Genomic DNA, 288,358 nt, shown 5'->3' on the forward strand with positions numbered 1-288,358 from the left:
CTTCTCACTTTTCAGAATACATAGTTACAGCAAACTTTATATTGCAAGGAAATTGATTTAGAAACATGAACACCTTCTTGCAGGTAGTATTACAAGATTACAAGGAAGTGTAGACCACGTCTGCCCTCACAAACTCAACTCTGCAAAAGATTACGATTGGTACAAACTTACCGTCATCACTTCCTAGTGAATTAACTAAATTGTTCTGGGTAGTTTTTCAACTTTTGATGGTGGCATTAAAATTAACTGTTGTATTTGTCTGCATTTTGCTGCAGGTAAAAGAACTGTGATTTTGAAAGACTGGCATAAAAATTTCTGGATATAAAGTTTTGGCAGAAATATAGATGAGCTTTTTGCTTGTGTTTTTGAGAGAGAACAGGTGATGCTAATGAAGACTGCTATGGCTAGTTACAGGCATATAACCTTAGAAAAATAAGTGCACCTTGAAACCTAGAATAATCTTTAGTATTTTTATACAACAGCACTACATTTTCTGTATCTTACATTGTATTTGAAACTTAAAAAAAAAAAAGGAATTGTCAAATAAACAGCATATAAAACTTAGTCTGGGAAGGTATTGCTACCTTGCACCTGTTTACTTTAAGTCTCCAATACATCCTTTATGAGTTATTTATTCACAAAAGATAGCCAATCCATGTACTTTCTGAGAGAAAGTTTTTTTTTTTCAGTGTTTTGGTTTGGTCTACTTCTTTTTTCTTGTTGGATTTTTATTTTATTTGCTTGTTTATTTATTTTGCTTCAAACTGTTTTAGCATAGCAACTTTCTGATCACAATACTTTTACTTATTCTCAAAGGTGAAATTTTAGTGATTAAGCCAGTGAGACTCTTTTTTCATGCATATTCTCAGGCAATACTAACACTTTGTTTTAGTTCAGATTGTTTCCAGGTTAAACAATGTGCATTCCAAGGTACATCAGCAGTGCCAAACTACTCGTAATTATAATCAGCCATGGTTACAAAAAGTTCTTTGTTCTGCAAAAGTTTTAAATTCTGTACTTTACAAAATTTATTGTGTCAAATGAAACATAATCTTGTCTTCTCTATTTGGCAACAAATGCTGCTTGCAGGTGCTTCCAAATGAGCTTTTGGTTTATAGTTAGCCAATAAAAATGTAATTTTGGTGGTATTCCTATTGTAATTGTAATTTAGGTTGCATTTAAATAAGTTGCTGGAGACTGTTTCAGGCAGAAAGACTTAAAATACAAATTAAAATAGATTAATGTTGCAGTTTACTTGATAAATAACCAGTCCTTTACTATTTATAATAAATCATTTCCCCGACAATCAATTGCTCAAGTTTCCTTAAGATTATAAAGTGCTTTTATTTTGTTTAATAGAACGCTGGGGAATTTTGATTGGTGACGAGGTGAGTCATTATTCTTGGTGTCATGATCTTCTAGAGACATCTTTGCCAGAATACTAAATTATCCACAGTGTATTGGGTTTGCGCGGCAAGGTTTTGGTAGTGGGGGGGCTACAGGGGTGGCTTCTGTGAGAAGCTGCTAGAAGCTTCCCCTGTGTCCGATAGAGCCAATGCCAGCCGGCTCCAAGATGGACCCGCCCCTGGCCAAGGCCGAGCCCCTCAGCAGTTGCATCTAGTTTTTTATTTGAATGTGCAGCATGCTTTTATTTTAGTATGATTCCTTTTTGGACTTGTGTCTATTTCACTATTAGAGGGGTTTGTTTTGTGAAAATCATTGCATTGACAGTTGTATTTTGATTAGGTCCAGGAACATGTTGGTTATAGTCCTGCAACACTGAACTGCAACACTGGAAAACTAGGTAACTGCTTTGCTGTATGTAAGAGAAGAATCCAAAGGCTGAGGTCAACATGAATAAAGGGAACAGATCTGTGTTTCATCATGGAAAGGTGAAACTGTTCAACTGAGCTGAATTTAAAGTTAGATAGTCTGTTCAGAATAGTCCTCCTACCTGTTTTGCAAATTAAAAATTCAACTAGACTTTATCAGGTAGTTCCCAGATGGCTCTAACATTGCAGGGCAACCCCTGACTGCAAACAAGAGCTTAGTTTTGATGCTCTTTGCACATAAAGGCTAATGCTGTGCAGTTAATATGTTCTTTGACTGACTGAGCATAAGCTTGACAAAAATAGTGTAACCTGATCAAAGTCCCTTGTATATGACAGGATTCTGGCAACATTGCATGTAGTCTATGATTTGCAAAGATGAAATATTGAAAAGCTGGCAAAGGTATAAAAATAATACCATAACTGCATATGTGAGAGTCTCAGTGGAATTCTGCTAAGAACAACATACGAATTCATATGTAACTTTCCTCCTACAGCTAGGACTGACATGGGCAGTAACAACAAAGCTGAATTTAAAAAACATTTGCAAGTCTCTTGACTGCTAACTTTGAGATGATTAACTCAGAAAGAAAGCTCTCACATATGGGTTACAGTTCAGGAACACTGAAGTTGACCTTGAGAATATCAACTATGTCTTGACTGAATTTGTCAAACAGTGACTGTTCTACATCAAGAAAAGTGTAGCTGCAACAGTGTTCAAATTTTACAATGTAACACAGATACTAATTTTATGAAATACTACATCTCTACATCAACTGTGAATTACCACAAGAGAAGCAGCACTTTTTAGAGAGCTGAGAGTCACGTAAAGCAAATGAAATTGGGAGAAGACAGACGGAGCCCCGGTAGGATGTATGATAGGAATAGTACTTACAATGAGAAGTCTCCTATACCATGACAGAAACATCCTAAAACAAATCAGCTAACTCTATATAGAACTATCAGGAGTTAGATGTAAACCTTCACCTTAAATCTAGAGAGAGTTATTTTACTCAGCCAAATTAATTCCTGCAGCAATTCTTTGCCATTAGAGATAGGACTGTCCGTGAGGCTATACCAGGATGAAACTGTCCCACTGGATTACTGCAGCAGCAATGTTTACAAAGACGCATGGTTGTGATTGTTTAACAAAGTTATCTTTGCAACATTTTAGCAAGGTTTTTTTCAAGCTGCTATTATTCAAAAATGCAATCTGTAAGGTAGTCAGAATGCACTTAATTCTGTGAGGGGTCACAAACTCGCTGCCAATTTTAAAAAGCAGGAGTACCTAGAAAAAATTAGAGACTGAAATGATCAAACTGAAGTTGATGTGTTTCACTTTCATTTAATTTGTGGTAGCAGTTCAGAACTCAATTTAAGAAGTAAATTATATCGAAGTAATATTAGTATGTGGTTTTCCAATAAACATGCATATGTATGGCAAGGATCAGGCTTATGTGAAAAAACATTATCAGATATGGGAGTTTAGGAAATTATTAGCAAACTACACAATTGTCCATAAGTGAAAAATCAGTCTGAATCAGACTGTCCTGGTTTCGGCTGGGATAGAGTTAATTTTCTTCTTAGTAGCTGGTACAGTGCTGTGTTTTGGATTTAGTGTGAGAATGGTGTTGATAACACGCTGATGGTTTAGTTGTTGCTAAGTAGCGCTTATCTTAAGCCAAGGACTTTTCAGTTTCCCATGCTCTGCCAGCAAGCAGGTGTGCAAGAAGCTGGGAGGGGACACAGCCGGGGCAGCTGACCCGAACTAGCCAAAGGGGTATTCCATACCATGGAACGTCATGCCCAGTATATAAACAGGGGGGAGCTGGCCGGGAGGGGCGGATCGCTGCTCTGGCATCGGTCAGCGGGTGGTGAGCAATTGCATTGTGCATCACTTGGCTTTTCTTGGGTTTTATTTCCCTCTTTTTGTTATATTCCTTTTCATTGCTATTATTATTATTGTATTTTTTGTTATTATTTTTATTATTTTATTTTACTTTAGTTATTAAACTGTTCTTATCTCAACCCATGAGTTTTACTTTTTTTTCCGATTCTCCTCCCCACCCCACTGGGAGGGGGGAGTGAGGGAGCGGCTGCGTGGTGCTTAGCTGCTGGCTGGGGTTAAACCACGACACAGACCAAATGGAATATTTTTAGTATATTAATTAGAATGTTATATTTTCCCATGAAAATGTTTTATTTCAAAGATTTATGCCTGCTTTTTGGATGGTTAAGGAAATCCTTTGCATAAATTTACTGACAATAGTAATAGTGATCAAAATTTCATTGTTGATTAACAGTATATTTCAACTAAACTTAAGCAGTAAGTAATCATCGTAATTCTTTACTAATACTCTATGGCAGCTAGATATTAAAATAGTAATGTTTTTGTTTATAATTACTATTACTTTCCAAAACATTTGATAATTAAAGGATAAGACAAGATGTGATCAATTTTAGAAAGTTGTTTTCCTATTTTGGCATAGTGATACATAATTAAGTACAAATAACATGCTACTGTTTTTATATACTACTCAATATATGAAGCACTTACTTATATATCCTTTAGTAGTCTAAATTAAAACAACAAACAAACAACAAAAAAGTTGTTACATTATATGCTATGATGTTAAAATCTCAGTCCATATATTGCATATAGAGTAATTCTAGAGTAAGAATTACCATTTTATTTTGGAAAAAACTGCCATTTTTGTCTTTTTTTTTGCTTCTATCATGTTCACACCATTAGTTCATGCCATTAAAAAAGATCATACGATAGATTTTCTTGAGAGATTTTGTGTCTATTTCTTCTTTCCATCTTCCTCCATACACATTTTAAGTTTTCTTTCTCTATATTTTGTTCTTGACTTTCTCTTTTATGTTTTCTATTTCCTTTCTTCTCCCATTTCTCTTTCCAAAATCAGTACCTTCTAGGTCAAGCAGTATTCACAACGGAGTGTTCCCTAGCCCTATTGTAACTCAAACCAGACCTATCTTTGGCTCTGAGCCTCTATCCAGATGCTTTATTTGTGGCACAGCTTGCTCTGAAGATTTTTCTCTTCAAAGCTAATACATTAAAAAAAAAAGTTTCATTTGGTTTCTGAGGCAATTCTGAGGGATGCATCTCTTTTTTTCTTACAGAAGTGTCCAGAGGAAGCTAAGGGGCAAGAAATGGTCCCTTTCCCAAGAATGTTACCAGATGCAGAGTTTTAGCTGCTTTGTGAGCAGGGCACTGCCTGCAGTTGTTCCTCATTTAAATTAGTGAAAAATTCTCGGTTCAGGACATGTTTTTCTTTTTTAGAGTTTTCCAAAAACTTCCCTATAAACATGGGGTTATTAGTACATATATTATTATATTATTACATATATAAGGAAGACATTTTTTACGATGAGGGTGGTGAAACACTGGAACAGGTTGCCCAGAGAGGTGGTAGATGCCCCATCCCTGGAAACATTCAAGGTCAGGTTGGACGGGGCTCTGAGTGACCTGATCTAGTGGAAGATGTCCCTGCTCATTGCAGGGGGGGTTGGACTAGATGGCCTTTAAAGGTCCCTTCCAACCCAAACTATTCTATGATTCTATGATTCTATTTCCCAATAATACAACTGTGAATTAACCCATTATGTTGTAAAACTGTGAAAGAAAATTTGCAGAATCTCGCTGAATCATGTTAAAAGGAAAAGCCCCTGTATGAAGAATAAAAAGTCTGTATCCCTCCCAACACGTTAGAAGGTAGATGGGAAGAGCATCCTCCTCCAGCAGCTCATTATGTCATGTCTTTTAGCCAGTGGAAAAAGAGTCAGCCTTGTAACAGACCATGAGCTATTGGAAATCATCTTGGATCTTCAGCTGCCTTCTTGTTCTGGGCAGTCAGCCTTCATCTGATCAGGATGCTGCTGCAAAGAGCAAGGAGATAAATACATTCAGAGAAGGGTAGATGCATCCCCCTTCCATTTCCAGCTTCCAGGAAACCCAGAGGACCTGGTAAGTCTCCTTATGGAGGAACGAACAGTTGCATTCCATGCAACTACAAAGCCTGTAAAATTTTTGATCCAGATACCATACCAATATCTCCTGGGGAGATAATTCTTCATCTGCCACTTGTTGCTGACTCCAAAGAAGCAAGTCATCAGCACAAATATCAAACTCTCTGTGAGGGGTGCACACCTGAGCTGCTAAAGTGACAAAGAAGAGCTGTGGATGGAGGTGAGATGTAGATAGTTCGGTTAGCTCTGTGAATCATTCAGTTATCCCTCTCCCATCTTCAGTGGGATTGTCAGATTAGCATATGAAACTGATAAACCAGAAGATATTTAGTATTACACAGAAAAACTGCCTTGGGTTCCAATATCAACATGGAAAAAAGATGAGGGACAACTGACCCTGGTAATCATGTACGTGCACAGAGACTGAAATCTGGACCCTGCAGGGGAAGTCTGAAAGCTTTGTGAGTGAACCTGCATGCCAGGTCCAGCTGGAAAATGCTAAAATACTACAAAAATGATTCCCACAGAAGAAAGCTGTGGACCTCTCTTCTAGGTGCCCTCAAACTCTGTTATGCTTTCCCTCCTACTAGCCTACTGCTTGATGCCAAGCCACTGATTGATAGTGAAAATATTTAAAAAAAAAAAAAAGATCATGCAAACAGGCCATAGGGATCCAGGTCATAGCTTTTGTTGGGCCTTCCAGTCCTTTGTTCCTAGAACATAAGAATGTCTTTCTGTTGGAAAAGGATTTTGGTATGAGGCAAACTCTGCCACACACAAAACTGGGAAGGTGGAAAAAGGAATTAAAATTGCAAAAACAAATAACAGTTTGTTGGAAGAGGTTGACGAACAGCATTTTAGAGGCAAATTATAAATTGGTGCTGTGCACTTAGCTCTGTATTTAGTCTCTAGCCTAAGTGACCAGATTTTTAAGCATGTTGAATGTCTAGAGCTTCCATTACACTTTCTATACCAGGAAAACTGTGGATCAAAGATCAAGCATGTGCTATGTACTACATTTATATTTGCTGTTTATTTATTACTGTTGTCTATCCTTACTTATTTTAAAAAAAAACAGTTACCAGTTAAGAGTTTAAAAGGGAGCATCTTTTCTTTACAAAGGTTTTGTACTTTGCTTGCCGATTACTGACATTTTTCAGTCCTGGCAGATCAATTTATAGGAGCATAGTCCAAATTGTACCCCCTCTCTTAAGCTTTATGAAAAGTAAGAAAACTGTGGAAAATAACAACTTTTCAAAAAGTTGAATTTAGAACAAGTTTCTGTAAATGTATTGATGGAATAGTTGGAAATCTTTCAGTGTAAGGTGTGCCATTTAATTGACTTTTTTTTTCTCTCCTTGTAATAGTTATACGCCATTGTAGGTGGAACCAATAAGTATCTTTTTTTTTTTCCCAGTTTTATGGAAGTTAAAATCCAGGCCATAGACTATGGCTTGTTGTATTCTTTTTATGGAAAGGTTTCTCAGCTCTACAAAGGCCAAAAACAAAAAAAAAAAAAAGAAGAAAGAAAGAACCCTCCCCCAAACAATCTATTAATAAGGGCTCCCAGACAGGATGTGTAAAACTCTGGTGCAAAGCAAAGGTGTGAACCTTGATTTGTGTTACTGAATACCAGGACAACAAATCTATTTACCAGTCAAGCATAGATCTCTCCCTGGTTTTATGTTAAATCAATTCCAGTTACTCTAAATAATATTGACTTATTTGAAGCAGGGTCATGAAACTGAGTCTCTCACATCTCAGCTAAGTGCTCTGGCTGTACAGTTTAACGGAAGACTATTTTGTCTCATTGTTAAATGGGAAGACACATGAATTTTTTTTAATCAGATAAACCACTTCCTTTTCAACTTCACCATCACTATTCCTAAACTCTCAAACTCAAAGAAAGGAGATGAAAACTGTGACCCATTGTAAGAGACTAATCACTGGTGGATTCTCCTGGTTTCGGCTGGGATAGAGTTAATTTTCTTCTTAGTAGCTGGTACAGTGCTGTGTTTTGGATTTAGTGTGAGAATGATGTTGATAACACCCTGATGTTTTAGTTGTTGCTAAGTAGCGCTTATCTTAAGCCAAGGACTTTTCAGTTTCCCATGCTCTGCCAGCAAGCAGGTGTGCAAGAAGCTGGGAGGGAGCAGAGCCGGGGCAGCTGACCTGAACTAGCCAAAGGGGTATTCCATACCATGGAACGTCATGCCCAGTATATAAACAGGGGGGAGTTGGCCAGGAGGGGTGGATCGCTGCTGGGGCATCAGTCAGCGGGTGGTGAGCAATTGCATTGTGCATCACTTGTCTTTTCTTGGGTTTTATTTCTCTTTTTTTTGTTATATTCCTTTTCATTACAATTATTATATTATTATTATTTTAGTATTATATTTTATTTTACTTCCGTTATTAAACTGTTCTTATCTCAACCCACGAGTTTTACTTTTTTTTTTTCCCGATTCTCCTCCCCACCCCACTGGGAGGGGGAAACAGCTGCGTGGTGCTTAGTTGCTGACTGGGGTCAAACCACAACATGGATATAAGCCCAAAGATATGTTCTCTAGGTTTTTTTGTTTTTTCTACAAACAAATTCTACAAATTTGAGGGGTCTTTATGGCTCCAAACACAAATGATGTATTGGCAAGGAATGAAACAGCAGTGGAGGCAGTGCAACCTGAAAAGCATTTGGCTCAGATAAAGACTGTTTTCTGCTAAACCATTATTTTGTTCAAGAAATATTGTGAGCAATATTAACTCTGTTGCTTCATTATATTTAGACTTAATATGGGGTAGACATTAGAATATGAATATCACACAGAAAAAAATCCCAAAGTTCTCAGTCTAAAAACACAATGGAAAAATCTCTATTTTCTATTTAATTTAAGGGATATGCATAAGGATTCTAAACATCTGACAATCATTTTCTTTTTCTGTCAAGTTAGTATACATTCATCTGAATGTTAGTATACATACTAAGGGTGGCTGTAAGATGTTTTAACAGGTCGTTCTATCTTGCCTCCACATAAAAAGGGTTTGTAGGAATAGTGGAAATTGGAGACAGACAGTCCTGTGTGTCAAAATTAGATTAGTAAAAATAAAGAAACCAATCCTGCTTTCATTGAAACCAAACACAATTACCTTGATTTCATTGTTTACAAAATCAGAGAATCATGCTTCTGCTTCTATAATAGTTGTATTTTATTATTGATCTCTTAAGCCAGAGTTGTTCATATTTATTCATCTCCTATCTAGCATCCATCAGGCTTACAACATACATGGCTAGTTTATAACATAATCTAATTTGAGATAAAGATACTAATTCTGCAATTAAGTTTTCTCTAGAATAAATGGACATCAGAGAACTCATAAACATCTCGGTTAAATTAATGTCTGCTGAGTCACACAGCCAACATTTGTTCAGTTTAGTGGCACATTTTAAACAATCACAAGAGTGTGATACAATGATTCTTCCATATGATGTTGGATGAATCTCATATAGAAGTCCCAGAAACAGTTGAGAACCCTAACTAAAATTTGTTTTCATTAAGTAAAAGTGACTATTCAGACTATTTTCCTCTTCCATTCCTTTCTAGAAAATCTGCATTCAATTCAGATTTGCTGGTTAAACATGCACAGTGCTACAGACGACAGTAATTCATGAGTGAAATGAAGCAGTGCAATCGGATGTGGACTGGCGCAGGTAATAGAGCCAAAATGATTGTCAATGGCACGTTAGGTTGGCTGTATCTGCCACTTTTTCCATCTCCCTGAAACTTCCTTTTAGTACTATGAAGGAAAGGAAAGGAAAGCATCATTTTCACTAAATTTATTGATGGCTAAGATCCCTTTCTGAATCCAAGCTGGCCAAATCATAGGAGTTCAGTGTTGAACCAGATAGAAAGCTTAGTATATAGGGGCAGGAGGAATTTAAATTTAGTAGCTGCTGTGTGCCAAGTATATAGTAATTTTTCTTCAGGGAATTGGTTGAGTCCAGCACATTGGCAATGGGTAAGGGGAAACCTATTCTGCTTTCAGCTGGCCACTCTATAGCTCAGGAGTTTCAAGTATTATGCTGCCTGACGTGGGATGATTGCCTGATGACCAAGTGTGAAGTTGGGAAATACAAATTACCTACTCTGACAGAGCTGTAATATTTGTAGGGAGATTCTGATCTTGTTACCAATATTATGTAAAAAACAATTAAGTATGTTTATTTTGGTAAAATAACAGGAAGAAAGATGGATAAGAAGTATATCCAAAATAAACTGTATTTTAAAAGGGGAATTCCTTTTAATTACTTTTTTTTTCCCAAAGGGTAAAAGGCAGTGTTTGTTAATCATGCAAATTACCCTCTAGCTATACAGTTAATTAGTCCAAGTTAAATTTGACTGTGTTTAAAAAAAAATATTTGGGTAATCTAGACTACTTTTATTCAACCTCAAAAGCAGAACTACTTGTTGCGAGGGCCTGTACACCTGTCTGAAAAGCTGAATCTAAACTAGAGTATCAACAACAGGAGAGCCCTTTCCTCTTTCTCAGCTAATTCTCACAACCCAAAGTCTCGAATCTTCACCTGCCATTATGCTTTATGCTCAGCTTGTGAAGAGAAATATAGTTGTATTAAGAACATCTTAATTGTAAATCTACAGTGCTTATAAGTTCACTATTATCAAACCATCTGAATGTTTCAGAAAATGCTTATTCAAAAACAAAGATGAGAAAAGCTAGGAATTTGAATTTAAACACAGTACTCTAACCAGAAGACAAGATCAGTTTGTTTTTTTAATAGCAAAGCATTATTTTATGGAAATTATAAAGAATTAATTAAAATAGTAGCCCTGCCCACTCTCCCAATACTAGCATATGCACATTTTACATTTATACATACATATTGTTTTTATATATATATGAAACAAATCTATATTTAAATCTATATAAATAGATCTGAATGAAATAGTTTAATTTTTTTAATATGCATTTAAGTCACTAAGCTTGTGTGACCTTGCCAAGTAATATACAGTAATATGTTTCTCATTTGTGAAAAGACGTTCAATAAGCTAAGAGGGAATGACCCGCTGGATTGCACATACTTACCATTAATATTCTTAATGCATCTCAGAGGTTAGGGGGAGAATTCACATTCTCTCTAAATAGGATCAGAGAAGGAGACAGAAGTAGGATAGCCCTGATATATTGTTGATTCCACTGCTGATGGTAGTTCATTGTTGATGGACAAAGCACAGCATTCATTATTGTTGATCACACTGTCACTGTCTCACCTGGAAACACTGTAAGATTCAATGAGTGTATATTGCATACTTAAGTGCTTCATAACTGAGAAAAAACAAAAAGTAGTGATGGTCATCTTTTTCTACAGCTTTTTCATATTGAATCATATGAGATTCATTCCTGTGTTCCATGTAAAATACATACATGAAACAACTGGAAGAACTTCTGAGATTAAAGGCCTAAATGTTATCAAGGGGCAGAAGACACTTTGGTAGCAACACATCCACCCAGGCACATTTACTTAGACATAAGTGATGTTTAAGAGCACAAGCATAATGAGGTTCGTTCTTTGAGAAAAACAGTTGTAGTATATAATCATACTCTACACAGTGTGGGCATTTTGTCACACAGAGTTCTGTTCTGAAGATGAAAAAATCCTTTTCTGCACATCATATTTTGTTAAACTCCCCAAGTTATTGAACTAAAAAAAAAAAAGCACCTAGCCTCTGTCCTTCTTAGTTAGAGAGCAGCGATTAAACAAACAAGTGCAAAACTTTTTATCTTCAAAACTACAGTTGGACTTCAAAAGAATTATAGTAATGTATTTTACACTCCATCTTTGGTAAGAAACCATGTAGTTGGTAAGAGATTTGTGTGCAGTGCGTGAGGAATGCTGGGCTGCCCTGCCTATTCTGAAAGTTTTGCATCAGGCATTTCAAGCTTCTGAATTTCTTTTTTCCATGGAGTCTCAGAAAAAAAACTTTGCAGAGATAGTGCACAAAGTGAATTCCCTGGTATTCTTTTGCAGTCAATTTGTTTCATCCCCCAAAAGAAAGACCTCAATAGAAGAGTATCCATTCATGTGCAAAGCCGAGAATCTGGGGCAAAACAAGAGCAAAGGTTAGCCCTGCACCCTCCCCCAAGCCTATTCAGAGAGAATCCCAATTCTGTTTCTCACCTCTGAAAGTCAGACATTGTATCTGGGGACAGAGAAAGAGAATGGCCCAGGGACAGCTATTCGAAAATGAGAAATAAAAATGCTCTGTGTGTAGACTTTAAATAGAAATGACAGGCTATACCCACAGGTGATGCATAAAATTAACAATACTTTAAAAGAGGTATGAATCTAGACTAGGGAAATAAGCAGTCTTGCAGGGGTGGAAGTAGCTGTAAATGACCTCAGTTTTATAATTACTAAAATGTACTTGGGCCTGATCTAAAATTTGTATCAGCTGAACTAAAGGTGTGATGTTGCACAAATTTAGTTAAACTATTTGAGTTATGCAGATCCTTGAATTATAAAGTAATTAATGTTTAATTACACCTAGATCCTTTGTAGTCCCATTTGATCTCTTGGCAAATACCAACCATATCTGGTAAAACACAAACCTAAACTTTCAACTTCTGCACTACTCAGGATGATCTTTAAATGGCTTAGGAAATGGGAAAACCTTCCTCTTTAAGTCCTTGTTTTAAAGACAGCAGGAAAAATTCACCATAGATACACATTTGCAGGTGGGATATCTCTGTCTGTGTTTGTACTCCTTATGTGTGTACCTGATTGCCCTTGTAAATACACTGTTAAATCATGACAGCTGTAGGTACTTACCATTAGCCAAACTTTATACAGACTGGCAGTACTGGAAGAGTTGTGTTATGTTTATAATTAAATCTATGCAGAAAACTGTTCATGTAATAATTTATATAAGAGCTTACTCTATTTATTGCCAGATAACCTAATCTGTGGATAAAATTGTGTAGATTTATAGATGACTGGAATTGTGGATGCAATGAGCTAAAAATAAGTGTCCAGCATTTTCTTCAAGCATGTAGATTTCTTTAGCTGTTACTCCATTTGCTTTGAGTACTTTTATTTTGTCTGACAAATCTCTTGATATACTATTAATTACAAAGTTTACAAAAATAATACATAGAAGTTATTACCATTAATTAAGTTTCAGGCATGGTGGGATGTCGTGGTTTAACCCCAGCCAGCAACTCAGCACCACGCAGCCGCTTCCCCCTCCCCCCTCCCAGTGGGGTGAGGAGAAGGAAAGGAAAAAAAGTAAAACTCGCGGGCTGAGATAAGAACAGTTTAATAACTAAAGTAAAAATAAAAATACACTACTAACTAATAATAATAGTAATGAAAAGGAATATAACAAAAAAAAAAGAAATAACACCCAAGAAAAGACAAGTGATGCACAATGCAATTGCTCACCACCCACTGACCGATGCCAGAGCAGCGATCCGCTGCTCCTGGCCAACTCCCCCCTGTTTATATACTGGGCATGACGTTCCATGGTATGGAATACCCCTTTGGCTAGTTCGGGTCAGCTGCCCCGGCTCTGCTCCCTCCCAGCTTCTTGCACACCTGCTTGCTGGCAGAGCATGGGAAACTGAAAAGTCCTTGGCTTAGGATAAGTGCTACTTAGCAACAACTAAAACATCAGGGTGTTATCAACATCATTCTCACACTAAATCCAAAACACAGCACTGTACCAGCTACTAAGAAGAGAGTTAACTCTGTCCCAGCCAAAACCAGGACATGGGAATACAGAGAATGTTTTAAAAAAAAAAAGAAAAAGAAAAATGGAAGTTAGGAGAAATTAGTCTTTCAGGAGCTCAGAAGGTTGCTGCTAGAATCAGCTTGAATCCTTATCAGAGTTTTCAGAGATGACCACATGGAGGATGAGGCCTCTTTTGATCTTGGCTCATCATGTAAGTACAAACACAGGAACAAGTTGCTTTTCCCTCCTCCTTTACCCTCAAACATCTGTGAAAAGCCACACACCACCATCTTTATATCTCTGGATAGTTTTATGGTTATTTCATGTTAGAATGCAAAACTGATAGCATATACTGTATAAGCCTGCTGAACCATAATATTAAGCTTCCTGAAAGTTTTTGATAAAAATTGAATCTTATCCTTTTTCAGTATAACTTGCCTATTGATGCAAATAATCACTTAATGGCTATAGCAGGAACAGAAGTACGCTAAACCCAGTTCATATTTCAGTTCACATTTCAGTTCACAGATTGTGCCCAGAATATAGGCCTGTAACTAAGAAATGTAATCTTTTGACTCCTTAGAAACAAAAAGTTGCTTGTGATTTTAATGCACAGCTGATTTTTCAGCAAAATGTGAAAAAGACATTTTTGATGCTGGAAAACTTATGTTGTGATCTCTGATCTGTTATTGAAAGTCCTTTATTTTAGTTTTATCTTTAGAATATAACAGTATCCTTTTACCAAATAATAACCAAAGATAAGTGCAAGACTGAACATATTTCAAGAATATTTAGTGGAATATTAGAAGATTCATAGGATTAAGTCCTATCAAAGGGTTATATAAATTTCAACCATCATGGTATTTGCTCTTGCTCCCAGGCTTTGTATAAGTGGCAAAGGGCTCTGAGAGGTTCATTTGACAAATAGCTGTGGTCATTACTAGGGGAACAGAAGCTGTTCTTTTTTGGTACTTCTTTTTATCCCTTTTCTTTCATGGGAGATCACTGCTCTCACAGCAGAGTGCAAAATGCAATATATGGATACTCCTGAGCTGCCTCAGTGTGAAATCCAACAGCGTAGTAGACTCTAGTGGATGCCTGTGAATGCCAGTGGACTCCAGCAGAAACTAGTGGGAAGTGCTTTTAACTTGTCACTTACAATTTATATTGAAGAAGCTGAAGAGTGCTCTTAACATAAAAACAGCTGCTGGGTCATACCAAAAGATTCGTCTGGCCCTGGATCTTGTCTCCAAGAGTGGCTACAAGGGGATAACTAGGGATAATTGGGCAAAGAACAGGGCAAGCATATATGGCAGTTCCCCTTTCTACTCTCCAGTGTCTAACCAGTTCCAGGTTAGGGACATATATGAAGGTCAGAGCCCTTACTGTCACACAAACCATCTTCACGCAAAACCAGCCAATCCTAAATAAGCTGTAAAAGGGAAATGCTGGACTTTTTAAGGGGGCCTTAAAAAACCCCTCAAGCAGAACACTGTCTTCCCTAAACAAGGAGCTGTTAGTGCTGTGATAATCCTGTAAGAAAATGAACAATGAAGTTACTTGTGAGATAAGAGGAAAGAAATGTATTTACTAACCACATTCACATAATACCTTTACTGCATTTACAATAAGTCTACAATAATGCATTTTGGGGGGATACCCAAAAGTTACAAGGGGAGAGGTGAGCATTATAATCTTTTTTCCAATTCTTCTTTGAACCATTGGCTTAACAGCTTTTATTAAAGATAGTCCCATTTATAAACTGTTGCAAGACACTGTGGTAGAAAGAATGCTAGAAAACCATCTAAATTAGACAAAATTGTAATCTGTGTCCAAAGCAGTATGCACTGTATGCTCTAGTGTCTTTAATAAATCTTTTCCAGCTATACAGTCCAGGAATATGGAAAGGAAAGTCCAATTCTTTCCATTCAAAATAAATCCATGCTCATTTCACAATCCAATTTTACAATCTCTGACATTAATGTATGTGTTCATGCTTTTATATAAAGAATACCAAGAAATGGGGAATCACCACATATTTCAGCAGATGCTAAATAAGCAGTCTGTGATGCTCATCAGTATGAGTACTGTAATTTTCCTTCAATTCAGAAACTAAACAAGTCAGGTTCTTAGATGGAGGTGCCTAATTCTGCACTGGGAGTGTCATTCCTAGAGCTGAGCGCCAGACTGCAGAACGTTGCAGTGCTCTGCATGGTAATAGTCAAGTCTTCTTGTGAGTTAATTCCAGATTTTTCATTCTAAAATCAAAATAACTGAATTCTTATGTATTTGCTAAGATTTTCTGCATAGCTTATATATGTTTCTGTGTACAGTAATCTTTGAGGAATACCATTTGCCAATTTTTTCCATAGAGATTTTCCATATACATTTTCCACACATTGTACAATTTGTCTCAACTTTGTTCTCCATAACCCTTACAGATTGTTCAGTTCTTATTGATACCTTAGGCCATAAGCTTTATTTTAATGCCAAAGACAAAGTAGAAAAGATGATGTTGGAGAAGCAGTGGTGAAATGCCTGAAACAATGAAATACTAGAAACAATGGGGCCATTAAGATAGGAACACGCGAGACCTGAAGCATCAGTGATTAGGTTATCTCAACCTACAAGAAGTTGCTCAAGATTTGGCAAGCCACACAAGGATTACCAAATAAGGAATAAAAGACCAAGAGTCCACCAGAGACCACCGAAGGAGACCCTTACCAACCCAACACGCACGCGTAATAACTATGTGAATGTGGTAATCAGTTCCGGGAAATTTGATGAATATGTATGTGATAGGGTAATATAAGCTTTAGCTGATGGAACACACGGCATGCGCATTGGGCGGAGCGATCCCCCGTACATCCAGCGCTGTAATAAAGAATGCCTGCCTTCTAAAACTTCAAACTAAGTCTTAGAGGGTTCTTTTGTGACCGAATTTACGGTAACATTTTGAACAACTTTCTCTGGAAATAGGAAAATAACAAAACAAGAATACATAGAAAAACTATAATAAATATAGCTGGAAAATGCTCCCTTTAAACAAACTGTTATGCCTACTGAGCTAATCTTTCTGGTATCTCTCTCTTGACTTGGAAAGTTGGAACTAGACAAAGCAGGGAAAAAATACTCTGTTTTTTAAATAAAACAACTCCCTCAGATGTTTTCTGCTTAGTACTATTCCTGTTCTTCTGTGGAACTGTATTATATTTTTTCTATACTTTCTACTTTAATCTTAATGAGGATAGGATCAGCTCCATCTATTTGCCTGGAAAATTTGAGGCCAATATCCATTCTGCTATAGGGTTTCCCTAATCAGCTTGAGTGGTGTAAGATTCTTCATTTCAGGTTTACTAGAAAGATATTTAATCTTACCCCTCCCACTGTCTACCCCTTCCACGTTTTGAGCAAGCTCAGAGTGTTACTCTCACCACATCCACATTCTCTGATCTCTCTGCCCTGCCTCATCTGTGTTCCTCCAGGGAGGAAACTGGCCAGGACATGCTGGAGGATGCCAAGCTTACATGACCTGAGTTTTCCAGTTTTATTTCCAAATCTTATACTAAAATAATCAGGTTGGCCAGGTTCACAGGGTCTTGCAGAAACAAGGAGGCTCAGGTGACTATAAGCCCCACATCAGCATAACATACACAGCTGATCGCAGGGAGCATCCTAGAAAAGGATGGTCTATCATCTTGCCTTGGGTAAGGCTCTTCATATTTAAATGAAAACGTTCTTGGTGATATCCGTATTGCTGGGCAGAAGTAGCCTCAAGGCCATACTTGAAGCCAAATGCATCACCGTGAATTTTGTTTTAGAGGGCCATCAAGGACAGCTCAACTCAAAAGGGGTACATTTTTCCAATTGAAAATACACTTCGATACGCATTTTCTCTCTGAAATACAATGTGCCAGGCACAAAAGCTTCTACTTCTCTCATTAGCCCTTGAGATGATGGCAAGTGGTTGGTATTAGGCTGAACACATGGCCCAGGGGCATTTCTAGAGATGTTTTTAGATCTCTTCCTGCAAGGGGAGATGAGATTTGTAAGCAATCTGAATTCAGGCTATTTACAAGGAAATGTCAGTGAAAAAGACTGGATCTCTACAGCACCATTACCTTCAAGCACCCCTAGAATCTTTTAGTTCAGGGGACTAAAAATTAAGCCCTTTTATGCACATCAAGAGCTTTTTCTCCCTATAAGCACAGATAAAGCACAGAACCTATAGCACACATAAATGCAAGGTTATCATGTATTATTTTTTTTCCACTATATGGTCAACCAAAGTATTTTAGCAATTGTATTTTTGTCATTTATAACATCATTTTATATTTAATTTTAAAACATTATTATTCTCTTCCCAAACACTGCTGGGATATTTCTAAATATGATAGGTTATTATCCTCAAGTCTTCAGTGACCAGATCAAGATATATCTTGGGGGAAAAAAACCCCCACACTTTCAAGCATGTCTATCCAAATGTGTAGGTAACAAGAATCTCATCTTACAGCAATGCACTGCTCACCAAAGACTTGTAGCTATCTTTTCTATATTTATTTCAGTTAATAGCAAGATTCCTGGAATCAATCCCAAATACCTCTGAATATATCTAGCAATGTTAAATTGAAGTTTAATATAAATATTTATTTAAACAAAAAGGTGTCTTTGCCAATCCTATCAGTTGTTGACTGACATGCTAAATGATTCAAGGGCCTAAAGTAAAGTCAAGAGTGCTTAATGCTTTAGCTAACTACTTCCATGTTCAGCAAAGACTAACAAACTGGTTAAGACATGGAGTAATATACTCTGTGCTCAATAAATGTGTGATCCTGTCCAGAGCTTCTGAGACACAGTTGCCCAAATGGGTTATACATATTATCAGAATTCACAGTAGAATTCTTATCTGCTACAAAGACTTCTACTTGCAGCAAAGAAAAATTTATGCTAAGAATCTGCATATTACTTTCCATGCAAGTTTCTTTTCTAAAAAGTTGCAGATCATCAAAAATGTATATAGATATTATTTGGACTGATGAAACAAAAATAAAAGTAATCAAATAAGCTCACTATTTTTATTTGAATGAGGTTCACTCTGAAAAATTATTTTATGTAATAAAGCAAAACAGGTAAGTCAAACTGTATTGGGAATTCTGTCAGAAATTCTAATCACAGATGGTCAGGAATTTTTTAACTGGAGCCAAAGCATTTCCTGGTAATATACCAGTTTTGAAAAAATTACTATTGGAAACATTTTCTCAGCTCCAGCAGCAGGTGTAGGCAAGAAAATGTAGTTGTCTGGGACAGGAAATAAATAACTTGTTGGTCTGAGCAAGCAGCTGGGTTTTGCAGAGCCCATATATCTTTGCTTTGCTTGATTTAGAGCAGGGAGTTGAACCCATGTGAGGGCCCTAACCAGACAGTGATAAGCTGTCTTTCTTTTTAGCTTGATGAGTATTTAATCAGTTATACACAGTGGAGCAGCTTCAGCCACGGAGAGGCCAGTCTTCCACACCAGAATAGTCCTCAGCCTAGCCGTCAGACAGCAACGTGAGCATTCCCGAGTCTGATTCAGGCAGGATCTGATTTGAAGGCAGGTCTTCCAAATCCCATGAGGATACCATGAGCATGAGGCAATTGGCTATGATATGTCTGTCTGTTCAAAAGGTTATTTTTGGTCCTGATGCAGAATGGGGAAAAAACTCTTCACGATCTGTCCTATCAAAAGGATAGACTCTTCTCCATACCACTGCGTTTGCAGTAAAGGTTGAGCAGAACCTGTCACAATGTCTATCCATGGAGACAGATGATGCGGCTAAGGTACACCTGGCTGCATCTGCTGCAGAGCTTGCTCGGTGACTGAGGTTTATTCATGTGGTTTATTCATCTTATAAATGAATTTGCTGCAGAAGCAGGAACTTTGGAATAGTAATAAAAAATACTCATCCATGCTCAACATTACAAATATGTTTTAATTAAGTAGACATACCCAGAAATACACACCAAAGCAGCAATTATCCATGCGCGTATATGATGAAGAAGAGGAAACGAGGAACTCGCTCCCTGTGTGTCACATGGCAGTGAGCAGCGCTGCACCGCCCAGGGCACTCTCCCGCGCTCCTTCCCCGCTCGCCGACGCAGGATGGCGCTCTCGGTATGAGCAATTAAACCGGGGGGGAGGGCAGGTTGACAACGTATTTTGAGAATAAAGCGTTTCTCTCTCCGAATGCCTGTATTCCTAAGGAGCATTGGTTTTACAGCTCCGGTTTTCAATACGCTGATATATTCTGCTACTCCCTGAACCACTGTAACATTCATTTGCCCAAAGACTGTAAAAGGATCTCACAAATAAGTGTTTATTGTATTTAGTGGGAAGTTTCAGTATGACTGATGACAAATGCGACTACCTTTTTAAGGGGTTGTGCTTATTTTGTCATAACTACTGTTAAAAGAAATTTCACATACTTATATGTAGAAATCTAATTCCACTATAGCAGTGCTTCATATTAAAAAATGTGTGCAGCGTTTATTTGAAACAGTGAATGCCAGCCACAGGTCTGACTTCTCTTCCATCTCACATGGCATGCAAGCCAGCCCTAAGTGACCATTACTACGAGGACTGTTGACTCTGCAGGCTGATCCTGTTCTTTCAGTCCTCGGAGAAGTCCCAGAGTATCTGTATTCTTTGACCTTTCACTGTGAATCATTTCACAGTTCAGCCAACTATTATAGACTCACCAGAAGAATTACACCTACTACCTCCAGCTCAGGAGGAAAACGTGCACGCTCACACACACACCACTTGGGAAACAGTGTTAGCAGAAGCTTGAAACCTTAGAACCTAGATTCAGGAAGGATTTTTTTTTTCTCTTTTTTTGGCTATCGGAAATTAATTTGGCGGTTACGAGAGCAAGTCTCAGATTCCACCCTCTCCCTCCCCCAGTAGCTTCTATCCCCACACCACTGTTAGCTTCACTGAACACAAACGATCCCGCAGATCGCCGAGCTACCCTGTACCATTTGCACCTTTCTCCTGCTTCCGACGCGTACGCCAGATTGGGCTGGCGATCCCGCGACACAACGACCGCATCCGGATCGCCTCGCTCCCACCCCCCCCGCCCCGCCCAGTGCCACCAGGTTCCTCGCCGCAAATGAAAGTGAAAGCGCTACGTGTGGCACCGTGCGGTGTGCGCAGGCAGGGCTGGGCCCACGCGGGACCCCCGGCCGGGCACCAGCCCCGCCGCGCTGCGGTGGTTACTCAGCTGCCGCTTACTGCGCGGGCTTCAGAAACCGCCTCCCCAGCGCCGGCCGCTCGCCTCCCCTCAGCTGGAAATGATGAGGGTTTTATTATTTTTCTTTTAATAAAGCTCGTTATGGAGCGCGAGCCGGGCCGCCGGCGGGGAGGGGACCGCCCCGGCCCGGCGCCAACCAACTGCACACCGGAGCTGCAGCAGCTGTAGCATGGCCACCCCAGCACCTCCCTGCAGCGAGACTGGGCTCCTCGCTGGCGACGCTGCTCCCGCCTCACCCTGCGGCACCAGGCGGGGGTGGCGGGGGTCGCGCCGGGGACACTACCCCCGCCCCCTCCACCGCGAGGTGCGCACAGCCTCCCCCCCCGCTGTTTTTCGTTACCCCGACTGTACCCCTGCCCCCCCCGCCGCCACGTGACGCAACGCGCATGCGCGGCCACGCCGCCGGCCCGGGGCACATCTGCAGACTGACGTCAGTATGGTCTGCGCCGTCCTCCGGGTGAGGCTGCCAAGGTTCTCTGCTGCTGCGGCGCTCGGCTTGGCCGGGGGCCGGCAGGGAGAGGAGGTCTGGGGCTACTTCAGCCAAGCTTTCCTGAGTCCTTCCTGCTCTGCCTGCCTTCCCCTCCCCCCCAACTCAGATGATATTCATATGGTATTTTGCACAGAGGAGGCTGCTCAAGAGGAGGGCACCCACCCCAATATAAGCCTGTTTTTCCTTCCTTCCTTCCTTCCTTCCTTCCTCCCTCCCCCTCTTTTTGTTGGAAAGACAAAATGTGCAGGGTGATAGGTTGGGTGAATTGATGGCATCCTTCCTCCTGCCAAGCTAGACCGTTTTCTAAAAGTCCCTTTTAGGAGGACTAGACAATTTTATTCTGTTGGAGAATATAACCCTGATGGTTGCTTGCACAGAGGGGAAAAGCAGAGAGGAAAAGCGGGAATCGTCCTGTGCAATCTCTATTGTTTGAAACTTTTACTTTATATCAGAAATTGAAGATGAAAACGGTAAGGAAGATTTCACCTATTCAATGAAACTTTTGCTTTTCTTGTGTCCCGAATAATGGTGCGTGCAGGGCTTTGGGGAGCGGGGGGGAGGTTTATATTGCATTAGGCGAGGTGGATTTGGAGTAATTTCAGAGAGAAACCTTTGAGGATGGGGGAAGGGGTTGCGAGGATTTTCAACCGAAAAGAGTAGTGATTTATGAAATACGATCTCGAATAGTGAAACTTTTTTTAGATTTTTTTCATGCTTTAATACTAAATCGTTGGTAGAGGGAGGAAAAAAAAAAAAGAAAACCAAAGCAGCCCCCAAACCCTAACGACAACCCACAGCTAATCCAGATTGTTTTAAGTTTAAAAAGCCCAGCGTTTTGTTGTGCCGTGTCTGGTGTTTGCTTTAGCGGTCAGACAAGTACATATTTTGTACCGGAGCTCGGAAGGTCGGCGCGGCCGCGGTCCCGCAGCCCGATGCTGGCGGAGATGTCGGGCTCTCGCCGGGCTCATCAGAAAGATGGAAGCGTGTGGTTTTGATTTACTTCGAGCCGCTTGGGATTTGCCAGACTCTTAACCCCGTGGAGCTGTATCTATCGGTGTGTGTCTCCGTAGCGGCCCGGGGTTCAAAGGGACTTTGGTGGGAGGAGGTAAGTGGGCTCTCGATCCCTGGCGATGTGTGTGCGGATTTTTGTCTTCGCTAATTTCTTTCATTGTTGTACGAGATGGGAGAGAGAGAGACAGATTGACTCTTGTTTTTGTTTGGGCTGCCGGTGCAACGCGTTTGGGCCAAACGCCAAGTGTCTGGGTCACACGCGTTTTATCCAAATAGATTCAGCGCTGCTGTCTGGAAATGGGCTGCTGAAAGTTAACTTTAGGATCAACTCCACCACAGCGACCAGACTCTTCCCTTCAGTCTCTCTAGGGAGGAGGGCGTGGTTTGATTTTTTTTTTTTTTCTCTCCTTCCCCCTTTCCTTCTGAATTTTCTTTGAGGGATATGTGTCTGGTGACCTCCAACTTCAATACTAGTATTTTCCGCTAAGTGTTTTTTTTAAAAAACTTTTTGTGTATGCAGACGTGTGTGTGTATATAATATGCATGTGTATACGCGTTGGGCTGTGTGTGTAGACGTTTTTGTAGCCTGTTTTGGGGTTCTTTCTGTTTGCTTTTTCGCCTCCTCCCCCCCTTTTTTTTTTTTCCTCGGAAATACAATGACAGCTGATCCCTCGGCAGGGGCGGAGGGGAGAGGCTGTTCAGACAACGGCAGCCCCGTCCCCTCCGGGGGGCGGCCGGCTGCGCCGTACATCGGGGCACGCACAGCAACACTTTTATTCTTCACGCCTCGTTTTCTGATTAATAGCCGGGGAGGAAAGATCTGTCCTTTCCCTTTGTACGTACCCCAGCCTCCTCCCCGTCACCCCCCGGGCCCCGTTTCTTTTCACCGAGCCCTTCCAAGCGCGGTCTGTGCGTCGCTATTTACGCCTGGGGAGCTCCCAGGGGCACGGCTAATCCCCGGCTTTTGAAGCCCTATAACGCTTTTCACGGCTAGCCCCGATACCTGTAATTGAATTTGTGATTGATGCCCACCCTCCCTATTTCCTTAGCAACCACTCGTACTGCCGGTGCGGCCGGCCGCGCCTTGACGCGGCGCTCCCCGTCGCCCGCCCAGACTGGGGAGGGCGGGAAGGCAGTGGGTACCTCGCGGCGGCGGGAGAAGCCCGCGCCCGGCCCCCCCTCCCCCCGCGGGCAGGCGCGGCGCGCGGGCCGGCGGCCGTTGCTCGCGGGGGCCGAGCCGTCGAGGTGGGATGTGGGGAGCGGCGGAGCCGTTTCCCGCTCGACGCGTTTGTCGCTCCCTCGGTCCGTCGGTTCCGCCCCGAAGCGTAACCCCCGGTTGGTCTGTTGTGATCCGGCGCTGCTGTTTCGTGTTGTTTCGGCACCTCGGCTGCTACCACGAGACCTCGTCGCCGCCAAGCGCGCGAGAACCTGGCGGTTCTGTGGTGGACGCCCCTGGTGTGGATACCCCGGGGGCGGTGGGGCCGTGGCTGTCCCTAGGTTCAGGGAGGGGGAGGCGGCACGTGTGGTGATGCTCTGCCTGGCTCTGGGGATAGTGGTCTCTTGGCAGCTTGACTATCATCACCTTCAGTTTAAGGGATGCTTTAGTTGTCCAAGGAGCCTTAACTATACCCCTCTGCTTAGATGGAGGCTCCCAAGGTGACTGGTCTGAGCAGTTTGGCTAGCCCCCCCTCCACATTCTGCCCCAAAGTAGTCTTCCTGTATGTCTTTATGGCCTTTTTTTCCCTCGTTGAGTTTCGGTGGGTAGGAAGCTCATGGCACCAGTGACAGGACTGCCACTCTGTCATCAGTGCCTCTGCAGAAATGCCAGTGCCATGCACCTGCTTTGTCACTGACATCCTGAATTTTGAAAAAGTCTTGTACTTTTTCTTTGCTACTCGGCAGAGCTTTTATAATTAGTCAGGAACTGTGGTTTTAGGTAAATGTTCAGGAAATGGAACCATACTTGCCCTTACTGTGGGTGAACATGTAGTTCAGCCACGAGGCAGAGGAAATGCTCTTTATTGTAAGCTTAGTGTTGACAAAAATGTGTCATCTTCACCACAATCAAAAGTGGAATGCTGAATATGTGCTATCTAGGCAGATAGAAAGAAAAAGGGTATAGACAGTGGATACTTTGAGGTTCCTACCTAACTTCATACTGGAAGTACTATATCTGGAGTTACCAGAGTGCTTTATCCTTCATCCATTACTACTCCTTAATTCAGAGCATTAATACAGCTACATGTGGTCTATTTGTATCACTGCTCATGCTGGATATAGTACTTTTGGAAAGGAGGCTAAAAATTCTTCTGAAACTTTCAGCAAGCTTAATGTGAAAGGAGATATTTTTTTTTTCTTGTGTGAAGCTTAGAATGAGGGAGGCTGTTTTGCACAGACCCCTGAAAAGATACTTAGATGTGGGTGACTTGGATGCTGTTGACTAAGGCTTAACATGGGCCAGTGGTGTCTAAATAACGGACGCTGTAGTTTACTTTCAGTATTCTGAGCTACCTAGCACCTTAGGTGCTGTAGTTGTAGGAGATCTTAATGTTAGGGTAATTTATGATCAGCCTAACAGGCTGAACATGAGCTCCCTGTTATGATTTTTTTGGCTAAAAGCTGTGAGGCAATATTATCTCTATATATGGCAATAATGAGCCATTACTGGACTACAGTGTCCAGTTCTGGTGTCTGTGCATGAAAAGGGATGCTGACAAATTGGAAAGGGTTCAGAAAAAAGCTGCAGAAATTGTACAATCCAGTTTCCAGATGTCTGATTGAGGTAAACCAAATAGGTTGAGCTGCTTGTCAGGAAGTGTCAAGAGGTGCTTGTATCAGATTATAACTATCCATGCAAGGAGAAGAAAGCAGATCATTAGCAGACAGGGGTAAAGCAAGATTCAGTGATTGGAATTTGAAACTGGATGTTCTCAGATTGGAAATAAGGCACATTCTTTAGTATATGAACGTAGCTGAAGAGTATGGGATTGATTATGTCTCTTCAAAACTTGTAAAAGTCTAAAAGCTGTAACTAAATATTAGGTAGGAAATAAAGGTTTTGCATGGAAGGCCAGAGCAGAGATTTTATTAATATCCTTTGAGGCCTTGCCACATGTGAATGGCATCACTAAATCCTTATGCTTCCCCAGAAAAAAAAATACTACTAAGTTCAAGCTATGCTTGCAAAATATCTTTTATTCCCTCTACAAACCCAATTAAATATCTTTCAAGACAGCACACAGGATTTAAAAAGTAGGTATTGGAATGATCAGATTAATCTCACTTACATGGTAATAATTAGATGCATTTCAAATTGGCTAAGAAGTTTCCTAATATTCACTGTGATGTTAGTAAATAGGATTTGCATGATGTTGATTTCTTCTTGAGATGACATGCTATGATTCTTCAACCTTTACAAATAATCCACTGGCTGCAGGGGTATTACCCATCTGAATGAATGTTGTAAATCACCCCCAGAATTTTAGAAAGGCAAATTTATCTGGTGCATGTATAAATGACTATGTATGCTTTTGGAAATTTTTTAAAAAATTTTCCCTTCTCGGGTGTTCTATTTCTCTATTGTCTGCCTCTGCAGGGTTTGCTCTATGCACAGGTGTGCTGAGAGTGCTTAAGAGGACTGATTAGTACCAGCTGACACAACACATGGTTTGGTATCCCATGATACTGGACTGTTAGTTGGCTGCGTAGACCTTCCATTTAATCCCTGGCCGCAGCTAAAGCTGCTTTTTAGTATTACTGCAATAGTGTTTTAAATGCAAAAAAAAAAAGGGGGGGGGGAAGTAACATTATTATTTGCTCAATCCTGTGACCTGCAAAATGAAAATAAAAATATATTCTACCACATCAAATTGTAGTTAATATGTATACAACAATTATTTGAAAACTTAGAATGTGTATGATGAATAGTTTCAAATACAGAAATTTGTTCTTTGGTAAATAACAAAATACATGCTGCAGAAAGATCAGATAACTGTATTCTGGATTCTTTCCCAGGTTCTTCCTTTGTCTACCAGTATATTGGATCTAGTTATTCACTGATGAAATCAATGAGTGCATAGCATTGATTATAGCTGGAACAAGTCTGAACACAGTATTTGAGCAACAAGAAACCTTAATTTTATGAATTCTTATGCCTATTTAACATAAAGCAGATATGTGCATCTTAAGTTGTATGGAACTAGTAGTTCAAGGTTAATGGTAATTTATGGTTTTTGTAAGGTTGTAACCTTGGACCATGAAAGTGATAATGGTTGAATATTGTTTCAAAATGTTATATTGTGTAGTTCACTATGATGGCTTAGTATTTTGCAGTATAGATCTGTTTTAATAGAAAGAATTTGCCTTGACTCATTTTCTTTTGTTTTTCAGGAAAAGAAATGGAGCAAGTTCAGTTAACTATCCAGTCTAATGTCTTGCTGATATCTTAAGGAATCTTATAAATACTTATTTTGAATTGAGAAAATGACTGCAGATATAGAAGAAAATACAGGTTGTTGGAAAAGAATACCTGTCAAAAAGTGAAACATCCAATAGTTAATTTGGAAGTAGTATAAAATACATATACCTGTTATGGTGCAATTCTGGAGTGGAGTTAACTCTATAGCACACAGGTAGCCCTCCAAGGAGGGGGGAAAAAAAAGCAGCTTTCTGTTTTTCTAAATTATGGAATTTTTTTGGAAGATGTGGACATGGATTTTGAGCCTAGTCATGGTTTCATCGGAATTTCACAGTGACAACAGGCTTTCATATAGTTCTCAAGGTAGGGGTCAGACCTCTGTAGCTGACAAGAAGCATCGATTTTTGCATTGCATCCCAAATATTTTCTAAACCACATTTATATAATTCATGAGATCATATGAGCTCTGCTCTTAGTTTTATCATGATTCATTGTTATGGAAGTTTAAATACAGCAAATCTGATTAAATTGTTGTTTTAATTTGTTTTTGTCTACTTTTAACTGTAGGAAAGCCTTGCAAATTAAATCTAGTAAAATGTTGTACTTGATAATAGTTTAGAGACTTGCCATAACATCATTAACATGTTTTTAAACTAGGAAGTAAGGATCTAATCTTACTTTGATCCATTAACATTTATAGGTTTTTAATGAAATGAAGAGCAGTTTACATGTTTTTATGATATAATACTTTTCATTGCTACTGTTTTTATTCTTGCAGGTGGATCTAATAGCTTTTGTCTTTGAATGGTATCACTGGGAAGAATACGTCCTTCTTAGGTAGAATTTAGCCCCAAATGTTTACATATTTTGGGTAAATAGGAAAAAGATATGTAATTAAAAACTTTTGTATTTCCAGTGACATCAGGTTAATAGGAAACTGAACATGTTTTCTTGACTTAAAAGAAAACATTCTTTTCTTTCTTTCTATTTAGTAAAACTCCATCTTGCATTTACCTGAAAATGACTTACTCATGAGGGTGATGAGATTTAGCCAAATATGGTTTATGTTTATACTACTATTTGTTGTTTCCTGTTATATTTTCTTCTCTTCTATGCCCACTCCCTGGATTGTCTTACCTTGTGATTACAAAGAGGAATTCCTGTCTTACCTTGAACACTACCAACTAACAATCCCAATAAGGGTTGATCAAAATGGAGCCTTCCTCAGCTTTACTGTGAAAAATGCTAAACCTTCAAGAAGGAGGAGGAGTACAGACCCTTATGACCAAGAACTGGCAGCATCTAAATTATTTTTTAAACTTTCTGCCTATGCCAAGTACTTTTATTTAAACCTGACTCTCAACACAGATTTGGTGTCTAGACATTTTACAGTAGAATACTGGGGGAAAGATGGACCTCAGTGGAAGCACAATTTTTTAGACCACTGTCATTACACAGGATATTTGCAAGACCAACACAGTACAACTAAAGTGGCCTTAAGCAACTGCAATGGTCTGGTAAGTGCACATTACATGTTCTAGTATAATAGTGTGCTTGTCCCTTTTTAAATTACGGAAGAACTACTTAATTGGCATATCTTTCATTTTTTTGAGTCCCTGCAAGAAGCAAGCAGACAGGAAGGTGCAAAAACCCCCTAAAACCTGGTCTGGGTCCTGGGGAAAAGTTTTTCAAGATTAATTGTAAGTACTAAGACCCAATTCTGTAGTCCTTTAGCAGGCAACGTTTTCGGTGTTTACAGTGTCTGCACTAGGGCTGCAAGATTAGGTCTGTGCTGAGATCATTACAGGTTATAAAAATGTTACAAACTCAAGGAGGTGGAGGAAAACAGTGGGTCCTTTAGGATGCTGAATCTCTCCAGAGAGACATTGATTGAACTGAACACCTGCTTGTTGTTTTTGAGAATTTGGGTTTAGAAACTTTGAGTAAATAAGAGAAGATGAATTGCTTGGTGTAGAAGTCATCATTGCCATAAATTCAAAGAGTGAAGAAGAGAGTAGATCCTTTGCAAGTACCAGCATCAGAAAGTAATTATTTACCTTTTTTAAGAAATATTTTGTTTACAAATCATAAACAGTTGCATTTAAAAGTAGGATTAGAAATTCTCATTTCTCTTATTCTCATCTATTCTTTTACTGTTGATCTATCGATCACATGACAGTAGTATTTGCATGGGAAAAAGCTGCTTTTATTCCTAACAGAAATTAGAAAACAAATGCAAAAAATTAAAACCCAAACTATTGAGTAACAAAATACTAAAATAGAAGGGCATGACTAGAAAATACTAAATCAAGAGCCTAGTAATTTCTCTAATAAAAATATATGTATATATTGTGGTTATTCATTCTGGTTTTAATTATAGTAGAACACTGGTCAATCTCCTTGTTAGGAGTAGACAGATCTAACATTGCTAAAGGGGGGAAAAAAAAGATTACACAGACTTGCTAAACTAATTCCTATTTATCCTTGGAAGTGCTATTGAATAATGCATCTTGGGATGTTATTTACAAACAAGAGCCTGCTGCTTCAGACCTAGATAGGATGCATTATACCCAGCTATTTGTGATGTCCCTGATACAGTCTAGGTTAACATTTACTCTTGAGGAAAAAGAATTTAATGGGGATTTCCAGGGCTAAGTGACACTTTCGAAGAAATGTAGTTAAAATGGTGTTCCATTGAGTGTGGTATCACAGTTTGGTTAATGCAGACTTGCAGCTGATAGATCTGAATGTAGTACAACTTTCACTTTGGCTTTGCAGTTCCTATGTAATAACATTTTTGTCACAGTTATTTAAGCTCTTTAATATACTAGATCATTTTGCTTTAGAGTTCTTTTCAGCTAAAAATACTATGGAGAGCAAATCCCTGCTTTTAGGACTCACCTCTTTAAAAGAGGCTGCATACCTTTATCTCCAGAGTTTCTGCTGGTTGAGGCATAGACTGGTTGGCCCCCTTGGAGCTTGCAGTCCATGCCATGGTGCTCCTATTTCAGGTCTTCTCTGACCTTGGCTGGGGGGTGAGCCAAGAATGACTGCTCTTGCCTTAGCCGACTCTTGTTTTCCTTTCATGTTAGGAAAACAAGAGTGGGATGAAGCAGGAAAAAAAAAAAAATCTATGTTTTCCTATCAGCTTTCCCCATCTCTCGCTCCTCATGGCACTTGTTTTCTTCAAAGAATTTAGCAGCATGGTAGGTGTCACTTCTAAATGAAGTCCTCTTGAGGCAAAGCAGAATCTTTTTTTTGTTGTTGTTGGTTTTTTTTTTTGTTTCTGTGCCTCGGGCCCTGAGGTGACTTTTAGCACTCCTATTGCTGCGTGTTTTCCCTCTGCCCTCAGCCTCACTGTTCTGCTGGAGTGAAGCTGTCTGTTGTTCTGTGGTTCAAGGTGTCAGTACGTTATCTTAGTCTGTAAGTTAACTTTAGTGTGGAGTGCTGCCCAGTTAAATAGTCATCTTTGGTGCTTTTAGCTGTTGTCAGCTCTTCTGTATTTCTTCCAGGTATTCCTGGTCTGGATTAAGGCAGCCTCAGTTCTCTGGGCACACCATGACTGGCACTCTTGAGTTCTTCTTGGTCATGCCTCTTACTTGGGACTGCAAGTGCCAGGTGTCCACTGCATCTCCTAGAAAGGCCGAGTCACAAGTATGTGAGGCTCCTGTCATGCTCCAGAAGCAGCAGCAGGGGTGACACAAGGCTCTTTCTCAGAGAGGCAGGGATCCTGCAAAGGGGTGCAGCGGTAGGCTGTACTCAATATCATCCTCTACCATACAGAAATTCCTCTGTCATACAGTGTTGGCAGGGCCTTCCAGAGCACTGAGTATAGGAGTTACCACTCCATTCAGATAAATCCATCACAGAGTTATTTTTTAAATTGATGATTCCTACTGATGAATATTTTGTTAGAGCTGCTGGTTAGAACATGTTTAATAAAGCAATTGGCAGTGAATATTGAAGACACTATTACTTGTTTTAGAATTAGTGATAGTTTAGAATATGTCGTGCTTGACACTTGTATTTTCTAGTCTGATTGTTGGTCTGTAAGAGACTGCCAGTCATATTCTGTGTAGTCCTTGATTAACATCTGTCCCAGAGCCAGTCATTTGAAGTTGTCAGTAACTCTAAAACAAGTAGTAGCCTTTAGCATGAGTGTCGCTCACAAGCAAAATTTAAGCATTCCATTTATACCAGTTGTCCTGTTAGACTTCACTATTGCCAAATTTCTTCCCCTTAGTGAATGTTTTGAGTTATTCTGTTTAGTTATTCAGGGTGGGCAGGTGAGGCCGTGGTTTAATTAATATAAGTTGTATGACTTTGAAGAACACTTGTAGTATCTGAGATGAGTTCTAGTGCAAGAAGGGCTTTCTCAGTTTCGTTATAAGAAGTGACCAGCAGTCAGTTCATTTCCCTGTCACTATTTCCTGTTTCAGCCTCTCCCTCTATATTTCTCATTGCCAAGCGCCCCAGAATTACAGGCTGCTACTTACTGAAGTTTCATTCCAGCAGTTTCCATCTGCTGGGCCCTGATTATGCTATATAAATTGTCTGAAGTTATCTACTTCTATAGATCATAAATTGCATATAGTATGGTATTTCTGAATCATATGTAAAATAATGTATAATTTATAAAATAACTTATAAAGATCAGAAATGATATTGAAAGAGATTTAGTATTCTAGATCGGTGTCTCTGGAGTTCTCTTTGGTACTAATATGTATTTGCAGTATAGACTTAGTATTCAGAAAATTATATATAAGCTGTCCCTGTCCTAGTTTTAAGATGTCTTGTCAGATTCCATGATGTACTGTCCCAGGTGTCGTGGTTTAACCCAAGCCGAAACCAGGACACCAGGCCAGATCATTATTTTTTTAATCTTTGAGAACACACTAAGCTAATGCAGTCTGTTTCCTCAGTCATAAAACCACACTGAAGTGTAGAGCCAGCTGTAGACATACTGAACAAGACTGACACATTTTCAGAAGTTTCCATTACTACTGCTTTATATTAAAAATGGATAAAGCATAAAGTCTAGAAAGGTTCAAGGCAGGGAGAAATTGGAAAACAGTGTGTGGAAAAGGCACTTACCCTACTTCAGATGGGGGACGTCCATCAGTCACAGAAGCAAACTGAATTATGGAGGACAAGTAAGGCCTCAGCTAGACAGCCTGACGCTAAAAGATTCCTTTTCACAAATTCAGGGGAACTCCACGTGGATTCACAGACTTGTCTGAGCATGTCAAACTGCTGGATTCAGACCTTATATATATTAGCAGGAGTTGACAGTCTGTAGTGGGATTAGATTGATTGAGGTCTTGTGTTATCCGTTTTAGATTATAATCTTGGGAATGTTGCTTGTAGTAACCTACTTGAGGCGTTCAACTTGTTTCTTAAATTCATGGTATTTTGTCAAAGTCTTTTGCTGATCATTCTTATGTCTTAATGATATTTCTTATACTTTGGAGCAGAAATTTAATGTACAAACTTTAAGTTCAAATACAATGGCAAAACTAAAAAAAAGCTAATTCCTTTTAATGCTTCAAAAAGGCATTATTTCAATCTCCTTTTGCAACTGAAACTGTCTTGTACTCAAATAATAGATAAGCCAAAAGTGTGTGTTAGAAAGTCGGTTTGGATATAATAGTGTAATTCCCACTATTAATCAGGCATTGCTGAATGTAATACAATGGAAGCATCTCTAGCCACATGAATTTTCTAAACTCCTAATTAGAATAAATGGTGGTTGTCACTGAAATAGGTATTTCTTATGTACAGAATTTGGAGTGCTTCTTAAAAATCATTCACTTTGATTCAACAAGACCACTTGCACCAGTTCAGTATTGGAAGAATGGTTTTGTTAGCAAGCAAAATTAATATATGTTAGGTTTAAAATGGTGTATATATATGCAGGACTTATGTGAAGGGCATATGCAGGGAAAGCTGAGTTTCCAGTGTTTATCAAATCACTTGGCTAGCTGCAGCAACTGACCGTATGCATATTCTGACTACCTGGTGGCAGGTGTGAGTTAAAATTTATTTGCAGTTCCTCAACTAAATGTTATTAAAATCTCTTTTTTTTTTTTTTTTTCTTCTTAAACCACCATAGTGTTTGGGTAGATGAGATCATATGTCGACTAGGCATAGGAAAAATTGGTGATACTCCTAACTTTTTTCACTGCTGGTACCTGAAGGAACTGTGATGATAGCTTGCGGACATTCATAATAGTTTTTGCTTATTTTATATGCAATTTGTTTAGAGAATTAATGCTGCAATTTAGAGCTTGACGATGGTGATGAAAGGGTCGAGTGTTTATGGGTAAGAACCAGAGGAAAGGCCAACAAGGCAGATATCATGGTGGGAGTCTGTTATAGACCACCCAACCAGGATGAAGAGGCAGATGAAATATTCTATAAGCAGCTGGGAGAAGTCTCACGATCGCTAGCCCTTGTTCTCGTGGGGGACTTCAACTTACCAGATGTCTGCTGGAAATACAATACAGCAGAGAGGAAACAGTCTAGGAGGTTCCTGGGGTGTGTGGAAGATGATAACTTCCTGACGCAGTTGGTGAGGGAGCCATCTAGGGAAGGTGCCCTGCTGGACCTGTTGTTTGCGAACAGAGGAGGACTTGTGGGTGATGTGATGGTTGGAGGCCATCTTGGGCATAGCGATCATGAAATGATCGAGTTTTTGATTCTCGGAGAAGTAAGGAGAGGGGTTAACAGAACTGCTACCTTGGACTTCCAGAGGGCAGACTTTGGCCTGTTTAGGGGCCTGGTTGACAGAGTCCCTTGGGAGGCAGTCCTGAAGGGCAAAGGAGTCCAGGAAGGCTGGACATTCTTCAAGAAGGAAATCTTAAAGGCACAGGAGCAGGCTGTCCCTATGTGCTGAAAGACAAGCTGGCGGGGAAGAAGACTGGCCTGGCTGAACAGAGAGCTTTGGCTGGAACTCAGGGAAAAAAAGAGAGTTTATGACCTTTGGAAGAAGGGGCAGGCCACTCAGGAGGACCATAAAGATGTCATGAGGTTATGCAGGGAGAAAATTAGAAGGGCCAAAGCCCAGCTAAAACTTAATCTGGCTACTGCCATAAAAGACAATAAAAAATGTTTCTATAAATACATTAGCAACAAAAGGAGGGCTAAGGAGAATCTCCATCCTTTACTGGATGCGGGGGGGAAACATAGTGACAAAGGATAAGGAAAAGGCTGAGGTACTTAATGCCTTCTTTGCCTCAGTCTTTAATAGTAAGACCAGTTGTTCTCGGGGTACCCAGCCCCCTGAGCTGGAAGACAGGGATGGGGAGCAGAATGAAGCCCCCGTAATACAAGGGGAAATGGTTAGTGACCTGCTACACCGCTTAGACACACACAAGTCTATGGGGCCGGATGGGATCCACCCAAGGGTACTGAGGGAGCTGGTGGAAGTGCTCACCAAGCCACTTTCCATCATTTATCAGCAGTCCTGGCTCACCGGGGAGGTCCCAGTTGACTGGAGGTTAGCCAATGTGACTCCCATCTACAAGAAGGGCTGGAAGGAGGATCCAGGGAACTACAGGCCTGTCAGTCTGACCTTGGTGCCAGGGAAGGTTATGGAGCAGATCATCTTGCGTGCCATCACGCGGCACGTACAGGACAACCAGGTGATCAGGCCCAGTCAGCATGGGTTGATGAAAGGCAGGTCCTGCTTGACTAACCTGATCTCCTTCTATGACAAGGTGACTCGTTTAGTGGACGAGGGAAAGGCTGTGGGTGTTGTCTACCTGGACTTTAGTAAAGCCTTTGACACTGTTTCCCACAGCATTCTCCTGGAGAAACTGGCTGCTCATGGCTTGGATGGGTGTACTCTTCTCTGGGTTAAGAACTGGCTGGATGGCCGGGCCCAAGGAGTGGTGGTGAATGGAGTTAAATCCAGTTGGTGGCCGGTCACAAGTGGTGTTCCCCAGGGCTCAGTATTGGGGCCAGTTCTGTTTAATATCTTTATCAATGATCTGGATGAGGGGATCGAGTGCACCCTCAGGAAGTTTTCAGAGGACACCAAGTTGGGCGGGAGTGTTGATCTGCTTGAGGGAAGGAAGGCTCTACAGAGGGATCTGGACAGGCTGGATCGATGGGCCGAGGCCAAGTGTATGAGATTCAACAAGGCTAGGTGCCAGGTCCTGCACTTGGGTCACAACAACCCCATGCAATGCTACAGGCTTGGGGAAGAGTGGCTGGAAAGCTGCCCAGCAGAAAAGGACCTGGGGGTGTTAGGTCGACAGCCACCTGAACATGAGACAGCAGTGTGCCCAGGTGGCCAAGAAGGCCAAGAGCATCCTGGCTTGTATCAGAAATAGTGTGGCCAGCAGGACTAGGGAAGCGATTGTCCCCCTGTACTCGGCACTGGTGAGGCCGCACCTCGAATACTGTGTTCAGTTTTGGGCCCCTCACTACAAGAAAGACATTGAGGTGCTGGAGTGTGTCCAAAGAAGGGCAACGAAGCTGGTGAAGGGTCTAGAGAACAAGTCCTATGAGGAGCAGCTGAGGGAACTGGGGTTGTTTAGCCTGGAGAAAAGGAGGCTGAGGGGAGACCTTATCGCTCTCTACAACTACCTGAAAGGAGGTTGTAGCGAGGTGGGTGTTGGTCTCTTTTCCCAAGTACCAAGTGATAGGATGAGAGGAAACGGCCTCAGGTTGTGCCAGGGGAGGTTTAGATTGGATATTAGGAAAGATTTCTTCACCGAAAGGGTTGTCAAGCATTGGAACAGGCTGCCCAGGGAAGTGGTGGAGTCACCATCCCTGGAGGTGTTTAAAAGACGTGTAGATGTGGCACTTAGGGACATGGTTTAGTGGTGGACTTGGCAGTGTTAGGTTAATGGTTGGACTTGATGATCTTAAAGGTCTTTTCCAACCTAAATGATTCTATGATTCTACTGAAATCCGGTTATTCCAGGAGTGAAGAACTGCAGGCAGTTGATGTACAAAACAGTAGCAGGAGGAGAGCTTTGACCAAGAGTACAATGGCGAGCCCTGATCTCAGAAACAGCTTTGGGATATTTAGAGCAAATATGGAGCAAGTGGTCTTATGGCTAATCATAGAGGTCTCATTGGAGGAGAAAAAAAACAAACCAAAACCCAAACCAAACAGAAACCTGTAAAAAAAAAAAAAAAAAAAAAAAGCTCATGCATAGTGCTTGCTTTACAGATCAAAGGTGTGGTAGAAACTTATGATTTATCAAATCAGGATAGGAATACAGAAGTTCTTGCTTCCAGTCTCCTACCTGATCAGTAGCTCTTTTTCCTGGTGCAGAAAGTTTATACATTCAGAGTTTTCTAGCTACAGATACCAGAATTTTTTATTTAGCAAATATAGGTGTAGGAGTCTGTCTGGGCTTATTCCCCAATATTTCTGTAGCTGAAAGGATCCCAAAACTGGGTTATCTGCTAAAGTTCAGTTTTAATTGCTGAAGGTTCAGGAGACTGCATAGTTGGCCTGAAATCTCCCCTTTCTTCTGTAAACCACTTCCTGTTTGGAAGTAGCTGAGTTCACAAATGTGAAAGTTATGAGAATAGAATATCTACTGTTCTTCACTGCAGTATGAGGGAAAAAAATATGTTCGTTTGTTATGGAGAATGAGGTCTAGTACACAGTCTGCAACAACTCGGATTTGCCAAAGATTTGTGGCGAGACCTTTTAAGGAATAAATGCTTTGTAGATAGTGTAGCCTAAGTTAATATTAATAATTTGATTTTAATAACTAGCTCAGTTTTGGAATTGAGCATCTGGATGTAAAATGCTGAATGGTTTCCCTGAATATATTTTCTAGAATTAATCCTTCATGTGGTTTTTCTTTGATGCAGTATGTGGCATTAAGCATCTACTGGTATGGCATCACAGAGGGATATTGGGTTCACCCTTTGAGCAAGGCCATTTTGGCTTGGCGTCACTTTTAATGGATAGGAATCACATAGTTTTGGAACATCTCTGTGAACAGATTTTATCATATACCAAGAATATATCTTGCTTTCTTACCACATCTACCAAAAATGATAGGAAAGAACTCCAGAAATAGGGCAATGATATTTGAATTCTTTTCTCATTGTGGTGTTTATAGGCACTTACTCCTGTTCCCACTAAAGTCAGTGGAGGAGAGCTGGCTCATGCATTGTTTTCTGTGTTGGCTTATAGTTGTGGATTTCTTCACAGAAATAAACAATAATCAAATGTTATTTAAAATTAAGCTTTTTAATAGGAGTTTTATATTGTCTTTTGCAAGTTTCTTTTTTCTTCTTTTCTCCTTTAAGCATGGAGTCATTGCTACAGAAGATGAAGAGTATTTTATTGAGCCTTTAAGGAATATAACAAAAAATTCCAGTAACTTTAATTATGAGAATGGTCATCCTCATGTTATATACAAAAAGTCTACCATGCACCAGCAACATCTCTATGATCATGGTCACTGTGGAGTCTCAGGTAAGTGAGTATGAGTGTCATTCCTTTTAAAAAATTATAACTTAAGACTTATTTTAAAATATCTTGCTTGGTTCACATGTAAGGTACAGTGGAGAATGTAGCAGTAGGAATCCTCCTTTTGGGTGATGCAGTGACTACTGTTGAAAAGTAGTTTTTGCTTTTTTTTCAGATTCAGATCAAGAGTGTAGTGTCTTTTGAAAACTAAGATGCTGGGACTAAGTCTTGTTTTATTCCTGTGTTGTGTACAGTGGTAATGATGAGCACAGGCTTCCTTAACATGTGCTCTAAATGTACTTTGTACCCTGACTGGAAGGTGTGATTGAGTGACTAAGTATTACAGCTCAATGTTTAGTAAGTGTTCCATCTCGTTTGAGGAAACTTGAAGTGTAATAAATGTGTTCAGTATTATGATTAATAATACATTTGTAACTGGAGTCCACATCTTTCTCATTTACGGAGGTTTATGGTGTTTTGATACTGGCTTTTGGTTCAGTGGATTAACATTATTCCATGATAGTTGAGTATGTGATTTACAGGTGCCTTACAGGAAGGATTATATAGTTTTTATTGAGACATTTTCCTTGTAAAGCAGTTTTAACTTCCACAAAAACAATTTTCAATTATTCTTTGACATGATTTTCACTTGCTTAAACTGAAGCTGAAAACCAATTTCTTGAAGACAGCTTGGAGTAAATCTGACATTATTTTAGAGCACTACAATAATGTTTTACATAATAGGAAAATGTTCTAACCTTGTCGTTTGTTTATATCTCAGTGTTGTGATTTAACCCCAGTCAGCAACTCAGCACCATGCAGCTGTTTCCCCCTCCCCTCCCAGTGGGGTGAGGAGGAGGAAAGGAAAGGGAAAAAAAGTAAAACTCGTGGGTTGAGATAAGAACAGTTTAACTAAAGTAAAATATAATACTAACAATAGTAATAATGAAATATAATAATAATAGTAATGAAAAGGAATACAACAAAAAAAAGAGGGGGGGGGAAGGAAAAAAAAGTGATGCACAATGCAATTGCTCACTACCTGCTGACCGATGCCCAGTTAGTTCCCGAGCCGCGATCCGCGCCTCCCGGCCAACTCCCCCCTGTTTATATACTAGGCGTGATGTTCCTTTGGCTAGTTCAGGTCAGCTGTCCTGGCTGTGCTCCCTCCCAGCTTCTTGCACACCTGCTTGCTGGCAGAGCATGGGAAACTGAAAAGTCCTTGGCTTAAGATAAGTGCTACTTAGCAACAACTAAAACATCAGAGTGTTATCAACATCATTCTCACACTAAATCCAAAACGCAGCACTGTACCAGCCGAAACCAGGACACTCAGAAATAGCTTGTTCTTAAAAGTTCAGTCCTGGACAGTTGTATTCCATAAGATTCAGTGCACAGGACAGACTGACAAATGCTAATCTTAAAATAAAACAATATCACTGTTCATTGATGTAACTTATTTCAGCTTCTTTTGGAGGTTGTAACTTTTACTGGCACCAGCTGACTAAACTTACAGTGCAGATTGTCTACAAAGGCCCATGCTTGGGAGACAGTTTTTCCCGAGTGGTTCAGTTAACTGTGTTTAGACTCTACTTGTAGTGAATGTCAAACTTTATGTATGTAAATTTGGAAGTGTTATTCCATCTACGTGCTTCTAATGATTGCAAAACAAGTCTCCTAACTACTACTGCCTGCTAACTGATTGTAAAATTCGAGTACTAACGTATGTGGATGCTCCAATTTATGCATTTTTACGACAGACATCTGTGAAGCATCCATCTTTTTCTTTCATTTTATAGGGAATGTTGTCAATTAAGCCTCTTGAAATAAGTGGAAGGATCATGAAATGTAGGACAAAGCTATTTTTACCATTATAATATTACTAGGAAAAAAAATGTATTGGTCTCTGTCAGATGTTACCTTTTAGATTAATGCTTAGGAAGTCATTCCTCCAAGTGAGGTTGAAGCAGTAGCAGCTAGTTTGATCATGTTGCATCCAACTGTTCTGGTGGTATCTGTCGTATGGATCTGTCGTGGTTTAACCCCAGCTGGCAGCTAAGCACCACACAGCCGCTCGCTCACTGCCCCCCCACCCCTGGGATGGGGGAGAGAATCAGGAAAAAAACCTCGTGAGTTGAGATAAAGACAGTTTAATAGGACAGAAAGGAATGAAAAACAATGATGATGATAATAATAATATGACAATAGTAATACTAAAAGAATTAAACTATACAAAGCAAGAGGTGCACAATGCGGTTGCTCACCAGTCATTGACTGATGCCCAGTTAGTTCCCGAGCCGCGATCTGCCCCTCCCAGCCAACTCCCCCCAGTTTATATAGTGGGCATGATGTCATATGGTATGGAATATCCCTTTGGCCAGTTTGGGTCAGCTGTCCTGGCTGTGTCCCCTCCCAGCTTCTTGTGCCCCTCCAGCCTTCTTGCTGGCTGGGCACGAGAAGCTGAGAAATCCTTGACTGGGTATAAACACTACTTAGCAACAACTAAAAACATCAGTGTGTTATCAACATTATTTTCCTACTAAATCCAAAACACAGCACTATACCAGCTACTAGGAAGAAAATTAACTCTGTCCTAGCCGAAACCAGGACAGTATCCACCCCTTATTCTATACCATCTACATCATGTCCAGGTCCCACACTTTCCAATGCATTTTCAATTAATCACCACCACTTTTGCTGCCTTTTAATACATACACACACAGATATCATTCCCGTGGTCTATGGGCCATCTCTATCAAATGTTCATTGAGTTCATTCAGTCCATGACTTTGGGCTCCATCTGTCATAACAGTCTGTCTGGGCAGGAGGGATGGTGCAAAGTCCGCTCAGTCGGCAGAACAGGATCTGGCTTTGGTGCAGTGCAGCGGGCAGATGACATTGGGCGCAGCAGGAGGATGGTGTGTGGTGTTGGATTGTTGCATGCTGCAGTCAGTCCTGGTTCCATCACTACTGCACTTCACTCAGTTTTATCAAAGTTCATTCTTTATTAATCTAGGTGATTCTTACTGTAATACTGTTGATATAGCATATAACAACTATAGTAATGATGACATACAGTGGCAGGGTTATATAGCAATTAATATCATACAGTTTGATCTATTGGCTGTTCTCACCTAAAATCAAATCCCCTTGAGGCACACATCAGACTTCCCCATCCTTCCGCATCACCCACCAAGTGCACCCAGGCCCTTGAGCAAAAGCAATCCCACGAATGGGTTTTCCTTTGCCTGAGGCAGGAGCAACCCAGACTGTCTTCCCTAGCATATTTTTTATGTGCACTACAGGGACTTTATCCCCTTCTACAGTATGTAAAAGTTCTGATTGGGCAGGGCCAGCTCGATTGGCAGATCCTCTAGTGTTGACTAACCAGGTGGCCTTTGCTAGATGTGTATCCCAATGTTTGAAGGTCCCACCACCCATTGCTCTCAATGTAGTCTTTAACAACCCATTGTATTGCTCGATTTTCCCAGAGGCTGGTGCATGATAGGGGATGTGATACACCCACTCAATGCCATGCTCTTTGGCCCAGGTGTCTATGAGATTGTTCCGGAAATGAGTCCCGTTGTCTGACTCAATTCTTCCTGGGGTGCCATGTCACCATAAGATTTGCTTTTCAAGGCCCAGGATAGTGTTCCGGGCGGTGGCATGGGGCACGGGATACGTTTCCAGCCAGCCGGTGGTTGCTTCCACCATTGTAAGCACATGGCACTTGCCTTGGTGGGTTTGTGGGAGTGTGATATAGTCAATCTGCCAGGCCTCTCCATATTTCTCTTTCAGCCATCGTCCTCCATACCAAAGAGGCTTTAACCGCTTGGCTTGCTTGATTGCAGCGCATGTTTCACATTCATGGATGACATGTGTGATAGTGTCCATGGTCAGGTCCACCCCTCGATCACGAGCCCATCTATATGTTGCATCTCTTCCCTGGTGGCCTGAGGTGTCACGGGCCCACCGAGCCATGAATAATTCACCCTTATGCTGCCAATCCAGATCTACCTGAGCTACTTCAATCCTAGCAGCCTTGTCTACCTGTTGATTGTTTTGATGTTCCTCAGTGGCCCAGCTCTTAGGTACATGGGCATCTACATGACATACTTTCACAACCAGATTCTCTAGCTGGGCAGCGATATCTTGCCACAATGTGGCAGCCCAGATGGGTTTCCCTCTGCGTTGCCAGTTACTCCGCTTCCATTGCTGCAACCACCCCCACAGAGCATTTGCCACCATCCATGAGTCAGTATAGAGATAAAGTATTGGCCATTTTTCTCGTTCAGCAATGCCTAAAGCCAGCTGGATGGCTTTCACCTCTGCAAACTGACTCGATTCACCTTCTCCTTCTGCGGTTTCTGCAACTTGTCCTATAGGACTCCATACAGCCGCCTTCCACCTCCGATGCTTTCCTACAATGCGACAGGACCCATCAGTGAACAGGGCATATTGCCTCTCATTTTCTGGCAGTTTATTATACAGTGGGGCCTCTTCAGCACCCGTCACCTCCTCCTCTGGCGATATTCCAAAATCTTTGCCTTCTGGCCAGTCCGTGATCACTTCCAGAATTCCTGGGTGACTGGGGTTTCCTACTCGACTCCATTGTGTGATCAAGTGCAACCCACTTACTCCATGTAGCATCAGTTGCATGATGTGTAGAAGGGACCTTCCCTTTGAACATCCAGCCCAGCACCGGCAGTCGGGGTGCCAACAGGAGCTGTGTTTCAGTACCAACCACTTCTGAAGCAGCTCGAACTCCTTCATATGCTGCTAATATCTCCTTTTCAGTTGGAGTATAGCGGGCCTCAGATCCTCGATATCCCCGACTCCAAAACCCTAGGGGTCGACCTCGGGTCTCCCCGGGTGCTTTCTGCCAGAGACTCCAGGTAGGGCCATTCTCCCCGGCTGCGGTGTAGAGCACATTTTTAACATCTGGTCCTGCCCGGACTGGCCCAAGGGCTACTGCATGAACTATCTCCCGTTTAATCTGTTCAAAGGCTTGTTGTTGCTGAGGGCCCCATTTAAAATCGTTCTTCTTCCGGGTCACTTGATAGAGAGGGCTTACAATCAGACTCTAATTTGGAATATGCATTCTCCAAAAACCTACAACCCCTAAGAAAGCTTGTGTTTCCTGTTTACTAGTCGGTGGAGACATAGCTGCTATTTTGTTGATCACATCCATTGGGATATGACGACGTCCGTCTTGCCATTTTATTCCTAAAAACTGGATCTCCTGTGCGGGTCCCTTCACCTTACTCTGTTTTATGGCAAAACCGGCCTTCAGAAGGATTTGGATTATTTTCTCCCCTTTCTCAAAAACTTCTTCTGCTGTGTTGCCCCATATGATGATGTCATCAATGTATTGCAGGTGTTCTGGAGCTCCACCTTTTTCCAGTGCATTTTGGATCAGTCCATGGCAAATGGTGGGGCTGTGTTTCCACCCCTGGGGCAGTCGATTCCAGGTGTACTGGACGCCCCTCCAAGTGAAAGCAAACTGTGGCCGGCACTCTGCTGCCAAAGGGATTGAGAAAAATGCATTAGCGATATCACTTGTGGCGTACCACTTGGCTGCCTTTGACTCCAGTTCATATTGGAGCTCTAGCATGTCTGGCACGGCAGCACTCAGCGGTGGTGTGACTTCATTCAGGCCACGATAGTCTACTGTTAGTCTCCATTCTCCATTAGACTTTCGCACTGGCCATATGGGGCTGTTAAAGGGTGAGCGAGTCCTGCTGATCACTCCTTGGCTCTCCAGTCGCTGAATCAGCGTATGGATGGGAATCAGGGAGTCTCGGTTGGTGCGATATTGCCACTGGTGCACCCTTGTGGTAGCGATTGGCACCTGTTGTTCTTTGACCCTCAGCAACCCCACAACCGAAGGGTCCTCAGAGAGACCGGGCAAGGTGGACAACTGTTCAATTCCCTCTGTCTCCAAGGCAGCTATACCAAAAGCCCATGGGTACCCCTTTGGGTCTTTAAAATACCCTCTCCTGAGATAATCTATGCCAAGGATGCATGGGGCCTCTGGGCCAGTCACAATGGGGTGTTTCTGCCACTCATTCCCAGTTCGGCTTATTTCAGCCTCCAATAGAGTTAGCTGTTGAGATCCCCCTGTCACCCCAGAAATACAAATGGGTTCTGCCCCTTTATAGCTTGATGGCATTAGGGTACACTGTGCACCGGTGTCCACTAGAGCCTTATACTCCTGTGGGTCTGATGTGCCAGGCCATCGAATCCACACAGTCCAGTAAACCCGGTTGTCCCTTTCCTCCACCTGGCTGGAGGCAGGGCCCCTCTAATCCTGGTCAGAGTATTTGTTACTCACTTCTTGTAAAAATGACTTAGAGGTCCCTTCAAGAGGGTCAGAAGCCCTTCTACTTTGTCTGGAAACCGGAGCGGCATCTTTCCTGGAAGAATCCCCTTTTCTGGTTGTTTTTCCTTTCAATTCCCGTACCCGTGCATCTAGGGTCGAGGTAGGTTTTCTATCCCACTTCCTCATGTCCTCTCCGTGGTCACGCAGGTAAAACCACAGGGCACCCCGTGGTGTATACCTTCTATATTTTCTCTCTTGAGCAGAGGAATGCTCACTCCTAATAGCTGAGATATTGGTCTGTGCAGGTGGGGAGTAGGACTTTTCGATCAGTTCAATCAGTTCTTCGGACTTTTTGGACAGTTTTTCCACAGCCGAGACACAGGCTCGTAGGGATGAAGAGAGATTTTCTTCATATTGCCGGAGTTGGCGAGCCATTTCATCCACTGTCGGTGCCTCTTCGTCTTTCCAGGTTAGTACTGCCAATGGGTTGGCATACGATGATGGTGCGCTCCGTACAAACTTCCGCCACATGGGTCGTGTGCATTGAACTTCATCTGGATCTCTGGGTAATTGTAAACTGTCCGGGTCATAATAAATCATCTCCCGCATGGCTAATTCCCTCAGGTACTGAATACCTCTTTCCATGGTGGTCCACTTGCCTGGTTGACATATAACATCTTCCTTGAAGGGATACCTTTCCTTCACACTTGACAGGAGTTGCCTCCAGAGGCTGAGGGCTTGTGTCCCTTTTCCAATCACCTTATCAATGCCACCTTCCCTAGCAAGGGATCCCAGCTGCTTGGCTTCCTTACCCTCTAATTCCAGGCTACTAGCCCCATTGTCCCAGCATCGGAGCAGCCAGGTGATAATGTGCTCGCCTGGACGACGGCTGAAATCTTTTCACATTATCCCGCAGCTCACTCAGGGATAGGGATCGGGTGATTACTTCTAGTTCTGCCTCTTCCTCCTGTTCTCGTGATGACCCTGGTTCATCTTCATCCTTCGCTAAGCGAACTGATTTTTTTGTATATTTCTTCTTCTGTATAGGGGCGACTGATACTGGCACAGGTTGGTTCTCTGGTTCAGCCGCAGTGCCTGTTGCAGGGGTCAGAGTAGCCGCAGTATCTGTCAGTCTGTTTTCCCTCCCTTCCCCCTGAGGGTGCTGCACAGTATCGAGCAGTGTTTGGTAGATCCTGGCCAGGGCCCAGCACAGTGCGATAAGTTGTGCCTCTTTGGAATAGCCACAGCATTTTCCTTTCAGATATTCTATCACTTTATCAGGGTCCTGTAGTTGTTCAGGAGTGAAGTTCCAAACCATTGGAGGTGAGAAGTTCTCTAGATACCTGCCCATTTTCTCCCACATGCCATGCCACCCATGGCTATTAAGCCTCGGGGCAGATTTCCGAAAGGTATTCTTAAATAGTTGTTTAACCTTAAACAAGACCTGGAACACATTCAGGAGACGTAGCAATAGGAACGTGCTGGTTTGAACATCCCAAGGATATTCAAAATTCTCAAGAGCCACTGTAATGTGCCTGGAGGAGAAGGGGAAGCTGAAGAAATGTGTCTCCCCCGTGGCTTGGCTCTCCGATGAGAAAAGGTACAAGGTGTAATTATTAATAGTCTCTGATAGACGGCTCCCGAAGTACGGAGGTGACGGCAATGCTGAGTACAAATACCAGATTAGTTTCACGACCAGCAAGTCTATCGTATCATAAGCCAGTGTTACAAAGTAGAACACCATGATAACTCTGGCCCAGTTCCCACGGGTGATAAACAGCACAACAGGGAGCATATACTGCAAGTAAGGTCTTACATAACGCACCTTTAAGAACAAGTGCACCAACTTTGAGAGCAAATACATCAACATTGTGACCATTTGTTCTAACACATTCCAGTCAGATTTGTCGTTATCTCAACCCGTTGTGCCCCACGTTGGGCGCCAAAAAGGACTGTCGTGGTTTAACCCCAGCCGGCAGCTAAGCACCACGCAGCCGCTCGCTCACTGCCCCCCCACCCCTGGGATGGGGGAGAGAATCAGGAAAAAAAACCTCGTGAGTTGAGATAAAGACAGTTTAATAGGACAGAAAGGAATGAAAAACAATGATGATGATAATGATAATATGACAATAGTAATACTAAAAGAATTAAACTATACAAAGCAAGAGGTGCACAATGCAGTTGCTCACCACTCATTGACTGATGCCCAGTTAGTTCCCGAGCAGCGATCCGCCCCTCCCAGCCAGCTCCCCCAGTTTATGTACTGGGCATGAGGTCATATGGTATGGAATAGCTCTTTGGCCAGTTTGGGTCAGCTGTCCTGGCTGTGTCCCCTCCCAGCTTCTTGTGCCCCTCCAGCCTCCTTGCTGGCTGGGCATGAGAAGCTGAAAAATCCTTGACTGGGTATAAACACTACTTAGCAACAACTAAAAACATCAGTGTGTTATCAACATTCTTTTCCTACTAAATCCAAAACACAGCACTATACCAGCTACTAGGAAGAAAATTAACTCTGTCCTAGCTGAAACCAGGACAGGATCATAGGTCGATCAGAGCTACACATCTTGTGTGCAGTTTTTGTGAAACATGCAGTAATCTTTAGCATTTATTTCTTTGCATATTTGATGCTGCCTTTATTCTTGGAAGCTCCTGTGCATTTCCTGAGCTGTCACATCCTGAAGTCCTTAATTATTGAAATACAAAAGTACTATTTCTTACAAGCCTGAGACTACTCTCGTGCTCCTTCATCTCAGTTTCTCCTTTTCCTGTTGTTCTGTGTACTACTACCACTCTATAAAAATTTCTGAAAAACTTTGCTGTCCCCCAAAACTTCAAGGTCTTACTTTTCCAGATGACGTGCTATTTTAATGCTCTCCTCCTGGGTACCAAAACCTTTTAAACTTGTTTTCTGAGCGCTGTTTCAGCTTTATCCCAAAGTGACATGGCATCCAAAGCATCCCCAGAATATCTAAAAAGTAAAATAAAATTTTAATTTTCAGTTTCTCAGCTTTTAGACTCTAGGACTAAAGCCAGGTTTACAGTAATAACTTTTTGCTAGTAGAATAAATCTTTGGGGCATTTGACTGTTTTTGGAAGTTTTGAACACTCCAATTTTGTGGTTGGTTTTTATTGATTTTAAAAAGTCTAAATGCAGTTGTAATAAAATTGTAACTGCATTTTTGCCAGTATATAATTTATTTTGTCTGGGAGACTGATTTTTTTTTTTTTTTTTTTAGCTCTACCTTCAGAACACTTTTGCCAGTACAACATGCTGGGAGGAATCTGCTTGTGTAACTGTGCCACTATTCATGGTCTGGCAAGTTTCCCCTACTGTAATCTAGACCTAAATTTATCATGTACCTGTTCTGTATCAGGGAAGTGGTCAGGATTTTGAAGTGTTGATAGAGACAAGGGGAGTGTTATTTCTGACCTTTCTGAGAAAAATGGCAATAATTGACAGAAAGTGGGGTAGGGAGTTTGGAGAAAGGATGATCAGAATTAGTTGGTATGAGCAAGTGATGGACTACTTCATAGTAGATAGTAGAATTACAGTGGCAAATACAAGAGAAGAGTTGGAGAGGCAGAGATAAAAATATTTCCCTATTTGACTGATAGTTTAGGTTCAGATAATATGGTATAGAACTGTGGCTGGTTTTCATAACCTAAATTAGATTTTAAGCAGTTAGACATAGGAATATTTAAAAAATAAAAAATGTTAAAATTAATAGTTCATGTATATATTGTCATCAAATTTACTATGTTTTATGAAATATAGCTGAAATCATTAAGGCCTTGCTAAGAAGTTGAGCACCTTCAAATTCCAATTGCTTCAATCGGATTTGAGGCTACTGGGTTATCTTGCAGAATGCTTTGTGGGATCAGCCTCTAGAAGAGTTAGATCTTATTCATTTATATTCTGTGCAAAACAGTAACAACATCTAGGTGGTTTTCTAAAGAAAGGATGTCTCTAAGCCATGGAGTAGCCAGGTATAACTGGGATGCCAAATGAAATTTGGTTTATAGCTTATAATTTTAAAGTAAATATTTAGAGATGGCATGTTAAAATCCTCCATTTTGCAACAATTTTTTTATATTACGGACTGCTTTCTGTGGTATCCTTGTTTGACTGCGTAGTTTATTGAAACGCTTATTTTGCCTGATGCCTAATAGCATGCGCTACATTAAAGTTGCAAAATAATGTTTGTTATGATCCATTATTTTTGCATTTGCAGCATTTTAAGAAATATGCTTTTCTACTGAAAAGCTGTATACTTGTATTTGTGCCTAAAGTTGAAATTCTGTTGGAAGTATGAATAAAATTTCTTTACCTGCTTTGGAGTTGCAAGAATTTAAAAAACAACCCTCTCAAAAAACAAACAAACAAACAAAAAAACCCAAACCCAACCCTTGTTACAAATATACAGACTGTTTGGATAGGATTGAGAAACAACAAAAATTGACATATGAAAGCTGCAAAGTGGCAGATTATTTAGGGATGGCTCTACTACATGCTGCCTCATGTAGTGGTTTTACTTGTGCCAGACTTTACAGTCAGTGTATTCTAAAATGAAAAAATGCTTGTATATACATTAAATGATGTTGCTAATAGTAAGAAAAAGCAGCACGTAGTCCTTCACTTTAAAATATTCTCACAGTTGCATCTTACATAAGTATTCTATTGCATTTTGAGATCTTTTTCTGTTTGTGTGCTCTCTTCTCTCTCTTCACCTTCCATCCCCACCTAGGATCTTTAGAGAACTGACTTAGGAAAACTTGGGTACCATAGTTGTGAACTCCATGTCTATACAGATTTGGATTTATTTTCAGTTGCAATTTAAAACCTAATTTTCTTCTTTTTGTAATTGTTACTTTGGGGTTAATTACAGTGTTTGTCTGACTTTTTTTTTCATTGTTGCTTTCTTTTACTTTCCGATAGCTACGTTCAATGTTAATGCAAGTTTAAGGGTTTTTTAAATCTAGGAATATGGTGGAAAAATGACATAACTTGCCACAGAACTATTTTTGTTAAATATATTGCAAACTTTTATTGACATATCTTAGCTTTTTAAAGAAAATTGTCAGCATTATTTAGTGTTTTTAAAGTAAAACAGCATAAGCATTGATAGATCCTGGAGTGTGAGCCTAAGTACTTAGGATTGTTTTCAACTTTCCCATTACTTCAAGACCAGCTGAAGCCTAAGCTTCTCATCTGATAAGAAAAGGAGAAATGTTTCTTTTTGTGAAGTCTTCTGAGACCTTTGTTTGAAAGACACTATCAAGATGAGTCCAAAAGAATTTTATTTTTTTCTCTGAAAGTTTTCTGCATGAGCTCATCAGTTTTCAAATGTTTAAATAGATTTGCATATTTGAGTGAAAAATTATGAATGAATGTTGAAGCAGTGTTGCATTTCTAAAGTACTCTTAGCATTCTAAGAGCATCAGAAACCCTCAGACATCATTTGCTATTTGGCAACAAACAGCGGATTTTTAAAAATTTTACTACAGAAGTTGTCAGAGAAAATTTCCAGACATTCCTAAATCACTGCTTGTGAGATGAAAAAACTTTGAATTTTCTAGAATAGAGATGAAAAAACAGGAAAAAGCTTGGTATTGATTATAGAATCTTCAACAGGCTTTAATACTTGGTACTATTTTTTTAGAATGGGTGTAATCTTATACCCATTGCAGAATGAGGATTATTTCATTACTGGCATTTTTGTCAACTACCAGGTTTATTTTCATTTTTCAACTTTTCTAAAATACTTACCTTTTAAAGCCAACACTGTGGACTCAACAGTTATGAAACACTGCAACAGTGGGAATGCAGAAGCTTTGTATTCCTGGTTTTGACCTGAACATACATTCTTTGTGGTGTAGTTATTGCCCTTTGAAAATAATGTGCTTAGTTGAATTGCATAAAGCATTGTTTTTTCACAGAAGGTACTGGTCCTATCTCAAATTGTCCTTAGCTGAACCTGTTTTAGTAGAGGTAAGGATGCATCTCAGGAATTGCTCACTTGAGCAGTCCTATTCAGTCAATTAAATGTATTAACTATTAATGTTCTGTTGTGGTTTAGGCCCAGCCAGCAACTAAGCACCACGCGGCCGCTCGCTCACTCCTCCCCCCCCGGCGGGATGGGGAGGAGAAAATACAACGAAAGGCTCGTGAGTCGAGACAAGGGCAGGGAGGGATCACTCACCAATTATGGTCACAGGCAAAACAGACTCGATTTGGGGAAAAATAAACCAATTTAATTTGTTACCAATCAAATCAGAATAGGATGATGAGAAATAGAACCATATCTTAAAAACACACCTTCCCCCCTCCCCTCCCTTCTTCCCGGGCTCAGCTTTGCTCCCGATTCCTCTACCACCTCCTCCCCCCCAGCGGCGCAGGGGGACGGGGAATGGGGGTTGCAGTCACAGGTTGTCTCTGCTGCTCCTTCCTCCTCAGGGGGACTCCTCCTCACGCTCTTCCCCTGCTCCAGCGTGGGGTCCCTCTCACAGGGGTCAGCCCTCCACAAACTTCTTCAATGTGGGTCCTTCCCATGGGCTGCAGTTCTCCACGAACTGCTCCAGTATGGGCTTTCCCACAGAGTCACGGCCTTCTTCGGGCCCAGCCACCTGCTCTGGTATGGGGTCCTCCACGGGCTGCAGGGGAATCTCTGCTCCGGCACACCTCCTCCCTCTCCTTCTTCACTGACCTCAGTGTCTGCATGGTTGTTTCTCCTATATCCCACTCCTCTCTTCGCTGCAGCTCTTCCCTTTTTTAGTAGTCTTTTCCCCTTCTTAAATATGCTATCACAGAGGCACTACCACCGTCGCTGATTGGCTCGGCCTTGGCCAGAGGCAGATCCCAGTTGGAGCGGGGAAGCTTCTAGCAGCTTCTCACAGGAGCCACCCCTGTAGCCCCTCCCCCGCTACACAAGCCCAACACATGTTCTTATGTTCATTCATAACTAGCAAGAATACCTTAAAAATTTTGAAATCCTACTTAAGTAAAGCCAGCCTAATTATATACATCAATAAACTTAAGATTGAGATCTGTATGGGCCTTTGTGGAAAAGGGATACTTAATACACACAAAAATGTCAGTTTTGCAGGGAAGGGTGGGTTCAATTGTGCCCCGATGACAGGAATTCAAATTTAAAATAGGTTTGTAGTGTTTGTTTTGCTGATAATTACAGCTGTTTGGATTTTTAATAATCAATCTGTTACATGCAAAAATTTTTTCTGTTTTGTGAAACAAGTACAAGAATCAACATATTTGAATTAAAATTAGTGTTAAAAATAACTATAGAAATTGTCCCATGTCAGGCCATTTTAAACTTCCCATTGTAGTTAATTCATGAGGTAGATAAAATATAATCTGATAGCTTTCTGAAAAGAAAAGTAATTTATTTGGCCCAAAAACTATTAGGCATGTAAGCGTAATTGCTTAATTACAGAGTTTCACAGGAGGGAAAAAGCTTTCTTGGTGCCTTATCAGCGTGTTTAATTCCTTAGTATAGTTTGATAACTTTTTACCTTAATTTTGAATTTTTGATTTCTAGTTTGTTTTTTTCCAAATATTATAGCTGTCTTGTTCTTATCCTTAAAATTCTAAAATGTGCTTGTGGTTAACTATAACTAATCTTTAGTATTAACATAGATGTGCTGAATCAGATCTGTTAAGATGATAATTTATTATCCTAAGTCAGGTTAAGGAGAGTTGAGAATATTAGAATTCAAAGTTGTTTTTCCATTATATAAGGTATTTTAAAATAAAATTTAGAAAATAAATTTAGTTTTCCTTTGCCTCAAGAAAGACTTCTTTTTAGAAGCTTGAAGATGATAATCTCAACATAAAACAGCTGCATTTGAATGAGTTTTACTAGTGACCCCTCTGAAGTGTTTAATTATTTTGGTTCCTAGAAGACCTCACAAGAAGCGGTAAACCTTGGTGGATGAGTGATGCATCTGCTTTTCCAACTTCACTTCCAGTCAATGACACGTTAAGTAGTCATAGTCGACAGAAGAGATCAGTAAGCCTTGAACGGTTTGTGGAAACGCTGGTAGTAGCAGACAAAATGATGGTGGGATACCATGGTCGCAAAGACATTGAGCACTACGTTTTGAGTGTAATGAATATTGTAAGTTTCATCCCTCTCTGTGTTCATATCAATATGCATGTTTTGAAATGATAAAGCAACTGTAAAGTATTTCTTTATTGGCATGAATAATGCCTTAAAATGTGTATCAACTTGCAGGAATTAATAGTTGAAATATGGCAAATGTTAGCATCATGGGAAAAATGCAGTACTGTTTCTGTCAAGAAATACACTGTGATCACTTAAATTGTCTTTTGATTTTTACATTCATATCATTACATTTAGATTATACAGTTTTATTCTGTTTAAGTCGACAGTCTAAATGCTCCTTATGCTGGATGGATTATGAAATAAGGTATAAACTGTTTTGACTGAAAAGTATGACTGAAGAAGTTTAATTTTTACTGAATGGTCTTTTGTTGGTCCAAAAATAACTCTTATTCATGTGATAATGATAACTAACATTATGAAATTACATTGAGCAGGAAAATAGGTTAAAAATTAACCATTTAGGAAATAAGTAGTGTTTCTTGTCTGACTTTGTGCCTTTTCTTATTTTCTGGAGGTCAGGTTGCCAAACTTTATCGTGATTCCAGTCTAGGAAACGTTGTGAATATTATAGTGACACGTTTAATTGTCCTCACTGAAGATCAGGTAAGAGCTGTTGCATTTAAGTTTTATATCCCTGAAATACAAGTTACGCTATTGTGTAATATAGGTTTAATTTAATTGTTGCTTGAAATGGCTGCATCTGAGTACAAAACCTATCTTGTAATCTTTCACTACTTTAATCAAGATGAAACAGTTCAAAGGAATATTCCTCACATATCATCTCAAAGATAGCTGTTCTTTACTTCAGGCGAATATTAATACACCTTCGGGGATGTCAGTTTTATTTTTAGATCTATATTTTGATATTCTGATTATTTTTTTTTTTTTGTATTGACATAATCACTATTAAAGTTGGAGCAGAAATAATGCCTGTTCAGCTGAACTTGGGGTCAGATTTTACAGTGATAAAATTTGGCAAGAAGAGTTTATTCCTAGAAACCACTGCTTCTAATTATAGTCCCATTTTAGTCTTCAGAAGGCTTAACAACTGACCTTAGTAATTTGTTTGGAACATTTCTGGTATGCATGTTGTATTGCAGCCAAACTTGGAGATAAACCACCATGCAGACAAGTCCCTTGATAGCTTCTGTAAGTGGCAGAAATCCATTCTCTCCCACCAAAGTGATGGAAACACCATTCCAGAAAATGGGATTGCCCACCATGATAATGCGGTTCTTATTACTAGGTATGGTCATTAAAAGTATTGTGTTTATTTTATTTCTGTAGCTTTCTTGTTCTTTAGCCTATATATATATATTTTGTTTTAAAGTAATATAATTGGTAGGTAATCTTAAGAGGAGGAAAAATAATAAATGGTTTGTCTTAATCTATAGTTTAATAGTCTGACATATTTAAGAATTTGGAAAAGTAAGATCTACAAATTCTGCTGTTATTTTCACTTCATAATTGCCAATGCAAAGTATTCCAGTAGAACAGATGGATCCTGTTGAACGTTTTATACTTTTATAATTAAAAAGAATTCATAAGATTATGGAGAATAAAAGTGTGGGAAATGTTTTGTTAACCATATATAATGGTTTTTATAAGAATTTCAAGGCAGAACCTTAACTACTGTAATAGTATTTTCCTGCTGAAACAACAGGTTCTTGCAGATTCAGGCAATGTGAGAATCTGCTTTGTAGCTGTTTTGATTTATTATGCTTAGTTAAGATGAGAACTGTCAGTTTTAATAGATAGTTTCAAAGCCCGCATATGTGCACATTTGTTTTCTTCTATTCCACCCTTACTGTGATAGATTCAACAAAGCTTGTGCTGTAATCTTGCAATCCTGGTAAATGTATTGCTGTTTGTCCTCTGCAGTTACGGGTAGGCAACTGTACTTTATTAGGAGATCAGTTTCCCCATTGTTTAAGGACAGTATTTATTCTTTTCTATTTTGTTTAAATAGCAGCAGGTGCAGCAGCACTAATTTGGATTAGGATCTTTGTATTATAACTTCTGCTTTCCAGGACAAATTCTGTACTGCTCTGTATGTGACCTATTTGTGGAATCATTGTGTTGGCTGCAGAAATTTTTAAAATTGTGATTATAATAATTGATCTTTCCTGGAATTTTGCATAAAAGGTGTAATAGTAATGACTACCTGTGTATTTTTTGCATTCATATTTCAAATATAATTGTTATGGGTGGTCATTAATACTACATAATAACAATTAGAATGATTAAATGCCAAAGTGATTTAGAGAGCAGTTATAGTCCAGGAAGCTTTAAAAAAAAAAAAAGTCTCTAATATTAAAAAAAATTTTGAATTAAATTCAAAATAAAATATAGTTACATTCTAAGATCTTGGTATTTTTTTTTCCTTCCCACAAAGGCTTTCGCTTATGCTCAATTTTTTGCATACAGGTAGTTCCTTTGTGTCGTGGTTTAACCCCAGCCGGCAGCTAAGCACCACGCAGCCGCTCGCTCACTGCCCCCCCACCCCTGGGATGGGGGAGAGAATCAGAAAAAAAAAACCTCGTGGGTTGAGATAAAGACAGTTTAATAGGACAGAAAGGAATGAAAAACAATGATAATGATAATAATAATATGACAATAGCAATACTAAAAGAATTAAACTATACAAAGCAAGTGGTGCACAGTGCAATTGCTCACCACTCATTGACCGATGCCCAGTTAGTTCCCGAGCTGCGATCCGCCCCTCCCAGCCAGCTCCCCCAGTTTATATACTGGGCATGATGTCATATGGTATGGAATAGCTCTTTGGCCAGTCTGGGTCAGCTGTCCTGGCTGTGTCCCCTCCCAGCTTCTTGTGTCCCCACCAGCCTTCTTGCTGGCTGGGCATGAGAAGCTGAAAAATCCTTGACTTAGTATAAACACTACTTAGCAACAACTAAAAACATCAGTGTGTTATCAACATTCTTTTCCTCCTAAATCCAAAACACAGCACTATACCAGCTACTAGGAAGAAAATTAACTCTGTCTTAGCCGAAACCAGGACACTTTGCTAGGGCTGCTCACATGTGAAATTAAATACATGTTTACAGCTGTGCTACACATCAAGCTTTTACTGGCATAATTTAGGCAGTGAGTGAAAAAGTATAATCCATAGGTGGTATGGGTGTGTCAGTCGAAGCTCCTCAGTATGTATGTATAAGCTGTGTTGGCAATACTACATTTTTACTGTTATGGCTGAATAACTTGATGTTTTGTTAGTGTTATTCTGGCACAGTTGTTTATTTTCTTTCACTGTTGTGCTTTAATATGTTTTATTACTGAATATTCTGTACTGGCTTCCCTGTTCTGGTAGGATATTCCCAGCATAGTTATGAACAGTTCTGTGTTCCAGATGAAGGCTTAAGTCAATGCTAACTTGCAGGCCTTTAACTGCAAAAGGAGCAAGTTTCCAGAGAACATGAATAATACCTGTTGAAAAATAGGTTTTTCAGCAAGAAGTAGTAAATATTAAGGACTTACTTTATTCTTCATTATGGAGGCTTAGTAATTATATAAGCATGCTGCAGAGTTTCTTTAGGACTTGTGTATGCTATCTTTTGAAAAGAACATAAGAGTTATAAAAATAACTTCCAAGTTTACTTCTAAGAAGTTTACACTTCTAAGTATATACCTATATTTTAAATTAACAAAGTGCCTCAATGTAGTATCAGCAGGCTAGTAATACCTACCTTTAGAAAGCATTGCTGAACTTTTAAGTTCAGTTGTATATGCTTTCACAATAGAATGTTTGTATTCATTTATTTGCTCTAATAATTGTAATTTCTAAAAATAATTCCAAATACTACACTAATCAATTTGAATGGATCAATCAGGCTTTTACTGAAACTGCTAGCTATCCTGGCTCTTACTAATAAAATGTATCAGCATATGTGAAAATTTGATTTTTCTTTTTTTTTTTGGGGTGGGGTGAGTTGGAATGAGCAAAGATAAATTTATATTAATATAAACATGTAAATACATTAATTTTAAATAATTCTAAATGACTTACTGAAATGGTAACATGCTTGTTTTCATTCTGTTTTGGATATCTCACCTGATGAACCAGAGTTAATGCATTATATGTAAAAGAGAAGGGTGTAGCTACTGTGCTTTAAACTCCTAAAGTGTTGGAGAGCTCTTTAGTAACCTCTTCTACCTGAAGGAATTTGAACCTATACTACCAAACTTAAGGTCATTTTTTTAGCTGCTGTAATAGTGTTTTGAAAGCAGTTTCCTGAATCTCTCCCACTGATGCTGCTCTGCTTTGTATGGGATAATTATATTTTCATTAGATTTGACACTGGAACCATTTTTGGTCATTGTGTGTATTACTATTTTATGGAAAGTAGGAAAGCTTCAGTTCACCATTATGAATAGTTCTGCATTGATCAAAACCAGATTTTTCAGTAATTGATTTATTTGAAAATATTACCTAGTCCTAGCTGAGTACTTTGCAACTATAATAATCTTTATCTGAAATGTGGGTCAAAGTTGTTAAGAAAAGGAGTCATTATCTTCATCCATTGAAATGAAGACAGCACCACAGCTTTTCTTAGAAACAGATAGCTTTCCTCCATGATACTTTCAAAGATGGCATGCTCTGATCTGGAAGAAAAACAAACCAGTATTATGGGTGCTGATTCCCTAGGGGTGTCTGCTTGACCAACGTAGACAGACTTTTGTACTCTAAACTAGCTGTATGCTAAAACCAGATAGCCTCACTGGCATGGAGGTGTGCCCAGGCTAATCTGCTGAGTCCCGTGGAGATGACGTTACCATGCCTGCTAAGCCACTTGTCTTTGGACAAGAGCCTACCTATGTTCAGTGTGCCTGGTATACAGGCTTCTCTGTCATGGTCCTGCATGCACCCCACAGTCTGCAGAGCACTTATTTTACTAGGTGGGTAGGGGATTGCAGAAAACTTCTTAGCTGATAATAAAAAATAAGGCAGATAAGAGACTGGTCCAAGTAAGAGCCTGATTCCCAATCTGTAGAGCAAAATCGTGGTGGTGGAAATATGGTATTGCTTGCACAAATATGATAACAAAAATAACGTGCATTTTCAACTCGCTGTGATGAGTATTAGGACTGGTTTAACTTCTTTAATGCTGTCAGATTTTATGCTGTAGATATAAAAATGATAATTAGCAGGAACATTTCCTGATGATATTGTCAGCAGAAGCATCTTCCTTCGGTTTCACTGGGGAGCTTCTGAGCATCCCTGAAATTGGTGAGAATTAGATACATTCTTGTGAAATGAACCCAAGGGTGGGTAATAGGCCTCATACAGGGTGCTTATTACAGAGTCTTGGGATATCGGGTGACTTTGTATAACGTGAATAGCAATTACCCAGAACACTGATAATACTTTTGTGAGTGTTATTGTGCCTTTGTCTTCTTTTATTCATTTACTTCAGAACTGTTGTTCGTATTTTCTGAGTCTTAAATCAAGTTAAGTGCTTAATCTTATTTCAAGATAAGACTGAGATTGAATTAAGGTTCTAAAACAATGAGAGCTGGTTTTTTGTATAGAGTTCCCTCTTTGAAATTTCACCTAGACTTTTTATGTTGGAGACTATATTTAAGTCTCTGACTTAATATTTTATCCTGTAATTGTCTAAATTGGGTTCTTGGGGGCGAGTGACAGTAAAATACTTACATTACTAATCAACTTCATAAATAAAATCTAATGCTGTTTCAACAGTGTCGGTTTTTTTCCATGAAGTGACTTTGACTTTAGATAACCCTAGTGGATCCTTAAAATTCTTTCATATTTAAAAAAAAAAAAAAAGGGATAAAACCTTGTATGATTCTCTTATCTCAAGTCTTTTGATAGACAAAAATTAGTCTTTGTATTTGGTTCCTGTACTCCTGCATCACTAATATGATAATCTTACTTTTTAGCAAATTAATGTCAGGTTCTCCAATTTGTCATTTTAGGACTCAGTGTAAGTTTTGATTCTCTGTATATTCTCCCTTGTGCATCCCACCCCCAACTAAGAAGTATCTATTTGCCTTTTTGAAGTGAGTTCTTGCTTGTTTGCTGGGTTTGTGGATTTTTTTGGGTTTTGTGTGTGGTGTGGTATTGTGTTTTTGGTAGCCTACTGACTTTTTTGTTTCTTTGGAAACTCTCTAAGAAAGATAGTCTACATAGTTTACCTTAAAACACAAAAATTTTGAGGTCCCAATGTATGCTATGATAGCTACTTATTTTTGAAGAACACTTAACCCAGCTTCCCTTCTATTTCAATCAATTGCTTCCTTCTCTTAATCTTAAAGATTGTAAAGTAGGGAAATTGTGAAAACAGTATGTCATTTTGGCACTTTTAGATCATGAAATTCCTGAGCAATGCCTTGGTTAACTTGCAAGCATATACATTATGAACAAAATATTTCTTGTCCTGTGCACCTGCACAGAATGGTAAGGGCCAGAGGATTGCATTCTGGGTTACTGTTGTGGTTTAACCCCAGCCAGCAACTGAGCACCACGCAGCCGCTCCCCCCTCCTAGTGGGATGGGGAAGAGGATCGGGGAAAAAAATACTAATACTCTAATACTACATTTTTTTTCTGTAGCTCCAGATGGATAGTTTATTTTATCCAGGTACTAAATAGCTGTTTTTCCAAATGACATATGTGACTGACTGTATAAACTTTGCAGCAACGGAGTCTTTTCCTGCTGGGAGGGAAGATCCAGTGCTATTCATTTGCCTCCTGGTGTGTCAATATACCAAGTAAAAGGTGTACTAAACAGCCCGTAGGGAAGACAGTTTCAGGGGGAAGTTGAGATGTGCATGTGGATCTCCAAAGGGGCAGAACTTGGTCTTTGAGATACAAATGTTTTAAACGGAGAAACATTTGAAACTTTACTCACTTAGAGATAGTACTTCTCAAAAGTCATTGCATGAAATGTCATTTCCTGTTGGTAGCATCACATATAAAGAGTTTTTTATCTTTTTTTTTTTTAAAAAAGCAAACCAAATCCACTATGCTTGACAAAAGCATGAAGATCTTTTTGATGCAGCTACAGTGCTTTGTATAGGAACATAACTGATTCCAAACCATGCTGTGGTGGGTTGACCCTGGCCGGATGTCAGGTGCCCACCAAAGCCGCTCTATCACTCCCCCTCCTCAGCTGGACAGGGGGAGAAAATAAAACGAAAGGCTCGTGGGTCGAGATAAGGGCAGGGAGATCACTCAGCAATTACCGTCACAGGCAAAACAGATTCGACTCGGGGAAAAATTAGTTTAATTTATTACTAGTCAAATCAGAGCAGGATGATGAGAAATAAAACCAAATCTTAAAAACACCTTCCCCCCACCCCTCCCTTCTTCCCAGGCTTAACTTTACTCCTGATTTTCTCTACCTCCTCCCTCCCCCTGAGCGGCGCAGGGGGACGGGGAATGGGGGTTGCGGTCAGTTCATCACTTGTTGTTTCTGCCGCTCCTTCCTCCTCAGGGGGAGGAGGACTCACACTCTTCCCCTGCTCCAGCGTGGGGTCCCTCCCACGGGAGACAGTCCTCCATGAACTTCTCCAATGTGAGTCCTTCCCACGGGCTACAGTTCTTCACGAACTGCTCCAGCATGGGTCCTTTCCATGGGGTGCAGTCCTTCAGGAACAGACTGCTCCAGTGTGGGTCCCCCGCGGGGTCACAAGTCCTGCCAGCAAACCTGCTCCAGCACGGGCTCCTCTCTCCATGGGTCCACGGGTCCGCAGGTCCTGCCAGGAGCCTGCTCCAGCGCGGGCTTCCCACAGGGCCACAGCGTCCTTCGGGCATCCACCTGCTCCGGCGTGGGGTCCTCCATGGGCTGCAGGTGGATATCTGCTCCACCGTGGACCTCCATGGGCTGCAAGGGGACAGCCTGCCTCACCATGGTCTTCACCAGGGGCTGCAGGGGAATCTCTCTCTGCTCCGGCGCTTGGAGCACCTCCTCCCCCTCCTTCTTCACTGACCTTGGTGTTTGCAGAGCTGTTTCTCTCACATCTTCTCACTCCGCTCTCTCTGGCTGCAACTGCTACTCCCCTGTACCTTCTTCTCCCTTTCTTAAATATGTTATCCCAGAGGCGCTACCACCATTGCTGATGGGCTCGGCCTTGGCCAGTGGTGGGTCCATCTTGGAGCCGGCTGGCATTAACTTTATTGGACATAGGGGAAGCTTCTAGGAGCTTCTCACAGAAGCCCCCCCTGTAGCCCCCCCCGCTACCAAAACCTTGCCATGCAAACCCAATACATGTGCAAAAAAACTTCCTGGAAGCTTTTTTCATAAAACTTTACTTTTGAGGCTATAAACCTGCATTTTTTTGTTCTTTTTTTTCTTCCTCTGGTACACCGTTAGAGATATACTTATGTAGATACAGCTTCTGAAATTAATGACTTAAATACTTTGAAATATAGGAATGGTTTACTTGGATTGGAGTCCACTTGAGTTAGTTTTATGAGTGGTTTACTGCTTTAGCAACAATCTATTTGGCAGCCTCACTGAACTGATGTACTCTGTTGGAAGAGTCATTATTTGCTTGAATAAAGAATCAGGGCCATAAGATGTTTTTATTGACTAAGCCAAATGCACCTTGATTTATAGGTTAGACCAGTGTCAGTAAAAATATTCAGTACCACAGATGGTATAATTTTTCCATTTCTCTGGGTTTTCAATGAGCTTGTGCATGTTAATTTTTGTGAGACAGTGAATGAGCTCTCTCTTAATACAGAGTCTTGCATTTTTGCCAGGTACCACTGTACTTGTAATTCAGTAAGTGTATTGCTAAGCAGTGTGGTATGGCTGCTGTTAGCATTAACCCCCATATGTATGCAAATGGTATTAACATGCAACATGTGTCTAGCAATGCTGCTGAAGCCCATATGGGAGGCATTAGCATTATTACATAATTGGTGGATTTTTCAAATCTTTAAAGGAGAGAAATTTTACAGAACTGGTTTATGTTTATTGTATATGTACAAGATTAACTTCATGATGCTTCAGTTAGTCATTCCCTCATTCGTGTGCCCTTGTGGGCAAGCTATACTCTCTCATTTGTCTGTGAGAGATGCATCCCCAGTGCAGGCCAGTGCTGCTAGTTTTTCTAAGGGGGCAGAAGGTATATGTATGTGGCAGCAATCTTAAACTCTTGTAAATCTTGTGGTTCGTAATCTAAAGAACTGCAGTGTTTCTGGTATTGCTGTAGATCCTTGAGAGGGGCAAAAGGTTTCTTGTTTCATTTTGCATACCTGTGTAGAGCTGACCACAATCATGCCTGCCTTTTTTTTTTTTTTCTTTTTTAAATAACATTAAGGGGTTTTAGGCAGCTGGGGATGATTTGGAAGTTGCACTGTCCCAATAGCAGTCCTAAAAGGAAATGTATTTTATGGGCACAGTTGCCCTTTTGCATGTCAGTTGCTTATGGGTTAGTAATACATTTTTATTCTGAAATAACAAGTAACACTTCCCCATCAGGTTCTGTACTAGTTAAGACATTTGGTAGTGGTGTAGGGCCAGCCAGGACTCTGCACATTCATTTCTTCCTGCAGGTCCAAGATTGTTATGCTTCTTTTCTGAGGCACACTTCCACTTTTTTCTGCACTTCTTAACTTGTTGCAAAGTTTTCTTTTCTATACAAGGCACTCTCACGTTGCTCTGTCAGGACAGTTTCCTAGCCTTGTCCAATAAATCTGAACACCCAAAGTGTTTCTGTTCCCATGAAGCCCTGTGTCTGATCCTCATCCTGCAGTTTCTTCCTCCATTAATGAGAAAGGCTCTGATTTCAAGAAGTAATTCTCATGTCAGTTGTATCTGTTTGCTTCTTTCTTCCTTGACTCTTAATCCATTAAGTGGTTTTCACCCTTGTTTGTTATGCGGCCTTTCAAATTGTTCTACTGGAGTTCCTTACAGTGAATTTAAGCTCCTGACAGGAGGCTGTTTTTCCTTAGTTAATTTTTGTGCGAAAATCATAAGATTTTCTATTAACTTAGTGTTCTGGATACCACTTGTGTAAGACTACTCCTCAGAGTTGAAAAGCAGAGATGTATCTGTTGCCCTTAATTTCTGCCTCTGCAGGTATTTAAAATGCGAGGAGCCCACTTTCCAAATAATAACACTAAATTCCCCATGCCTCTTTGTTCTCAGGGAATTGAAGGGGAATAAGTGAAAAATGTATCTGCATATTTCAAATGATATATTTGGGGGAAAAAAAAAACCAACCCAAAACCACAAACTAACTTGAAATGTACTAGGACTCTGCTACAGCAGATTGAAGACAGTAAGGTGTTTGATCTTGTTTGCACGGTGCTTTGCCTAATAGGAATATTTGTACCAGGGTTTCTGTATGTGACATGTTCCTTATACTCCTTTTTAGATACCTGCTACTGACAGAGTCAGTATATTGACCTAGGTATAGAGCCAGTACCACAGTTCTTGTATTATTGTGTCAAAAACATTTTGTAGGTCTTCGCTATCCTAAGGAATATTCTTTGGAATGACTACCCTAAGATTGACAAAAAGAGAAGCTGTGACTGAGAGATACAGCATAACAACTGTGAGCCATTACAGCGATACAGGATCTCTCTGTAGATGATTTGTTTTAGATACATATGGGTCTAGAGCCATGTTCCAAGATTGCAAGCCCTGCATGTTCAGTGGGGAAAAAAAAAAAACCATATACAAAGATTTCAGTGGAGAATTTTCCCTCATTGATTTTCTGTATGTCTTTTTGTGAGCTGAGAGGCTGTAGGCTGTGGAATGATGGTAGAAAATTAAATCAGATAACAGGCAATATAGAAAAATATGAGATAGTTGGAAATTAATAAAATCAGTTGGCATATTACATAATTTCCCTTTATGTGATAGTTATACACTTGTTGGGTGGGTTTTTTGTTCCCCCACCCCACATTAACAGAATAGGGCCTGAAATGTAATTCAGGTTTCCATTCTTGGGTGTGAATTTCTTTGGGTTTTGGAGGGGAGGAGGTTAGTGTAAATTGCATCTTTAAAATTTATTCCTAGGTTTTGTAGCTGAAGGGAATCAAATAGACTCTGTGGGATTTGAGGGAACTCACATGGAACAATAAAGTAGCTAGAATGTGAATCTGAAAAACTGCTTATTGCATGGCAAATGTCAACCAGCAGGTGATTTGCAGCTAATTAACAAGCACACTGTGTGAGTGGAATGTTTTCTAATCACTAAAAAGGCTGTTACTTTTAATTTGTGATGCCATTAGTTGACTCTTAGTTTACAGTTGGTTGGTTAGAAGATGTGTATTCTGATTTAGTTTATAAAGTTTGAGTCTGAGGGTGGAAGGGTAGAAAAGGTATAAGGTATACCCAGAGTTTGCCTAATCCATTCCAGATAGGCAAAATGTGTTCAAAATGTGTTTTACTTAATTCCAGATCCAGAAGTGACCAGTGTCATGTAGTAAAGCTCAGACTTTCATGCTCTGACTGGAGACTTCAAGTCTGAAAGCTGTTTTCTTTTTTTAATTTTTTTTTGGTAGATGGATTGAGATACTTGATATTGAGTAAAAAGACAAATAACACTCTCCTATCTCAATTTAAGACAGAAACTTTGAGTGTAATCCCACACACCTCTTAAGATGTGCTCACCGAGTAACAAATGCACTGAGTGGAACTGGTCATACACCTAATGATTTCCTCAACTGGAAAACTTGAGAATATCTACCAGCACACAACATGGGCAGTGCAATTCCTTACTGCCCCCAGTTAAAGGCTTTCTCTGAATGAGGCAATGAAGCCTTCAGTAATTAAAAATGCTTTGGGATAAATCCATAAAACATCAAACTACATTTTCTGTTGATAGTAATGGTATATTAATGCCTGCTGTAGTTTACAAATAAAACTCTTCCTTTTACACACTAGACTTATTACAGAAGGAAAAAAAAAAAGAAAAATACTTTTTGTATGCTCTATTTCCCCCCCCCCCCTTTTTTTTCCTCCAGGCATTTACCTTCCGAGTCGCACAAAGGGTCATAAAACTATTCAAATCATATTTTTTCCAGGAAATGTTTGGTAGTAATAGTTTGGGATATCTCTTAGAACACTCAGTTACTGCTTGGCCAGATGTCTGAGGAAGGGTTTTCTAGCAGTTTGAAATGTCATATTTTGCCACCTTTTTTTTTTTTAAAGAACATAGACTTGTTTAAAAAAATCTCATTTTAAATTTCTCTTAGTCTGAGTAGAATCCTAGCATTCTTCTCCCCCCCCCCCCCCCCCCCCTTGCTAAAGTACAATATCAGGGCTGTTATTACTTTCACAACTTACAATGACTGTCAGAATAATACATTTGCAAGTGAGTATCTGTGCTCCTCATTCTTAACAATCCAGAAAAACATATTAGGCCAATTTCTACCCTGGATTTTCACCAATTTTGGATTTTGTCTGCAATCTGTTGCATAAATTCTATCTCTCACCACACATGAATATATACTACATTTTCATGTTTTCTTCACATTTTAAACATCAGTCTGGACTATTTAGCTCAATTTTATAGCTATGTTTTATTAGATTGCTTCTGTATAAGAATACATTAAAAGCATGTGCTTTTAATTAAGACAAAGGTTGTAAATTAATTCTTTTAATGGCAACATCATATCAATTTAATTTTAGTATTCAGTATTCTTCAGTTTCTGCTAGTTTACACAAATCTGTCCTAACAAAGGACACGATTGATTATGCTTTGAGGTCAATGGCAGCATGCCCATTATTTCTGTAGGATTTGGATAAGATTTCAATTTGAGTTCATAGCCTGTTCATTTTAATTATGCAAATAGTCATGTAAAACCTAAAGTGAGCACTGTTTGTTCCATGCTACTTAATAACTTTTTGAAATATTTTACAGCTTAAAAATGTGGATTAATGAAGTTAGGTGCGTGTCTTACCATTCCTAGTTGAAAAATGGTTATTTTCTCTGAACTTGCACCCATTTCTGTATTAAATACACTGCTTTTTATAAACATCCATTATGCATGGAGATAGATCATTTCCTAACTAATTTTAAAGTATATTCAGTGTGTTAAAAGTACTTTCCAAAGTGATTAGCACTACTTACAGGTGAATCTATTCTTTTTTTTTGCTTGCTTTATTAGTGAATTTTTTTACAGCAAAGAAATGACACTTGAAAGGAAATGTCTGGAAACTTTCCAGTCAAAGAGCAGATGTGAGTAGGCAGGACCAGAGGATATTACAGAATTGTCCCAAGTATAGAAATACCTTGTAGTTCATGTCCACAGTTGTAGCGGTTCAGTTTCACTTCTATATTGTATGATGAAATGTAGCTTAAAAGGCTATTAAGATTCTGAAAGAACTGGATGATAGAGGTAAAAGAAAAATCCAAAGATAAAATTCCATATTGAATATTTTGCAATTGCTATGCTGGCCTAATCATGTGTGCTTGGTTAATTGGTACTAAAGTTGATTCTGAAATCAGATCTGTTTAAACAATAGATAAAATTTTGCTTTAAAATTAAAACAAAAGAGTTTGATTTGATTTGAACTCAAATAAAAACATTTTAATGAATAAGAAATTTGATGAAGACAATAAGTCACATTTGTTTGTGTGGTATATTCAGAATTAAATTACCACCTGTGTTGCGTTCTCAATTATTTTCTTAACTGACACTTTTCTAAAGGTATATGTTTCATAGTCTTTATAATATGAAGTAAACACTGGAAAATATGATTGAAACACAAACATTTAGATAACACTGAGATCTAACAAATTCTGGTCAAACTTTTTTTTTCCCCAACAGTGTGTGAAGGAATGGTGGTCTGGCCAGCTGTAAAGAATTATGTATGAAATTGTAAACACGTTTAATGACTAGCAAGACTTGTGTATATTTGCTCTTTCATGCGCTATATTCCAATTCTTCCTACCATTGTTTATTTTCTGTTCTCTTCTGTTGCTGCCACATTGACTTATTATCAGCAGGTGAAACTATAGCACATGAGAATATTCCAAATGGGAATATACTCAGCAAATGTAACCACCTCTTCTTTTTTTTATGCTTTTTCTTTTACTTTTTTCTTCTATTCTTCATCTTTCTGTATCTTCATGATTCTTCACATACCTCTTTCTTCTCTTTCCATTGATTCACTTGCTATAGCCTACATAATGCACTTTCAGCCTGAGCCTCTGGGATACTAAGGCTGTTTTGCACTGCTGTGATATTGGTGAAACCCAGAGGTCATATAAAAATGAATTGATTTAAAGCTTTTGGAGGGGGGGAGTTATTCTCAAGGAACAGGAATTTCAAGAAAATTGTTCAATTAAAATCTGACAATAGACAGTTTTCTGGGGGTAATATTATTTTAGTCTTCAGGTGCAGTTTTATGTGCTAAATATTTTCACATGCTCAGAAGTGAGGGGGTTAATTGCCTGAGGGAATCTTAATTGCTTTGGTTGGATAGCTGAGTGTCTTCAGATCTTGTTGCTCAATATCTGAAGTTCCATATGTGCTTTGAAAACTTTTTTTTTTTAAATCTTGTAGTAGAAATTCTGTGACCACTTGTTGTGGTTTAATCCCAGCCAGCAACTAAGCCACCATGCAGCTGCTCGCTCACTCCCCCAACCAGTGGGATGAGGGAGAGAATAAAAAAACCCAACAAACCAAAACAAACAAAAAAAACCCCAAAACCTTGTGGGTTGAAATAAAGACAGTTTAATAGGACAGAAAGGAAGGAAAAATAATGATAATAAAATGACAATAATAATACTAAAAGAATTAGAATATACAAAGCAAGTGATGCACGATGCAATTGCTCACCACTCACCGACCGATGCCCAGTTAGTTCCTGAGCAGTGATCCATCCCTCCCAGCCAACTCCCCCGAGTTTATATACTGGGCATGAGGTCATATGGCATGGAATGTCCCTTTGGCCAGTTTGGGTCAGCTGTCCTGGCTGTGTCCCCTCCCAGCTTCTTGTGCCCCTCCAGCCTTCTTGCTGGCTGGGCATGAGAAGCTGAAAAATCCTTGACTTAGTATAAACACTACTTAGCAACAACTGAAAACATCAGTGTGTTATCAACATTCTTTTCCTACTAAATCCAAAACACAGCACTATACCAGCTACTAGGAAGAAAATTAACTCTGTCCTAGCCGAAACCAGGACAGATACCTAGAAAATTGGGGGAAGAATGATGTAAATCAGAGTAGTTGGATAACTGCTCCAAAATGTGGGGTTCCAGACTGTTAACTAGTCTGATTAAATCTAAGCAACCAACAGAAACAACTCGGTATGCCCCACAAGCAGCATCCTGAAGGATGTGTCTGCACTGCAGATGCCAAGATGCCAAAGCATACTGGCTACCCCAGCCTAAAGCGGATGGATCTATGAGGAGTCGCACAAGCTTGCTGTCTACATGTCTGTTCAAGGCGAGACAGAGGTTAGCTGCACATGCATAGCACTGTACCTGATGCAGTAACCTCTGCCGAGAGAGCACAGGCTTACCCCCAAATTTGGCTAGGCTGCTTCTGAATGTGCGTTGATGGATCAAAGTACCATTTGTCCCCTGTGGATTTATAAGCTTGACTCTTTGCTCTGTGTTGAGGATCTCTACTGCAGAGCATTCTGAGGGGGTAGTTATATGTCTGCAAAGAATGGGTGTAGCCCAGGGATAGTAAAAGAAATACTGTGTAAATCAAAGTAATTAAGAGGAGGGAAGTTCTGAAGCTCATTACCATGTTATTGGGGGTGTTAGGGACTAATGAAAAGCTGTATCTCAGAAAGAATGAAGAAGTTAGTTGTTTTTTTTTTTTTTTTTTTTTTAAATCTCAAAGGAAGATTATTTAACTAATGAGCTAGACTAATTGAAGCATGAAGACTATAATGCGGAATCTGAAGCAACAGTCACATCTGATATTGGAAAAATCAAGGTCACATGACTATGCAAGAAAGGGTGGCTTCTGCAACTAACAGTGTATCATGGCATATATGCAGCTCTTATTAATTAAATGGCAGGCCCAGGTAGAAGGGATAAGAATGCAAAATTTTGCTTACTCAGCAAATTTGGGTGTCTCAAGAAATGGAGTGGAGAATCTCAAGTCTGTTATACTTTTATTAACTCTAAGAACAACTGTTTTCTCAGGCTGTTTGAAATGCTGGTACCTGAATAATTTTTCCTACTGGAGGAAAAGGAGAGGGAAGCTATAAAATTTATTTACTTGTTTGTGAGTCAGATTGGAATACTCTATTAAAAGAAGTCATATCAATGTCCAGTCTACTTCTGTGTAGTTAATTCTGAAAGATAGGAAAGAATAATTCTGGCAATCCAGTTTGAAACTCTTCGTACTTCTGGTGATTTGGCCTTTACTAGCTGTATTTCTACTGGCTAAGCCAATACAGACCAGTAATTACAACATTATCAACAGTGTGAATAATTAAAAGAGGTTGTTTTGGGTTTTTTTTATGCTGTATAATCAAATATCTTTTTCAGACCATTGGTCAGTCATCTTCCACACATGCAGTTATGCAAAATTCTAGACACTCTTAGTTTAAACTGATATACATACCACTATTTATAGTATCTCAAAACTATATCAAAGTAGTAAGTGAACGCTATGGAGATAACCAAAAGCTGTTGAATGTGTGTGGCCAGGGCCTACCACTGCTGATACATGTGGTAGTGGTACCTCAAGTTAATAAAGTTAATCAAGAATTTAAATTAATTTTTTTCAAATTACATGCAATTGTCTTGGTTTGAGTAATGTCTGATCACTTCTTTAACAGGCAATACTTTTATTCAAGCAATTTTGTATGATTTAGTGAGTCAAAATGTTATTTTGTCAGTAAAGATAGGTATTCTAATATTTAATGCTTTGGTACAGTACTGTGTGTAGATCCTTTGTTCTGAATATTTCACATGCTTTGCCTCTCTTGCATCTTGTAACTTATATAGCAAGAGAGAAGTGACTTTTAATTATAAGTGCTGTTGAATTCGACCTGAAGAATGGCCAAGACCGGTTTCAACTGTTTATCACAGATAGGAAAATACTTTCTAGTGTGAAAAATATTTTTATTCTAAATAAGCTTTTTATATTTAGGTTTTGTGTATTATATACAAAAAACCTTCATGTTTATAAGTGCAACAAATTGTAAAATGAGTAGGGATGTGCATCCTTTATTTTAACATGTATTATCATATATAGTTAGGAAGGTAAATTCCAGAAGTGTAGTAACTAACAACAGAAAACATTAGATTCAGTGAGGGGAGCCCTTGGATGATGTCAACTCATTGTCCTGTATGTTGTTGCTTGTAATTTGACTTGCAAAATTGTACCAGCAGTTACTAAGTTTTAGGGACACATTACAATAGTGAATCTTCACAACATCATTTTATGTCAGAATTGTTTCTAAATTTCTCTGATTAGTGGAAGCAAACTGAAAACCATGATTAAAAATTATTTTGGATTGGTTTTTAAGTACCTGATTTGTAGCTTCAGAATAACTCCTCAAGTATACAGAACAAGTAATCTGCAAAGACCAGTCTTAACCAGCTAAAAACACAGAAATCTTTTCTGTCACCTTTGCATCTGTCTCTTCTCATCTACTTTTCATCATGCATGGTGAAAGCGTTCTTTAATTTGGACCAGAAGTCCTTCTGTACCTTCTTCTCTATTTCATAATGGTTTATAGAAGCTTTCAGTTGCAACAATTTATTCAGGCAAGCATGGAATATATCAAGTGTTTTAAGGTGAAAGTATGTAGTGGTGAACTTGCATTCTTTTGGAGAGAGGGGAGGTATTTCTTTTCAGAATGTATTTGCCTGCCTTAAGATTAAGATTTCCTTTAATACTTGTTACACCACAGTATGAAATGTTTTTTGGCGGTAGCACAATGCAGTGAAATACACTGCATTCTAATTGCAGGAAAGTTGCTATTTGTTACATGTAGCAGTTTTATTTCCATAAATTAGATATGTTTATTCATGTGTAATGAAGGAATTACAATTGTTCTGACCATTAGAAAAATCCAGAATGTAATCTAAAAACATTTAGCTGTTAGATATCAGACACATTATACAGTGGGGCTTCTTTGGCTGTAAAAGATTTTGATCTTCCTCAGCCTCATCCAAAAGACCTTTTTGCCATCAGAATAACATATAATTTTATCTTCCTTTGCCTATAACCTCTATACATTTAACTTCTCTTCAGGTGGTTCTGTTTAGTGAATTATCAGGAAGAGTATTTACTATGGCTGTAGTCCTGCATTTTGATCTATAAGTCAAACTCTCATGCTTATGCCAAGTGCCTTAAATATTAACTTGGCTCTGCACAATTATATATTAAAAAAACCCACCACCACCAAACCACCCAAAACCCTGCACGAGTATATCATATTGAAGGATTTAGGCCATATAGAGGGCAGAGTACTTTCTTATTCTTGCTCACTGGTGATAACATCTAGATTTAGGGTATGGGAAGGAACATGAGGACATCTTGTGTGTGTGTGTGTGTGTGGAACAACACCTAAAGCCTCTCTTTCCACACTTTAAAACAAACCAACCAATCCCTATGGATTCCTCAGCCTGAAACACCAGTGTCACTTTTTAAAACTGTAGGACTTAGGACTTCTTTTACAATGTCATAGTGTTATTTTTAAAAGGCATTTGTTCTGACTTTGGTTGCTTGTTTTTCCTGTCATGCTAATGTTGTGACTTTTGAATGGTTGTCTGTCAATACTATGGCAAAAAAGTCCGTAATCATATTGGTTGTATGATTTTTATGTAAATGTGTATTTGGACAATGTATCTTGAAGAACTCAATCTGATAACTCTCTTTATTCATGCAATCCACCAAAATATCTTGGTTTTTTTAATGTCATTTTGCCCTTAAGGCTGTCACAGCATGTATTGTTCTCAGGAATTATTTCAGTTTTATATGCTGAAACCAAGCTTGAGAAACTCTTGTTTTTCAATAGTATAGATTCCCTGAATACTATGAAACATTTTATAGTTGCTCTCAAAACAAAATCTTGATGGTTTCCTATTCCATGCATCTATATCTTTTTCCCAAATAGTTACCAACTAATTTCCTGTTACATGTGGTGAGGTCAAATCCAAGACTGCCAGCTCATGATTGCTTCATATTTTCAAATACAGCTTTTTGGAGGAAATTTTAGAAACAAGATCAGATGTCTCTGAAGTTTTGCTTTCCACAGATGAAATCTTTGGAAATAAAGTTGACTTTTTTTTTTAAAATAGTCATCATAAAACTGCTGTTGATTATACTTGAACAAACTGTCATCTGTATGTATTTGAATGTGTTTTCCCACTAAGTTAGTAAAACACAAGTGAGGCTGAGCTATTTGGTTGAAAAATGTAATGGGAGAGCTGAAGGACTGGAAAGGGAATGCTATACAAGTACTGTAATAGTCTTCACACAGTTAAGTTCTATGTGGGTTCCAGTAAGGCAGTTTTCTATTGTTTTTACTATGCTTTGTAGTAAATATGCAAAAGTTTCTTGGCCAAGCTTTTAAAAATAAAGGATCTCTATACCATACTGTTTTGTAAAATTTTTTTAGCATTTCCACCTCCATTGAACTTAATGAAAGCTGCTTAGGGCTAAGCACTTTTGAAGCATCTTTCTGCTTTTTAAATTGCCAATGTGGAAGGTTTTTTTGAGTTCCTTATTCTCAGAAACACTATTGGCAAATAGGCAAGTAAGATTGTGATTCTGTCAAATATGCAGTAATTAAAATTGTCAAATCCAAAAGGAGCTTTTTGTAAGCAATTGGGCCATGTCAGAGGTACTAGTGTGGGACTATATCTAAGCTCCATATCCAGCTGATTGCTCAGATCCTCCAGTTACCGTAACATGAGTTCTTTGTGGAAGGCAGACTGTCTACAAGGAAGGACATTCCATATGAAATAGCTGTTTTTAATGTCTAGAAGCTTGCAGAATCTAAATTATGACCGAGTTTCTACTCCCTTTTTTTTTCTTCCCTGTATTGCTTGTTCACTGCTGAGTGTTGTGTGGAAATAAAGGTTTGATTTTGTGCTATATAGCAGCTTGAGGCACTTAGTTGACAAAATCATATTTTCTGTGTATCCTCTTAAATGTTTCAGAACGGGAACTGTTGTATCAGTTCACTCCTTGTAAATATTGCCTTTACAAACATCATGGAGGAAGAGATGTTCTTTTTTAGAGCTTGTATGATAAGGATGATTTTCTGTTTTAATTAATCTCTTTACTGAAATAGCTTTTGTGTATTGATGAATATTTTTTTTAGAGGAGGTAATTTCTGAGAGTAAATTTAAAACAAAATTCAAGATATACACATGCCTTTCAAAGAGACATTGGCAATGCAGGTTATGCTCCATTTCTAGTAATTTTAATTGACTAGATTTCAGGTGTGTATTGTACACTGTGCAAATGTATAAAGGGCACAGCAGGAATTGGTTCACAAACATCCAGAACTAATCACTTGCGTTCTAAAATTAAGGAAAAGAATTTGGAATCTATAGATAATGTTCTTCTGTGTCTGGCAAAGAGACCCAGAACACACTTAAGGGTTATGTACTTTCCTTTGACCACTGTACATATTTCTAGAAGTAGTTATTTTTTCTGCAAAGATATGCTTTCATATGTTGCAAGGTTGATTATCAACAAGTTTTGTTAACCCAAAGGTCAAGTAAATTAAGAATATCTTCAGTAACTGATTCTTCATGTTTTTCTTTTTTAATATTTTGTCCTCCAACATAGTTGAACCCATATTCCAGAATCTTTTAAAAAGAAAAGGAGTAAAGGCCTACTTTTCCAAACATAATTTGATGTGTAATTTTGAGCATCTTCATGTTTCTATGTCCAACTGTGAGGGATTTTAAAGAGACAGAATATTAAAGTGACATCTTCCCTTTGTAAACTAAAGCTCTTTTAATTATTAAGAAATAGAGGCATCAGAAGCCTTTCAGAAATATTTTAGGTGTAAGTATTAATTTGGCTAAAATACTAGCTCACTTGTATAGAAACATCGAATCACTATCATAAATTGCAGTAACATTTCAAAATAAAAAAGCTTTAGATTTTTCAATAGGGAGCAGAAAAATCTTTAAATATCACTTAAAACTTCCTTTTCTGTTTCATGACAAATATGTGATTTGTTGGTTTTATTATAATTAAGTTGTTGACTCAGTAGGTGGCACTCTTCCCTCTGGGTCACCAAGCTGCCTAGATCATCTGTATTTCAGGTTCCCTTTTTTAAATACAGTATAGAATAGATCCTGACTGCTGCTGCTCATTAGAACAAGAACATCAGTTATGATAGTCTGACAAAATTTCTGTTTAAGCATTATATTCTTGCTTGTCTCAATCTTGGTTACTACTGCTGCTGGATAACAATTTTTTTTCTCTGAACTGGCGTGTGTGTTAGTGTTAAAATAGTTTGGCTTGTAACACACCCTCATACACACATTCCTCCACCTCCCACTCCTCAATTTCCACCTAACATTTGACATTTGCAAACCATACTGAAAGCTACAAATGATCGCAGGGCCTGACTGTCAAATCTTTACTCACATAACTAAGTCTTATGACTTCAGCAGGGTTATTTTCATATTAAGGTGAAAATTCCCTGTCTAATACTTATGCATCAGTTAACTTTCAGTAAATTTTATGTGAGACTTTGAGGCATGCAGTTGTGCTGATATTCTGCGCTCATAGTATCAAAACAGGATCTCTTGCTGTGGCTTCTTATCTGCTTAAAGGTCTGATTCTGCTGCTATGGACATAAATGCAAATCACCAGTAAGCTACTTTAACTGTAAAATACAGTCTTTAAATACATGCTCTTCACATGTATGTTATTGCAGTTCATTTGAAAATTGAATTTTACTGCCAACATGCTTGGGTCATACAAAGTTACAGTCTTATAATTTTGACTGTCAGTACCTTTGGCCATGCCATGCTGTGGTTGTCTATGTCCCCTGAACCCATGGCAACAAGGGAAATTGGGCTTCACTATCTCTTTCATTATTCTTACTACTTATGCCAGCGACACAGAACTTCTATATGATCCATAGATTTGCACACCATGTGCTTTTTCTTTTAGCCTTTTATATAGCAGATTAGGGTAGTCTAGCTTTTTCTGGTTTTATGCAGCCTGGTCACTGAAAAACAAAACCACACAATCTTCATACCTTTTCTCCCGTTTCTATGGTAAGAGGATTTAGCTAGTTTGGATGGAAATAAGTTCCAGGGTTTGAAATTCACCCTTCTTGTAATGCAGTTCATTCAGTTTAATGATATGGATTTGAAATGGCATTTTTGGACACATCCTAAGTATTATTTTATTTTTTTGAGAAGACAGAAAAAAATACAAGTCAATCTTAGGCTTTTTATAGTATTCAGTGAGAGCTTCCTTAAAGCAGAAAACAATACTAGCTTATGCTGAACAGGCATCTTCTGCTATTTCTCCTGCATTTGTTTTACTCTAAGGAAGGAACTTTATTCACAGAGTGTGAGGCTTTTCCTTTTCCTTGGGATCTGGTAAAATGAAAAGATAAATCCTACTCAGCTTCCCAGATAGAATGCAATTTACAATGTGTCCCTCTGATGTTTTGTGGCACTTTGGTTCTGATACCTGTGATACATTCTCAACTAGCAACCCATAGCTGGTTTAGTAAAAGCCATCAGTTATCAGTGTCCTCAGGGTTGGTGATACCTGATCTGTGATATGGTGATGAGCACTGAGGAGTAGATCCTCCCAGAACCAAGTTTCTTTCTGTGGTGACTTTGAAAGCAGAATCACTGGTTTGTGTCCTCTGCTGTTGTAATGCCCTTTTAACGCACTACCAGTCACAACTTTTTTTCTCCAGATTGGATAGTAGAAGACCCATCTTTCTCTAGATATTTTTTTTTTAGGTTCTATTTCTAGATTTTTATTTTTTAGATTTTTTTTTTCATCTAGAAGAAAATTGCTTGTTTTCTTTCTCCTAAATTTCTTAAAGGAATCTTCATGTGTGACTTGAAATAAATAAGTTAATTACTTGCTCTTTTGCACAAGCCTTACTGGTCCAACAGATTATCCTGAAAATGCCCCCACAGCTTAAGCCCATAATCGTTTTGAATGGATACCTACACGAGTACTTGGAGTTTTGACAGTTTACTGCTACTCTGTAAGTCTTTGTCCATGTGGTATGCAGCTTGCTAGGAAGATACAGTGTGTTCTAGATACTGCAGAAAAAGGATGCTTCTACACACGTGCACTCACCACTCTATTTTTCAGTTAATGAGCAATCATTGTGACATTTTTTTGGAATTGGAAGTTTTTGTATTATCTCTCAGAACATAGTTACCATTCAGGACAATTCTCTGTGGCTTACTTGAACTTTATCATTAGTGTCTTTCCAGGTAGAGGAAGATATGTGTGCGTATTACAAAAGCTGTCAGAGTAACTGATATTGTTTTTAGCAATCAGACTGCACAAACATATTAATGATCTTTGATACCTGAGTCTTGTATTAGTTTTGGAAGGCTTCAGCCACACCCATGGCAAATCTCTCATTTATTACTCTTGGCAGCTTGAAAAAGGGAGTCCTAAGTGATTGGATAAATGGGAAAAAGAGGTACAGGCAGTTCTTTAGCTTGCACATTAATTTAGCTGTAATGAAAGTTATTTGCTTATATTGTAATTTTAGGATAGTTAGTCCTGCTTCAAAATTGGGAGGTCATAAGTAATGATGACAAATATTCATTGTCCAGATTCTTTCAGAAGAAATGTCAACCCTATGAGCGCTCTCAACCACCTGCCAAAGTGGAGTGAGATATGTTAAGCAATCCTGAACAATGTTTGGAAACACTAAAGAACAAGAAATTGTACTCCCAACGCTAGCAAAACCAAGGATTTTTTCAGATGTGTGAAATGCAATGTTAAGCCATGAAAGTGGCTTAACCAAGATTGATTTTGAAACTGTTCCATTTTAGTCATATTTTGGCTAAGATTGTTAATTATTTAGTGGTTAAAAAAATTAGCAGCAAACAGTAGCAATAGTAAGAGATGCAATTGGTCAGGAGAATTGTGATGTTTTGCAATTATTTTTTTGGTTAAGTCTTGAGTCAAATGGATTGCTTGGCAATCCAAAAATCTTTGTTCCTGTACATGACCCTTCTTAAAAAGGGGATTCTAAATAGTATGGTGCTATACTAGGGGGGTAGTAACTTCACTGAAATGTATAGCTCTTCTTTGTAGCCTTTGCACCACTGAATTTGGTATCTCTCCCTGGATTACTGGAAGGAAACTCTATCTGCACATTCTTTTAAGTAGCTCTAGAACTTAAATTTATTAATCTTAATATTTTTAAATTTTTTACTAATTGAGAAAAATAATTTTTTACTTCAGATTTTTTGCTTTAGGCTTTTACAAGTTCTTCCAAGCAAAAGTGGGAATTTGATTAAAATATTTACATTTGTAAATGACTTGTATTTATTGAATAAAACCACACTTAACATTAATAGAGACACTAAATTAACTAAAACTGAAAGAATTAAGAACCAGACTATTTTGCACAACAGAAATTAAAGTTAATACATTGGGGGGGGATCAAATACCAGTATCTTCTGCATGTTATCCAACCTCCTTCTAGGCATCCTTACTTTATTAAACTTCTATATTGAGTCTTATTTCTGTATAATTCGGGTGGAAGTTAGTGTTTCGATTCACTAACTCTGATCTATGTAAATAAGATAATTTTGTGATTTAAGAACAATAAAATTCTCCCTCTTTTTCAGCCACAATGGAGAGTAGAAATGTTTTATTGGACGTTAACTTTTCTTGTTTGCAGATCTTATGGTAGTTACTTGCATTTATTTATTATGGTAGTTCATTAATTGCCAAAACTTACTGAGCTGGAAAAAATAAGGCATATTTATTTCTTCTTTCAACTTGAAGAATTTCTTGGATTTCTTACAGTTAGTGTTTTAGGCAGTTGTGTTGGCATTGCAGAAGAGAATGGTTTTTACAGGATAACATCAGGCACTTTAAATCTTAACAGTCAACTAATTGGGGAATGTGGTCCAAGAGGTTTCATGTGGAGTTGTTAGTAAGATGTACAACTGTTCCAACTCAGTGGGATGGATCAGGGAGACTCTTTTTTCCTGTTTTCTATATAGATAAAATATTTAGACTATGATTACTATGGCTGTAATGAAGCTTCCATTTTGGGTATACATTTTACTTTCCTTTTCAATGAATATTCTGAAGAGTTGTATTAAAATGTCATTTTTATTATTCCATGATTATTAAATAAACATTTTGAAGATTTTCAGATAACACCTACTTAGATCCTATGGGATTGAGGTTGGAAGGGACCTCTGGAGGTCTTTAATCCAATGTCCTGCTCTAAGCAGGGTGAGCTATGAGATCAGACCAGGTTGCACAAGGCTTTATCCAATCAAGTCTTGCACAACCTGTTTGGGCAACCCGCTTTACTGCTTGACTGCCCTCATGGGGAAAAAGGTTCTCTTTATAGCTATTCAAAATTTCTGCTCAGCATTTAAAATTTTATAAGACTTGAGGGAATAATTATTTGAATAGTCTCATGCTAATATTCAGTATGTGGTAAAAATAAAAAAACCATAAGTTCAGGTCACTCACTTTTAATACAAAGGACTAGTCTGTCCATTCAAAAAATAATGGAGTTATTCTTTCATAATGTTTGTAGAGGAAACCAAACTAGTTTCAGAAATACAACTGCAGATGTGTGTGTTTGGGTTTGGTTTTTTTTTTTTAAAGTGGGTAAATGCTTAGTGGGCTTAATAAAAGTACTGAAAAGGAATTTATTTTCCCACTTCAAGATAGGTTAGCTTTGAAAGGCTAGTTTACAAAATTAAGACTTGAATAAGGTATGGAAGATAAAAAGAACTATGGAATCAGTGAGGAATTCCTTTTGACAATCAGGTAGTTTTAATATGGAATTAATAGCTTAGTTTGAAGAATTCATGCACATAGAAAGGAATCTGACAAGTGCATCCCTTTGCAAGACACATCACTGTTGCTGCAGCACATTTTCTTTCCCAGCTACTATTGAGTCTTCTGGGATTCTTTACTGGCGAAAGTACTAAAAAAAAGTTACACCTGTTCCGCTCTTACATTCTTTAAGGTATGGGGAACTAAGTATGTATGTGTGCAGACAGTCTTGATAGACACTGTTAACTAATCCCAACTTGTATACATAAGAATAATGTGGTTTGTGAAGAGCCACTGTTGTAAAATAAGTTACTGTTTTCATGGTATTTGGCCATTCATTCACAAGTTGGTTGCAGCTGTCATTAAAAAGATTTTTAAAAAAATAAATAAGCTAGACAGAAAGTGATAATGTATGCCACAGGCATTTTCTTGTCTTGAACAGAGCAAATATTTCTTCTTGCTGTGTATTGGTTATTGAGAATAAAATAAAACAAAGATCTACATGGATTTTTGGATTGGAAACATGAGTTCTACTTTTTGATACAGACAGACTTCAGAGATCAGACTGGTGCAGGTATTTCATTTGCCAGCACATTTAAAAAAAAAAACCAAAAAAACCAACCAAAAAAAACCCCAACAAAAATTAAGTTCCTTTTGGTCTTAACATGACAGGACCCTTGGGTAGATGCACTGTCACAAACTTGGACAAGATCTCAGTCATGTTATTCCTCTTGTAGACTTATTCTCTGTTCACTTCTTTTAAACTTATCTTTGTTACAACAATCATTGCTTCTGCCTCTGTTTCATTCTGTCACTGTACATTTCTCTTCCTCTCAGTTCACAGGCAGTCTACAAAATTAGCTTCAAAATTTGTTAGCTGTTGAACACAGCAGCCTGTTTTAATAGAGTTTGTGCATGTCATCTGGAGAACTACTACAGATGTCCAGCACTTGATTGGCTTTGTATTGTCCTTTAAGCACTGGCAATTAAATTAGTTGCTGTCATTTCTTGAAGAGGAGAAATCCTTTATTTTAATTTATTGTAACACATGCTTATAGAAACAAGCACTGAACTTGTAAAATAGATTGTTTTGAGTTTACTGTTAAAGCAAAAATTCCTTTTGATACTAGTTGGGGTTTTATCATTCATCAGGGTTAAAATCATTTGAATGGAGTGATGATTGCCTTTCTTTTTTACCTTAAAAAGAAGTCAGCAAATAGATTTTTTTATTCCATTGACTGAAGAACTTTTAAATACCATGTTAAGCTACTGAAATTTAGCTCTCTATGTAAATACAACTCTCTTATTACCCAAATACTTTGTGATTGTTTAATTGGGCCAAAGCACAGGGCATATTATTCTCATGTTCAGGAAAAATAAGTTGTAATGCTACATGCTTAAGAGTTTCGGTCCTTTTTCCAGGACTTTTTGTAAAAATATCAACCAGAAGTAACAGGGGGAAAAAAAAAAAATAAATCACTGCTTTTCTGTTCTCTTTTAATTCTTTCTGCATTAGCACTAGCACAAAGCTGCTACAAAAATCCAAGATAATATTATGATTTTACTGAAAAGATTTGGGCTACATATAAAATGTGTTGTTAATCCAGCAAATTAAGTATTAACAATTATTGGGAAAAGAATAAAGAACCTTATGCCATTGAGTAAACTAGGCATGATATGCCTACATCTTGAATAGTTTGTGTCATTCTGACCCTCTTATCTGAAAAGGTTTTAGGAGAATTGGAAAAGATTTGGAAAAGAGAAGCAAGAATGATCAAAAAATACAGGACTTTCTTCACAAGGAATGACTTAAGGTAAGGACTCTTACTTGGAGGAGTCCAAAATTTGGAAAAGTCAAATTTGGGAGGATATTATAGTGGTCTGCAAAGTTACAAATGGTATGGAGGACATGAATAAGGAACAGTTGTTCATTGTCTCTTTCAGTACAAGAACTAGGGACTGCCCAATAAATTTAGCAGAAGAGAGGCTCAAAACAAGGAGAAGGGAGGCAGCCACTTATGCAAGAGTTAGTTGATATTGAAACTCCTTGGCAGGTGTGGTGGGTTGACCCTGGCTGGATGCCAGATGCCCACCAAAGCTGCTCTATCACTCCCCCTCCTCAACTGGACAGGGGGAGAAAATAAAACGAAAGGCTCGTGGGTCGAGATAAGGGCAGTTTAATAAAGCAGAAGCAAAGGTCGCATGTGAAAGCAAAGGAAAACAAAAGATTTTATTCTCTACTTCCCATCAGCAGGCGATGTTCAGCCGCTTCCCGGGAAGCAGGGCTTCAGTACGCATAGCAGTTGCTCTGGAAGATAAATGCCTTAATAACAAATGCCCCCCCTTCCTCCTCCTCCCCCTAGCTTTTATACTGAGCAGATGTCATATGGTATGGAATACCCCTTTGGTCAGTTTGGGTCAGCTGTCCTGGCTCTGTCCCCTCCCAAGATCTTGCCCACCCCCAGCCTACTGGTGAGGGGGGCAATGTTGGAGAGGCAGCCTTGATGCTGTGGGAGCAGTGCTCAGCAGTAGCCAAAACCCTGGTGTGTTATCCACACCTTTCTAGCTACCAATACAGAGCACAGCACTATGAGGGCTGCTGTGGGGAAAGTTAACTCCGTCCCAGCCAGACCCAATACAATCTCCACCCCTTATTCCATACCATTTGCGTCATGCTCAGGTCCCACATAATTTAATACACACATATATATATATATATCTTCTAACCATCCCATTGTATTTAATTCTCACTACTGAAATCCCTTCTTACCAACACTTACGACTTAAACTACATACTTAAACCATCTTTATACCCAACATACAGATTTATACATTCTCATTAACTACTATCTTCTGTCCTTTAACAGAGAGATATTACTCTCCTATTCCATGGGCTTCTTGCACTCCTCCAGATGTTCACAAACAGGCTATGACTTGGGCCCCGTCTGTCAAGATGGGCGTTCAGGACAGGAGAAGCAGTATGTTTGATTGTTGAGCACCAACACTGGCTTGGTTTCAGTCATCATTGCACTCATCTTGTTCCTTGTGAAACTCACTCTTCGTTAGTTCAGGTCATTCCTGCTGCATTACTTCCTACAACATACAACTCACATCACAGATTATTTTTCCCCCAAGGTTAAATCCCCTTGAGGCACACACCGGGTCTCCCCATCCTTCCGCATTACCCGCCAAGTGCACCCAGGTCCTTGAGCAAAGACAATCCCACGAATGGGTTTGCCTTTTCCCATGGGAGGAGCAATCCACACTGCCTTCCCCAGCCACTTCCCCATGTGCACTACGAGGACCTTATCTCCTCCCACAGTATGTAAGGGTTTTGTTTGGGCAGGACCAGGATGGTTAGCAGATCCTCTGGGGTTAACCAGCCAAGTGGCTTCTGCTAAATTTGTATCCCAGCTGTTGGGCTTCCTTACCTTCCAATTGCTGACTGTCGGCCCCTCTATCCCAGCATCGGAGCAGCCAGGCAGCAATCCGCTCACCTGGCTGGCGGCTATAATCTTTCCGCATGTCTCGAAGTTCTGATGAGGTCAGGGGCTGGGTAGTTTCTGCTTCCTGTCTGATTTCTCTCATTCCTTCCTCCCATTTCTTTGTCGAAGGACTGGCTTCTTGAACAAACCTTTCCTCTTCTTCCTCCTCCCTTACTAATCGAGGGTATGGACCCGTTGTTCTCCTTGTCCACTGTTTCTTTTTCACTACTGGGGCAATTACTGTAGTTGTTGTTGTTGTTTGGGTGCCTATCTGTATTGGGTTTGCGTGGCAAGGTTTGGGGGGGGGGGGGTGGCTACAGGGGTGGCTTCTGTGAGAAGCTGCTGGAAGCTTCCCCTGTGTCCGATAGAGCCAATGCCAGCCGGCTCCAAGATGGACCCACCGCTGGCCAAGGCCGAGCCAATCAGCGATGGTGGTAGCGCCTCTGGGATAACATATTTAAGAAGGGGAAAAGAAGTTACAGGGGAGTAGCAGTTGCAGCCAGAGAGAGCGGAGTGAGAAGATGTGAGAGAAACAGCTCTGCAAGCACCAAGGTCAGGGAAGAAGGAGGGGGAGGAGGTGCTCCAAGCGCCGGAGCAGAGAGAGATTCCCCTGCAGCCCCTGGTGAAGACCATGGTGAGGCAGGCTGTCCCCCTGCAGCCCATGGAGGTCCACGGGGGAGCAGATATCCACCTGCAGCCCATGGAGGACCCCACGCCAGAGCAGGCAGATGTGCCCGAAGGAGGCTGTGACCCTGTGGGAAGCCCGCGCTGGAGCAGGCTCCTGGCAGGACCTGTGGCCCCGTGGAGAGAGGAGCCCATGCTGAAGCAGGTTTGCTGGCAGGACTTGTGACCCCGCGGGGGACCCACACTGGAGCAGTCTGTTCCTGAAGGACTGCACCCCATGGAAAGGACCCATGCTGGATCAGTTTGTGAAGAACTGCAGCCCATGGGAAGGACTCCCGTTGGAGAAGTTCATGAAGGACTGTCTCCCGTGGGAGGGACCCCACACTAGAGCAGGGGAAGAGCATGAGTCCTCCTCCCCCTGAGGAGGAAGGAGCGGCAGAAACAACAAGTGATGAACTGACCACAACCCCCATTCCCCGTCCCCCTGCACTGCTCGGGGGGAGGAGGTAGAGAAAATAAGGAGTAAAGTTAAGCCTGGGAAGAAGGGAGGGGTGGGGGGAAGGTGTTTTAAGATTTGGTTTTATTTCTCATTATCCTGCTCTAATTTGACTAGCAATAAATTAAACTAATTTTTCCCCAAGTCGAGTCTGTTTTGCCCGTGACGGTAATTGGTGAGTGATCTCCCTGTCCTTATCTCGACCCACGAGCCTTTCGTTTTATTTTCTCTCCCCCTGTCCAGTTGAGGAGGGGAGTGATAGAGCGGCTTTGGTGGGCACCTGGCATCCAGCCAGGGTCAACCCACCACACTATCTCAACCATGGCATTCTCAGATGCAGTTTGGGTCCCTGCCTCAACTATAATCCTCTGAGAATACTGAACTGTGGCTCGATAGGCACAGGCCAGGCCCCAGTACAGTGCTAGAAGCTGCTGGTTTTCATTGGGGTAGGCAAGGCACCCTTCTATCAGGTGGCGCATCAGTTTGCCAGGGTTGCTTGCCTGTTCAGGTGTAAAGTCCCAGGTTATGGGAGGTGATAACCGTCCTAGGAATCTGCCCAAGTCCTTCCACACACCCTGCCACCCAGGGACCGGCCGCCTCAGGGCACATTTCAGTATTGCCTCACCCAAAAGTTGTCTCCTCTTACACCAGGACGAGACCAGATTCCACAAACCCCATAATATGCCAACAGTGTTAACTAGTAGTATTGAACAGCTCACATAAGGGGGAACAAGGACCTCAGGAGCCTCTTGCATAATAAAACCATCCACATCAGTCCCAGGTAGGAAGAAGGAGGTGTATTCCCTCATCCTCTCCACCAGATAGCTCCCCCAGCACAGCAAGGCCATCAATGCCAGGGCAAAGCACAGAGCCATTGTTTGTACTAACATGTTCCCAAGCTCAGCAGAATAAAGAGATAAGCAGAGCAGCCAACAAACTCCATGACCTGCACAGGAGCTTGCCACTTAATAACTACTATAGCTATAGCACGCTTAATACAAAACTGCCGTTGTCTCGAGCCCCACGTTGGGCACCAAAAAGGACTGTGGTGGGTTGACCCTGGCTGGCTGCCAGGTGCCCACCAAAGCCGCTCTATCACTCCCCCTCCTCAACTGGACAGGGGGAGAAAATAAAACGAAAGGCTCGTAGGTCGAGATAAGGGCAGTTTAATAAAGCAGAAGCAAAGGTCGTGCGCGAAAGCAAAGGAAAACAAAAGATTTTATTCTCTACTTCCCATCAGCAGGCGATGTTCGGCCACTTCCTGGGAAGCAGGGCTTCAGTATGCGTAGCGGTTGCATCGGAAGACAAACGTAAATAAACAAATGCCCCCCTTTCCTTCTCCTCCTCCTAGCTTTTATACTGAGCAGACGTCATATGGTATGGAATATCCCTTTGGTCAGTTTGGGTCAGCTGTCCTGGCTGTGTCCCCTCCCAAGATCTTGCCCACCCCCAGCCTACTGGTGAGGGGGGCAATGTTGGAGAGGCAGCCTTGATGCTGTGAGAGCAGTGCTCAGCAGTAGCCAAAACCCTGGTGTGTTATCCACACCTTTCTAGCTACCAATACAGAGCACAGCACTATGAGGGCTGCTGTGGGGAAAATTAACTCCATCTCAGCTTGACGCAATACAGCAGGTCACTTCATAAAGCTTGACATTTGCATTGGTTGAATGGTCGGATGGGTAATTTCACAGAAGAAAAATGCATTGAGAGTTACTAAATACCCAGAAGCACATCAGTCTCAAAAAAAATCTGAGCTCAAAATAGTTGAAGTTGAGGAGAGTATTGGGTAATTGCCACTTTATGCTTGCACTAGTGTTATTCTTTCTTGGGCATTCTCTTAGGGCATTGTGAAGGCAGGCTACTGGGATAGCGGAACCTTTCGTCTGGCCCATGTTGCACTTATGTTCTTATTTTTGTACCAGGTGTGGTCTGTCATACTAATGAACTGCTACTCTTTACAAACTACCTTTAGTACCAAGCCTTTTATCTGCCCTTACTCATGCTGTATATGGGATAAAGTAGACATTTTGTGGATAAAGACATGTGTGATCTCAGACTTGTAAAATAATCGTTTACAATATACAGAAAGTTAGAAAAGAAAGAAAGGCTATATCCACAACAAAACTTATAGTTGCAATCTGTTATTGCTATAATTTATCTCACTTATTTCTGTACAACAGAACTAAAACTTGGTTAGTAATCATAGCTGCTAGCTGTGTTTCCCTCCTGCCAGAGGTCTAGACTAGTGGCTTCCTATAAATGATTTAGCATAATATATTTTCTGCTGTGTGGCAGGATGCCCCCAACCACGCCTATGTAATTAGTTTTGCTAGTCTTCCTAGACTCTCTTGCATTAGAACACTCCAAAAAGCATTGCCCTACAAGCTGCTCTGAGTGAATGTCCTTTGAACAAAGGCTTTATGTATTAGTTGCCAGACTTTTCCCGAATGCACTTGATACAAAAATTATTAGCAGTGTACTTGGAGTAGATATGCAGAAATTTCTGTTCTAGTCTCTAAGCCAGCTTTAGCTAATCACATCCATATACCTCCATCTAAATTTTGGCTAGGTACTGAGAATGCAATAAAACTATGGAACCACTTTTGAGGAATAGAATACAGCAAGTTAAGTGTTACCTACATTCTGGTGACAGTGCAAATCCTCAATTGTCTTTGGTTATGAAGTCATGATTGTCACTCAGGTGGGTAGTTCTACATTTCTGATGCACTAGTATAAATAATTTTACTGTGGATCAGGAGCTATCCCATGGAAAGAAAATTAGATATGCCACAGAAAAGCTTTGAAACACTCCTTGTAGTTCAGCTAGATTTAAACTCTGATTATTTTTATGGGTTCACAGTCTCCAGCTTGCAAGTCTTGTGCCTTACTATCATAATTTTCAAAATTCTACAATTTTGACTTCCACATAGGGTTTGTTCTGAGAAAGGGTTTTTATAATGATTTTGTTGAAAGATGCCTGGTTGAGGAGTCTCAGTGTTGAAGGGGACCTAAAACCTAGCTTGAAATAGAATTAACATGTTCTGAAGAAGAACAATGGATTCATCTAAGATTGGGCTAAAACTGCTAGAAGGCCTGGAGCTTCTTCTGTATGATGTCTTATGCTATCTGTACTGCTATCAGTAAAGTGATTTCAATATACCGAAGACATACTCAAACCTCTAGCTAGCTTGGGTGCTGACACTAAATGCAGAAGCACAGAACTTGGTGCAGGGTGTAAAAATGGAAAGAAGCAAGATGGATCTTTGGGTAGCTAGTCTAGGCTGAACCTATTGATGCTGCTATGACTGCTGTGTTGATATCCCTCAAAATTATTTTTATAGTAGGATAGGCCTATTTGTAGAAGCTAGTTGATGATAGCTTGAGCCATCAATCAATCTCTGGTAATTTTAAAGCTGTGGAGAGAGAACTGCTGGAACTTATGTTCACTGAGGATCACAAAAGAAAGTACATGGAGGAGGGGAGGAATGAGTTAAAGCAGCAAGCCTGTACATTTTGGATACAGAATAGAAAAAAGGAAGAAATAACTTCTAATGACAGAGAAATCAAGGCAGAGCAGAGTGTGAAGTGACACTGCTAGTCTGAAGCCTGCAAGGGGGCAGGTTTTGGAACCACAAGTGCCTGGCTGTTTCTTTAGTGCTAGAGTTTGCTTATAAGGCTGTCTCTAGAGTAATTGTAGAATCTACATTGTCAACTAAAATAGTCTAATGAGTTTGTAGAATGTTCATTTGCCCTCGTGATATTGTGATTGAGCTGATTCTTTCTTTGTAGTCATGTATGATCTGCAGAAAGGTTCTGATTAGAAGAGCACAGGGAAGTATTTTGTCTTTTCCAGAGTTTCAAATGATGTTAACAATATGTCAGTGGACAGCAAGGAGTTGTCTGTATTTTTACACTACCTAATTTTAATCCATGAAATACTACTTTTAAAGGAATAAAGACTGCTCAGCGATAAGTGTCATATCTGAACCAGTCAGCAGTATTGGTGCTATTAGAGTATTTTTTTTATATACTAGCAGAATACTGACATTGTCCTGTTAAGTTTCTGTCTTGGATACTTAACTAGATCGCGATCTAACAGTTTGTAGCACTTGTTATTCAGTACTTTCCATTTTTTTTATTATCTTCACGTTATATTTGCTGTAGCTGGTAAGGATATGTTGCTATATCATGGCTTACATTGGAAAAGGAAGCTTTTAGTCTGGATGACTGTAGAGTAAACCTTGAAAAGTGCCAAAAATGTACATAAATACAGATAGTCTTAGAAAGCAGAAAATGACTAAAAAGTCTGAATGTATTTCTTAAAATCACAAGACTTTACAGCTAGTCTTCCGATTTTTGGAATGATTAATTTTAACAGTGATTTGAAATGGTGTATCATGGCCTAGGGTGTGTCTCAAGCTGAGAACTGTCTCGGGTTCTTCATCTTGTCTTTAGAACTATTTTTGTTTACAAACTCATCTATGAAGTACTTTATTTTCATGTAATTACTATCTTTTGCAATAGCTCTACTATATGCTCACATGACACATCAAGATAGTGTTGAAGAAAAGCCTCATATTTTTCATGAACTTAGTTAAAAAAAATTTTTAGACACTCTAGGGGTGGAATTTGTGTTGAAAGAATCTTTTATTAAATCATAATCTCAAAATCAGCTTTGTACATATGTCCTAAATGCACCAATAATACTACTGATTATGGTAAATTTGCAACTGCTATTCTAATGTTACATTGCCAAAATTGATGAAGACAAATGACAGCATTAAAAAAACTTGTTTCAGAACAGAATTTATTTTTACTGTTCTGACTGCATTTGCAGTTTAGAAAGAGTAGTATTTAAATGTTTCATCTACAGTGCAATTATTTAAAATTTTTCTTTTCATATAAATTGGGAGAATTAGAACTTATAGCAGTAATAGTTTTTCTAGCTATAACTCAATTTCATTTATCCACCCAAGTTAAGTATCAGAAGAAAGTCCAATAGAACCAGACTTTGGTTGTCTGTGGCAGTTTTAAAGACATGGAAAACTAATAATAGAAAAAGCTATTTCTGTTGAGTGATGTGCAACATGTATATTATGCTTTTCCTTCCTTGGTTTAAACAGCTCTTTTTGGTTTGAGGTTTTTGAGGAAAAACCCAAATAAGACATGTACTTTATTTTAAGGCAGAATGCTGTTGTGGTGTACCACTTTCTGTAAGGCTAAGCATATGCTGTAGTAAAGCTTTTAGAAAGACATCAAAAAGTATTGTGTTATAAAGAGTATTGCTGTTTGTAACCTGTGCAAATCTAATGAATGACCAAATTATCTTAAAAGTGGTGAACTGTTGAAGAATTATGATAAAAAGTTTTTTATAAAATCGGACCAAAAGTCAGTATTTGTTTTATAACTATTTTTTCCATACAATTCTCTAGCATTAGTGACATTGTCTGCACTTGCAAAATAACCACTTTTTTATCATAGCCAAGTATATATATGCAAAAGAATATGGTGAAACTACAAGCTACTGACTGTTTTTTCATTTTTATTTTCCATAATTTAGAAATAGAAGTTGGAATTGTCAGATAGTTTGAGGTTTTTGATCCCTTTAAGGGAAGTCTGAGATTTGTTTGATTTAGCAGTAGTTCAGTTTATAGTTCTAGGTGTTAGAACTGGGTTAACTTAATTTTTTTAAAATAGTTTTTTTTTGACTGACCTTTTAACACTTATTCAAGTATAAGATATATATGATTGGGTGCATACATAAATCATGTTGCATAGCATGAAGAATAAAAAAAAGTAAAAAAATTCAAATTCTAATGAACCAGTTATGTTTATCATTGAGCAAGGGTGTATGAAAGGGACAGTCCTTATTTGAATAGCTTATTGTCAAAGCATATGATAATAAAAAGCAAGTGTCAAAAAGTAAGATTTGGTTTCAAACAAGTGAAAAACAAAACCTTCCTTTCAGGGATAATATATTTGGAAATGTTTTCTAAAAATGAACTCCTAAGAATTTGTAGTAGTTAGCTCTGTTTCCTCTTAGTCAGGACAGAACCAGTTCTTAGGCTTTATTTTGTTTTCTGACAACCTTTTAAAGTAGGTTAATCAGCAAATCCTGTAGTATTATATATATATGAAGTATGTGTTCAACCATCTCAAAGTTATGAAGAGCTTTATGTCCAGTCATACCTATTTGTTGGCTTTGTCTAGCCTGAATTTTCTTACATTCATGTACTTTTTACGTTTATATTCCAGCCATCTTGGTAGGTTTTTTTCAGCAATTTGCTGTGATTATATATATATATATATATATATATATATATATTTGTTTCCTAAACTCTTTCATTAAAAAATACTCCTTCAAAAGCCTCAGGTATTTCTGTCTATATCTAGCTGAAATATTACTCAGGCATATTGGAGAGGTAGCTTTCAGGTGATTTTTATAGTAGGTTTATGTGTTTATAAGTAGCTTGTGATTCATACTGGTTTTGAACAGTTTGCATTTCTAATAAGTTTTTATGCTTTCTTCATTTATCATACTTGAGTAACCCACAGCATATATTTTATTTCTGTTGATTAGTTAAATTCTTTAAAGTGTATCCAATGCTAGTATTCATGTATGTTTCCAATCCTGTTACAGGTATATTGCTACCTCAGTGGGGTTAACTTGATGCAGATAGTCCTTCTTTCTGGCACAGTGGACGTTTCCAGTAACACATAGCTAGTAATAACAGTGCTTTATAGAGACTTTTCCTTTAATGGGCAATTTCACATAATCAAACTGGTGAAAAGGGCAACGTTATCCTTGAATGTATAAATACAGATTATCATGTTAGAAGAGGTCATTCATTTTGCCTTTGTATCTACTATTGTTAATACCACTATTAGAACAACTTTTTGAATTGTAATACAAATATGCTTCAGAAAGTTTAAAAAGCCCTAGAGCTCAAAGGAAGGCGGCAGAAAGGCCACATTGTAGTGGTGTGACACGGACAAAGTTCAATTTATCCATCTGATTTAAGAGAAAATAAAAATTACTTCAGCATGAGAGAGATCTCTACTGGGACAGAGGGACTCAATTTTGCTGATAAAGCATAACAACATCCCCCAGATGGACACTGAAATTAATTTCTTTTAGATTGAAGAAGAATTAACTAAGTGCTGAAAACAGAAGAAAAATCAATTAAATACTAAGATGCAAACTCTGCCTCTGAAGTTCCCTAAGCCACAGAGCTGGGAGGTTGTATCAGGGAAGGTATCAGTCTGCTGTCCTGTTATCCCTGTAAGCACTCACAAATGACTGCTGTTGAGGGGAAAGGCAGATGAACCAGATAACCTAGTATAGATGTTCTCAAATTCTTATGTTGAGAACAACTCTTAATGTGAGATTAAATAGCTTTTAAGGAACAGCTTTTTATCCTATGTAGCTTCTAGAATAAATTATTTACCTTTTTATGCTAGGAGTGGGTGGAGGCATGATTGAATCATTGTGATGCTTTCTAGCCTTCAAATCTGTGAATTTGTGTGTCTCTCTTTTTTAATAGAGGGAACACACTTTCTTACATAGAACTTTGTGTGAACTTCATAGTTGCACAACTACATGTATTAGGCCCACAAGCTGACAGATTGCAGAGATCAGGAAGAATCCTTTCTCCCTTCCCTAAAAGTACAGCTAGATGGGAGAGAAACATCTGTCTTCCCCTAAGGCATCTGGGATTGGCTGTAGCTGCAAATAAGTTATCTGACAAGATGGAACAGTGCTTACAGTATTTACAGAGAACCCATCTTTCTTATATATGTGACTTAAGTGTTCTACTCAAGTGATCCAGATCATACTACTCATCAGATTTGCAAAGGAAAGGGATTTTTCTGCAAGTCAAATTTGTAGATAACTGAGGCTTCTTCAAGAGATAGTCTGTAGCTTACATCTATGCTAATAAATTAAACAAACATGTCTGTGACTGTTTTATTGCACTGAGGAAAGCTGGCACAGAAGTTCTTGTTTCCACATTAATAAGCTGACTTCTCCAGAACAGAGTAGCTGCATATGTTTTGCCTGTTGATAATTGTGTGTGGCCACCTTCTGAAATTTTCCTGGGAATTCTTTGAGATTAGTTGTTGTCATGGGCCAAATCTGTGCAAGGGACCTTTTTTTCTTTTAACAATTTGATGGACTTTTAAAACAGTTTGATAATACAGATAATAGAATTTCAGTGTTGAGGAGTGGTCCCTTTCACTGTTTAATTCAGTGATATAGATATATCTACATGTATATTTTAGCATGGGGCATGCTCATATCCTGTCAAAAAAGACTAGAAGTTTTTCCTTTGGCAGAGCCCTTGGAGGGGCACACTAACACTTCCTATTTGATTCATGGCATGACAGGAAGCTATTACCACTCCAATTCTTGATCATCCTGTTGACTTGGTAATAGTCTATCTCTGCAGTTTCCTTCTGGCTGATGTTTCAGTTGGAGTTGTCAGTGACAGCTGTACGTCCATCATGCATTTCCCACCTGTCTGATGTGGCTCTTCAGCAGCCCTGCAAGTGTGTCCAGAAGTCCCAAACCTCTTCCCCATCTGCCTCATCAAATGGCTTCTGATCCATTCAGGGTGTGAATGCACATGTAATGAACAATCTTGCTTCTTGCCTCTTTCCACATTTCACTTCCCCAGCCTGGTCACCCACTTTATCAGGAGGCATATGATCTTCTCTTCCAACTTGGGCAAAGGATTTACTTTGCTGTCTCAAAATGAACAGGCTGCCATCTCATCCTGAGGTTTTTTGCAACCTGCATATTTGTATTCTTACATTCAAATTTTGTGTGGTGGCCTTCTTACACATTCTGTCAGTGAATAAAAAAGAAAATATATTCACATCTTGCAAACTGCATTTTTGCATAACCCTTGTGACTGTTATCTTTTTTTAATGGTTGGTTGAGATCGTTGTTGGCTTGAGAACTTAACTTTTTGTTGTCTGTGGTTCCTGAAGTATTTACTAAGGTCCTGGTGACAACTATGATCCATCTTTACCTTTGGTTTGGTTTGGTTTTTTGGTGGTGGTGGTTGTTTTTTGTGGTGTGTGGGTGGGTGGGTTTTTTGTGTGGTGGGTTTTTTTGTTTGTTTGTTTGTTTTTTTAAATAGCAATTAGACCTATCTAATCTAATGGGTAATCTGGATGATTTGTCATTTCAGGGGTTTCTTGGCTTGAAGCTACTATCTGGCAAGTATTGACTCTGTAGTCTCCTGCATTTTGGAACCCAGCATCTGTGGGTTAAATGGATTTCTTGGAAATTCAAAATAAAGTTAGAGGAAGTGGTGTCAAAATCAAAAAAAGACAAGTTAGGCTGATTTGGTTAAATCATACAGAAAAGCAAATGATGGAATTGAACAGTTCAGTACACAAAAATTATATGAGCTTTCAAACAAATCACAAACAGAAACCATCCATATGAAAGGGGAAAAAAAAAGAAAAAAAAGAGCTTGAAGATGATGTAGGTAAAGTCAGTCATTCGACATTGAAAACCTAGACGTTTTTCCTATTAAACCGAGGAATAATAGAGTGTATGAATGCTCCTTACAGGAAATTATTATTGCCTATACAATTTGAATACTTAATGAAGCCATAATTAGAATACCATTACTATCTGGGTATGTTCTTGCAAAAATAGTTAGTGTATTAGAAAATATAATTTTATTTTCCTTAGTTTTATTATCTAATTTAAGTTTCATTATCATAACATTTTCTTACAAATACTAGCCTATGCATAATGAAGAATACTCGCTACCCAGCACAAACAGAAGGATACCATGGTCTTTGTTTTTCAAAAGTGTAACAGAAAAAAGGGATTTAATTCATATCACTCTCTCCTATCACAGTTCCTTGTGAAACTGAACCAAATGTGAGGAGTAACTTCAGATTCATACCTGTATGAGAGTAAGCAGATTCAGACCATAAGGGCAAATTTTCAGCTCCACTGAAATCAGTGACAGCATTTTACTTGTTTAGTGGAACTGGCTTTCTTCTTAAACATCCATTTTATCTAAGGATGTATGACTTTATTGGTGTTTTCCTATTAGTATTGTATATTAAAAAAAATTAGAAGACCAATACTTCCTGTGTATTGCACAGACTTCCTTGTGTTGAGTTCTAAACTATATTTTAAAGGAATTTGGCAAATTTGGGTTTTCTCACTAAATAAGCCTGAGCCCTGTCTGCTTTCTTTGAGGAATAATTTTGCAGAAACTTCAATAGGGTTAGGTTCAGGCTCTGTCCTAAATGCAGAAATAAGAAGATTGTTTCCTTAAATATGTAAAAGGCAGGAAATGTTCAGTAAAAAAAAATCTTTCTCTCTGTATCTGTGTTGTCTTATAGATTTGTGACATACAAAACCTAATTATATTCCAACACATTTTATATAAGAATGCTGATTTGATTACTTCCCCCTCTCCAAACAGCAAACAGTTCATTATTTCGATGTTCTTCAGTGGCGCGGCTTTTGGGCATGTGAGCATCTACATGACGTACCTTTAGAGCCATGTTTTCTACCTGGGCAGCAATGTCCTGCCATAATGCAGCAGCCCAGATGGGTTTACCCCTGTGCTGCCAAGTGGTCTTCTTTCACTGCTGTAGCCAACCCCATAGGGCATTAGCCACCATCCAGGAGTCAGCAGAGAGATAGAGTACTGGCTGCTTTTCTCGTTCAGCAATCTCTAGGGCTAGTTGGATGGCTTTCACTTCTGCAAACTGACTTGACTCACCTTCTCCTTCAGTGGCCTCAACGACTTGTCGTGTGGGACTCCACACAGCAGCTTTCCACTTCCGATGGTTTCCTACCATACGACAGGATCCATCAGTAAACAAAGCATAACGCCTTTCATCTTCTGATAACTCATTATATGGTGGTGGTGCCTCTTGGGCATGAGCCACCTCCTCAGGCAATGCTCCAAAATCTCTGCCTTCTGGCCAGTCCATGATCTCTTCCAGGATTCCTGGGCGGTTGGGCTTCCCCAGTCGAGCTCGTTGCGTGATCAACCCTACCCACTTACTCCATGTAGCGCTGGTTGCGTGATGTGTAGAGGGGCTGTTTCCTTTGAACATCCAGTGTAGCATGGGCAATCGTGGTGCCAAGAGGAGATATGCTTCTGTACCAACAACTTCTGAAGCGGCTCGAACCCCCTCATATGCTGCTAGTATCTCTTTTTCAGTTGGGGTGTAGTGGGCTTCTGATCCTCGATACCCCCGGCTCCAAAACCCTAATGGTCGACCTCGGGTTTCTCCTGGTGTTTTCTGCCAGAGGCTCCAGGTGAGACCATGCTCCCCAGCTGCAGTGTAGAGTACATTTTGCACAGCTGGTCCTGTCCGGACAGGCCCAAGAGCTGCCTCACGAGCTATCTCCTGTTTGATCTGCTCAAAGGCTTGCTGTTGCTCAAGGCCCCACTCAAAATAGTTCTTCTTTCGGGTTACTCGATAGAGAGGGCTCACAAGCTGAGTATAACCCGGAATATGCATTCTCCAGAATCCCACAAGGCCTAGGAAAGCTTGTGTTTCCTTCTTGTTAGCTGGTGGAGACATAGTTGCTATCTTGTTGACCACATCCATAGGCACATAACGGCGTCCATCCTGCCATTTTATTCCCAAGAACTGAGTCTCCTGTGCAGGTCCCTTGACCTTGCTTTTCTTTATGGTGAAACCAGCTTTCAGAAGAATCTGAATCACTCTTTTTCCCTTCTCAAACACTTCTTCTGCCTTGTTGCCCCACACAATGATGTCATCGATGTATTGCAAATGTTCAGGGGCATCACCTTGTTCCAGTGCAGTTTGGATCAGTCCATGACAAATGGTAGGGCTGTGCTTCCACCCCTGGGGCAGTCGATTCCAGGTGTATTGAACACCTCTCCAAGTGAAAGCAAACTGTGGCCTGCACTCTGCTGCCAAAGGAATTGAGAAAAACGCATTGGCAATGTCAATTGTAGCATACCACTTGGCTGCCTTTGACTGCAGTTCATATTGGAGCTCTAGCATGTCTGGTACAGCAGCACTCAGTGGTGGTGTCACTTCGTTCAGACCACGATAGTCTACTGTTAACCTCCACCCTCCGTCAGACTTTTGCACTGGCCATATGGGACTACTGAAAGGTGAGTGAGTCTTGCTGATCACTCTCCTTGGCTCTCCAGTTGATGAATCAGCTCATGGATGGGAGCCAGGGAGTCTCAGTTCATGTGATATTGCCACGGGTTCACTGTCCTGGTAGCAATTGGCACCTGCTGTTCTTCAACTCGCAGCAATCCCACAACGAAGGGATCCTCCGAGAGGCCAGGCAGGGTAGATAGCTGTTTGATCTTCTCTGTGTTCACAGTGGCTACACCAAAAGCCCATGGGTACCCCTTTGGGTCCTTGAAGTACCCTCTCCTGAGGTAGTCTATGCCAAGGATACAAGGGGCCTCTGGGCCGGTCACAATGGGGTGCTTTTGCCCCTTGTCCCCTGTTAAGCTCACCTCAGCCTCCAATACAGACAATTCTTGGCATCCCCCTGTCACTCCAGAGATCCAGATGGGTTCCATGCCCCTATACCCTGATGGCACCAGCGTACACTGTGCACCAGTGTCTACCAAAGCCTTATACTTCGGCGGGTCTGATGTGCCAGGCCATCGAATCCACACAGTCCAGTATACCCACCTGGTCATCCCTTTCCTCCTCCTGGCCGAAGGCAGGGACCCTCTCTTCCTGTTCCTGGTCAGAGTATTCACTGTCTGACCCTTGCAGTGCCAGACCAGAAGTCCCCTCACCAGGATCAAGGGAGGTGATTTCAGTCCTTCTTTGTCTGGGAGATCGCCGATTGCCTTCTTGTGTCTCTACAGCAACTATGCTGACAGCCTTCTTGGGTGACCCCTCCTTGACAGCAGTCTTCCCTCTCAGTTCAAGTACACGGGCTTCCAGCTGAAAGGTGGGTTCACCATCCCACTTCCTCATGTCCTCCCCCTGGTCACGCAGGAAGAACCAGAGTGCACCATGTGGCATGCGTCTGGGGCTCCCTTTCCCTCTGACCGGGGCAGGAGGGGACTGACTTCTTGGGGCGCCCCTGACAGCCAAGGCGCTGTCCTGTAGGGATGAGGAGGGACAGAGATTTTCTTCAAAAGTTTTGGAGCCAAGAAGACACTCTCTCCACAGTTGGTGTATCCATATCTGGGCAATACATCGCTGCCAAGCTGTTAGAATATGATGCTGGGGCACTTTGAATCACCTTCCTCCCCATGGCCCGTGTGCACAGGACATCCTCTGGATCTTTGGAGACCTCATCATCGTCTAGATCACTGTAGATGACTTCCAGCACCGCTAATTCTCTCAGGTACTGGATGCCTTCATCTGCAGTAGTCCACTTTCCTGGGGAGTTCACAAGATCTTCCTTGAATGGATATCTTGCCCTCACACTTGAGAGGAGCCGTCTCCAGAGACTGCAAATTGCTGCCTCTTTTCCAATTCCTCTCTCAATTCCCCGGTTTCTAGCAAGGGATCCCAGCTGTTGGGCTTCCTTACCTTCCAATTGCTGACTGTCGGCCCCTCTATCCCAGCATCGGAGCAGCCAGGCAGCAATCCGCTCACCTGGCTGGCGGCTGTAATCTTTCTGCATGTCTCGAAGCTCTGATGAGGTCAGGGGCTGGGTAGTTTCTGCTTCCTGTCTGATTTCTCTCATTCCTTCCTCCCATTTCTTTGTCGAAGGACTGGCTTCTTGATCAAACCTTTCCTCTTCTTCCTCCTCCCTTACTAATCGAGTGTATGGACCCGTTGTTCTCCTTGTCCACTGTTTCTTTTTCACTACTGGGGCAATTACTGTAGTTGTTGTTGTTGTTTGGGTGCCTATCTCAACCATGGTGTCCTGAGATGCAGTTTGGGTCCCTGCCTCAACCGTAATCCTCTGAGAATACTGAACTGTGGCTCGATAGGCACAGGCCAGGCCCCAGTACAGTGCTAGAAGCTGCTGGTTTTCATTGGGGTAGGCAAGGCACCCTTCTATCAGGTGGCGCATCAGTTTGCCAGGGTTGCTTGCCTGTTCAGGTGTAAAGTCCCAGGTTATGGGAGGTGATAACCGTCCTAGGAATCTGCCCAAGTCCTTCCACACACCCTGCCACCCAGGGACCGGCCGCCTCAGGGCACATTTCAGTATTGCCTCACCCAAAAGTTGTCTCCTCTTACACCAGGACGAGACCAGATTCCACAAACCCCATAATATGCCAACAGTGTTAACTAGTAGTATTGAACAGCTCACATAAGGGGGAACAAGGACCTCAGGAGCCTCTTGCATAATAAAACCACCCACATCAGTCCCAGGTAGGAAGAAGGAGGTGTATTCCCTCATCCTCTCCACCAGATAGCTCCCCCAGCACAGCAAGGCCATCAATGCCAGGGCAAAGCACAGAGCCATTGTTTGTACTAACATGTTCCCAAGCTCAGCAGAATAAAGAGATAAGCAGAGCAGCCAACAAACTCCATGACCTGCACAGGAGCTTGCCACTTAATAACTACTATAGCTATAGCACGCTTAATACAAAACTGCCGTTGTCTCATGCCCCACGTTGGGCACCAAAAAGGACTGTGGTGGGTTGACCCTGGCTGGCTGCCAGGTGCCCACCAAAGCCGCTCTATCACTCCCCCTCCTCAGCAGGACGGGGGGGAAAGAAATTAAGATGAAATAGAACTCATGGGTCAAGATAAAGGCAGTTTAATAAATCAAAAGCAAAAGCAAAGGCCATGCATGGAAGCAAAGGAAAACAAAAAGAAATTATTCTCTACTTCCCATCAGCAGGCGATGTTCGGCCACTTCCCGGGAAGCAGGGCTTCAGTACACATAGTGGTTGCTCTGGAAGACAAACATAAATAACGAATGCCCCCCCCAGCTTTTATTGCTGAGCAGATGTCATATGGTATGGAATACCCCTTTGGTCAGTTTGGGTCAGCTGTCCTGGCTGTGTCCCCTCCCAAGATCTTGCCCACCCCCAGCCTACTGGTGAGGGGGGCAATGTTGGAGAGGCAGCCTTGATGCTGTGGGAGCAGTGCTCAGCAGTAGCCAAAACCCTGGTGTGTTATCCACACCTTTCTAGCTACCAATACAGAGCACAGCACTATGAGGGCTGCTGTGGGGAAAGTTAACTCCATCTCAGCCAGACCCAATACATGGCAAAAATATGTTTTTCATTTTAGCTTGTTACAGTGTACTCTTAAGACACATATAATCACTAGAAGATAATGAGAAGGAAACTATAATAGCAGTTCATAAGATTTTGTTTTAATAATTTTTGGTGTAATAATTGAGAGAGAGTTTTTAATTAGAATCAAAGTTTAAATAGTAGGAGTTACAATTAATATTGTTTAGTTGATAAGTATGAGACTGTAAGAGGATTCCAGTATGTTCAAAAAGTAAAAGTGTTTTGAATCAGTAGCAGTCTATAGACATGCTGCTATAACTTTGTAACAGCATGGTAGACTGCTTTATGGAGCCAGTGATTACAAAGATCCACTTTTTTTTTTTTTTTTTTTTTTACTGGCAGGTGTCCCACTGAGGCCAGTGGCTGTGAGTGTACTGCAGCTTGCGGTTTACACCAGTGTAGAAAATGCTGACACCAGCTGGCTTCACATAATTAAGCTGATTGCGGTCTGACAACTTGAACTATGATACAGATATGTGATAAATATACAAAATATCTTACAAATTTGATTCTCTGACATATTTTATCTACTTTTTTTTTCTCCTTAACAGATATGATATCTGCACTTATAAAAACAAGCCTTGTGGAACACTGGGTAAGAGTATAAAGAGAAATTTCAGCTTGTATTTGCTGTTTTTGTTTCCTTGCTTTATACTTGGCTATTAATTTATTGGCTGATTAGATCTTTTTAAGTTTATGCTTTCAAAATTTTGCAGTTTTATAAACATGAATAATAAAGGGTAACCTAGATGGTTTTATGCTTTGATAGATTGCCAGAAGTTGAAATTAGGTGAGCTGCTGATGGGCCTTTCTTCTCTGGCAGCTGTATTGCTGATAAAACCTAGCAGATGACTCAAATTTATGAAGCAATAATTAAAGGAGAGGACTTACTGTTTATTTCTATTTAACCTGTCTCCATGATCAATTTAAAAAAATACAAATAAAAGACCTTAGGAAAGTTTAAACAAAAAAACCCACAACAACAAAAACACCCACCAAAACCAACAAAAACCACAAACTGCAAAAAACACCCTGCAAAAGAAACAGGCTTTGAGATTTACACTGTTGGTCTGTTGTACACAAGGAGTACAACTTCAGACTGTTACTTTCACAGACTTAGAGAAAAATAACAGTGATATAAATTACAGTAATATTGAACTCCGTAAAACAGTTCTTTGACAGTGGAGAAACACAAGCAACCTTGAGTGCAGGATGGAGAACTATCGTTCTCTCCATACCTAAATTTGTCACCAAAAGTTATTTACTATACTATAGTTATTACCTTTAGTAGTGCTTTAACATATGAAAGAAACATTATTCAAAGAGTGTGTATATATATATATTGGGTTTTTTCAATTTGGATCCTTTCATATATGCCTCTTTCTCAGAATTAAAGATATAATTCTAATTCAGTTCAGGTTAATACTTTTCTCATAATCAGAGCTCATAATTTTATTTGCTTTGTCTTTCCCTGTATTACTGTATGCTTTGCTAGCCTTAACTCATGTTGATTTTTCTACAAGTCTTGCTCAAGTCAGCATGATGCTTGTGGCACAGGGAAGTAGTTTACATGGGGAAAGGTATCCGAATTTTGTCTGCTGTAAATATAAACAATATCCACAGCATGTTTTAGTAAAAGGCAAATGATGATGAATTTCTAAATGTAATTGAGTTTCTTTTGACATCTGTGTGGAAGAGACAAAACTGAAGAGACTGTCTGTATTGATGTCATATAATTGTCTTTGCAATTGTAGTCTTAAAAGAAGAAAGTTTTAAAGGGCATACATTCACCGATGAACTATTTGATATTTATATGTGATATTTTTAACACAGATCATTAGTGTACTATTTCTTACTGTATCAGACTTTGGCATAAAGGCAAATACTGCTTCACTTGAATCCAGCATAACAGGGGATAGACTTTGGGAAATGCTTGATTTTTTTAAGAAAAACAGACAAAAAAAAATCACATATGGTATCAGTTCCAGCTTACTGTTATGGGACCCTTGGCAGCAGAACAATGACACTTTATTTGCATTATAGGCATTGAATGGGAGAAGAGACAAAGTGCTGTGGCCCTCTTTTGCAAGGCATTTAATATGCTTAAGTCCCACTGACCTCCAGTAACTAAAGTTAAGCATATATTTAAGGTATCTGTGAACAAAAGTCTCAGGTCTCAGAAGGTCAGAAGAAACCTGAATCATTGGTGTTCTAGGAAGAAACAGAACTAAAGGATTTACTGTGGCATAGATGTCTCTCTTCTATTCCAGTTTCCTAAAATAGGGAATCTTGTATGGAAACTCTTAGAAAAGATAGACCTCAGATGTCTTTGCAGCACCTCTGTGGCTCCAGTGAAGAACTTTTTTTAAATCTGAGCCATAGACTGGGTTCTGGACTTGATCTCTGCCACTTTCTGCAAGTATGGTATGGAATTATAAATCATTAATCTGGTCCTGTAAGTCACTGAAGCAAGTGCTCAGTTATAAGATCTGAAGATAGAGATGAATTCATCACTCAAACATGGTGAACTTTGCAGGGGAACATGACAGTTGTTACGTAAGTATTGCCATATTGTCTTCAGAATGTCCTACTCAATTAGAATAGCATAGTTTAGGCAGGTGAACTGTAATTACTGTTTTTTCTACAGGTTGCGCACTGCAAACGATTTACAGATTTTTCTTAATGGATAGTCATTTATCTTCTGATGTTTCATCCTGTCCTCAGTGGGCGTGTCTACACCAGGGATTTGACTTAGAGCAGTAGTACTGTTGATGCAAATTCTACAGACACACATTGTTGCCTTTTGCCAATGTCAGTTTGGTTATCAGAGTAGTTTTGGTATGTGCAAACTAGATTTGTTTTGGAGAAAATTGTCAGAACACATACTCCCCAAATGCTCCATATGTGCCTACGGGAGACGTTAAGGTCTTAATCACTACATGGGCTGTATTCTCATGATATCCTGTAATATTTTTTCTTTTTGAAAGCTTTGAACCACATATGTAGTGAATATGTTCAGCATACGGGATTAAACTAGTCCAAAGTAGAATGTCCAACCCACATACAAAGATACGTGAGGAGCCTCAATATCAGCGCTTCACTCTGCTGACCAACTCCTATGGCTCCAAATTACTTGCTAATGTGGACACAGCCAGGAAGCACTTGTCATCTTATTACTTGCTTCTGTTAGTCCAAACAGAATAATTTGAAGTAGCACTTTTTCCAGTCATTGTTTTGTTATAGTGTAGTTAACTGAGCAGGTAATTTCCTTAAAGAAGGGATTACTGCTTTTTTTAGATAAGAAACCCTAGGGAGGAATACATTAAATAAATCTGATGTTTAGAGCTTTCTCTAGTGGCAGAAAATTATGTCTGCAGTACATTGTGTGATACTCTGTTGCTGAAGAATGTATAAGATAAGGAAGAGCTTTCTCTCTCTAAAGAAAGTTTTTAAAAGCACTTGTAATACAGTAAGGTTTTAATTCCAGAAGATGATGGGTGATAAATGGAAAAGACTTCAGTGGTTAAATGAATGCTTGTTATTAACGTCTCCTCTCTCTTCATTGATGCATTCAGTTTTGCTTTTATAATTTTTTAAATGTACCATGTGGGGCTTTTCGTAGCTAAAAAAGTTGCTTGTATGTTTTTATGAACCCACTAAACTTAAACATTTTTTTTTAGAAAAATAATGTGGATACATTTTGCTTTCTTCAGGCTCAAGAATGTTAAAATAGAAATGCTTTCTTGAATTCCCTCTCCTGGCTCAAGTTACTAGGTGGTCTCAAGTTACCAGAAGTAAAATTTATAAATCTAACCCCTAGTCTAGACATTTTCCAGCACTGACTGCAGTTCAAAAATATTAATGTCTAGCTGGCAAAGTGAAATTCCCCCCAGTGATTTTTGCAAATGACTAGAAAGTTAAACTTTTGCCAACTGCTCCTTCTGTGCATAGAGGTTATTAAAAAGAATCCAGGCATTTATAACGAGGGCTTTTAAGACTGAAACACCTTGGCATGACCTTTGTGTCTCCTTCTGTTTATTCAGGCTTGGCCTCTGTGGCTGGAATGTGTGAGCCTGAAAGGAGCTGCAGCATTAATGAAGACATTGGCCTAGGTTCAGCTTTTACCATTGCACATGAGATTGGTCACAAGTGAGTGAGTTTAAAAAAATAATGTTTTAATGTATTGCCTTTTTGATATTAGTTTAATAATAGATATTATTTTTCCTGCATGGCTGTACCATCTCTATTCTGGTGCTCCATGTTTCTGTATATAGTATTCATGAGTGGCAGTACATTTTATTTAGTATATATTTCCGAGGGCTTTAACTTTAGTACTGAAGACTCGTTGTTTACCCTTTGATTTCAGATTCCAGTTTAATCTGTGCTTTTGAGATTTGGCTCACAACCTTCCTACTCTGTTTCATATTTTAAAATATTTGGCTTTGAAAATTTTCTCCCCCCCTTTTGTCTACCTTTCTTTATGAAACAAAAGCAGTTAAAAGGTAATTTTTTTTTTGCTTTTTCTTATTTTGTCTTACATTTAATTCAAACTATTTTCATTAAAACATTGATTCTGTTGTCAATAGTCATATGCTTTTAGTCATCTTTCACTCAAGCATGAAATATATAAAACAGTCATAGCATCACTTGTTACATTTTAAGCACCAGCATATCATTTTAAAGAGCATGATGTTATGAGACTGATAAAATCCGAGTAGAGTTTGGTCTGGAAATATTTCAAGTCTTCCTTCAAAAGACAGCATTGTTAGTACGTTGTGATGACTCTAAAAATGCTAGGCACCTTCTATTATCAAGAAGTTTCCTTCTTTGTTTACATGGGTTGACCAACACTGAGTTATGGATGACATGTTTTTCCAATCATTAGCTGATGCAACTGCTAAAAGTTCCAATGCAGACTGAAATGGAAGCTATCAATCTGCTGATCAAAAGCAGGAGTTGGAAGTAAACACTTATTTCCAGCCCACCTATCATGCGAGATAATCACTGGGCAAGTATGATCTCATTTATATTATGTATGAAAAAAACACTGTAGTTGCACTGAAGTAGATGAATTCTAGAATCCAAAAGCAATTGTATAAGATCTGAACAAAAATAATTTAAAACACGTGTAATTCTCATCATCTTCATTTCCTTCCTCCTTTACTTGCATGAATTGAAAAAATTGAAAATATATTTCCACTGTTGAGGAAAGAGCTCCTCCAAATCACTCATAGTTCTGCAATTCTTGTTAATAACATCTCTTATAGTAATATGTGACCTTGCTGTGAATTTGTCACACGTTTAAAAACAAAAAAACTTACAATACCACATCTTCATTCTAATCCGTATGTCATGCAACTATATCTTTTATGCAGGTTATTCCACAGATACACAAAAATAATTTAAATATATGCAGCTATTTTATCATGTAAAGCTGGCATGATGACAACAATTGATTTGAAGAGCTTAGACTTTGATTAGAATCTGAGAAAAACAATAGCCATTGTATATATCCTGTGATCACAGGATTTTTTTTTTTTTTTACCATCTGTGTTTTCTTCAATCCATATCTTTTGGCTTCTTATATATAAGGTCTTTTAAAATTCTGAAATCTCATCTCTTTGAGGCTTTCGCCTCCTCCTGTAGCTTGCATGACATGTCAAATGCTGGTTTGAAATAAAAGTAGAAATCATATTCATTAGATTTTATCCGATGCACAGTGATTAAAGAAAGTTGCACTGCAAGCACGGTGTTAAATGAACATACCATGTAGATAAAGCTGAAGGAGGAAGGGGGGGGGATGTTCGGAGTGATGGCGTTTGTCTTCCCAAGTAACCATTACGCGTGATGGAGCCCTGCTTTCCTGGAGATGGCTGAACACCTGCCTGCCGATGGGAAGTAGTGAATGAATTCCTTGTTTTGCTTTGCTTGCGTGCGTAGCTTTTGCTTTCCCTATTAAACTGTCTTTATCTCAACCCATGAGTTTTCTCACTTTTATTCTTCTGATTCTCTCCCCCATCCCACTGTGGGGGGAGTGAGCGAGCGACTGTGTGGGGCTTAGTCACTGGCTGGGGTTAAACCACGACAATAGCTTCAGTAAAAGCTGAAAAGAATACGTGGGCAAAAAATCTTCAAGGCTTATAACATTTTGTGCTATCCACTCATCACCCCCCATTCACCCATAATGTGACTGAATGCCTCTCTGACTAAATCAAGCAAGTTATTACTTTCTCTCGACTTCCTGCTTCCTTGAGTGGGTATTATTAATGAATGTACTAGAAGATACTTGCATATGTGAGTAAAATAATAGTTTCAAGGAGCATTGTAAACTTTTTTCTTTGGCTGTGCCACAATGATTGCTTTTCTCTTCAGACATACATGGGAAATAGGAAATTGGCTTCGTTGTCAAATGAAAAATAGAAGCATTTAAGTGACATGTCTACACTGAATATATAACATACACTAAAAAACCACTCAAATTAGAATGGGAGGATTGCATTTTTAGAGATCATGTTTTTATTAATTATATAGATGCTGTGGAATACTGTTTTTATTAAAAAATGTTGAACTGAGGAATAAAATTATCTTGTGATTAAAAGAGAACAGTAATGGTAATACATATATTCTGGTAGATTCTTCACAATTTATCCAAAATTGGATTTCTACGATTCTCTGATGGGAAGTATGGCTCAACTTGTTATTAGTTTCTAGTAGTTCATTAAATTATAAAGTGATGAGAAGTCATTAGATCATCCAATCTGACTTTCTGTATATTGCAGTGTATTAAATTTAAGTCATTTACCCTTGTATTGATCCAAGTAACTTGCATTTGGTTGAAGAATATTATCCAGAATATTATCCAGAAAAGCACTTCGTCTTGAAGACTTAGAGACTGAGAGTGTGAATGTGATTATTATGGTCAGTCATACTTTCTGTTAAATATTTATAAGTAATTTTTAAAATATGTTTTTGGCTTCCTTACCACTTGTAAGTTTTTATTATAGTTTTGATATTTGTATAACCCAGTTTTGGTGCGGATAAGCTGCGTGCAGTCGAGACTCATAACTAGCTGTTTTCATTGAAGACGACCATACACTGTGATTAAATCTGTGTTTCTTTCTTGAGGGCATAAAGGTGTTAGATTAACAGTTTTATGGTTGTTTCTCCCTATGCATGGTTCTGAGAACAGCCTTGTATTACTCTTAATACTTCCGTGAATCAGAGAAAATTCAGAGTGAGCCCTTCAGCCTTCAGAATAGTGTCTCTAGAAATTTGATTTATGATGCTTGACTTTCAGGATGCTGAAGAAATGCTTAAGATTTCTGGTAAGCAAAAATCACAACCAGTGATTTCTCATGGCAGGAGTGAGAATTGAATGTGCATCCCCTGCATTGTCAAATAAAGTTTGACTTTCTCTTCTTAGTGAAGAAAGGAACTATTTGCTGGCTTGAATATGCTCTTATGATCAGACAAGTGTAAGATTTAAGATCCAGTCCCATTTTGTGTTTCCCTACCAGCTGAGTTAGGAGGTTTTCCGCTCTGTGCTTTTTTATTTGAATACTTTCTGAACTGCCTAACTTGCCCCATGCACACTGTACAGGACGGTTAGTTGAATTGATAGGGAATTCCAGGTTCCATTGAAAGGGGTATGTCCCTAAAAGAAAGGCATTGTGCCATTCATTGTTGCAGTCCTATTGAGTGAGCTGAGATCTGGAAACTAAATAACAAAGTGAAAAAGAACAAGTAAGATAAAAGGGAGGTGGGAATTGAAATGTCAAAACATGAGGATAGTGGACTAGACTTAGAACAGAGAACTGCCCATAAAACTCTGAGTAAGGAAAGAATTTACCAGTGACAGACATCTATAGAGGGCCATATGGAGGGAGCAGGGAGAAAAGGCTGGTGGCTAAAGTAACTTCTGAAAAGTCAGAATTGTCTTGATTTATAGAAGATGTAATGAATTGAAATTCAGAGGAGTTTGGCAGTCATATCTTGATGAAAAGAAGGTGTAAGAAATAGTAAGGAAATAGATCGTAGTCTAATGAAGTAAATTGATTGCAAGATGAAGAAGAAAAATAATATTTCCTAGCATGTATTTAGTTCTGAATTAGTTCATATGGCTAAAACGTGCCTGCAATTATAGCATTTTTTTAAAAGTCTTTTTTAGTCTGTATGCAAAGTAGAAAAATAGCATAAATACTCCTACTGCCTATATGAGAAAGTTGGTCTTCAGTGCTGGAGTAGAAATTTCTAATCTAGGAAAATGTACTTTCAGAAGCTGGTTGTCTTTTCCTCATTCTTCAGTGATCAGAGAGCTTCATGTTTGATCAGTTGAATCTCAGCTGCAGTATAGGACCTGATTTTGAGTGAGATATTTTCTAGAAGAAACGCGTCTCCAAGGAATATATGTATTGTACAACTAGTAGGAAAATACTCCAATCTGAGGTAATAGGGACACATGTACCAAACTTCAAAATACGAGGCACAACTAGGATGAATTGTACTAACACCACTTCCCATCAGCTCTCCCATGAACAGATCTCCAGTTGATGGTGTCATCGTTGTTTTATCTATGATGATGATGTCTTCCATCTTCAACTATAGCAGGGCTGACACAGTCTCAAATCTACATTGTATGAACATCTCAACACCAGCCAGAACAAGTTAAAACTTGTCCTTGCTAGATGCCAAGGATCATCTCAGAATGATGACTTAAATTTTTAGGGACAGTTTAAGTAATTTTTTTTTAGTTAAGGGAGTAAATTGACTGGACAAGCCACTTAAGACTATATATATATATATTCTCTTCTTTTTTGTTAAAGAAACATTGTTTTAGGTCTGCCTTTGTAATACTGCAGGTATAAAAGCAGGCAACTTCTATTAAAATACCAATGAAGATTTTTTTTTTTAATAATGTATTGTGCATTATAAAATGAAATGTCATAAACAGACTAGAAAAACAATTCTGGTTTCTGTCATATGTTTATATTTAAAATATAGAAAAGGCTTGTGTCCGTGTAAAATATTATTTGAAGTATAGAATTAACAATACTAAAATAATTTGTCTAACATTAAAGCATTCTAATCAAGGAAAAGGAATGTAATAACATTTCACAGATCTTAAAAAAAGTGTAAGAATAAATGGGGGTGAAGAGGAAGGTTATAGAAACCTTCAGGGCATCATGAATTTCCAAAGGAAATCTGAGCTCAGAAGTTTGCTTCCTGATTAGAGGCAATACTTTCCACTTTGACCTACAGTGTAGAGACCTGTTGCATTCATACTCCAGCTTTGTGTAGCACACAAACCTTACTTGATGTTACTCTTGTGGAATGAAAGCTGGATAGCTGTGGCAATGTAAACCAGGAGGAGAAATTTGTGCTCTACTTTTTCTAATATTCCCATAGAAGTCTGCTATTTCCCCATAAGAAAGTTCAGGTTTCTGAATAAGCTACATTTTTTCAGTAAATTAGAATTTGCTGTGTTTTTAAGAGCTCCATATGTTATTTAATACTAAATTATGCTATTACATCAAAATTGTATTTGATTGGGTGTTTGATCATCAGCCATAACTCAAAGAGAAGAATGACGTTTAGGAAGTAAATGGGGAAAAATGTTATGCTAAAAGTATGCTAAAATTATATTTAATTTCATGGCAGGTATGCTTGCTATAAAGCTACCATTATTCAATTAGTTTGTTTCCCAAATTTTCAGGGAAGTAATATGTTTCACTAAAGTCAAAGTTGTAAATTCTGCATTACGTCCGAATAAAGGATTAGGGATGCTCCAAACCATATAACGATCTCCAAATGCAGGAAATCAGCAGTTAAGGTTAAAATCCACATTAAGACATGGATATAGAAAGTAAAGTAACTTGTTCCCTCCCTTGAGAACAATGCAATATCAGGTAGTTTCAATAAATGCTATCAATGTTTGTGATCTCAAATTAAAATAAACGGATTTTTCAAGACCATACTTTTTTATTCTTTTTTTCTTTTCTTTATAAACGTCATTTAAGGGTGAGTTGCAATTTGCATGCAATTATGAAGCTATAACCAATACTTTTATAACATTGGCTAGAAATATATGGAGGTCTTCCATGTAGAGAGGGAGGGGAGAACTTTCTCTTATGACATGGTATGGGGGATACAGTAAAAACAAACAAATGTAGTTCATAGCTCTGATATTATAGGAGAAAAATATTTTATTCTTTAATAGCAGATTTTGTGCAAATTCATGCTCTTTTTGTTGAACAAGATAATGCTGAAACATGCTAGTTTTCCCTTTCTTCCCTCCTTGCATATGTTCTAATGTCACTAAGAAAAGGCAATTTAAAGCTATAGTAACATTTACAGATACAGTGAAGCTGTCTCTTAATTTTCTTATTTTTTCAATGTAGGCTGCAAATAGACATTCTAAGCTAAGCTATATGAAATACATATATAGATTTAAATGACATCTTTTTAATAATAAGAATAAGTACATGTCCTGGTTTCGGCTGGGACAGAGTTAATTTTCTTCTTAGTAGCTGGTACAGTGCTGTGTTTTGGATTTAGTATGAGAATACTGTTGATAACACCCTGATGTTTTAGTTGTTGCATAGTAGCGCTTACCCTAAACTTTTCAGTTTCCCATGCTCTGCCAGCAAGCAGGTGTGCAAGAAGCTGGGAGGGAGCAGAGCCGGGGCAGCTGACCCGAACTAGCCAAAGGGCTATTCCATACCATGGAATGTCATGCCCAGTATATAAACAGGGGGGAGTTGGCCAGGAGGGGTGGATCGCTGCTGGGGCATCAGTCAGCGGGTGGTGAGCAATTGCATTGTGCATCACTTGTCTTTTCTTGGGTGGTATTTCTTTTTTTTTTTTGTTATATTCCTTTTCATTACAATTATTATAATATTTTCTTATATTAATAATTATTTAATAATATAGAATATAATTAAAATATATAATTATTTAATAACTATTTTAGTATTATTATTGTTAGTATTATATTTTATTTTTAGTTATTAAACTGTTCTTATCTCAACCCATGAGTTTTACTTTTTTTTTTTTCCGATTCTCCTCCCCGTCCACTGGGAGGGGGGAGGAGTGAGCAAGCGGCTGCATGGTGCTTAGTTGCTGGCTGGGGTTAAACCATGACAGTCCAACACTAAAAAAATACAAAGTTTATGAAAAAGTTGATATATCTTATCTAAGCAAATAAGCTGGCAGTTTTTACAAGCAAATTATAATTTACCCTTTAGATCTTATATCTAATACAAGAGTACTTGTTCAAGCATGCCTTCCATCTTCTACTGTAGTAGAGATTTACTGTTTGAAATTTTTAAAGTATTCTTCGCTGGTGCACTTCATGACCCTTCCTTGCCCCTTGCTTCATTCTCCATAAATGTTGTGAGAGCAGTGTATCTAAGTAACATGCTGAGGCAGTGAAAGAAAATCTACCAACATACCTGGGTCAAGATACTTAGCTTGAAAATGACCCATTTCACTCTTAGTATATATGTTTATTTTGTCTTTCCTAGTGCAAATAATTAGTATAACTTCTTAAGGTTAAAGTTTCTTTTCTCTCTTAAAAATGTTTATTTTTCCCAAAGAGTTACATGTAGTTATGCAGCTGTAAATCAGCCTCTGATAGTGGACAAGAAGATAAAGAGCTTGATTTTACAATATCTCTCTTGCTTGTATTCCTGTAACTTTGTCGCTTCACCTGACTCAAGATTCTCAGTCTCTGGTACTTTCTTCCTTATGCTGTTATACAAGTGGCAGAGCAAAGTAAGAGCCACTGCTTTAAAAGAATTAGTCCAAATTCTCCCTATAACTCATGAATCTGTAAGTGACTAAAAAATGAACATACCCTGTTGTATTTAGAGAAAAAAAAAAATTAGCATTCTCTGCAGTTCTGAATGCTCCAAACTCTAAGAAAGCTAGGAAATGGCTTGATCTGCAGATCATTAGTACTACAATTGGAAAGCAGAGATAATTGATTGCTAACAAGTGAGAAAAACAGTTCACCTGAGTAGCACATTTCAGATAACTTCAGTGCTATAAAAGTGCATGGTATACAAAATAAACCTCTGTGAGCAGTACTGAGGAGCATTCAGATTGGTTTGGATCTGTCTTATCTGAATCTTAAATGTTTGGATAATAAATCAAGATGGAAGCATCCTGGCTGTCTCACAAAAATAACTGCTGTCATTTCAGATACATCAGCAATAAATGTTTTGGCAACTATAGCCATCATAATTTAGAACTACCCTACAAATCAGCAATCTCATCTTAAATACAAATGAAATTGTAGGGACCTGCAGTATTGTTCCTTCACAAGATAAAGGAAGGGTAGATGAGAAGTTTACATTCCCATCCTTCCCACTGTTTATACTCCAGGGGCTCTGGTTATCTATTGCTGTTTTATTCAGTGCAGCTGAGACCAGTTATCTCCCCAGTGATTTTTGAGGTCAGATCTTAAGTTGGATGTGTATTACAAATAATTCCCTCAGATATTTTTTTTCAGATATAAGGAAAAAGATTGCCAAGAAAAAAAAAATCTGTTCCATCGCGGATGTTAGTAAGTGAAACAGACACAGAGCACTAGTCAGACCTGCTGCTGCCTTAGCATTTTTTAAGAAGTATACAAACTATAGAGAAATTGCAGGAGGGTTTCAATTATGATTTTAAAGTTCTTAGTGCTGCTGCTTTGCACAGTTCTTAAATGTAATGTAGGCCCTCTCTTGGGAAAAGAGGAGCCATAATGCTTGGAAAAAAAGTGATTCAGAGCTGCTGGGCTAAACATCTTTCCTTGAGATGGTAGGTGGAAAGGTAACTTCATAGAAAAACTCCTGTGTCAGCTGAGAATACTTCTCACTCTCTCCTTGCTCATCTGGCTGTCTTTTTAAAGCCAGAATTATACTGGTAGTTTTAGACAGGCTCTTTAAGCCAGTGAAAGAAATACAGTCTGCATGTCAGTTTGAAAAAGGTAAGTAAATTATAACAGTGACTCCATGAGGAGTATTTTATGTTCCTTCCTTTCTTCCCTGCCTTTCCACCCCAATCTAATTGCAAATGTGCTTTTGTAAAAGATGTAGCCTTAATGTAATGATGACCAAATATAACCAACATGTTCTGGTGGAAATAAAACTGGTATTTTGGACAGAAACGTGTTTTCATCTGCAATCCTGGCCATAGGAGTACAAATTACTGGCCTGTAATGGCATGCTGCCACTACCATCTTCGGAAAAAGATGACAGTAATTGCAAAACCCCTTTCCAAGCATCAGAAAAAATTACTTGCATCTAATGATCAGTTTCCTCCTAAATTCAGAAGCAGGGGCAAGTAGAATAGCCTTCTTGGAAGGGAATAGATGATTTAGGTGAATGAATAGTTATAAAAAATGAGAATACCATCAGCTCATGAAAAGGCATTGAGTTCCTGTGTGCATCAGGAATAGCAGCTTCACAGACATGCTTTTTATCAGACATGCCACTGCCACCATCAGCAACAACATCTTTTTCATAAGGAGAGTGGGTAGAAGAAGGAAAGCTATTAAAGTACAAACTTTGTTCTTTTTGATAGGCCCAAAAGATATTAATTTCCCAGGCAGTTGAAGTCTATGTCATTTCTTTGACAAAGGGAATATACTAACTAGGGATAAGCCTGTATATCAGAAATAGTCAACATGATCCAATTCAACTCTTTCCCACATATCCAAATCCCCATTTCTATAAAGGGAGTAATTCATAGAGATTATTAAAAACTAAGGTTTTCTATTTTAAGAAATTGTACAGAGGTAATTCAAAAGGAAATGTTTCCATTTGAGGTACCCCTAATTCTAGGAAATGATGGCAGTTGAGAACTAGGCCAATAAAGTACTTTTTTTCATTGTAAAATTCTGATTCAGTTTGTTGCATTGGACATCTAACTCTTTCCCTCCCAAAATATATATCAATATTGAAGACTGATCATAATAATAAACACTGGTCTGAAAGTTTCATTATAGCACATACATTGCTCAGATGAGTATTTTTAAAGCTGTATTTTTTATATGCTTGGGGTATTCTTTGTTTGATGATATCATAATCTAAGGTATCAGTCAGACCTTTCCCATATATAATATAGCATATGACTTTCTGCATTTATGAGACATCACACACTAAACTAGATACATGCAGACATTGCTACAGAGTAGGTATTCCATAGGGAGACATCCTATAGGCATGGAAGTGATGCTTTTTTGATTATGAAGTCCTTCTCCAGCCTGTAGGAAACATCCATCATTCACTGATGTTCCTTTTCTTATATCCATGCAATTAATGGGTTTTGGGAGTAGTGGTTAGCAATACCTTGTGCTTTTAGTTTGTTATGATCAGCTGAAGAGGTGAAACTACCCAGTGTATTGAAGCTCAGAGTCACATGAAAGTCTTGTATTTTTATACCACATTCTGGAGCAATATGTTCAGATTAATATAACAACACTGTCACTGTTTTCAGTAAAGAAAGTGGTATGAAATACTCTTGTCAGTAGATAAATGGCCAACCTCTAATCTACCACCATTTGTATCTTCTGGCAGTCAGTCCTAAAAGTTTCTAGAAAATCAAAATGGAGTGCCTCAATGCATTTGTATTCCTGAACGATGAGTAAGAAATCAGGGAGTCAGACTTTTTAGCATTTGTAATAGAGAAGGCTCCAACGACTGACCTCTTAAATGACACATAAAGAAGTGACAGTTTCGCTGCTTTGGGTATGCAGAAGCTCAGTTATGGCATTCCCTTTGACGACTACTCTGTCCCATGGTCAGGAAGACTCCTATGTATCTCACTACCCATCCCTCTGATTTCATAAGCCTTGTGCCATGTTTGGGAAGGAGGAACTAACTTGGCCAAAGGTTAATATTTAAAGAAATAAGTTTCCCCCTCAAGTGATTGAGAGGAAATTAATCAAAGGCAGAGTAAGAAAATGGAGTTTTAAAAAAGTCTATACTATTAAGAAAGGTCATTGTTTTGCATATTCTCTTCAAGTGCTTCATTTATGTCAGGCCAGTCAGGTATATGTTGTTGACTGTTTAGGAATAACAGTAATAATTCAATTAAAGATAGTTTTATACATATAATGAAAGTCTTTTCAAATAAATTTTCTGTGAGTTAACTTCTAGTTTTAATTTGATGATTATGTTGGCCATCTATAGCTCCAAGGGTGACTTTCAGTAGCATGGGATTTCTAGGGCATAAGGATTCTTTTGCCATATTTCTTTTTCCAGAGTCATATCATCTTTGCTGAAAGTTAATTAATTTGTTGCATGGAAATCTCTGTTGGCCAAGTGCCACCTAGAGGTTTCTTACTGTATTTTCTGCTGATTTTTAGTCTTCATTCTGAAGTTCCATGACAAAGGAGAGCGCTAATAGAAGGGCTCCAAGTCATCCTGTGAGTGGATACATAGAGGGAGCATGCATACAGCATGGCCCTGGGAATTGCAAAACCCATGTTCTGCTTGAACTCTCATTGGCTACTGTGTGCCTATACTGTACTGTTACAGCAACATCACCTACTCCCTGTTTGTCCCTGTTTACTAATCCAAGCGTCAGTGCCACAATGTGTATCCCTTATCCAGGTACAATACTCAAATAAGAACTGAGTGCTCTGTATTTATCTTGCAAGAATATTGTTAAATTTTCTTTAAAAGCTTTAGAAAATAAGTAAAATGCTTTCAAAAGCCTGTGTAAAAAAAATGTTATGTAGTTGCGCAGTATTCTGAAATCTGAATAAACTAAACAGAACTTAACTGATCCTGATTCTCCACTTAAACTTCTCTGTACTAAGTATATTCTTTTAGGTCCAAGCATGATTTTTGTAAAAATCACGTTAAGTTTTAAGAGATGTCCAATGCTGCAGAAGAATAATGGGCGGTTTCTCTCCTCTTTTGGGCAGTTTTGGTATGAATCATGATGGAATTGGAAATTCCTGTGGGACCAAAGGTCATGAAGCAGCAAAGCTAATGGCAGCTCATATTACAGCAAACACCAACCCTTTCTCTTGGTCATCCTGCAGTCGGGATTACATCACCAGTTTTTTAGAGTAAGTAATCTCTCAAGAAAAATCATGATTTGTTACAAAAATTCACACCTTTCAGATTAAATAGTAGAGACACAGTGACTTGTTCTGATGGTTTACATTTTTAGAATGAACAGACAGAAGTATAGCAAGTTACTTAAGGCTTTTATATTGTAGAGTCCTTTTCCTATGTAATGGCAAAAGCTGCTTCTTCTCCATTCCCCACCTTACAGTTCTCATTTTTAATCTATTCAAAACATTTTTAAAGTGCTGATCATATTTTATTCCTAATTAATCTGAGGGTGAGAAATAGAGAAGGGCTGAATTTGTCTATGAATAATGGGAAGTATTATTTTTTAAAATACATGCATAATGTGAGGGAATCGAATGAAAGGAACAAGGTTCTAGCCCTGTTCCTTGTACATTTCATTCTCCTGATTTTTTAATGCGGTCTTGTGGGTTTTTTTCTATCAATGTTCTTTGGTACTTTTAGTGAGAATATAAAGATCATAGGAGAGGATGGCTTAGATCTTTATATTAATACCTTAAAATTGTGCTAACCTATACTTTTGTGGTGATTTTTATCCAGAAATAGATTGCTACCTGAAATTCTACTTCTGTATGAAAAAATTAAAATAGTCAAAATATGTTAGTCTCAAAAATGTGCTCATATCAATGTATACATTGGTATACATGATGCATAATGAAGTCTTTGTATTTATTTTAAGTTGTGGAAGACACACAGAACTGTTAGTTCACTGAGAACACATTAATAACAGGATTTTTAAAAATGTGAATAAGATGGGCTTTATGGGAGCAAATGGCAGTTGGTTGGTAGGTTCAGTGTCATCGGTGCAATCGTTCCTTTTAGAAATAAAGGTTGTTCAATAATTCAGACACTGTGTTTTAGGAGATGGACTTAAACCAGTCAAGTGGTCTAACCACTCGACTGCTAAGAACAAAATGGGCTTCTCCTCCTCTTTCAGGGATCTAACCTCAGAATAAGAATCTTACCTGAAGGGACCCATCCAGACCAATAAATTTTCTTTAATTGGTTCAAATGTAGCTTCCCACACAATGTACAGGAGCACTGAATTGTTCTGAAGAGATGTTTGAGCTTCTTATAGAGTCAGTGGGCAGACACAGATGTTTCATGTTGGTGTTAGGTGCTGTTCAGAGGAAAATACTTCTCAGTTTCTGTATCAGGTTAAGGCATTTTGTATCACCCCACTGAACTATGCACCCACCCAATTTTATGTACTGGAGTGTTTAAGATGAGTGTCTAAACTAAAGCACACTGAATAAGTCATCCTACATGTATGTGTGGTACAGGTTTCTCACAATATAAGTTGATTTTCTCAGGAGAGATATATATGTATTCATTTAATCCTAGCATTATAAAAAAAAAATACAGGCTAGACTTGTTTCATCATTGCCAATCATTTCTGTTAATTCAACACTGTTCCTATTAGTAGTCTTTCTAGTATGTCATGCAGCCTAGTTTTAATTATGACAAAGAATAGGGTTTTTGCATCTCTTCTGAGAGATTATTTCACAGCTTGGTAGTTCTGACTGTCAGCTTACAGTTCAGGTATTTTCTTGTAGCATTTGGGGATTTGTTTCTTACTGTTTCAGTTCTGCTCTTCTCTGTCTCATCTTACTTCTATTTGTTGCTCTCTTCTGAACTCCATTTTGAACTCATAATTGTCCTGAAAATAAGTTGTCTATTGATGAAGATGTAATTCCACAGGTAGCTAAGCAGTCATTTTTTATTTATGGCTTTTGAGAAAGAAACGTGGTAAAATTCTGTGGCTTGTATTATGCTGCAAATGTAATAGAGCTGAATATTTGTTCATAAAGTTCCCACAGTTTTAAATCTCAGTCTGAACAAACTTTATTGTTTCTTTACTTGATATGTATGCAGTGATCTTTCAATTTTTTACTGTCAGTTAAAAACCATGTTTAGCTTGTGCCTCCTCTACTTTATGTTTAAATGTTTTTATTTATTTTATTTTTTACTGTTAGCATCTCCGTTATTCTTTTCCATTCCCCAAGTTTGATTCACTATTAAGTTTCATTTTTAAGTCTGGGGAATGCCACTGAAACTGTAGTTATACTAGCATAAAGTCAGAATAGTACTCTGGTGAATCTATTCCCATAGTACTAATCTCTTCAGGTTTTTTGAGATACTTCTCTATCATTGCCAGTGTTTGCAACTCTACTTGAATTATTACCATCTGTGAATTTCATAAAAAATCATTACTGAAGATGCTAGGTAATATTTGAGCTAGAATAAAAAAACAGCTAGAAATAGCAGCTCCAATAATAAATTATATTTTATAATATTTTAGCTATATTTTTGTAACCCAGAATGTAGATGTTATGTTTTTCAAAGCCACCTTGGCTAAACATTCTTCTATGCATTGCAATTATGAATAGATTTTCTAATTGTATAGGATACTGTGTTAAATAACATACTAAGAGCCAAAGACAACTTCTCCTTCATCTACTAATTTTGTAATCTATCTTTAAAAATGTCAGCTTTCTCAAACATGATCTGTTCATTATAAATCCATGCTTCTTATTGTCTGTGGTTCTAATATCCTATAAATGAATTGATACTTTTTTCTTAAAATAGTTGTTTTATTATTTCACTAAGTAGAATAGTCTGTAAAACTGTAGTTTTTTTCTCATTTCTAGTCTTCTCCCCAGCTTTTCATGTCATCTCCTCAATGACAGCAGGAAGCTGTTAAGATAGTTACGCAGGTACCTGAAGGACAGCTGTCAGAAGCCTAGATCACTTCTATTTTACCCATTCACACCTTTCCTTGAGGTAGAACAGCTTTAAGAGCAGAGGCTTTTCTGTTGCAGGTAATGATCAGTGAACAAGAAGCAAAGAAAAATAGTGAGTTTCATGTGGTAGCAATTCCCTGACTGCTCCTATAAATAGCAGAACAGTCTGCATCCAGACAGAAAAAATGATTCCATTTTTTTTCTAATACTTCTTCACAACTTAGCAACAGATGAGGAAGATGCTGATTTAGAGCTTTAGAGGCAAACCCTCAAGATGCTGTTATCTGTGTCTGCAGATGTTTATTCCAGATAGATTAGACTGCCCCCTTTCTCTCCATTTTTCCTCAAGAATGGGAAAACAGCTGGGACAGGACCCACTAGACCACAAACAAGGAAGACAAGTGTTTTTTTCTGTGCTTAGTGAGTATGGCTAGTTTAGGATTCATTTAGCTATGTCTAACAAGAAAGATAGAGCACGGTGGGATGAAATGCAGATACCCAAGCAGAAACCTGAGGCCGTGAGTCTGTATGACATATCACCTTTTAGATTTATCGGCTTGGATCTGGATACAAGTTCGGGCAGGGCTATCATGGCACCGAGATAATGCAGCTGGAATGCATTTGGCTAGAAGCTCATTAAGTGTTCATAGTATTATATGGTAAGGTAGATTCATGTGGTTTTACCAGTTTACCAGCTTGGGTCACCATTTGCTACAGGAGTTTTGCACTGTGTGCCATTTTGTAGTGTAGATACCACACTGTCCTTTCTCATCAGGCAGAAGAATTTTCAAACAGAAGTCATCCTGGTGATGTTCAAAGTCGAGCCTCAGCTTCACCCTCCTCTTTCTCAAGACTTTCTAAAAACTACACCCAGAAACAAATTTTCCAGACTGACGGTACTGAGGAACAGCCATTAAATATCACTTGGAAGGTTTCAGTTCAGTCAGACACTAGTTGGGAAAACAATTTATTTTGTGGGATGGCCAGATAGAGGATGAATATGGCTTTAAAGATGGGAATAAAGACAAAATAAAGCTATGTATTGCTAATAGATCATTCAAAACTCCCAAGAAGGATGACCAGTTGTATTGGGTTTGTGTGGCAAGGTTTTGGTAGCGGGGGGGCTACAGGGGTGGCTTCTGTGAGAAGCTGCTAGAAGCTTTCCCTATGTCCGATAGAGCCAATGCCAGCCGGCTCCAAGATGGACCCGCCGCTGGCCAAGGCCGAGCCCATCAGCGATGGTGGTAGCGCCTCTGTGATAACATATTTAAGAAGGGGAAAAAGTTACTGCGCAACAGAAACTGCAGCCAGAGAGAGGAGTGAGAAGATGTGAGAGAAACAACTCTGCAGACACCAAGGTCAATGAAGAAGGAGGGGGAGGAGGTGCTCCAGGCGCCGGAGCAGAGATTCCCCTGCAGCCCGTGGTGAAGACCATGGTGAGGCAGGCTGTCCCCCTGCAGCCCATGGAGGTCCACGGTGGAGCAGAGATTCCCCTGCAGCCCATGGAGGACCCCACGCCGGAGCAGGTGGATGCCCAAAGGAGGCTGTGACCCCGTGGAGAGCCCACGCTGGAGCAGGCTCCTGGCAGGACCTGTGGCCCCGTGGAGAGAGGAGCCCATGCTGAAGCAGGTTTGCTGGCAGGACTTGTGACCCTGCGGGCGACCCACGCTGGAGCAGTCTGTTCCTGAAGGACTGCACCCTGTGGATGGGACCCATGCTGGAGCAGTTCGTGAAGAACTGCAGCCTGTGGGAAAGGACCCATGCTGGAGGAGTTTGTGGAGGACTGTCTCCCATGGGAGGGACCCCACGCTGGAGCAGGGGAGGAGTGTGAGTCCTTCTCCCCCTGAGGAAGAAGGAGCGGCAGAGACAATGTGTGATGAACTGACCCAAACCCCCATTCCCCGTCCCCCTGCGCTGCTCGGGGGAGGAAGAGGTAGAGAATTGGGGAGTAAAGTTGAGCCCGGGAAGAAGGGAGGGGTGGGGGGAAGGTGTTTTAAGATTTGGTTTTATTTCTCATCATCCTGCTCTGATTTGATTGGCAATAAATTAAACTAATTTTTCCCCAAGTCGAGTCTGTTTTGCCCATGACAGTAATTGCTGAGTGATCTCCCTGTCCTTATCTCGACCCACGAGCCTTTCATTATATTTTCTCTCCCCTGTCCAGCTGAGGAGGGGAATGACAGAGCAGCTTTGGTGGGCACCTGGCATCCAGCCAGGGTCAACCCACCACACCAGTCAGCATAGACTTTGAAATGGCCAAGGAAACCCATTTTTTTCCTGGGGAAAACTTTCCTTCTAGCACATAATATCTGTTGTGTGTCAAGCTTTATGTTAGAGTGAAAGATTGACTGAATTATGGAGAAAATCCTGTCATTAGAGCAGAACAGTCATATTTTTGTATTTACTACAAGGATTTTGACTTACATTTCTGCAATTATATGTCTTGTAGAGTAGGTATAGACTTTAATTTACAGGTTTGGTGCATTTAAAGATTTAGATCTGATTCTGTAATCTAATCTGTTCAGGGGTCCATATGCCTACGGAGAGAGTCATCAAAGGTAATAAGAGTTTTTAAATGCTGTGCCCTTGGCTATCTGTTTACAGGATCACAGTTTACAGATCAACCTCTACACTATTGGAATCTATGGAAATATTCCCATCATATGCAATATGAGCTCAAGCTGATGTCAAATGCTAAACTTCCCACTGCTTGTTTAAGCAAAGTTTCTATCTGCAGTTTGGTCCAAACAGTACAGAAAGATCAGATTGTGTTTGAGTTATTTCCATATTGGAATTATTACCATGTACTCCTCATATACGCAAAATACAACACTGAAATATTTAGATTCAAAAGAATGTAGGATAGCTTCCCAACATCTGCTATTAGAAAATATATATGCTTGCCCCTTTATTCCAGTTTTAATTATTGCAAGTTCATTATTTTTTTTATGCCGGAACCACACGTGTGATATTTTAAAGGTAGATTTCAACTGAGTTGGGGGGTGGTGGTGGTGGTGTTATGTGCAGGTGAATCACATTAAATTCATTTGGATTAGTAACTGAATATCATATTTTTTTCTCTATTTACCTGCTTATTGCCTTATTTGCTGTTTGCATTCTTCTGAAATGGTTGGTAGTTGTTTGTCTTTGTTTTTCTAAAGGGTTTGTTGTAGTATTTCAAAGAAATGAATAAAATAGGGTTAAAATGAGAACAGAAAATGTATGGTTAAAGGGGGCTTTTTGCTCTTTTTTATCTGCAGATAAAAAGTATAGAAAATTGGAGATCTCTAAAAGACAGCATAGAACATTCACTTCTGAAATTATGTTCCTTTGGCAAGGTGCATGGAAAAGATTTGGAAAAAAAAACATAAGTGCTGGCAAAATTTGTAGGAATGTCGGAAAAAAGTTTAAAGTGTTGGCATAAGAATTTTTTAAAAATCCTCACTTATTCACATGTGAAATGAAAGTAAAAAAGCATCTGTCCTCTTTTATGCACACTGACTAAATAAAACTGAATAATTATATTTAGCAAATTACAAAGTTTTCTAAACAGAAGAACTCTGCCTTTGGCTTTCTTTGTTATTTGTTTCACTACACTAAAATATTGTGGCTGAATATGGGCATATTTTGAAAAAAAACTAAACAAAAAAACCCCCACCAAACAAAACAGTGAAAAGAAGAGAATATTAAAGTTTTCAAAGATGATGATCTTAGTTCTAACATGAATTTTTGAAGACTAAATATTATCAATACAGTAGAAAAGATCCTTGGATCCATACAAATTTTGTCACTCACCCAAGTATAGGTAAATTTGAAGATCCTGGAGAATTTTTACCACTGTAACTATTTTGTTCACTCAAATGGAAGAAAAGCATGCATGTTAAGGTCCTAATCCTATAAACATTTAGTCATGCTGAAATTTAAATGTGTTTTACTTTTATATAAACCAATTGAGCTGCTCATATCTATAAGATTGTACTTAGCTGTTTGAAGGATCAGAAGGGTCATTAAGAATTGTAAATTTAATTTCTTTTATTTGTTTAATTTGTTTATTTTTCATTCTATGACCAAATGTAGCTATTCTTCAGTGAAAACAAATAGGAATCTTAAAACAAAAATGAAAATCAGTCTTGTGTGGCTCAGAAATTATTGTACTTTTAAAAAGGATAATATATGAAATATATTTCACAGTCTAAAATAAGCATTTTTGTTAATATCATAGAATACCAGGTTGGAAGGGACCTCAAGGATCATCTGGTCCAACCTTTCTTGGCAAAAGCACGGTCTAGAAAAGATGGCCCAGCACCCTGTCCATCTGAATCTTAAAAGTGTCCAATGTTGGGGAAAATAATGATGAAAATTATTTTAATCTCTTAATTCCCTGTAATTATTTTTTCTCTTTACTATGGGTGTACCATCTTACTGTTTGTTTATTGCAATCATATTTGTTTCACACCCAGTGCTGTTAAAAGTAAGAACTAGATACATGATATCGTTACTGTGATTTACAGTCAGTAGAATTCCTAATTCCTTTGGTCCTTTATGTTGAACAGTTCAGGCCGTGGTACTTGCCTTGATAATGAGCCTCCCAAGCGTGAATTTCTTTATCCAGCTGTGGCCCCAGGTCAGGTGTATGATGCTGATGAACAGTGTCGCTTCCAGTATGGAGCAACATCTCGCCAATGTAAATATGGGGTAAGAAGTCTTAATCCTTATGCTGAGTGTTCTGCTTAGTCATTTGTATATATTCCTTTATAACATAAATCTTTAGTTAGATGCAGTAGTGGGTTACAGATTTCTGATAGCATAATGTCCAGTGCCATCATATGTAAGCAAAGGGTACATTTTAATCCTTATGCTGCATCTTTTTGCTTGAGTCATTTGTGTGTACTGTATACCAAAATGTGTGGGTTACAGTGAGCTGGAGAAGCATTCTTTAATTTTAGGAAAAAAAAGGAACCCAGAACACTTGATCCTGCTCCTTGTAAAGTGTACTATGGAATTTTCCCTGATTTCAGTTAAATGAGATCAGGTTCATGTTGTATTAATCTTGAAACATGAAATCTGTTGTGTTGGCTTTAACTTTTCAATTGAAAGCTACATTTTGAAGTTACTTTTGTACTTGTATTGATTTGTCAGGTCTGTTTGTTTTTATTTTAATTTTTTTTTGCTGGTATTGAGTTTATTGTTTCTCACATTGTTCAGATATCTTTTTGAAAAGAATAATAATTGGTTATGGGAACAGAGGAACATGAAGCTAGATAGCTGAATAGAATACTGAATAGCTAAGTACTAGCAAAGCTTTGGCTGCAAGTACCAGTGTGCAATATTTAATGTAAAGAAATTTACAGTATAAATAAAAACCTGCACACTTAGGCCATTATGCAATAAATTTATAAATATTACTTAAAATCTTGCAGCCCAAAGTATGTAGTAAAAGGATGCATTCTGCTGTGCTTGTCATCAAATAATCAGCTGAGACTAAATTAAATAAACCTTGAAAACATATCTAGTGGTTTAAAAATATCTAGTTTTAATAATATTTTAATTATTAGATTATTCAAATAAAACAATGTAATCATTGAATTTATTCACTTCTCTAAAGGCTAGCTACAAAGAAAGTCCATTTTTAATATCCTTGGGGTGATAAATATAATATTGTTCTTGGGATGCCTCTTTGGCAGATTGCATTGTGCAAAGGATTTAAAAGCTGTATGTAGTTGGCTGGCTAGCTCACGGGATCTTCTATTCCTGATCCGTCATCAAACCTCTTTTGGCCTTTATTGTTCCTCTTTAAGTTCTCACTTCCCACCACTGTTCTTTAAGGGTCCTGTTTCCTGTCACTACATCCAAGGCATACCCTTTTATTTAAATTCTTTTTTTCTTACAAATTCTCACCACACACACTCTTTATTTTCAGATGTGCTGGTTTTGGCTGGGATAGAGTTAATTTTCTTCATAGTAGCTAGTATGGGCTATGTTTTGGATTTGTGCTGGAAACAGTGCTGATAATACAAGGGATGTTTTAGTTACTGCTGAGCAGTGCTTACACAGAGTCAAGGCCTTTTCTGCTTCTCACACCACCCCACCCCACCAGCAAGTAGGCTGGGGGTGCACAAGAAGTTGGGAGGGGACACAGCCGGGACAGCTGACCCCAACTGACCAAAGGGATATTCCATACCATAGGACGTCATGCTCAGCATATAAAGCTGGGGGAAGGAGGAGGAAGGGGGGGACGTTTGGAGTGATGGCGTTTGTCTTCCCAAGTAACCATTATGCGTGATGGAGCCCTGCTTTCCTGGAGATGGCTGAACACCTGCCTGCCCATGGGAAGTAGTGAATGAATTCCTTGTTTTGCTTTGCTTGTGTGCGTGGCTTTTGCTTTCCCTATTAAACTGTCTTTATCTCAACCCATGAGTTTTCTCACTTTTACTCTTCCGATTCTCTCCCCCATCCCACTGTGGGGGGAGTGAGCGAGCGGCTGTGTGGGGCTTAGTCACTGGCTGGGGTTAAACCACGACATCAGACTAAGGAAATCTGCAGGTATTTAATCCATGATTTATAGCACAGCCTTTGGAGATATACTGCATTTTAAATTAAACTGGAAAGTTAATAATGTGCAAAACCTGGCTTTTCCACATGTATGTGTTTTTGTTTTTTTTCTTCTCTTCAAACTCTGTTAAACTATGTAATCATTGTTGTGATGATCACGCTGCACAGTACACTTCTGTTCTTAAACCAGTTTCTAAAATGCAAACAATTGGAAGTAACGAAGATGTAGGTAATCTTGGCTTTATGTGTTCTGCTTTCCTTTTGTTTTAAAGTTTTTGTTGGGATTCCCTTATAGTTACAAAAAAGAGGTTGACACTTAATTGAGGCAATAGTTAAAAGAAGTTAAGTCTTCATGTGACATTACCAGTTCTCTGAATTGATAGTGTATTGTATTCCATCAGTGTGCCATCAGTGTGAGCATGACTTATAAGTGTTTCTGAAAAAAAAACCCTATTTTTAATAATAGGATTCAGACTGTATATATTTATATAACAGATTATTGTAGAGCTCTGGTAATATCCACTCTAAGAAATTATATGCATTTAAAATAATGTCTACATTTAAAAATGTTATCTGCTATGGCCATAATGCTCTGAAAATGCCATCATGATGATTACGATCGTACAGATTTCAAGTGATAATTTTGAAAGGAAAAAATAATCTTTGGAAGCTGATAGTGCAGATGGAAAATATCCACGCAAGAAAGACCTATCCATATATGAAAGGGATTTTAGAACTGAGTAGTGGAACTAGATCTAAATACCAGGAAAAGTTAAGTTGAATACTCTGTTCTACACTTTCAGTATCAAAAGTAAACAGTCAGTGCTTTGGATGTTCCTATTTGATGTACTATTCACATGAAGATGCCATTAATAGTTCATTGATCTTATTCTAACAGACACATGTGCAACTACGAATGGAAAAACATAGTAAAAATCCCTTATTGACAGCAGACCTTATTCATATACTAACTCCTTTCTAGCACTTCTTTCAGCATGTCCTAGTTTCATCTGGGACAGAATTAATTTTCTTCCTAGTAGCTGGTACAGTGCTGTGTTTTGGATTCAGTGTGAGAATGATGTTGATAACACGCTGATGGTTTAGTTGTTGCTAAGTAGCGCTTATCTTAAGCCAAGGGCTTTTCAGTTTCCCATGCTCTGCCAGCAAGCAGGTGTGCAAGAAGCTGGGAGGGAGCATAGCCAGGGCAGCTGACCTGAACTAGCCAAAGGGGTATTCCATACCATGGAACGTCATGCCCAGTATATAAACAGGGGGGAGTTGGCCGGGAGGGGTGGATCGCTGCTCGGGAACTAACTGGGCATCGGTCGGCGAGTGGTGAGCAATTGCATTGTGCATCACTTGCTTTGTATAGTTTAATTCTTTTAGTATTACTATTGTCATATTATTATCATCATTATCATTGTTTTTCATTCCTTTCTGTCCTATTAAACTGTCTTTATCTCAACCCATGAGGTTTTTTTTTTCCTGATTCTCTCCCCCATCCCACTGGGTGGGGGGAGTGAGCGAGTGGCTGCGTGGTGCTTAGCTGCTGGCTGGGGTTAAACCACGACACATGACAAGAGAAACAGTCAAACTCTCAAATCAAAAATTACAAGTCTCCTTTGGGCTCTGATATAGCTGTCGAGATAGTTGGTGTTTTTAAAGTAACTTGGAAAATCTTCATGTTCTTTCTGCTTTGTAATTCTGTCCTAATGTCTTATTAACCTTTAGAAAAAATACCTCTTTCAACCATCTAGCTTTGATGTTCATCTGTATTCATTGCCTTTTCTCCCATATTTCCTCATCCGTTCCCTCTGTATGTTTATTTTAAACTGTTTGTTGCTTTTGATCATAAATTATGTCCTAATCCTGCAAAGAAGTTTGCACATTTAAGTACATGAAGCCTTTCTCACTTATGAACTTGAAGTTAAATACCTGGAGTGGTGTTTGAATGATGAAGGCATCAGAACTAAAGTATTAAAGGGAGTGCAAGGATCTGCCTTTCTGTGTGTGTGTTTACTGACAAGGAGCCAATTTGACCTTGAAAGGAGCTCTTTGGTAGTTGTACTGATACTGTTCTGAGTACTAGACCTAATTAAACTTTTTAGTCACTTATGGACAAAACTGTTCCAGCAAAAGCATTGTGGCTATTGGTCAGATTTCCCTATATTGTTCAGCACATTAAGTCGGACAAGAATTCAAAGAGATGCATTAGCTCTTTGAGCTAAAAAACTAAGACTACATGTTTGCAAGAAGACAGTGATCTTTCTAATGTCACGTGCATTGTTCTTTATACTCTCCACCATCTCTGATACAGGGGCAATTTTAAAGAATTTAAGTGAAGAAACAGATACTTTGAATAAAGAATTGAGAGGCAATGTCTCAAGATACTTAAAATTTTTCATTTTTAGGGTAAACTTTCAGATTCAGGAGAATGTTAAATTTATGACTTCCAGTGAGCCAAATTGTAATGGTGGAGATTTCACCATATAATACTGATGCATAGCTTTTTCTTAAAGGCAATACATGCTTTCAAGTATCTTACTGGATTCACTGCAGTGGGAGATTTTGAGGTTATTAGGAACAGTGCTAGTTCTTGTTCTTTTATGTAGGTACTAGATATGCTACATATTCTAGGGTGATGCAGTGTGAATTCTCTGCTGATTGTCAGGTGTGGCTCAGTTCTCTGCTCTGTGTGTTAGTTCCCCTGAAAGTTCAGAAACTTTTTCAATCCTTTTATTTAGGTGAGTGTAAGGAGAACTTTTTTCATTGACTCCTTACCTCCTTAACCTTTGAGCATCTGCCTAATAACAGTTGGTTTTTGGCTGTCTCTGGGTTAACTCAGGAAAGAATTCCAGTCTTGACTTTGAATTTCTCTGTTTTATGAGTTTAAATAATACCTCGAATATGCCTGACTGTAAATTACAGATTTTGTGGTTCAAAATAATGCTTTGCTGTAGAGCTGGTCCCCACATTTTTAGGACAGAGGCTAAAACTTCAGACATTTTAATAGCAGTTAATACTTTATGCATATGATTGATATCGCTGTGGTGCATTTTATGATCTGTGAAGCTGTTGGCAGCTAGCATGGATTTCAGAGATAGTGCCTAACAATTCTTTGGTATATTTTTTTGCATTAAAATACAAAACCATCATTGGTGTCAGTAAATACTTTGAGTAGAGGGATAAGGGGACAAAGTTTCCTTTCCTTTGCATACATGGCTTCACTGAAATCAGCAGGGCCAATCTATTCGTATTTCATACTAGAGTTTAACACATCAGGTATTTTAGCTGATGACAGGTAGCTCTCTTCTTTGTCATGGTCTTTTGTTTGCAATTAAGTTCCCCAGTTAGTTTGTCAGCAAAAATAGCTTAAAACTCAAATACTAGTTTTTATTCACATTTTGTTAGTGCGTTTTGGAGGACAGATAGAGTTCAAGCTATGAACTTGCTGCTTGTAAACAGGCAGAATGAAGATACATTCTTAGGATAAGGAGTCCTCCTGCTGCCTTCAGTAGCTCCCTTGCACTATTTGTCTCTAGGAAGCTTTTAATGAATTATGAGGAGTGGCCATAAAGTTAATTACCATTAATAGAAAGTTGCTGGGAAAGCGTCAACTACAGAAATACAGGACATGCAGTTGTCATACCTTCACTGCTTCCTAGTTTCCCACATGCCAATTCGGAGACAGAATAGTGTAACTGCATTAGTTAGTAATGAGCAAAACAAAACAGCATCTGGTCAGCTAACTTTTAAATCCAGGAGAGTAAACAAATTGCTATACACAACAGTTCTACAATATTTCTTAGGAAAAAAAAAATTCAGGCAAAATAGCCTGAATTACAATTGGCCCTTGTAATCAGGTGATGCAAATTTTAATGTTAGTGAATTAAACTGTCATTGTTTTCATGAAACGCTGATGTGATTTACTCCAGTTAAATAAAGAGAGGTATTTAGCTTGACATAGGGCTTTTATAGGAAGGTGAAAGCAGATTCTGGAAGCTGTTTTTTCAAAAAGGAAAGGCAGAGAAGCCACTGGTGTGTATCTTTGCACCAGAACTACAGGTTCCCTTCTGTTCCCTCACCTGTTGATACTATAACTAGAATTGTGCATTCAATTGAATCTGTACATAGTACTTAGTAACGCACTGAAAAGTGACCTTTTTTCCCCCTGGCTTCATACTTAATACCATGGTTAAGTCACTTTATACTTGGTGTTTGTTAGCAGAGCATAAGTAGTTTGATCAGATTGATTTATATATTACGTTGCTCACAAATTGGTGTTAAAAGTATGTGTAGGCAAAGAGAGGAATTGAAGATCTTGGTGTTATACTCTGTCATTTCCATTATTTTTTATTTCATAAGGTCTTGCCTGTCAAGTGCAAAAACTCTCATCACTATTGTAGAGGCCTTTTGCATTTAGAATGATTAAAGTTTCGAGCTTTCCTTGTGTAAGGACTTACAGGATCGTGTTGTAATTAAGAACGTTTGAAATGCTTTCAGCTTTATTCTTCAAGTGAATTTTGTTCCCTTTTTTTGTAAGATTAGGAGGTGTATAGCCAAGGGAAATCCCAGAAGTTTTCCTCTTGCTGAATACTAAAGTGGTTTAAAATCCTTTTTGTATCTTTTTTTAACAAGTTCCCATAGTCCCCTTTCTTCCTTCCTAGGACTGTCTTGTCTCCAAACCCCCTTTCCCTTCCCCTCCCCCCCCCCGACATAGACATAGACATAACACGAATGTACCTGGATCTTATGAAAGTTGTTTAAAAAGTGCAAGGGGAAGCCAGTGATCAATGCAGGAGTGCATTAGATGATTGTAGAAGCAATAATGAGATTCCAGATACTGGAATGTGGTTGGAATAAAGATGGGATAGATTGCATGGGTTTGAAAGGGAAGATGCTACTTGGAGGTGATTGACCTTGTGGGGCTTCTGTAGTTTCCATAAGGTTCACATAAGCACCTAATATTTAGGAAAGAACGCTGGTAACATAATACGAATGTACGACCTAAGCTTCGGATTCTATTTCACATTCTTTCAGCATGTTGTGATTAATAACATGCTGCACCACTTAATGAGCATTTGGTAGTGGATTACTAAAATGGTTACTTTTGGGTGCTCATCTGAACTAAACTTTGAACCTTCTGAAGTTCACCCATAATTATAATCAGCCTTCTAGTTTTAATTGTGTTGCCATCAGTATTTCAGCAATGAGGCTGAAAATACTCTAGATTGACGCTTTTCAGATCGGAATTGTAAGTTAGAATTCAAGCTAGTTATTTTTATGCTTTATTTTAGCAAATGCTCATCTAGAGGTGCAGCATATTATAGATGAAACATGCTGAAGTAACATAAAATCCTAATTAACATTTTAAAATTTTATGGAAAAAAAAAAAGAAAATTCCCAAATTATCATAGTTTAATATGCATTGTGAATGTATTTCCCATCTTTTTTTTTTTTTTTTTTATTATGGGCGAAACTGCTAACTTTTGTTGGAGGCTTTCATTAGTGTTGAAAACATTAAGAACAGCACAGCAATTTGATCTTTGCTCATATTACTGAGTTTTCATTGTGCTGTATTGTTACCATTTATGATGATTATGATATAGGATGCTTAGATGTTACATAATTCGAAATGCCTATGTGTAACTGCATGACACAATAGAAAGAGGCTCCATCATTGATAACACTTAGGCAAAAGGAAGATAATTTGATTTGCTGTTTTTTTTCTCTAGATGGGTTCAGCTTTGTTTAATTTACTGCAAATACAAGCATCCGAATTCCAAACTGAAGTCATGGAGCCCTAAGATACACCGTTACAGGTTGTCATCTATCTTGTCTTGATCTTGTGAAAGGCCTCAGCTTCAGTTTGTTTCCTGGATTTTTAAAACACTTTCCCTTGTCTGCTTTACAAATTAATAGTTATTAAATACACACACTTGGAGACTGACTTTGAGATCATTGATTAATTTTCAGATTATGCTTCTTTCTCTTAGTTTCAGTAAATTATTCACACAAATTTAATGTTGGCAAAAGATATGTTAGCTTCATCCTATGTCCACCAATGAAGAAAAGGCTACCATAAAGGGTCACCTTATGTTTGTGGGTGGGTGGGTGTGTGTGCATGCGTGCGTGTTAGTGTGAAGAAAAAAAAAAAAAAAGCAGTATACTTTCTACTAGTGATTTTGGGCCTGACCTTTCCAGGGCAGTTCCTCATGTTTTTAAGGCTGGCTTATTAAAAACAGCTGCTTAGAGATGTTACTGATAGGATAGTGGTAATAAGGAAATATCTCAAATCAATAACTATGAAACTAAGGTAGTACCAGGTATAGGGTTGAGCTGGAGAATAGAAAGCTTTATGCACCTTAGAAGAATTTCTCTGTTAACTTTCCAAAATCAGCTGAAAATAAAGAAGACATAGCCATAGTAGTACCTGGTATAATTCCATTTTCATTTAATGAAATAAGAGCAGAGATGGATTTTTCCACTTCTTTTTAGATATCTTATTTCTTTTCAAATGACTATTAATGATATTTTTCATTTCATGTACAGGCTGATGGGGAATGTACTTCAAATTGTACTCTTTTAAATGCAAAGCAGCAGGGGAAAATAAACAACTTTTTAAATAAGTGTGGCTATGTTTAGAAGAAATTACAAAAATTTTTCATACATTCTTTCATTTCTTGTTTGTAATATAAATTTTAATATAACTTATTTCTACAAATTGATACATTGTGTTATTTTAGTTAATAAGTTCTCTGTGTTTCGCATAGTTTTCCATAAGGAAATATTCTGTTGATTTTGGGATATTGTATGTCTGTCTCGGACAGAACTCCTTTCTGATTTAAGCAGAGATTTTTGTTCAAATATTAATAGTATGATACAGCCCATAGTAATTTTACATTACTTTCATTTTGTCTTTATGGATTTACTGAGGCAAACTCCTGCTGAAATTAAGGTCTCAATAAGGACTACCAGACTATGTCAGTAATAATATCTAGTTTTGATGTAGTGCTTTTCATTCTATTTCCTAAAGCAATTTAGGAAGAAGGAAACTATTTTTCTCATTTTATGGAGTAGGGAGATGAGCTGACATGCTTAGAATCATCCTGCAAACAGATGAATGACTAAAATAGTTTTGGAGTGCTGTATCCATTAATACACACAGTTCAGCTGATTATTTGTTTGGAATTACAATGTCTGGGAGATGTTAGTTCAGTGAATTTGGAGGAGTCTAGTGCCACAAAGAAGCCTGAGTATACAGAAAGAATGCATTTCCTATTGGAAGGAAATTGTTAAATACTCTCATTTGTGAATACGTTAGCCTGGCAATGAAATACATGTTTTAATTATTACTTCCCCTTTTATGTTAACATATAGATGGTGTACTTGTGTAGGCATATCAAAAGTGAAATTCTGCAAGTAAACCCTGGAGCACAAACTAGAATTCTGGATATGAAATATATACCCTGAAATATAGATGTTTTCAAATTCCAGACTGTTATCCAGATCTGATTTTTTGCTTCTGTCTATATTGGAATGGTTGAAATCTTTGTTTCTTAATGCAGTTGAATTTTTGACTTTTCAGAACATTGAATCAAACTTCACAAAGTCAGCACAGCTATTAATTTAAACATTTGAATTTGATCAGATGCAAAATAAGCACAGAGTCAGAAGTAGAATCATCACAGTCTGACGCTTTTCATAGAATCATAGAATAGTTTGGGTTGGAAGGGACCTTTAAAGGTCATCTAGTCCAACCCCCCTGCAATGGGCAGGGACATCTTCAACTACATCAGGTTGCTCAGAGCCCCGTCCAACCTGACCTTGAATGTTTCCAGGGATGGGGCATCTACCACCTCTCTGGGCAACCTGTTCCAGTGTTTCACCACCCTCATCGCAAAAAATTTCTTCCTTATATCTAGTCTGAATCTACCCTCCTTTAGTTTAAAACCATTATCCCTTGTCCTATCGCTACAGGCCCTGCTATAAAGTTTGTCCCCATCTTTCTTAGAAGCCCCCTTTAAGTATTGAAAGGCCGCAATAAGGTCTCCCCGGAGCCTTCTCTTCTCCAGGCTGAACAACCCCAACTCTCTCAGCCTTTCCTCATAGGAGAGGTGTTCCAGCCCTATGATTATTTTTGTGGCCCTCCTCTGGACCCGCTCCAACAGGTCCATGTCTTTCTCATACTGAGGACTCCAGAGCTGGATGCAGTACTCCAGGTGGGGTCTCACCAGAGCAGAGTAAAGGGGAAAAATCACTTCCCTCAACCTGCTGGTCATACTTCTTTTGATGCAGCCCAGGATACAACTGGCCTTCTGGGCTGTGAGTGCACATTGTCAGCTCATGTCCAGCTGTTCATCCACCAGTACCCCCAAGTCCTTCTCTGCAGGGCTGCTCTCAATCCCTTCATCCCCCAGCCTGTATTGATACCAGGGGTTGCCCTGACCCAGGTGCAGGACCTTGTACTTGGCCTTGTTGAACCTCATGAGGTTGACATGGGCCCACTTCTTGAGCTTGTCCAGGTCCCTCTGGATGGCATCCCATCCCTCGGGCGTGTCAACCACACCACTCAGCTTGGTGTCATCTGCAAACTTGCTGAGGGTGCACTCGATCCCACTGTCTATGTCATTGATGAAGATATTAAACAGTACTGGTCCCAATACGGACCCCTGAGGGACACCACTTGTCACCGATCTCCATCTGGACATTGAGCCGTTGACCGCTACTCTCTGGATGCGACCATCCAACCAATTCCTCATCCACCGAACAGTCCACCCATCAAATCCATATCTCCCCAATTTCGAGAGAAGAATGTTGTGGGGGACCGTGTCAAAGGCCTTACAGAAGTCCAGGTAGATGACATCCGTAGCTCTTCCCTTGTCCACTGATGTAGTCACTCCATCATAGAAGGCCACTAGGTTGGTCAGGCAGGACTTGCCCTTGGTGAAGCCATGCTGGCTGTCTCAAATCACCTCCCTGTCCTCCATGTGCCTTAGCAGAGCTTCTAGGAGGATCTGTTCCATGATCTTCCCAGGCGCAGAGGTGAGGCTGACAGGTCGGTAGTTCCCAGGGTCCTCCTTTCTACCCTTTTTAAAAATGGGTGCAATGTTTCCCTTTTTCCAGTCACCGGGGACTTCACCTGACTGCTATGACTTTTCAAATATCATGGAGAGTGTCTTGGCAATTACATCAGCCAATTCCCTCAGGACTCTGGGATGCATCTTGTCAGGTCCCATAGACTTATGTATGTTCAGGTTCCTCAGGTGGTCACGAACCTGATCTTCTCTTACAGTGGGAGGGACTTTGCTCCCCCAGTCCCTGCCTTGAGGTCCATCCTCTCGAGAGGTGTGGGAAGAGAGGCTGCCAGTGAAGACTGAGGCAAAAAAGTTGTTGACTACCTCAGCCTTCTCCTCGTCCATTGTTACCAGTTTGCCAGTCGTGTTCATCGGGGGGGTACACTTTCTTTAACCTTCCTTTTCTGGCTGACATACCTGTAGAAGCCCTTCTTGTTATTCTTTGCATCCCTCGCCAAGTTCAGCTCCAGCTGGGCCTTGGCCTTCCTGACCCCATCCCTACACAACCGGGCAGCGTCCCTGTACTCTTCCCAGGATACCTGTCCCTGCTTCCACTGCCTGTGCATTTCCTTCTTGCCCTTTAGTTTGACCAGCAGGTCTCCACTCAGCCATGCTGGTCTCTTGCCTTCCTTTCCTGATTTCTTACACCTGGGGATCAAGAGCTCTTGTGCTCTATGGAAAGCGTCCTTAAAGATCTGCCAGCTCTGTTCTGCTCCCTTGTCCCTGAGGGCAGTTTCCCAGGGGGTCCCACTGACTAACTCCTTGAACAGCTGGAAGTTTGCTTTCCTAAAATTCAGGGTCCTGACTTTACTCTTCGCCTGTCCCATATCCCTCAGGACTGCAAACTCCACCAGTGCATGATCACTGCAGCTCAGGCTGCCTCAAATCTTGACATCAATCTTTTAATTACAGTTTGACAATATAAACCAAACATGAAACATAAGCAAATAAATTAGAAAAATTTTGCTCAACAAAATGAGCAAGTAAATTAAATGAAAAAGTATATAAGGCAGGATTATGATAGGAGCACCTCATACTGTGTCTGAAAGGAACCAATTTTAGGTTTTCACTTTAAAATCAATACTGGATTGAAGTTTGGATTCATGGTTGATTTTGATGTGAATTTGATTTAGTGTTGAATTTTAACAACTTAATGGTTGTGAAATTTGTAATCTAGTTAAAGAGATTTTTCAAGAATCTTTGTGATGTATCTTCTGTGCTTTCCCTGTTCTATCTGATATTTTAAACCATATGCTTATTTGTGAATGTGTATCTTAATCCAAAAATGTTATCAGCTGAGTGGCAAAAGCAAGTGTTTTATTCAGAGATTTAAGTAAATATTTATACTGTTTGCATTTCTTCAATGAAAAATTCTAATTTGAAAAGTAAGATAGTGTACATTGGCTGCAGGTATACTTTTACAAGTGGCAATATTTCTCCTAAAAAGAGGCTCAAGAATGTCAATTTATTCCACGACTCACTGAAGTTTTCATAGAGCCACCCACCAAATGGGAGTTGGTGCATAACAATATAATGAAATAGCTTAGGCCTAATTGTCAAAAATTGGATGGAAAGTCCAGAAATCATTAGTACTCAGTCCTCATCATTTCAGACCATTCTAATATGGTATGTTTTTAATGGATTTTTAAAAAATATCTTGCTTCTACCAATCGTGAAACTAAATACACTGTATATATCTGTCCTGGTTTCGGCTAGGACAGAGTTAATTTTCTTCCTAGTAGCTGGTATAGTGCTGTGTTTTGGATTTAGTAGGAAAAGAATGTTGATAACACACCGATGTTTTTAGTTGTTGCTAAGTAGTGTTTATACTAAGTCAAGGATTTTTCAGCTTCTCATGCCCAGGCAGCAAGAAGGCTGGAGGGGCACAAGAAGCTGGGAGGGGACACAGCCAGGACAGCTGACCCAAACTGGCCAAAGAGCTATTCCATACCATATGACATCATGCCCAGTATATAAACTGGGGGGAGTTAACTGGGAGGGGGGATCGCGGCTCGGGAACTAACTGGGCATCGGTCAACGAGTGGTGAGCAATTGCATTGTGCACCACTTACTTTGTATAGTTTAATTCTTTTAGTATTGCTATTGTCATATTATTATTATTATCATTATCATTGTTTTTCATTCCTTTCTGTCCTATTAAACTGTCTTTATCTCAACTCACGAGTTTTTTTCCTGATTCTCTCCCCCATCCCAGGGGTGGGGGGGGCAGTGAGCAAGCGGCTGCGTGGTGCTTAGCTGCCGGCTGGGGTTAAACCACGACAATATCAATCGTGCAAGAATGGCACCAGCTGATTTTAAAATTGGAAAAGAATTTTGCATTATTCAAGAAAAGCTTGTACTGTTGAACTGTTACTGCAGCTGCTAGTGAATAATGTATAAGTAAATCCATTTCTATATGCAGTACAATGAAGAAACATGAATCTTAGGGTAAAACTTAACAGTTGTTCCTGTTGAGATGTATAGAAAAGATAGCCTAGGTGCCAGATACTCATTCATTTCCTCAGAGAAATAATGAATTTTTTTGAGGGGGACCTAATAACTTTTATTTACTCACACTGTCTTTTCCTTTTTGCTCTTTGTATCAAGGTTCAGCCATAGAATCTGTACAAGAATTATTTGTAGGGTATGATTTCATGCAGCTGTTAAATGCAATAGTAATGACTATAAGATCATTTTAAAAATCTGAGTATCTTTCCAATTTTGAAAAATACTTAAAAATAGAAAATATCTATAAGCAGTTTGTGAACTCTTACACAGATCATCAAGTAATACAAAGATTATCATGTCAGTCAGTTACTATAAAAACAAAACACTTCTGATTCCATTCTGCATACATAGCCCATTCCACAGGCAACTGAAGTGACTATGAAGATTTCCAAACTGTTCAGCCAGCTTTGAATCATGCCCACATTATGAATTTCAACCCTTAGATAGTTTTAACAATGAATCTCCAACATCAACAGAACTGGCTTAATTTAAATGAGTAAATGTGCAAAACCAAATGAGAAAATATTGTAGGAAAAAAGATTATTTGAAAAAAACTGTGTTTGTTTAACACTGACAACGTAGGGAAATAGGATAGGCTACATCATTTATGAAATATCAGCCACAAATCTAAAAAGCCTAAAGGAAATATTTTAGTACGTAGCTCAATTAGTACTAAATACACGTGCACTGTTTTAGCATGTGTTACAGAAGATGAGTGCCAGCAGTCTGAGCTCAGAAACTTTTTGGTTTATAATAAAGGAAACAAAAATAAATGTTGCTGTTTCATATTTCAAAATTAATAGTATCCTTTTACCATGGAATTTTGAGGCAGATAATGACAGTAATGGAGATACTACAGAACATCTGAAGAGTACTTTTACAACAACACTAAAATATACTAAGCCCAGTATTAGCACTAATCAAGAAAAAAATAACTATAAAACATTACTTGCATGACAGGTGTGAAAAACACATTCTTGTAGTCTACAATTTGATGCTTCCAGATTTTGGCAGAATATTCTTAGGTAAAATATGGTGCCTTTGAAATTGCTCCAGAGTATTTCACGACCATCTATAGATTTATCTCTCCAGCCCAATTCTTATAGTCTCTGTTCAAAATAAATTTGTGTATACGTGTGTGTATGAGGACTGGAAGCAATTTTAGGCCGTTATTCTGATCAACTTACTTCTTCCTTCTTTCCTAGGAAGTGTGTAGAGAGCTCTGGTGCCTCAGCAAAAGTAACCGCTGTGTTACCAACAGCATTCCAGCAGCTGAAGGTACTCTTTGCCAAACAGGGAGCATTGAAAAGGGGGTGAGTACAAATAATTTATTGTTTGAGGACTACAGGAAGAAAGAACTAGAAAATTAAAGTCCTTATGAGCAACTATAAGAGTTCAAAAAGAGAGTTATTAGTTCAGAATACATTTGCATCCTAATGGAAGTGTCCTACAGAATTTATTTAACAGTTATTTTATATATGTAATTTAATAAAACATTTATCCTTGCTATAAAATTCTATAGCCTGGATCAAAAAAAATCCTGTTACATACTCTCTGTATATTTTTTGAGTCATTTCTGTAAAAACTCTATTAGTTTTACCTTTATTAAATGTTATAGCACTCTTCCATAAAGGACTGTTAAACTCTAGATCTGTTATGGACTCTGAAAATGTGTAACATAGAACTCTGTTATTTTGTATAGAAAATAAAAAAACTTTATTCCTTCAGATATAAGCTGAATCATACAAGCATATAGAAAAAAAGTTGCCTTAATAAATGGGTTTTCTAAAAGCCCATTTTTCCCAGTGACCATTCTATTTTGACTTTGAATTATTCCTTTAATATTCAGTTATATTTGCATAACTGTTTAGCTTTAAAGGATTTTGCTATGCAGTCTGATAAACTTTCCTACCTAACAGAAAAGTACAGAAAGTCAGTGTTGCAATAGATAAGCCTAGTGCTACTGTATCTGTCTGAACATTTGAATTTTGATTTTAAAACATTGACTGTATATATCAATAGTTTCAGACAAAGTTCTGAAAATGAGTTTTAGATTAAGAAGATTAGTAAAAGAGTGTTTCTCAATTACAAGGCAAAATCTATACAGATCTTAAAGGGGAGAGAAAAATATTTTAATTATTAATTTACAGGATATGTACTGGGGAAAAAAGTGAATTCCATATACCTTTTTTCAAGATAATACATTTTATGCAGGTTTTTACAAAGTGAAGAGAACTTATATTAAACAATTTCCAGTATCTCTCCAAGAGTTGCTGCATCTGTCCTTAAGATTTACTGCTCCAAATTGGATTTTTTTCCTAACAATGACTACTGTCATCTATTGTCTGTTCTGACTCTTGCCATGCTAGCTAGGCTAGTTTCAGCAAAGATTACACTGCATTTTGACTTGCAAACTGATGTTTAAATAAAAAGAATGAAAGCTTTTGAGTAGCTGTCACAGTTTATTAATCCTTGCTGACAGCTTCATTCAGGACCCACGACCTAGTGTCATTCTGATGGCTTTTCCATGCTGAGTTTGGAAATATTGGTAAACCACGTTAAATAAATTCATTGAAGGGATCACTTAAAAAAATAGAGTTCTTAGCCAATGAAAATAGACACACCTTCAAATTCTACCAAAAATGTTACCTTTTATTAGAGTAATAGACAATGCTAGGAGCCCTACTCTTAAATCAGCAGTCTAGGTTTATTTTGGAACCACCACTCCTTGTCAATGACGAGGAGCAATTTACCTCAATTTATATTTTTTTAAACCATGAGACTACAGTGAACAAGTCGAGATGCTTTAAGATGCTATTGCTGTGTCCATTTGCCAGAGGCTTTAATCAGTTTGCTCTCTACAAAACATCTTTTCCAGTCATCAGTATCTTGTTCCATCATTAGATTTTACAGGGAAATGAGAGAATTGGTATTGTTTTACAAAGGTAAACTGTTTGTGCCTTTAAACAGCAGAGAATTGTTATCTATAAACTGCGGCTTCAAAGGTTCCTGTAAATTAATAGTTCCTGATAGCAAAAAACCCAGAAAACACAAGTTCTTTCCAAATATGTATTTCTCTTCACCACACGCTAAGGAGAAAATAATAGGTTACAATTCTATAACACATTATTATTATTATAACATTTATATTGCAGTCACGCCTAAAGACCACAACCAAATTAGGCCCTATTTTGCTGGACTCTGTCCAAATATATAATAAATGACGTTCCCTGCTCTAAATGCCTAACAAGATCCCAGAGTACTTTATCATATTTGGAGGGTCAATTTCTGCTTTTAGTTACACTGATGTAAATTTGGTGTAACTATTAACTCAAAGCAAATTTTGATGCAGTGTACATTAATGTCTTATTGGCAGAGTTGGGAGGGATTTCTACAATTAAAATTGCCTAACACTCTATTATAAAACCTTCTTTCAGTTGCTTATATAAACCTGCCAAACTTTAACTCTTTGGGTTGAAATTTTCCACAGTAGATGTCTGCCTATGCCTGAAGGTTTTTAGAGTGTTTTCCATAAAGGTTACTCAGCTGTTTTCTGCATACATGGAAAGAGAATAGAGTGGGTTTTTGCTACTGACAGAACTTGTATATCTATTCTGTTTTGAAGCTTTAACATGTTCATGCTTTGGTGAAGGGTTTTACATATCGTCTGGGTTCAAAAAGGTGCACTTTTTCCTAATCTTGTAATAATCATTTTAAATATACATGAAGCTTCTCTCTGGTCATGTATACCCAGAGATGTGTTTGTGAAAGTAAACTAACTGATAGATTTAAAAATACTCTGGTGAGGAAATAGTGCATATAAAGCAAAAAGACAAAACTGATAGGAATGTTTATTTTTGTCTTTGAATTTAGAGTAATAAAAAAGTAACCTTTTCTAACATCATTGTATAGACCCATGCTAGGCATTTAAACGAGGGAAAAATGTGCAAAAAGTGAAAACACAGTGTGCTGAAAGCACAGTTTAAATAGCTGGATTGTGTGGTGATCTAAATTCAAGTTATTACTGGACATTAAGTTTCCTTGCAAAATAATTGTAGAAGCACTGATTGAAAATCCATTGTTAAAGATGAGATGGCAACCTTAATTGAATTCATCTTCTTTTTTTCCCTATGAAAAATGAAATTGATTTTCCTCACTATTACAGTACTTGCTGTATGAGTTTTCTAAATGCATACTGTTGTAAATCTTAGTACTGTTAAACAGCTAAAATTCATATCAAAAGTGATCTCAAATGTGCCACAATGTCATATTTTGTTTTATTGTTAGTGATCTGTAGAAGTAAAATCCCAGACTGCTCACATTAATTCACAGGGTTAAGATTTTGTGCGCATTCAAATGTGTGTATTCAAATGCATCACCACTGTCCTTCTAATTGAACTAATTGAAAGTTGCTTCTTCAGTGGGAGAGAAGAATTAACATTTCAGTTCTAAATCTTTCATCAAGGGTTGTTCTTTTAAAATAGCTGTCACCTCCTCTTGTTTCTTCATATACTGGTTACTCAGTAGTCCTTACCTCATTATAGCAGATGGGGTTGCTATAATTTGTGGAGGAAGCATATTTCTGTAGTCCCATTAGAAATAATGAAGATTTTGGTCATTTTGAATTACTCTGACAGAGATTCTATGCATCACTGGCCTCTGGTGAAAGATAAATTTTCACTAGAAAATTAAAAAGAGACACCGAAGTGAGCAGTAAGTCCTTAGATTTAACTTCAGTAGAGTAGAAAAAACAGCATTCAAGGAGTTTTTACAGGGGAATATGGGAATGTGGAAGAAAGAAATGTTTGGATGACAGAGGAAATTAAAGAGCACAGGGATTTTATACAGCTTTGGAAAAATAAGGCAGGTGAAATGCACCGGCCTATTGTATACAGTCATAATAATATAGAGTTTGGGGGTTTAACTTTAACTCTGAGTGTCTTTCATTTATTAACTTTGATTTTGACATGTTTGTAATATTTATAATGTATTTTAAATTAAATTATTAGCATAAATTTTTACTCTTAGAAGCATTTTAATTTCGAGCTTTTGACTTTAGCATTAGATACCTGATCATGTACTCCAGCGGCCTCTTTAATAGAATGCTACAAGGGGATTATTGTCTTTAGTTAATAAAATCATTATCACTTAATTTATCACTATAATGAGAAGAAACCAAAAACATTTTAATCCTTCATGTGTTATTCACATAAATACTTCATTCTCCATCATAATTGCACCATTAGAGGCATTGCAAAACACTGTGCCATGTGGTTATATCTATGCTAGCTAAAAATATTTGAGTTCACTATACGGACTACATTATGTGTTATGCAGATATTTGGTGATAGTCTGGATTTAAGAGAAGCTCCATATGAAGGGTATGTTCCTCTGACAGATGCCTGCTTATTGGCATAAATCTCCGAGTTGTAAATTTAGAACTGCAAGAAGGATAAACCTTCCTTTCCACAGTACAACTCCATGAAATCTTGTGTCCTTGGTTTTTTTCTGAAGAAGGGTGTGGTGGGTTGACCTTGGCTGGCAGCTAAGCCCCCACCCAGTCACTTGCTCATTTCCCCCCCCAAAGATGGAAGAGAGAATCAGAACAGCAAAAGCGAGAAAAACTCATGGGTTGAGATAGAGACAGTTTAATAAGTGAAAGGAAAAGAAAGAAAAAACAAACAAACAAGAGATGCAAAGGCAATCACTCACTGCCTCCCACCAACAGACTGATGCCCAGCCAGTCTCTGAGCAATGGCTACTTTGGAAACACCCCCAGTTTTATTGCTGAGCATGATGTTATAGGGTATGGGATATCCCTTTGGTCAGTTGGGGTCAGCTGTCCCAACTGTGTCCCCTCCCAACCTCTTGCCCACCCCCAGCCTCCTCGCTGGGGTAGCAGAGTGAGAAACAGAGAAAGCCTTGATGCTGTGCAAGCACTGTTCAGCAATAGCTAAAACATTGGTGTGTTTTTCCGCACTGGTCACAAACCTAAAATGCAGCACCATACTGGCTGCTATGAGGAAAACTCTGTCCCAACCAGACCTGGTAGAAAAGGCAATGCATTTTGATCTTGAGATTTAAAATAGTCTGCTTTATATGTTTTCTGTAGACACATGAATGCTGGTTTTTGTTTCTCTAACTGATAGAGGATGAGGTTTATAAACAGAAATGTGCTGGATTGTAACAGCTGTTTTAAAACAGGTACAGCACATACAGAGAAAAAAGAGGAAGATAAAAATGTTTTGAGAGAAGAAACAAGTATGAATGCAGCTAGAAAAATAATGCTACAGGTTTCACTTATATTAATGTTAAATGGTAGCATGTGTTCATATGCAAAACTACTTTGTATCTAGGTGCATTTGCTCATGATAAGCTACACGTTTTATTATTCATTGTTTTAATGTACATTCTTGAGAGCTTCACACTTAGACTCTGACATGTTTGACAGTCTAGAAGTACCTTTTTATTTAAAATGAAATTTCTAATGAAAAATTAAGGATTTTTATTAATTTTCTTTGACTAATGCTCTGTACAATCCTTGTTCATATCAAACTCCTATTAATTCTTTTTTTTTCTGAGTAATGACTGAAGGTTAAATTCTCTTTTCAGTTTCTTTCATAAAAATCCAGAGTAATTCAGGTCATTGTGAGTGGCTGCATTTACTTGTTTACATATGTCCCACATTGCCAGGACTGAGGCTTTAGGTGAGCCTTAGGACTCAGGAAAAGAGAAAACTTGGCTTTGCTGTATCAATTAGTATAAAGTCAACACTGAGTCTTCCAGTAGTGCTTATGAGTGGACAGGGATATGTTGTTCTGTCCGTGTCTTCTGTGTATGTCTCAGTGCTTTTTGTCAAATTCATATGGCCAATTTTGGACACAGAAGTTGTCTGGGTTTCTTTTTGGAAAGGGTCAGTAGTGTCTGTTATGGGAATTCAAAGGAGTTAAACAGCAGATGTCCACCTTTTGGAAGTGAAATGTGCAGATTCAGGTCACAGTAAACCTGAGGCCATGCTCTACTATGTTGCCGAAGCCAATAATGGCAAGAAAGGCTTATCTAATTGAGCTACTTCAGATTCTCAGTGATGCAATAGACACCAGAATGTGGATCAAACTATGGGCTCCAGGATTATTTCTGAATGGTTTAAAAAAGGTTTCTGGCTAAGGAAATGATAAACTTATTTTAACAATTAGCCATTGTGTGAATTGTCTGTCATTTTGTATGTCCGATGTAAGTAACAATATTGCAAAGGTTCAGTGTTTGCATGAATAAAGTACACATACACATGTGTCCTGGTTTCGGCTGGGACAGAGTTAACTTTCTTTTTAGTAGCTGGTACAGTGCTGTGTTTTGGATTTAGTGTGAGAATGATGTTGATAACACCCTGATGTTTTAGTTGTTGCTAAGTAGCGCTTATCCTAAGCCAAGGACTTTTCAGCTTCCTGTGCTCTGCCAGCAAGCAGGTGGGCAAGAAGCTGGGAGGCAGCAGAGCCGGGGCAGCTGACCCGAACTAGCCAAAGGGGTATTCCATACCATGGAACGTCATGCCCAGTATATAAACAGGGGGGAGCTGGCCGGGAGGTGCGGATCGTGGCTCGGGAACTAACTGAGCATCGGTCAGCGGGTGGTGAGCAATTGCATTGTGCATCACTGGTTTTTTTCTTCCCCCCCCCCCCCCTTCTTTTGTTGCATTCCTTTTCATTACTATTATTATTATATTTCATTATTACTATTGTTAGTATTATATTTTACTTTAGTTATTAAACTGTTCTTATCTCAACCCACGAGTTTTACTTTTTTTCCTTTGCTTTCCTCCTCCTCACCCCACTGGGAGGGGGAGGGGGAAGCGGCTGCGTGGTGCTTAGTTGCTGACTGGGGTTAAACCACGACAACATGTTCATTCTGTCCCTGAACAAATGGCCAGTCACTATTATATAGTGATTTTCTGTACCATGTCTAATGCCTTGGCACTACTTTTATGTTTGTAGGGTTAGTATAAATGAAGTACTGCAACAAATTCTTCTTCCATTGTAACCTAGTCCAGATTTTATTTTTTAAAATGTAAGGGAATACTTTCTTAAAAATACTATCAGGGGGAATTTTTCATTTTGCATAATGGAAGCCCCTACATGAATCCTAAGTGGAGGGTGTTTTACTAAACTAATCTTAGAAATGCATCTTAGTGTTTAAAAGACTGTAAGCTATTTGCAGTTCCTTTAATGTGAAACGTTAAGGAGGATGTATGAAGAAAAAAGAAAATCTTTATTTTAAGCTTGCTTTAACTTATGGTGTGTGTTAGGGACCTATAATTCATGACTTAGTGAAGACAATTAACAAATCACACACACCCTCACCAATGTCTAAACATGGCTAGAAAAAGTAAAATATTAGTCTTGTTATCTATACAGAGAATGCTAATGCCTATAATTGTCATTGCCTGACCCTTATATTTTTCTGTCCTGATAACTCTGTCAGCCTGGAAGCTAATTTTGTGGGTTTTTTTGTGAAATCTTTCAGTGGTGTTATCAGGGAGAGTGCGTACCTTTTGGCACTTGGCCCCAGAGCATAGATGGGGGCTGGGGTTCGTGGTCAATATGGGGAGAGTGCAGCAGGACCTGCGGGGGAGGAGTCTCCTCATCTATAAGACACTGTGACAGTCCAGCGTAAGTAGCTAAAGTAAGCCGGAGCCAACAAAGACTCACTTGGAGATTATTCAAAACTGTGGTTTCACATATTATCTGTAAAAACGTTTTGCTAGTTTGCCAACATTTGTCTTCAAAATAGCAGACAGAAACAGTTTAACAGGAGCAGCTCATGACATACTTTTAACAGTTTTTAATGTATCTGTTATGTATGTACTGTAAAGATAGCTGGATTTATATTTAGTAGTAATCAGAACAGTTTTCTTTCTGCAACTTACTGTTCATGCAAAATATATTTAAATTATGCCTTAGACGATAGATTTCTTTCTTAAGACATTATCTCTGATGCTTGTCTAGGATATAAAGTAACTATTGCCAGTTACTTATTAAAAAAGCAACACAGTATTTCCAAGATTTTGCATACAACTGCTTACATATAAACCATAATTAGTATTATTATGTTGCATACAATACATTTATACGCTATCATGTCCAACACTTAGTTGTGACTTCCCACTGACTCTTAAAACAATTCAGCAACTTCTCTCCCTGCCACTACTTCCTATTGGTCCATCTACTCTCTCTTAAGAGGGGCCAGTTTCTCCACTACAGCTTGGTCTGTTGTGTGTATCTGTACTGGTCCTTTCATCTGTCTACTTCCCAGTGTCCTGAGCACTGTTCCAGAGAAGGTCTGTCAGGTAAGTGCTCCTCTCTCTGTCACTAGCGCTTCTCAGATGAGGAATGCTTACTTATTTCCATTGCTGTTCTTTGCTGAATGAATCACTGCTTTTTTTCCTGTTGCTGCTTGCCCTGTTCTGGTTACCTCATCACAGCTATAGGTCTTAGCGGAAGGATGGTTTTATTACTCCATACTTTGTTCTTGTCATGTCCCATAATCTCTATTTCCATCACCATTATTAGTTTTTAAGACCACTTTTTCTTGAAAACATGAAGCTTTTGTGCTTATTTCATGAAAATCCATTCTGTGACTTTTGTCACTCCTTTCTTATCTTCTCCTCTCTGCACACTTCGGTTCTTTGTTGCTTGTACCCATGTTTTGCAAGCTAGGCTATACTTCAGCTTTCCACTGCACTCTGCAAGACAGACACCATAATGTCACATTACTGCTGTTTAAGGTGGTCTGTTCACCTCCTATCATTAGCAATAACTATCAATCAAATCTAGCAAATATCACTACTTACTGAATGAATTCAAAAGCAAAAATTATCCATATGCATTGATAACAATTCAGACTATGTTACTGAGAGAATAATAAATTAAATACATTAATTTTTTCACAGAAGTATGTAAAAATGCTAGTGAAATGTTTGTTTGGAGCACGAGTAATTTCCTAAGATTTTTTTAACTACTCCTGTCACCATGTATATCAGTTGGTATGCTGAAAGATGATTAAATTTTAGATGTTTAACAGTGCAGCAAGCAAATGCAATATTTGTTTAAATTTTCTTTTGTGTGTGTCTGCATTAGGAAAAAATTCCCTTTGGTTCATTAATTAACTTGAGTTTCTAGGATAGTGTTGCCTGGTTAAATATCTGTAATGTGAAAAATAGTATTGATTTTCTTTTTAGTTAATTGTAAATTCTTTTATTTCTTTATTATAAAACAAACACCAATTTTTTTTCCATTCTGCTTTTAAGATATGAGCCAAAGATCTGATGTCTGATTAATCTTCCATTTAAGTCAATGTTAATTCAGTATTTGACCTCTGTGAAAGATAGATAAGGTTCTTGAACAATTTGAGAATTTAAGAGCCAATGTCTTAATCACACTAATAGAAACCTGCTTACTCTGGAGTTTCCTCAGATTTAATACTGTTTAATTCAAATCAGATTCTTGAACTAGAAAATGCAGTCTTTGCTGCTGGCTCCAGTATTTAGCAGTGTTTCTTCATTTTGTTATATTTTCAAGTGTAATATGAGACGATTAAAAAAACAAAGTATCATGTAGGTTGTTTACACATTTCTCATTCTAGTTTTACAAAGCAAGCAAATATTAAAAACAATGCCTTTTTAGTATGTTCAAAATACAATTAAACTGTGTTGCTTGGGATCTATGCAAACTAGATGAATACTATATGAGTGAAGATTTTCAAGTACCTAGTATTGTTTTCTATCTGCTCCAATTCAAGTAAATGCTACAATTCTTATTAAATAAAATATTTTAAAATATCACCTTAAAACTTCTATGTACTTTTAAAATTTATTTATATGTTATATAATATATAAGTATATCTCTTGGACTTGTATTTATACTAATAATACATAAATATATATCATGAACTTGTGTTTATACTAATACATATACTAACACATAAAACATGTTTTTCCAGGCCTTCAGGTGGAGGCAAATATTGTCTTGGAGAAAGGAAGCGGTATCGCTCCTGTAATACTGATGTAAGTAAATTTTGTTCCACTGTAAAAGTACAGTCTCAACTTGTCTTTTTTTTGTTTCAGCAGCAATGGATGCATTTTTTTTCCCAGTTCAGAAAAGCTGTGAATTCTGTTTAAGGTGAATAAGGAGCATTCCACATCAGACCAAAGGTCTGTCTAGCCCAGTGTCTTGTCTCCCAGCAGTGGCAAATAACAGGTGCTTAGGGAAAAATTATAAACTTTTGGCTGCCAAGGAATGACTTTTCCATGGATATACTGTATGAGTTTCCAGAAGCTGGGTGTTAAAAGATTTCTTGAGCTCCACATCATATCTGTACCATGTTGCTTAACTGCCACAAATGGAACTATCCTCCATGAACCCTCTTACCCTTTTTATACCTTTATAACTTCCAGTGCTAATGTGTTACACAATCCTCTTATACATTCTGACACAATCCTCTTATACATTCTGTGAAAATGTATTTCTTCTGGTGTGTTTTAAACCTGCTGCTTTGCCATCAGGTATCCACTGGTTCTTGTGTTACCAGAATGATCATGCAGTTTCATTTTAGAGCTGAGCCCATCAAATAATGAAGTACCACTGAGGGGGTGGGACAGTGTATAAATGTATAAAATCAGATTATGAACCAAATTACAAATTCAAGTAAGTAAAAATTGTACCAGAAAAAAGTTCACACCTGTCCTGGTTTCAGCTGGGTTAGAGTTAATTTTCTTCTTAGTAGCTGGTACAGTGCTGTGTTTTGGATTTAGTGTGAGAATGATGTTGATAACACGCTGATGGTTTAGTTGTTGCTAAGTAGCGCTTATCTTAAGCCAAGGACTTTTCAGTTTCCCATGCTCTGCCAGCAAGCAGGTGTGCAAGAAGCTGGGAGGGAGCAGAGCCGGGGCAGCTGACCCGAACTAGCCAAAGGGGTATTCCATACCATGGAACGTCATGCCCAGTATATAAACAGGGGGGAGTTGGCCAGGAGGGGTGGATTGCTGCTGGGGCATCAGTCAGCGGGTGGTGAGCAATTGCATTGTGCATCACTTGTCTTTTCTTGGGTTTTATTTCTTTTTTTTTTGGTTATATTCCTTTTCATTACAATTATTATTATAATATTATTATTATTCTTAGTTAGTAGTGTATTTTATTTTTACTTTAGTTATTAAACTGTTCTTATCTCAACCCACGAGTTTTACTTTTTTTCTTCCTCCCCACCCCACTGGGAGGGGGGAGGGGGAAGTGGCTGCAGTTGCTGGCTGGGGTTAAACCACAACACCACCAATAAAGAATTTCACTAGTAAGTTTCCAAGTCAGTAGCAGTACAAACATTAACAGGCTTCCATATTATTTTAGCTTCAGATTTGTCTTAATTTTCTTCTTAAGTCAAGACAGTTCATAACAGCAGGAGAGTCTGTGTACCTAATGGTGTTGTTTCACCTGTTCATGTTTTGATATATTTCAGAAAAAAATACAATAGTTAATATGCTGGTTCCTTGATAAAACCTTGTTTTTATGATTGTTATTAATTATCATAAGTATTAATTCTGCAAACTTCTCTGTGGAGGTTATCCTCATTGTTAGGAAGTATTACAAATTTCCAAATTCAAAATTACTTTCGTACTGCTAATCACAGCTGTTCTGTTAGTACAGCCAAGAAGTATGTTAGGCCTTTGGGCACAGTGTTGTGAGAGAAACTGAAGCTGAGCTGCTTGTCCAGTATGAGCTGTAAAACTTTTTCAGTCATACAACCTTCCAAATTACAGTGTACCATTCTGAAACTTTGACCATCTTATTTTTTCCATAGATGTGTATCTTTGTGGTTGGCTGTCTTTGTGCAATTTTCTTTTGAATGAATCCAGCTTACCAGATGATACGCTGTAATTAATTTACTTTCATCTTAACTTTCACTCAGATGGTCTTTTTGTAATTGGAAAACTTCATAAGCAAGAATTTTGTTTATAGTTCCAATTCACAAATGAAAATGTTTAGTAACATTGAACATATTTTTCATTCTTACAGTTGATAGGAAATTCACGTATGAATTCACCAACTAAGTGATAATTCCTTATTGAAATGTGTCAGTAAATATTTAATAAATTTATTATGTGCTTTACTGAACTAGTACAGGTCTGTTTCTAGTTTTTTAGTCTGGATGTTGTGCACTACTAAGTTAAGTAAGTGCCTTATAAAAATCTAAGCATATTCCATTATCCTTTTAATTTTACCAGGAAGTGTAAAAAGTTTTAGTTGATAAAACCTATTCTTATACAAAATACTGATTTGTATTATTATTTATATTTCTTTTAAACCTGTATCAGTCAAGTCTCTACCAACTTTTCTGTTTATTTGGGATTGATGTCAGGCAAACTGTAACCTAGAATATTCTATTTGTCCTTCTCAAATAATGAACTTTTTACATTAGCACTGTTTCAGTTTGTACGTACAGTGTAAGATTTGTTTAAAAATTCATGTTTGCAGACTGGAGCCCTCCTCCCTTAACTCTTTGAGGACTCTTGCAAGGCAGTTGTCCAGGCATTCTTATTTAAAATGTTTATCTCCAATAGATATTATTTAGTATCTGCCACAGTAACTAGTACACAAGAAAGTTTACATAATATGTAAACCTGCTCCCTCACAAATATACAACAATTTTTTAATGCTTTTTGTTATTAACAATCGTACCATAGCTACCTAGTGATATAATTGAAATGTTGCTAGGATTTCTTTTATTCTTATCATATTTTATTTCTTATTGTTAGACACTTTTCAGACAGTTTTATTCTTAGTCGATTTTGCTTCCCTTATTCTCTCTATACTTGTTTATTACTGAGAGGAAGCTTATAGGGTCACAGAAGGAACATCTAGAAGGTATCTGAGGAGGACATTCAGGCTATTTCCTGGCTCAAAGACAAAATCAACTGTCATTAAACCATTCTCAACTGATGGTTAGGCAGCTGACCTGTTAGTCTGATCTGTTTTGAAATACCTCCAGTCAGGGAGATATCAGTAGGATTCTTTTTTCCTTACTGTCAGGACAGTTTTCCTAAAATATAGTGTATGTTTTCCCACCCTTTAAGAAGACCCTTACTTACTCTGTCCCCAGTAAGAAAACAGCTGATCATATTCCATCTGTGGCAGCCTTTCCTGTGTTTGCAGACCACTATCATGTCTCTTCTTGGTCTTCTTTACACTAGACAATCTCTATGTTAATAGCCTTTGGGATTGCAGTAGTGCACATCTTGAAGCGTGGTGCCCAAACCTCTGCACAGGATTCTAGCTGAGGCCTGTCAGAGCTAAGTACAACTTAGAACTAAGTCTGTCATCTTAGTGATGAGATTCCATTTATTCATTTCAGTATTGTGTTTGCTTTTCTTACAGCAGTGACAATATTTATTCAGTCTGTGTTGATCCATAATGCCCAAATCCCTTTCTAAAGAGCTGTTGTTTAGGAAGTCATTCCTCAGCTTGTGCTTGCACAGTTGATTGTTCCTACCCAAGTGTAGTAATTTGCATCCATTGCTTTATTTCAAACCACTGTTCCAATTTATCAAAATATTTTAAAATTGTAGTCCTCTATTCCAAAATGTGTGTTCCCTACCTGTCCTCAGATTTCAGTCAATAATTTAAACAAGAAATCGTAAAGGAAACTTTGCATTTTATTGTCTAGGTCTTAAAAACAAATCTTGAACAATAGCAGACTGGGGCCAGGCAATTTGGAAATACTGTTCTTACAGTTTGACTGTGAATCATTTTTTAGCATATTTTTTGGGTATGTTTTTCCAGTGCATAAACATATTGTGACTTACAGAAGTTTAAATTTACTGCCTTAATGGTTTTGACGATTGTAGTCCATTTCTTTTATAGTAATATTTAGGGTTCTAAATAACTAAGAATTGCTGAGACTAGTGCTTTTTTTTTTTCAAGATTTATGATAGTCCTTAGTGCTTGACATTTTTAATGGAATAGTATGTTTGATTAATATAACCATTAAGAGCATGCAAATCTGTCATTGTTTTTATGAAAAATGTGTTGTTTGTACATCTTTTCTGTTGAAGTTTTTTTTTTTCAGTGTCAACATTCATTGCCCATCTGTAATTTTAAACGTAGCACTCCCTAAAGCTCCTACTATTTATAAACAACAACAAAAAAATCATTTTGACTTCATTTTTCTTTCAGAGATGAGTTAGTTCTGTTGCCCTTTCTTTTGACCATTTTCATTCTTTGGAAACAGCACACACTCCTACTAGGTATATTTCTCATCAAAGACTTCCAAAGCCATATATGACTTCTTAATTCAAAAGGCATCTGCTAATGGAAACATTGAGATCAGCAGAAAAGAACATTAGCTAATGAGTTCTGGAAACAAAAGGGTGGTAGAAAGAACACACTCATCAGAAACTTAGTTTCTTCCACCAATCACACTACACCTTACAAAAAATTATGTATTTTTCCAACCAAGGCATTTTTAATTTAAAAAAAAAAACAACACACAAACAACAAAAAACAAACAAAACCAAAATGCTAATAGAATTGCAAGGCACATAGTTACTCAAAGTAACTCATTGTCTGATTTAAAATATGTATAGGATGTGAAGCTTAATTTCATATACATCTAAAACTAAAAGCTTCCTAATTTTAAAAATACGATAAGAAACATGTTTTGCTTACAGGTTCTGTGAATGCTTTATTTATATAGAAGTATGTATGTATACATATCTTTAAAAGATTCTTGTTCTTCAGCCTTTTCTCTTAACAGAATGTAGGCAAGTGATTTTTGTTGGTTCCTTCCTTTATGCATATATTCACAGATATTGTTCATTGCTTTCATAATTTAAATATTTTCAAGCCTATTTTTTCTAAAATGCATTCATGTGAGGGGCTACCTCTTGGAACAGTACCTGAGTTTCAGCTGTCACCCTTCTGGCTGTGTTTCTCATCTTCTGTGAGGTGTAGTATAGCTCTTTGTTAATAGGAAACCCAATGACTTCAACTACTGAAGTCTGCCTGACTTGAAGCTCCAAGATAAACAGATTTCTGTGAGATAAGATGTTTGATGTCGTGTCAACATTGATTTAATGGTTTGTTAACACTCTAGATGATTTATTTTTGCTTCAGTCTTAAAAATTTTTATGTTCTTCTTAAAGTCAGTACTTTTTTGACTCAAAATTTTAATTGTTTCATCATCCTCTTCTCAGGACATTCTTCAGACCTGATTATAAGTTCTTATACATTTGTTAGATTCCTACCTCATGATTTGCAGTCTCCTAAAAGAGCATTTGGAAACACAAGCAGCCTGTTGGTTGACAAGTGTTATCCGTGTACATACTGTAGCTCCATGAAAAAAGTGAACTATTTTACCCAATAAAGAGAAGCAATTATTGCACATTTATTTTGGGAGAAGAGTGTGTACGCAGAGAGACAGTGCCAAAGAGCAGACATTTTGTAAATGCATATTGTAGCTTACCTTGCAGTAACCTTTTTGCATTTCTATACCTATGATTTTGAATGCATTTCTTGAGGACATTGCCTTTAGTTTTACTTCCTCTCAGGTATTAGTGAGATGTTAAAAAAGATAGGAAAATTATGGAACAAAAATAAATTTAAATATAAGTTGTATTTTATGCTTATACAGAATGTTTCAGGTTTCAGGCTATCGTTTGGTAACTGTGGTCTTCAGAAGGACTGCCTGAAAACTTTACTGAATCCACCTGAAACTGGATCAAACTAATCATTCAGAGTGTTCATATTAATGATTTGGACAAAGAGCAAGATCCTGAGATAAAGGCTAGCACTTGTCAGTATTCACTGAGAAGACTTAGCCACTAAAATGGAAACTTATTGCAGAGGTCACTAAATCTGTCTATGGATTGATGGATTTGTATTTTTAGAGCCAAAGACACTGGGTTATGTAAAAGCTTTGATATCATTGGTATATTAGTTTGTGAAATTAATTTAACAGTACTTGCAGTATAGCAAACCAGAATTTAATCTGCAGGACTACCAAAAACCAGATAAAATATCAAGAAAGCAGGAACATTGTATGGGTGATTTTGCTCCCACAATTCCTTTAACTGCTCCCAGGTATTCCCAGCCTTGTCTGCTGTTCTTGTCAGCAGTGAGATTCCAGGCTAAGCATGCTTGTGTGTAGCTGGTTTTCTTTGAGACTTCCAGAGCTGTCTTTGAGGAGAAAAGAGGATACAAACAGTGATTTTAGCAGTTTAAATTGTGGCAAAAACTGAATCAATATTTAATAGGGTAAAAGAAAGACTTTGCTTTGCTTACAGAATCACAGAATGACTGAGGTTGGAAGGGACCTCTCGACATCATCTTGTCCAGCCCCCTTTGCTCAAACCTCGAACAGGTTGCCCAGGACCATGTCCAGATGGCTTTTGAATATCTCCAAGGAGAGAGATTCCACCACCTCTCTGGGCAACCTGTGCGAGTGCTTGGTCACCCTCACAGTAAAAAAGTGTTTCCTGATGTTCAAGAGAAACCTTCTATGTTTCCATTTGTGCCCATTGCCTCTGATCCGGTCACTGGGCACCACTGGAAAGAGCCTGGCTCCGTCCTCTTTCCACCCTCCCTTCAGGTATTTATACACACTGATGAGATCCCCCCGAGCCTTCTCTTCTCTAGGCTGAACAGTCCCAACTCTCTCAGCCTCTCCTCATATGAGAGATGCTCCAGGCCCTTTGTGGCCATTTGTTGGACTCTCTCCAGTATGGCCATGTCTCTCTTGTACTGGGGAGCCCAGAACTGGACACAGTACTGTAGGTGTGACCTCACCAGTGCTGAGTAGAGGGGAAGGATCACCTCCCTGGACTTACTGTTGACACTCCTCCTAATGCAGTGCAGGATACCATTAGCCTTCTTTGCCACAAGAGCACATTGCTGGCTGATGTTCAACTTGGTGTCCACTAGGCCCCCCAGGTCCTTTTCTGCAAAGCTCCTTTCCAGCTGGTCAGCCCCCAGCATGTGTACTGGTGCCTGGGGTTGTTCCTCCCCAGGTGCAGGACTTTGCACTTCTCCATGTTGAACTTCATGAGGTCCTGTGGGCCCATTTCTCCATCTCCAGCATGTCGAGGTCCCTCTGGATGGCAGCACGACCCTCTAGCGTATCAGCCACTCCTCCCAGTTTTGTGTTATCAGCAAACTTGTTGAGGATACGCTCTTCCCCATCATCCAGATCGTTTATGAAGATGATATTGTTGCCTCAAAATACATCCAAGATCACCATCAAACAAGAGAAGTAAAACTACATCTCAAAGATCAGATTGCAAGAATTTTTTTTAAGAGTATAAATATGGAAGTCGTGATCCTTCTTTACTAATCTTCATATTTTATTGTTTTGTCCTAGTGTAACTATTTAGAAAAAGGATTTCATTTGGGGGTGGTGGTGGTGGTGTGTAATTTAATTAACTTGTAAGGGTAACTTGATGCAGTTAAAATACCAGCCATGTAAATTAGTACCTAAGCATGTGGGACTGAAGAATAGGGTGTAGTGACCAGTATCAAAGATATTCGGACTCAAGCTTTGTGGTAGGTCAAGACTGGTCCTTCTACTGCTTGGAGAATATGATGCAAAGAGGCAAATTTAATTGTGTTGCTAATTAATTTTTTAAAAAATTCTTATTTTATTTACATACAGTTATTTTTTATTCTCACTATTATGATCTGAAGGATTATTGAATTAAAGTAGCAACAGTATCTTTTTTTTACCAGTAAATGTATTATATTCAAAAATATATTTTTAAATAGAAGGAGATAATAGTGATATATAGAGAAAATTTAAAATTTCAATACTGTCTAATGTCCAGTATTTTAATTTATATTGCAACAGCTTCAAAACTGGAGAAAAATGCTGTAGTTTTTGAATCATATTGCAATGGGCTGGCTTGATTAATGTATACTGAGAATTATAATTATTATGTTAATATTTGCATTGTGCAGTAAATTTTTATCATGCATGTTTATACAGACCCTTTCACTTGAATGCATTTCAGATTCCTGAACAATGCTAACTGGCTGAGATATGTAGGAAGACTAGTAAAACTGCCATAAAATGGACTTTTCTGTTGCTCATAAAATAGTAATATTTGTTAACACCTCTAATTTCTGTCAAACAAATTCTTTTCTCTTTCAGTCTAAAAATTATTTTAATCTGTATTTCAAATACTTTATCTGATGAAGCTTGCAATTGCAGCAGGTACTTAAACATTGATAACAATGTTTAATGTGCTATCTAAATTCTGGGTGTATTCAAGATTAGTTTTCATTATTATTTTGAACTTGCTGATGAAAAATGTGAGAAATAGCAAAGAATTCAGTTTCTCCTATAATTCTTTCCTGAGATGAATTTCACTTATACCTACCCTTATTCCAAGTAAAAAAGCTATTTTTCAGTTTTGTAATTGGTAATGCAAAGTGATGAAAATTTAAATCAAAGTAGTTTTTATTTCTTCACGCTTGGAGACTGGTAAGAATCAGGACCAAGCATGATATCTAGTCTCATTCTCAGCCTTAATACAATGCTTTTGTCAAGGCTACGAGTAAGCAAAGGTGATACAGCTCTCTAGAAAATGTTTTAATTTTTTTCTCAATGTCTTAAAAACATAGCTCAGTACAGCTGCTTAGTACAGTACAACTGAGTCTAGAGCTCTTACCAAAATGATTTTGTGTTTTAATTTTTTTCAGCTGTTTTTATGTGTGTTTATAAGGAGATAGCTGATGGATTGATTATGAAGCATAGTTTGACATGATTTTTATTGTCCAGTTTTATGGAAACTGTTATATAACTTACCTTTTGTTTAAATTACTTCAGTTACTTCATGCCAGCCTAAGAATGCAAAATAGACACTTCAACTGTAAAGCAATAAAGCAAGTGTCAGAATCAGAGCCACAAGATAAAGTAGGGAACCACCTCCTAGTCTCTTGCATGATTATGTTTATAATATAAGCATATAAGTATTTCCTTTTATGTTGATATTCAGAAGAAATTAACCTTTTTTCATCTTTATTATTTTAGCCATGTCCTCCAGGGGCCCGTGATTTTCGAGAAAAACAATGTGCAGACTTTGACAATATGCCTTTCCGGGGAAAGTATTATAACTGGAAACCCTACACTGGAGGTATGGTGTAGCTTTGCAAAAATGTTATCATATGTGAAGTCTTCAAAATTATATAAATGTTATATATAAAGTAATGTTTGTAAATTGAATGTTTCAATTAAGATATGAGTAAAGTTTGCTAAGCTTGTACTTTTGTCAATTGCTGACAATGTTACAGAAGAGCCATCTCTGTTCTGGTAGAGTTTTGTTTTACTGTGAAGGGGAGTGAGCATCATTGTAGGGACTCCGCTTTAAAATATGGAGCACTTCTCCACCTGCAGTTGCAATAGAATTAGAGATTACATAGGTGATCTGTAAGTGCCTTTGATGCTATGGTGATGAGTTCAGTATAAAAAAAAACTTGTTCAAAGTTCGTAGGTTGCCCTTTGATTATTTTGTCTTTTCCTGTTCTAAACCCTGAGTGAATTAAGTCCATGTTCCCCTTTGTGCTTTTGTATTTTATTGGACTGAATGGTTTTTTTCTTAGTTTTTTAGACCAAAATCCTAAAAAGGACCATTGTGATCACGTGGTCTGAGCTGTAGTGTAATTCAAGTAATAGGACTAAATTCCTAATTGAAATAGTCTGATCTTGTTTCTGAAATTTACCCTGGCATACTTCTATCACTACATTCTTTTGTTATTCATGTTTTTCAAATGATGAAGTGGTATCCTTATTGTTTTAAATTGTTCAATAATCATTAGGGTTGTATTAACATAATGGAATCATTTTGGAGCCTTCCATCCTTGCCATATCTTACTATGAGAAATAATCTTTTTTGCAAGAAAGAAGAGTCAAGTAGAGAAATCAATAAAGGGAAGTAAAATAAAGTGTATACATTATATGTGTCAGGTATGAGATAAGATTATACATTTCAGATCTGTTTATGCATATATATTTTTAATTAATTATTAACTTTTCAAGAATTCTGGTTTGTTTGTTTTTTTTTTCTTTGTTTTTGTTGTCCAGGTGGGGTTAAACCATGTGCATTAAACTGCTTGGCTGAAGGTTATAATTTTTACACTGAACGTGCTCCTGCAGTAATAGATGGGACTCAGTGCAATGCTGATTCACTGGATATCTGTATCAATGGAGAATGCAAGGTTACAAATGTTTTATATAATACTTCTGGATTACTTTGTTGTGTCTGCTATCTCCTACATTTAATTACGGTACTTGTTTGTTACTTATATGAAATGGGAGTGTTTACAAGTCAAGTTGTTAATGAAAGAGTAAGACTGAGACAAAAAGAAAAAAAGGTATTGCATAAATAAGACAAATAATTTGAATTTCAGTAGCTTCTCACAGACATTCATAGAATCCTTCATTTTGTCATCTTTTTTCTTGCTTTGTGGTTTCTGTTGAAGAATTGGTGGAAAGGGCAACAGGAGATGAACTTGGCCTGTTCCATCATTCCAATTAGAACACCACTCTGGCTGAAAAGCAATAAATGTGAACACACTAATCTGTTTCTCTCTAACTAGTTCATCCTGTTGCAAACAATTCTGCTTTTAATGTAATTGAAACAGAAAGTTGTCATTATTGCTTGGTAGTTTTATGAAAAAGTGTATAATGATGCAAGTATTTGCCATTTACTAAAAATCTGATTATCTTGTAAGATTCCTATAGAACTGCATTGCATGAATTTGCAGAGAATTGGAGGTCTGTGCCATATTTTTGGTTATATTCATCCCACTGCTGCTTCAGTTTAGCAAAGTGTTTAATTATGTACTTAAGTCTAAACATCTGAACAGTGCTGGTGACTCTAAAAATTATTTGATTTCACTGAAACCACTAACATAACTAAAGCTTAACCCGATGTTTAAGTGCTTTGCTAAATTGAGTGCTGAAGATGTATGTTTATTGAATAACATGATGAGATCAAAAGCATTTGCCATGTATTAGTAAAATAACAAAAAAAAGCACAAGAAATAACGTGTGGAATTCTGGTGTACTTTATACATAAGAAGATTTTACTACTTTTGAGAAATCTTTTAAAACTAATAATCAGACTAAAACTCAAGTTGAGAATGAGCTATGTAATAAAATTGGGTGTCTGTCTTCTTGGTGAATCAGAAAATTGAAATGTAAATGGTTAGAATAATACTATTTTGTAAATTCTTTAAAGTATTTTAACTTCTCTTATGACCTATGTATTACCTGTTTACAAGATGGTAGATAATATTGCTAGACAGTAAACCAAGTTATGTAGCTGCCTCCTTTCTTGTATAAAACCCAGAAAAAATTGGCAAGTTGCAGTGTTCATTCTGTTTACATCCTACTTGTTCATTCTCTCTCTTTTTTTTTTTTTTTTAAAGATCCATCTGTCTATATTTTCATTAGCTTTGTAATAGGGATGAATCAATAAGTTATAGGGAGTTAATCATTGGTCACCGTATATAGATTTCTCAAATAGATAATCAGAAATGTAATGTACTTTTAATGATCAGTTATAGACACCTCTCTTTTTTTTCCAAAGGCTTTTGAATCCTATCTAATATGTAATTCAGCCTTTCACTAAGTTTCATTCTGCATTCATTCTTACAGTGAAGTAATTTACACTTTACGTTCAACCTTATAAAAATAATTGCAAGTTTTGCCTGGAGGATGTGGAAAGATGGTCTATGAAGCTGTAAATACCTTTGGGAACAATAATACTATTTATGCTGCATAAACGTTTAAGGAACACACAGCAAATGTTTCCCTTAACAAAGCAGTATAGATGGAACACAATTAGCTGTTGTGATATTAAATAAAAATGTCACTAATCATTTATTGATAATTGTAATAATTACATTGTTTGTAAAATCCCTTCCTGAAAGTCACAGTAGAAATACAAAGTATTTATTAATCAAGAGTTGGTAACAAACCAAAATGTGGATTGTTCTACTTTTTTATTTTCTTCCTCTGGTAAGCAAAAACCCACTTACGGTAATAGCTATCAAAATCAGAGTAGATAAAAAGAACAACTAAATATCTCAAACTTGAGAGAAACACTTCAAAAAACTATGAAGATAATGGTGCAAGAAACCATCATCCTGTTAAAATATTTGTTCTTATCTGTTCTCAGCATGTAGGTTGTGATAATATTTTGGGGTCTGATGCTAAGGAAGATAGATGCCGTGTTTGTGGAGGAGATGGGAGTACATGTGAAGCCATTGAAGGTTTCTTCAATGATTCATTGCCCAGAGGAGGTATGCACATATACGTCCATTCTGTTGCACAATGCATTTAGATGACTGTTTAGCAAATAACAGTGATTCATTGATTTCCAGCATGGCATTGCTGCTGGTCATTCACTTTGACTCCTTTTGCCTCGTTGTTTCCTTTTTCTGTATTAGTTTGGATTTATGTCAAATACAACAATATGTTTCATTACTGAATACTTAGTTCTCATGGTCTTTAATGCACTTAAAAAGAAGTGGGTGGGTTTTTTTTAATTCATTAGTTATGGTTGTATGGTAAAAGTAATTTTGTGTACGATTTTAATGTGTATGGTAGAATCTGATATTTAGTCATACATGAAATTTTAGAATAGAAAGAATCCAGAAATGTCTCTTAAGTTCATGTTATTAAGAACTCAGGAAGCGTGCATGGGCAATTAGTTGAAAGCTTAGCTCAAAAAAGACAATATTAGTGTTGCAATCTTAGTGTTATCAGTTTTGGGCCCCTGAATACAGGAAAAGAATTGATTCACTGGAGTGAGTTCAGTTCAGTGAGGGGCCACTAAGATTATCGGGGGCTGGTGCACTTGCCCCTCTGTGAGGAGAGGAACAGGGAACTGGGCTTATTTAGCCTGGAGAAGAGAAGGTTTGTGGGGACCTAGTATCAACCTTCTAATACCTATGAGGAGGTGGTTATGGAGAAGACAGAGCCAGACTGTTCACAGTGGTGGGTACACAGTGGGAGGAGAGACAATGGCTATAAACTGAAACAAGACAGGTGCTGACCAAATGGAAGGAAAAACTTTTTCCCCAGGAGGACAGTCCAGCAGTGGATCAGGTTGCCAAGAAAGATATTACAGTTTCCATCTTTGGAGGTTTTCACGACCCAGCTGGATAAAGCACTGAGTAACTTGGTCTGATCTCCTAGCTGACCCTGCTTGTAGCAGGAAGTTGGACTAAATGACTGTCTGAGGTCCTTTCCAGCCTGAATTATCATCCTATGATCATTTTATACATTAATTACTTGTGATACACTGTTGAAAAGACTTTATTAGCATTTAAAAAAATGAATTCCTGACTACATGGTAAATTCTTGCTATCACTTTCAAATTTGTGTCTGAAATTTAAAGAGTTTTCCATTATATCACATGAAAGAAAATGTTGAAGTACATTTGAATCCCATATCTCTTACTAATTTTTAGTAGTAAGTAATTTATTAATGGTTAGTTTTATGACTAATATTGTTTAAGATAAACAACAAGAAATAAAATTTATCTTTATCTTATAGGCTATATGGAAGTGATTCAAATTCCAAAAGGTTCTGTGCACATTGAAATAAGAGAAGTGGCAATGTCAAAGAACTACATTGGTAAGAGCATGGTTTAAATAGCAGACTGTTATTAAATTAGAGTTTATGATGTGATTTGAAGGTACATTTTCTGGTTTGGCCAAACCATACACATAGTAGAAGCAGCAGAGGGAATGGTAGCTGTTAATATTAGGTTGTGGTCAGACAGTTGCAGCAGTTGGTTAGGATGTATTCTCCTGAGTGGAGCTAATGAAATACATCATGTGATTCCTCCTTGTCCACTCAGTGCAAAATCAGGTCAACTTCATTATAGTTCTAATGTTAGACTTGTACAAATCTGGCTTCGTCGAACTCAAGACAACATGCATTTCTGAAAGTCTCTGTACCCTGATTTGCATATGATGCCTGTAAGTGTGAGTTTGAAGGACAATTAATCTCCTAGGTACATTAATTCCTAAATTGATTATATTGATAATAATGGTACCTTTTACTGTTGGATGCCTACTTTTCTTTCTGCCTGCCCACACCCTCCTGTAATTCAGCAAATTATCAATCTCCCTCCATTCTGCAGGAATAATAACACCACTACTCCAGCAATAGAGTGCTTATTATTCTTTCAGCATCACGCTCCCCCTGGCCCCTCCCCTATGTCAAAATATACTGCGAGTAAGGTTGCTCATATATCCTATATTAACATTTCAAACAGAGGTGGTGGGAGAGGCATACAATGCATCCTGTCATGGTCATTTTATGCTAAGAACCATATTGTCAAAAGAGCATTTTGTAACATTGAAATCTACACCAATATTAGTGTCATTATATTTAATACACAGATTCATATTGTGTTTCTGATTCCATGGGTAGCTGAAAACCAGAATAAAGAAGATATTCTTAGCTACTACAATTAAGTTTGTTATTCCTCTAATTTATAAGCAAAGTGATCTGGAAAAGCATTTAGATCAGCACCATCTGTATAAAATGAATGAAAAATGTCAATATTTTTGGCTTAAATAAAAAATATAGGCAACTTCTTTGGTATTTAATCTGGCCACAGATCTAAAAATGTAAAGCGGTACATAAATACTTTTTTAATGTGTTTGTCACAATTTCAAGGGATTTCCTGAGTTTCAGACTCTCTCCTTACTGCCTTGCTTCATGCCACAGAAGCCCTGGTTAACACAAATGGGGGATTCCTCTCCTTCACTAGTTCCTTGTGTTTCCAACTTTCAAAGCTGCCATTATATCCTAATGAAAGATAATTTTAATAAGTCACAGGGGCCATTTCATTTTGTGTTGGAATGTTTTGTACTGTGAGTGTGAACTAGATCACTATTTTAGGATCACCAGTTTCTGGGGAAAGAAAGGCTTCTAGTTTGCTCCCTAAAAAGAACTGTACAAGCACTATGGTAATTAAAAATGAGTTTATTATGTTAAAATACATACCTTGAGGGTATTGTTTTATGGATATTTCTTTAGTAGCAATGTCAACTTCACAGCTCCTTCCCTGTCTTTATGGAGTTCTCTCTGTTCCAGGACAGCTGTTTGTGTGGCCACACCATGAACCAGATTAGAGAACTGATTCAGCTGAAAATAACCATTTACACATATTTTGTTTTATGTGCACTGCTGCCAAATATGTGACCACAGTCTAAAAAAATCAATTTCTCCATTTGGAAATATACAAAAAAATAAAACCCTCTTCCTCTGTAGCTCCTCACACTGGCTTCGAGGTTTCTTCTTTGTTCCTTTCAGTTAGCAGGCTTTCAAACTAACTTACAACAAACATCCCACAGTTCCTTAAACTAAGATCCAGTTCTTTTTCAAGCCATGGCCTCAAATTTAGGCTGCAGTTAGACATTTGGCAACTTCGGTTAGCTCAATCAGCACCTGTCCTCCCTCCCCCTGTCTCTGGCTGATCATTTCTGTACCAATATCCTCCTAGTGTTGTGACAGCAAAAGCACGTTTCTGCAGCTGCATAAACAATTCAGTATTTTCAACTGATCTGTCCAAAAAATAACCCAGCAACAGCAAAATTGCCTGTTTTCAGAGCTGCTGAAAAAAAATGTATGTTTAGTAATGCTGTTATCTTCCCTTAAATGGATTGATCTGAGGTGACATCTTCCCTTATATTCCCCTTATGCAACAGGGTGTTGTGTGCTAATTTCCAGTGGGCTTCCTGCATTCTCAAGTTCTCATAAATTATTTGATTAGGACATTAACTTGTTCCTTCTGTCTCATATGCTAATAGCATTATGCCACTGCTTCATCATTGTCATGTAATTATATTATTGGAATGCTATTCACAGCTGTGTGGCCTTCGCCTATGCATAACAACTGACATTAAGCAAATCTATTTACAGAATGCAAATGCATTTTTCTTTGGCAGTCAGATAGGTAAAAAATGAACTGCTTTACTTCTGGGTATACATTAGTTTAAGTGTATATAGCATACATACAATTGATAGCATATAATTTCAGAATGATTAATTATGTAAACAATGTATGAGAACATTTGTTCTGTGCTCATTTATATGTCTCGTTTGTTGTTGTTCATATGTCTCAAATAATATAAGTAAAGAATTCACTTCATTATTTGCTCTTAGTAGATACTAGACATACTGACAAGAAAATGTTTGGGATTGAGTGGCACAGTAAGAGACTTTAATATGTCTTGATGGCTTTGGGAGACCCTGTGACCCTCTTTTAATTAAGCTAGATTTTGTGAAAGCAGGATGGATAGAAATTTTTACTATGTGGAAATAAGACCATTAATAAAAAAAATACTGATGTTCAGCTGTAACATAGTTATTTCATATACCCACTTAAAATAGATAAATAGCAGAAGTACTGTTTCTTTCTTTTAGTACAGTACTGCTTGCAATTTGTCTTGTTCTCCTATACTCACTTTTTTTACTATCATCTCCTTCTTGTACTACAAAACCTATATAGACAATAAGGAATCTGAATTACTTTGAGAATTCCAGATAAGTGAATGTGTCAGAGCTAGTTTCTTCACTCAAAGCACAAGTGTGTTTCCAGAGTAAATCCAGGGAACTCAATGGAATAAGATTTATGCTATCGAAAGACATTCCTTTACAGACCTTATGGTGCTGATGGAAATGGTTACTAATCCCTGCTGAATATGGCTGTCACCAACAGAATGTTACTGCCTCCCAACTATCTCCTGTTCATATGAATGCTCTCTCATCTCTTTTAGAAAATTTGAGTGTCGTTCAGACATTTTCCCTAACTGTTTAAGGTATCCATCTGTCCACACAGATGTAGCTGAGAATAAAACTTGATCCTAAGTTGTCTTATTCCTTATGATTGTGACATGAGTTTGTAAATTCCCTATCTAGTAAAGTCAGTGATTTGTCTCAACAAAAAATGACACGGCTGTTTGATCATATATTTCCAACCATCTTGCCTTTAAGAACATGTTTTATTTAAAGTAAATATGAATGCTGAATAACTCGGTAATCTTCACCTTAAGTCAAGAAGTCAATGTCTAATTAACAGAATATTCACCTTAAGATGCAAAGTCAGTTTCTTATTTAGAAACTTAATCTAATATTATTGATAAAAAAATCAAATATAAGTCCCTGAATAATATCTGCTTGTCCAGCCTAATTGGTTAGTTAGCTAAGAAATTTATGTTTTGTCTACAGTACTTTTATGGTTTAAGGCTGTAAATTAGGTATAATAAAATATCTTGGTAGATTAAATAGCTAGTATTTGGTTTTGTGGTAGAAATATCTTGGATTTATGCTTTAAGAAGGAAAAAAAAAAACAGTGGACAAAGACAACAAAGCAAGAGCTGATTGGGACCATATGTCAGACTCAATGTTCCTTCTCTTTTTTTCCTCTGCACATTATCTGAGATACCTATCTCATGCCCCAACATCTTAATCTAAAGATTAGATTGATAATTGTTTATACATGAGACCTACATATATCTTAAGTAGAACAGCATACATTGCACATGGGCTCAGTTTTAAAGTTGAAGATATATTGCAAGTTGCATGAGGCATTCTGTTTTGTTCCATATAGTATCTGCATGTTGAAATCTGCAAAGTATACATGCACATTGAAGATTATTGAAGAGGCAATATTGTCAAACTGCGTGAGGGATATTTTGACCAGGGCTAAAGAAAAGGTTTTATATTGCTTGAAAAAACAGTGATGTTGCGCTGAAGCTCACATACTTCTAACAGATTAGTAGTTTAATTTGCAATGGCTTCTCCATTATAAATGCTGCTTCCAATTTTTAGGTGGCTTGTATTTTTTTTTAAGCTTTAAAATCTGAAGAGGATGACTACTATATTAATGGTGCCTGGACTATTGACTGGCCAAGAAAGTTTGATGTTGCTGGAACAGCTTTCCATTACAAGAGGCCAACAGATGAACCAGAGTCTTTGGAAGCACTAGGCCCTACTTCAGAAAATCTCATAGTCATGGTAAAGTTATAATTAATATATTTCTGAAATTTGAAATATATATTTATGTTCTTAGGAAAGAAAAGGCCATGAATGAAATCAAAATAGGTTGTGTTTACAAAGAGTATGCAGCTTGCCTAGCTGGGACGCAACTTTTTAACACAGCTTGCTTATTTTTCAAAACTGACAGGCAAACACTGTGATAAAAAAGGGATAAAGTCAGAAGAGCCCCAGGAAATCTCACAGAAAATGCCCCATCTGTGTTAAATGTGCTTCAGAATAATGGTAGCAGAATTTGTAAATGGGGCATATAATGTATCTCTGCATACTGCTGATACATGGAAGTGTTAAGATATAGCATGACAGTTCCCGACAGTTCTGTAGATGTCAGTGGTTTTAAGCCTGGCCTGAGTGTGAAGTACACTTTTACCACAGCAAGAGTATCACGATTTGACCTGTTATAAAGTATGTTGCTGTGACATACATTGCTCTGAATAGATTGTACAAAATATGAGAATGTAACAGAAGATGTGACCAGGGTCCTGGTACCCTGTCTCTGATGGTAGGCAATAGTGAGCCTACTGTTGCTCTACTGTGTTGAGGAGGAGTATAAGAACAGGGTGATACTTGCCCAGTATATTCTATCAGCTGCCAGATTTGCAGTTCAGGGATTGCTTGAGCCAGACAGGATATTTTTGTGTATAGAATGATTGTTGCCTGAATATTCACATTTTAGGCGATGTTTTCAAACACCCAAATCCTGTTTTTTCTGCTGTAGCTGTGGATAAGCTAGAGTCCATATAGAATGAATTACACAATGATTAATAGTGCCTTTTCTCATTCAGTCAGTGCCACTGACTTTCTTACTGAAAGTTCTCTGCTCTTTTGTCCAATGGAGATAGGCAGATATGCCTCTGCAAAATATCACAGAAGGTAGAAGGGGATAAGAAATAGCTCTAAGATGTGTCAGATTGCTGCATCTTAACATGATATATATTATTAGTAACAGAAAGAAAAAGTTAGGTAGAGAATCAAAGACTAGTGTTGGACAGGCGGTATGTGGAACTGCAGCTCAACAATGAGGGTAGACGAAAGCTCATAGTGATTGTTGCACTTCCATCTGTATCACTTGCAGTGATATAGCTGCAGCGAGAGTTTTGATATTCCTTTAAAGGAACCACAGGTGTGATTCCACCAAGCTAATGCTGTTGGCTATTGCATTAGGGGAAAACAATGACCTCAGCAACAGTCTGTTGCTGTTACTATTATTACTATTATTATAGTCACTAGAAGTGTAAGCAAGGGCAGAGCTAGGTTCATAATTGCTATGTGAGTAGCTCCTCACAAGATTTCAGTGAGGACTGCTGCATGTTTGCACAGTAATGTTCTTAACCAACTTTGACCTCATGTAATTATTCAGCTACCAAATTAACTTCCATTAAGACATTAATTTTATGAAAACTGGCTTTTTAGAACAATTATGTCAAGAATAAAGAACTTACAGAAGTTATAAATTTGTGTCAAGGGAAAAAAAGACAAAGCTCACCTTAGATAATAATACTTTTCTTTTATATATGTTTTAAAAATTAGTCCAGATTCTTTTGGGAATACCTAAAAGAACTACTATGGCTTCCTTTATTACTTTTTTCCCTTCCACAGGACATAACACATACCTAGATTAAATGTCACTGTAGTTGCTCTCTGCTTGCCTGTTTTAATGGTATAACCAGTTGTTTTCAACTACAGATTCTGCTACAGGAACAAAATTTGGGTATAAGGTATAAATTCAGTGTTCCCATCTCTCGCACTGGCAGTGGAGACAATGAAGTTGGCTTTGCATGGAATCATCTGCCTTGGTCAGAATGTTCTGCCACTTGTGCTGGAGGTAAGACACCAGGCAGTCAAGCTTCAGGGTAAACTGAATTGCAAGATACAGTTTACTACATAATTATGTAAGTAACTAATTGAAAACATTTCTTTCAGACATGCCTCAAACCTTAATTTAGTGAAAGAACATTTATTTTATCACAACACATTTTGTTGTTTTCAAGTACATTTAATATGTTCAGATCTTTTTGTTAAATACAGTGTATCTTGGCACAGTGTGTCTCTGCTGATGCTTCTTCTGAGATTCTATTGAAGCTGGGATGTTTGCTTTTCACAGGAGCTTTCTTGATAAAGGACATCAGAAGTTTTAAGTAAGGAGATTAAAAACCAGAAGGCAAATAAGGCAACTGTAAATAAAGGGATGTGTCTTTGTGTGTTTGTAGGTATGCTTCACAAGATCCTAGTCAGCCCTCCTATCCTCCAGCCACCAAAGTTTAGGATACATACTAGCAGCTCCTCTGTAGCAGATGATAACAACTCAATTATACTTCCCAGCCCATAGCAGTATCTGAGAATTGTTGCCTATTGGCAGCGGTGGGGGATTTGTAGGTTGTCCCATATGATTCATCATGGGTGCCTTTTGCCCACAATTTACTATATTCCTAATCCTCCCTCTAGTGGCCACCAATGCAATTCTTTACCTCTGGCTGGGAGAGCAGGACAGTTGGCTTCCTTCAAAGCCAACACCATTGCTGCTGCATGGACTGGTGAGTAGAAGTGCTGTGTGAACAGTATCTTTCTTCTCTCTGGAGACTGAATGCATCATCTCCCCAACATACCTCAATTTCAGAAGATATGGGAGAGAGCTTTAAATCTGCCTCAGAATTTCAATTTTCTACTGCACTGTGCACTGCCCATAGCAAGAGGAAAACACTGTATTTTTTTTGAAGAACCTTTGGACCAAATATTTGTCCTTTTCCTTTTTTTACGGCTACTGGAAGTATTCATGTTTAGAATCATCTTGACTCATCTTTCTGATGGATCCTGCTGTGGCTGTTACTAGTTGTTTGCTGTTTAAATACAGCAGTTTGCTTAGCCACATGTAAGATACAAATGACAGCACAAATTCTATTCTGTGCAGCTAAATAAAGTCTTGAAACAAAATAGAGGAAGGTGCCAACTTTCTCCAATATTTTTATTGTTCATTTGTTGGATTCTTGTAATCAAATGAGTGACACATTGCTTTTTTAACTACTATTTTAACAATGGTGAGTCTGGTAGGAAAAGGAACGTTTTAAAAAATCGCATAGCAAAAGACAGTTCCAAGTATCAGAACCTTACAAGTACTGCCAAATCCTATTTTTATGATGGCAATGAGTTAATGATCTTTTTGAAGTCATGGGAAAACTCCCATTGATTTAGGTAGAGACAAGATTTTATCCATGGATCTTCTGTCATGCAGATCATTTTCACTTCACAGATTTGAAAGTATACAACAGAAAAAATAATTGGCTCTGAAGGAGTAGGCACTTGTCTAGATAAGAACATTTTGACATAATTAATTAACTTTAAGGGAAGATTTGTGAATCCGTGATAACTGCATACATTTATTATTCATTTGAACCTTTGGAGGGGGGAGGGAAAGATTTTCTTCAGTAGCTTATGGTGGCTAAACCAGGCACTTTTCTCTCCTTTCAGCTTAGTATGAGGATATACTATGGTCACTTATTTTCATTGAGCTCTGTGCTCAGGGAATAAATGTTTCATTTAGCTATGATTTATGTTAAAAACTGTATCTGCTTTCTCCATATGAGTACCTGCTATTCCCCCCAGTTTATGAAGCACCTTTTGCCATATGCCAAAAGAAAACACAATTCTAAAAAGGAGACAAGGATTGTAGAGACAGAGACCGTAACTGGAAATGCTGGCTTCATATAAATATGAAGTGTTGAGAAATCTTAGAAATTAAACCACTGCATGGCTTTGTTTATTTCTATAGGATTAATTATGAAGTCCATTATTGAAATTCTATTTACTTGAACTCTGTCTTTAGAAGAGAAATTTTGCTCTGCATCAAAGGATAACAAAATAAACAACAGTTAAAGGATTTCTCACTGAAAGTAAAAAAAGGGCAATAAGCGTGTATGAGGAATGTTAGTATGGAAATTATTTTTTATTTATGAGGTTAAAAAAAATTATGTAGTGACTTTGGGACAGACTGTGAATAGGTTAAAGGCATCAACATTTTCCTGCCTCTCATTGTAGTTGGTGTAGCACACCTGTAGTGCATGGACTGATCAAGGTTTGGTCATATGATATTCCATCTTGATCCAGGAAAGCTCTAGATGATGTAGAGCCAGATATACTTTTATATCAAAGCATAGACTTTATATCAAAGCTGTAGGCAAATCTAAATTGTAATCAACACATTTCTGTCCATCTCTGAACATGTCTGTATTCTAATGTTGTCTTTTTGTCTAGGTGTATGTTACACTTAAAAAGCTGTCTTAAAAGAACATCAAATTTGCAAGCGTTTAGACACCAGGAAATGACAGAATTAAGGATGACTATGAAATCTTAAATTGTTTTCTGTGGTTGTAGCTGTTCTGTGAAACAGGGACCAGTTGAGCAGGGACCATTTTCTGATCATGAGGCTGTGTCACAGACTAGCTCATGTCCGCTCCACACTATTTAGGTCTAGTTCTCTCTAAATCAGGCTGACTGTATCTGCATTACATAGCATTTGACCAAGTCTGTGACTCTTAAAACATAGTTATTACTTGGTGTATATTTTTTAATTCAAAGTGTCTAAAAAAGAAAAAGTGAGAACTGCGTACAGCCCACCAGAGTGATATGAACTTGAGGATATGTGTTGAATGTCATGAAGTAGAGCACAAATGCTAGAGCAGCATTTTGGCAGTGCAAAGTTTAAATAGTTTTGGAGTATTGTATATTGCAGAAGTGTCCGAACTTTGTGCAATCTCTTCTTCATAGTCTTTTGAGAGCAATCCACTGCATTCAGCAATTCCTAGAGCTGCCTGTAGGCCTTGTCTTGGAGAAGGATAACTGGAGCAGTCAGGAGCCAAGGAGCAAGCTAAGAGCAACCTACAATCTTTATTAGATGGTAACGTGCTGTCTTTTCCACTGGACTTCTATCTTACATTCATCTCTGCTGTGCTGATGAGTCACATCTGAATAGTAAAAGTGCTTTAACTTTTAAAACAGGACCTCTGTTCAGGGCCTGTCTCAGTTTTGCAGAATAGGAAGAGCATGCTGTAAATGGAATGGCAGGAAGAAGGAGGAGGGTTTCCTGCTTACGACAGCTCAGTGCAGTGCGAGAGCTCTGGATTCCATTCCTGCCTCCCTCGTGTGGTTCTCATGTGATACTGAGCAACTCAAAGCATACGTTACAGTCTTACTTGCTAATTATCAGTTCATCGTTATCTGGGTGCCTCTCTGAAATGTCTGAGCTCTGAAGCATGCGATGAAGTTCATCAAGTGTGTGTAAAGTGAAGTATTCCGAAAACTCAGCTGGGCACCTGAAATCAATGGACTCTTTCCACAGCAGACATTATTCTTCATAGAGGAGTCTAGGAGATAAAGTTTGCAAAACAAACAGTTAAACGTTTAGATTGCATTTAAAAACCAGAAGGAAGTTAGTCCTTCTTTAATGAGAGAGAGAATAGAATAGTTCAGTTGGAAGAGACCTACAATGATCATCTAGTCCAACTGCCTGACCACTTCAGGGCTGACCAAAAGTTAAAGCATGTTATTAAGGGCATTGTCCAAATGCCTCTTAAACACTGACAGGCACGGGGCATCGACCGCCTCTTTAGGAAGCCTCTTCCAGTGTTTGACCACCCTCTTGGTAAAGAAATGCTTCCTAATGTCAACTCTGAACCTCTCCTGACACAGCTTTGAACCATTCCCACATGTCCACTGGATCCCAGGGAGAAGAGCTCAGCACCTCCCTCTCCACTTCCCCTCCTCAGGAAGCTGTAGAGAGCAATGAGGTCGCCCCTCAGCCTCCTTTTCTCCAAACTAGACAAACCCAGAGTCCTTAGCCGCTCCTCATGGGACATGCCTTCCAGCCCTTTCACCAGCCCTGTTGCTCTCCTCTGGATGCATTCAAGGACCTTCACATCCTTCTTAAATTGTGGGACCCAGAACTGCACACAGTACTCCAGGTGAGGCCACACCAACGCTGAATACAGCGGGATAATCACCTCTTTTGACTGGCTGGTTATGCTGTGTTTGATGCACCCCAGGATGCAGTTTGCCCTCCTGGCTGCCAGGGCACACTGCTGACTCCTATTGAGCCTGCTGTCGACCAGCACCCCCAGATCCCTTTCTGCAGGGCTGCTCTCCAGCCACTCCTCTCCCAATCTATACTTGTGCCTGGCATTACTCCGTCCCAGGTGCAGAATCCGGCATTTGGACTTGTTAAATTTTATGCTATTGATGATTGCCCAATGCTCCAATCTATCTAGATTCCTCTGCAAGGCCTCTTGTCCCTCGAGAGAGTCAACAGCACCTCCCAGTTTGGTATCATCAGCAAACTTGCTAATGGTGCATTCAACTCCTTGTGTATTTAGTAGTGCAGATTGTGTATTTAGTAGTGTCATTCATGTTAAAGGAGAAAAGAACAAAATACTCCATAGTTGCTCTGCAAGTGAGCATCATATCCTGTAGAGTGAATTAAGCAGAAACCACATGTCGTGGTTTAACCCCAGCCAGCAACTCAGCACCACGCAGCCGCTTCCCCCTCCCCCTCCCAGTGGGGTGGGGAGGAGGAAAGGAAAAAAGGGTTGAGATAAGAACAGTTTAATAACTAAAGTAAGAATAAAAATACACTACTAACTAAGAATAATAATAATTGTAATGAAAAAGAATACAACAACAACAAAAAAAAAGAAATAAGAAAAAACCAGTGATGCACAATGCAATTGCTCACCACCCACTGACCAATGCCAGAGCCGCGATCCGCCCCTCCTGGCCAACTCCCCCCTGTTTATATACTGGGCATGATGTTCCATGGTATGGAATACCCCTTTGGCTAGTTCAGGTCAGCTGCCCCGGCTCTGCTCCCTCCCAGCTTCTTGCACACCTGCTTGCTGGCAGAGCATGGGAAACTGAAAAGTCCTTGGCTGAAGAGAAGCGCTACTTAGCAACAACTAAAACATCAGGGTGTTATCAACATCATTCTCACACTAAATCCAAAACACAGCACTGTACCAGCTACTAAGAAGAAAATTAACTCTGTCCCAGCCGAAACCAGGACAATATGTCTCCAAAATCTGAGTTTTATTTTGGTATTTTCTTGAGTTTTTCTAAAAATAGGTTCCTCAGATTTACCAGGTAGTTAAAAGAGCTTGCTTGGTAATAGACAACTCTCTTCTTTTCCTGGATTCATGTACTCATATGTAGGATGAGAATATAATTTCATTCATTTTTAACATCTGTCTCTTAGTATCTGTTCTTAGGCTTGGAAATCCAGAATTGCAGCTTTTATTTTTGTATACTAGAACTAGTATTTTCTATATTGAAAAACTTTTCTTTAAAATACAAATTTATACTATCTATCTGAGCTAGTCTTTCCTCTCTGGGAACATTATGTAAAACAGAGCTACATGTATTCTCCATATTAATTCCCTTTCCTGAAAGTTCACCGATAACTGTTCTACTCTGAGTCGAGTTTTCAGAAGGAAAGTTTGTTACTATCTTGTATAGGTCTTTATAGCTGGTGGCAGACTTGGACAAGACTACTGGAAAACAATGCCAGAGAATACCAGAATGTACAGTGCAAGTTTATCTAGACAGAGAACAGTGGGAGAGGAAAGAACACAGGGATTTTAGAAGGGATGGATGGATGAACAGGTTGCTGGAATTCAGAAAAAAGTGATGACAACAACAGAAGATTTTTTTAAGGACCTGATAATTTAATTATTTAATGAGAAAAATCTAAGAAAGGAAGCTAGAATACATAGAAATAGGAAATAAAACAATAAAATGAAGGCTGGAAAGAGAAGAAGAAAGTGCTAAAATAGAAAAGGGTGAGAGATCACTTACATATCACAGAGTTGCAGTTTATTTACTCTCATGCCTGTCTTTCCTTATATGATATCTTGTAGCTTTCCAAGGGCAAGTATATGACTTCATCCAGATCCATAAGTATTCTTAATAACAAAGTGAATTGCTGGTGGTATTGTTTAAAAAAATCCAACAAAGGAAAAAAATCCTGTGTATTTTTACTTTTGTATACATTAAAAATAAACTCCAATAAGTGCATACCCCCTTTTTTTATTTTCTTCCATGCTTAATAGAATTCTAGCAATAAATGGCAACAAATGACAGCATTTATTATCTGGAATTTACCAGGTACCCTAAGCATTGGTTTTGATTTCATTCATTGTATTAGAGTTCATCTCCAGATGAGTCAAATATCTTACATATTCATGTTTTTTTATGAAATATTCAGTCAGTATATTATTATAAGTAAATTGATTGCTGTCCAGTTTCCTTTGCTGCTCATCACTCTTGGAGAGTGGTGCATACTATGTTTTTCTTTCATGCCCTCAGATGAATTATGAAACTGTCTTTAGACAAATAAAACATACTTGTCCTCATCAAGGAAAATGTAAGTTTGGCTCTGTGATGAACATCTTGTGATCTGATGAGTGAGCTCAGAAAGTATGTCTGGATTAACCAGCATGCACTAGTTTTAGTGATGCAAGATTCACTATGTATTGGTACTGGCATCTTTATAATTAACTGTTGCAATCGCAAACCACAATTTTTGGGGATTGCTTTTAAAAATAGATATAGCATTTACATGCCTGCAATTTTAATTTAAGAATAAAATGTGCTCCATGTAATTTAAAATTTGGCTACTGAAAGTCATGCAGACTATTTGTGAATTGAAATCTGCAAAACATCTCAGTTCTCTGGAGAATATGGTCACTAAACCACTGGAGTTTTGTTTTCTATTAGAATTGCATTGACCAATCATGAGGACATTTTATGTTTTTTATTATAAACTATAAATCTGTAGATTTGAAAGCAGAGTGTTTCTGTCTAACTGCTTGTAATTATTCCCCCAAGAGTTTAAATGAACTTGTTTAGCTGTGCTTTTTAGATTATTTTAAGAGAGACCATATACTCAGAGAAGAGTTGATAATTTAAAAAGATTTTTTTCAAGGCCCACAGGGCTTTAACCAAGTTGTAGCTGTTGTCTGGGTAAAAACTGCACTTCCAGACTTTTCTATTTCTTTTTCTTGACTTAAAGTTAGTATCTGAATTTTGTTTCCGAGATGTTATTTTAAATAACACTGTAATTAGACAGCAATGATGTAAAGTTTCCTTAATCCATACCTATGTTTCTTATATCACAAATCACATACTGTGTGGCAAGATGCTGCAGAACATTTTAAAACTGGATTAACATATCTGCCTGGCATGGATTAAAGATTCTTCACTGTGTGAGTGAATAGTGATGAATGCTGTCTTAGGGATGATATGCTACCTGACCGACATTCAATAAATAACATGGCTGGTTTAAATTTTTTTGAAAACTGAGCACAATGATACTTTGTGTTCATAGTACTTCAAAATACTTTCTTATTACATAGCTCCTCAGAAATGAATTTACTGGGGCTGCCAATTTTTAGCCAAAGCCTGGAAGGAAATGTGTCTGATGCCAGTAGGAAATTTAATGAAAACATAACATTAATATCTATGCTATCCCATAAATATATTTGAGAGAATGGTATGCATCATTAAAATGCTTAATTATAAAGTGTGTATAAATTATTATTTTTTTAAGCAATTATATTTGAGGGAAATTTGAGGGACACCTATTATTTTATCAGCCACCAAGAGAATTAAGGCAGCTTGTGATAGAAAGGATAAATGATTATTCATCAGTCAGAGCTGAACATAAATTCTATGTCAACTAGCAGCACCATGTTACTAGCGTTGCTGTTTGGCTAGTCCTTTTAAATATTATTTCTCATCATGGTGAAATTTGAGTAGAAAATTGCAAAAGAAATACTCCTACTCAGGTTGTCAGATCTGATTTTAATTATTCTCATCTGTTGGCAGTGCTTACATAGAGTATAGAATTTAAAGTGAATCATCTTGTCACAGCTTCTCAAATATTTAGATCTTACACTTATTTGTCAAGAACGAAAGGAAGAGATTATAAAGGAGAGCCTAATCTGGTAAACATTTTTCTCTCTCTTTCACGCTGCAATTGATATGTCCTTTTATCTACTAAAATAGTACTAAAGGAGTAAAGAACTGAAGAAAATCATCTCTCACTCTGTGTGTGTGTGTATAGAAAAATATATATAACAACATTGAAGTGTTAACTGATTTGAAATTTTGAAGATAACTAAAGATCTAGAAATAAATGACAAATGAGGTAAAGTGTAACATGATAGGTCATGCTTGACTAGCCAGATATATTTTAATATATAACTTATTTTCTAGACCAAGGAAATGTAGTAGATTAATTCATCTAGACTTTCCTAAGACTTTTGTTGTCACCTACATTTAATAAAGAATTAGAAAACATTAGTAGACAAGAGGCACACTTAAAATGTAAATTACTGGGCCAAAAGGCAGTGAGCCTAATAGGCTTCTTAAAGACCTTTCACATGACTCATCAGACTTCAGTTTTTCTTGTTCTGATGGTAGCATAAAAAGTAGAAAGCTCTGATGAAATTTGCTGACAATGCAGTGCTAGGAGACATGAGGAAGACTGGGATATGTTGTAGTCATGATAAAGGCAGATTTGATTTTAGGATGTATTTCTTTAAAAGTATTAATGACACTGGATAAGGCACTAGTAAAATCCCTCTGGAGTACTGGGCACAGTTTGTATTGTGGCTGAAATAAACTCAAGTGTGAACAGATGCACAGAAGGGTTGTGCAAAATGATTTTTTTTCCAACATGTAAAGCACATAAATTGAAAATTAGCAAAATAAAAAAAAGGAGGTTGAATACTGTTCAAAAATGGTATTTTCTTTTTAGCTTGTTCATGTAGATTTGTGTATGTAGGATACACTTGGAAAACAGTCTGGCAGCCTTCTGCGCTGTTTAGTGGTACCTACTGTTGTCTAATGTTGTGGCATCCAGATACATGTAGAAAGAAGAGCAAATGGAAGAAGCTGATTGGTTTACCTGGCTCACCTGTAAGACATGTCTCATATTAATCAATATCTTTTTCATAAATAAAACTTACTTTTAAATGATTGTGATGTTTATGGATAACCTGAGATGTCAGACGTGTGAAATGATTTACAACCTGATTTAAAGTGCCTACTTTGGGAAGGTTATGTGTAGCTGTAATCAAAAAGGAGATATCCCAGCAGCAAAGCTGGGACTCTGGATTTAGACACTGCAGTAGAGTGAAGACTTCAGCATTAGGCATCTTTGGTCTCAACATAGTTAATGATTTTGAGGTAAGGTGAGGAGGCAGGTGATTTTGAGGGTTGATACAAAGTTCTCACCTGCTAAAAAGGCAGCCTGTAGGAAGCAGTATGTTGAGTGATGAATCTAACTCCTACCCTGCTTGTCAGGAGCATGCACATTTGAGTTAAGGCCACACATGGAACATTTTTATGTGCTTAGGATCCAGACTGCTGGGTTTTCCTGAAAGTATTTGAATTAACAAGGCTATATTTTTACATAAGGGATAATACCCATATTTTGCAGGATGCCATGGCAGTTATTAAATAGCAATTTCCTATATCAGACTGAAGAGATTTCAACTGGGATTGCATCTCCAGAAGAGTACTCTAACTGTGTGCCATAGAATAGTTGAGGAGTCTAAGAGGGGTAGGGAAAGGGAAGATATTTTTAATAAGCATTCTGGGCCACAGTGCAACCAGGGATGCAAGATTCATGGGGCCAATGGCAGGAAGACAAGAAAGGGGCTTAATCTGTTACCAGCAAATAAGACATTCATCTAGCACAGGCAAGTATGGATTTTCATCCCTGCTCTCAAGATGGTTTAGACATTTTACATCAGACTGTAACTGAATAAAAACTAGAAATAATCTACAGACTAGAAACCACAGTCTTGCCACCTTGGCTAAAATAATCACTAAGTCACAGAAGTTAGTGTATGCTCATGGGAAGTAGGAATCCCCTCAGGGTTGAGAAGGGATCATACCTACTACTTCTGGATCTGCAGCCTCATGGGGGACTGCATGCCATCCTCAAGACTCGTGAAAAAGGAGGTTACTATTTTCCCCAGGTCCTTTGCACATAACGTCATAGAGACATTTCACATGCCTCTGTGCTTAGACTGGGAGACTTCTGTTCATAGCCAAGCAGGATGCTTTGTGGGCCAAACTTAAAGCATGTCAAGGCTAGGCTTGACTCACTATTGGAATTAAATACCTAAATTCCATATAGGTCTCATTTTAGGAACCAAAGTAGGAGATTTGATTCTTGTCCATAATGAATAACAAACGAAACAATTGCAAGGTAAGTTGTTTAGCTAGTTTAAAATGAGCAAAAGGACTACAAATGTTTGGTGAAAGAAAATCCCATGTTTTTAGTGGGTGTTCAATGTCTGAAAAACATATTTATACAATTAATTTTATTACTGCACATCTACCTCCTGTAAAATGCTTGTCTTAAAATGAAGAGAGGGCTGTAAAGTAAAGTTGGCAGATATTTGAAGCCAGGATGTTTTAATCCCTATTTATTTGTATGCATTTCACAATTTGGAAAAAGTTAAATAATTGCTTCTGTTTTTAAGAAAGGTTTAGGGCTTTTTTGCAACTTTTATCATACAAATAATCCTATTATTTCAGTATTATGACTACTCATGTTCAATAAGAACTGCATATGAATTGCAGATCCACAGTCTTTTTATGCTAGCAAGCATCATACAGCTTGTTTTAAAAACAGGAGGCGGCCATGTGTACCACTGTTTACAACAGTACTCTGAGCTGCACTGTTGTCATATCAATGGTTCTTTAATGTCTTTCTTTAGATCCTGTTTTTTTAAAAATTGGAAAATCTGCTTAATGTGTTACCTTATAATGTTGCCTTGGCAGTGATATGTCATTATGTTTTGGGAATAATAATCAATTCGTAACTGCCCAGTTGATGGTTAACAGTGAAAGAGGAGCTGGGAGTGCCAGACAAAATGAGAGTTCACAGAGACAAACTGCATCTTTCAGAATGAATAATACTTCTATTATTTTAATGAAGAAAATGTTTATAGGATGACATGTATAAAAATGCAACACTGTATCCCAGTATTGCTGTTTTATTTTAAACCAGAGCACATAAACAATAATTCTGCATTGAAGTGTGACCACATTCTATTTGGTGATGTTTTGTTTGGAAATTGAAGTGTCTTTTACTAGGAGAGGAGAGTAGGCAGAAAATGGATTTTGTGCAATATACAAATAAAAACAATCTGTTAGTAAATCTATAAATATATTCCCTTTGTTTTAGAAAACAACAGCAATTTAAAATCCTCTCTCAATGGAGTGGCCTAAAATTGAAGGAAAATGAAAGATTTTGTGTGGTCAGGGGGCATTCAGTCAATTGGAATTCACGTGCCTGGAGCATTCAGCCAATTAAAGTGGGGATAGTAGGATTAATAATCAATAGGTGAAATACACTTTAACTTAACAAGTAGAAGAGCAAGAATGATTAATTAATAGTGTTTCATTTCATCCCAAGGTGTGCAGAAACAAGAGGTGGTGTGTAAAAGGCTGGATGACAACTCCATTGTACAAAACAATTACTGTGACCCTGACAGTAAGCCTCCAGAAAACCAAAGAGCCTGCAACACTGAGCCTTGCCCACCTGAGTAAGTCATTAATCACTAAGATGGACATCTGTTTTGCATAGATAGAAAAGTCTTTGTAATATATAATAAATCCATTTGACCAAAGGTGGTATAAAATTCTGATATAGCATTAGGGTCCTGTCTTTATCAGACAGGATATTTGGTTTTGGTTTTTGGTTATGGTTTCTTGTTCCTCTGGAATCAGTTGTGGAAAATACATACTTTGACCTAGAGGAGGCCTGATTTGACTGAGGAACAGTGGTGTTTAAACTACACAAAGCAACTCAGACATTGTAAGTAAAAAGATACTAGCAAAGCAGTTTCTTATGATGGAAGCGTCAGGTGTGGTGAATAGTGCTCAGAAAAGAACTGGGGGCCATTCTTAAGGCAATAATGACAGAAGAATCTTGAGGTGAGGGGAGACTAACTTTCCCATAGATATTTACATTGCATACTAAATGTTTGCCATATTTTTAAGTATAGTATATTAAAATTTGGGTTAAAGTGTTCAGATGAGAAATGGTAAACATAGAAACTGCTTAGTAGACCAAACCATTTACTGATAATAGTTTTGTCAAACAACCTTTCTCTCCAGGATGCTCAGTGTTGTACAGTAATGCTGTATGCCTTTAGGATTAGGTGCATACTTGGTTAAGTCTATTTAGTTTTATTTTTAAAGTAGCTGTATGCTACATATTGAAAAGATAATTAAAAACACATCAGCTCATTTGTTCAAAAATGAAATTTGGTAAGGACCTATAGCATAGCTTAATCTTACTACAAAAACTGTTTAGAAACAGTTGTGATATTTTGCACTAGAAAATAATTTCAGCATATGCACAACAGCTTCTTACATTTTGAGACAAATACTACAACAGTTTATTGATTCATGAGCTCTGGTTAGTTTAAGTTTCATGATGATCTGTAGCTAATTCTAATTGGGCATGAAAATCATTAATACTGATTAAGTGTAGATATCACACAGTAAAGAAATACTGTGGTCTCTTTTAAATGTCTCTTAGAAACTGTAAAACTATAGCATGAAGGACACCAGGAAGAATGAGACAATACTATAATGCATTAAAATCCAACAGGTCTTCATGAAGCCAGTTTCTTCCTAGAGTATCAACTGCTTCCCTGGGCGTGGTGACAGGTTGCAGGATGGCAGAGCAATGTCTTCTACACTTATTCCCCCTGTGCCATGTACCATACTCATTTAACATAAACAGAAGTGAAGCCATTACGCTGCTCTCACCTTGAGTGTGTTTGAAGGTGGATGTGCTGTCTCACAAACAGGTCTAAATTATTGTCCCTATAGTCTATGTGTAAATATATGCTTATCCTGCAAGGATATGCACTTGATTTCTGTTTGTATAACACTGTTTAGCATGGCTATAAGTGCACTAACTAAACTCTCACATCATGAACCTGAGAGCAGAACTTGAGAAGTGGTCATGTTTGGTCAGTTCCTTTTTATCAAACACATCCCTATCCCTTCCTTTGTGTGGCTTAACTATTAACAAATTAGCACTTTAAAAAGTAGTGTTAACATAGTTATTCTAACATAGTTAATTTTTTTTTGCACTGACATTATTTAAAAAACAAAAACCAAACAAATAAAAAAAAACCCCACAAAGTGGGACACTTCTGAATTCTCCATCCAGTACAGCAGGGACATTGATGAACATGGTGAAACTCAAGTCATCAAGATTCAGAAAGTGGGTAGTGTGTATTAATCAGCATCTGCTTGAATATGTCAGAGCAGTTCAGCCCACATCTGCCTCCATTCTGATGCTCACCACAGGGTGAATACAAAGTGCCAAACTCCTAAGGAAGGGTTCTTGATTCCTGATCCTGTAAGTAGTCTAGAAGAAGGCTGTTCAAATACCACCTTTTGAGATAGTTCCCCAAAGAAGTTTGACCCTTTTGGCTGGAAGATTTATCACCCAGTAAGGCTTACTCTTTAAACAGAGTGACCAAATATTTCCTTTTCTTAATTAATACAATTCCACTTTACTTGTGGTGAAAATTTTACTCCTTCTAACTGAATGCCAGTTACATTATACTTGAGGCTCCTGAACAGCAGCAAAGACTGTGTTTGTTCACAGTATTTTGTTTGTTATTACAATAAGTAACTCCTAAAGTTCCAGATTTCAAGAAAAGATATAGATAACTCTCTCTGGATCCTATGAACAGTACTGTCATGTGAGATACAGTATAAACATAAAAGGTACCTGAGAATGCACTTGAGCAAATCTTAGTACCAACTAAAAATTAACACTTCAGCTTCCTCAAAGCTGTGAAGAGCTTCTAATTCTCCCTACTGTGGTAAAAGCATAAGTTTGGTGGTGAATAATCACAAATTAATTCTCTTTCACTGGGAAAATAATGACAGAATATGGCATATTTGTTTGCATCTCTGCATTGATCTAGGTTCATATTAGAATATATTACATATTCTGTAATACAAGACAGGATAGCAGCACATCTTTTTGACAGAGGCTTCAGAAAATGACAAATCTTATGAGGCAGCTCCAAGCATACACAGTGACTGACATGCCTGACATTTTTGGCATGTTGGCAGCATGTGATAGCATATTAGACTTCACCTTCATCCTTTGCAAGGATGATTCAGGTGAGTGTATCTAATCAACATATGAAATATTGAAGACCCAACGTGCTCAACAATGTGAAGAGATATTTCCAGTGAATTGAGCTGCATTAACCATTCATCAGTAGAAAAAAAATAATATAACTTTACAGCCAGATTAACAGCTGCTTTAATCTCTGCGGCATCACAAAGTAATCTAAATATACTGTACAGCTTTACTTACTCTAATAAATGAGAATATTTTGCATTTCAGTATAGCCTTCTATAAATTTAGAAATGTTTCATAATCAGATGAGAATTAAATCTCAGAAAGCCCAATTTTGAGATCAAATTATTTTATTGCAGTGATATTAGAGAGGCAAGCATCTTGGCTTTTAACTTGTGCTTTAATCTACAGCAGTGATTCTCAAACATTTCCAGTTGCAAACCACTTTCAGAGGAATAATTTCATACAAGTCCAGCACAAATCTACTTAAATAGCTGCAGTTTTGTCAGGCTCAACACTCCTTTCTAACTACTGTAGCCTAGGCTGGAAATTGCTGCTCTAGAAAAATACAAAGTATTATTATTATTGGAAGATATGATTGCAGCGAGGCATAAATTAAAATGCTTAGTGAAAAGACCTATAAGTTTCTACTTTATTTCACTGTGAATACATGTATTGTTAACAATGATTTAAGTTTAGTAATTTAAACTATTTGGATTCTGGATTTGTGCAATTATCTACTCCGTTTCTGAAACGCATTAACTGAGCCTCCTAACTTTTTCTATCCAGATGGTTTATAGGAGATTGGTCAGAATGCAGTAAGACCTGTGATGGAGGAATGCGTTCACGAACAGTTCTCTGTATCAGAAAGATTGGACCTTCTGAGGAGGAGACGCTGGACAATACCAACTGTTTAACACACCGGCCTATTGAAAAAGAGCCCTGTAACAATCAGTCCTGTCCCCCACAGTGGGTCACTTTGGACTGGTCAGAAGTAAGGAAATTTTGCTATGTTAGCTTATTGGCAATAGTAAAGACAAGAGCTCTGACCACTGAATATTAGTACATTTTCTATTGCTGCTTGCGAAGTAAAGGATTAATAAGAAATTCAAAACCTGATAGATTTAGAGTATTGAAGCAGGTTTTTGTCATTCATATTTCTTTTTTTTTCTTCTTTTTTTCTATGTTGTCAGTTCTGTTGTTTTGTCAAATGATTCTGACCTGTTGTTATTAATTATAATAGAAAAATAGTAAAAGACAGAATAGTAAAGTATTAAAAAAAAAAAAAACCAACCCAACCAAAAAAAAACCCCTAGAATAGCCATTTGGTATGAGATAATTGTCTTAAAGAAAAAAGCAATTTCCATTTCCATTGGTTCCTGAAACACCAAATAGCTGGAGAGTAGAGATGATGGGTTTACAATATCAGAAGCCAGAATAATCTGCTAGGTTTTTTTCTGAAGTAACCATGCTGATGAAAAGCATCACCTTTCTTAGCAACAGACCTGAAAATTGGTATTCTCTTTATTAAAGAAAGAACATCTTTTGTTAAATATGGTGATAACTCTTATATTATAAGCCAAATTGTGACCTTATACTGATTCAAGTATTAAATTTGAAGGATGTGAACCTGAAAGAAGATAGATTGATCTGTGATACATTTGAATGGGACTGCATCACATGCAAATCAGAGTGCAAAAATGTCTGTTTTAAAATTAGTTAATTTGGGGTTTTGTCCTACTGCTTCTTGGAAAACTATTCTTGAACTTTAGTCTTTGAATTGCAAGAAATGTTCTAATGTTCTAGTTCCGTGCCAGTTTGTACCTGTTTGCTTTTGTTATCTGAAACAGCTCCTCTTCCTTTCCAGTTATTATTTGTCAGAAAGGAATTAATCTCGATCACATTCTCCTTTCATGTTTCAGTTTGAAGTTGTCTTTTTGGGAATGGATTACTAGTGTTAAATGTATATAATATCCCAGAGGAGGTTTCACATGTGCCTCGTCCTTTTGTTTCCTGCCTCTATTGAAAATACCTATACACTGATAAGTGTATCAGTATACCCTAAATAACCTCCTTCTGTTCCTCAGCTATCACATATTGATTACTTAGTCATCTTATGCTCTGTTAATATATCCAGACCTTTATCCTCCTTTTTTCATTTCAGTTAGTGATCTCCCATTTTAAATAGAGATTCTTGGGGGTTTTTTTTTGGAAATGTATGCTCTTGCACATCATACTGCCAAATTTCACTTCATTTCAATTATTCATGTCTTCACAATTGTCCAGTTCTTTCTATAGAGCATACCTCTGTAGCATCAAGGTCAGTTAGTTACCTGTGCTAACCACTAATTTCAGTAATGCTGAACAACGGAAACTACTTTTGTATGAACATCATTAAGTAGACTATAAAGAAATATTAATCAGATCAGTCCCATGACTGATCCTAGAAGGTCTTTGCAGGTTGCATCTCTCAAATCCTAAACTTTACCCAGTTGTAATCCCCCTTTCAAATACTTTACTGAAGCCCAGGTAAGTTAGAACTGTTCCACTTTGTCTAAAAAAAAAGAAAGGAGACTATTAGAGTAAACTGGAATGGTCTACCAATGATATACATGATTCATTGTATCCCATTTTCTGTGTATTTGCTTGCCTTTAAACAGTCTTTCATTCAAAATAAATATAAATCACTGCATACTATAAATAAGATTAATGTGCCTGTAGTTGCACAGATCTCTTCTATGCACAGATACTTTTAGCTCCAAAAATTGTTACAGCCTCTCAAAATTCAAAGCATAAAGAAGGAAGTCTACTAGCATCACTGTGAGCACCCATAAAAGTGGTACAGAACAGCTCTTACCATAATTTGTTAATACAGGTAATATAGTTCACAGAATCACAGAATGGTTGAGGTTGGAAGGGACCTCTGGAGGTCATCTTGTCCAACCCCAACTGCTCAAGCAGGGCCACCTAGAGCCGACTGCCCAGGACCATGTCCAGATGGCTTTTGAATATCTCCAAGGATGGAGACACCATCCATTATTAGTTAATAATAGTCTAAGCATTATAGCAGTACTTAAAAGTAGTAATATCTGCATGTTAAATCACAGTGCTGTGAGCTGCTATGGAAGCTGTTGTTCATCTCCTTGCTGTTTGATTTTCACACTTGTATAATCTCCATCTGTTCTTAGCTGAAGAAACTACTTGTGTAGACAAATTGTGGTAGGTTGACCTTGGCTGGCCACCAGGTGCCCACCAAACCACTCTATCACTCCCCTCCTCAACTGGACAGGGGGAGAGAAAATATAATGAAAGGCTCGTGGGTCGAGATAAGGACAGGGAGATCACTCAGCAATTACCGTCATGGGCAAAACAGACTCGACTCAGGGAAATTAATTTAATTTATTGCCAATCAAATCAGAGTAGGGTAATGAGAAATAAAACCAAATCTTAAAACACCTTCCCCCCACCCCTCCCTTCTTCCCGGGCTCAACTTTACTCCCCAATTCTCTACCTCTTCCTCCCCCGAGCAGCGCAGGGGGACGGGGAATGGGGGTTGCGGTCAGTTCATCACATGTTGTTTCTGCCGCTCCTTCCTCCTCAGAGGGAGGACTCCTCACACTCTTCCCCTGCTCCAGCGTGGGGTCCCTCCCACAGGAGACAGTCCTCAATGAACTTCTCCAACGGGAGTCCTTCCCACGGGCTGCAGTTCTTCACAAACTGCTCCAGCATGGGTCCTTTCCATGGGGTGCAGTCCTTCAGGAACAGACTGCTCCAGCGTGGGTCCCCCACGGGGTCACAAGTCCTGCCAGCAAACCTGCTCCAGTGCGGGCTCTCCACGGGGTCACAGCTTCCTTCAGAGCACATCCACCTGCTCCGACGTGGGGTCCTCCACAGGCTGCAGGTGGATATCTGCTCCACCGTTAACCTCCATGGGCTGCAGGGGAACAGCCTGCCTCACCATGGTCTTCACCATGGGCTGCAGGGGAATCTCTGCTCCGGCACCTGGAGCACCTCCTCCCCCTCCTTCTTCCCTGACCTTGGTGTCTGCGGAGTTGTTTCTCTCACATCTTCTCACTCCTCTCTCCCAGCTGCAGTTGCGCAGCAGTTTTTTCTCCTTCCAGAAGCCACCTCTGTAGCCTCCCCCCCCCAAAACCTTGCCATGCAAACCCAATACACAAATATATTTTTTCCATTATATATGTTGTTTTTCTTTGAACAAAAGAAAAATGTGTCAATTTGCTGTGTTGGTCAACTGTTTGATTTTTGTTCCGTAAGGAATTATGAATGAAATGCCATTTTAATGAGCTTTTATATCAAAGAAAATTCTTCTAAAATATAATGTGAACTTCTGAAAATTTTTTTGTTTTCATTAATTTATCATACAGATGCTTTTGCTTATATTCTGAAACTCCTGTTATTTGTAACAGGTTTTATAAATAATCCACTATCATAAAACAGATAGTCATTCCCAGACTATACCTGAATCTGTCTCTAGTTTTGTTCAGGTTTAAGATAAAATATTTTTTGGAATCAGTTCTGTAAAAAGTTGTCAGCTTTATAGCCTGAAACCTGTAGGTAAGCAGTTTCTTTCAGCAACTTTTCTCAGTGTAGACCCAGGACCTCAAGAAACCTGGAAATGGCACAGTGAATCTTAAAGTGTATCTTGTTCTACATGCAGAACAATGTTTTGGGGTTTTTTTACCCCACTGTTAGCCAGCATTTCACACAAGAAGTAGGCCACCATAATCAAGGCAGAAAAGGTTTTAAATGGTCCTTGTCCCTACCTGAAAAGGTACAGTGTATTCCAGCCCTTTGAAAATGAATCTCACTTGGAAAGAGTATAAAGGAAAGGAGTGAGAAGAATGGTTGAGTAGAAAGGGATGTTCAGTTGAAGACTCTTTCATACCACATCTGTGGCATTGATAGTTTTTAAGTTCTTTGTGTGCATTATCATGATACTTTATTTCTGATTGGAATATCTAGGCATCATCCCAGTATTAACAAATAATAGTATCCATGTGACAAGTTACAGAGCCATAAATATATGTTGACTATATACTATTCCTCTTTAGCTACCTCCTCTAGACTTTGCTCACTAATACATCATCCTTAGATCCATCAATATTGCCAGCCTCGTAAGAAGCTTGAACAGCTTTTAAAGGCCTTCACAACCAGGCTTTTATACAACAGGAGTGTGTTATAATTTTCAACAAAAATGTTCTAATCTAAAGATTAAAGCTCTGCTAAGCTTCTGGTTGTGGTGGTATTTCGTCAGGATTGTGAAAAAGTGCTGACTTCTTTCTGGTATGAATTTTGCCTAGTGTAGCTTGGCAGTGTCTTGACTGATGATACCATTTTAATACAATGAGAAAAATTGCTTTTTTTTCTGTTCAGTGTTCCCAGAAATATAGTGTATTTAAATCCCTATAGTAATATACATATAAACATTTTTATATATATATGTATTTATATGATTTTCTGACGGAAGCATGAAAATGAAAACAAGAGTGAACTCAAAAAGTGGAAGAGTTGAATACTGCTTCCATTGAAGCCAATGGCAAATCTTGCTAATTTTCCCTGGAATGCAAGTTCTAAAGCTTTGTTTTTATAGTAAAAGCAAGCAATACTTGATACAAATTAAGCAATTTTAGAACTTTTATATGCTAATGCACTTGAGCATCAATATAGTTATACATTTTTTTAGTCTTCAATGATAATTAGCAAGAAATTCTGTATCTTTTTGGTCAGAGAAACAACATTTTGTAAACATAGAGATTAAATAATGTCCTTGGGAGAATGTAAAAGTGCTTATATCAAATAGTAATTAAAGCTAACAGTGGCTTGCCTAGCAGAATGTAGTCATTCTCAGGTAACATCAGTTTTGCCATAAAATTTTTTATGCTTTGTAATAGTTGAGCTTTGACTGAATTATTCTGCCTACTGTAAATTACTACTTTTATATTTTTACAGATAATAAAATATAAACCAGCAGAAAATAATCTAAGGATTTCTTGGGAAGAGCCTTATCAGACAAACACATTTACTTTGCATTCATAGTCATGCATTAGTCATGACTTCCACTGAGTGAGTCAAAAATTCTAGAAGCATGTAGTAATGGGAAACACTGTTTCCTGGTTTTTTTTGTCTGTGTATTCTGTCTTTCATTTGCTGTGGAGACATACATTTTTTGTTAAATTCTACTGATGCTTTTTATTTTTGGTGATTCGGTATTATTGTAGGCAACCTATTTCCTTACTTCACTTTCATTTCTGGGGACAGGGTGTAGTCCATCTTATTTAGTGGAATTTTGACTATGACTCCAAAAAAGTGGTTTTTTTAAGGGATGTTGTTTTCTTCTGGTAGCAGTAGCTGAAAGATTTTTTCTTAAATGGCAGCTTAGACATAGATAAAAGAACATGTCTTCAAGCCGGACTAGAAAATGGATGCACCTAAACTCAAATTTTGATCTTCAAACTCTTGCTTATTTGTTACCACATTCTAGAGATTATGAAACTCCATAGGCACATTGAGTTTTGACATTTATTCACTGATTATCAGAAGTTCTACTTGCCTGTCTTGACACATAAGAGAAGTTGAGTGCAAACCTCTTGCCAAAGCCACACAGTGATTCACACACTAGACATTTCTCCACATATCCTCTCCAAAGGCCTCAATTTAGAAGGCATTCTTATAACATGTCTAATGAACCGAGTTCCACATGAGGTACAGCAATAGCTACTGGTCTATTTTAAGAGTCGTCTGGTGATAGCTTGCTTTTTTGCATTTTTATAATATTTCAGATTTTAGAATGCAACACCCAGAGTGCAGAACACAGCTCTACATCACCTACGATGGCAGGCGGGTCCTTTCAACCTTGTCTCTTTTCTGTTTGCTTTTCACAGAATGCTCAGTCCCTGGGAAGAGGAGATTGAGTGCAAGTGATTTTAAACACTCAGCTAGGAAGGGGCACTTGCTTCTAGTTCCTGCTTAAAAGTCTTATGCATTTTATATGAAATATTTGTGGGAGGAAATACACGCAACATTCCATGGAATTTGGACCAGAACTGAGGAGTCATGATCATGATGCTCAAGACCTGACATATTAATTGTCATTCTTTTTTGGTCTCTGTTTAGCATTAATATTTAATTCTTTTTGCAGTTCAGCCAGAGAGATAGAGATCTTTCTTCTCTTCCTTCCCTCCTTCTCCTAGTTTTCTAGTAGGCAGGTATGTAGGGTACACACGATTTGGGGTTAAAGCCCCTTCAGCATGAGGAGGATTGAACCTGGCTATTCTGTATGAGAATTCTGAACACTGAACTATTGTAGATAAGGAGGCAGTACCTTGATAGGAAAGGCTAGAATAGGACAGGAAAGGAAAGGTTAGATTTTAAGGAAAGTGTTTATATACCCACTTTGCAGTTCTGGATTATAAAGTCCAAATGGAGGACCCATCTCTTTGCAACCCAGTTTAAGATCCTAAATCTAAGCGGAGATAAGATTTAGGATAAAACTGTCCATTCTGTATTGACTAGTTTAGGTGACTCCCACTGAGAGATTTTCTTAAAGATCTTGTTTTGAGGTATCATAGAATGGTTTGAGTTGGAAGGGATCTTAAAGATCATCTAGTTCCAACCCCCCTGCCAGGGGCAGGGACACCTTCCACTAGATCAGGTTGCTCAAAGCCCCATCCAACCTGGCCCTGAACACTTCCAGGGAGGGGACATCCACAACTTCTCTGGGCAACCTGTTCCAGTGCCTCACCACCCTCACAGTAAAGAATTTCTTCCTAATATCTAATCTAAATCTACCCTCTTTCAGTTTAAAACTGTTACCCTTCATCCTATCACTACACTCCCTGATAAAGAGTCCCTCTCCATCTTTCCTGTAGGCCCCCTTTAAGTACTGGAAGGCTGCTATAAGGTCTCACTGGAGCCTTCTCTTCTCCAGGCTAAACAACCCCAACTCTCTCAGCCTATCCTCATAGAGGAGGATGTTCCAGCCCCCTGATCATCTTCGTGGCCCTCCTCTGGACCTGCTTGAGCAGGTCCATGTCTTTCTTATGCTAGGGGCCCCAGAGCTGAAGACAGTACTCCAGGTGGGGTCTCACAAGAGCGGAGTAGAGGGGGAGAATCACCTCCCTCAACCTGCTGGCCACACTTTGTTTGATGCATCCCAGCATGTATTTGGCTTTCTGGGCTGCGAGTGCACGTTGCCGGGTCATATTCAGTTTTTCATCCACCAGTACCCCCAAGTCCTTCTCCGCAGGGCTGCTCTTAATCCACTCATTGCCCAGCCTGTATCCCCATGTTTGGGATTGCCCTGACCCATGTGTAGGACCTTGCACTTGGCCTTGTTGAACTTCATGAGGTTCACACGGGCCCACCTCTCAAGCCTGTCCAGGTCCCTCTGGATGGCATCCCTTCCCTCAGGCGTGTCAACCACACCACACAGCTTGGTGATATCTGCAAATTTGCTGAGGGTGCACTCAATCCCACTGTATATGTATATGTACATATATACACCTTTACATATGTATAGGGAATATTGATACCTTACATAGTACTGTGGAACTGATTTAAAGTGTCTTTAAGTTAGTCAGAATTAGGCATACAACAGTAAAGTTTGGATCACTCAAGTCATTTTCTGAGAACGAATCTTAGGGGTTTTTCTTTTCCCCCCAATTATATAATGACCTGTTTTGATGGGTGGAAGGTCTTCGGCGTTTCACCTCTTGAATTTTGCTTCAGTTCCACATAGTATTATTTCCCAGATAATGTTTTGTCTCTGCAGCTACTTTCATATGAAAGGCAGTTCCACTCTTGACAGGTTTAGCATAATCTGTGTGTAGGATTTACGGTATCAGAAATTGATTCTGATTCAAATACTGCAGATATGCTTACGGGATAAAGGTTAACATGCCTATAGGGAATTCTAAAACTGTGCTTGCAAAATCTCCTACTCAACTGTTAAAGAGGAACTGATTTGGGGAAGGTCTTAATTTTTTTAGCACTTGTCTCTTCCCCATTCTGCAGTTATGCTAATGTAAATAACAGTTAATAGTCAGTAGGAAAAATGAAGGAGAAGGCAAGGGGAACCAATATGAAGAAAGAGGAGGAAAAGCAGAGGTCTTCAGACCTGCTTCTTTTCAAATTACTGTTTTATTATCTGCTTGCTGTTAGAACGAGCAGAGGAGCGATAAAAGGAGGAAAAACAAGAACTGTGAGAAAACAGAATTAAAATTTAAATAGGAGAGAAAAGCATGCATTGTAGGGGAGAGGGTACAGTATTTCTATCTGAACCAATAATCTGGTTTCTGTGTAGTCCAGTAAAGCATTTATCTTCCCATATGTTTATTGGGGAAAGATGTGTTCATTGTAGCTCAGTGGTCTGTAAGTGAGGTGGAGAAAGACTGTACTAAGGTCATATTAAGAACAGAGAGTTCTACTTTTAATTTCTGAAATGCACACTCAAGTTTGTTTCATAATAATGTTACATGTGGCAGACCTGTCTACTTTGCAGCAAAGTGCTTTTCTTAAACCTAACCTAAAGGCTTTTTATATATAAAAGTAAATAGTAACACAATAGCCTAAATATAAATAGCAAAGGAAATCTGCTTTTATCAAATTAAAACTTATAGAAACTTTAACTTAATAAAGCAATCATCAGTCAGCTTGTTTGTGTTTCTAAACATTTTAAAATTATCATTATCATCTTGGGAAAATTGTGATTATAGTTTAATTATAAGAACATAAATATATTCTCCTATTTTCCATAATAGCATTTCTGACACGTTTATTGACTTTTTACTGAGATTTTCATTATTCATTTATATAAATATTTTTTCAGTGCACACCAAAGTGTGGCCCAGGATTCAAACACCGAATTGTTCTGTGCAAAAGTAGCGATCTTTTAAAAACTTTTCCAGCCACGCAATGCCAAGAGGAAAGCAAACCTCCAGTCCGCATCCGCTGTAGTTTAGGCCGATGTCCTCCTCCTCGCTGGGTTACTGGAGACTGGGGACAGGTAAGATAGTTCATATAAGTATTTATTGCTGTTAGTCTCCTACACATTAGTACCTTTAAGGATAAGATGTTGCTGGAAATGGATAAGAGATGGTTCCCATGACTGAAGCAAAAGCTTCTCCCCTGTTTGTCTCCAATTGAAATGTTATTTTGAATGATAGTTGTCTGCTGAACTATAAAGGATTTGCTGACAGTAATCTAGTTTCTACTGGATGAGTTTCCATATGCATTTTTAAAAAAATTAAATAGTCCTTCTTACAGCTTTTTAGAAGGGGATTTTGGGATACAGCAATGTTGCAAGGTTTAGTATTTTTAAGACACATTTAACTTAGTTGAGAAACATGATGGAAATACAAAACCAATTAAAATTTTACTAAGATATATAGCCACCCAAAAAACTTTCCAAGATCTATATAATTTTATATAAAATACGCTTAATTACCAGACAGGGATCTAAATTGTTACAGCACAGGCTGAATGGTGCTGCCGTTATGCAATGTTTCTAAATAAGATATACTGAATTTCCTTCTTTCATTATGTTTTTGCATCTCTATTATGATCAATGGCGAGCTATTAAACAATAACTTGATATTTCAGTTTCTAAGTTTGCTGAGTATTTTGCCACTAATGAAAATAAAACACCTTAGCTTAACTAACCAGGGGACAATAATTTGTGGTATTACAGTCTAACTGACTTTTCTTTTATGCTAGTTGTCCAGGTGCGCATTTATCTTAAATTGATATGTCCTAAAAACACTGTTTAGTTATAGAAATTAAAAAATATTTTGAAACAGCAAAGTATTTTTGTTTGAAAGATACTTTCCTTTTTCCATAAAAAAGTCCTCTAGCAGATTTGAATTCTTGTTCTCCTTGGTTTTTCTTCTTTGTTCTAAAGTAAATGATTTCTCTCTTAAAAACATGCACTTAAACTCAGACATGATATATGAAATAGTGTAAATTATATTCTCATACCTCAAATTCAAGCTGTTCAGGGAGCTAACATTGCTTTGTGTTTTATTTTCTTTGAAAGACAAGTGGTCGCATATACTATAAAAAAACCCAAAAAATCTAAGCTGTTTTATGAAAATTATTTTATGTATTAACCAAGTTTCTTCAGACACTTGTCTTTTTTTTTAATTTGTGTATGTGTACTGTTCCTGATTGCTTTCCTGTTATCTTGTTTTACATTTAAAAATTGGATCCAAGTTGTTTTACTTTTTTATCTCTTATTTTTAGTGTTCTGCACAGTGTGGTCTTGGGCAACAGATGCGAACAGTACAGTGCCTCTCATACACTGGACAAGCATCCAGTGAGTGTCCAGAAACACTTAGACCTCCATCAATGCAGCAGTGTGAAAGTAAATGTGACAGTACTCCCATTTCCAACACAGAAGGTAAGTTTGCCATCTTGATATAATTTATTCTGGAAAGAGTAAAGTGACATGGTCAGTATTACTGCATTAATTTATTAGTAAAAGTCTACATTATATCATCTCTCAGACTGTGAATGAATTTTTTACAATTATTTTCTAATTAGTCATTGTAGTTCAAAGGTGAAGTCAATAAAAACCTAAATACAGGTTCTTCGTTTAAAAAAAACACCCTTAAAAATATATAGCCTAAGTCATGGACAAAATACTATCATTTTGTGTCATTAATTTTCTAGTCTCTTTATTGGTTCAATGGAAATGTCCATCATAGCAGGGGGAGCATGATATACTTCTCATCCACTGAACTGTTACCTGCTCCATCAGTGGTTAACATAACAATGTAGTGGCAAAAATAGTTGATCGCATGTTCATTGAAAGACTGGGACCACAGATTTAATGCTGCACGGTGCTACAAGCCTGTTCTTATACTTTGACTTACTTTTCAGTTTCTTCTAATTAACTTTTAATTTCTTGGATTTATAATGCCTGTTTGAAATAATTACAGTATTTTTTACATGATACAGCCTAATTTAATCAGACTATTAACATCATCATATTTTTATGATTATTAACATATTTTTGCTAGAGGATATATTAGATAATAATATCAAAATAAGCTTATTAATGTTTATGAAAGGCTCCAGATCTGGACTCATAAATTGTCCAAGCCAACCTATTAGGAAATTCTGTCGTCAAAGTACAATTTGAGTGCTAGGCAGTAAAAAAAAAAGTTTCCTTACTGATTGTAAAAATTTAGAATAGTTGCTCACCAGATGAGTACATTCCATTTTGTGTGGAAGGGGAAAAGGAATCAAAAATTACCAAAACACACATGTCCAAAAATAAAGATTGCACAGCAATAATAGTTCTCTTAAAACAGGTATTCCCTAAATTTTGAGTGCTTGACTTCACAATGTCACTAAAGCTGCTCCTTTTAACGTAACTAATCTCTGTGCAGTATATAATGGAGTATCTTTTACACAGGTTCTCCAACTACACTGAAGTTTAATATCCTATTTATATGGAACAATACTCTGATTTTAAATTAAAAAAAAGGCAAATTTATGCTACAGTCTTCCCTGATTTGGTGTTCATTTAATACCTTCTGTATCCATTCAGATTCATGCCATAGATTCAAAGTTGTCATAAAAGTCTGTCAAATTGAGATGTCTGTAATGAAATGGAGCATACTAAAATCTTCCCAGAAATACACTGATGAGCACCATAATTTACTGCTTGGAAGTTTTAATTTTAAATAGAGGCTTATCATCCCATGTTGTCATTTGAAAAGAATCTTCATAATAGAATTTTACTTGGTTACTTTAATTCCCATTTTTATGTTTCATGCTCTTAAGTAATCTTTAGGTGATGATTATCAATCTAGGAAACATTCTGCCCTTTAAAGCTCAAAGGCTAACTGATATTTTATTTCCAAACACAGATGTCTTTCTTCAAAGTAAGGAAGTAATAAAGTACTTCTAAGTGCATGATTAGTCTCAATCTCCTCTTAATTTCAAGATGAAGAAGTCATGTTCTTATTTATAGTCATTATGTTAGTAATTCTTTAATATTATCAGGAAAATACACTGATCTCCTATAGATGAATACAATCAGGGATTTTCTGTGTGTGATCTATGGACACTGGGTGGCCATGGACTTCTTTAAAGTAGAACTGTGCAGGGAAACTATGAAAAGCAAGCCTGTTGGCAATAGTGTTTTCCAGGGACCTACACCTTCACTGGAAAATTTTTGGGTTCCACAAATTGAAAATGTTGAAAACCTCTTACATAGTATTCCAGATGGACTTCAGCTCTTTGGCCTGCACTCTGAGTTGGCCAGGCATGAGCCAGCTCCTTACTCACAGCCATGCAGCCTCATTAGCACAGTACTTTGCTTGAGCTAATAAGTCCTAGGAAGAATTGAGGGGAAAAAGATATAGCACAATCTCTTCCAGTAGATACAGTTCCCAACACATTGCCACTTTGCACCCCATGTTTGCTTTTGTCCCATATCGAAGGTATTTACTGGAAACCACTGATTATTTGTAAGCAGTTAAGTGACTCAAATGGCTCAAAAGTAAATGTAATCTCAAAGTTCATTTAACAATTTAAAATACCTACATCCTTTCAGAAGAACCTAGTTGCAACCTGGGGCAAAAGCAACTTCAACAACAGGTCATTGGTTTGCAGCAGAGTCAGACTAGCTGAGGGGATTCCCTTCCTATTTCAAACCCCAGCGAACCTCCTGATTCCCTTCACTCCCCAAACTCTGGTGCTCGCAGCCTATGGGACCCATTTATCAATTTCCGGACAATTTAATTTTGGTAACCCAAGATAAGTACATACATGTTTTTGAGAAAGCTTGAGCCACTCCGCAGTATAATGATCATGTTAGTAAAGTTTAAAAGCACTTTCTTGGGGAAAGTAAAGGTTGTTTACATAAAATAAGAGTCAGAATTTTGGGGATATAGAAATAGTAAAAGAAAGTTAAAATATATCTTGTCACATTTTACATCTGCTTTAGCTCTTTTTTTTCTTTAAACTCTTCATTGGAGATTTAGAATATTGTAGACGAGGTTTTGACAAACTGCCACTGATGAGGGTAACATTACATTTGCTGTTGGAAGAGAACTACAGGCAGCATGTACCACACAATTTGAAATGTATTCAGAATGATTTTATTCTCTAAATGTGTGTGTATATATATATATATGCTGAATTTAGACTGCTAATGGCCATCTGAAACTTTACCTGAAAAACTATTTTATCTATTTTTATGTCATTTCAGTTTTCCTTGTATTTTTTGATATGTCTTTGCAGTCTCTTTAGCTGAAGGCACAGTGACATTCTGTGTTTTTATTACTGTAATGTGATACTTAATATCATAATATTGTCTGATCTGGCCACAAAGTTCAGGAAAGGAGAGATTAATGCATGTAGATTATTTAAACTTATTAACAGTAGTTACTAGGAACAAAAAGGGCTCTGCTAAACCTCTTCCATTCAACCACAGTCCTATGAATAATAGGCTACTTCATCAGCCACCAGATCTATTTCAAAACTGATTTTTAAAACAGAAGTTGTGGGCAACTTCCAGAATATTGTCTCACTGCTGTCCAAATGGCATTGGCTGAACAGGGTCCGGTTTTAGTCAAGAGGAAGAATAATGTGAAGAAATATGAAATGGGATAATTTCAAATCCTACTTTTAGAAAAAATGAAGTTAGTGGCTTTATCTGTGTTTAACTAAATGCATCATATATGAGGGTTATTTTTGGGATTGAGTGAACTTTTTACATTTCGTCAAGATCAAGTGAACTTTTTTTTTCCTCACTTCATTTATAATTCACCATCTGTCTCTCCTGTATTCCCAGTCTCCACAAACACAAGGACCTGAAATATTTCTGGAAGATATTTGACCTCTTTTGGGAAGAGTTTTTGAAATAAAATAGTGACCATGTGCAGTTGCTGATAGAGAAATATGTCTGTTTCAACCAGCTACCCCCAATGTCTTTTCTGCTGACATCCAACTCTGTTTCCAAATTGAGAATTAAAAAAGTAGAAAAGTAGTACATAAAACATTGGGTAGGTGGAGTAAAAAATTACGAAAGCACTACATCTGTGTTAATGAAATGAAAGTTTAAATCATTTCATGACCTCTACTTGTCTAGCTAGAAGCACGCGCATTGCCATTATCAGAAATACTGTTCAGTACAGACCCTGAAGTTCAACCTCACTAATGCTTTCCTAGGTTCAAATACTAAAAATTCTCATCTGCACTTAACTTGCTACTACAGTATGCTTGCAGCATGAACGCACTGTCCGTAACTACCTGTTCTGGAGCAAAAATATTGTACTAGGAGGTCATATGTAGAAGGAAGACAAATAGGAGTAGCTGAAGGATTGTACATGATGATTGTGTTTGTTTCACTATTACTTTTTTCTTTTCCTACCTGTTTAGTGTGTCTGTCTGTTGTCTCTTTCATATTTGGCTTACAGACATCTAGGAGTCAAGGACTGTTGTTCTGTCAGGCCTTGGAGCAACAGCATCCTGGCCTCCAGTCTTCACTTCTAGATATCAAATCAATACAAAATATGATAATAGTCAAAGTACTGCTAGTTTCTCTCCTTTTTATTTACATTTTCTTTATAGTTGTTGTAATTTGAGAAAGATTGTAGGAGGAAGCCAGTATCAAATGCAACCTTAAAACAGTAAAAATTTACAGCATTCTTTTGAGACAAATTATTTTCTGAGAAATTAATCTAATTTCATTCTTCCCACCACTTCATTTTTTCAATTCAAACTTGTGGGTTTTGCTTTTTCTCCGTATACATCTCTTCCATCTTCCTATACATGAAGCAAGGCTCCTTGCCAAAGACCTATTTTAATATCAGTCTGGAAGAAACTGTGCAAATGCTTTTAACTAAAAATCCCCTATCAGGCATCTATCACAATATGCACTCCAGTGCAAAGCAAATCTGCAGTAGCAACATCTGAGCTGTAGAACCTGAGCATACCATTGAGCTCTCAGATACAGCCGTATCTCCAGCTATAATCAGAATAAGAACTGGGCGTGGACCAAACTATTCCATTCCCTATTCCCACCTTCTTTCTACAGAAAGGAAACTGAGCCAGAGGAGAACCACAGCATACTCCAGCAGTGCTCCTGTAACATACACCCACAAGTCACTTTAGATACAATCTGTGTGGGATGGAAAAGAAGTAATTCTTCCTCTGTGTGATTGAGCTCTTGTTCTCCCTTTCTGGAAGAGTTACCTGCCAGTATGACAAGGGCTGCTGAGGCAGTAAGCCCAGCATATAGGGAAAACACAAGTATGAAAAAAAGCTCTTACATGTCTATTACAGGCATAAAAATGGCTTTTCCTCCTGCATAAAAGACAGCGTGGATATATGGAACCAAGCCTAAAGTATAATCCACCATTCAGTCCAGTCACTGAACTCACACTGTTGGTGCCTTTATTTATAACGCTTGTTTTCTCCACCCGTTAGCTGCAATGCATATTCTATTTCAAGGATTCTTACAAATGCACAGGCATGGTACCAAATAGTGCGAATTGTGTTAGATTTTGGATAACCTCTCACAGATGAATAAAATAACTCCTGAGAAAGAAGATATAAAAGTATTGTAAGAAAAATGACTCATATTTCCTAGCTGTCTAAAGTGATTATTTATCCCAATAAATGGTAATTCTTTCAAGACAAAGTGGGCACACTTCTAAATGTCTGGGAGAGAAGCCCTGCAAACATTTTTATGGCTTTTAAAAATATATTGTGTGCACTAGGCTGGACTAGAAAGAGTAGTTACAAAGAGGGCAAGGTGGATGGATAGAGAAGCAGCATGTTAAATGTCAAATTTTCTTTGTACTTTAATTTTTATTTCTGATTTTTTTCTCTTTAATGCCCTTAATTATTAGAGTGCAAAGATGTGAACAAAGTGGCATATTGCCCACTGGTGTTGAAGTTCAAGTTCTGCAGTCGAGCATACTTCAGACAGATGTGCTGCAAGACCTGCCAAGGACACTGACCCACAGAAAGCATGAGAATGTGCCTTGTTATTATTGTGGAAAAGTGTCCATCGGAGAGAGCCACACAGCGGAATGAGATTGACGTCCTTGCAAATGCATTACCCTGTGGAAAACGTAACCACTGGTCAGCCCCAGCTGACAGGATTTCAATATTATTTTAACTTCTGTGAAGTGGGATTTATTCATCCAAAGTGCTGGACACAGTATAAGGAGGGCATGCCAAATTGGAAAGATCCACACAGCACATATAGAATAGCTTACTGTGGAACATTTGTGTTCTTTTGACTAAATCCAATAGTCTGTTTACCTCCTTGGACCATTAAAATAATTTTTATTATGGACTTAGCAATGACACTGAATCCATTTGTATTTAAAACTTTTTAAAATGTAGCTGTTATGACTTGGTCTACTATGGAAGTAAAGAAGAATCAAAAAATGTTAAGTCATAGCTTAAAAATGTTAACTATTTTATCTCACAACACAGCACCACAATTTAAATTATAAAATGAGCTTGGAAATGTTATTTAAGGAGCAGAAATTAAAACAATATGTATTTTTCTTTCATTCCACCTAATTCCCTTTGGAATAATCCATATTTCCTGAACACTGCTGTGAGCCATATATAAAGCTATACTAAATAGAACAACCATGAGAGACTTAGTTTTAAGAGGTGCAACAGTTATTGCAGTGGTGCATGAAATGCAAGTGTGCTATGAAACGAAATGAAATCTGCGTTGCAGGTTTATAGCCATCTTACCATTGTAAAAGTGAAGCTGAGATTTCCACTGAAAGGGAACATATTTCAATATCATGGAGGAGGCAGACTCCAATAGTGGTGAAGACCATATTGCCAGCTCCTTCACTACTACCATACAGGTTGCTTAAAACTTTCACTTTGACTCCAGCTCACTTTTGTTTACACCACCAGCCACAAAGAAGATACAACATTGTGGGCATCTAGATCTGGTTTACATGTTACTTTTGATTCTCCAACACCAAGGAGTTCCAGTGCAAAAGATAAGCCTACTGTGTAATAGCAACAATCCTTTGCAAAGCTGAAAGTTAAAACGGATTCCAGATGTTCCCTTCTTTGATACCATAGCAGAAGGGCATTTGTTTATGAGAAAGAATATGTGAATGTGCAGTTCAGGAGACCACACCTGAGTGGGCAAGGATTACAACCAAAGAATAAAAGACTCATGGAGATATCTAGGTTCTGTTCAAATGAGAAGTCAAAAGTGTGCTTGAGCCAAGAGGCCTGTTAGGCTATCAGAAGAAAGGCACACTGGAAAAGGGGTGGCTAGAATGAAGTCCGGCCACCTTCACCTAAATGGTCAGGTACATATTTAAAGCTGGACCATATTTAAAGCTAGGGGCAGCTTTCAGTGTGAGACTGGAACAAACTCATGCCTCTAGATTAGTAGCTAGATGCCTTAACTATTCTGCTGCCATACTCCACTTATTTCATATTACCGTATTTTTAATATTCACCAAATACTTTGCATTTTTAAATGTGAAATCACACTACTTAGGCAAGTCACATTCAAGAATCTACCATAAAAAAGTTTAATGTCATGCTCCTCTTCCCCTTCACTTTTCAGTAACAGACTCAACAAGGAGACAAGGAAAGTGGGTACTTGTTTATATTAATATATTGTACTTGAACACTTGCAGTTTGCAGCAGGTACTTGATGAATGTGCTTTTGTGTCCAACTATGCCTCCTTTGTTGTAGTGCAATTAAAATTATGTGAACAATAACGTGTTACAAATTCTAACTCAAATAGCACTTTTTAAAAAAGTACTTTTTAGTGAAAAATAACTTCAAAATATCATGAGATTGAAGTGTATCAGTGTATTTTACCAATAACAAGCCAAATGTGTTGCACACTATTTACTAATGTGAATTAACATGGAACAATAGATATTGTTAACAGGACTCATGCTTTGAAATCCCCCCAACATATTGACAATCTGTCTGTGGGGTTTTGTGTAGCCCACATATTCATGACCATCAAATTCCTGTCATCTGCTACCTCTTGCCAGTATTTCCACTTCCATATGCCTGTGACCAGTGGAATTCATTTTCAGTTGGCTTGCATGTATTCACAAATGCTTATCTGCTGCTCTCATCACCATGTAAACAACTCCTGTTAAAACTGACACCAGTAGATAAAAACCCCCAATCTTTAGGAGTTGCACATATGGATTAAGGGCAGTATGCAGTCCTTCTCTGATAAGTGAATCGTCTTTCTATATCCTTTTGACAAAACACCTTGGTGCTAGTATACCCTGGTTAGGTCAAAAAAACGATAAAAGGGAAAGGGGTTGCTATGGCATTCTCTAAGCAAGAGGCCTCTTTGTATCAGGGTCCGGTTTTCTCCAGGGCATGATTTTGTTTATCAGCTAATGTGTCTTTTCAGCTAAAAAGAAAAGGGTTTTCTATGTATTCAAAATAAACCTTTTTTTTTTTTTTTTACTTCACTTAGGACATTAAAATTGTAAGGAGTGTTTCCAAAGATGCATTTTGCTTTCTTACTGGTGCTAGAACACTAGGGAGTCCGATGTTTACTCTGCAACATAACAGCACTGAGGTTGGAATTTAAAGAACTCCCTGGAGCAACGTTGAATTGTATTGTTAAAGGGAACAAAACACAGAATATACATGGATTTACAAACTAAGCAATGCTTCAGACTAAGACCGAAAAATGAAACTTAATTCAAAGAAAAATAATTGGTTTCCACAGCACAGTTCATTGCTGCTGCTACACTGTAGCCATCTGTATAATCTAAGCTAAATAGTGTTATATTCCTAAATAGTGACAATAGGACTATTTGTATAGGCTATAAATATGACAAGCCTAGAATCAAATAGTAGAATACTAAATGCAGAAATCAATCTGGTGCCAGTACTTCCACTGAGCAATACTATCAGCTGAAGAAGATCAAAACAGAAAGAAAAATCTACAGATTAACCCCTCAAGGTGTATACACCCAAAAATAGTCCATTTTGTTAGGAACTTTGTAATGGAGTGAGTGTCACATAGATATCCTTAATAATACAGACTGAAATTACCTTTGTATTATTGTGATTAGTTGCTTATTATTTTATACTTGGTATTAATGTGGTACACTGTTACTTTATTATTTTTTTTCTTTTGTAAATTATATTCTAATTTATTGTCATGTTTCTTAACACTTGTTCTACATGCATTCTCCTGCTTGTAATGAAAACAAAAATATTGTAACACTTGATGCAGTGAAATTCCACACCAGGCACAGATTTGTTTTTAACATAGATAATTTAGTAAAATAAAACTGCAGCTTTTAAGAATGATGCCCATGGTACAGTTGTCTATTCCCTGACTTACAGTTGCTAGAATTCTGTATGCTTAACATTTGAATATATATAAGATGTTTTCTTTCAAGTAACATCTATATGTTATGCCAGAATTCTGTCCTTGGCAGCAGCAATGTTTGTCATATATAAGCAAAACAAAAAGGAAAAGGAAAAGACAAGAACGTGATCATGTACATTATTAGATAATATTTTAGCTTAAGCAATAAATGTAGATCAAGAATGAAATTAATGGCAGCAAAATATCCTGTACTTCTTGGAATGATTTCATTAACAGCCAGTCAATAATAACAATAACAATAAAATGTCCTTCTTGCATTGAGCTTTTAAGATTTTATCTGAAGCTATAATGTTTTTAAATATAAAAAACAAAGTCATTTCAGAAGACTTGGTGCTTAGGTCAATGTTGCTGAGAGATGCTTCTTTTCTTACCTGATACAGTAAAAATATCCTGTACTAAAACATCTGATCAAGTCCTATGAAATATTTCTTGTTTCTCTAGAATAGCAGTTAAAATCTAGTTTAATGAAAATAATCAATCTACTACTACTAAGATGTTAAAGAAAATACAGGGAACCTTAAATGTTTTGATAAGGCATTTAATTTGGTTATTCTTTTTTCTTTTGTTTACTAATGAGGATTCAAAAAACAATAACCTGTTTTAAAGGTACTGATATTTCCATCTGTGTTCTATCACAAAGTTTTATTGCCCTACAGATCAGAAGTTAAAGATGGAATATTCTTAGTAAATTACACAGTCTATTAACGGTTTTCTCTGTCATTCCAAAACTCTGTTGACTTTCCTCCCATACATTCACACTACAAATTATTACCTGATAGGTTTCCCACTATTGTTCAGTTTTGAGTATTATTCTTTCCCCCTGGAGCAACTGTGTTTTGGATTATAACAACAAACTGCGTACACTGAAACAGATGCTGTTGTGTTTCCCTCTCTTTTCCTACTCCTGCTACCTTATACCTATCATCACCCATGCTGACTGTAGAATTCCTGGCACACAAAACTCCCTTCAGTCTTCTTAAAATGTACTCTTCTTGCATCTGAACTTCCTTCTGGAGCCAACCCTGCTATTATAATTCTCTGTTATACTGTTTCAGTTTATTTCTTGAGGAAATGGACACCATTTTTACCTGAGGTACTGCTTATCCTTTCTCTGATTTCCCTTGCTATACCCCACAATTGTTCCTTCATTAGTAAACTCCCTGTTCTCTCTGAAGCTATATCTGATCTACAAGAAGGACTTTTAATTATCCTCTGTAGAATGCTGAACAGGCCTTGGTTATTTTGCTGACTTTTTTATTATTATTATTTTTATTACTAGGAACTAAGATCCAGGACTCTTCTGTGGACATTTACAGCAATAGACTTTGGATGAGTCCTGTGAGCCTCATCTGGAGTCAGTCAGTCATCAATCTAAGAGTCTTAAGAGAAGGCCATTACTAAGCTGAGGCTGTCATTCTGTGAGAAGTGATGCCCTATCTGGCCATCTTCCCTTCACCACAAACAACAATTGGGTGGAAGGAATGGATCATTGCTTCTGTGTGGTCCCTCCAATCTTTGTCCTAGACAGAATGGTGTAAGAGCATTTGCATGCAGTAATCAGGATGGAATCCAAAACAGATTTATAAGGGCTCAGTCAGCCACATAACAAGGTTTGCTACAGCACTAGCAACTTGGTAGCTTCCCAAGTATATTTGGCCCAGCTAAAGGGGGGGAGTTCATGACCAGTTTAGGAAACTGAGCCACTCAGAATGTGGTACAGTGTGCATTTAAGGATACTGCGTCCCTTAAAATGGCATATCACCTAAGCACCACATGTCATTTATTTTCTTCTGTTTCTGCACAGGACTGACATTTTCATTGAGCTGGATAGGCTATGGGACACATAGTTTATGCTCATCAGAAGTCATATAGCTGCCAGTCAGAAAATTACTGAAATCTGACCTGGAAAGGATAAGTATGTATTTCTACATTAAGAGTGGGAAGATGCCATTTCTATAAGCTGGAAGACCTGTTCAGAGAAGACCTAGCAAGATCACTAGATGAATAATCTCACTTCTTTAGTAATCCTGTTTGGAATGAATTCATTGGATCACAGCTTGAGATAGATAGAAAAGGAAGTGTTTTGGAAGCTAGAAGTGAAGGCACAGCCAGAGCGAGCTCCAGGCTTCAGTTGCTATGACCACCCAGAGGGATCAGATTTGGCCTTGCTGGTAAGGGATAAGCCATGGCACTTGGAAACTTGATTTCTTCAATGCTAAGCACATCAAAATCAGTGTATTTGTTTACTCTCCCCCCCGCCCCCTTGACATCAAAGTCTTTATAACTGTACACACTCTTGCAATGTTTATAACATAACTCGTTCATATTATTTGAAAACCCATCTCGCAATATGATTTATCTTTTGTAACGAAGATCAGTCTTCTGTGTAGGATTCAAGATCTCTCTCCCTTTGGAAATAGATTGGTACTGAGTAACACTTTGTGTGCAAGTAAGTTGAGGTAACAGTTCTGCACATGTGGGAATGTCTTCCGGTTATATCTCTGGAAAGACATGGACCCTAAAGTTAACTGGAATTTCAGGAGACAAACTTAAGTTGAGAGTGCATTTTAAGTTCTTATTGCCACATTTGTTCAGAGGTCAGCTATGCTTTATAAAGCAAATTATTTTACAGAAGTGCAATGCACTTAATGGAGTCACTGCCTTCTAACATCTTTGAATACTGATCAGAGACAGGGTCAGGGCCTTGCACACACACAACATGTGTTTGAAAAGTTTGCAGTCCATTTCCAGGATGCTTTCTTCAATTCCTCACAATCCACACACTGGGACAGGACTTCCCTCCATCATCATCTTCCCTCTGGTGACTGCTTCTCTTTCTCATTGCTTTCACACGTCTGTGGAGTCTCATATTCAGTGTATTTGATCTGATATTTTAATGTGAACGTTATTAAGAGTTTTCACATCTGTAACTTAACACTGTTGAATGTTACAAATGCTAATTTTAGGCTGGTTTTGTGAATTATTAAAGTGTAAAAAGTAATATAAAATCTAAATAAGAATTTAAAGAAACAAATGCTAGTGATGCATTAAAATATTATTACTTTTTTTCAAATAAGATACCAGATAAAGATAATTTCTGACAATTTTTCTACCACAATAATTAAAGACCCCCTCAAGATCCTGTTTCCTATTATGAAAAACACTGAGTTAGGAACAAATATAAACAGAGGGAACTGAGCCTCTCTTTTGCTCTCAGATTCTCTTTCACATTTAGCCTTTGCTATTGACATTCACTATCAAAACAAGGCCTTCTGCAGCAAAAAGGAATCTCAAACATCTCATTTGCCCTTTCTAGCTCAAAGTTTCCTTAGAAGTTTATTTACCTAAGATAAGGTTACATTGTTGAAACCATCCTGTCAATTAGCAGATAACATTTGACTTCGGATATATTATTCTTCACAAGCATTTTGTCAAGGATACGGCTGGTAACAGTTTCTAGGGAAGAGGGGAGGTATGACATATCAATTAACTATAGCTTGCTCAGAGTCATTGTGAAATAGAATGCAAAGCAGCCTATTTAAATAAAAGGAAAAAAGAATTTTTGCATTTTGCACCAGATGCAAAGGGAAAATACAATGAAAGAACAATATTCTATCTTGGGATTTTCAGTGAGGTTTAAGAAGTTGGCTCAACTTTGGTTACTCACTGCAATCCTTGGTAAAATGTTTGTAATGCTGAAGGAGCATGGCCTGAATTCTATTAACATGGATTTTTTTTTAAACTTTCTTATCCTAATCAGCCTAAGAAAGATCTCAAGTGTTAAGAAAAACATCTTTCTATAAAGTATCCCTCCCCAGATTTGTGAAGTTGCTATACTGTTTTTGCCACTTCTTGCAGACGTGATGATCACAAATTTTAATGAAAGAAAAACTATGGAGAACTACAGGTTTGGGGCCTCGGTTTCATGGCTCTGGATGCTTCTCCCCCACTCCCTTTCTCCTTTAGATGGAAAACTCTGCCATGTGGCCCTTCCCCCCCCCCCCAGTATGAGCAAAACACATTTCTGGCACCACAGACTCACTGGCTGCTCCTCGGCACTTCCAGGCTGTGGGCAGACGCTCAGTAAAACAGGTGGATGTGGCTTCAGATATCGCAGTTGCCTCTGCCTGTGGCACCTGGGACAGCACTGCATCAAATCGGTTTCTGTGGGACGTGGCCTTCTCATCACCTGGCAGACATGGCAGGGGTGGGCTGCACTTGAGAAACATGCTGTTTCCAGGGCATCTTTCAAATTCAGCCAGCAGCCCCCTCTCAGCCTCCCTGCCCATGGCACCGGGTGTCCCTTGGTCCTTTTTGGTAGCCCAGCTGTGGCCCATGGCAGCTTGGAGCTGCAGCCAGGCCAGGGTGCTGGTGTGCATGTGCCTGTCATGGGGCCTGGCTGGGGCTGGGGGTTGCCCTGGTCACTCATGTGTGGCATGGAGAGCTGCTGAGCTCCCTGCTGTGATGGGTCTCCTCTGCCGGCAGCCAGCACCTGAAGGGGGGCTGAGAGCTGGACGTGGGTCGGCTTTACACTGGGAAGCCCCAGGTCTGGGGAGTGCCCTGGGTAAGGAGCACCCATGGCCCTCACCGACTGCCTGGGCTGGGCTGAGCAGCAATTGATGCCCAGCCTCTGGCTCATGGGGGCTGCCTCCTCGCCTGGAGAAGTGAAGGGGATGCCGTGGTGAGCAGCCACGCAACTCTGAGGGATAAGTCCCTGCATGTGAGTGGGAGGGCTCAAGCTGAGGTGGAAGGCAGGCGATGGGACTGGGGGGAGCCACGGTGGGGCTGCAGCTCTGAGGCGTGCTCATCGGCGGGGCTGCTCCATGAGGGAGGGATGCCACCAGGCTGGGAGAGCTGCAGATGTGGCCCCCGGGGCCAGAGGGTGGGGAGGGAGAGTGTGTCCATGAGCTGGAGTAGGGGAGCTGGGAGGGAGTGAGGGGCTGAGGAAATTTCAGGTAGCGAGGGGATCCAGCTGAAACCAGGACACCAGGGCAGGGGTTGGATGAATTGGTGGAGACCTCAGGCCCCATCCCAAGGTGCCCCTACAGTGGAGAGGAGATGGCTCCTGTGGGAAGGCGAAGCGTGCAAGCCCTGTGGAAAAGCCTCATGCTCAGAGAGGCCAAGGGGACCCCCTTTGTGCTGATTTTGGCTGGGATAGAGTTAATCTTCTTCATAGTAGCTAGTATGGGCTATGTTTTGAATTTGTGCTGGAAACAGTGTTGATAATACAATGGATGTTTTAGTTATTGCTGAGCAGCGCTTACACAGAGTCAAGGCCTTTTCTGCTTCTCACCCCACCCCACCAGTGAGGAGGCTGGGGGTGCACAAGAAGTTGGGAGGGGACACAGCCGGGACAGCTGACCCCAACTGACCAAAGGGATATTCCAGACCATATGACATCATGCTCAGCATATAAAGCTGGGGGAAGAAGAAGGAAGGGGGGGACGTTTGGAGTGATGGCATTTTGTCTTCCCAAGTAACCGTTACACTTTATGGAGCCCTGCTTGCCTGGAGATGGCTGAACACCTGCCTGCCGATGGGAAGCAGTGAATGAATTCCTTGTTTTTCTTTGCTTGTGTGCACGGCTTTTGCTTTCCCTATTAAACTGTCTTTATCTCAACCCACGAGTTTTCTCACTTTTACCCTTCTGATTCTCTCCCCCATCCCACTGTGGGGGGAGTGAGCAAGCGACTGTATGGTGCTTAGTTACCGGCTGGGGTTAAACCATGACACCCTTGCAGAAGCTCAGTCCTCAGGATGGAGAGTGGAGGGCCTAGGGGAAAAACTACGGAGAGCCTATGCAGGGGCTGCAGAGACAGAGACCCTTGGTCAGTTTAAACCCTTCAGTGAACTCCTGAAATACTATATATGTGCTATTAAAAGAAAGAAGCTGTGACTCTGTATTACTTGTAGCAGTGTGATGAATTCTATACCTCGTTGGATAGCTCATTTTAATTGGCTATGCTGTATTTAGCAGATGAGTGAACTGCAAATGATCACGAAGAGTAGCAGTTGCAAAAATGATGTCCATAAATCTGCCTGCCACAGACAGCAGTATTCTCTAATGCCAGATGCTCACTGAGTCCTGTGTAATTCTGCTGAGCTGATGAACAAATGCTTACAGTGTGTGTTGACTCTCAGCTGGTCATCAGGATAGCGAAGAGCTGTTGCTTGTTAACAATGTGAGACTTAAAGCCTTCAAAACAATAAACCTTAAATATCCTTTAAAAAAAAAAAAGGAGTAAGAGAGTGGTAACATGTTTTGGTAAACTTTGGACTGAAATTTTGATCATTCCTCTGTGGCTTGAGCAACTTAATTACAAAAGCAGTCACCTTGCATAGAGTGTCCAGAGTTTTGCAATAGAGTGCTGTGGTTAAGTGTAAAATATCAGCTTGGTTTTGCTTCTGTTTTCCTTATTATACCTTGTGTTTCATTCAACAGTATATGTTTATCTTTATTTTGATCAAGTTCAGACTGTTCTTGGAGGTTGCTTTTAAAGGCCTGTACTTACCTGGACTTAGTCTATGGAAGTTCAGAAAAGGATGCACAGATGAATAGTCAGCCCTACTGCTCAAGAATCTTGAGCCAGGATTGAAAAAAAATCATGAAACAGTCTTTGGGGAAAAAACCCCACCAAACCAAAACCAAACCTCTGAGTTGTTATTCTCTTATTAGCCTTTGTTTTAAGCCTTATGGTTTACTTGTATCACACTTTTTCCCCCTCTGTATACTGAGGAAAGCTAGAAAATTACTTTTTTAAGGGTGAGAGGAAAGGTAGGAAACTCAACAGCTGGATTCATGTCATTGCAGAAGTCTTTCAGTAGAAAACACAAATATTCTCAGACGTTATAAAATTACAAGGACTGGCAGGATAAATATCCCATTCTGATTGAGAATGGAATGCTCACCACACTTTTAAAGAAGTGTCAATTATATTTATCTTTCTCAGTGAAGGCAACTGTTTTATAAGATTTTAAGCTTTGATCCCCATTTTATAAAAATAATGACCTGACAGTGGAATGCTACTTCCTTCTGGATCGTTTCAAGGGATTGCCTTCAAGCTGGAAACTGCCGAAGCCCAGAGGTGTTCTGCCCACACTCTCCTTGTCTCTAACATTTGTGATCTACTAGGAAAGAGAAGGATGCAATGCCAGCTCTATACTAATTAGTAAACCCTCAACAACAATCTAGCAGCATCCTGTCTTACTTATATTACTTCTTTCATGAAGGTGCCCAGCAAACCTGAACTTGTGGTCTGCTGAAGGACTCCTTGGAGAGTATGAAGGTAATGTTGTCTTCATCCTACAACAGTCTTGCTCTGCCAGAGAATGTAAGTCTGGCACAAAGTCAGAAACCTGATAATTCATAACCAGCTTTGAGTGCACATACATAAAACCAATGCCTTTGGCTTCCTGATGTTGCCTCTATTGATCCTAGCCAAAGCTGCTTGAACAGTCAATTGTATGAATTCCTATTTGGGCTGGCTTTTATTCTTGTCCACATACTTTCTGAAATGAAGGATGCAAAAGGTGGCCTTCTTTGTCTTGGTACCATGGTGTATCAGAATATAGTACATCAAAATATAATAATCCTCCTCACAGACAGACTCATTCTTAGTTAAGGGTTCAGTTAAATACATTGTAGACATTTGCACAGTTGAGACTATAGATACATCTGCTATAAATACTTGCAGAGCAGCATGAAGCTGACATAGCATTGTTCCCAATCAACTTTTAATCTGAAAAATGTACTTTTTCTTAAAAGATTGAGAAATGGTGAATTCTTGGACTTATTAAATGTAATAAGTATGTATAACTAATCATAGTAGAGTATTTATTACAATGCAACTGCTAAAAATCTTGAGAAACTAAAAAAAAAATTCACAAAGACACAATTTAAAATCATTTCTAGTAAATAAGCATGGAAAAAGCCCCTCAAACTAAAACATCTTTTGCTGTTTAGAGGCAGATAATCCATTCTTAGTCCAGTGTACAAATTTGATTTACAGTGCATTTCAAAATATTTATCTTTTTTTTAGGGTTTCCATCACTGCCTAAGCCAATAACCTGCTGTGTTTGAAAATGTCTGGGCAATAATTGTCATTGGTTGCAAAGCTATTTTGGAAAATAGTGAGCTTCATGGCATTTTGTAGAGTTAAGGAATGCAATTACCAACATTGTATACATAAGTGACCTTCTGGCTTCAGAAGCTCAAATCCACAGAAAAAAAGTTTAATAGCAAAATGTTTGTTTAATTTTTCTTCTATAGTTGGTCAGGTGTAGGTGAATTATGTTATAGCCAGTTTGGCAAAAATATGATTAGTTTAACAATGTTGAAGTAAACATACAAGGAAGAGTATGATTTCTTTGGGTGAATAGTCTGACCCATTTTCATATGTAAGTATTTGATGAAGGACTATGCTGATATGATGGTAGCTGGGTGCTCCTGTGATTCATCCAAAATGATTAACAAATAGTTGGAAAGCTTATTTACTTTTATAGTTTTCTGAAAACTTAACAAAAAGGAATATATTGAACTCTTTATCCTATATGTGCATGTGTTAGATAAAGGACTGAGTTTCCTTCAGTGTTGTTAGTTACAAACTGACAGAGATCTTTCCCAAATTATTTTGTTTTCTTTTTCTTCTGCTTAAGATTCTTTTGCAACCTACCATGCAGTTACAGAGTGAATATACTTTTCTGATTGATAGGCAGCTGTTGAAGAAGTGATGGGGGTAAGGAGATCTGAAGAACGTCTTGGAATTTCAGTTCAAATTTCCAAAAAAAAGCACAAACAGCATTTCTGACTCAGAACTAAAATTACAAGTTAGTCTTTAAAAGCTGTTAGCAGTCTCCTTTAAAAATATATACATGCACTAGTAAAAATACTGACAAAGCATTGTTTGGAGAAACAATTTTGAAATGAAAAGTTTTTCACCATGACCCACCTACTGCATAACTAAATGCAACTGCAGTTTACTGACAGCATGTAAAACCCACTTTGGGTCTCCCTTCAGTCCCCCCTTCTCTCCTCCTTGACTGATTTTACTCTTAGCTCACTCTGTTCTTTAGTGGATCTTGATGCATTTTACAGAAATCAGTTAATGCTTCAGAAAGTTACCAGCGTTCTCAAGATCATGTGTAAAATGAGCATACCCAGGCACCAAGGTATTTATTCACTGATGTTCAAATAAGCATTGCATCCATGTTATACACAACCTTTGGGAATTTCCAGCTGTATCTTATGCTACCTTGTCACAGGTATTTTTTTTCAGTTAAAGAGGCATTTTTGGAAAAGCAGCTTGGGAATGATTTTATGCCAGAAGTTACCTGTCACTCCCTTTTTGAAAACTGGCCACCAAGCTGCTCTATCACTCCCCTCCTCAGCAGGATGGGGGTGGGGGGGAGAAAATAAGATGGAAAAAAACCTTGTGGGTCGAGATAAAGGCAGTTTAATAAATCAAAAGCAAAGGCCACGTGCGGAAGCAAAGGAAAACAAAAGATTTATTTTCTACTTCCCATCAGCAGGCGATGTCCAGCCACTTCCCGGGAAGCAGGGCTTCAGTACGCATAGCAGTTGCTCTGGAAGATAAATGCCTTAATAACAAATGCCCCCCCTCCTCCTTTCTCTCAACTTTTATTGCTGAGCAGATGTCATATGGTATGGAATGTCCCTTTGGTCAGTTGGGGTCAGCTGTCCTGGCTGTGTCCCCTCCCAAGATCTTGCCCACCCCCAGCCTACTGGTGAGGGGGGCAATGTTGGAGAGGCAGCCTTGATGCTGTGGGAGCAGTGCTCAGCAGTAGCCAAAACCCTGGTGTGTTATCCACACCTTTCTAGCTACCAATACAGAGCACAGCACTATGAGGGCTGCTGTGGGGAAAGTTAACTCCGTCCCAGCCAGACCCAATACATAAACCTTATTCCATAAATACCTGGAACCAAGTGCGAAATTATATAAGTTGCATGTTATGACATTTATTTTAACATCCTCCTCTCTTCAGACTAGTTACAAGTTTCCTGGTGATTAGCAAGAACCAATACAGTGTCATAAAGTGTGTTTATACTGCTTTCTGGTTAATATGAAATATATTTATTTGGACAAATATATTTTAACACAACTACTTTGCCACAGAATGAGCTTGTTTTAAAATAGTCCTTTACCTATTGTGAGCATTGTGCCACATGATGTACCCCAAGGTACTCGAATCAATCAGTTCAGATTGGGTCACACACTTTTTGACTGTCTCTTCCTATGTCTGGACAGGTTTTTTTCCTCTCTGCTTTCGAGTTCAACTCTGGATCGTCCCTTCTCCCTAAAAAGAAACAAATCTCACTCTTGATGCAGCTTTAAAAGGTTTCTATCAAAACTGAGCTCACCTTCCTGTTCTGTGTAATCCACAGCAACTCCTCTGTTACCTTTATGAAGAACCTGCTCTAGGCAAGGCATAACTCTTACATTTGTGCCATGTTCCTTATATATAGAAGTCAGTAGAGGCAGACACGGGGACAGTGATGCCACAGAAAGGAGGGAATGCACTTGCTGAATTGGCTTGCAGTGGAGGGGTTTCAGCACAAAACTGCTTTTCCTGTTTCATAAAGCTCTGAGATATGACTAACCCAAAAGGAAGTGAATTGATAATACATGTGAGATGTAGTACCGTGTTTGCTTAATTTACAAACACATAAGATGTTGCACTGAAATAGTTTCTCTGGTGTATTATTCTGCCTGGTTTGGTGCTGTCATCGCAGTTGTGAGAAATGCCATATACATATAGATTTTTGACTGTATACAAACAAAGTTAAGTACTCATACATTTGGAAATGAGAGACTCCAAAATGCTTGTGCAACAGAAGCAGAGTTAGAATTTCTTCCCCTTGAGGTCCTGTAGGTGTCTCTGCTACTTTGGGTGTGTTAGGGAACTGACTTCATCGTCACTCAGCCTCCAGCTAGGCATTGGAAACATAGGAAGGTTTGAAAGAGTTTGGAAATTGTCTGTGAACCCTTTGCTGAGAGTTTTGAGAAACCATTAGTCCTAGGTAACCCCAGACACTTTCTAAAACTAATAGAAGTAGCTGTCAGACTGTGAAGTGTGTTGATCCACGGCTCTTACAGTTCCTCTCAAAACTGCCTTTAGGTGGCTGTCCCCATTGGGAGGCTTCTGAAGAGGAGGTTAATGAGGGTTGTCGATAGGCACTTTGATGCTTCCTTTGTGGTTCCGAAGGGTGTTTCTGGAGTTGCTGCTGGAGCAATTCTGTCTAAAGGAAAGCTGAACCTCTTGATGGTGTTCCTGTGATTTGGGACTGGAGCATATAATTCTAGTGAATAGAAAGGTGCTCCCAAATCTTTTTTGGGAAGTCTTTGTGCTGCTCTTAAGAGTTGATTTCTTGAAGTGATAAAGCAGTCCATAGGGATGCTTGGATTTCCCAGGAGATGCCAGATATCTGGAGCTGTGAAGAGCAGCAAATCCATGGAGCTCATGGGGATTTGGTGTGGAGCAAGTGACCAGATTTAGTTGGTTCTAGACATTCTGTATTACTCAATGAAGTTGCATGAGGGCAAATAGGAAGGCACACAGGCAGATCCCAGGCTGGCCATGGTGTCGCTGTCTTATAACCTATGATATATATATATATCTATCTCTCTAAAAATTTTTTTAGCAATTAATCTCTTACCCTGTGGGGCATTCAATAAAGAGTTGAGATATAGGGAATGGTTGCTGTTTGTAATCCCTTTCAAAGGTTAGAAGAAAAAGTTCTTTATCACTGATGGAGAGTAACACTTTTTCCCTAGCAAGTTCTGTGTTTTTTAGATCTCTGCTTAGAACAAAGAGGTAGTAAAACAGGCCTGGTCTGATAATCCCCTAGTACTGGGAACTCATTACTAAGCCTGCCAGCAGTCAGAAGACCTTCAGTGCTGATGGTGCCAAAGCACTTGGAGCCAACAATTCCTCTGATACTATACTGGTTAGTGCTGAGATACTCTTGGTTTTCAGGTAGTTAGCACAGTTTTACTGATGTTGCTTTGCATGGTGGCAAGGGAGGTCACTTCACTGCTGTGAGAGGCAAGAAGTGTTTGGTACCTGGTAATTTGGTGAAAGTGTACCTTTCAGAGGTTGTGGCTCATGCAGACATTAGCAGTGTAAGAATAAGTAGACATTTGGTCTCTGGACCTGACTAATTAGGTCTGATGATGATGTTTTCAGAAGATATAGCATCAATCTGACTGTCTGCTTTGAAATCAAGCAGTGCTCTGGCATGTGTGCACATTAAGAGGCAATTCAAATGGTCACCACTGAGCTTTGTTACACTCCAGGAGAATTAGATCTTGCATTCATGTGATTAGCTATTTTGAGCCCTGTTAGCAGGGATAGAGACAGAAACTCTGTTAATACTCTGTTTTCATATAGATCTTAAATTACTTTTTTTTTAAACAGCTGGTAATAAATTGAAACAGCAGCAGCTTGAATGTTGCTAGGTTTAATCTCAGTTATTGGATTCTTGGTGGTCAAAGAATTATAGATGCTGCAAGCCCAGGTGGTCAAAAGAAACTGAGAAGTATTTGAAGCTGCTGTCTTGCTGAGTAGCTAATCACTTGAGGAGCAGGGCATTATAAAAGAGAAAATCTAGTAATCTTAATAACAAACATTGCTACCAGTCAAGCTTACGCTGTGTTGGTTAGAAATAAGCAATTATGGTTTCTCTTTTCCCTATCTCAGGGAATCTTAGGCCAAAGTCAGTAAAGTGAGATTCCCCTCTTTGCCTGTTTATAATCTGTTTATTGGCCTCCCTATTAATATGAAGCCAAAAATCCTTTGGTATTATATTTACTGAATTTATACTGTGTTACTGAACTTTGTCTTATTCTAAAAGCAGTAGAAGAAACTGAGGTACTTGCTGTTTGTTCCAGAACTTGTAAGCTCTAGAAAAAAAATTAGACGCATGGCTCTAATCAGACTCCCTGTGTCCAAGTGTGGTTTCACAATGGCAGTATTTGAAACCCACAGTCAGAATGTGTATTTATCCCATCTAATGTATCTGTCACTTGCTATGTGATGAAACAGGCAGAAGTTATATGAAAAGATGAAGCTAAGCATGGATAGATAAACTCAGGAGAAATATAGCTCAGAGTGTGTTCAAAATATGAGTCTTCTAAGATCTGCCGAGCAAGGCAGAACTATGATGAGACAAAAAAAAAAAAAAAAGAAAAAAAAAGAAAGAAAGAAAGAAAGGAAGGAAGGAAGGAAGGAAGGAATGTAGGTGCAAAACCAGATGCAACTTTCCTGTTTTTAAGTACTACTTTATTTCCACTTTACTTCCTTTGGTTCCACCAGTGTTTTTGTAACTGTCAGTCATAACAGCTTGAGACTGTAAGGATAAATGGAAAGCTTAAATTATAAGTATCCATTTTCTAGATGTGTTATCACTCTGAATAGCATCCTTAAAAATGAAAGGTTTTTTTCAAAGATTATTTGCTTATTTCTTTATTTTTAAATCTAAGTGTTAGGTTATGTGATAAAACACCCACAAATGAGCTGAGAGAGACAATGGCAGGAGGGGGAGCCCAAATAATATCCTGCTGGGCCCATCACAGGAGCCAGCAGCTCACTAAAGGCCCATCTGCACAAGCCCAGAGGAGCTCAGGGATGCACCATGGCAGGTGGGAACCCAAATCAAGGACTCCTGAGGAATGACCACCTTGTCTGGTCTGCTCCCAAAAAATTGAAAAAAATGAAGTGACAGGGGAGGACCAGAACTATGTAAGGAGTAGTCACACAGTGTGGTTTGGCTTGATACAACTTTCCATGTTCAGACATGGCAGACAGAAAGACAGGACTTTTCTGGGTTATTCCTGATGAAGATAATTTGTTGGAAATCTGCACTCTTAAGCTTTTGCTAAACTGAAATTCTGTTATATTAGTTTAAACTGGGGGAGGAGTTTTTGATTTGAGAGCTGTGAAAATTAGACAAAGGCATGTTTTCAGCAGCTGTCATATAAAAAGGTGGCTCCCTTGCAAGATGAGATCTGTTTGAATATGATTCTTGGGCCCGTATTCATCTGACCTCTACCTAAATGCCTACCTAGTGTTCTACCTAAGCATTCCACCTAAGCATTCCACCTAGATGCCTGTACCTGGTGCTTGTACAGCCTTTGATCAACTGGCTGTGGCCTTGGTAGTCACCTAGCCAGTAAGAAATATGTCACAAGAATGTAGGTGGGATTTAACCTCTGCAAATCTGGATCTATCATTGTCTCTTGATCTTTGGCTTCTAGTTTAGGGAAAAATAAGGCGTGCAGCTATGCCCAGGATAAGGACAATGAAGTATTCATTTGTAAATGGGAGACCAAAACTTGGTCAAAATAATTTTGATTTTATTTCTCTTTACCTTGTAATTCATATATGCAGACACTCTTACTTGGTGACAAATATTGTACCTATTTTGTACTTGTTGTTTACCTTGGACCAAGATAATACTTCTATAACATACTACACTGTGTTATAAATCAAGACATATTTTGGGATTGAGCATCTGTAAATGATCTGTCTACCATATATTTTAGAACTGTTCTCCATAAGGTAAACCAGTAGTGTTGCTGATGTTGCCAACACAAGGAAAGCTTCCATTTAAGGAGCATGTATTGAAATACAGCTTTCTACGTTCAGAACTAGCCACTCGGATTTTTATGTATTTGTTTACTATGTCTCCTTCCTATGCCTTGAGGAAGGGAGGCAGCCCACTGTCAAACATAGATACATAGGTTTTGAGGAATGGGAGGGAACAAAAAAGGAGTCCAGTACAACCCTATTAGCCAGATGTTTACCTCCATGCTATGAAGTGACATCTGCAGATAAAACACAGTCCTGTGATTAAAACCAATTACCAAAGCATGCAAAATTGAGAGATGAAGAGCCATGTCTTAGTCAGGGATACTTTGTACAAGTTTCTTATACCACCAAAACTGAAGAACTAACCTGTACTTTAACCCAGAGGCTTAAGGCACCCAAGTAAAACAGCCCAGTTTTTATATCTGTCTTTTGATGTAAAGGTGAAGTTTAAAATATACCAATACCGAATTACTTTTAAGCTTTGATCCCCATTATTCAGATAATTATGAATTACTTTTAAGCTCTGTACAGATTAGAAAGCAATCTGATGGCTCTTAGTTTTTGAGGTGTAATCAATGCGCATTACATTTATTTAGCTCATTACTGAAACTATTCAGTACTCCAGCTAACCAACCTCAATCAGCTTGTTAGTGGAAAAAGCACCTAAGATGGCCAAGAATGCTCCTTCCCCAAATGACCTTAAAGGTAGAGATTTCTCTGTTCCTCTTTAAACAGTTTTGACCCATCTCTTATCTTTGTTTGATCTGGCTGCAGTATCCCAAAGTAAGCTAATGGATAGAAGATGACTAGTACAATTAAGCTCTATTGTTAATCAAAATAAGTGCTTTATAACAGAGAGTCCTCTTTTCAGTATCTAGACTGCAAGGTGTGCTTCATCCTCTATCCTAGCTTGGCACAAGTGAAATGTGTTCTTTGACTATACTGATATATTTTGATCATATATACACATTCTAGCAATTTGAGGCTTTCACTAATAGAGAAAATAATACTCTGTAACCGTCAATGAGATTATAATGAGTCAGGAAGTGTGTTTGTAACTAAACAGCTTTTGAAGTTCTTTAAAGTGCAGTAATATGAAAATACTATTTTTGGAAGTACCTGCATTAAGCATGCATCAGGTTGCACAAGCTCTTTCAATGGTTGCAAAGCTCTTTCAATTCACAAATTTGAACTGTAGAGACTAAGGAAGAAAGAACTTATCACTTGATTTAATATTTTTGCTCAAAGTCCGGATCCAGACCGTGTTCCATGTTTTGAGACTTGGCAATCTTCACTTTTTGAATAGGTCTACCCTCCTGTTCTTATATTAGCACAGGATGTTGTAATTGTGTGGCCAAACTTTCATGTTTTAAAGAAATTATTTAATTTATTGTACCTTTTGTTTAAATAAAACCTGAATTTCAGGTCTAAATTGAATAGTCAATGACTGTGCTGTTTTTAAAAAAGGAGAAAAAAAATCCTGGATCCAGATTTGTTTATTGATATATCAGCTTGACCCTTAGTGTCATTGCTGACATGATTAGTCATGTCTCTTTAGTAAGAAGATTTAGGTAATACTTAAGCTAAAACTGAAGAAAAAAATTAAGAACAAGCTTTTTTACGATTACCTTCAGAGAGCTTGAGGGTAGGGACAAAAATGTTTAATTGTTCATTTGCTAGATGCTGTCCTGCGTAAGCCACTGGAGATAACTGAATGTATGACAAACTTTTCCTATTCTAATTCTTTCATAAATTGAGAAAGTAAAGTAGGAAGGGAAGGAGGAGTGGGAGTGGAAATAGTTGTACAACAGTAACAGATGATTGCTTACACTTCCTCCTTCCTTTCGGTGGGCCTGTCCCCCTTAATTTCATCTTGTGGTCTGTGGTCTTACCATCTAATCTTTGGTAAGCAGAGTCTTGGGGGCAGGAAGTTAGAAAAACATTCACTCTTGCTGTGTGATGTTTAGAAATCTCATTGTGTTCCATCATGTGGAAAAAGCCTCCTAAGATCCCTTGAAGACCTGGAAGACCTTGGTTACAACTGATCCATAATTAAAGTCTCCCTTCTTTTGGCTGGAGAGACCAAACATCTCTAAGATTGTGAACAAACACCTGTAAGAAGGACCTTCCAGCTCCTCAAGCAACATGACCAGCCTTTATGTTTTGTTACTCCTATAATTCTGGGATTTTGTTGGGACAAAAGCTATTTACATTATCCAAGCTGTGGGGATAGACTAATATGGATGCTTAACAAACAGCTAGGACCCACATTTTATGCTTGTTGCCATGGATAAATGGTCACATGTGGACTTCTGAAGAAAAGGATATGAAAGAAGGAAAAAGTAAGAATATGAATGCTCATGGTCTAGCTTCAGTGAATGAATATAATTTTGTATTACAAATTATTACAAAGTATTTACAGACTTTCTTTCCATAGTCAGGTTTTGGCTCTGCTACTTGAGAAATCTATAGCTCTTCTAATCTTCCCTCACAAAGTGAACTCCTTTCAGGTTGTTTTTCTTTTGATGGTTAATTTGATTTGTCAGTATTTTTTTAAGGGATCAGTGCCAATAATCAGGACAATATTCTGATGAAGGCATTAATAATTGTATTTCCTTTCCATTTTCAACAGTCACAAAAGAACGTGTGTGATCACCTGCTAGTTAATGATAGACTCTTCTCAACAGTTTTCTTTAGCAAAAAATAAGGGATTAAATAATACTTTATAGAAATTGTTAATATCCTTCTAGTGTGCAAGGTTATTCTATACAGTCAGTCATGCTGTGAAGAATTATCTGAATTTGAAATACCCTCTATATTGCAGTGAAATAGCTTAGTGCTGTAAACTTGATGCCCAGAGGGATGCTCATTTCTTCTTCCTTTCAGTAACTTCTGCTGCTTTCTTTGACAACCGTGATGGCAATTTCTTCAGCCAATAGATGACAAGGAGTCATTTGTTTCCTCTGCGTTAATCACTTATGGAATTGCAATCTCAGAGCATGTCCATCAAAATAGGCCACACAGGTTACATTCTTGAATTCCTGACTTTACTTGCTACACAGTAAATGGAAAGAGGTTTGAAGAAGCTGAGAATATCTTTTTGTGTAATGGTAAGAATCCTCTCCTGACAACACATTTGAACAAAGACTAAAAAGATTATAGAAAGATCTTACATGTGACAGAATGCTATTTTTCTTAATATTGATTTGCTTGAATTTTTAATGGAATCTTTCATATTCCAGCAATTAAACTATTCCATTGTACTTCATTTTCAGCACCTGCAAAATATTTCCATGCTATGGTTAAAATGTTTCCTTTTGCTGGCATGAAACAGGATTAAAGATTTGTGCATAGCTTATCTGTACAAACACAATGGATTTGCTTTTTCAAAGCAAATTTATATGTAATATGGAATTTGTGGGGGATTTTTCTGCAAATAAAAAAAATTGGTGTGCATTGTCATTTGCCTAGAAAGTCAAATCTAACCTCAGATCTTCAAAAGAAGATGACAAATAAGATACTTCCAAATATGAAATATGGATATATGCCAGTTAAATGCTATCATGCTAAGTGCCATATTCCAGAATATGCTCAAAGGCTTCTGAGTATATAATAATAATTTATGAGCAATGAGGAAACACCCTAAAGAGTAAATAATCTCATAAACCTTGGAACAAGTTTGACATTATGTGCAGTCTAGAAGAACTTTTCTCTTAATCTAAGCCATAGTAATGATATTCACCCAGAAAAAGTAATTTATGTACCTTATATGTATCAAATTGTCCCTCTTGAACATGGCAAGGGAGGTATGTGAGCTTGATTTTTTTTTTTTTATTGCCTGGTAGGATTATGGTAATTAGGATGTACTTCAGTCTAGACTCAGCAAGAAGCTTCTCAGAAACTTAAGTGTTACCACTAGCAGGCACAATAACAAAACCAAACAAGACACACTTCTCTCAATGTTTACAGAGAGTTTTCTGAATTATGAGACCGACACCCACCTCGCTACAACCTCCTTTCAGGTAGTTGTAGAGAGCGATAAGGTCTCCCCTCAGCCTCCTTTTCTCCAGGCTAAACAACCCCAGTTCCCTCAGCTGCTCCTCATACGACTTGTTCTCTAGACCCTTCACCAGCTTCGTTGCCCTTCTTTGGACACACTCCAGCACCTCAATGTCTTTCTTGTAGTGAGGGGCCCAAAACTGAACACAGTATTTGAGGTGCGGCCTCACCAGTGCCGAGTACAGGGGGACAATCACTTCCCTAGCCCTGCTGGCCACACTATTTCTGATATAAGCCAGGATGCTCTTGGCCTTCTTGGCCACCTGGGCACACTGCCGTCTCATGTTCAGGCAGCTGTCGACCAACACCCCCAGGTCCTTTTCCGCTGGGCAGCATTCCAGCCACTCTTCCCCAAGCCTGTAGCATTGCATGGGGTTGTTGTGACCCAAGTGCAGGACCCGGCACCTAGCCTTGTTGAATCTCATACACTTGGCCTCGGCCCATCAATCCAGCCTGTCCAGATCCCTCTGTAGAGCCTTCCTACCCTCAAGCAGATCAACACTCCCGCCCAACTTGGTGTCATCTGCAAACTTCCTGAGGGTGCACTCGATCCCCTCATCCAGATCATTGATAAAGATATTAAACAGAACTGGCCCCAATACTGAGCCCTGGGGAACACCACTTGTGACCGGCCGCCAACTGGATTTAACTCCATTCACCACAACACTTTGGGCCCGGCCATCCAGCCAGTTTTTTTACCCAGAGAAGAGTACACCCATCCAAGCCATGAGCAGCCAGTTTCTCCAGGAGAATGCTGTGGGAAACAGTGTCAAAGGCTTTACTAAAGTCCAGGTAGACAACACCCACAGCCTTTCCCTCGTCCACTAAGCAGGTCACCTTGTCATAGAAGGAGATCAGGTTAGTCAAGCAGGACCTGCCTTTCATCAACCCATGCTGACTGGGCCTGATCACCTGGTTGTCCTGTACGTGCCATGTGATGGCACGCAAGATGATCTGCTCCATAACCTTCCCCAGCACCGAGGACAGACTGACAGGCCTGTAGTTCCCCGGATCCTCCTTCCGGCCCTTCTTGTAGATGGGAGTCACATTGGCTAACCTCCAGTCAACTGGGACCTCCCCGGTGAGCCAGGACTGCTGATAAATGATTGAAAGTGGCTTGGTGAGCACTTCCACCAGCTCCCTCAGTACCTTTGGGTGGATCCCACCCGGCCCCATAGACTTGTGTGTGTCTAAGCGGTGTAGCAGGTCACTAACCATTTCCCCTTGCATTATGGGGGCTTCATTCTGCTCCCCGTCCCTGTCTTCCAGCTCAGGGGGCTGGGTACCCCGAGAACGACTGGTCTTACTATTAAAGACTGAGGCAAAGAAGGCATTAAGTACCTTCAGCCTTTTCCTCATCCTTTGTCACTATGTTTCCCCCCGCATCCAATAAAGGATGGAGATTCTCCTTAGCCCTCCTTTTGTTGCTAATGTATTTATAGAAACATTTTTTATTGTCTTTTATGGCAGTAGCCAGATGAAGTTCTAGTTGGGCTTTGGCCCTTCTAATTTTCTCCCTGCATAACCTCACGACATCCTTGTAGTCCTCCTGAGTGGCCTGCCCCTTCTTCCAAAGGTCATAAACTCTCTTTTTTTTTTTCCCCTGAGTTCCAGCCAAAGCTCTCTGTTCAGCCAGGCCAGTCTTCTTTCCCACCAGCTCATCTTTCGGCACATAGGGACAGCCTGCTCCTGTGCCTTTAAGGTTTCCTTATAGGGCCCAATATATTATGCTACCTTTATTTGCTGTACTACTTCTGCATACTGTAATTGATGATGAAATAACAAGTAATTTACTGTCTAAATTTGACCATATTCACTGTGCTTTCTTAAAATTATGCTAGGTAAACAGATTTATTAACTTCCTAATGGTTTCTTATGTGGAAGTTGCCACAACAGTACCTAAGTGTTCTCAAATATTAGTCAGGCATGACTAATATTTTCAGAACATTTTCAGCAAGTTAAAAGGCACCATATTTCACAACTTAATAGATTAGAATTAAATTTTGCAATTCAGTGCTATCCCCCACTTAGGGTGTCCAGCTTCAGAAGCCTTGGAATGAATTTTTTTCTATTTTTTTTTCCATGGACTTGGCATTGTATAGCACTAACTAAACTTAAATTTAAAGAAAAGTGTTATGACAGGGACAGGTCCAGAGAAAAACGCTTCAGATTATCACTTATCAGCCTTGACTATGAAAACAGACTCTTCTTTCTGCAGTTCTGGCTTCATTCATACTCTTCCAGCTTTTTGGCCAAACAGAGTACTTGCAGAAGACAGCCTTTTGTACTACATGTGCAGCCTTGATTCACCCTCCAAGTCTGGAACATACAGAATGGAGCAGAGGTCATTTAAGAAAAATTATTTTGTGATCATTAAAGTATGCAACATAACATCATGGACAGATGAGAGGAGTGAGGGAGTGTTGCAGACTCATAGGGAGTGTCCTGAGGTTCAAGCTCTCCCTGCTGAAATGCTGTACTTGCCTCAGTTTTAGGAATTGCCACGTTCACAGGAAAGGAATGCAGTGATGTTTGGTCACTTAGACTGGAATCAACATTTACACAAGAAAATGTTAGAGAAGTATTTACCCAACCTCAGTATTAACTCCATAGTTACAAGGTAAACTTAGATGAACCCCTGAAGGATTTTTTTCCTCTTTCATCTGGCTAGCAAGTGGTGAGGACTTTCACACTTCACATCAAGACTAAGATTCAATCCTCTTGCAAAATCTGTCTTGGATCATAGAATCATAGAATGGTTTGGGTTGGAAGGGACCTTGAAAGATCATCTAGTCCAACCCCCCTGCCATGGGCAGGGACACCTTCCACTAGACCAGGTTGCTCGAAGCCCCATCCAACCTGACCTTGAACACTTCCAGGGAGGGGGCATCCACCACCTCTCTGGGCAACCTGTTCCAGTGCCTGACCACCCTCACAGTGAAGAACTTCTTCCTTACATCTAATCTAAATCTACCCTCTTTCAGTTTAAAGCCATTACCCCTTGTCCTATCACTACAGGCCCTTGTCAAAAGTCCCTCTCCAGCTTTCTTGTAGGCCCCCTTTAGGTACTGGAAGGCTGCTATAAGGTCTCCCTGCAGCCTTCTCTTCTCCAGGCTGAACAACCCCAACTCTCTCTCAGCCTGTCCTCATAGGGGAGGTGCTCCAGCCCCCTGATCATCTTCGTGGCCCTCCTCTGGACCCGCTTGAGCAGGTCCATGTCTTTCTTATGCTGGGGGCCCCAGAGCTGCACACAGTATTCCAGGTGGGGTCTCACCAGAGCGGAGTAGAGGGGGAGAATCACCTCCCTCAACCTGCTATCCACATTTCTTTTGATGCAGCCCAGGATAAGGTTGGCTTTCTGGGCTGCGAGCGCACATTGCTGGCTCATATTCAGTTTTTCATCCACTAATACCCCCAAGTCCTTCTCCACAGGGCTGCTCTCAATCCACTCATCCCCCAGCCTGTATTTGTGCTTGGGATTGCCCCGACCCATGTGCAGGACCTTGCACTTGGCCTTGTTGAACTTCATGAGGTTTGCACAGGCCCACCTCTCAAGCCTGTCAAGGTTCCTTTGGATGGCATCCCTTCCCTCCAGCGTGTCGACCGCACCACACAGCTTGGTGGCGTTGGCAAACTTGCTGAGGGTACACTCAATCCCACTGTCCATGTTGCCGACAAAGATGTTAAACAGCACTGGTCCCAATATCGACCCCTGAGGAATGCCACTCGTCACTGGTCTCCACTCGGACATCGAGCCGTTGACCGCAACTCCTTGAGTGCGACCATCCAGCCAATTCCTTATCCACCATGTGGTCCATCCATCAAATCCATGTCTCTCCAATTTAGAGACAAGGATGTCATGTGGGACAGTGTCAAATGCTTTGCACAAGTCCAGGTAGATGACATCTGTTGCTCCTCCCTTATCCACCAACTCTGTAACCCCATCGTAGAAGGCCACCAAGTTTGTCAGGTGCGATTTGCCCTTAGTGAAGCCATGTTGGCTGTCACTAATCACCTCCTTATTTTCCATGTGCCTTAGCATAGTTTCCAGGAGGATCTGCTCCATAATCTTGCCAGGCACAGAGGTGAAACTGACTGGCCTGTAGTTCCCTGGGTCTTCCTTTTTCCCCTTTTTAAAAATGGGGGTTATGTTTCCCCTTTTCCAGTCAGTGGGAACTTCACCAGTCTGCCACGACTTTTCAAATATGATGGAGAGTGACTTAGCCACTTCATCCGCCAGTTCCCTCAGGACCCTCGGATGCATCTCATCAAGTCCCATGGACTTGTGCACCTTCAGATTCCTTAGATGGTCTCGAACCACCTGATCTTCTCCTATGGTGGGCGGTTCTTCATTCTCCCAGTCCCTGCCTTTGCCTTCTGTGACTTGGGTGGTGTGGCTGGAGCACTTGCTGGTGAAGACTGAGGCAAAAAAAGCCATTGAGTACCTCAGCCTTCTCCATGTCCCGGGTAACCAGGTCTCCCGTTTCCTTCCGGAGAGGGCCCACATTTTCCCTAGTGTTCCTTTTATCACCGATGTACCTATAGAAGCTTTTCTTGTTGCCCTTGATGTCCCTGGTCAGATTTAATTTTATCAGGGCTTTGGCTTAAGCCCTAACCTGTTCCCTGGCTGCTCGGACAATTTCTCTGTTTTCCTCCCAGGCTACCTGTCCTTGCTTCCACCCTCTGTAGGCTTCCTTTTTGTGTTTGAGTTTGTCCAGGAGCTCCTTGTTCATCCATGCAGGCCTCCTGGCATTTTTGCCTGACTTCCTCTTTGTTGGGATGCATCGCTCCTGAGCTTGGAGGAGGTGATCCTTGAATATTAACCAGCTTTCTTGGGCCCCTCTTCCCTCCAGGGCTGTATCCCATGGTACTCTATCAAGCAGATCCCTGAAGAGGCCAAAGTCTGCTCTCCTGAAGTTCAGGGTAGCGAGCTTGCTGTGCGCCCTCCTCGCTGCCCTAAGGATCTTGAACTCCACCATTTCATGGTCACTGCAGCCAAGGCTGCCCTTGAGCTTCACATTCCCCACCAACCCCTCCTTGTTGGTGAGAACAAGGTCCAGCATAGCACCTCTCCTCGTTGGCTCCTCCATCACTTGGAGAAGGAAGTTGTCATCAATGCATTCCAGGAACCTCCTGGATTGCTTATGCCCTGCTGTGTTGTCCCTCCAACAGGTATTGGGGTGGTTCAAGTCCCCCATGAGGACCAGGGCTTGTGAATGGGAGGCTGCTCCTATCTGTCTATAGAGGTCCTCATCCTCTCGGTCTTCCTGGTCGAATGGCCTGTAGCAGACCCCCACTATAATGTCACCTGTCCCTGCCCTCCCTTTAATCCTGACCCATAAGCTCTCGGTCGGCTCCTCATCCATCCCCAGGCAGAGCTCCATGCACTCCAGCTGGTCATTGACATAGAGGGTGACACCCCCTCCTCATCTCCCCTGCCTGTCCTTCCTAAAGAGCCTGTATCCTTCCATTCCAACACTCCAGTCATAGGAGCCATCCCACCACGTCTCCGTGATGCCAATAAGATCATAGCCCTGCAGATGTGCGCACGTCTCTAACTCCTCTTGTTTATTCCCCATGCTACGTGCGTTTGTATACAGGCATTTAAGTTGGGCCCCCAATGAAGCTGACTTACTGGCTGGAGTGGCTGGAATTCCTTTGTGCTGACTGGTAGGAGTGGGGTGGATTGAGGTTCCCCTCCCCCGGCAACTTCAGTTTAAAGCCCTCTTCACCAGCTTGGCAAGCCTACGACCAAAGATGCTCTTCCCCTTCTCTGACAGATGGACCCCATCAGCCCCCAGCAGACCAGGTTTCTCAAAGCAAGTCCCACGGTCTAAGTAGCCGAACCCCTGGCTGTGGCACCAGTCCCGTAACCATTTGTTGATTCGCCAGATTTGACTGGCCCTTTCAGACCCCCTCCCTTTGACTGGGAGGATTGATGAAAAAACTACCTGCGCTCCAGAGTCCCTTACCGCTGCTCCCAGGGCTCTGTAATCCTTCTTGATACTCCTCAGACTGCTCCTGGCTGTATCACTGGTGCCCATGTGAAACAACAGCAGCAGATAATAGTCAGTGGACTGTACGAGGCTTGGTAGTCTCTCGGTGACATCCCTGATATGAGCCCCTGGTAAGAAGCACACCTCTCTAGAGAGTGCGTCAGATCAGCAAATGGGTGCCTCCGTACCTCTCAGAAGAGAGTCACCTACTACTATCACCCGTTGCCTTTTCTTAGTTGCACTGGTTGTTATATGGGGAGCAGATTGGGCTGCCTTACTCAGCTCCAGCATCTCTCCTGATGCGACGGGTCTTTCCTCTTCAGTCTGCAGAGCGGTGAAGCGGTTCTGCAAGGGCACCTCAGGCTTCGGGGGAAGTCCCTTCCTCCTGCAGGTCCTTGCCGTTGCAAGCTTCCATTCTTCTGCATTATTGGTCCCCCTCCCTTTTGTGTGTGCCAGTGGGGGAGTTTTTGGCTGTGGGTCCACTGCAGACCACACTTGGAACCAGCTATCGAACTCCTTCTCAGCCTCCCTGATGCTACGCAGCCTTCTCACTGCCTCCTGCAGCTCAGCCACCTGCTGCAGGAGGTCCTCCACCTGGGCACACCTTTTGCAGGCAGGTCTGCTGCCTGTCCCTGCCCCAGGAGAAAGGTCTAGGCACTTCCCGCAGTCCGAGGTCTGCACTGCAGCCTCTCCCTTCAGCAGCTCTGTCTGGGTGGAGGCATCGGCCACTGCTGGGGTAGATGGTGCAGACCCCCAGCCGGAGCTGCAGCCTTTGCTCTCAGACGAGTGCCCACCATTCTGCCTTGAGGGTCAGGTAGGATGAGTGCCCTTGACCTGTGCAGATGGTCACAGAACGGTGCCTGGTTGCTGGGTTATGTGTACTTCAAGCCTCTCCACTCGGCCAGTGGAATGTCCCTCCTTCGAAGAGGAGCCCTCCCGTGCGAACTGCCGCGCCACACCCTGGCTGACGCACCGCGCCCTGTTTGCCCGTCCTGATCGCAACACTCCTAGTCGCTAGCGCTCCCTAGGGCTGCCTTTTGTGGGAGTGGGGGGTGGCCGCCGTTACTCCTGGCCCCGCCCATGCCTCGTCATCCGCTCGCTCTCGTGAGAGCTGCCGGCTCCTGGCAGGTCTCCGCGCTCTCCTGGCGTTTCCCCGGCTCAGGAAACCCCCCTTGCACGTCGCGATCCCCCGCCCCGCTGCGGAACGCGCCTGCACCGGAGCTGATCGCCTCAGATATAAAATGATACATGTAATACTGAACTTCTGAAGTTTTGTTCAGATTCAGCCCCCTCTCTTACTAATACAAGCACATTCAGAATGTAATGTTAGACTTCACACTTCTGCTGGTGGATTGTTCACAACCCCCACCTGCCTTTTTAGAAACTAGAAGGACCCTTGGGCAAGGCTCAGACTCCCAACATTAAGCAGAAAATTTTAATGACTGCCCTGCTGCTGAAATATATACAAACTATTAATCTGTTGTGAGGGGAATGTTGGACTGGTGGTTTGGGATTTGGCTCTAAGTGCACATATAATTGCTTTATGTACTGAAACCTATTTTTCATATAGGCAAACTGAAAATTCCAAAAGCATGCACAAACCATTGCTACTTCTTAACTGAAACTAGACAGGATAGTACATAAGTAACTTTCTGGATGATAATCATTTTGCAGTGAATATTACTAGCTCTGACTTTGAGAAGTGTCTTAAAGCTGGTGTCCTTTTAGCTCCCTTCCCTGTTAGAGCTGACCTTAGCGTATGTAAACAGGCAGTTGAATTAATGTTGTATAAGCAGGTCTTAGTTTCATTTCTTTGTTACTCTTGAGTGCTTGACTTTTTAAAAATCATACTACTTTCTTTAAGGTGCTTTTTTGGTTCTAAATAGACTGAAATCTTTGATCTATCATATAGAAGCAATCCTTTGAAGTAATCAAGTAATTGGCAGCAATAGTAGGTTGCTGTCCTCTGTTTGAATCTTGGATGTTTTAGCAGTGGTTTTCATAGATCTTGTTGTTAGCAAGGGAACAGGGAAGCCAAAAATGATAAATATTTTCATTAAGATCATGATTTTTTTTAAGCATTGCATTTTTTCTAACCTTTTTCTCAGAAGCAGCTAGATCATTTTGACTGGCACATTAACTATGGCTTGCTTGCCTGCAGAATCGCTCCTCCCAGATCTCAGATTGCATTACTGTCTTGCAAAAAGCTGCAAAACAAATTGGCAAGGTGTGTGTCTTTTCCCCCTACAGATAGGGCCACAAAATGAAAGCCAGTCTTTTATTACTGCCATTAGCTCAAGTCCTAGGGAGGTGCTATAGAGGAAAACTCCTAATCTTGCTACTTAATATATTGCAAGCAGGCATTTTTGGTTTTAATATATGTATTGGGTTTGCGTGGCAAGGTTTTGGTAGTGGGGGGGGGGCTACAGGGGTTGCTTCTGTGAGAAGCTGCTAGAAGCTTCCCCTATGTCCGATAAAGTTAATGCCAGCGGGTTCCAAGACAGACCCGCCACTGGCCAAGGCCGAGCCCATCAGCAACAGTGGTAGCACCTCTGGGATAACATATTTAAGAAAGGGAGAAGAAGTTACAGGGGAGTTGCAGTTGCAGCCAGAGAGAGAGGAGTGAGAAGATGTGAGAGGAACAACTCCGCAGACACCAAGGTCAGGGAAGAAGGAGGGGGAGGAGGTGCTCCGGGTGCCGGAGCAGAGATTCCCCTGCAGTCCCTGGTGAAGACCATGGTGAGGCAGGCTGTCCCCCTGCAGCCCATGGAGGTCCACGGTGGAGCAGATATCCACCTGCAGCCCGTGGAGGACCCCACGCCGGAGCAGGTGGATGCCCAAAGGATGCTGTGACCCTGTGGGAAGCCCGCGCTGGAGCAGGCTCCTGGCAGGACCTGTGGACCTGTGGCCCCGTGGAGAGAGGAGCCCACGCTGAAGCAGGTTTGCTGGCAGGACTTGTGACCCCATGGGGGACCCACGCTGGAGCAGTCTGTTCCTGAAGGACTGCACCCCGTGGATGGGACCCATGCCGGAGCAGTTCGTGAAGAACTGTAGTCCGTGGGAAGGACTCACGTTGGAGAAGTTCGTGAAGGACTGTCTCCCATGGGAGGGACCCCATGCTGGAGCAGGGGAAGAGTGTGAGTCCTCCTCCCCCTGAGGAGGAAGGAGCGGCAGAAACAACATGTGATGAACTGACCCAAACCCCCATTCCCCGTCCCCCTGCGCTGCTCTGCTGCTTGGGGGGAGGAGGTAGAGAAAAATCAGGAGTAAAGTTGAGCCTGGGAAGAAGGGAGGGGTGGGGGGAAGGTGTTTTAAGATTTGGTTTTATTTCTCATTATCCTGCTCTGATTTGACTAGTAAAAAGTTAAACTAATTTTTCCCCAAGTCGAGTCTGTTTTGCCCATGACAGTAATCGGTGAGTGATCTCCCTGTCCTCGACCCACGAGCCTTTCGTTTTATTTTCTCTCCTCTGTCCAGCTGAGGAGGGGGAGTGATAGAGCGGCTTTGGTGGGCACCTGGCATCCAGCCAGGGTCAACCCACCACAATATAGTTAAACAGTGAAAAGTTAAGAAATGCCAGGATTTAAAGTTGCTTACTGCTGAGCAGAGTTTATCATTTGAGGCTTGATGATGTGCTAAATGCAACAGTATGGTTTTTCATTCAGAGCTGGCATGTGTCCTGCTGGCTCAGAGTTTGGGTGGAATTTTCATGTGCTTGCCTGCAAAATGCCATGTAAACAGATGCTATGGGGGGAATTTCCAAGAATGTGTAATGGCTAGGTGCACAAGGGGATGTTGTGTCAGTGTAATGGGATATCTCCTTTTAGTGGCATATGTCTTCACTACCTGCTTAAGGTATCCCATAGCTTGGTGTTTGGGAAAAAAACCAAAACGTAGGTGAGGTATGGATGCTAACCTTTTGTTTGTTTGCCTGAAGGTCAGCCTTATAGCATTTTCCTGTGCTTATGCTAATTAAATGAGAATATGAATGAGAAAAAAAGTCTGTTTCACTGTATTGGAGAACTGAACATTCTTTGGAAACTTATGCTGCATTCAAATAATGCCAGAAACTGTTTTAACAGGGATGAATCCTGAGGATAAGCATTGTTTTGTATAGTTTTTGACTAGCCAGAATATAGTAGCTGGGGTTCTCTTCTTTTTTTAATTTTTTTTTTTTTTATTATGATCTTCCACTTCTCTCTCAGCCTCTCTTCCCTCTGGAGTAAGCTATGCACTTTGGAAGCTTGGAAGGGAACAATAAGATTTGGTGCATGTTTATACAAAACCAATTAATTTAATAGCTGAAGGGGACGGTTCTGTAAAAGTAGTGTGATTTATAAAGCACAGAGTTAGCTTTGCAGTTTTTGAAGTCTTAAGCAATGGATGATTGCAGTGCACAAAATGGAATCAGAGATAGAATCATAGAATCATAGAATCATTTAGGTTGGAAAAGACCTTTAAGATCATCAAGTCCAACCATTAACCTAACACTGCCAAGTCCACCACTAAACCATGTCCCTAAGTGCCATGTCTACACATCTTTTGAATACCTCTAGGGATGGTGACTCCACCACTTCCCTGGGCAGCCTGTTCCAATGCTTGACAACCCTTTTGGTGGAGAACTTTTTCCCAGTATCCAATCTAAACCTCCCCTGGCGCAACCTGAGGCCGTTTCCTCTCATCCTATCACTTGGTACTTGGGAAAAGAGACCGACACCCACCTCGCTACAACCTCCTTTCAGGTAGTTGTAGAGAGCGATAAGGTCTCCCCTCAGCCTCCTTTTCTCCAGGCTAAACAACCCCAGCTCCCTCAGCCGCTCCTCATAGGACTTGTTCTCTAGACCCTTCACCAGCTTCATTGCCCTTCTTTGGACACACTCCAGCACCTCAATGTCTTTCTTGTAGTGAGGGGCCCAAAACTGAACACAGTATTCGAGGTGCAGCCTCACCAGTGCCGAGTACAGGGGGACGATCACTTCCCTAGTCCTGCTGGCCACACTATTTCTGATACAAGCCAGGATGCTCTTGGCCTTCTTGGCCACCTGGGCACACTGCCGGCTCATGTTCAGGCAGCTGTCGACCAACACCCCCAGGTCCTTTTCCGCTGGGCAGCATTCCAGCCACTCTTCCCCAAGCCTGTAGCGTTGCATGGGGTTGTTGTGACCCAAGTGCAGGACCCAGCACCTAGCCTTGTTGAATCTCATACACTTGGCCTCGGCCCATCGATCCAGCCTGTCCAGATCCCTCTGTAGAGCCTTCCTACCCTCAAGCAGATCAACACTCCCACCCAACTTGGTGTCATCTGCAAACTTCCTGAGGGTACACTCGATCCCCTCATCCAGATCATTGATAAAGATATGTCGTGGTTTAACCCCAGTCAGCAACTAAGCACCACGCAGCCGCTTCCCCCTTCCCCCTCCCAGTGGGGTGAGGAGGAGGAAAGAGGAAAAAAAAAAGTAAAACTCATGGGTTGAGATAAGAACAGTTTAATAACTAAAGTAAAATATAATACTAACAATAGTAATAATGAAATATAATAATAATAATAGTAATGAAAAGGAATATAACAAAAAAGGAAGGGGGGGAAGAAAAAAAACCAGTGATGCACAATGCAATTGCTCACCACCCGCTGACCGATGCCCAGTTAGTTCCCGAACCGCGATCCGCGCCGCCCGGCCAACTCTCCCCTGTTTATATACTGGGCATGACGTTCCATGGTATGGAATACCCCTTTGGCTAGTTCGGGTCAGCTGCCCCGGCTCTGCTCCCTCCCAGCTTCTTGCACACCTGCTTGCTGGCAGAGCATGGGAAACTGAAAAGTCCTTGGCTGAAGATAAGTGCTACTTAGCAACAACTAAAACATCAGAGTGTTATCAACATCATTCTCACACTAAATCCAAAACCCAGCACTGTACCAGCTACTAAGAAGAGAGTTAACTCTGTCCCAGCCGAAACCAGGACAAGATATTAAACAGAACTGACCCCAATACTGAGCCCTGGGGAACACCACTTGTGACCAGCCGCCAACTGGATTTAACTCCATTCACCACAACACTTTGGGCCCGGCCATCCAGCCAGTTTTTTTACCCAGAGAAGAGTACACCCATCCAAGCCATGAGCAGCCAGTTTCTCCAGGAGAATGCTGTGGGAAACAGTGTCAAAGGCTTTACTAAAGTCCAGGTAGACAACACCCACAGCCTTTCCCTCATCCACTAAACGAGTCACCTTGTCATAGAAGGAGATCAGGTTAGTCAAGCAGGACCTGCCTTTCATCAACCCATGCTGACTGGGCCTGATCACCTGGTTGTCCTGTACGTGCCATGTGATGGCACTCAGGATGATCTGCTCCATAACCTTCCCCGGCACCGAGGAGAGACTGACAGGCCTGTAGTTCCCCGGATCCTCCTTCCGGCCCTTCTTGTAGATGGGCATCACATTGGCTAACCTCCAGTCAACTGGGACCTCCCCGGTGAGCCAGGACTGCTGATAAATGATGGAAAGTGGCTTGGTGAGCACTTCCGCCAGCTCCCTCAGTACCCTTGGGTGGATAGCAGAGTTTGTACCTGCAGTTGCTTTTTCAGCCTTTGTACTCTGTGCAATTGATTGCTCAGATGCCCCTGAGGCTGTCCAAGATGATATGGTCTGACTTGGTAAGATGAAAAGTCAAAATAACAGGTGAAAAACAAAAGAGCAAAGAAAAATTGTATGCACAGAGAAAGTGTGTCAGAAGTTGAATTAGCAGCTAACTATTCTGTGTTGATTCAAAAAACATCACAGCTCTTATTTGTTTTTCATCTTATTGTATATAACTAGCAAGTGTGCTCCTGACTGTTATTGTGTTGCACTTTAATGCCAGCTGTGTTAATTTCTTTGTCCAATCAATGCTTTGAAAGACAGTAAGAAAATGATATGTACAAAGAGTGGAGAGCCAGTCCTTAGATTCTTAGCTTCTAGTAAGGTTAATTGTGTAGTTGTGAATACACAGATATTAAATGCTAGATGATGACTATTCAGAATGGAGCTACAAAGAGCTGCCCCTATAAAATATTGGAGATGCTAATGTGACTATTTTTTTGTTTCTTTTCTCACAGTCTTTACATTTAAAAATTAGTTGTTTTGAACTTCCGGCATTCCTCTTACCCATGTGTCCCAACTTTCCTAATTTGGTGCATTTAATCCCTTTTCCAATGCTGATTTTGCTATCCTATATTCCAAGAATTCTTTTCCGTAAATGTAGTTCTGCTGATTTTTTGTGTTAATTGATGTGTGACCTTATTATGAAATCTTTTGCTGTCATCTCAGTATATGGATTTAGTACACAAATACTTTAGGCACTTTTTAGAAGACAAATAAAATGTGATGTCTGACTCTAGTGTGGTACCAGGTTCTAATTCATTGGTGCTCGTATGAGCATTTTGAGCTGCATGGTAAATCTTTCTTCATTCTTGGATTTTCTTTTCCTCAGTGAATCCAGCCCTTTCTTGTCCCTATTTTTACTCTGGAGATGATGTATATGTGACAAGCTTATTTTAGTTTTCTGATGATCAAAAATGTTGGCTATAAGAAGAGGTAGACATGGTGATTAGAACAGATAGCAGTGCCACTTAATGAACTAAACATCTCACTGAAACTAAAAATAGTAGTATTTCTTTAAATTGTTTCACACAGATGAAGTGTGCCAGTCTTTTAACAGTGCTTCCCACAGAAACTTCTTCCTCTCATAGAAAAGATAAATCCTGTGACAAACTCTGGACAAGAGTGTGAACAGGCTTGCTGATAAGAAAGGTGAAGGCCTTTGAAGATTGTATATTTATTTAAATATAAAGGCTGTCTTGTGGCTCTGCCTCTTCCCATAACTGTGGTTATGCTTTTATAAGCTTCATTTTGTTGGAAATGTTAACACTTCTGGTCTTGAAAAATATCCTCAGTGTATTGATTGTATAGTACTTTGCTCAACTTGTAATGTGAAGTGGTATGTGAGAAGATCTTTAAAGGAGTTAGTGGGCTAATTGACTACCTGACTCTCAGCTCCACGTGCCAATTCAAATTATGGCAAGAAAATTAGTGTTTGGAGTAATTTTAAATTCAGCAGCTCTAAGTTTGCCCTCAAGAGTCTAAGTGCACAAATAGAAAGGTTTAAGTAGGCATTTTTGACCTGATCCTAGAGATTTTGCTTTTTCTGAAGCTAGTAATTCTTTATAAATAGAAACTGCAAATTAAAAGTGCAAATTAATGCCCAGAGTAAATTAACAGCATAATTTAGAGGGATGAGTTTGGCAGAGTGTTTTGGGGGAGAAAAGGAAGGGAGTATTACAAGCATCCACTTATTGCTTTTTGTGTTTTGACCTTAAATCAAATTAATCTCTTTAATGCTTTCCCTTTATATCTTGCCTTGACCATGCAAATAAGTTCAAATTGTGGTGTCTGCACTTATAAAAGCGCTCACTTATTAAGGGCACTTCTGAAAGTGTCCTTTCAGTGTTGTGACTCTCATGTCTTTCAGTGGCATTCTGCTGCTGCTCTGTAGTCTCTGAAGGATTATTTACATGTCTTCATGCCTCATGGCACTTTTGAAATGTCTCTTAAGTGGTCAGATGTGTCTGCCAGGTTATTCAATTACCTTCTGCTTCTGCAAGGTTGGAACCCACCACTGGAATGAACATGTTTATGCTCCACTGACTGATGCAGCTGCCTGTGCTGGATCTCTTGTCAGGAAGAACTGCTCTCTTCAACTAACAACCATGAATGCAGATCTGGGTGGACTGTCTCTGGCTGCATATTACATTCTTACCTCAAACCCAGATAAATGGCCATTACTACATATGCCCTTTCCTAGTGTTAGGTGATCAATACTGAAGGTGAACAGACATCCAAAGAAACCAAATGTGTGTTCCCTGTCCTCCCTTTCTCCTTATTATTTCCATATCTCATCTCAGTCTCATACAAATTTTTTATCTTTCCTAGTGAGTATTTCCTATATCTCTGCCTACAGCTGAACACGTTTGTTCCCTGGCTCCTTCTTTCCTCTATTAAATATGGTAACTGCATCAATTCTTTCTCCAGTGATTTAGTAATACCTTGTTCTCAGTAAGCTGTCATAAATCTTTTCTATAAGGTTTCCAGTTTCCCTTTCTTCCACTTTCATAATTTGGGGATTTAAGTCATCTGGGTCTAGTGCTTTGTTGACTTTCAGTAGTTCTAATTGCCTTATCTGTTTTATGATGAGGGTAAAGCCTTTCAACGATTCACTCCTCCAAGCCTAGGAAAACATGCCTCAGTCCCTAGGATGTTATCTTCTTTCCTTTTGTGTGTACTGACATGAAAAAATAATTTAGACCTGCAGCATATTAACCATCTATCACTAGTTTTCTGCTTTGATCCTCCAAGTATTCCTACTGTATCTTTTCTTTTTGCTTTGCTAGCATGCTGAGGTGTTTTTTTTGGGGGGGGTTGGTTTTTTTTTTTCTATCCTTTCTCTGTTGTTTTTCCATTTAGGCACTGTCTTTATTTACATGTTACATTGTTTCAATTTTGTCCCATATCTCTTTATTAATTTCCTTCTCTGGGAAATACAAATTTCTGACAACCTGCTCCCCTACTCCCTTGCTCATACTGCAAGGTTCTGCTTTTTTCCAGAATTTTATGTTTCACTGCTGCATGTTTGCAAAATGGCACACATAAGGGCAACTTTTCCTCATGTAACTAAATGGGGATCCATAAAATTTCTCCTGTAGCTATTTCAGTAATTCTAAATATGCATTTCCTTGCCAAGTGTATATTGTTGCTATGATTTAAAATCTCTCTTTATTAATTGCCTAGAACTGTAGGGCTTAGCAAAATATCCTATTGTTCCTATCACTATCCAAACAAAAAGACAATTACATTGCTTGCAATTTTAAAAGCTCTCAATGCATGCTCTAAAGTTGATGTGTGGTGTGTTTTGTTTGGTTGGTTTTTTGGAGATTGTTTTTTTTTTAATTTTACAATGGCACTGGTGTTTTGTTTTTGTGTGTGGTAGAGCATTACTCAGTTTGGGAGGGGGAATGGAATGAAAATTGGCTGAGTGCAAATGAATCCCACAGGAGACTGAGAAATGAAAAATCAATCTAAATTATCAGATCAGATTTAGACATATGAAAATGAACTATAGGTAAAAGCATGTGCAAAAGCTGAATTGTAAAAGGTTTAGTTATACTTGTCCTTTCCCTCTGAGATCTAACAAATGATGAATAGTAATCTGTCACAGATAAAACAAAACCTCAATTCCTGGAAAAATTATGGAGCAGATCATACTGGGTAATACTGAAAGGCATTTAAAGAATAATGCAATCATCAGGCACAGTCAACATGGGTTCACAAAGGGAAAGTCCTGTTTAACTAATTTGATATCCTATGATAAGGTCACCCGCCTAGTGGATGAAGGGAAGGCGGTGGATGGAGTTTTTCTGGATTTTAGGAAGGCTTTTGATACTGTCCCTCACAGCATCCTTCTGGCCAAGTTGTCCAACTATGGGATGAGCAGGTTCATGGTGCGCTGGGTGAAGAACTGGCTGAAGGGCAGGGCTCAAAGGGTTGTAGTGAATGGGGCTACATCTGGCTGGCAACCGGTCACCAGCGGTGTTCCTCAGGGATCAATTCTAGGGCCAGTTCTGTTCAATATATTTATCAACGATCTGGATGCAGGAGTTGAATGCACCATTAGCAAGTTTGCTGATGATACCAAGCTGGGAGGTGCTGTTGACTCTCTCGAGGAACGAGAGGCCTTGCAGAGGGATCTGGATAGATTGGAGCATTGGGCAATGATTAATGGGATGAAATTTAACAAGTCCAAATGCCGGATTCTGCACCTGGGACGGAGTAACGCCGGGCACAAGTATAGATTGGGAGAGGAGTGGCTGGAGAGCAGCCCTGCAGAAAGGGATCTGGGGGTGCTGGTCGACAGCAGGCTCAATAGGAGTCAGCAGTGTGCCCTGGCAGCCAGGAGGGCAAACTGCATCCTGGGGTGCATCAAACACAGTATAACCAGCCAGTCAAAAGAGGTGATTATCCCACTGTATTTAGCATTGGTGCGGCCTCACCTGGAGTACTGTGTGCAGTTCTGGGTCTGTCGTGGTTTAACCCCAGCCGGCAACTAAGCACCACACAGCCGCTTGCTCACTCCCCCCACCCAGTGGGATGGGGGAGAGAATCGAAAAAAAAGTAAAACTTGTGGGTTGAGATAAAGACAGTTTAATAGGACAGAAAGGAAGAAAATAATAATAATGATAATAATATGACAATAAAAATACTAAAAGAATTTGAATATACAAAACCAGTGATGCACAATGCAATTGCTCACCACTCACCGACCGATGCCCAGTTAATTCCCGAGCAGCAATCCACCCCTCCCGGCCAACTCCCCCCAGTTTATATACTGGCATGAGGTCATATGGTATGGAATATCCCTTTGGCCAGTTTGGGTCAGCTGTCCTGGCTGTGTCCCCTCCCAGCTTCTTGTGCCCCTCCAGCCTTCTTGCTGGCTGGGCATGAGAAGCTGAAAAATCCTTGACTTAGGATAAACACTACTTAGCAACAACTGAAAACATCAGTGTGTTATCAACATTCTTTTCCTACTAAATCCAAAGCACTGCACTATACGAGCTACTAGGAAGAAAATTAACTCTATCACAGCTGAAACCAGGACAGTATCCACCCCTTATTCTATACCATCTACGTCATGTCCAGGTCCCACACTTTCCAATACATTTTCAATTAATCACCGCCACTGTCTTTTGATACATATACACACAGATATCATTCCCTTAGTCTATAGGCCTTGAAAATGTCCGTTTAAATGTCCCTTTAAAATGTTTGTTGAGTTCATTCAGTCCATGACTTTGGGCTCCATCTGTCATAACAGTCTGTCCGGGCAGGAGGGATGGTGTGAAGTCCGCTCAGTCGGCAGAGCAGGATCAGGCTTTGGTGTGGTGTGGCAGGCGGGTGACATTGGGCACAGCAGGCAGATGGTGTGTAGTGTTGGATTGTTGCATGCTGAAGTCAGTCCTGGTTCCATCACTACTGCACTTCACTCAGTTTTATCAAAGTTCATTCTTCATTAATTTGGGTGATTCTTACTGTGATACCATTAATACAGCATATAAAAATTATAATAATGATGACATACAGTGGCAGGATTATATAGCAATTAATAGCATACAATTTAATGTATTGGCTGTTCTCACCTAAAATCAAATCCCCTTGAGGCACACATCGGACTTCCCCGTCCTTCCGCATCACCCACCAAGTGCACCCAGGTCCTTGAGCAAAAGCAATCCCACGAATGGGTTTGCCTTTGCCTGAGGCAGGAGTAACCCAGACTGTCTTCCCTAGCATATTTTTCATGTGCACTACAGGGACTTTATCCCCTTCTACAGTATGTAAAAGTTCTGATTGGGCAGGGCCAGCTCGATTGGCAGATCCTCTAGTGTTGACTAACCAGGTGGCCTTTGCTAGATGTGTATCCCAATGTTTGAAGGTCCCACCACCCATTGCTCTCAATGTAGTCTTTAACAGTCCATTGTATCACTCGATTTTCCCAGAGGCTGGTGCATGATAGGGGATGTGATACACCCACTCAATGCCATGCTCTTTGGCCCAGGTGTCTATGAGATTGTTCCAGAAATGAGTCCCGTTGTCTGACTCAATTCTTTCTGGGGTGCCATGTCACCATAAGATTTGTTTGTCAAGGCCCAGGATAGTGTTCCGGGCGGTGGCATGGGGCACGGGATATGTTTCCAGCCAGCCGGTGGTTGCTTCCACCATTGGAAGCACATGGCGCTTGCCTTGGCGGGTTTGTGGGAGTGTGATATAGTCAATCTGCCAGGCCTCCCCATATTTATATTTCAGCCATCGTCCTCCATACCAAAGAGGCTTTAACCGCTTGGCTTGCTTAATTGCAGCGCATGTTTCACATTCATGGATGACCTGTGCGATAGTGTCCATGGTCAGGTCCACCCCTCGATCACGAGCCCATCTATATGTTGCATCTCTTCCCTGATGACCTGAGGTGTCATGGGCCCACCGAGCCATGAATAATTCACCCTTATGCTGCCAATCCAGATCCACCTGAGCTACTTCAATCCTAGCAGCCTTGTCTACCTGTTGGTTGTTTTGATGTTCTTCAGTGGCCCGACTCTTAGGTACATGGGCATCTACATGACGTACTTTCACAACCAGGTTCTCTAGCTGGGCAGCGATATCTTGCCACAATGGGGCAGCCCAGATGGGTTTACCTCTGCGTTGCCAGTTACTCTGCTTCCATTGCTGCAACCACCCCCACAGAGCATTTGCCACCATCCATGAGTCAGTAGAGAGATAAAGTATTGGCCATTTTTCTTGTTCAGCAATGTCTAAAGCCAGCTGGATGGCTTTCACCTCTGCAAACTGACTCGATTCACCTTCTCCTTCTGCAGTTTCTGCAACTTGTCCTATAGGACTCCATACAGCCGCCTTCCACCTCCGATGCTTTCCTACAATGCGACAGGACCCATCAGTGAACAGGGCATACTGCCTCTCATTTTCTGGCAGTTTATTATACAGTGGGGCCTCTTCAGCACCCGTCACCTCCTCCTCTGGCGATATTCCAAAATCTTTGCCTTCTGGCCAATCTGTGATCACTTCCAGAATTCCTGGGCGACTGGGGTTTCCTATTTGACTTCATTGTGTGATCAGTGCAACCCACTTACTCCATGTAGCATCAGTTGCATGATGTGTAGAAGGGACCTTCCCTTTGAACATCCAGCCCAGCACCGGCAGTCGGGGTGCCAACAGGAGCTGTGTTTCAGTACCAACCACTTCTGAGGCAGCTCGAACTCCTTCATATGCTGCTAATATCTCCTTTTCAGTTGGAGTATAGCGGGCCTCAGATCCTCGATATCCCCGACTCCAAAACCCTAGAGGTCGACCTCGGGTCTCCCCTGGTGCTTTCTGCCAGAGACTCCAGGTAGGGCCATTCTCCTCGGCTGCGGTGTAGAGCACATTTTTAACATCTGGTCCTGCCCGGACTGGCCCAAGGGCTACTGCATGAACTATCTCCCGTTTAATCTGTTCAAAGGCTTGTTGTTGCTCAGGGCCCCATTTAAAATCGTTCTTCTTCCGGGTCACTTGATAGAGAGGGCTTACAATCAGACTCTAATTTGGAATATGCATTCTCCAAAAACCTACAACCCCTAAGAAAGCTTGCGTTTGCTGTTTACTAGTTGGTGGAGACATAGCTGCTATTTTGTTGATCACATCCATTGGGATATGACGACGTCCGTCTTGCCATTTTATTCCTAAAAACTGGATCTCCTGTGCGGGTCCCTTCACCTTACTCTGTTTTATGGCAAAACCGGCCTTCAGAAGGATTTGGGTTATTTTCTCCCCTTTCTCAAAAACTTCTTCTGCTGTGTTGCCCCATACGATGATGTCATCAATGTATTGCAGGTGTTCTGGAGCTTCATCCTGTTCCAGTGCAGTCTGGATCAGTCCATGGCAAATGGTGGGGCTGTGTTTCCACCCCTGGGGCAGTCGATTCCAGGTGTACTGGACGCCCCTCCAAGTGAAAGCAAACTGTGGCCGGCACTCTGCTGCCAAAGGGATTGAGAAAAATGCATTAGCGATATCACTTGTGGCGTACCACTTGGCTGCCTTTGACTCCAGTTCATATTGAAGTTCTAGCATGTCTGGCACGGCAGCACTCAGCGGTGGTGTGACTTCATTCAGGCCACGATAGTCTACTGTTAGTCTCCATTCTCCATTAGACTTTCGCACTGGCCATATGGGGCTGTTAAAGGGTGAGCGAGTCCTGCTGATCACTCCTTGGCTCTCCAGTCGACGAATCAGCTTATGGATGGGAATCAGGGAGTCTCGGTTGGTGCGATATTGCCGCCGGTGCACCCTTGTGGTAGCGATCGGCACCTGTTGTTCTTCGACCCTCAGCAACCCCACAACCGAAGGGTCCTCAGAGAGTCCGGGCAAGGTGGACAACTGTTCAATTCCCTCTGTCTCCAAGGCAGCTATACCAAAGGCCCACCGGTACCCCTTTGGGTCCTTGAAATACCCTCTCCTGAGATAGTCTATGCCAAGGATGCATGGGGCCTCTGGGCCAGTCACAATGGGGTGTTTCTGCCACTCATTCCCAGTTAGGCTCACTTCAGCCTCCAATACAGTTAGCTGTTGAGATCCCCCTGTCACCCCAGAAATACAAATGGGTTCTACCCCTTTATAGCTTGATGGCATTAGAGTACACTGTGCACCGGTGTCCACTAGAGCCTTATACTCCTGTGGGTCTGATGTGCCAGGCCATCGAATCCACACAGTCCAATAAACCCGGTTGTCCCTCTCCTCCACCTGGCTGGAGGCAGGGCCCCTCTAATCCTGGTCAGAGTATTCGTTACTCGCTTCTTGTAAAAATGACTTAGAGGTCCCTTCAAGAGGGTCAGAAGCCCTTCTACTCTCTCTGGGGAATTGCCTGCTGGAAACTGGAGTGGCATCTTTCCTGGAAGAATCCCCTTTTGTGGTTGTTTTTCCTTTCAATTCCCGTACCCGTGCATCTAGGACCGAGGTAGGTTTTCCATCTCACTTCCTCATGTCCTCTCCGTGGTCCCGCAGGTAAAACCACAGGGCACCCAGTGGTGTGTACCTTCTATATTCTCTCTCTTGATCAGAGGAATGCTCACTCCTAATAGCTGAGATATTGGTCTGTACAGGTGGGGAGTAGGACTTTTCGATCAGTTTGATCAGTTTTTGGGACTATTTGGACAGTTTTTCCACAGCCGAGTCGCAGGCTCGTAGGGAGGAAGAGAGATTTTCTTCATATTGCCGGAGTTGGCGAGGCATTTCATCCTCCGTCAGTGCCTCTTCGTCTTTCCAGGTCAGTGCTGCCTATGGGACAGCTGATCCAAACTAGCCAAAGGGTTATTCCATACCATAGAACGTCATGCCCAGTATATAAACAGGGAGGAGTTGGCTGGGAGGGACAGATCGCTGCCCTGGCATCGGTCAGCGGGTGGTGAGCAATTGCATTGTGTATCACTCTTTTTTTTCCTTTTTTTCCCCTCTTCTTTTTTTTGTTATATTCCTTTTCATTGCTATTATTATTATTATTATATTTCATTACTATTGTTGTTAGTATTATATTTTACTTTAGTTATTAAACTGTTCTTATCCCAACCCACGAGTTTTACCTTTTTTCCCACTTCTCCTCCCCATCCCACTGGGAGCGGTGGGGGGGAGTGAGGGAGTGGCTGCGTGGTGCTTAGCTGCTGGCTGGGGTTAAACCACAACAGTCCTTTTTGGCGCCCAACGTGGGGCACAAAGGGTTGAGATAACAACAGATCTGACCAGACCATGTTAAAACGAATTTGTTATTTGTTGTATTGTATTAGTTTAGTAGTCACTGGTCACAATGTTGGTTTATTGGCTCTTAGAGTTGTGGCGTTCGTTCTTAGAGTTGTGTTATGTAACACGTCACTTGCTGTATATAGTCCCTGTGCTGCTGCTTATCACCCATGGGTAGTGGATTAAGGTTTTTGCTTTGCTTTACTATGTAACACTGGCTTATGGTGTGATAAAATTATCGGTTGTGGGACTAATCCGGTATTTGTACTCAGCATTGCCGTTATCTCCGTACTTCGGGAGCTATCTAGTGGAAACTATTAATAATTACACCCTTTCCCTTTCCTCCTCGGAGAGCCAATCTATGGGGGAGACACCTTCCTTCACCTTCCCCTCCTCCTCCAGGCTAATTACAGTAGTGTTTGAGCATTTCGAAAATTTTGAATATCCTTGGAATGTTGAAACTAACATGGTTCTATTGCTAGGAACCAGCATGTTCCTGAATGTGGTTCAGGTCTTGTTTAGGGTTAAACAACTATTTAAGAGAATCTCCCAGAGATCTGCCCCAAGGCGGGAGAGTTATGAGTGGCAGGGTGTGTGGGGTAGCATGGGTAAATGCCTAGGACGGTGGGCACCTCCAGTGTTTTGGAACTTCACCCTTGAACAAGTGCAGAATCCTGAACAACTAGTAGAACATTTGGAAAGAGTATGCTGTCACCCCGACAATTCCAGGGAGACACAAATCACTGCAATGTGCTGGGGCCTGGCCCATGCCTACCGAGCCCTGTTTAACACTGTTCAGTACCCTCAAGGGGAAGAGAAGGTCTCTGGATCTGACAACAAAACAACAGGCACTGCAGTTACTCCAACCCTGGCGACACACGCTGCAGCCACTCCAACCCCCGTGACAGGCACTGCAGCCCCTCCGACCGCGGCAACAGGTACTACGGTTACTGCAATGCCTGTGACAGGCACTGCAGCTGATCCAGAGAACCAACCCATGCCGGTATCAGTTGCCCCTGTACAGAAGAAGAAATACTCAAAAAAGACAGCTCGCTTAGCAAAGGATGAAGGTGAACCAGGGTCATCACAAGAACAGGAGGAAGAGGCAGAACCGGAGATAATCACCTGATCCCTATCCCTGAGTGAGCTGCGGGATATGTGAAAAGACTGTAGTGGTTTAACCCCAGCCAGCAGCTAAGCACCACGCAGCCACTCCCTCGCTCCCCCCCTGCTCCTAGTGGGATGGGGAGGAGGATCGGGAAAAAAGGTAAAACTTGTGGGTTGAGATAGGAACGGTTTAATAACTAAAGTAAAAATATAATACTAACAGTAATAATAATGAAATATAATAATAATAATAGTAATGAAAAGGAATATAACAAAAAAAAGAAGAGGGGGAAAAAACCAAAAAAAATCCAACAAAAAACCCCAGTGATGCACAATGCAATTGCTCGCCACCTGCTGACCGATGCCAGAGCAGCGATCCACCCCTCCTGGCCAACTCCCCCTGTTTATATACTGGGCATGACGTTCCATGGTATGGAATACCCCTTTGGCTAGTTCGGGTCAGCTGCCCCGGCTCTGCTCCCTCCCAGCTTCTTGCACACCTGCTTGCTGGCAGAGCATGGGAAACTGAAAAGTCCTTGGCTTAAGATAAGCGCTACTTAGCAACAACTAAAACATCAGGGTGTTATCAACATCATTCTCACACTAAATCCAAAACCCAGCACTGTAGCAGCTACTAAGAAGAAAATTAACTCTGTCCCAGCCGAAACCAGGACAATATGATAAATTTTTTATTTCGTGGAATAATTATGTTTAAAAGCTAGGAATTAAGTTTTTGCCGCAGTGACTCCTTGGAGGGGAGCTGACTTTCCATTCAACAGTTTCTAATAAGTTGGAGAGAGAGAGAACGACTCTTTTCTACAGAAGTAATATCTTTTTTTAGCACAAATATATCTGGAAGATTGATTTACACGAGGACACTGTGTTAGCCCTTAGTGAGATTTTTCTGTATGATTAGCTTTTTAAACATGTTTTTATTTTATTAAACGTGCTTTTATTTCACTTCAGAGAGAAAACATTCATATGTCATACAGTTCAAAATTAATTTTTGTGCAATACTGAGTGCTAACTGTGATCTTGCCATAATATGCTGATTGTGGAGAGGAGAAAAAGCTTTCTGTAATCTGCCCAGAGACTGTTTCTTCAGCAATCTCCAAGCTTGCTGTTTGATGATACCTTTTCAGATAGTTCGTGAATGAAACAAATCCATGGTAATCTATTTTAATGGTATTTGCATTCAATCAATTTTATGTGTCTAACAGATTTGCTCCATAAAAATATTCCCAGAACTCTGTTGAACGGGAATTCAGAAAAGAACCTCTAAACACCATGATAATGCATGATTATAATTTTTCTCAAGGTTAAAAACTGTAGTTTAATGTTTACAGTTTTCTAGACTTTGTCAGTTTTGAAACTCCAATGTACTTCAGAATGGCTTTTATCTGAATGTTAAGGTCTCTAGTCTAAAACTAAAGTCCTGAGCTTGAGAGCTGGTCTCCTGGAAATACTGAGTCAGTACTCAATACCTGAGACTTCCACATCTGCCTGGATGTAAAAAACAACCAGGGTCCAAGTACTGAGCAGGGATACGTTCTCTTTGGATTCCAGGGGAATGAAGTGCTGTCTTCAAGCACTTCATTTAATTTTTGATTGTGAGCAATGGGCCAATGTAGCAAGAGACTACAGTTGCATTACTTTGGAAGTGAGTTGAACTGCTTTCAAATAGCATTGTCCCTGTCTGTCTTTTGCCTCCATACAGCCTAGAAGTAATTTTGGCATGGGTGCTATGGAAAAACAGTTGTAAAGAGAAAAAATTCACATTTGTGAAATCCATGCAATAAGATGGAAGGTTTAAAATATGCTTTTCTGTTTGGTCTTCCTCCAAGACAGTTTTTGGCCAAAAAACACCCCAAATAAACCATAGTTCCACTTAGCTACTTGGTAACAATAACTTCTAATATCAAGTAAGTAAAAATAATATCATATTAGGTAAAAGAGAAGCAACTGTTTTGGTGCAACCAGCATATAAAGTAGTGGGTTTTATTTCTGACACCTAGTGCTTTGCTCTAACAAGAAAACAATTTTTTTTTTCAATGCACAGCATCAAAGCAGAAATGAGGTGCAAGCAGACAGAGGAGATAAGTTAGCACTGTGTTTGAAGCGGCATGCGAGTGTTTCCATTGAAGATAGACTGAGATTCTGTAATGTGCTTCTCGGAAGCGCAGCCCAGACTGCAGCGCTTGGTTGTGGCCATGTTTTGCCTGACAGATTCTAGGCTCTGCTTGGGAGGGGAGAGGCTGGTGGTACAGTCTGACTCCGATTCAACCCTGATGCAGGACTGCTTTCATTCAATTATGAAAAGATCAAATTTTAATCTTTCTCTTTAGATCTGAAAAGAGGTTTTGTACTGTGGATCCTACTCTGGAGGGTTTCAGCCTTGCTTGTCATGTTAAAATCTTCTCATTTCAGAAATGAGTCTAGTGTGTGCCTTTTTGTTGTGGTTTAACCCCAAGCACCACACAGCCGCTCCCTCACTCCCCATCCCCCTCCCCCTGCTCCCGGTGGGATGGGGAGGAGAATCGGGAAAGAAGGCAGAACTCATGGGTTGAGATAAGAACAGTTTAATAAATAAAGTAAAATATGAAATTAACAATAATAATAATGAAATCTACTACTACTACTACTACTAGTAATGAAAAGGAATATAACAAAAAAAAGGGGGGGGGGGGGAGGAAAAAAAAAACCCAGTGATGCACAATGCAATTGCTCACCACCTGCTGACTGATGCCCCAGCAGCGATCCGCCCCTCCCGGCCAACTCCCCCCTGTTTATATACTGGGCATGATGTTCCATGGTATGGAATACCCCTTTGGCTAGTTCAGGTCAGCTGCCCCGGCTCTGCTCCCTCCCAGCTTCTTGCACACCTGCTTGCTGGCAGAGCATAGGAAACTGAAAAGTCCTTGGCTTAAGATAAGCGCTACTTAGCAGCAACTAAAACATCAGGGTGTTATCAACATCATTCTCACACTAAATCCAAAACCCAGCACTGTACCAGCTACTAAGAAGAGAGTTAACTCTGTCCCAGCCGAAACCAGGACACTTTTCTAGAGGCTGCATCCCTGACCATTGTTTGACCAGCTGTTTCTTATTGTCCTGGGAACAAAAATTTGGAGACCTAAGGCACAAACTGCTCCTATAATAGCCACATTGTTCTGATTAGGTAATGCCCACTGAAAAAGAGTTTATGAAGAAATGCAGAAGTGTTCATTTAGTCAGACGATATCTTATTGGGTCTGAGGAAAGCAGTGGCTCTGTTCAAGAAGTGTCTGATTTAAGAATGGTCAAAATTTTGATCATGTGATGGGATCATCTTACAGAAAGCATCAACAGCAGAGCATTAAGGACTACGTTGATACCAACAAGTAACCACATTCTAGTACCAATATCTCCCAGGAAAAAAAGGTCACTCTTTTTTACTTGTACCTTGTAACGGATTGCTCTACTAATTTCCAGAATTAGAGCAGTATATGGAAACACTACTCCTCTAAACTGTACTGGTATGCCAGCAGGAACAAGAAAAGGCAATTGCTTCCCAGTTCAACAGACTTTTCAAGAAAATATATATTGTTTTTCTTGAATTCTGTTTAATGAACTACCAGGCCCCATTCATAAAAATATGTTCTTTGATCCTGAGAAGATAGCCAAATCAAGCTATCTAAAGTCTCACTGATGTGCAGAGAAAAATCAAGGTGCCAGAATCTAGGGCTAGATGATAGCAAAGACTGCACTGCACAGGACACATACATTTGGACCTGCTTAATCACAACAACTGGAATAGAAGATGCATCCTGATTATATGTCTAATATTTCAGAAGATAAAGACACCCTCAGCCTCACCACTGACAGATTCTGTTTTCACATGTGAGGCTGGGGGTCGTCTTAGAGAACATCCTATTATCTTACCCTAAGTCCAGTTGGCTTTCACAAATGTGAAATGCTGTTTTACATTCACAGTCACCACTAAGTATTATTTCACACACTTAGCATCTCCCTTATCTTCCTTCACTGTAGCATGTGGGCTTCCTCTCAGTGGCAGTACACTTGACTAAAATGTAAAGAACCATGTGGAAATAAGTCTAAAAACAATTGCTGGAGGCATTTCACTTCCTTTGTGCAGACATGGCAGATCAGTTATCAAATAACAGATGAGAACAGTTGTTCTGACACTTTAATTCCTTGCCTTTTCATGTTTTTCATTCGTAAGAGGAATTATAAACATTCATATAAGGACATTTAGAAAATGAAATTGTTTTCATTACTGTGTCTAGATGACACAATTTGCCATGTCAACACAAGGAAGAAGCCTCTACAGATTCCCTTTTTTAAGAAGGAACTCTGTACCCTTGCTGACATAAAAAGATTGAGAAAGCTTGGTAGTGCTTGCCTCCATCATACCATCTGTTCAGACCCAGAGCTGGCTTTTGATTCAGTTTCACACATTCATCCAGCCAGTTTAAAGGACTTGAGGCTTAGGGTATGCATATTCTTGCAATTTGCAGCCAGAGGTTATATTGCTACTGCTCGTGACACATCTGGGGAAAAGAAATGCGTGTGACTGAATGGCTAATCAGGCTTTAAGCCTCAACTGTGTGTTAACTTGGTTCATGCTGCTGGATTTAGTGAGCTATGAAAAGCATTCTTTATCTTACACAGACTATATCATATTAAGGATAAATTGCATTTCAGCAAATATTTTCCTTCCAAGGGGTAGATTTTTTCACTTCATATTATTCTTCGTAACATAATGAAATTGCACTTAGCTCTGATGGGTAGCATGAATTTACTTTGATTACCTAATTTCCTTCTAGTGTATGGTAACAGGGTTTGCAGATATCAGAGAAGTAATGTAAGTTTAATCATTTGATAGTTTGACCTGTCTCATATGGCATTCTGATAAGCAATCTAGGAAGTATGGCCTAGGTGAAACTACAGCTAGAAGACCCTGCAAGCATGCTGGAGAATAAGACTAGAATTCATAACGATTGCAACTAATTGAAGAAACATCCTGAAAAAATAGGATGCAGTTCAATACAGATGAATACAAAATACCACTCTTGGGATTAATCAACTGCTAAAATACAGGATGGGAAATAACTGCTAACCAGTAGGTTACTAGCAAAGGATTTGAGAATTATAATGGTTCACAAGTTGAACATCAGTCAAAAAATTATGTCAGTGGGGAAGGGGGAAGCAAAGCCCATGCTTAGATGAATAGACAGGGGTGCTGTAAGTTAAGATTCATTCCTCTCTTTTTAGCACTAATAAGGCTTTAGCTAGACCACTGTGTCCAGCCTTCTTTAGGTACCACAGGTAAAGAAGAATGCAGACCAGCTGGGAGAAAAGCCAGAGAAGATCAGTAGGGATGATTTAGAGATATACAAAACATGACTGGTAAGGAAAGAACTAAAAATTTGGGATTTTTTATTCTAGAGAAGAAAAAGTTGAGAGGAGACATGATAAATCTTTCAATACATAAAATATTGCTGCAGAGAGGAAAAAGTTATTCATTCAGAATAGTACAAGAAGTTATAGGTGTAACTACAGCAAGGGAGATTTAGGTTAGATTTTAGGAAAATATTTCTAAAGACAAGAATGGTCATGTATTGGAAAAGACCATGTTGGGGAAGCGTGGAGTATTCAGGGAGAGAGGTTAGACAAACCTCTCTTAAATTATGTAGGTATATTTAATTATGTCCTGTCTGTTCCGACCTGAAATCATGCTTAGTGGCTACGTAATTGTTATTTGGAAAGCTCAGTAAAAAGAGGATGCTCTGTGTAAGCACAGAGCCAAGAAAGTATGAAAAGAGAAGTTTCAGGAATATTTGTGTCATACAAAGCCCCACTCACTGTCGGTGTAGCTCTGGTACTAAAGGTTCTTGATTAATTCACCACTGTTAAATGAGTCTAGACTTAACTTTTGTTCAATTAGGTTTGACCTTTGCACAATATAATCCTTTTTTCCATGATTAGAGTTGTTGCCTGTATTCTCCCTTCCTAATCTTGCCTATGTTTCTGAGGGGTATAGTGCATATTTAGTCACTAGTCTGTGAATAAATACCACCTCAGCCTCCAAGCTCTCTTTTTAGATGCATTCATACCATCCAGAAAATGTGTACTTTAGGTATTCAAGGTAGAAATCTATAGATAATTTGAGGCATTGAGTCTTTGTGCAAGATGATGTCTTTGGACTTGCCCTTCAGCCAAGTAATTTAACATATTTTTCTTTTAAAACTGCATTCCACATAGGGTGACCAGGAGCCACATGCTCTCTGTTCATAGCTGTGTGATATTATACTGGATTGCTCAAATCTATCTGAATGCTTGTGGTTTTCGGTGATCACAGGGGGCCACTACTCCAAAAGCCACATGGTATTATTGTGGAAACAGCAAATGTCTCGTCGCTGCTGAAGCTCTTTCCTTGCCTTCTCCCCCTCCTGTTTGGAACCTGAACTAAACCTGTGATCTGAAAACTGAAAGGCCGACTGATATTTGTGAAATATAGATCAGACCTAAGCACTAGAATGGCCAGATGTGGGAGAGCAACACTCCACTGTCTGCTGCCAGTCTTGGTAATGTAGCTGCTTTGACTACCAGTTCACAAAAAGCTTTCTCAAAACCAAAAAAATGGTTGCTTACCCTTTTGTAGTTTTTCTCATATGGTAAAAAGCCCCAAATTTCTGCATGTTTTGGCACTGTCAAAAAGCATGGACTTAAATGGCAAAGTAACAGAGGAAGAATGGCAGCTATTCCACAGTTCCATAGGGTAAATAAACATTAATTTTCTATATTGAATGCAGAACTATCATAGAATATTGTGTAGTGGCTATGTTATGTATTGTGAAGCATTATGTATTATGGCATGCGCTTTTACACAAAATACCTGGCTGGGTTTTCCCATGCCTATGAACCCCAGTTGCCTGCCTAAGATACACATACAGTTGCACTATTTTTCCAACTCCTTCCTCAGCCTGTGAGGTCTCTTCTTGTGCTTCTGTTCCTCCAAATCTTACTTACACTATTCTAATGAGACTGATGCACTGGGATTTGGATGCCAGTTGATTTTCAAGTGCTGTAATATTCTGGTGCATATGGCAGTGCTTGTCTGGTGTGGATTTTGTAATTTCAGTCACTCAGTGTGAGAATCAGGATCCTTCTTGGCTCACTGAAGAGATTCTGATAGCGGGCAAGAGGCTTTCTTTAAGGAATAATGCGAGTGTCCTTGATAAGAACGATAGAGTCGCAGGAACAAACACCTTTTTCAGTTTTTAAGTGTTGAACTTTATGAATAGATAAGTATTCAATGAGAACTCCTGTTATTGCAATAAAACACCATACCTCCTGAATAAATTAGCCTTTAAACAGCACAGGTTACAAGAATCAGTACTGATATCTAAATAGATTTCACACCATAAAAATATATTGCATTCTCACCATAATTTTAGTCAGTAACAATGATGAATTTGCAGTGCAGGTTTCAGCCTCTGAAGAAGTGTAGTTTACCAGAAAAACTGTTACAAATTGACTAGAAATAAAGTCCATGGACCAAGCTTGTCTTCTAAGAACAGAGCTTGAGAAGAAAGAAATGTGCTTGTTTTACTTTACCTTCTAATAGCATTCTGAAACACTTGGTCTGATACTAATTACTAATTACTTTGGCTATGAAGAGTGTATTGTCTTCACCTCAGTATTTCTAAGAAGCTTTTTATTGGAGTTCCTTCCATTCCTTCCCCATCAGTTGCCTGTTCTAAGACTGTAGATGAGAATATGCTGTCCTGTTTGCTTGTAAAGTCATATGCCTGTGTTGTTACAAATTCTCTTTTAAAAAATATCTTTTGCATTTTGAATATCCAGGTAGCTACTGAATTCAGATGTATTTCTCACTTGTGCATTCATATTTCTGGTTAAGTTCAGGAATTCAGAAAATACTAATACTATTAAAAATAGCCACAATTTTGGGTTTTTCAATAATGGGACGGCCTACATGGCACCAAGCTTGCTGGTGTCAGATGGGATTCACCTTTCTCAAAAGGGGAAGAGGGTCTTTGCTCATGAACTAGTGGGGCTGATGATTGACAGAGCTTTAAACTATACTTGAAGGGGGAGGGGGATAATATCAGGCTAGCCTGTGACAAGCTGTGGGATGACATGCCAAGGTTAGAGGGATGGGGTGCTAGCAAAGGCCTGTTACTCTGAGATGTGCTGGCTACACTGGAGCACACTTGAAGTCTTATGGAGATGAGCCAGGGGCTTCCGAGGTAATAGGAGCTAACAGGGAAACACTGGGGAAATACCTCAAAGGAATTAAGGAGTGTTCCTCTAAGAAGGTGACACAGCCGACAGCCCAGCTGAAGTGCCTCTACACCAATGCACGCAGCATGGGCAACAAACAGGAGGAGTTGGAAGCCACAGTGCTGCTAGAAAGCTATGACCTAGTTGCTATTACTGAAACTTGGTGAGACGAATCCCATGACTGGAGTGCAGCTATCAATGGCTACAAGCTGTTCAGAAGGGACAGGCGAGGAAGGAGGGGTGGAGGGGTTGCCCTCTACATCAAGAAATGGATAGATTGTGAAGAGCTGTCTCTGAAGAATAGCCAGGAGCAGGTTGAAAGCTTATGGGTAAAAATTAGAGACCGAGGCAACAAAGGGAACCTTGTGGTCAGTGTTTACTACAGGCCACCTGATCAAGGGGAGCCTATTGACGAAGCCTTCTTACTCCACCTACAGGAGGCTCTTGTCCTGCTGGGGGACTTCAACCACCCCGACATCTGCTGGAAAAGTAGCACGGTGAGCTGTAGGCAATCCAGGGGACTCCTGGAGTGCATTGAGGATAACTTCTTAAGCCAGGTAATAGACAGCCCTACCAGAGGGGATGTGATACTGGACCTGATGGTCACCAACGCAAGTGAGCTAATCAGAGACGTCAAGATTGGAGGCAGCCTGAGCTGCAGTGATCATGCACTGGTGGAGTTTGCAGTCCTGAGGGATATGGGACAGGCGAAGAGTAAAGTCAGGACCCTGAATTTTAGGAAAGCAAACTTCCAGCTGTTCAAGGAGTTAGTCAGTGGGACCCCCTGGGAAACTGCCCTCAGGGACAAGGGAGCAGAACAGAGCTGGCAGATCTTTAAGGACGCTTTCCATAGAGCACAAGAGCTCTTGATCCCCAGGTGTAAGAAATCAGGAAAGGAAGGCAAGAGACCAGCATGGCTGAGTGGAGACCTGCTGGTCAAACTAAAGGGCAAGAAGGAAATGCACAGGCAGTGGAAGCAGGGACAGGTATCCTGGGAAGAGTACAGGGACGCTGCCCGGTTGTGTAGGGATGGGGTCAGGAAGGCCAAGGCCCAGCTGGAGCTGAACTTGGCGAGGGATGCAAAGAATAACAAGAAGGGCTTCTACAGGTATGTCAGCCAGAAAAGGAAGGTTAAAGAAAGTGTACCCCCCCGATGAACACGACTGGCAAACTGGTAACAATGGACGAGGAGAAGGCTGAGGTAGTCAACAACTTTTTTGCCTCAGTCTTCACTGGCAGCCTCTCTTCCCACACCTCTCGAGAGGATGGACCTCAAGGCAGGGACTGGGGGAGCAAAGTCCCTCCCACTGTAAGAGAAGATCAGGTTCGTGACCACCTGAGGAACCTGAACATACATAAGTCTATGGGACCTGACAAGATGCATCCCAGAGTCCTGAGGGAATTGGCTGATGTAATTGCCAAGACACTCTCCATGATATTTGAAAAGTCATGGCAGTCAGGTGAAGTCCCTGGTGACTGGAAAAAGGGAAACATTGCACCCATTTTTAAAAAGGGTAGAAAGGAGGACCCTGGGAACTAGCGACCTGTCAGCCTCACCTCTGCGCCTGGGAAGATCATGGAACAGATCCTCCTAGAAGCTCTGCTAAGGCACATGGAGGACAGGGAGGTGATTTGAGACAGCCAGCATGGCTTCACCAAGGGCAAGTCCTGCCTGACCAACCTAGTGGCCTTCTATGATGGAGTGACTACATCAGTGGACAAGGGAAGAGCTACGGATGTCATCTACCTGGACTTCTGTAAGGCCTTTGACACGGTCCCCCCACAACATTCTTCTCTCGAAATTGGGGAGATATGGATTTGATGGGTGGACTGTTCGGTGGATGAGGAATTGGTTGGATGGTCGCATCCAGAGAGTAGCGGTCAACGGCTCAATGTCCAGATGGAGATCAGTGACAAGTGGTGTCCCTCAGGGGTCCGTATTGGGACCAGTACTGTTTAATATCTTCATCAATGACATAGACAGTGGGATCGAGTGCACCCTCAGCAAGTTTGCAGATGACACCAAGCTGAGTGGTGTGGTTGACACGCCCGAGGGATGGGATGCCATCCAGAGGGACCTGGACAAGCTCAAGAAGTGGGCCCATGTCAACCTCATGAGGTTCAACAAGGCCAAGTACAAGGTCCTGCACCTGGGTCAGGGCAACCCCTGGTATCAATACAGGCTGGGGGATGAAGGGATTGAGAGCAGCCCTGCAGAGAAGGACTTGGGGGTGCTGATGGATGAACAGCTGGACATGAGCTGACAATGTGCACTCACAGCCCAGAAGGCCAGTTGTATCCTGGGCTGCATCAAAAGAAGTATGACCAGCAGGTTGAGGGAAGTGATTTTTCCCCTTTACTCTGCTCTGGTGAGACCCCACTTGGAGTACTGTGTCCAGCACTGGAGTCCTCAGCACAAGAAAGACATGGACCTATTGGAGCAGGTCCAGAGGAGGGCCACAAAAATGATCAGAGGGATGGAACACCTCTGTCATGGTTTAACCCCAGCTGGCAACTAAGCACCATGCAGCCGCTTGCTCACTCTCCCCACCCAGTGGGATAGGGGAGAGAATCGAAAAAACAACTTTGTGGGTTGCGATAAAGACAGTTTAATAGGACAGAAAGGAAGGAAAAATAATGATAATGATAATTATAATGATAATAATAATAATAATTTTAAAAAATGACAATAATAATACTAAAAGAATTAGAATATACAAAGCAAGTGATGCACAATGCAATTGCTCACCACTCATTGACCGATGCCCAGTTAGTTCCCGAGCAGCGATCCATCCCTCCCAGCCAACTCCCCCCCCCACTTTATATACTGGGCATGAGGTCATATGGTATGGAATAGCCCTTTGGCCAGTTTGGGTCAGCTGTCCTGGCTGTGTCCCCTCCCAACTTCTTGTGCCCCTCCAGCCTTCTTGCTGGCTGGGCATGAGAAGCTGAAAAATCCTTGACTTAGGATAAACACTACTTAGCAAGAACTAAAACCATCAGTGTGTTATCAACATTCTTTTCCTACTAAATCCAAAACCCAGCACTATACCAGCTACTAGGAAGAAAATTAACTCTGTCCTAGCCGAAACCAGGACAACCTCTCCTATGAAGAAAGGCTGAGAGAGTTGGGGTTGTTCAGGCTGGAGAAGAAAATGCTCCAGGGAGATCTTATCGCAGCCTTTCAGTACTTAAAGTGGACTTATAAGAAAGATGGGGACAAACTTTTTAGCAGGGCCTGTAGCGATAGGACAAGGGATAATGGTTTTAAACTAAAAGAGGGTAGATTCAGACTAGATATAAGGAAGAAATTTTTTATGATGGTAGATTCAGACTAGATATAAGGAAGAAATTTTTTATGATGGGGGTGGTGAAACACTGGAACAGGTTGCCCAGAGAGGTGGTAGATGCCCCATCCCTGGAAACATTCAAGGTCAGGTTGGACGGGGCTCTGAGCAACCTGATCTAGTTGAAGATGTCCCTGCCCATTGCAGGGGGGTTGGACTAGATGACCTTTAAAGGTCCTTTCCAACCCAAACTATTCTATGATTCTATAAAATAAATGTATGACCTCCTTCTGCTTCTGCTAGACAAGCTGGTGTTAATTCTAAAGGGCTGGTCAAAATCCAGTGGGAAACGATACTGTGTCCTTTAACTTTTTTTTTTTTGAGTCTTTTCTTTCTTCCTTCCTTCTGAAATATTTTGACTTCTGTAAAAACAAATACTTGTAAAAGCTAGATAAATAACAAGGGAAGCTTTATTTAGAAATTTTGTCATATCATTCTAATATCCTGCAATCAGTCTTAATTTTACCTAGTCATTATTTTTTCTTTTACTTAAATGGAAATTTACAGTGGTTTTTTTCATGCTTCATTATGCTAACTGCTTTCCCTATGCAATGGAAATATCTTTTTGTATTTCAGTGCATTGTGTCTTGAAAGAACTAGTATTTTATGATAGCTCTTGTTTCCAAAAGGCACTTTAAGAATAGTTATGCAAACCAGATGCTCAGGTACCATAAGAGTATGTATTCAGTAGACACTGAGATGTGTACATGACTAAAATCATAGGATTAGATAAAAGATCCTGTTTGTCTTTGCATGTGATTGTTCACCTGAAAATTTGAGATTCAGATATGTGTGTTTTAGACTTTTATCTTTTAATTATACAAGGTGCAGGATCTTGGAAACTAATAGCAAGTATTTTTGTTTACATGAGAGCTCATCTGTTGGAAATGATGGAGTAGTAAAAATTCTGACTATAATAATCAATCAAAAGATAAATGTGAGACAGCCAAAAGAGATGGTTGGGGGAAAAATGTAGACCTAGTATGTATAAATCATTGCTCTTTCTGGTAGAAAAAAAGTGAAAAATTAAAACTATTGCATAAAATGTTGGTGAGACTTTTTCTGGTCTGATGTATAATTCTGACAACCCATATTTTAGAAAGATGAGTTAACTTTCTTCATAGCAGCCTGTATGGTGTTGTGTTTTGGATTTGTGATGAAAATAGTGTTGATAACACACCAATGTTTTAGTTATTGCTGAACAGTGCTTGCACAGCATCAAGGTTTTCTTTTTTCCTCACTCTGCTGCCCCAGCAAGTAGGCTGGGGGTGGGCAGGAAGTTGGGAGGGGACACAGCCAGGACAGCTGACCCAAACTGGCCAAAGGAATATTCCATACCATATGACCTCATGCCCAGTATATAAAGTGTGGGGGGGAGTTGGCTGGGAGGGATGGATCGCTGCTCGGGAACTAACTGGGCATCGGTCAATGAGTGGTGAGCAATTGCATTGTGCATCACTTGCTTTGTATATTCTAATTCTTTTAGTATTATTATTGTCATTTTTTAAAATTATTATTATTATCATTATTATTATTTTCTTCCTTTCTGTCCTATTAAACTGTCTTTATCTCAACCCACGAGGTTGTTTTACTTTTTTTCGATTCTCTCCCCCATCCCACTGGGTGGGGGGGAGTGAGTGAGCGGCTGCATGGTGCTTAGCTGCTGACTGGGGTTAAACCATGACACTGGTCCTCCATGCTTTATTACACATCTGTGAGGAAGGGTAATATAATTTCTCTACCTTGTTGAGATGCAGTAAAGAAAAATGTGCTAAACATTATGAGATGGATACTATAGTAACATGCAGTATATATATCTTTGGTATATATAGACTAGCTTTTTTGCTAAGAGATGTTTATTGAATTGGATTTCTTACAAGTGTGCTAAGTTCTACTTTAGCCTTTCCTGTAAAGCTTTCTGCACTGGAGTTTTTATTTTCTCAAAAACCTGAAGTTTTTCACTACAGGTTAATTCTTTCATTCCTTTTCTAAACATTTAAGTTAAATATGATATTCAAAATGAAAAAAAATTAATAGAAATGTACAAAAAAGATTACCCCCCTGACACCCTGCCTCCTGACACCCTGCCTCCTGACCACCCTGCCCCTTGACCGATATCAGCAACTAGGCAGGACGCCAATACCTGCCCCACCCCCCACCCCCCTTACGCCTTGCCCGACATCAGCAGCGTAGGCAAGATGCCACCCACATTATCCATGTAAGGTATGAGTCAAATCACACTGCCACTTGGTGGAGCCAAGGGACGGCGCGACTCTTACCCACATTCAAAAGGTATTTGCACGGTTGGCTGTTGCTGCCAGATGACCTGGACGCTAAGTGTTCCTGGCAGTCCGCCGGAGCCATGGCATTGGGTATGATGTTGTGTTTGGGTGAGTCGCCGTATGGGTGTGTTGTTGCTCATCTTTCCCACTGCCTCAATAAGGCTTTGTTTTATAACGTGCTGTCAGGCTTCATTACTGTTTGGACTACACACCCCAAACTGCTGCCCTATAAAGCAGTAGTTTTTCCCTGAAAAGTCCTATGTTTCAAAAGTGTTTTGATAACTTGTTAGATTGCTTGCATTTTTCTTCAGTTGGTAACTCTAGCATGTAGCTTATGGTCTTGTGGTGATTAAACACTAGAAGTCTACTGGCAATATTTAATTAAATACTTCAAAATACCATGTCAAAATCCTTACCTACACAATTATAGTTTTAAGACTGTCCCTGGACAGTACGAACAAGTTGCATTGTCACATATTTTAACATATTTTAATCTAAAAGCACTTTTAAAGAGTAAAAAATTAATCTGAAATATATATTAAAAAGTGATTCTTATTAAAGATGCAGCTGACTGATTTGGTTTTGAAAATGAAACTTTATCAGCAGTATTAAGCAGAATATAAATAAGTTATTTTGAAATATGGCAAAAATCTAAACTCAGGTGATTATAGTGTGATTTTTCACTGTGGGGTTTACAAATTTTTGTAAAAGCAAACTCTGAAGTGTCACGAAAATTTTGCAACTGGCCCGTGCTGACTGAAGAGAGAGGCTCGGATGCTGGCGTTATCTCGGTAGTCCAGGGGTATCCTTTATCCTTCCATATGACTAAGAGTGTCATCCAGACACTCCTTGAACTCTGACAGGCTTGGTGCCATGACCACTTCCCTGGGGAGCCTGTTCCAGTGACCGACCACCCTCTCAGTGAAGAACCTTTTCCTAATGTCCACTCTGAACTTCCCCTGATGCAGCTTCATTCCATTTCCTCGTGTCCTATCCCTGGTCACCAGAGAAAGGAGATCAGCACCTCCCTCTCCACTGCCCCCCTTGAGGAAGTTGTAGACTGTGATGAGGTCACCCCTCAGCCTTCTCTTCTCCAAGCTGAACAAACCAAGTGACCTCAGCCACTCCTCATAAGTCTTGCCCTCGAGACCTTTCACCATCTTGGTCGCCCTCCTCTGGACACACTCTAATAGTTTGATGTCCTTCTTATATTGAGGTGCCCAAAACTGCACACAGTACTCGAGGTGGGGCCGCACCAGTGCAGTGTAGAGTGGGACAATCACCTCCCTCGACCGGCTAGCTATGCTGTGCTTGATGCACCCCAGGACACGGTTGGCCCTTTTAGCTGCCAGGGCACACTGTTGACTCATATTCAAATATTCAACTTGCCATCAACCCAAACCCCCAGATCTCTTTCCACGGGGCTGCTCTCCAGCCTCTCGTCCCCCAGTTTGTATGTATAAGCAGGATTGCCCCGTCCCAGGTGGAGAATCTGGCACTCGCTCTTGTTAAATGTCATACGGTTGGCGACTGCCCAGCTCTCTAGTCTATCCAGATCTCTCTGTAAGGCCTCTCTACCCTCGAGGGAGTCCACAGCTCCTCCTAGTTTAGTATCATTGGCAAACTTACTTAATGTACATTCGACTCCTGCGTCCAGATCATTTATAAAAACATTAAAGAGCACTGGCCCTAAAATTGAGCCCTGGGGAACCCCACTGGTGACTTGCCGCCAGCCTGATGTAACCCCATTTACTATAACTCTTTGAGCCCGACTCGTCAGCCAATTGCTCACCCAATGTATTATGGACTTATCTAGCTGTATGCTGGACGTTTTATCCAGAAGGATACTGTGAGAGACAGTATCAAAAGTTTTGCTAAAATCCAAAATCCCCACATCTACTGGTTTCCCCGATTCATTCATTTTCTCTCTTTGGAAGCTCTCTAGATGTCTCACTAAAAGCTTTCCAAGTAGATTTCTGGGAAATTTTACTTTTGCTAGTTGGAAATATGGCATTTCAAGAACCAAGCAAGCTCAGCTGTCCCCACTAGATTTTTTGATTTCTATTTCTAATCCTGGCCAAAGTCAGAGGATCAGAGAAGTGGAGCAATATTTGTTTGTTTGCTTGTTTTTTCCAAAATAGCCATCCTTCATAAATGATCAAATGAGCTACTGGTCATTCAGTGTGCATGTCCCAGTCAATGAATAAATCTAACCCAAAGCCTACTGAACTTAATTTAATCTTTTTTTCCCCTAAATTCTCAAGGACTGAACATTTATTCTTTACAATTTAAAGATTCTAATGGTAATATTGTCTCTTTTCCCACTGACGGAATGTAAATGCAAAATCAATAGATACACCATCATCCCCTGTAGGTAACTTTTGCTCTTGACTTGGATGCTCCCTTTCTTATACTGTGATGCAATTAAGATGTTTTGTCATTTTAGTCCTTCCTCCCACTGAGCAAAGCTGATCATGTCAGTGAAAGCAAAGGTCGGTGATTTGGAGACTGAAATGAGAATTACAAATTTACTTTGCAGAAAAGCTGGCTTTAAATGAATGCAGCAGAAAGCTTTCATCTAACATGGTCTTTCCTCATGCAATTTCAAAGATAAAACCAACCACCAGAGAGTTTTTTGAAAAGAAAATATCCTGCAAAGAATACATAAATTATTTCATTTCTTACAGACTAAACAAAACTTCAAATCGTCTGCAAAAAAGATTTCTTACAAACTCTTGGTCTGTGTCTACATTGTTAGACACAGTGATGAATCCCATTCCCTTTGACCTGTGAAATGGAGGTTGCCACAGTCCCTATGACCTCCAAAACAGTGGTGTGATTGTACTGTGACTGATGTTATAATAAAGACAGTGGTCAGAGGTGTCTCCTGGCTAGAACAGAAATGTTCACCATGCCAGCTTTGATGTACGTAGCAATTACTTGTCACCTTTAGCAAGCCTGGCATGCTAACTGCTACCTGCCAACTAACTGAGGCCTTCCTGAAGAGGCAGTGCTCCTGTGCTTGTGTAGAAGTCTGTGCTGGAGCCCAGCATACATGACCTACAAACAACCAAACTTGGAGGAACTGAGTAAGTACTGCAGATTTCTTCTTGAGCAAATGCAGAATAGTCAGGGTACAATCTTTCCACACTCCTCCTACATTTCCTGTACGTTTCTGTATGAGGGAATCATCACCATGGTGGGGTGGCAGACATTTCAGTATTTTGAAAGGAAATCATGAGACCCAAAGGGGGTAAATTCTGAGGTGTTCAAAGGAGAAAAAAATTTTACCTTGTGTTCTGATTATAAATCTGTAAGAGATGATAAGTTTTGAAAAACTGGCAGTTATAAGAGAACATTATATGAGAATTATAATGAGAACATTAAAAGAACATAGGGAGACAAATGAACTTTTCTTTCCCTATATTCCATGCTTACTGTGCATTCTAGAAGAAAAAAAATAAAAGAAAAAAGTTATTCCAGTTTTATACATGAGGAATTTGGACAAATAGAAATTAGTCATTTTGCTCAAGATCAAAGTCTGAGTTAGAAAAAAGATTTCCTAAAAGTCCCCTCTTGTAACTTACAGGGTTATCCTTCTGGTTCAGTTTGGTAGTTCCCCATACTGAAAAAAATCGTCAGTATAACTCCTTAGAGTCCAAAAATCTGTTGTTTGTTATGACACCAAGTCTCAAATATATCATTCTTGAAAACAAGGTGGAAAACATAGGGACAAGTTTGTTCCAAACTAAACCAAGGATGAATTCAGCCTCTGGCATTGAAAAAAATTGAACTTCATTTACTTCCCTGTATTTGAAAGTTAAAATACAAGAAGTTCAAGCTGTTCCTATTCAAGCTTCTGCTTTGTGATCTAATTTTAGTGACATTTCAAACCATAAAACATATTTGTGTGAGAAATGAATGACTAATACTGTCTCTACAAATGACTTAAATTTTCTGTTAAACTTTTAATTCTAATTGCAATTGAATGTACTTTAAAAATCTCTTGCTGAAAATAGTCCTAATATGAAAGTTTCTTTCCTAAACTAACTCCATTTATAAGATCCAGTAAAAGAGCACTAATTTCAAGTTTCTGAGGAAACACAGGCTGACAGGCTAAAGAAATCGCAATGATAAAGAGAATAGAGTTATAACTATTAGCTTGCATTTAAAAATACATAATCTCATACATTCATATAGTAGGATAATATACTTTCTTGCCTGTAATATAACATTGAATTTTTATATTAAATAATCTAACTTCTATAACAAGTTTGAAGTAGTGCTGTGTAACCTAAATGACACAACAATGATGTTAGACTGGTAATTTCTAGAAATGCATAACTGTAGCTGAAAAAGCAGCCAACAGAGGCCATATGATAAAGCTAAAGTATATTAATTGCAGGTCACATTCTTTTTGATTCTTATCCCATCACCATACTAATCCACTATATATATATATAAAAAATATATATATATCCTGCCTATTTATACAGCTTGAGTAACATATCATTTATGCCTATCCCTGTCCCATATCATCTGCTCTACAGATTTTGACCTAGCCTGGACTAAATTTATCAGTGGGAGAAATAGTGGAGCTCTGTCCATGGGCACTCTGGTTGGATCAGTATGTACTGATCAGCCTTTTGTATTCAGCAAATATTTCATTTAAGTAGGCACATATTCTTGGCCTGTTAATTGTTGACCTCATATGTTTTTGTTCTTTTTAGTAGCTACTATATTACTTCTCTGTGAGGCATTTGCATATGCATCTATTGAGGTTTGTGTTCAAACCATTTTTCCACATATTTATAGCTGGACCATAAAAATTAACCACAGGCTTCCAGTGCTATTAGCTCTGTTATGAATATCACAACACATGCAGTGTCTGCCAGGGTGGAAACAAACACTTATGCTCACTGTCAGCTCTCCCACCTACTGCCCAGAAACAATACTGAGCCTCGCAGTGTCTCAGGGCAGTGCTGGGCCCCACAGATCTGCTGCCACCCAGTCATCCCCCCCTCTCAGCTGTGACAGAGACAAGGCTGCACATGTAGCAGCAGCTAGTTCTAGAGAAGGGGAGAAAATACATGAATGCATCTGGCTGAGAAGTGATCTTGCTTATTTTCTCTGCTCTAAAAATTGATTCCAGCAGACAAGGGAATGCTTCGGCTGCTGCTAACACAGCCTGGCTGGCTGCTCTTCCCAGGGAGTGGAGAGGCAAGGAAAATAGCCATACAGGGATGCTACTGTTGTCCCAAAATCGGGGTTCTTTTACCCGGTGTGCAATAATCCAATCATCTCACACACAGAGCCGAGATATTTATTTCATGTTTGCACAAAGGTGGGTGCTAGGTGGTAATTCCACAAAGCTAGCACACCCGGTTAACACACGGTGGACATTTTTATACTGTTTGACCATTTGTTATCAGGACAATACTGTTTACATGTAATCTTTCAAGATTCTTATTGGTCCCGGTAGTCCTCGGTTTCATTTAAAGGTACAGAGTTTCCTTTTTCTACCATGCATGCTCAGAGAGGAAGGGGCTTCTGTGAGGAAGGGGCTTCTAGGTTTGTGGGTGTGATTCTAAGTATTCTAATGAGACCGTTCGTTAAAGGGTAACTTAACTCCACAATACTGCTGAGTCTGTTTCAAAGTTATCTAAGTAAAGCTGATTAACTACTGTCTGTTTGCATCCTCCTTCAAGATGCACCAGATATATCGGCCTTCAGAACATCCTGAAGTGATCAGCCATCCTTTTGTAATCCTCTATATACATACAAGATAAGATTACTTTATGTGTGTGACAGCTTATGCATTACATTTCCCCCCCTTTGAGACTTATAGAGGAGAGACTTTTTTATGTTTTTCCTCTATCAGTCTCACACAATCCTTTCATATATTTGCCTTCCCAGTAAAAAACAACATTTTCCCAATACGTTGGGCAACTATGTAAATACAAACGAAAGTTAGCAATCCTATGATAATCCTGTGATAATCAATTTTTTAACCCACAGACTTAAGTCTGGAAACCAGGAAGTTAGCCATCTCCAGGTTTCTTCGAACCCCAGGGAGGTGTTATCCTTTTGAATCTCATGTAATATTCTCGTTTGTTTCCAGATTTCTTTTAAATTGGTTGTAATTCTTTTATTTTGATCAACATAGACACAACAACTGGTGTTTAGGACTGTACACACCCCACCTTTGGAAGTTAACAGCATATCTAATGCCATCCTATCCTGTAAAGTAATTTCTGCTAACTGGTTAACTTCTTCCTGTAAAGCAGATATTGCATCCATTGTTTCATTTCCTATCTTTTCAATGACCACTGAAATATTTACTATTGCTTTTTCTAATTCGCTAACTCCTAACCAAGGTAAAAACCATCTGGCAAATGAATGAAATGCTGTTGGTCTGTCTATTAAAGGATTATGGCCTCGCTTATGTCTTCGTAAATAAGTTCGCACCCAGCCTGAATCGTTTTGATCCACCACTGTTATATTTGGGACCACTGCTCCCAGGGTACAAATCCCCGACCATCTTTTGGGGAGAAGCTTTTTTTCCCTCTTTCCGCAAATCCAGAACCATCTTTGACCTTCTGGGACTGGCCAAGAGGAAACTTCTCCTTTTACAACAGGGGCTAATACATCGACAGTACGATGACACCGAGTATAGTTTCCTACAAACGTACTTTTCAAATGGCTCCATGAGCATGAACTACTTTGAACGCATATTTAGAGTCCATATATATATTTACTCTTTTCCCTCCTGACAGCTGTAAGGCACGGGTCAGTGCTACAATTTCAGCCTTTTGGGCGGAAGTATTGGGCGGCAACGTTTGGGCCTCGATTTCCTCCCATGGAGTTACCACTGCGTATCCAGCCCTTCGTTCCCCGTTTATCATAAAACTGCTCCCATCTGTGTAAAGTTCGAGTTCGGGGTTAGTTAAAGGTTCATCTTTCAGATCGGGTTGGCTGGAATACACTTGTTCTATAACATGTCAACAATCATGTTCTAGTATTCCTTCTTCATTTGCTGGTAATAGGGTAGCCGGGTTTAAAGTTGTGGTCACTTTGAGGGTAACATCATCTTGTTCAATTAATGTCGCCTGATACTGGGCTCATCTGCTAGGAGAGATCCAATGATGTCCCTTTTGTTCAAGCACAGCCATCACTGCGTGTGGTACCAATACTGTGGCTGGCTGCCCTAAAGTCAGCTTTCGGGCTTCTTTCACCAGCAACACTACTGCTGCTACTGCCCTCAGGCACGCAGGCCATCCTTTGCTTACTTCATCTAGCTGTTTAGAAAAATATGCCACGGGTCTTTTCCAATTTCCCAAAGTTTGGGTCAGAACTCCTAGTGCCACTTGTTTTCTCTCATGCACGTACAAAGCAAAGGGTTTGCTCAGATTGGGCAAACCTAAAGCTGGAGCTCTCATCAATTCCTCCTTTATAGCATCAAATCCTGCATGGCATTCTGGAGTCCATTCCAGGATTTCCCCAGGTCCTTTAATGGCCGCATATAATGGTTTAGCAAGTAAACTGAAATTTGGTATCCAGTCTACACCAGCCGGCCATTCCTAAGAACCCTCATAGTTCTCTTTTGGATTTCGGTGGAGCTATCTGACAAATAGCTTCTTTTCTTTCCATCCCTAGTTTTCTAGTCCCTTGAGATATCTCAAATCCCAGGTACGTTACTGCAGTTTGCACTAATTGTGCTTTCTTCTTTGATAGCCGGTATCCAGATAATCCTAAAAAATTCAGTAAATCTATAGTCAAGGACTTGCATCCTTCTTCAGTCTCTGCCCCAAGTAAAATGTCATCTATATATTGAAGCAAAGTAATGGAAGGGTTCTTACCTTGCCATTTTTCCAACTCTTTAGCAAGTACATTACCAAATAAGGTTGGACTATTCTTGAATCCTTGTGGTAACACTGTCCAGCAAAGTTGTGTTTTCCTCCCAGTAGTAGGGTTTTCCCACTCAAAAGCAAATATCTTCTGACTTTCTCTTTCCACAGGGATGCAGAAGAAAGCATCTTTTAAATCCAATACTGTAAAATATATACAAGTCTCAGGTATCATAGATAATAAAGTATATGGGTTAGGTACTACCGGATGCACGTCAGCCATAATTTTATTAACCTCTCTTAAATCCTGCACCAACCGATACTCCTGAGTTCGAGGTTTTCTAACTGGTAAAATTGGAGTATTATACTCTGATTGGCATTCTCGTAGCAGTCCATACTGTACAAAAGAATTAATTAATGGTTCTAGGCCCTTTTTGGCTTCTAATTTCAAAGGGTATTGTTTTTTCCTTACCGGCTGGACTCCTGGTTTTAGTTCAACCCTTACCGGAGTAACATTTTTCACTCGTCCAGGTTTATTCGAATCCCATACTGTTGGTATTACTGCGTCTAAAATTTCTTCAGGAATAGCCACCTTGTTTTCAACTCGTCCATCTGCCTTAGTATGTATTGGTGTCTTTTAGTTTTCCCAATTTCCTCCGGTTCTCATAGTCGTATTGATTCGTCAGAGAACAAACACAGCTGGGCCTTCCATGCTGTCTCTTCAGGTACATGCAACTGGATAGACTTATCAGAGAAAGTCAGTTGGGCTCTAAGTTTGCATAACAAGTCACATCCCAACAACGGGAGGGGACATTCTGGCATATATAAGAATTCATGAGTTAATTTAGTATTTCTGATTCTACATTCCATAGGTTTTAAAAACGGCCTCAAAGTTTGCTTTCCTGTGGCCCCAACAACTGACACCTGTGTTTTACTCAATGGTCCCTTACAACTAGTAACTACTGAGTGAGTGGCCCCACTATCTACTAAAAAATCTATAATCTCATTCCCCAGCTTTACTGGAACCAGGGGATCGGCTGGGGAAATTTTAATATTCTCCCCTGGTCCCCTTCATTCAGTATCAGAGGTTTCTAGCATAATCAGGTTGGTGTCCGGCTCTGACCCCCCTTTCCTAGGGTCACCGATTTGTTCCCTTTGTGGACATTCATTTTTCCAATGCCCTTCCTTTTTGCAATAGGCACACTGATCAGGGCCTAATGGGGTACGATTTAAGGAACTAGTTCTTCGTCCCCGTCCTCTTCCGGTCCATCCGCCTCTTCCTTTACCTCTGTTCTGACCTCGTCCCTTATTCTTGTTAGTGCCTTCAGTAATTGCTGCTGCCAATAACGAGGCTTGTAGTCTTATTCCTCTTTGTCTGTCTTTGAGTCTTTCTCTTTTTTCCTTTTCATCCCTATTATTATATACCTTGTATGCTATTTCTATCAATTGAGATATGGACATTCCTCGGGTGCCGTCTACCCGCTGTAACTTTTTTCTGATATCTGGGGCAGATTGCCCTATAAATAACATTAAACATTTTTCTATTAGCTTCCTCTTCTGGGTCCAGATCAGTCCATTTACGGGCCATCTCACACAATCTTTCATAGAAAGCTGAGGGTTCTCTTCTAATTCCTGTCTAACCTCATACAACTTAGACACATTTTTAGGTTTTGGAACCCCATGGTGTACCCCATATAAAATCAATTGCTGATATTGCTTTAACATTGTTCTTCCCACTCCTCTATTAGGATCCCAATCAGGATCTATTTTGGGCATGTAGTCATCTACATTCCCATTTGCATTCTTTCTTTCCCCTTCCTCTTTTGCCTTTTCCAACACCATTCATCTTTCTTCAGTCGTAAAGAAAGTATTCAATATAGCTTGTATATCTCCCCAATTCGGGTTATAGGTTAACATAATTGTTTCTAACAGCCAATGCATTCCTTCCACATTATCATGGTACGATCCTACTGACTGTTTCCAATTCAACAAATCTGATGTTGTAAAAGGGACATGTACAAATACGGGTTGTCCCTCTAACCCCACAGCCTGTCTCAGGGGAGCCTGTACAACTGGTTGAGCGTGCCCCCTAGTCCAACTGGAAATGGGGCTAAAATTCTCATTGCCCGATTGTAAATTAGGATCGATTGGTGATTGTCCGGCACTATTTTTGTATGGAGGTGGGGCTGTCGGGACTAACAGTTGCACATCCTCCTGCTCTTCTCCCCCTGCAATCTTTCTATCATCACAGCCTATGCAACAACCACTCTCCTTTTTTTTCTCAGAAGCTGTATACATCACTGGGTCAGTCTTTAGCTTACATTTTTCCCGAATATCAGGTTTTCTGTACAAAATCATAAAGGCATCAACATAAGGTACTTCGTCCCATTTCCCCATCCGATGGCAAAACAACATCAATAGTAATATAGTATTATAGTTTACCGATCCATTTTCTGGCCAGACCTCATCATAACCCAATTTATAATTCAGCCACCATTGATTACAGTATCTTTTCATTTTATCTTTAGTCATTGGATCTCCCCCAAACTTATTCCAATTTTTCAAAATACACCCCAAAGGGCTACAGGGAGGAATCGTGGATTGGCTTGATCCCATTTTAACCGAATTACCTATTTGCCGGCTTTGACTCCCTTGGTCAGTAATTACCCCTCTGACCCCCCTTGGTCAGTATGCGCACTCAGTTCTGACCCCACTGGTCAATTAAGGCAATCCTTGCCGAACGTCTATGTGTGACTATGCGCCCCACTGGCGACTTTATGCGCGCTCGGCTCTGGCCCCCCCGGTCAACCTTTGTCGAGCGTCTATGTGCGACTTTACCCTTAACCTTCTGCGGGAGCAATTGAATTTGTAATTAAATTTTATACTCACCAATCCAAAGATTCATCCCCCTTTCACCCTGATACAAATATCTCTGGTCGGCGTTGCACCTTTGAGTTGCTTGTCGCCCCGACTTTGGAGAGAATCCAGAGGAGTCCCCGATCAACAGGTTGGTGCGCGCTGGAGCTCTGTCCCGTCCGGTCCGCTGTCGGGGATGGCAAGACGATCCAGGCAAGGCCTTATGGCCGTCCCATCTGGGTCGCCAAAACTGTTGTCCCAAAATCGGGGTTCTTTTACCCGGTGTGCAATAATCCAATCTCACACACAGAGCCGAGATATTTATTTCATGTCTGCACAAAGATGGGTGCTAGGTGGTAATTCCACAAAGCTAGCACACCCGGTTAACACACGGTGGACATTTTTATACTGTTTGACCATTCGTTATCAGGACAATACTGTTTACATGTAATCTTTCAAGATTCTTATTGGTCCCGGTAGTCCTCGGTTTCATTTAAAGGTACAGAGTTTCCTTTTTCTACCATGCATGCTCAGAGAGGAAGGGGCTTCTGTGAGGAAGGGGCTTCTAGGTTTGTGGGTGTGATTCTAAGTATTCTAATGAGACCGTTCGTTAAAGGGTAACTTAACTCCACAATACTGCTGAGTCTGTTTCAAAGTTATCTAAGTAAAGCTGATTAACTACTGTCTGTTTGCATCCTCCTTCAAGATGCACCAGATATATCGGCCTTCAGAACATCCTGAAGTGATCAGCCATCCTTTTGTAATCCTCTATATACATACAAGATAAGATTACTTTACGTGTGACAGCTTACGCATTATACTACTTCTTTTCCCCACTTTCCCAGTAATAAAATTTTGTGTTCTCATCCATTTGGCTCATAACTGTTTGTTAGTAAGTAATTAATCAATTAAAATGGTCTCCTACCATAATGGAATGTCTTAATTTTTTTTTTTAAAATTACATTTAGTTTGGGCCATTATGTAAGTAAAGATTGTGAACTGATTGTGAACTGATTGTGAAGATTGATGCTACTTAAATCTTCAGAATGAGGCCACAATTAAACTCAGATTTGAGTTTGAAAAGAAATAGCAATCATGACCAAATATGTTTTTGACTGCAAAAGGGAAGGGCAGAGTTTAAGGTTGATTCTTTTACCCCAACCTTATTTTTAAAGTTCGGGTTGACTGCTACTTGCTCTGAGTGATTGTTCTGTAACCTAATAATTTTATTATTAGGATAATTCTAATGATATGTAGTTTACTTTTTTCCCTTTTTTATTTCATCCCTTTCCTCCTAAATATTACCACTTATACTATACAAGTTCATCTTCCCTCCATATTGAGCATCCCCAGACAAGCCACTGTCTGTAATCATGCATCTTTCTTTTAAAACAGTGCTTCACACTGTTGATATCTGAACATGTTCTTCACAGAGCCATATATAAAGAGATTGTTATTTGGACATTTAAAGATATACTTCTATAAAACTACCTTGCTCTCCCTTCCTGCTATATTAGACTTCATGCTCTAATATTTTAATGTGCAGATCACTGCTAGGTTTGTGAAAGGAAGGAACATGTTTATGTTACAGAGAGTATGCATAGCTCTGAACTCATGGTGGAGGATAGCTTCCTCTTCCCACAAAGGAGGGGAATAAGGAATCTTACACTCATCCCTTCTCAGTCCTTCCCAGTAACTGAGGTAACTGATCATTCACTTTACTGCTTTTTGCAGATTCTTTCCATAGGTACGTCTCTATCATATTATTTAGTAATCCCAGATGCTTAACTCAGGACTGTGGAGTTTGCCAGTGGCCAGGCCCTGTAACATTGAGTTTTGCAAAACCTATATCAGTGCATGGATTTAACTGATTGTATTGGGTCTAGCTGAGATGGAGTTAACTTTCCCCACAGCAGCCCTCATAGTGCTGTGCTCTGTATTGGTAGCTAGAAAGGTGTGGATAACACACCAGGGTTTTGGCTACTGCTGAGCACTGCTCCCACAGCATCAAGGCTGCCTCTCCAACATTGCCCCCCTCACCAGTAGGCTGGGGGTGGGCAAGATCTTGGGAGGGGACAGAGCCAGGACAGCTGACCCAAACTGACCAAAGGGATATTCCATACCATATGACGTCTGCTCAGTATAAAAGCTAGGAGGAGGAGGAGGAAGGGGGGGCATTCATTTGTTTACGTTTGTCTTCCGGAGCAACCACTACGCATACTGAAACCCTGCTTCCCGGGAAGTGGCCGGACATCGCCTGCTGATGGGAAGTAGAGAATAAAATCTTTTGTTTTGCTTTGCTTTCGCGCGTGACCTTTGCTTCTGCTTTATTAAACTGCCCTTATCTCGACCTACAAGCCTTTCGTTTTATTTTCTCCCCCGTCCAGTTGAGGAGGGGGAGTGATAGAGCGGCTTTGGTGGGCACCTTGGCATCCAGCCAAGGTCAACCCACCACACTGATTAATAGAGAGTTCCCTGATGGTATGCTGTAAGCAGTCCAGAAGACTCTTGGAGTGCATCGAGGATAATTTCTTAATCCCAGCAACAGACAGCCTGACCAGAGGAGATGTGTTACTGGACCTGTTGCTCACCAATGCAGAGGAACTTATTGCAGAGGTCAAGATTGGTGGCAGCCTGGATTGCAGTGATCATGCCCTGGTGGAATTCACGATCTTGAGGGATATGGGCCAGGTGAAGAGTAGAGTGGTTTAACCCCGGTTGGCAGCCAAGCACCACACAGCCGCTCGCTCACTCACCCTCCCAGTGGGATAGGAGTGAGAATCGGAAGGGTAAAAGTGAGAAAACTCACAATTTGAGATAAAGACCATTTAATAGGTAAAGCAAAAGCTGCATGCGCAAACAAAGCAAAATAAGGAATTCATTCACTACTTCCCATCAGCAGGCAGGTGATCAGCCATCTCCAGGAATGCAGGGCTCCATCATGCCTAATGGTTACTTGGGAAGACAAACACCATAACTCCAATCATCCCCCCGTCTCCTTTTTCCCCACAGCTTTTATCACTGAGCATAACGTCATATGGTCTGGAATATCCCTTTGGTCAGTTGTGGTTAGCTGTCCCAGCTGTGTCCCCTCTCATCTTCTTGTGCACCCCCAGCCTACTTCACTGTGGGGGCAGTGTGAGAAGCAGAAAAGGCCTCGATGCTGTGTAAGCACTGTTCAGCAATAACTAAAATATCAGAGTGTTATCAGCACTATTTTCATCACAAATCCAAAACATAGCCCCATACAATCTACTATGAAGAAATTTAACTCTATCCCAGCCAAAACCAGTACATGTATACAAATACCTGAAGAGTGGGTGCAAAAAAGACAGAGCCAGGCTCTTTTCAGTGGTGCCCAGTGACAGGACAAGAGGCAACAGGCACACAGTGAAACACAGATGGTTCTATCTGAACATCAGGAAACACTTTTTACTGTGAGGGTGACTGAGCACTGGAACAGGTTGTCCAGGGAGGTGGTGGAGTCTCTCTCCTTGGAGATATTCAAAAGCTGTCTGGACGTGGTCCTGGGCAAGTGACTCTAGGTGGCCCTGCTTGAGCAAGGTGGTTGGACCAGATGACCTCCAGAGGTCCCTTCCAACCTCAACCATTCTGTGATTCTGTAAGGAAGGGAAGTACCAGAGGCAAAGGATCTTTACAACAGCACTGAGCAAAAGTTGCTGTTAAAGCAGATATATGCTTGAGTGATTGGCACCTCGGTGCTTTCCTTATCTCTATCTGAAAGCTAAACCTCCTGCAAGTCATTTGCAAATGATCCTTCTCCTTCTCCTCTTACATATGGAAAAAAAATATTTTCCATACCCTCCTTAGGGAAAAACACCACTTCTGCTTCTTGATTTCATGCTTTTTCTACTGAAATCAATGCAAATGCAATTGCAGCTTCCATGTGGCAGATACTCTCATCCACAGCTTTTAGAGCATCAGGATAAAGCTGTGCTTGTAGGATCCATTTCAGGCCATTTCCTAGCATCTGAATGAGGAGTAAATATATCTGACTGAAGAACAGATGTTCTTTTTTGCTTCAGTTCCATTAAAATTTCTCAATATGCCCACTATGACTCATTATAAAAAGTAGTGCTCAACCTAAGTAAACTATATAAAACAGATAGGGCTTAATGCTTTTCCTAAACAAACCCCGTATTTTTCTGGTTAATTTTGAGAAAAGTCTGTATCCTTCACAAGAAGCATTCAGGTCCATGTTCTCAAAGATATTCAAGCTTTGCATTCCCCCTCGTTCTAATGTTTTTGGAGTTGGACTTTAGATGCTGTCTACTACATTAAATAAATGTGTGGATTAATTAGAAAATATACATAGAAGGTGAGTGGGACATAGTTAAAATGGCAGTGAACTAAATGAGACTTAAACATATATTCATAACTTCGAATGAACACGTGTTAACAAGGAATATATTTGTCAGTGGGAAACAGGAATAGTAGCTGATGACAAAAAAATTGAGACAGGCTAATTTTGTAATGTTTGTGATGTTTATGTGGAATACAAACACATGTTGGGCAAACATCTGTAAATCAATTACTGACTGTGTTGTGCAAACCCCAGGACACTGATTTGACACATCCACAATTCCAGGATAGGCTGTGTCAGAATTAGTACAATACATAGTAAATGATAGTATAATGAAAAAAAGGAATTATTAGGAATTCTGGGGCGTTGTTTTCAAAAAACCAAAAGCTTTCTTAACTACCATGTCCAATTACTTTACAGTGATATGAAATTTACATTCAATACTCAATATTTCAACAATCGTTCAAATGCCTACCAGTGTGTGTAAGTATTCATGCTTGTTTATTGATCCTTTCCTCTACTGTGTATGTATTATTGCTTACATACAGAAATTATTATTTAACTGAACAAATGTTACCACCTCTTCTGAATTACAAGAAGTGTTAATGTAATATATTTGACATTTTTTGCAACAGGTGGTAATATAATATGCAGTAGTTGTTTGGCTTAGGAAATTTCACAAAAGCATCAGTAAGCTAAAACTACTCATTTGGTAGGAAAGAGGAGGAATTGCAATATCCATATAGTAAATGTCAATTTACTAAGTTCACATCAGTCATTTTTAAAAAATAAATAATAGAATATATTCCAGGACTATTTTGGTTTTTGGTGATGAGAAGAAACACCCAGTTATAGTCTTGGTTTTATGAAGAAGGTAGATTGCTTTGAAAATGTAGTTGTTTGTCTCACTACAGTAAAAGAAAGGTAAACTTTAGATCAGATAATACTGCTCTAATTCTTACCCTTTTCAGGAGTCTGATTTCTATAGCTGCAGACTTAAGGAAACTGCCTAACATGTATGAATCTATTTCAATTTAGGGAATTGCCTTTGTCACTTTTGAGAAAGACTTATTTAAAATACTTATGAAATAAATGCAGTTCGGGCACCAACAAGGCTTTTTCCAAACTTGTGTTTGCATTTAAAACTTTATTTTTTATGTTCAGAACATCGCTGGAAACACACAGAAACTTGTAGGCACAAATGACCTTATATCTAGAGTTTTTAAATAAAATATTTGCTAATGAAATCTCAAGAACACGTTTTCATGATAACTATATATCTTAATACTCCATATACATATATAAAAGTCATGTGTTGTGAAGAGTTGAGTTGTCCAGCTCATGTTTTCTAGGTGCTAAAATTCACTGTAGGTTTTACATGTTTTAGATGTCTTGTTATTTCTGCACATTTTTAAGAGTTTATTATACTGGTATCACATTCCCAAAGAAAACACAAAATGTAATAAAGCTCGATATTTTCTTATTTACCTTACTGGTATTTTTTTGTATTTAAAAAAAAAAAGTTTGTATAAGCAATAGTAAAACAAATGTTTTAAACCAGCTCACACATATATAAGATATGTAAAATCTAGTAGTATAGACTACAATGACAATGCAAGAGTATAAAATATGTTCTCTTTCAAGTCTGTGGTTCATGAACAATATGGCTTCTGTACTGGCCTTGCTTTGATAAATGCAAGTCCATGAAATAATTCATGGTTTATTATGTAACAGGAGAGGGATCAACTGGGAACTAAAGGAAATGGTCCTTAAGTTTGACAACAGGTGTTTACTTGTTTTATTTCCACCTTTGCCACACAATTACTCTTCACTTGCCATCTGGAACCTTCCACTAAAGTCAAGGGCCAAATTTCAGCCTGTAATGCCATTACAGTCATAACCTTTGAGTCTAATTCAAATCCCCTATATTCTATTTCTGTAAGATTCCTCATCATGTAAATAGTTCCTCCAGTGAAAGTAATACTATAATAAGGATCTTTGTATTTATATGGCCTTTTTTATTTAAGTTTCTGTACCCTTATTCCACACAGGCTGCTTAGACGTGTGCCATGCATGGCCTTTGGCACTGGTCCATTAGCATCAACTGGAGACCTCTATACTGCTGACCTCCGTGTATGCCCCATTACTCCCTAAGTGTGTTCACCCTTTTAATTTTCCAGTTTTGCTACTGAAATCCAAACCTGTAAAGATGAGAATCTTCAAACATTTGCTTACAGAGTAAATGTATAAACACGTATAAAAGTCTTACTAAACATAGTGCTTTTAAATGCATTGCATCCCTCATCTGGAAATACTGTTTGATCTATTGACAGACTGAATATGAAGAATATAAGAATATGAAGAGGCAATCTGACCAAACATAGACAGAGCACTGGACGGGGACTCAGGAAGATCTGGTTTTATTCCTGGTCTGTCACTAGCCTGCTGAGTAACCTCTGTTAAAGTTACTTCACCTCTTTGTGCCTCAGTTTCACCATCTGTGAAGTTAAGATGATGATGCTGTCCTTTTTGTAAAGTGCTTTGAGACTTATGGAGAAAAAGCATTGTATAAGAGCCAGGAATTTATTGCTAAGGAAGAACTTTAGCTTTTTTCATGCTCTCTCCGATTTTCTCTTCTAATGCAATGAAATACACACAAAATTCTGTCCTCTTTGAAATCAGTATTCTTATGAGTGAATGATAAAAGTGTGTGAGTCATTCTGAGTGAATGACAAATACTGAAATCAGTATTCTTCTGAGTGAATGACAAAATTTGTGCTCCTTTCTAGAGTGTGCTAATAGCAATTCTTGCTCAAAGAAACGTAGGGTATCAACCTACCTATGAAACATCTGTACTTCTGTTTGGAAGGTATAAGGTAAACAAGCAATAGCTTGGAGAACAACAAGGTAACAATTTTTTAATGAGAATACTGAATTTAAACAGCTCTTAGAAGACATTTATAATGCAACAGCATGCATACTAATAATACTAGTACTTGATTGCATTTTCCCATAGTATGATTTTGACATACACATTTCTCAAAAATAGTGTTTTGTTTTTATTATTTCAAAGCAGTTCCTAAGGTACAAATTGTAGCTTATACAATTTCGATGTGTCCTTTAAAAAAAAGTATGTGCTTCTTTTATCTTTGATGGTCTTTTTTTCACTGTTATCAGTAAGAAACATACTTTAACCATTCATATTAGTTTTTAAAAAAAAGCTTTGGAGATAGATCCAGAAAAACTCACATTGAATACATTTTTCCCCTTCCAAAGATTTTGAGAAGAGCAATTTCCCCTGACAGAGTGGTTTGAACCGTTTTTTTTTCTATTCTGAACCTTGTTTTGCACCTTAACACAGTTCTGACTGCAACTCTTAATATGACAAATCCTGTAGTACTTACCCTGGCAAATCTTCTATTAGATACTGTCCTGGTTTCGGCTGGGACAGAGTTAACTCTCTTCTTAGTAGCTGGTACAGTGCTGGTTTTGGATTTAGTGTGAGAATGATGTTGATAACACTCTGATGTTTTAGTTGTTGCTAAGGAGCGCTTATCTTAAGCCAAGGACTTTTCAGTTTCCCATGCTCTGCCAGCAAGCAGGTGTGCAAGAAGCTGGGAGGGGACACAGCCGGGGCAGCTGACCCGAACTAGCCAAAGGGGTATTCCATACCATGGAACATCATGCCCAGTATATAAACAGGGGGGAGTTGGCCGGGAGGGGCGGATCGCTGCTGGGGCATCAGTCAGCAGGTGGTGAGCAATTGCATTGTGTATCACTTGTCTTTTCTTGGGTGCTATTTCCTTTTTTTTGTTATATTCCTTTTCATTACAATTACTATTATTATAGTAGTATTATTATTCTTAGTTAGTAGTGTATTTTATTTTACTTTAGTTATTAAAGTGTTCTTATCTCAACCCACGAGTTTTACTTTTTTTTTTCCCTCCTCCTCCCCACCCCACTGGGAGGGGGGAGGGGGAAGCGGCTGCGTGGTGCTTAGTTGCTGGCTGGGGTTAAACCACGACAGATACTCTTGTGGGCCCTAACTCAAGACATAGGATTTGGTTCTATAAATAGTTGCAGCAGTCCAAAGCATAAGTTTAAATGGTCAGTATAAAACCCTTTAGACAATGTAAAGGCAAAAGTAGCGTATTGGATGTTTAGCATGAATGCAAACCCATTCTAATTGAAATATAGTAATATAAAGAAGTTTTACTTGGCTAATCTGGTAATTTGAATAAAAACTTTGTGTACTACACTGATGCCCCTCCAGCAGCACCACCATTTCAATAGACTTCCAGTTCATTGACTAATCACACTGTGTACCCATCAGCAGTGCTTGAACTGAGCTTTTTCCATAGAGGCATGTGTAGGGGAGTCCCCAGCCACTCCTTCCTGGGAAAGTTTCTGTTGGTATATGCACACCATTTTTATACAATCTGACATTCTCCAAAGGCAAACATCTGCTCTTCTAAAATATCTTGGGGCCAGAAGAAGTACCAGGTTGTTCTTGAAGTAATGGGTTAAGAAAAGGAGATGATCTCCATCTCTCCTACAGGGGTTGGTTTTTCCCCATCCTTCAGTTCAAGCATTGCACCATACTAGAAAGACATCTCATGCTGTGGTAGGTAGAGGGAATCTCCATTCCTTTTAACTGTGCTACCCTTTAGTGCAAAACAGTTCATTTATTTGGCAAATCTGAGATTACCTTATGCACACAGCCACAGCAGTCAGTACTGAAAATTGCAGATAACTGTTTGATCACAGCATTCTTAAAGGATATGATAAATTAATCCAGCATGCATTTATACATTCTAGATTTCTTCATGGGCATTTGTTTGGTTTTCTTCTAACATTATGTTACATAGATACATTGCCTTCCATCGCAGTTATATGCAAAAATAAATATGAAGTTGACTTCCCAAATCTTCCACAGTATGCCAAGGATGAAATTTGTTTTCTTCTGTAAATTATAAAATTAGATCCTGGCCTGTCTTTTTTTTACTTCCTGATTTTTTTCACTGGTAGCTGGAGCACGTGATTTCTGAATTGTTGGTTTTTTTCATAGTAACCTGTCCTGGTTTCGGCTGGGATAGAGTTGCTTAGTTGCTGACTGGGTTAAACCATGACATAACCACAGTAACCCATTTTTTTTTCAAATTCCAAACATTTCTTTTAAAACGGATACTAATAAATAGAGTCTTGTATGGTTCTTGTTGCCTATAGGTTTCACACTGGTATTGTCAGACTGACAAGACTGCATGACTGACTCATGGCAGTGCAGTTTCACATCACCACACATTTGCCTTTCAGCTTCTCTTTCCTTTTCTGCTGCTTGTTTTTTTTGCCATCAATTTGTAAACTCACAGTCCTGCATTTCTCTAGGTTTAGTAGCTCTTGGAATAACTCCTTCACATTGTGATTCAGCTTGGCAGAGGTCTCCATAAAGGCACACTTCCACTTCTTGGCCATGGCCTCTCCTTCACTGCTCTCCACCTCTCGGTTTTGGTTCTCATCATTTTTGTTCCCCACCAGCATTATTGGAATGCTTTCTACATCTCCTTTAATCTGACATATTTTTTCATAGATGGGTCTGAGTTCTTCCAAAGACTGATGGCTGGTGATAGAGTAAACCAAAATGAAAGCATGTCCTTTAGAAATAGAAAGACGTTGCATGGCTGGAAATTGATGGCTCCCTGTAGTGTCAGTTATCTGCAAAGTGCATATACTCTTATCACAGCTGATCACCTGCCGATAGGTGTCTTCAATGGTAGGGATGTAGCTCTCTCTGAAAGTGCCTTTCACAAATCTCAAGACCAAAGAACTTTTGCCAACTCCTCCAGCCCCAAACACAACAACCCTGTAATCATTGCTTTGCTCAGGCATGTTTCTCAGTGTGTCTGATGCTCAGCTAGAGGAAAAAATCTAGGAAAGAAAATAACAAAAACAACAACAAAGACATTATTCCAGGTACCTGTGGGGAATGTACTTTGTGATAACTTTTCCAATAAGAATAAGGAATGGAACATAAGTGCTTGGCATAATAGTTGTAATATTTCAGGAAGACTTGTAATGGGTTATAGAATGATTTATTTCAACAGTAGGTTTAAGACTTACAATCCATCATGGGTTGGTAACAAAAGACCATCTTCATCATTTCACACCTTATTTTGAATTAATGTTGTGATTTTAAGTATTCTTCCTACTGGACTAATGTCCCCAGAATAAAAAGCTACATCTGTTCATCTGGGAACTGATCTGTCAGCAAGGCCAAGGACTGAACAAAATATAGAGGCTAGTGAACTACTCTTTTGTCTCTAAAACAAGGCTCCACAAATCATCTCTGAAGCACGATGGTAGACACATGTATGATGATAGTCAATTACTCTAAATATGTCTTCTCTTCAATAACTAGGGAATTTGTCTCCAGTACAACTGGACAACATTTCTTAGTGAGATGTAAGAGGTATCTGTGGATTCTTCAGCAATAGTGTTAAGTATGTTTTGTTTCTGACTCTTTGGGAGCGTGTGCCCGACTGATGTGTTTTTCCACTTTGGTTTCAGATCAAAGAGTACACTTTGGTAAACTGAAATTGTTCATGTTTGATTTGCCTTTTCATTCTAATTTTTATTTCACAAGTAGATGATATTCAAATGGAGACATCCTACATTTATGAGAAGGTCGTGCAGGCAACTTTACAATATTTTGAAGTGGCTCATACTATCAAGCTTGGAGTAAAAGGGAAATGCATATATCAACAGTCACAAAACTCCATGAGCCCAGAAGTTAGCAACATTTCTCAAAATCAATCTCTAAAAAATAGCACCACAGATAGGGACAACATTATTAAATAATAAAAATGGTAAAGCTCTATCAGGATTGCAAGCTATAATTGTTTTAGAATTCATTGAAATAAATGTGAAGATAAATTCTTCTTGCCATCAGTGGTAGTTCATTAGGTGCACAGCATGTATAAATATATTTTTATGTTTAGTGAGATTTAAGCAAATAAATACTAAAAAATTGAACCCTAAAAGGCAAAGATAGTCTAGGATATCCTTACTCTTCATACCAAAGCTAAATCTAGCATTATAAAAATAGTATGCATTGGACAAACTGCAAAATTTGCTGCACCCATATTTATTCTGAGGAAAATGGACTGATTTAATAGGGGAGATGATTGTAAGTGAAATACCATTATCTTGTCCATGGGCACTAAGGTGGACAGGTGACTGAATTTGCCTGTTGTAATGTTGCCTGGGTATTAGATAAACCAGGCTGCTCCTATCTGTCTGTAAAGGGCCTCATCCATGTGTTCTTCCTGGTCAGGTGGCCTATAGCAGACACCCACTGCAATGTCACTCATCTTAGTCTTTTCTTTAATCCTTGCCCATAAGGTCTCAGTTGGCTCCTCATCCATTCCCAGGCAGAGCTCCATGCATTCCAATTGCTCTCTCACATAAAGGGCAACTCCCCATCCTTCAGATATATATTCTCCAGATATATTTATATCCTCCAGATATAAGCTGATACTGCTGTTTCTAAAGCTGTTACTAGGATTGATTCTAGTTTCCTTTGAGGTTCACCTGATGTTTCAGTTTTGTGCTAACCAACACATCTATCCATCTAAAGATCCCACCATAATCTATGAAAAAGCAGAGACCTATACTTTCATTGCAATGGATTGTGTGCTATTCCCTCAGACTTAACTTTAAAAAATTGCTATAAAAATTATTTTCATTCAAAGATGCCTTAACACAATGACCACTTTCAACTTTGTATTAAATTTTCCTCTACTTCTTTCTCTTTTACTTGCTTTTTTGTCATTTTGATTTAAGAGGACACCACTACATTGGATTGCTTTTAATTTGCAGTGTATCTCAGTAACTATTCTGTAATAAGTAATGAGCTGCATTTGAATGTTCCAGCTCCCAGGCTGCATGTGAGTATCAGGCCATTTGTGCACTTAAATTGAAACAGTATTTACTGTGAAAGATTTGACTCAGTATATAGGACTGGTTCCAAATCTTCATTATTTTTCCCCTTAATACTTTGTATTAGTAGGCCTAATTGAGCAAGCATCAGTATTACATACTAGAAGAAAAATGGCAATTTTGTGAAATATGAATACATAATATTAGAAATATTAGTTTTCTCTCTTTCAAATGAACAATTTAGTTAAAGGTACCATAAAAAAATCATCTTGGACAATTTATTCTGTTGGTTATTTTTTAGTTTCAGCCCAAACAAAGGTCTTTAAGTATCAGCTAACAGATCTTTTCACCACATTTTCTGTTGTTACAGAAGATGTGCTAAATTATCTTATCTTAATGCTGCAAAGGTAGTGAATAAGACCCACCAAGCAACAATACAACTGTATGTATGAATTGAAACAAAACATATTTTCTTTTGCCTTTTTGTGAAAACAACCACAAAATATTGATTGCTGCATAATTCTTGAAAAGAATGCCAAGGGAAGACAAAAGCAAAATGTCAAATGGTAGAGAAAAAGGATGTGTCAAAGCTGTGACAAACACTTTTCCATTCACACCAACATCAGGAGCACTTCCTGTCAAGGAAATACATTTGAATTGAATGTCAGACTTGTGTATCTGAGATCAAAATCTGTCTGATCTATCTGATTGTGTAGGGCTGCGATACGCTATAGCAACGAAATGCAATCCCCCTCACCTTGACTGTAGGTTATGGAATGGGTTTTGGTTGAATGTGAATAGGTGGCAATGATGTAGTGACAGTCTTTTAACTTCACCAATTAAAATAAATATGTAGTAAAGCAGGCCTATGAAAAGAGCAAATGCATTTCTGGGTTGCAAACGCTTACTTCCCTAAATGTCTAGTAGTTCTGACTTAAACTGACATCTCAGTCGGATGTCATAAAAGCTCAAGAACTTGATCAGCTAAGATCCAATCAAAGCCTCCTATTTCAGATAATAAATGTAGTATTAGGTTGTTTTACAAAGACAATGTTACCCTAAAAGATACCATCTAGCCAAACAATTTTCAAATAAATTTGCAGTCTGTGACATTTCATGGAAATCTGGCAATGTAAACATGGTGATAATCTTTAGCAACAAAATCAAAACTGTGGAAGGACTGGATACCGAGCATCTTTTTCTTATCTACTGCAAAAGGGATAGGGAAGCTGAATTTGTTCATATTAAATGCCTCTGAAAACTTCTGAAAATGAATCTACTTGAATACCTACCCTTAGGGTAATGTGAGATTAGAATATCATATGAGCCCACTATGCTGGTAAATCCTCCTTCCCCTTGTACTTGAAAGTAGGCTTAGGCTGCAGCCCCGAAGGTCACCCCAGCTAGCTGGTGGCTGTGCAAACCTACCCAGCAGCTTGAGGTCTCCAGGTAATTAGAAGGGCTTATTAGGCAGTACTTTGAGATCATCAGAAGCACGGTGGCAGAGGCCAGGCAAGGGCTGCACTCTGCAGCAGCTGGGAACCATCTACTTAGTCAGACTAGCTTGGGACAAGTGGAGCAGCCACCCAGACAGAGCTTCCTAATCAGAGAAGCTGCTGTCCAGGTGGAGGGCTGTAAAGTCTGTACCACACACTCCTGGGTGGAGAAGGGTAGAAGCTCCACCTGTGGGAGGTGTGCTCTGGTGGACGTCACTCAGGCAGTGGGTAGAGGAGCTGCAGGAGGAAGTCAGCAGGTTACACTGTATTAGGGAGGGTGAACAGCGAACAGACAGCACCTTGGAGAATGAGGCTCCATGGTCTCTAGTAACTCATGGCAACAGGATATCACTTCCCCCCCATTTCCTTGTATGTACCAACCAGCAACAGACATGAAGTCTTGGCAGTGGATGAAACCAATGAACAAGACTCACAGGGAGAAACCACACCAGTTGCACACACTAAAAGCTGCAAAAGGAAGTGGTGAGTGCTAGTAGTGGGTGACTCTCTGCTGAGAAGCGCCGAGGCACCCATTTGCTAGCCTGATATACAGTCAAGGAAGTTAGCTGCTTGCCGGGAGCCAAGATCTGGGATGTCACAGAGAGACTGCCACAACTGGTAAAAAGCAGAGACTACTGTCCTCTACTTCTTTTCCATGTGGGCACCAATGACACGGTAAGCAAACCCTGGGCAAGATCAAGCAGGACTTCAGAGCTCTGGGGGCACAAGTGAAGGGGACAGGTGCCCAAATGATCTTCTCCTCTGTCTTGCCAGTCAGAGATAGGGTGTGGCAGAAGTCAACACATCATGCAGATCAACGCTTGGCTTTGTGGCTGGTGTCATTGCCAGGGCTTTGGCTTCTATGATCACAGGATGTTCTTTGATGAATACAGCCTATTGAGGAGAAATGGATCCACCTATCTAGAAGAGGAAAGAGAATCTTTGCTGGTAGATTGGCTGACTTAGTGAATCGCTAGTGTAAAACACACTAACAAACTTGGGGGTGGGGTCCAAAGCCGTGACACTTGTGTACTCACAAGAAACAGGGTGATGAGCGCACCTACCAGAGGACTGAGAAAATGCCCCCAACCCTCCAAAAAGGTTCCACCAAAAAGGTGAGACAGTCGACAGTCTAAAACTGAAGTGTCTCTATACCAATGCATGCAGAATAGGTAACAAACAGGAGGAGCTGGAAACCACTGTGCAGCTGGAAAGCTATGATCTGATTGCTATCACTGAAACTTGGTGGGATGAATCACATGATTGAAGCACTGCAAACGATGGCTATAAACTGTTCAGGACAGGCAAGGAAGGAAAGGTGTGGAGGGGTGCCCTCTACATAAAAAAAGGATTGATTGCACAGAACTGTCTCTGAAAAATAGCAATGAACAGGTCAAGAACTTATGGGTGAAAATTAGAGACCAAGCCAACAAAGGAAATCTCATGGCTGGTGTTTACTACAGGCCACCTGATCAAGGGGAGGATATCAATGAAGCGTTCTTAAACTACAGGAAGCATCACGCTAGCAGGCCCTGATCCTGCTAGGGGACTTCAACCACCTTGACATCTGCTGGAAAAGCGGCACAGCAAACTGCAAGCAGTCTAGGAGATTCTTGGAGTGCATCGAGGATAATTTCTTAATCCCAGCAACAGACAGCCTGACCAGAGGAGATGTGTTACTGGACCTGTTGCTCACCAATGCAGAGGAACTTATTGCAGAGGTCAAGATTGGTGGCAGCCTGGATTGCAGTGATCATGCCCTGGTGGAATTCACGATCTTGAGGGATATGGGCCCGGTGAAGAGTAAAGACCCTGAATTTTAGGAGAGCAAACTTTCAGTTGTTTAAGGAATTAGTGGATGGGAACCCCTGAGAAACTGCCCTCAGGGATAAAGGAGAAGGAGGAAGCTGGCAGCTCTTTAAGGACGTTTTTCTTAGAGCAGAAGAGCTCTCAATTCCCATGTATAAGAAATCAGGCAAGGAAGGCAGGAGACCAGCATGGCTCAGTAAGGACCTCCTGGTCAAACTGAAACACAAGAGGGAAATGCATAGACAGTGGAAGCAGGGACACGGCTCCTGGGAAGAATATAGGGATACTGCCCAGATGCATAGGGATGGGATCAGGAAAGCTAAGGCACAGTTGGAGCTGAATATGGCAAGGAATGTGAAGAATAATAAGAAGGGCTTCTACAGGTACGTTGGTCAGAAAAGGAAGACTAAAGAAATTGTACCCACCTCGATAAATGAGACGGAGGATCTGGTGACAACTGACATGGAGAAGGCTGAGGTACTCAACAGTTTTTTGCCTCAGCTTTCACTGGCAATTGCTCTTCCACATCTCTCAAGTCCCTGAAACTCAAGGCAGGGACTGGGGGAATGAAGTCCCTCCCATCATAGGAGAAGATCAGGATCGAGACCACCTGAGGAACCTGAACATACACAAGTCCATGGGAACTGACGAGATGCATCCCAGGGTCCTGAGGGAATTGGCTGATGCAGTTGATAAGCCACTCTCAATCATAGTTGAAAAGTCATGGCAGTCAGGCAAAGTCCCCAGTGACTGGAGAAAAGGGAAACATCACGCCCGTTTTTAAAAAGGGCAAAAAGGGACCCTGGGAACTACTGACCAGTCAGCCTCCCCTCCGTGCCCAGTAAGATCATGGAACAGATCCTCCTGGAAGACACGTCGAAACATATGGAAGACAGGGAGGTGATTAGAGACAGCCAACATGGCTTCACCAAGGGCAAATTGTGCCTGACTAATCTAGTGGCCTTCTACAATGGAGTGACTGCATCAGAGGACAAGGGAAGAGCAACTGATGTCATCTACCTGGACTTCTGTAGGCCTTTGACACGGTCCCCCACAACATTCTTGCTGCTAAATTGGAGAGATATGAGTTTGACAGATGGACTGTTAGATGAATAAGGACCTGGCTGGATGGCCACATCCAAAGAGTTATAGTCAACGGCTTAATGTCCAAGTGGAAACCAGTAACGAGTGGTGTCCTCAGGGGTCCGTACTGGGACAATACTGTTTAATATCTTTATTAATGACATAGACAGTAGGATTGAGTGCACCCTCAGCAAGTTTGCAGACAACACCAAGCTGTGTGTGCAGTTGATTGCTAGAGGGAAGGGATGCCATCCAGAGGGACCTTGACAGGCTTGAGGAGTGGGCCCATGCAAACCTCATGAAGTTCAACAAGGCCAAGTGCAAGGTCCTGCACCTGGGTCGGGCAATCCCCAATATCAGTACAGACTGGAGGATGAATGGATTGAGAGCAGCCCTGCAGAGAAGGACTTGGGGATACTGGTGGATGAAAAGTTGGAGTGAGCCGGCAATGTGCGCTTGCAGCCCAGAAAGCAAATCGTATCCTGGGCCGCATAAAAAGAAGCGTGGCCAGCAGGTTGAGGAAGGGGATTCTCCCCCTCTACTCCGCTCTTGTGAGACCCTACCTGGAGTACTACATCCAGCCCTGGGGCCTCCAGCACGAGGAAGACATGGACCTGTTAGAGTGGGTCCAGAGGAGGGCCACAAAAACGATCAGAGGGCTGGAACACCTCTCCTATGAAGAAAGGCTGAGAGAGTTGGGGTTGTTCAGCCTGGAGAAGAGAAGGCTCCAGGGAGACCTTATTGTGGCCTTTCAATATATAAAGGGGGCTTATAAGAAAGACACAGAGAGACTTTTTACCAGGGCCTGCAGTGATAGGAGAAGGGATAACAGATTTAAACTAAAAGAGGGTGGATTCAGATTAGATATAAGGAAGAAATTCTTCACTGTGGGGGTGGTGAGGCACTGGAACAGGTTGCCCAGAGAGGTTGTGGATGCCCCATCATTGGAAGTGTTCGAGGTCAGGTTGGACGGGGCTTTGAGCAACCTGATCTAGTGAAAGATGTCCCTGCCCATGGCAGGGGGGTTGGACTAGATGATCTTTCAAGGTCCCTTCCAACCCAAATCGTTCTATGATTCTATTCTATGATAAGGCCCTCGAGGGAAGAGGGGCCCAAGAAAGCTGGTTGATATTCAAGGATCACCTTCTCCAAGCTTAGGAGAGTTCCATCCCAATGAATAGAAAGTAAGTCAGGCAAAAATGCCAGGAGGCCTGTGTCGATAAACAAGGAGCTCCTGGCCAAACTCAAACACAAAAAGAAAGCATACAGAGGGTGGAGCAAGGATGGGTAACCTGGGAGAATAGAGAAACATTGTCCGAGCATCCAGGGACAAAGTTAGAAGAGCTAACACCCAAATGGAATTGAATCTGTCCAAGGATGTCAAAGACAACAGGAAGGGCTTCTGTAAATACATAGGCGAGAAAAGGAAGACTAGGGAAAATGTGAGCCTAATATAGGTGATTGAAAGCCCAACCAGAGGAGATGTTTTCAGCTTACTCGAACATAAGAATTTGAATGGAATAGGATGCCCTAGACAAGAAGGATAACAAATCAGAGTATGCTTGAATAGAAAAATAAAATGTTAGTGCAGCATGGAAAGGCATAGACTTAATCTAAACTGGCACAAGCAGCAATAACATTGAAGGCAACCATTTCACATAATCCCTTCCATAAGGGAGCTAGCGAGGTGTAATGGATGCACTCAACCCCCTTAACCAAACCAGCAGCAGTTTGGTACAGGCTCCAAAGGAGGTAAAGACCTGAGACGTAGCTGGGCCAAGATCTCCTCTAGGAAACCCACAAAGGAGCAGAGCAACACAGTGAAAGTTGTGGGTACAAGGAGTCTCGTGCATACCTCTTCCATTGAATGCAATTTGACTACGAGCCAACCACTTTATCCCATAAATATGACTGCCTAAGTGAGCCTTCTTTGAGCTCTCCCTGCTAGGCAGTGTGGCTGCATGACGATGATCTCCAGCAACGAGATATTTACCAATGACAGATCGTTGGATGAGCCCAATTTGAGTTCTCCCTGGACAACAACTGGACTGCACGCCAGGCAACTCTCCCCTTGAGTAGGGATGCCTCTCAATGTTAAGAGATATTAGTCATTTAGCTTAAATAAGTAAGTTTTAAATAGAATGAATCCCTTAGAGTTATAATGTTGTGTGATTTAGTATGCTGTTTGCTTAGCTTTACTTACTTAGCATGAGTAGCTAGATTTGCTGAAGCCTTAGGCCACAAGCTATAAACTTTCACTTAGATTTACCGAACGTGTACCTACTTAGTCAAAACAGGGGCCTCCAGAGCCAGCGTAAATCAGAAGATAAGGAGGCTTCAAGGCTACAACTGTCAACAGCACCTGCAACTCGACAAGACAACGAACGGCCTGTCTGGAGACAGTGAAGGAATCCAATAAGGAGTCAGAAGGTGTCAGACCAGAATCACTATTGGACCAAAGGGCGTGTGGAAGGCACGCGAAGAGAGTGTGAAGAATGTGTGAGGGGCGGGTGAATAGTCTGTAAGGGTATAATTGCCCAGGGATTTCTTTGTTCGGGTCCTTCCTTCCTCTCCTTCTCCTTCCCCCCTTCCTTCGGTCCCTCCCCGGAGGTACTCCGCTGGAGCTGACTCTGCTGCTGTACCACTCTATTAATTATTTATTTTTATAAGACTCGATGCCTGAGAGTCTGTTTTGGGAAACCAAGGGCTCGAACACCGGATGCCTGGACGGATCAGTAAGTGATTAATAGCATGCTAAACTTTGAAATCCTAACTAAGTGATATAAAGGATTGATTGTGCACATATAATTCCCTTAGCCATAAACCGTTGACCAAGTCTGGGACTAAGATTGGATCCAGCTGCACCTAGACTCCTCTCTGAGCAGGAGTTTAGAAAGCAAGGGGGTCCATTCTGAACCTCGTGACTCAATGGGAGGTTTTCTTTACCCTTTGAATCTCTTAGATATAAACCATTGACCAGATCTGAGACTAAGTTTGGATCTAGCCACACCTAAGCTCCATTAGGAGTTTAGAAAGCAAGGGGGTCCATTCTGAACCTCGTGACTCAATGGGAGGGTCTCCCTTACCTTTTTGCATCTCCGATCTCTGTGCAAATCATGGAAAATGGATTCTAACTTGATTTTCCTTTGTATGTTTCTCCCATGTAGTAAGTAATAGAGTGAACCTTGCCATCGAACTCTGTTAAGTCGCACTTTTACAGATTCTTTAAGGATCCTAAATCGATCATCCGCGACAAATTGGCATAGTTGGCAGGATGGCAAATAGTATCACTGATTACTTACAGAGGCATGGAGTAAGTCCAAGTCCCAGATTCTCAGAAGAATGGGCTCGTGATAATTGGCATGATTGGAAAGCTGTGGAAGAACAGCTAAAGGTGGCCAGGGACCATATAAAGGATGGTAAAGGAAAAGGAATTATTGTAAGATGTTAGGCACCTGCCTAGAAGCCGCTTTCAGGAAAGGAAAAACATAAATAGAGAAAAACAAGATCTGAGAGAGGAAATAGAAGGCAGAAAGGCAGCCGAGTTATTATTGTCCTTGAAAATTGAGCAGCTGCAGAAACAGTTACAGGAAGAAAAGGAGAAAAAACAAAAATTGGAAGAAAAGGTTGAAATTATGCTTATGCGGGCTCCTCATCCCCCTGACGTTTTAGGAAATTAATTAGGAAATTAATTGTATCCCCTGAAGGAATGGAATTATATGGGGTGACCCTGATGAAGCGAACAAGGGGAAGATGATTCTTTGTTTCCCTCAAATACCCCTGAATATGAAGCCAGACCCATCATTAAAACAACAGTCTGAAGGACCTCGGGGTGGTGCTCTGTGATATACTATGCGAATCACTCCCTGGGATCTGTTACAATTGGCAAATTTACAAGAAAAATACGGCAGAAAGCCAGATGAAACTGAAACAGTATTTGTGGTGAATCTGCCTAAGTGGTGGCGACTGAATAATGCTGAATGGAAGTGAAGCAAACGGCTTTTGGGGTCCAGGAGTTTTCTTAAATTTAGGACCCGACCTGGCAAATGCATCCCATTCTATCACCAGCCGAGTAGCTTATTGGGCTGGAGGAATAGACACCATGGAGTGAGGTGAACCCTCGTGGTGATGAAAGGGTCGAGTGTTTATGGGTAAGAACCAGGGGAAGGCCAACAAGGCAGATATCATGGTGGGAGTCTGTTATAGACCACCCAACCAGGATGAAGAGGCAGATGAAATATTCTATAAGCAGCTGGGAGAAGTCTCACGATCGCTAGCCCTTGTTCTCATGGGGGACTTCAACTTACCAGATGTCTGCTGGAAATACAATACAGCAGAGAGGAAACAGTCTAGGAGGTTCCTGGGGTGTGTGGAAGATGATAACTTCCTGACGCAGTTGGTGAGTGAGCCATCTAGGGAAGGGGCCCTGCTGGACCTGTTGTTTGTGAACAGAGGAGGATTTGTGGGTGATGTGATGGTTGGAGGCCATCTTGGGCATAGCGATCATGAAATGATAGAGTTTTTGATTCTCAGAGAAGTAAGGAGAGGGGTTAACAGAACTGCTACCTTGGACTTCCAGAGGGCAGACTTTGGCCTGTTTAGGGGCCTGGTTGACAGAGTCCCTTGGGAGGCAGTCCTGAAGGGCAAAGGAGTCCAGGAAGGCTGGACATTCTTCAAGAAGGAAAACTTAAAGGCACAGGAGCAGGCTGTCCCTATGTGCTGAAAGACAAGACGGCGGGGAAGAAGACTGGTCTGGCTGAACAGAGAGCTTTGGCTGGAACTCAGGGAAAAAAAGAGAGTTTATGACCTTTGGAAGAAGGGGCAGGCAACTCAGGAGGACCAT

The 288,358-nt window shown here is 39.5% G+C and overlaps 2 protein-coding genes across 3 annotated transcripts; one reads left to right on the plus strand and one right to left on the minus strand.

Annotated features, from left to right (window-relative positions):
* Positions 1 to 27,037: 27,037 nt before the first annotated feature.
* On the plus strand, positions 27,038 to 196,718 carry LOC127029107 (A disintegrin and metalloproteinase with thrombospondin motifs 6-like). 2 transcript variants are annotated; one of them, XM_050914751.1, is made up of 24 exons: positions 27,038 to 27,134; positions 27,924 to 28,288; positions 37,056 to 37,224; positions 51,455 to 51,672; positions 52,201 to 52,284; positions 52,782 to 52,927; positions 97,966 to 98,009; positions 101,458 to 101,563; positions 113,334 to 113,480; positions 120,803 to 120,944; positions 135,592 to 135,699; positions 142,907 to 143,052; positions 145,382 to 145,445; positions 154,454 to 154,556; positions 155,504 to 155,637; positions 157,605 to 157,728; positions 158,987 to 159,067; positions 163,302 to 163,465; positions 165,191 to 165,329; positions 176,982 to 177,111; positions 180,477 to 180,681; positions 189,535 to 189,711; positions 190,947 to 191,103; positions 196,574 to 196,718. In XM_050914751.1, the coding sequence occupies exons 1-24, from the start codon at positions 27,038 to 27,040 to the stop codon at positions 196,681 to 196,683; spliced, it is 3,360 nt and encodes a 1,119-aa protein (XP_050770708.1). In that variant the 3' UTR covers positions 196,684 to 196,718. The 2 variants fall into 2 exon arrangements, with proteins under 2 accessions (XP_050770708.1, XP_050770709.1); XM_050914752.1 differs by having other exon boundaries at positions 51,458 to 51,672.
* Positions 196,719 to 276,478: 79,760 nt separating this feature from the next.
* On the minus strand, positions 276,479 to 277,078 carry LOC127029106 (GTP-binding protein Di-Ras2-like). The gene has a single exon (XM_050914750.1). It carries the CDS (start codon positions 277,076 to 277,078, stop codon positions 276,479 to 276,481), a length of 600 nt encoding a protein of 199 aa, XP_050770707.1.
* Positions 277,079 to 288,358: the final 11,280 nt, after the last annotated feature.

This window comes from Gymnogyps californianus, unplaced genomic scaffold (assembly GCF_018139145.2).
Source record: "Gymnogyps californianus isolate 813 unplaced genomic scaffold, ASM1813914v2 HiC_scaffold_73, whole genome shotgun sequence".
Classification (NCBI taxonomy): domain Eukaryota; kingdom Metazoa; phylum Chordata; class Aves; order Accipitriformes; family Cathartidae; genus Gymnogyps; species Gymnogyps californianus.

What these genes read in the sequence shown, in the direction of transcription:
- LOC127029107 (XM_050914751.1), top strand. Translation starts at nt 27,038, where the DNA reads ATGGAATTTTTTTGGAAGATGTGGACATGGATTTTGAGCCTAGTCATG. An exon ending in TTGTCCTCACTGAAGATCAG is followed by an intron (nt 52,285 to 52,781) that starts GTAAGAGCTGTT and finishes GTTGTATTGCAG; the next exon opens with CCAAACTTGGAGATAAACCA. An exon ending in TCACTTTGGACTGGTCAGAA is followed by an intron (nt 180,682 to 189,534) that starts GTAAGGAAATTT and finishes ATATTTTTTCAG; the next exon opens with TGCACACCAAAGTGTGGCCC.
- LOC127029106 (XM_050914750.1), bottom strand. Translation starts at nt 277,078, where the DNA reads ATGCCTGAGCAAAGCAATGATTACAGGGTTGTTGTGTTTGGGGCTGGA.